Below are 288358 nucleotides of genomic sequence, written 5' to 3'. Positions count from 1 at the left end.
TTTATTATTATTTTTTTTCTCTATCATCTGGTTTTTTACGCCACATTTATTACGTCCATTTACTGCTTTCGCTCTGAAGCAGTTCAACCAGTCACAGCAGGACGATTAACTACGGAGAAACACCTTGACTCTGCTGCGTGCACTCGCTGTGCCATTGTAGCCATTGCTACTTCACTTAACTTATCTGATCAACCTTCGTAGCACGCATTAGCAATATGTGTGCCCAGAGTTTTTCTCTTCCTCCTCCACAATCGTTCTGGCCTGCAGGTGGCGCTCCCTGCATGAAGTGGCCAGAATGGAAAGCATTCTTTCTCAATTACATTGATACTATTGATATCCAAGGTGACATGCCTCCCCAACAAAAGAAAAGGATTTTCTTGCATTGTGTTGGCCCAGAAGGTTTAAAGGCATACAACCAAGCAACTAAAGCTGGGGGTGGAGAAGGGGATCAAAATGCATTTGATAGTGCTATCAGTGTTTTTGACCATTATTTTTCCCCTAAAGTATGTATTGGTATTCTAAGATACAAATTTTTCCACAGAAAACAAGAAATTGATGAGACTATTGATGATTATCTTGCTGCTCTTAGAACGTTATCATTAGATTGCAATTTTGGACAGTTACAAGAAGAATTAATCAGAGATCAAATTGTTATGCACGTTAATGATTCTTCTGTTCAAGAAAGGTTGTGGGTTAATGGAGATGCTAGCTTACAACAAATTCTTGACATTGTCAGGAAAGCTGAAATGTCTTCTAGGAGTGCTAAAGTCATACTCAAAGAATCTAAGTTGGATGAGAGTGTAAATAAAGTTCATTCTAAAATTCGAGGGCAGAATACATGCAAAAAAACAGAAGTAGTTAAGGGCACTTCTAGTGAACACCTTAAATGTTTCCGTTGTGGCAGCAGCTCACATTTAGCAAATAACAAATCGTGTCCTGCATTAAAACAGAAATGTTCTTCATGCGGGGTGGTTGGACATTTTTCTAAGGTGTGTAGGAAGAAACTTTTCAATGAAGTCAAATTTGTAGAGAAAGAGTGTGATGATACTTTACCATGGGAAAAAAATGATGACAATAAGTTTGTTCTAAACATCAGAAGTAATGACAAATCAGTCCTAAATGTTGATTCTGTGAAAGTCAGGAAGAAACCTATTTGCATGATGACTATTGGTGGAATTGAAGTTCAAATGTATGTAGATTCTGGCTCACCTTACACTATTATTAATTAACAGTTGTGGTTTGATAAATTTCAAAAGAAATTAGGGGATATTCTGGTCCTTCCTGATATCGCTCCTGAAGGATTTTCGGGTGAGAAAATTGATTTAGTGGGATTTACCACTTGTTTGTTTGAATTCAAGGATAGATCTAGTTTATGCAAATTGTATGTTGCGAAGAGAGGTCCTGCAATTTTAGGTTGGCAAGATCAAGGCAGTTTAGATATCATATTGGATCCCAATAATCCTGAACCAGTGATGGTAGTCGATGTGTGCGAATCTGGATCTAGTTTCCTTAAAAAAAAAAAATCCCAAAAGTCTTTAATGATAGTATTGGCAAGTTAACTGATTTTGTACACAAAATTGTGCTCAAGGATAATGCTTCACCCAAGATTTTCAAAGCAAGGAACATACCCTTAACTGTTAGATGTGAAGTTGAGAAGGAATTAAATGCTTTAGTGAGTGCAGACATTATAGAAAAGATTGAATCTTCTGAGTGGGTTTCTCCCATTGTGGTTGCTAGACGTTCCGATGGCAAAATTAGATTGTGTATTGATTTACGTCATCTTAATGACAACATTCTTGTTGACCAGTTTCCTTTACCACGCATTTCAGAAATGCTTTCCACAATTAAAGACGCAAAACTGTTTTCCACCATTGATCTTTCGGCCGCTTACCATCAGATTGTGTTACACCAAGATTCAAAAAACTATACAGCATTCATTACTCCTTTTGGATGTTTCCAATACAAGAGGATGCCTTTTGGTTTGGCCTCTGCTGCTGCTGTTTTTCAGAGACTCATGCATTCATTATTTGGTAACATGGCCAACGTACATTGCTTTCAAGATGACATCCTAATCCATGGCAGAGATAAAATCGAACATGATCACTTGTTGGATCATGTATTAAGTATCCTAAATGAAAGAGGTTTGACAGTCAAATTTTCAAAGTGCAAATTTGCTGTCAGGAGTGTTACGTATTTGGGTCACGTGTTGAGTGAGGAGGGAATTAGGCCCAAACCTGATTTAATTGATGCAATACGTTTAGCGCCGGAACCCAGTTTTTAAAGATGATGTAAAGTCTTTTCTTGGTCTCACAGAGTTTTACTCCAAATACATTATGAATTTTTCCTGCAAAACATTCCACATAAGACAGTTACTCAAGAACGGTAGCAAATTTAATTGGTGTAAGGAGTGTGATTATGAATTCAGAAACATTAAAACAGCTATTGCTAATGCTGTTCCTCTGTCAGGTTTTGATCCCAATTTGCCCAGCATTGTTACCACCGATGCCAGCTCGAAAGGTTTAGGTGCAATATTGTCTCAGAGAAAGAGTGATGGCAGTGAAAATTTAATTGCCTATGCTTCTAGGTCTCTGACTGACGTAGAAGTTAAATATTCTGTGATAGAAAGAGAAACATTGGCATGTGTGTGGGCTTTGGAGCATTTTAGAGCATTTGTCTGGGGCAAACATTGTGAAATTCGTAGTGATCACAAGCCTTTGGTTAAACTACTCACCACTAAAGGGATGGCCAAGGCTTCGGCACGTATTGCCAGATTATCCATGAGACTTCAATATTTTCTTTACAATATAACTTATGTTCCTGGTAAGGATAATGTGTCAGCTGATTTCCTTTCCAGAATGCCTTTAAGTGGTAAACATGAAACTGAATCTGAGTGGGATGACTACCATATTGCCTGGTTACACGATGAAGATATTCCTTTTATCAACCAACAGTCGTGGATTGAGGAGTATTCCAAGGATGCTAAAATTCAAGAAGTTTTGAAGTACATGGTTGAGGGATGGCCAGAGAAGAAAGATCTGAGCCCTAATTTGAGGAATTTTTGGGAAGTTAGGAACGAATTGTCTCACTTCAAAAGTATACTATGAAGGGGTGATAGAGCTATTCCACCGACTAACCTTAGGAAATATATTACTTTACAATGCCATGAGGGTCATGGAGGCATCGTTAGAACCAAACAATCTGTTCAAAGATTCTTTTGGTGGCCTGGTTACGATATCTTCATTGAAAGGTGTGTTAGAGATTGTGTAAAATGTGCCAATGCCGACAAATCTCTAAAAACTTTGAAACCCAATGAGTACTTTTCTTGTAACCCCAAGAATCCTTGGGAAGTCATTGCATTGGATATTATGGGTCCCATTGGCATTAATAGTAAATATATCATCGCAGCTATAGATGTTTTTTCAAAATGGCCGGTTGTTGAAATTGTAAATGGGGTAGACTCTGATGCTGTTCTAAAATTTTTAGACAGGATTTTTACTGATGAAGGTATTCCCTCCAGGATTATCACAGACAATGGAGTACAATTTACATCAAAAAAAGCTAAGGAATATTTCAGTAGAGTTGGAATTAGACATTGTACTACCTCTTTATACAATCCCAGTGGCAATGGTTTTATCGAACGATTTAACAGAGTGCTTAAAGGGGCAATTCAATCTGAAGGTATAGCGGATGAGAACTGGGAATTACAAGTCCTTAAAACAGTGTGGATGTATCGTATTACGTTAAATGAAATGACTGGATGTACTCCCTTCGAGATTATGAGAGGGAGAATTGCTAGAACTAAGGTTAATCCTTCTTGGTTGTTTGAGGATCCTGTAGTTACCATGGACTTAGATGTTGTAAGAAACAAATTAAGTAACACCCATGAGCGTTATCAAACAAAATTTGAGCAAAATTGTAGTAACAAGCACACCCATAGTGTAAAGGTAGGGATGCTAGTTAAAACTAAGAAACCTTGGAAGGTCAGGAAGGGAGAAAGTCAATATTCCAAACCTTTCAGGGTAATTGAAGTGTTAAGAAATGCGGTCAGGTTATCTGATGGTAGAGTCTGGAATTTCAGACGCATTGCCATATTAAAAGGTAATGAGTGGGTATATCCTACTAATAGCCAAGGTGAGCGTTGGACTTTTCTGGACTTTGACCCAGTAATTGAACCGAGTAGGTCAAATAGCAATGAGGAGAGTGGGGGTCATGAGGCTCAAGATTTAGTAGTAGAACAAAATGACCTAGATTTCGAGCCTCATAGACATGAGGAGAATAATTCCTTGAACAGTAACATGTTATTCAAAGAGTCCGGAACTAAGTCTTCATCTTCAAATATACTTGATGATAACTATGTTACCAAATGTAAAAGGAATAGATGTAAACCAAAATGGCTTGATGACTATGTAAATTAGATCTGCATTATTTTCTTAGAATGTTCTTTAGATTTCATTATTTTTATTTTTTATTGTTCTTCTTTGAATGTTTATATATTTTGGTTATTAAGAAAAGGGAGATGTGTTATGTCGTCCGCGCGTGGTTGCCACTTCGTGTTCATGGCAACGCGTGCATTGTTATGATGTGTATGTATGTAACGTTCCACTCTCGGTCCGGCAGTTGTTCCCTGCTGATCCAGGAGTGGGACGCTTCTCTGGAGTGGTGCAATAAACATCATACTTACTTCCTCCACTTGTATACTACTTGACACAGGGCCTAACATTCCCCCCACTGAATTTTTTAACACATTCAAATCACAGTTGTTGTGGGCCCTACATGCAGCCTTTCCTAATGCAACTCAGGGATGGGTACTGTGCAATATTCTCTGTGTTCCTTTAGCAACCCCATTGTTAAGGAACGCAGAGAATGAGAATGTTGAGGGGCGAGTTCCGAACGAGTCAGTTGGTGTTGGCTGGCTTGGGAGGAAGTCGCGTTGCTCGTTTCACTAAATAAACCTCTTTATCTCTTACTACAAGGACTCCGTGTGTGTGGCTTCGTTACTACATACTGCCTGTGGATCTCTGGAATGCTCAGTTGGAGGTTATTCCCAAACCAGGGCACTCCCACAGACGAGTGCTCATCATATCCCCTCCATTTCTCTCCCCAATGTTGAACTTAAGAATTGGGCAAAGGCTCTTGCTAATCGGCTGATACATGTGATTTAAACCCTGGTCCACCCTGAGGAGCTGGGCATTAAGTCAAATCACGCTAATCTATATAATACCCGAAGAGTTTACAATTTCATTGCTCTCACTGAGATTATCTAGAACTCATGCACTTCTCATGGCAAATTTTCACAAGGTTTTTGATTCAGTGGAATGGGAGTGCTTGTTCTCTCTGTTGACCACCATGGACTTTGGTCCTAAATTTATCAGATGCAGTCGCCCGACATGGTGCTCGTAGCACAGGGCACCAAGTGTAGGATCACATACCAGTTCAGCAGGGCGGTCACTAGGGCTGTCCGCTGTCCCTGCTTCTCTTCACTGTGGCGATTAAGCCCCTGGCCAAATGGCTCTGGATAGATGCCCTTGTGCGGGGTCTTGAATTAGCCCAGGGACCAAGGATCGTGTAGGGCTGCAAGCCAATGGCTGATCTCCAAGACTCAGCACCCCAGCCCTCCAGATACTTCAGATCTCTGGGGAATGTTCGTAACTTACTATCAACAAGGCCAAATCACCTGTCTACTCCATTAGCTGTCTCACAGCGGCTCTCCATTGGGCCATAGGTATCCAAATGATGCAAGAAGGCTTTAAGTTCCTTAGGGTCTATACGACACCAGATATGCAGAGGGCCTGGAATCAGAATCTTCAACCTCAACTAGACATGTTGAGCAGAGCCTTGGCCTTATCGTCAGTACTCACACTGTCATTTTTCAGCAGTTCATTATTCTACAATATGGTAACTCCCACAAATCAGTGCTCATCGCATCACCCCAGCTCTCTCCGCAGTGTTGAACTTCAAGAATTGGGCAAAGGCTCTTGCTAATTGCCTGATACATGTGATTTAAACCCCGGTCCACCCTGAGCAGCTGGGCATTTTGCCAAATCACGCTAATCAATATAACACCAAAGAGTCTACAATGTCATTACTCTCACCAAGATTGCCAGGAACTCATGCACTTTTCATGGCAGATTTCCACAAGTCTTTTGATTCAATGGAATGGGAGTGCTTGTTCTCTCCGTTGGCCACAATGGACTTTTGTCCTAAATATATCAGATGCAGTCACCCGACATGGTGCTCTTAGCACAGGGCATTAAGTGTAGGATCACTTACCAGTTCAGCGGGGCAGTTAGCAGGGCTGTCCACTGTCCCTGCTTCTCTTCACTATGGTGATCGAGCCCCTGGCCAAACGGCTCGGGTAGATTCCCTTGTGCAGGTTCTTGAATTAGCCCCGGGACCAAGGAACATATAGTGCTCCATTTCCCGGCTGAGCTCCAAAACTCAGCACCCCAGCCCTCCAGATACTTCAGATCTTTGGGGAATTTTCGGAACTATCAACAAGGCCAGATCACCTGTCTACTCCATGAGCCGTCTCATAGTGGCGCTCCATTAGGCCATGGGTATCCAAATAATGCAAGAAGGCTTTACCTTCCTTGGGGTCTATATGACACCAGATATGCAGAGGGCCTGGAATCAGAATTATCAACCTCAGCTAGACATGTTTTGCAGAGACTTGGCCTTTTGGTCAGCACTCCCATTGGCTTTATTCAGTAGTTCATTAATCTACAATATGGTCACCGTGTGTGCTTTTATACCAGCTCCAGAACTACCCAAAAACCTTCAGACAATCCTTTTCAATCAGCTTGATGCCTCATTATGGGATTTTTTTTGTGGTGCCGCCGCCCTCCTAGGATCGCCCCCCAAATGTTTCAAACCTAAATGCGACAGCAGTATAGCAGCAACAAACATCACATCCTATTATAGGGGTTTCCACTTAATCATCCTAAATGAATGGTGGTTTAACACCCAAGGGCATCCAAAGTTTGCCTCCCAAAAAATGGCCTATGCAGGGAACCTTGATCCTGCATCTCCTTTATGGAGGTTGGGGACAGCCCCTGCTCACTTCCCCCAGCCACAAAGACTCTGCTACCTGTCTGGAATGCCATGAATAGGGCGCTGGACTGGGCTGGGCAAGTCATTTGATGGGGGAGACTCACTTTTGGTGAGGAGACTGGTTGGGACAAGTATCTGGGCTTTAAAGGGTGGGATATCGTTGGTACCGCCAAACTTAGTGAAGTCATGTCTGGACTTACGCCAACATTCTTTGCTGAACCACAAAGTGAATATGACCGCCACAGATCTCAGTTCTTTCACAATTTGCAGCTCCATCATGCTCATTAATCATACATAGCAAACCTGGAAGACCTTCCAGAGCACAGCACACTGGAGGCTAAGGTCTTGCTGGAAGACCGGGCGGATCATAAAATATCGAACATATACTGATCACTAATGGTAAGCTCACTGGACTCCTGTGCTGAGCTGCGGGAGGCATGGGAACGGGATTGCCTCTCAGTTTAGGGCCATTCAGTTAAAATACCTGCACAGGGCATATCACATGATGGAACGGCTAATAGAAATGGGTGTGATTCCTTCAGCAGGCTGCCTCCAGTGCCACACTCAGAGGGAAGACGTTATTCAGTCAACTTGGTCTTGTACAGGCTTGGCCCCGTTCTGCAAAGAGGTACTCAATTGTTCTAATCGCACTTTGGGTTGGGCACTCCACATAGGCCCGAAGATCATCCACTTACACATAACATTTAATATTGATAGCAATAGATATGCTAGCACTAGAGTGGCTGGCCCTGGTTGTGACTAAAAGGGATATTGCTAAAGAATGGAAGGATGAGGCACCCCCATCCTTGGAGGGGTGGAAGCAGCGCTTGGATCATTATAGATTAAATTGGAATGTTCTGCATATGTGACAAAGGGATGTCCCCAGAAGCACAACAAAATATGGGCAGATTGGTACAATATAGAGGCATTCTCATTGAGCCATTTAGTGAGTCCCGACAATCCCTGGATGACAAAATCAAGGATTATGGCAGGTAGTTGACTTTGTGTGGGCTTGAGGCTGGAGGAGCAGTTCTAATTTTGGAATAGTCATGAATAACTTGTTTTGTGAATTCAATCATTGTTAATTTGTGGGTAAAACCATATCTGTCTGCAGTGAACAGTGATTCTTTTAAAGCTTTACATTCTCTGTTTGTCCATAAGTGTGAAAATGTAATACAAAGTTTTATTACAAAAAATACTCCCCCATGGCTAAACGTGGCAATCCACTCTCAACGTCTCCAACACACAACCTACGGACATCCTACTATGCAACTACAAGGTCCAGAATAACACAAGATTTGCCTTCACTATCCTTCCTAGAAACACCCATTTTCAAAGTAATGGGCAGCTTGCAAGTCATATCCTAAAGTCAAATGTAGATCAGACTCCAACCTGAAGCTGCCACCAAAGGTGTCTCTTTGATCAAAGCTCATAGCACAATTGGAGCATAGTCACTGAACTAACATTGCATAATTTATCTTAGATCCCATCTGATCTCCAATATGTTCCCAAGATGTTTATAAAATTGAGCATCATAAACACACAAACCGCCAGCGAGAAGGCCATGGGTATACAGGAAAACGTTACTACAACTAAATATCTCATAATTGGACTTAACAACACTTGGTTCAAGAAACCACTTTTACATCATATTTGATGAGTTGATACCTCCAGGATACCCAACACAATACATATGGATAGAGAGTTCAAGAGAGGAGGAAAGGCAACATTGAAACACTTTTCGCCAGCGACCAGAACAGAAATTTCAGCACTTCACTTCTCTCGAAGTGTGTTATCAAACCAAATAGTTTATTCGTTACAACAGTCTTCCAACCCTCAAACTATAACTGACAAACCAATGCAAAGAAAAAACAGGGGCAGAGACAAATCAAGATCTCAGCCCGAAACCCTGAAGGTTATCAAACAGACTATGTAGGGGTGGATACTGATGGTGACTCATGTCACATCTACTACTGGGTAAGATCTGTCCATTGGTGGAAGGCCAGGTCCAAGGCAGTGGGTTGGTTGTGACAAACTTATTTTCAGTAGATCTAGGTCAGCACTGACACATGTACTTTAGGGTCATCAACTTGGAACTGCTCACCTAGCCCTTTCCTCCTAAGGCTATCCATCGGTCATATAGGGGACACCTTAATTCCCAGATTCAACCTTCAAGTTTACTTGACCTGCGTAAACAGTCAGCACCTGGTGGCTGAGTTGAAGGGAGTATCAAAAGACTTTAGTCAATTGTTGAACCTAATATTCAGTTCCTTGAGATTGTGCATTGTACATTGTTTAGTTTTGCTCACTTGCTTTCTCCTTTTCTTCTCAGTTGTCATTTACAGGTGCTGTTCTTTAAGACTTTACACTTGTGTCCCCATATCCTTTGCACTCACTTCACTATAGTCAGTGTGACCATCCATAAACCGCTTACACTTTTTCAGACAGAAGTGCAAAGTGACAAAATCCACCCTAACTTTCCCTTTCCCTGCTGTGCTAGCGCTGCCCACTGATAACTCCAGAAACAGCCCTCATTCTAAGAGCATTACTCCCAAAAAACGCTTTGCACTGTTTCCATTAATATCAGTGGACTGACATATTATATTAAATGAAAAGACCCTTGCTTATCTAGTCAGAAGAGTGCATGACATTGCCCTCCTCCAGTAGAACCATTTATCTACAGCTGAATCAGACAAGCTTAGGAGGGGCTGGGTTGGTAGACTAGTTAGTAGCAGCTTTCTTGATGGCACTGCTAAGTCTTGCCAGGCCATATCGTCTACCTCAATACCAGAAACATGTGAAGTCACTCTCAATGGGCAAATACGCCTTTGTAAAGTTAAAGACAATGGAGGCCACATTGACAGTGCGTTGCATCTATGCCCATAATCATGATAGTGCAGCCTTTTTTTCACATCTTTGAAGACTGTTTATGGAATTCTGTCACACTAAACTGGTGATGGGTGGAGACTAGAACTCGGCCTGGGACTCATATATAAACAGGTCGGACCCGCTGGACAATCCAACGCTAATGATGGAGCAATATTAGGAGACCTTCTGAAGGATCATGGCCTAGTGGACCCCTGGTGCCAACCAGACCAGAAGGATAAGGAATATACTTTCCTCTCCTGTGTACATGGTACCTGTTCTAGAATAGAATGCTATCTTATTGACCACGGTACTTTAGCCTTTCTGAGAGATAGCATAATAGTGGAGCAATGCAGATAACGGACCATGCATTGGAGGTCCCAGAACTAATACTAGGCCATACTGCCCCCCTTGAAAAACGCTGGCACCTAAACATGACCAACTACAAATTCCTGGTTAGACAAAAAAACTCATTGAGCACTTGTATCACTACTTAGATATGAATGACCCTACGTTTGCCTCATCACAGGTTCTCTGGCCAGCAGGAAAAGCATTCATTAAAGGTGCTCTGATGAGGCACTCGGCATTTAAGAAAAGGGCCCTGCGGGGTAAAATAACAGTCCTAGATCGTGACATCACACTTTTGACTCAGCGGTACACAACAAAACCCACCCCCAAATTCCAAGCTCAAAACAGTGAAATTTGGTCACAAAGCGCACTTTTCCACGCAGGCAGAATATGCCCTGCTTCGCTTGAAGTGGAGAGATTATGAACAAGGTGGTAAAGCAGGCCGTTTACTGGCAGCACAAATCCAACAACAAAGAGGCGCACATAGCCGTACCAGCAATTAAGGACCAGGATAATGAATGGATCATGCATCCGACAGCCATAGCGGAGAACTAATTCCTCAGGAGTTTATATAGTGCAGAAGTAACTGCAGATTCACCATTTGAAGTTGCGTTCATGTCACGAGTTCGACTACCCATGCGGTTCGATGATTGTAGGCAGCTATTGATCACTGAAGAGAAGATTGTGACAGCGATTTCAGCCATGCCCTATAAGAAAGCCCCGTAGATGGACTGCTTCCCTGCTGATTTTGATCAATTAAACAAATCTATACTGGAACCACTGCTTTACTGAGTCTTTAAGGAGGCAGAAATCATGACGGATTTTGTACTGAATGTAATAGAGCTCCCATTGCTGTCATCTTAAAGTCCATTAAAAGATGCAACTCAATGTGTAAGTTACTCTGCGATATCCTTAATAAACACAGGCATGAAAATATTGGCTTGCCAACGGATTAAAGAAAGTCCTCCTGAGCCTCACCCATTAATCTCAGGTCAGAATTGTCCCATGCCACTCCTCCTGGAATCTCTCACAAATCAAATGCCATATGGAAAGTGAAAGATGACATGGATGATAAGATATTGCCATCCTTAGCCACAGAAAAGGCGTTCAATACGGCAGAATGAGGATACCTCTTTAGAACATTGAGGAAAGTAGTCATCACGATGAAATTTCTTGACAAGGTGCGCTGGCTCTACTGTGACCCTACTGCACAGGTTGACTATGGGGGGACATATGTCGCAGCCCTTTACCATAACTAGAGGGACAAGACCGGAGTGCCTACTTCCCCCCTCTTATTCCTCACAGCATTAGAACCACTCACAGCGGCTATTTGTCAATGTGAGGAAATACGAAAAACGGGGCATCAATATGGCTGCTGGCCACATTAAACTTTTGCTTTATGCTGATGACATCCTCTTCACACTCACTGACCCTGAAGCCTTGATTCCCCAACTAATGTCCCTGATTTCAGAGTTTTTGACCTTCTCTGGATATAAGATCAACTGGGCTGCCAATCACGAAATACCTAACTAGAAGGTCACATAACGACTTCTTGTGGAAATCTACAAGGCTCAGATACCTGGGTTTTCAGGTCACCAGAAGCCTATAGCAGATAGTGGCAACCAATTTTCAGCCGTTGATGGAAGAAATGGACTGCAACGTTCACAGGTAGTCCTCCTCACAGCTCTCCTTGTGGGGTAGAACTCAAGTGGCAAAAATGGTAACCCAATGAATCAAGATTTATAAAGCGCAGCTAATCACCCAATAGCATAGCCAGGGCAGCTAATCACCCAATAATGTTTCCAGGTGTAATAGCTCCCACACTCAAATATTCTTTTGGTTTGCTAGCACTTGCAATTCCTAGAACACTCCTTTTGACCAAAAACAAACATATTAGAGTGTTTATTTGGGCAGGCAAAAAAGCAAGGCTTAAATCTGTAAAACGTCATGCAGAAATAAGGGTGGAGGACCTTTCTTTATCAGATATGTACGTGTACTATCTAGCTCACCATCTTTTGCAGTTGTGTTACTTGATGTCCTTTGCTGTGGATCAGCTATACTAGGCAAATAGAGAAACATCTGTGGTGCACACTACAGCAGGCCTGGTTATACTATACCGCAAACCTCTTACATTGTTAATGTACCCTACGACGATGACAGCAATGGGGGCAATCTGGAAAGATGTGCATAAGGGTCTGGGCATCAATTGCCATCTTCGCCAGGTTTGACGCACTCTGTAAGTACTTTTTTTTAAGACTAGTACACTATTGGCAATACTGCCAATTGTGCCACGGCTTGTAAAGTTCGCTCTGTGCCGGCCCAGGGGCCCTATAATATTTTGCCAATTAGGAAGTACTGCCTTTGGTGGGGCAACTACAGGGGTGCAGTCTCCAACTTAAACATTTTTTTCTCGTAATATTAGCTGAGACACAAGGTGGCATGGGCTGGTCTGCTTAGATGATAAATATATAGATGAAGACTGGTCGGATATACTCTATAATCACGACAAGACCCTGATAGAGGCATGATAAATGTTTTCCTATTTTGAAATTTTACATGACTGGTACTGGTGTGAGAGCAGAGGTTTTATCGTAAATATTTTGTCTTTATGTAGTTATACTTATATATTAACGTGTGAATTAATTTGATTATAAATTTATGTTTACGAAAATTGTGACTTACTTAATGGCCTTCATCAAGCGAAAGGCCTGCACTTGCTTTCTAATGCTGTTATCACTGTGATAAAAGTATTCTGTCTCTTTAAGGGCATGCTCTTTGCTAAAATAAAATGAGTATTTCATGGCCTCTGCTAGGCAGAAGCAGATGCAAGGTCACTGTGCAATGTTATCTGTATTAAATGTTTCTAGTGTATTCTGTTTTTTTTAACTGCATTTCCGTAGCCTAACACTTCATTCATTGTATTAGCATATTTACTTGTAGTTATGTTTCTAACTTATGGTTTTCCCTCTAGGAAAATGGTGCGATGAGAAAATGTTTCCATATTTTGTAATCACTATTCTGTGACAGTGTATTTGGAAGGTGCCAAACAATGGGTCCACAGATGCAACTGGAGAAGAGGATGTACAAGATACAATTTGTATTAGTTTGAGATTCCTCAATGGAATAACAGCGAATAGAAGAGCTTAGAGCTAACATTTTATATAATTTTGATATCTGTTGATGTTTTGATTCAACATAGTTTTCTCTCCTTCTGTTTAAACCACTCACAAGAGTTTAACAAGTTTAATTTAACGTTCAGTCACCATTGGTTTGGAGCGATTATTCGTAGATTCTTTTTGGATGTTCGTACTCTTGTATCCTGAGTTCTAGAGGTCTTATTTCTTTTAATCTGTCACTTTGACATTTTATGCTATAGCAGACAGTCTACTGACATGATGGTGTTTTATTATTTTCTGAGTTTACTATGTCTGTTTGTTACTGAACAAATGCTAAGATGGTTTAGCAATCTTATAGTCCAAACTCTAAACCATATCCCCTCACCTTGTTACTGTTTCAATGCTGATGTCTGATGTTGCTGTCCCCTGATGAAATAGACGCTGTTGCTGAATACCTTAGAGATGGGTACATGTATGAACTGTGTATTGTTATTTGTCTTTTGATTTTCAGGTACCAACTGCTAAGATGTTAATACTGCTGCTATTTTTGATAAAGCCTTAGCTAGATGTTTTCTCAATTCATGACATTAAATTCTTTTACATGAAGTCCAACATGTCGATGCTAATTAGTGAGGTGTTACTGTCAACACATGAATGGTCATTGATTCCTTTTATTTTGTTATTTCAATGTATTCAATTTCTCTTGCTCGGATTCTATTCCTGTGGTTCTCTGTAATGACCTTTGAGGTATTGTCTCTAATTGCATTGAATAAGCTTAGATTCAGACGCCGACTAAATCAACCTTTATTGAGTTTGAGAATTCTTTTCGTGACCTTAGCATTAATATAGGGAAATAAATCTTTTAACTTCTTAATAAACTGGTGTGGTTATTGATGTTCTAATTGATTATGGTGTGTTTAATTTGATTGTTTATAGCGTATTTCCCATGACGTTTTCTTTAAAGCAGATTCGGTTCATCGACCCAGAGTGTGAAATCCACGATCTAGTCCACTGTGACTAAAATATAGCCAACATTTCTGCTTTAACACTGGTCCCCATATAATTTGAGAAGGGCTCACCTAGTGCCTCACAACAACTGCTATAAGTGCCAAGAACCCAGTTACAACCTTCTCTACATACTGTGGTCCTGTACACAATTATCCTGCTACTGGACAGATGTATGGAACACACTAAGAAATACTAGCACCATTCAATTTACTGCATGGATCAAACTTGCTGTCTTACATGATGTTCTACAGATGAATGACAGTTCTATTCATTTGGAGAGGTGGATATTGATGGCCTCAATGGTCGCATAGAACTATATCCTTGGACACTGGAGCATAGTGACACTTCCAACACACCAAGAACGGACGACCAACTCTTCCATCTAGCCACCTATGAGAGATGCATATTTAAAATTCAGGACAAATTTACCAAAGTTTGAAGATGTGGGGGTCTGTTCATAATACTACACAAACCCTAGCCCCCATCACTGACAATACAGGATAGTTGCTAGTTTACTCAGTGTAGTCATAGTAATGTTTTTATACCCCATCCGCATGATTGGACGCAACAGAAGGGAGTGTTTTAAAGATGACAGACTGTGTTTGAGAAACACAGTCTTGTGTACTGATGGAATACCTATGGAGGATGTGATGGATAGGCGAGAAGGGTTTGAGAGAGGGACTGCTCTTTGTTCTTGATTTTCTTCACTTTTCTATTTGCTCTTTATTAATTCCTATTAACTCCTATTAACTCCTTGCTCGTTGTGTTACACTCTATTCACTGCATTGGTATTGGCTTATGCTCTTCAAACTATCCTCCTTCATTTTGTGTTCGCCCTACTCCTTTTTGCTTTGTTTTTCTCTTGTTATCAGGCTCTTATATATATAGTTGATGTAAAACTTGCTATGTCTCTTACATCTGTTATTACTATATACCATAATAACACGGCCTATTGTTTTGAACATCATGTGTTATAAAATAATAAAGAATGATTACAAAGCAAACACCTCACCAGCGACCAGCACAGATAATCCAGCAGGTCTCTTCTCTCAAGTGTTTAGCTACATGTGCTGTTATCAACCCATATAGTTCATTAATTACATAAAAGTCTTTCGACCTCCACACTATAAGCACAAGCATATGGACAAAGTACCTACAATGGCATTGGACCTCTTCTTCATCCCTTCTCACTCAGAAGAAAATTATTATCAGAGGTGTTAACCTGTGGGTGGGCAGTCCACATAGCAAACAGTCTGCAGAATTATGAAAGCATTGTGATTCACTTGAGTGGTTGAAGATCTTACTAACTCAGTTGTCACACACTATAGATCTCATTTACTTATGATATGAAATCTGAGGCATTACATTTGCTGCTCCAAAAATGACCTGGCCTTTCTTTTATCATCCTATGTCCTACTCACTAACCACTTACACCAAGCTCACCTCTGTACCACGCCAGAATCAAAGCCTATACCAACTAGGAACTGAACAATTTGCGCAAAGACAAATTTAACAAAACATACGCAACTGCTGACACAAAATTTCCATACCATCTCAGTAAAATATGGTATAACAGCATGCTTGCTTAACTTTAAAAAAACATCCTTTATGTAGAATAAAGACAAGGCATGCCTAGATCAGAAGTAGGCAATGCCATCTGCAGGAGGAGAGGACACCAAAAGACAGGTAAATGTACAGAAAAGGTTCACCTCACTAAACAAATGTCTGATGCCTCAAAATAAACAAAGGATATTTTCAATGTCTTCCAAGAAATGATAAATCCTGAAATGCTTACAAATTCATCCAGTATTTGGAATGCTTACCGAATTTAGTGGGATTGAAAGATTACAAACACATGTCAAGGTATTGCTAAATGTTCCCCATCACCCTAACAGCCAACATTTCCCATCTCTAGAATCCTACCTCACTTTCTGCAATGTCATGATCAAGGAGGAAGTCACAAACCTTGTAAAGAAAATAAATACTTTCAACCTATCCATGGACCCATGCCTGGAAGCATACATGAAACTGCTCCAATCCATTGCAGCTGATGTCACAGGGCGAATTAAATTTTCCTTTTTTAGTGGCCAAGTCCACTGATGACTGAAACATGCAATCATGACCTTCCTTCTAAAAGAAAACAACCACAGACATTGCCACATATGCCATACAATTGCTGACTGACTTACGACCATCCACAGTAAAACAAAATATTGGAATAAGAATTTACCAAGCTCAAAAGTACATGGAACTAGACCTCCTTCAGAATGACCATCATTTGGGATACAGCCTACTTTGAGATACAGAAGCATCTCAGGCAAAAATCAGTTAAGGCCTTTGCATTATCCTAAATGAAGGCAAACAAGCAATTATAGGCCAGTCTCTCTCCTCCCCACGCCTGCTAAGCTGGTTTAAACATTTGTTAACTCCCAACTGTCTGGCTATCTTAAAGCTACTGGTCTCCTCCATCCCAGTCCATCAGGATTTAGACCTAGGCACATTACAGAGACTGTTTTGGTGAAGGCTTCCGATCCGATCTGATTAGAAGTACCATCAGTGCATAGGGGAAGGAAGTTCTGATATTGTTGGACCTGTCAGCAGCATTCAACACAGTCCCACTTGCTTCCTTGAGATGGGCATTGCAGGTAAGGCCTGGAAATGGTTGAAGTCATTTCTGGAAGATAGAAGACAGAGGTTTGGCTAGTTCATTATTCTTCCAGCCGAACGGTGTCATTTGGGGTTCCTCGGGGATCCACGCTAACCCATACTATGTTTAACATCTATATGGCCCCCTTGGCTAATTTAGTGGAATCTTTCAGAGCAAAGATGGTCTCTTATGCTGATGACACCCAGGTTTTATTTGTGTTTAGCAAAGGTAGGCCCCGTTAATCTTTTGCAATTCAACCATGTCTCTCTGCTGTTTTTCAGTGGTTGTCTGTTAACCAGCTGAAGTCCAATACTGAGAAGACTGAAGTGCTCAGTTCTGGACAGAATTTCACTTTGAACTTGGATGGCCACTATCATACGGGGGTACTAGCTCCTGATACTCATGCAATTGCCGTAAAAAATCTAGGTGTTAAATTTGATAATAAGATGTCTTTTCACAACCACAGTACGTCTTTGGTTGGTGTATGTTTTGGCATTCTACGGGTGGCTAAGAAAAGTTTGTATATTTTATCCCCTCCTACTAAGATCACTCGGATACTGGCTTTGGTGATGTCTTGATTGGAATACATCAATGTGTCACATGCAGGGCTGCCTAAATATTTGTTAAATATAGTCCAGATTGTTCAGAAAGCAGTAGCTTAGTTGGTCCTTGGTCTTCCAAGTAGAGAACATATTTACATCCATCTGCATACCTTGCATTTGCTTCCCATTAAAAAAAAAAAACGAATCTTCCTTAAACTGTCACTTCTAATGCATAGGGCCCTTTTTTATTCTGTTCTTGTTTATCTCTCGGCCAGAACCTCTTTTTTTAATCCTGAGAGAGGTTATTCTCTGCTGGCAACCATCTGGCTAGGATCCCTAGGATTCGCCATACTATGGATGGCGGTCGTCCTTTTCCTTTCCTTGGACAGCGAGGCAGAAATACACTCCCTCTTGATTTGTACCAAACAAGGGTAGAGGCTGTCTTAAAAACCTCAACACTTGGCTTTTTGTACAATAATTTTCTTTGTATCTGAGAATGCCTTCAGCGCAGGAACACTCTTGAGTAGCTGTGCGCTCTACAAATTCCATCACTATCACAAGCATCCTTGATTCTGCTAAACTTCTCAGCTGCTGGTGACATGGTGGTCCACAACATTCTAATGATTGGTTAGTATCTCATTTATGTCCCTTTACTTAATTTTATGATTTCTCCAGGAATGGAGCCAAAGATTTTGATAGGATCTTCAGGACAATCCTTCCACTAACTGAGACTGTAAGTCAGAGGAGTCATGCCTTTTCACTATCCTTTATCGTTTTCATTACATATATGCACCTTCTTATCAAAATATCTGCAGGATAGAGAGAACCAAATGTATACCAAGGATATTAAAATTGCTGTACATTTGGATAACAGCACAGAAAAGCAAGGAATCCCTTAATCAAATTAACCACTGGATGAAGGAATTTCATAAATTAGAATAGAACAATGATTTCAATTTTACTTGTGGAAAGTAACACCTTTGGGTTGCCTCCCTTCGGATGACCCACAAGTCTGAATCCCCATATCAATAGCCACACAAGAGGCCAGAAACTGAGCGATCATTTTCACTTATGACCTTAACTCCCTTTCAAACCATTGCTCTCATCAATGGAATGAACTTTCAACAATCTCTCCTTTGGGAAATCTTCGCATTCCCATATTAAATCACCAAATAAAGCTTGTTTAATCCTTGGGGTATGGCACGCCTAGAATATTGCAATGTAATCTATACAATTCTACCCAACAAAACTAGCCACAAGGTTTCATAGAGAGCAAAAACACAATGTTCCTATCCACATCAATCCGAACCAGTGGATACAGGTGGAATTCAGAATATCTTTTAAAAACCCTCTGCATAAAGTTACAGAAACAAATGTCTTAATACCTCCAAAAACTGAATCATAATTATGTACAAGCCAGAACTTTCAGAGATGAATAAACTCATCTTGAATTTAAGGATAAATAATTCATCCCAGAATTGTTCATATAGAATCATGTATCCAAGGGGCTGGCTACTAGACTGCCTGTTTAAATATCGTTCACAAATTTAGAGAGAGGATGTGGCGTAATGGCCTGAGCTGCCGACTTTGGAGCTGTGGGATCCACGTTCGAGTCTCTGCATTGGTTCAACATCATGTGATTCTAGGCAAATCACTTAATCTCCTTGTGTCTTAAGTTGAGCACCTTGTGATTTGCTGAGCTTTACAAATCCTGGATTTACTTACTGATTCCAAATGGACTCAAATACAGTTTTACATAACTCCTAATTGACTAAGGTGACATGCCGGTGTTTGATAATTGGAAAACCAGATAAATTAATCTGGGAAATGCATATGTATTGCGTATAGTTTGCCAGAATATAGAGAACCAAGTCAGCGTTATGGAGGAATATACTTCGTAGATGTTAGAAATGGGGTCTTTGGTTGACAGTCAGGTTACCCCCTGTTCAAGAAAGGACCCTCACTCTAGTCAGGGTAAAAGAGAATCACCCTCAGCTTACCCCTGCTTACCCCCTTGGTAGCTTTGCAGAGCAGTAGGCTTAACTTCAGAGTGCTAGGTGTAAAGTATTTGTACCAACACACACAGTACTTAATGAAAACACTACAAAATGACACCACCAGTTTAGAAAAATAGAAAATATTTATCTAAACAAAACAAGACCAAAACGACAAAAATCCACAATACACAAGTCAAGTTGAACAAGAATTGCAGCAAACTCAGAGACAACGCACTAACCCCAATAGTGCTGGATAGTAAATAACAAGTGATAAACAATGATACCGTTATTATCTTGTTATGAAATACACTTTGTGTTGATTGCGGTGCACCACCTTGTTGATTTTCTACACAAGTCAAGTTATTCATAAAAATGCAATAAGAGTCTTTAAGTAGTTTTAAACACACACTAACGCTGTTAGCGTGAAAAAGTACCTTGGGTGTGTCAAAAATAACCCAGCACGGGTGAGTGTGCGTCAAAAAGGGCTTGCAATGCGTCGATTCCACTCACGAGCGGGACCTGGCGTCGTTTCTCCTTTCATTGGGTCAGGGGCATCATTTCTTCTCTTCGCATGAGAGTGATGCGTCAATCCGGTCAGCACTCTCGGGTCTTGGGCAGGCCTTGTGTTGTTTTTACACGTCCAGCGGTACTTGAGTCAGAAATCCAGCCGCACAATGATCCGAAAACCACGCAGTGCGGGTTGCGATCTCCCAGCCACCGTCAGCAATGCTGTGCGTCGTTTCTCCTGCTCCGTGCGTCGATTCTTCAGCCGCGTTTCCGGTGAGTGTCAATGGCGTGCGTCGTTTCTTCAGCCGCAGATCGGAGTTGTGTCGATCTTTTCCCCGCATGGTGCTCCGAGCGTGGATTTTCTTTTCTTTAGGCTGCCAGCTTCTCCTTTCAGGGTCCCAGGAACTGGATGGGCACCACAGGGTAGAGTAGGAGCCTCTCCAGAGACTCTAGGTGCCGGCAGAGAGAAGTCTTTGCTGTCCCTGAGACTTCAAACAACAGGAGGCAAGCTCTAAATCGAGCCCTTGGAGAGGTCTTCTCAAGATGGAAGGCACACAAAGTCCAGTCTTTGCCCTCTTATTCTGGCAGAAGTAGCAACTTCCAGGATAGTTCCACAAAGCACAGGCAGGGCAGCTCTTCTTCCTCAGCTCTTCAACTCTTCTCCAGGCAGAGGTTCCTCTTGTTTCCCGAAGGGTTTCTAAAGTCTGTGGTTTTGGGTGCCCTTCTTATACCTAATTTCACCTCTGAAGTAGGCCTACTTCAAAGTAAAGTCTCTTTTGAATGTGAAATCCTGCCTTGCCCAGGCCAGGCCCCAGACACTCACCAGGGGGTTGGAGACTACATTGTGTGAGGGGAGGCACAGCCCTTTCAGGTGTGAGTGACCACTCCTCCCCTCTCTCCTAGCACAGATGGCCCATTACGATATGCAGGATACACCCCAGCTCCCTTTGTGTCACTGTCTAGTGTGAGGTGCAACCAGCCCAACTGTCAAACTGACCCAGACATGGAATCCACAAACAGGTAGAGTCACAGAAATGGTATAAGCAAGAAAATGCTCACTTTCTAAAAGTGGCATTTTCAAACACACAATCTTAAAATCAAATTTACTAAAAGATGTATTTTTAAATTGTGAGTTCAGAGACCCCAAACTCCACATGTCCATCCGCTCCCACAGGGAATCTACACTTTAATCAGATTTAATGGTAGCCCCTATATTAACCTATGAGGCGGACAGGCCTTGCAACAGTGAAAAACGTATTTAGCAATATTTCACTGTCAGGACATATAAAACACATTACTATATGTCCTACCTTAACCATACACTGCACTCTGCCCTTGAGGCTACCTAGGGACTACCCTAGGGGTGTCTGACATGTAAGAAAAGGGAAGGTTTAGGCCTTCCAAGTGAGTACACTTGCCAAGTTGAATTTTACAGTTAAATCTGCACACACAGACACTGTAGTGGCAGGTCTGAGACATGATCACAAAGCTACTTGTGTGGGTGGCACAACCAGTGCTGCAGGCCCACTAGTAGAATTTGATTTATAGGCTCTGGCACCTCTAGTGCACTTTACTAGGGACTTACTAGCAAATCAAATATGCCAACCATGGATAAACCAATCAACAATACAATTTACTCAGAGAGCATATGCACTTTAGCACTGGTTAGCAGTGGTAAAGTGCTCAGGGTTCAAAAGCCAACAGCAACAGGTCAGAATAAATAGGAGGAAGGAGGCAAAAAGATTGGGGATGACCCTGCATAACCAAAAAAAAAGTCCAATAGTAGCAAACAGAATAACAGGTTCCAAGCTAATGGAAGGCTTTGTGCAACCCCAGATCAGGGATAAGTTATGTACACCAGGTAAATGTTAGATATACTTTGGGAGCAAAGGCTCAATGCTCCCAATGTAGTGGACATGCCCCAGGATCCAAGAGATTCGACAGAGGTATTGATGGCCATCATTAAATACAGGGATATCCTATCTTTGAGACCTAGGTATCTCAAATTCAGATTTCATGAGCAGATGACTTGAATGTCTTTGGACACCAAAATAGAAACTTAGAAACTCATACCTCAATTACTCTTGATAGACCAAATGAAGACCCAAAAGATGTTAGAGAGCAGATAGAATACGATCTGCAATACAGATGGTAGTGGAGAGGATTACTGGCTACATTAAAGGGAGTTAAAAAAACATATTTGATTATCAGTAAGTAGTGTTGTGCATGTGAAAAGACAACAAGCAAGTGACATGTCCATCTCAGATGTGAGTAATTCAACCATTTCAGATTTAAGTGACCTTTTGTGCTGGGAAAACTCTTAAGCAATGTGCATAATCACACTGTTAGACTTGGAAAAAATGGAGCAGATCAGTCTGTTCCCTCTGAGAATGTGCAGGAGGGAGTTTGACTGATAGTTGTGTGTTGTTTTGGGGAGGGTAGAACACTGAATGAGGAACAAGAAGAATAGATGCGTAAGGTGAGGGAAATCTATCTCCTCCTGACCTTTAAAGATGTTTATGAGATAAGGTTTTCTCCATGAAAAATAGTTTGAAAAACGTTATTAGCAGGAGAAGAAACCAAAGCCCATATTGTAGATACCAAATTGTTAAAGAGCGCCTATGAACGTGTTACACAAATGTATATCCTTCCAGTTTTGGCAGCTAAGAAAACTGAGGGATCTCTCAATTTGGTCAAGCCTGGAAGCTGAAATCAGAAGCCAGGTCCCAAGACCCACTGTCCTGGCTTCAATCACTTCTCTAGGTCTCCTGGACACATTATAAACGTATACAAATGCAAGTCCTAGCTTTAACTCAAGTTCAAAAGGCGCTAAACATTTTTCAAAGAAATGTTAAACTTTACCAGCAAACTGATAAAATCAACTAACATTTGTAGCGTTTGAAAGGTATGTCGAAGTCTGGCTCAATACTGGTTAGTGATGCTTCACATCAGTTCACCAGGATAATACTTGATATGTTCAAGTCCGCTGTATATCTTTTACTGCAAGGTTCTCTGCTTTAGACTTTGGTGACAGCCTCTTTCATGCTGGTGAACAGCTGTTCAATCCCCAGGAAGACCTACAAGTATTATTTGGTGACAACACTGGCACGGTCAACTATTTGACTTTGGTGATGTGCATGTGAAATGATCTGACTCAAACGTGTGAAAAGAGAAATGTGCACTTGTGACTCATCAGCCAACTGTATGGTTTTGATGCAATGTGCATGCGAAGTTGCGTTGTGCTCTGATTAAGGAGTTCTGTTGGCTCGAAGAGGGATGTTTTTGCAAGAAGAGTAATGTGCTGTTAAGGAAGTCACACTTTGCCAACTATATGGGGATAGTGGAATTGTGTGCAGGATCTTTGTGGCTTAGGGTTATATGTCGGAACCACGGGTGCCTCAACCACCCGTGGCTCAACAACGAGGTCGGAACAACAACCTTGTTCTACCCACTAATGCCTTTACCACAAATGCATTTACAACGATGTTACTGTTGTAAACACATTCCTGGTAAAGGAATTAGCAATCAGCATGCACGATCCAACATGCTTCCCCCCTACCCCCTCACCCCCAAAAATTAACGCGACTCTCCCATCCCCACAACAACCCCAACCCCCCACCCTTTAAATTACCAGAACCCCAACTCCCCTCCCCTAAAACCTAAACCACCCCAGCCCTCACCCCACCCCTTAAACCTAAACCCTGATCCCCTCTCCCCCACCTCACCCCAAAAACTAAAAATACCCGGGTCTCCACCCCCGCCACCGCCCCTAAAACCTAAACACCCCAACCCACCCCTTAAACCTAAACCCTGACCCCCTAAAGCCTAATCACCCGAGTCCCCCACCCCCCCCAAAAAAACAGCCCCAGTCCAAATTACCTCCTCCTTCACCGCGTCCACTCCAACTCCCTTCTTCTGTACCTTAACCACGCATGTACGTTGTTCAGACATGCGTGGTTAAGGTACCAAAACCAGGAAGTCGGGGAAAACGAAAGAATTGTTTCGCTTTCGTTTTTCACAACTTCGTGGTTCCGGACTCGTTCTTCCGGGTGTTTACCGTGGTTTAGGGCTTGTGTGTGTATCTCAGTAGGTCTTTCAAAGATTCGTTAGTTAGTGAGTGGTGAATGACGTTGTGTACCTGGAGATGGCTATATGGGAGATTTAAACTGTGCTGGATGTGTGTGGTAAATTCGATTTAGCATGTTTAATGTGATGTTGACCTATGCAAATTGGCTGTTACGTTAAGCAGTACATTTGACTGTTGAACTGTTCACTTGCTGTAAATTTGATGCAATGGATATTTTTTTAAATCACATTGTAGTACGGTAACACTTGGAAACGTTTTTTAGACTGATAAACTAATGTAATGAGGTAATATGTTGGATTGTCCGTGGAGCAAGCCCCATACAGTTGGTTCATGACTAAGATTAATAATCCACAAACACAATTAAGTAGTCGAGTGCTAGTAATATACAGTACAAGTGAAGTATCCTGGATTGAGGTTCAGTTTTACTTCCTTTCTAGAAGGTACCTTCGGAACATCTTGATCGTCTGACAGGTAATTCGGATTAATATAAACCCTCATGTTTATTCAGGAGGTGAGATGAGTGCCTCCGATTCACAGAAACTCCAAAGTCGGTTGCTCTAAGACACTGTTCTCCTCAGTGCTTTCTGTCATAGTCTCTGCGTTAGTACTTACGCCGGTTTCCCACATCCAGTTTTAGTGACTTGCACTTGAATGTATGGTTATGCAATTAAATATGCTAACAGGTTAACGTCAATGCTTCAATACACTGAAACCCACCAGACTCGCATTAAAATCACTGAAAGAAAGAACACACTAGAAGTGTCTAGAACGCACTACTATGCAGTAAAAACAGTACGAAAAACTACACAGACAGAAATGTGCAACTTTTCAATACTTAAAACTAGAGAACTCCCTAAAACCTACAACTTTAATAACTAATGTAATTGCAATTTGCTAACTACCAAAATGTTAATTCCTTCGTGTGTTTGAAAGCACTAGTCCTAGATCGCAACGCAGCCAATACAACCAAATTAAGTGAATGTGCCACCACAACACGCATTGCAATAGCAATACACGGGTCACAGATGGTAGCATTTCAATGCAAATCAGTTTTTAAAATGACAAGTATACATCAGCGTCTGCATGACAATCTAAACACAATGGCATAGCAAGAGTGCCATAGGCCATAACAAAAGCAAGGAAATTAGGCTCCCTCACAATTGTTTATTAGGCAGTGTTTATTGGGATGCAGCGAGCAGCTCACACTCCTGGCCTTCGGTACCACTGTATCTGCTGCCCCAAAAATAGTTCCATCCACGGAAGCACACTTGAATCCCTACCACAGCACCATACAGACAGATCAATCAATGAAAAGTCATGTATCATCTTTCACGGAGCAATATACGGTGTAATCCCAAATTTCTGCAACTCAAGATGGGCATATACTGCTCTGGTAACTCCCTGATATCAGCAAGGTTAAGACCCCGCACTGGATAAAGCCTTTGCTTTTTTAGGGGGAGAGGGGGGGACGGTTTTATGATTCTTGTCCTATGTAACTAAGCGATTAGAAATATGAAATGCATGCAAATGTCCCCCAAAGGATGTGGTTTGTTGTCCGTGGAGTCAGATGTTAAGGTTATATTTGAACTTCCTGACTGCATGACATTGATCCATTCATTTATGCATGAATGTTTGATATAAAATACAAAAAATTAAAAATAGTTTAAAAAAATACTTTACATTCTCCCTTACCAGAAATGTCCCGGGGGATCCTGATTCGCCTTACAAGTTGGCAAGGCATAGAAACAGTCCCCAGAAACATACGCTTCCTACATGAAACCTGGTCCTCAAACCCCGGCTCTTTACCAGGGCACTGCAGAACAACACTCATCTTCATTAGACTTGCAGCAAAATGACACAACAACCATGACTAATCACTAAACCCCAAGGACACATGGGCACCACAAGGTAAGGAGCAATTCTACATTCACTCAACATATCCATTCCAGGGTAAACGCATCCACATCGCACCTTTGTGTGAGTAGACTACTGAAATGATAAAGGGAAGTTCTACTTCTTCCTCAGAAGTCATCCTCATGTAACCAAACGCTGTGAACTAGATTGCCATATGTGCTAATCAAACATGCATGTAACTAGATTGCCTTCAAACCTGGTAAAATACATCACCACACCTATTGCACTTGCAGTCTCCTTTTCTTTGCCTATATGTGATCCACAGTGGATACAAATTGTTGCTGATAACAGAACACCCTTGACATACATGTTCAGTGTCTATGTGCAACCATCCTACACTTACACAACCACCACAGGGCCCAAGGCCAAACAATTTGCAATGTGCTGCTCTCAGGAGCACATTCTACAGCTAGGAGCTCTCTCGTTCTACAACGGAGCCTGCTTTTCAGGAATACCTGGTCTGTGAGTAACAGTAAACATGCACTTTCAAACAAGCATGTAGTAACTGAACTGTGCTACCTCTTTATGTCTGAAAGCTGAACTTCTCAGAGTGCAACAAACAGCCAAGATACTTCAGTAACCCAGTTTCCAGGAGCCCGTATGCCAGGAGAGATAAATCAGTAGAATCACACCAGCTGCAGATGCTCAGTATGGTGGAGAACAAGACTGCAAATCAGACTTTGCATCTGGCTTCCAGGAACCTAACTGAACAAGCCAAGGACTTGAAAACCAAGCCACTAACAAATACCATCAGCAACCACACCTGCCCGTCAACTGGGCCAAACTATAACCAAAATAACACCTCCTCCCCACCCCCTAAACTATGGTCATTTAGCCTACTATCCATAAAAGAAAAAAATAACTAAGAAGAAGAAGAATCACTGGATCACCCTGTGGGGTGCCCGACAATTGTTCAGGAACATTCTTCTCCGTTGATTCTGGCCGATCATCTGCAGGATATATGGCAAACAAAGAAAGTTTCACATCGAGCCAATCCTGAAGATGCAAAAAGTAGACCCAGAAGACCCAACATGTTTTAGACCTATATCAAACGGCCTATTTTCCCTTATCAAACTGATATAATAAAAAAAAGCTTTTACTCAGCTATCAGATTTCCTAGAATTAAACATCTGCTGTGACCAACGTGTAGGTGCTCAATTTACTAGCAATACAATAAAATGTACAAACAGTAGAACATAAGAACATGGTAATTTACAATGCAACAACTGGAGAACAGACCCTGACGTCAGAAAACATGTAATGAATAATTATTTGGTATACACTTACTACCAAAACAAGTGAGCAGCTTAAACTAGGAGGTCACCCCATTCATTCAGTTGCTCTTATTTTACAATACTATCCTTGCGCCACTTTCTGTAGCAGATCACAGACACTCTGTCATTGAAAACAAAGGGTATTTTTAGGACATGACGTGATTATGTTTGGGCCGCTATAGCACAGGTACTTGGAATCTTGGGACACCCACGACTTTGCACTGTCCCTCACAGCGAGACAGTGTTGTATGATATTAAAACACACAAAAATTACAAGATTATGTTATATCACCAAGAAAGCAATGCTTCAGTTGTTCGTTTTATTTTACAATTCAGTTAGGTACCTTAATACCACCAGACCAACTGAAGCGATCCAGCACCACAAATCATAAAATGCAGAGCACTGTTATACGAAACACCATGCCTGATCTTCATCTACAGTGGTGGTTTTTTCTCGAGGCCTCCCAACCCTGTCCGCTGCAAGACGCACAGGCCGAAATAAATTGGCAATGAACAGCTTTCATTGTAATTTTATTTTTATCTACGCAGGGCACACCAGAGGCATGCTGGGCATGTCCTCTGAGCAGGGTTGACAGGACGCTCCAAAGTGCGCATGTCACTTTGGCCAGCTGTTTTTGCACTGGCCAAAGTGGCATGCACACTTTGAAGCTCTCCATCCAGCTGTCTTAAGGCAGCTGGGCAGAGACCCAGCACAGGCATCTAGGGCCTGAAGGAGTGTCCAGCAAGGATGCTCCATCAAATCCAGGTGCTTCTCTCATGCTGGTTAACAGCATGAGAGCAGTATCTGGATTGGTTAGAGCAGCCTTGCAGCATCGATGAAGGAGAAGAGCACCGAGGAGGATGCACAGGCAGTAAGTGTTGTTTTTTATTTTAAATATGTAGTGCATCTGTGTGTAATGCATGTGTGTAATGTATGTATGTGTATGTGTGTGTGTGTGTGTGTGTGTGGGTGTGTGTGTGTGGAATACATGCAAGTGTAGTAAGAGTAAGTGTTGGTTTGTAGTTAGTGTTATGGTTTGGGATTTTGGAGAGGGTGGTTTACTTTGCGGTTTTATGGGGGGGGGGGGTTATTTTTTTTTGGTTGGGGGAGTGGTGGGGCACTTTGTAGATGCAAAAAATATTTGAGACAAAAATAGTAGCACATGAGTGAAGTATGCAGCGAAATAAGGACAGATACATTTGGAAACATCCATCACTTGTTAATGCCTTCATTATATATGATTGAAATGGGAACTGACATCACAGGAAAAGATTCAACTTCATCTTGAATTCAGAATTTCAGTTAGAAATCTCTCAACCTCCAACATGGAAACAGCAATGCATAAGGCATGACCACACATTTCTTCTAATACATGACAATAACTGAGCAGGTAAGAAAGAAGCCCATGTGAGACATCTTTCATTGAATGCAGAACTGCCAAGTTCTGCAAATGCCCTGCTCGTCCGACACTCCTCAGAGGTCGTGGAACACTGCTCCAGATGACCATTACCTTAACTGCAGAAACATCATAGTAGGCAAGGTTGCAAGTACACAAGCCTAGTGCTTTGCACAACATGCTGCCTGAGTGTGCAATGAGCATACTGTCTTCCTCTGAAGGCTCACTGCCTCTGTTAAGCTCTCAGCATGGATGTAAGACTCCCTCACAGAAGGGGTACATATAGGGCAACATCACCTGTCCCGTCTCTTATTTGCTCCTATCACCTGCTTCTATTTAGCTTCTCGTTATCCACAAGCTATGGCCAGTGAAGTGATCTTAGCCACCCGACGTGAAGGTACGCCTTTCCATACCACCCCCTCTAGGAACGGTGCCATGTTTGTTGCTGCATAAACTCCCTTGCTGATGGCAGTCTATTCTCTTCTACAAAATTGCTCCCCTGTCCCACATTGCCCTGTTTTCCAAAAACTTCACTATGTTTCTTTTCCATCACTCATCCTCTTACCTCTTCCTAAACAAGTATTTTCACACATTCCACTTCCTCACCTCACTTTCATCATTTTCTATGACCTTTTTAGGTCTTGGCTCTAGATGGAGCGCTTGCGTTGTCTCAAACCAAAACATGCTGTATCTACTTGTGTTCACAGTTGGCCCATCGCTTCCCATTTGCTGGCAATATCATCGCTCCATTTTGCATTCTTCCTATTTGGCAAGGACATGTATACCTCATGGCTTTTCCGTTGTTTATCCCTCCATAAGAGCACCGGCCAACTAGTGTTAACATATGCAGCAGCCATTTTTAAGCTTTCTTTCGGGACTACTTTTTTTAGTTTTCAGTGCCATACCATATCTGTTAAAGCCGCAGGTCGTCACAGTGGGGAAGCGACCTTCAAAAGAGCCAAAAACTCCTTAGTAAATTTGAAATATGTTTACCATCTTTCAAGCACAGGTAAGTGCAGCGTCAATAATCTACTTTGCGTTATTTTATTTAGCAGGGCATATCAAGCAGAGTGGCTCGGGAGAGTAACCTATCTCAGCAAAGCTCACGCCCGAAGTTCATATTAGATTTCTATCGCCCCACAAGAACCTTGCACTCAGCCTCAAGTGCGCTTTATTGGCTGCCAAAAACACAACTGAAGCACGCTGCGTTCCAGTGTGGTACCCTGGGACCCGAGGGGTGAAACACTGATTTATACGAAGAGCTTTGCCATTGAAAAAGCCAATAGCTTTTGCATTGCTGAGACCGATTGGCTTTGCCAACGCTTGGTTGTTTATTAGGCATTTTGTATTTTTAGCTCACACCGGTTCGCACTTTTGGAAGCGATAGGTAAGCCATCCCTTCACTGTAGAACTAGCGCTAAACAAGCATTGCACAAACCAAAAGTCTGTGCTGTTGTACAGTGGCAGGTTCTTGGTGTAGCGCCAAGAATGCCTAGATGTAAGCCCAAAGACGTGTGTGGGGGGTGGGAATGCGGAGGCGGCAGACTCAAGCACTAGCAGAAAACAAAGACGCAAACATTTCTGGCACAGTTAAGTGGGGATGTAAGGTTTGACATCTCAACTGCGAGTGCCCCAGGGTGGTTTACAATCATGAGCATCCGATAAAATTATGTGCCCCGAGGATCGGAGTGGCAAACAGGAACCAATTACAAGTTCTCCCCCTAGTAATAGGAAATAACTTGTGGATTTTGAAGCTTTCCGCACCAAAATCTGCATATTTGGATATTTACTGTTTAATTTTAAACCTGTCAAATTCTGTGCTTCTTATTTGCTGAAATGTGATGGAGGCAAAACTCAGGTGCACATTTCTTGTAATTGCAGTCTGCAAACACGGGTTTACGCAGGGATCGCAAAGTAACGATGTAACAGTAATCAAGGCCTGAATGTTGAAAACTCTGAAGTAACGCATACAAACGTACAATTAAAAACCTCTGTTTTTACATGTTTTTTTTTTTAACTAACTTCTTTCTATAAAAAGAACATACGGGCGACTACGGTATATGATGATTGAATATGTATTCCACTTTAGGCAAAAAACACAAAGGAACATTCAAGATTTTACAAGTTCGAGAATAATACATAAGTATCAAGTTTTAGTAACAAAGTGTTATTAAATCTACTTCTCAAATAACTTTCTCAACGGCACTTCAGTGACCTGCGGTTCATAAGCCTGAATCATGGCGGGCCCACTTGTCCTTAAAGCCTTCCGAGGCCTGTAAATTGAGAATCATGAAATTGGATAATGCTATCATCCTTTACTTACAGCGCCGAGAAACACCCGAAGCGAGTCACGAAACGATGTAGTGTCATGCTACCCGATAATGTAATTCTGGTCAAATTGGAACTTCTCATTACACTCCATTGAAAACCAACACAAACGATTTACAAAAAATAATAATAAAAAAAAGGAATGCTTTTAGAAGTCAGTACGTTGTGGTCAGCGATGAGAGTACAATCAATCAATCAATCAATCATTTCATTTGTAAAGCGCACTATGTACCCGTCAGGGTTTCGAGGCGCTGGGAGGGGGGGTGGGGGGTGAGCTGTTAGCGGTCGAAGAGCCAGGTCTTGAGGAGTCTCCTGAAGGTGAGGAGGTCCTGGGTCTGGCGTAGTGAGGTGGGGAGAGAGTTCCAGGTCTTGGCGGCGAGGAAGGAGAAGGATCTGCCGCCGGAGGTCTTGCGCTGGATCCTGGGGACGATGGCGAGGGCGAGATTGGCAGAGCGGAGTTGACGAGTGGGGGCGTAAAAGTTGAGTCTGGAGTTGAGGTAGGTAGGTCCGGTGTTGTGTAGAGCCTTGTGAGCGTGGGTGAGGAGTTTAAAGGTGATCCTCTTGTCCACGGGGAGCCAGTGGAGGTCCTTCAGGTGAGGGGAGATGTGACATCGGCGGGGTATGTCGAGGATCAGGCGGGCGGATGCATTTTGGATACGCTGGAGTCGTTTGATGTCTTTTGTTGGGATGCCTGTGTAGAGTGCGTTGCCGTAGTCAAGTCTGCTACTGACGAGGGCTTGGGTCACCGTCTTTCTGGTTCCTGATGGGATCCACTTGAAAATTCTGCGGAGCATTCGAAGGGTGTTGAAGCAGGAAGAGGAGACAGCGCTGACCTGTTTGGACATGGTGAGGGCGGAGTCCAGGATGAAGCCGAGGTTTCTTGCGTGGCTGGCTGGGGTGGGTGGGGCTCCGAAGTCGGTGGGCCACCAGGAGTCGTTCCAGGCCGAAGGGGTGCGCCCGAGGATGAGGACTTCCGTCTTGTCGGAGTTGAGCTTCAGGCGGCTGTCGTTCATCCACTCGGCGATGGCTTTTAGTCCCTCGTGGAGGTTGGTTTTGGCGGTGAGTGGGTCTTTGGTCAGGGAGAGGACGAGCTGGGTGTCGTCGGCGTAGGAGATTATGCTGAGGTGATGTTGGCGGGCCAGTTTAGCGAGGGGGGCCATGTAGACGTTGAACAACGTAGGGCTGAGGGAGGAGCCTTGGGGGATGCCGCAGATGAGGTTGGTGGCTTTGGAGCGGAAAGGGGAGAGTCGGACTCTCTGGGTTCTGTCGGAGAGGAAGGATGAGATCCAGTTGAGGGCTTTATCTTGGATGCCGGCTTCATGGAGGCGGGTCAGTAGGGTGCGGTGGCAGACTGTGTCAAAAGCGGCTGATAGGTCGAGGAGGATGAGGGCCGAGGTTTCGCCGTTGTCCATTTGAGTTCTGATGTCATCTGTGGCGGCGAGGAGTGCAGTCTCGGTGCTGTGGTTTTGTCTGAAACCGGATTGAGAGGGGTCTAGGATGGAGTTGTCTTTGAGGAAGTGGGCGAGCCGTGTGTTGACGATCTTCTCTATGACTTTTGCTGGAAAAGGGAGGAGAGAGATCGTCGGAAGTTTTTGAGGTCGTTGGGGTCAGCCATGGGTTTCTTGAGGAGGGGTTGGATTTCTGCGTGTTTCCAGCTGTTTGGGAAGGTGGCGGAGTCGAAGGAGAGGTTGATGATCTTGCGGAGTTTGGGGGCGATGATGGAGTTGGCTTTGTTGAACACGTGATGTGGGCATGGGTCCGTGGGGGAGCCTGAGTGGATGGTGTTCATGGTTGTTATTGTTTCGGTGTCGTCCACGTGGGTCCAGGCGGTGAGGCGGCAGGCGTCTGTGGAGATGTCAGGGGTGGGGTCTGGCGGCGGAGTGGCGTTGAAGCTGTCGTGGATGGTTGTGATTTTCTGGTGGAAGAAGGTGGAGAGGTCGTCGCAGAGTTTCTGGGAGGGCGGGATGTCGTTGGAGTTGGCGTTGGGGTTTGAGAGTTCCTTCACGATGCTGAAGAGTTCTTTGCAGTCGTGGGCGTTGTTGTTGATGCGTTCAGTGAAGTGGGCGCGCTTGGCGACTCGGATCCGTTGGTGGTGTTCACGGTTGGCGTCTTTGAGGGAGGCGAGGTTGTCGGGTGTGCGCTCTAAGATCCACTTCTTCTTGAGCTTCTGGCAGAGGCTTTTGGAGGCAGTCAGTTCGTCTGTGAACTAGGCTGGTTTTTTCTTTCCTTGGTTGGCGGTGGGTTTCTTGAGTGGGGCTAAGGTGTTGGCGCAGTTGAGGATCCATTGATGGAGGTTGATGGCGGCAGTGCTTGGGTCGGTTGAGTCGGGTGGTGGGTTTTTGACGAGGGTGCTGGTTAGTTGGTCTTGGGTGATTTTTCCCCAGCGGCGGTGAGGAGGTAGAGGGATGCGGTGGTGTTCGGTGATTTTCGTATAAGAAAAGTGGACGCAGTGATGGTCGGTCCAGTGGAGTTCGGAGGTGTGGCTGAAAGAGATGTGGTTGCTTGAGGTGAAGAGGGGGTCAAGAGTGTGTCCGGCGATGTGGGTGGGAGCGTTGACCAGTTGACGGAGTCCGAGGTTGAGGAGGTTGGAGGTCAGTGATGCGGTGTTGACGTCGTTGTTATTTTCCAGATGGTAGTTTAGATCTCCCAGGAGGATGTAGTCTGGGGAAGCGAGGGCGTGGGTGCTCGCGAGGTCGGGGACGGTGTCGCTGAAGGGGGCTCTTGGTCCTGGAGGGCGGTATATGAGGGTTCCTCTGAGGGTCGTGTTGGGGTCCGTGTGGATCTGGAAGTGGAGGTGTTCGGCTGTCTTGAGGGTGTCGTCCGTGTGGGTGTGGATTTTGAGGGTAGATTTGTGGGCGATGGCTATTCCGCCGCCGATTCCGTTGGTTCGATCTTTTCTGGTGATTTTGTATCCCTCCGGTAGGGCGATTGCGATGTCCGGGGCCGAGGAGTCGTTCCACCAGGTTTCGGTCAGGAAGGCCACGTCAGGGGCGGTGGTGTCGAGTAAGTCCCAGAGTTCGATGGCGTGTTTTCGTGCGGAGCGTGTGTTGATGAGGATGCAGTTCAGGTGGTTGGTGTTGGAAGGTCTTGTTGTTGGCTTCGCCGTTCTGTCGCAGGAGAAGTTGCAGGTGCGGCAGGAGAAAGGTCCTTTTGTGTGCTTCGGGGTTGCAAGGAAGCACTCTGCCGAGGGGCCAGGGTTGAGTGCGCGGAGTTCGTTGGTTGAGTAGCGGACGAAGGGGATGCGGGGGGCGCGAGGACCAGGGGGGGTGGCGCTGGGCGCGGTCCAGGCGCGGATGGGCGCAGACGGGCTTGCCTCTGGCGCGCCAGCGGCTCGCCCGCTGCGCGGACGCGCAGCGCCAGCCATTAAGAAGGGAGGGGGGAGGGAGGAGCAGCTGGGAGGCGGGAGGGAGCGGCGAATGGGGGCGCGAGGGGGGCGGGCCGCAGGGAGGCAGCGGCAGGGATCGGAGAGCAGGGGGAGCGCACAAGGGGCAAAAGGCACAAAAAAATCGAGCGAAATTAAAGGCAGTCACAATATGAAAACACACAGTATGAAATACAGTAATGGCACAGTACACGATCAGGGAAACAGCAATCAGAGGGGCACAACGGGGGCAGAAGCGTCGGAGGCGAGGCGCAGAAAAATGAGAAAAACAACTTACAGGACGGCGGAAAGCGGCACACGGGTCAAGTGAAGCTAGTCAGAGCCCACTAGACCCCAGGGATGAGGCGCAGGAGGATGCCTGCGGGTGGAGGAGGGCCTCGAACACGCAAACAGCAGCGTGGTCGGGGGACAGAGGCAGGAGGCAGCAGGTTGGTGCTGCGGTCGTGGGGGGCGAGCTCAGGACCTGAAACAGGTCAGAGGTCGCTCACTCGCGACACGCAGCGCCAGCCATTAAGAAGGGAGGGGGGAGGGAGGAGCAGCTGGGAGCGGCGAATGGGGGCGCGAGGGGGGCGGGGCCGCAGGGAGGCAGCGGCAGGGATCGGAGAGCAGGGGGAGTGCACAAGGGGCAAAAGGCACAAAAAAATCGAGCGAAATTAAAGGCAGTCACAATATGAAAACACACAGTATGAAATACAGTAATGGCACAGTACACGATCGGGGAAACAGCAATCAGAGGGGCACAACGGGGGCAGAAGCGCCGGAGGCGAGGCGCAGAAAAATGAGAAAAACAACTTACAGGATGGCGGAAAGCGGCACACGGGTCAAGTGAAGCTAGTCAGAGCCCACTAGACCCCAGGGATGAGGCGCAGGAGGATGCCTGCGGGTGGAGGAGGGCCTCGAACACGCAAACAGCAGCGTGGTCGGGGGACAGAGGCAGGAGGCAGCAGGTTGGTGCTGCGGTCGTGGGGGGCGAGCTCAGGACCTGAAACAGGTCAGAGACAAGTGTTAAAGAGCAGTTTCACAAACAAGACCATGTGTCGTCACTTGTGAGATCTGTCTCAGCACGTGCTCAAGGGACTCATCCAACATGATTGGATCAGATCACCGTCACCAAATGTTCCTAGGGTCATCATGTGCTTCCGCTTTGGCAAACCACCTGTGCTGTTGGTGACCTCATGGACGTGGGAGTCGGATTCAGACTTGAAGATCCTACAGGCCAGGCATGGACAATATAAGCAATAAGATTTTATGTCTCACCTACCAGCCAGCTTTCAGATATCTGTAAGTGAACGCCTCTAGTGGACCACACCACAAACTTACATTAAGCTTGTGGAATTGATTACCATTAGTGGACTCTTTTTGGTCACTCATTTGCCTGCTTTTATGCGATGGCTTTCCGTCTCTGCTTGTTCCGCCCTCCCGTTCCCCACCTCCACCCCGTTGTCAAAGACAATATGTCACCCATTGCCGAGACTATTGGCTTTGCCAGTGCTTGTTCTCTTACCCTCCTATCTCTCGCTTTTCCTTGGCACACCTCATTTCTATTCCCCTTCTGACAACATTACCTCCCACTTCCCGCTAGTTCACCACACACAAACAGGTCACACTGTTCTCTGTGTGGTCCATCATTCCTTCCTTTCCTACAACTCGCTCTCATATCGCAAAACTCTATTGAGGAATAGCTGTGACCTCATTGGTCAGTGTTATTTGGGGCAGTCCAGTCAGCTGTTCAGTAATTACATTCAAGCCATGAAAACACCTGCCCACCTCTTCAAAAGAGCCTTCAGTGCTCACTGCGGGTGCCATGTGATCCCCCCTCTTTGTGTTGTGCCACTGGGTTGGAACGCAGTCTTTAAAATATGACGCAGCTGATGACTGCTGAAAGGAAGCTGGAGGCGAGCAGCAGTGTACTTGTGGCCTCGGCCATGCGCATTAAAGATCCGTCATCACTGCATTTCTTCCCAGGTATGTATCTCTCCCGCACCCGAAGGCCGAAAGAGACAAACGTCCCTCAGGAGTCCACTGCAAGCGAGCCTCCAGCCATTACAATTAAACTGGGGCTGGGGCTCCAATTACAGATAAATCAACGCGAGTTCACTTGATGTCGACAAGGGTAAAAAGCAAGGCCGCCGCAGGTTGAAATTCATTAGGCCTAGGAGTAATCGAGCTCAGGGAATGTAATATCTTGGTCTGGTGGTTCCGGGCGTACAGGATAGGACTGTTATCTTAAATCATATACGAAGCTGCAGGCAATAATAGAAGAGTATCTGGTCAAGTGGAAAATGTTACTCTTGGGAGTACACGGCGCCCAAAGGATCGTGCTCTCCAAGTTCTGTTCCGAGCATCATTTTAGGGAGAACAGAAGGGATTAATCTATAAATATACTAAAGATGATAGGGGGCCAGAGGTTCAATTATTTTGTAAACAAGCATTGCCAAAGCCAATCGTTTTAGCTTTTGTGTAGTGAAAAGGTATACTAGGACTTCAGCAAGATCCAGAGCAGACACAACACAATCAGCAGCAGTGCAAGCTCTCTTGTACACAAGCATCTTAGCGTCTCCTAGTGAATGATCCTAAAGTGGGTAAACTAAAAGACAAGACCACAAGGAAGGACAAAAGGAAAATTTGGGTCTAAAGGAATAAATAAATCCAGCCAAGAACGAGGGTGCATGGCCACGCTTCACATCATCGTGAGCATGGTGTTTAGCTCTGGAGACCCCGTCTGATGAGCTGGCCTGGTTCTGCAGCACTCATCGATTGTCATCAAGTTTTCTATGTCTCATTTGATGTAATATTGGAATATTATTTATATAGCGCTTACTACCCCTGACGAGGCATCAAAGTGCTTTTTGGCGAGTAGCACGCTACTCCGGAACCCAACAAGAATTAGTGATGGATTAGTATCAGGAAATATGAGTACAGTTTTAGTATTATTATGAGTTAATTGGAGCCGCTGATATGAGAGTTTGTTAGTTAGATTGACTGGAGTAATGGAGGGGTGGAAGAGGAAAGAATCCAGAAGTGTTAATTGGGAGTATATGGTTATAGGATTTAGGTTTGGGATGAGTAAAGGAGGACAGAGGAGGGAAGAGTCTGTGGAAGGGGTTAGGGAGATCATAGTAGCGGGGTGAGATAAAGGAGAGCAAATTTAGTAGGGTTGTTTGGGAGGTCATGGTAGTAAAGTGAGGTTTGGTGAGTTAGACGTGGAAGCGGAGGGAAGAGCTTAGGCAGAGTTATTTAGGAGATGAAAGTAGTAGAATGGATTTGGGATGAGTCAGAGTGGGAATGGAGGATACATTAATACAGACATGACATATGATGATGGGTAGATACGTGTGATATAAGATGAGAGCAGGGATTCATAGATATCTACTATAACAACCCACCCAGGAGCCATGCAATGACCCATGAACATGCCAAGCACAGAACAAAATATATATATATATATATATATATATATATATATATATATATACATATATATATATATATACACATACACACACACACACATACACACATGAATATATATATATGTACATACAATTCATATTTAGAAACATGGGTAAATATACTTAGTTAAACCGGTTTAAAGAGTGTGTGTGTGTGTAGTTTATTGTTATGACATAGTAGCAATACATATTTTATAAAGAACTATACATAACTAGAAATATACACAATCAGAAAAATTATTTATCAACATAGGCATATGCAGTCCATAGTTGTTTGAATATGGTGGTTATGAAGGAAAGAGCCAACTCTTGAGTAGTTTTCTAAAGACAAGAAAGTTATCTGTGGCTCTTATAGTTGGGGGTAATGAACTCCATAGTTTGGCTGCTTGAACAGAGAAGGATGTACCACCTATAGTCTTTTTCTTGTATGGTGGTGTTCTAAGGTGGGGTGCCAATCTTGATCGGAGGTTTCTTTGTTGTATGGATTTGGTTATTTTGTTTCTGATAAAAAGCGGTCCTGTACCATGTATAGCTTTGTGGGTGATACAAAGCAGCTTTAAAGTGCATCTTCTGGCAACGGGTAACCAGTGTAGTGCTCTCAAGGCAGAGGAGATGTGAGCTTGTGGCTTTACATGTAATAGTAGTCTGGCTGCTGAGTTCTGAAAACGTTGTCGTTTTTTTCATAATAGATAGAGATGATCCATGGTAGAGGCCATTGGCATAATCCAGTTTGAATAGTACAAGCGAGATAGTAGCATGCACCTTGTGTGGAAATCCGAGGTGGGGGAAGATGCGCTGTAGAGTCTTCAAGGTGATGAAGCGTGTTCGTGCAAATTTGTCCACTTGGGCATTCATAGTTAACCTGGAGTCCATGGTGATTCCAAGGTTTTTAACTTCCTTGGATAGTTGAGCAGGTGGTCCAAGATAGTCAGGCCAGATGCACAGCAGGTCATAACTTTTCCAGTCACCACATATGCGTATTTCTGTTTTGGAGGTATTTAGTTTGAGATGGCTCACGGTCATCCACTGATCAACGGCTCTGAGGCAACTGAAGATTTCTGAGTTTTCGATGTTTTTATTGGGCATTCTAATTTAAGTAGTATTTGCATGTCATCTGCACAGTGACAGATGTAGCACAGTGTAGCATGTGAGATGAAAATCATTGATCAGTTCCGGTAATGATATCATGCAGATGTTGAAAAGCAAAGGTGAGATGATTGATCCTTGGGGGACCCCTGCTTTTGAGAGATACGGTTTGAACGAGAAGGGGGGCGAGTAGATGATATTAGATCTTTTTAGAAGGTAGGAAGTAATCCAGTCGAGAGCAGTCCCTTGTATGCCGGCTTTGTGGAGTCTTTAAATTAGGGTGTCATGGTCAACCGTATCAAAGGCAGCCGAGAGGTCCAAGAGAAGTAGTGCAGCAACTCCATTGTGGTCGATTGTATTTTTAAGATCATCCCAGATTGCTATGAGTGCCGATTCAGTGCCTCTTCCTGGGCGGAATCCAGTTTGGAAATCTGAAAGTATAGAATTGTCTTCAATGAATTGTGACATCTGGGCGAATGCTGCTCTTTCTATCAGTTTGGCCAGGAAAGGTCCATTTGTGATTGGTATGTAGTTGTTGGGGTCCTGCGGGTCTAGGTTTGTTTTCTTTAATAACTGTTGTATGTATGCCTTTTTCATGTCTACAGGAAAAGTTCCTGTAGTTAAAGAGTTGTTGATGATTCTTCCTTCAGGTGTGGCAGCAGAAGTAGATAAAAGAATGTTCTTGAAGATTTGTGGTGGACAAGGGTCAGAAGGGCAACTGGAAGGCCTGCTTGTTTTGACCAAATCCATAAATTCACCTTGGGATATTTGTTGGAAGGACTGTAGAGGTTGAGGTGATTTATTCTTAGAGGGTATTTTAGGAAAGGGGTTGGTGCTGATGGTTTTCTTCTGTTTTAAATAGGAGTCCAATGTGTCTGCCTTGGTTGTGTAATGAGTTGCCAGTTTGTTTGTGAAATCTTGAGTAGTGGGATGACTTCCTTCCATGCATGTAGGTTTTTGAAATTCATTGAGAATTTTATAAAATTCCTTGGTTGTAGATTTAGCATTTTGAATTCTGTCTGAGTAGTACCTTTTTTTTTTTTTTTTTTTTTTTTTTTTTTTTTTTTGCTTTTGTGATTGATGATTTGTATATTCTGTTAAGTTTGTGTAGCTGCAGTTTGTCTTGACTGTTTGTTTTGAGCCAGGTCCGCTTCAACTTTCTGATTTGTTGTTTTATCTTTTTAAGTTCTGTGTTTCTCCAAGGTGTTGGTTTTCTTTTGTCATGTTTAGTTTTTCTGAGTGGCATTAGGATATCAAAGGCTGCCTGTAGCCACTCAAAGTTTTGGAACAGAATTAATTGTATCTAGATCTGTGTTGGCTGTTAGTTGTGTTTCTAAGTCGTCAAAATTGAGTTTGCGCCATGATCAATAGGTGCATGTATGTAAGTAGTGGTGGGGTGTGTTGATTAGTGGAGTTTTATGTCAGAATGTTATCAAATGGTGGTCTGACCATGTGATTGGCATGATGCTATGAAAGGTAACTAGTTCAGGATTAGCAAAAATGACATCTAGTATGTGTCCAGCGATGTGTGCAGGATTGTGTACAATCGGATGTAGGTTCAATGCGACTAGGCCAGTGGTGATAGCTTTTGGATGGGGCATATTGCGTTTGTCAAACCAAATGTTTAGATCCCCAAGAATGCATAGGTTGGAGTATAGTGTAATAAGGTTTGAGACTGTAGCTAGAAAAGTATCTAGGAATGTCGAGTTTGTAGGTGGAGGTCTGTAAAGGAGGAGAATGATACAGGAGCAAGATGGAGTAGGGTGGCATCTGGAGAGGAGGGCTTCACAACCTTGTAAGGAAATGTCTGTTTTACTGAGGTTTATTGCCTGTTTGAATATAATAGCTAGTCCACCTCCTCTCTTGCCTATACAGTTTTGTGTGATGGTTTGATAGCGCGGAGGAAGGGCTTCGTGCAACACTGGGGCCATGTCCTCTCCCAACCAAGATTCTTGAATAGTAAGTCAGGTTGTATGTGTGTGAGCAGGTCGTAGATGTGGTGCTTGTTTTTTGAGAGTGATCGAGCATTTATGAGCTGGCGGTTTAGAAAAGGTGTGTTTGTGGTAGTGTTGTTTTGTTTAGGAGGAGGGTAAGCAGTATAATATGAGCTTGAAGCAGGAGTGTTGTTAGTTGTGATAACTGTGTGAGGCTCACAATAGTCTTGCTTTTCAATATAGTGTTCCTCTTCCAGCAGGTTAAGGAGGCATTTTTCTGGGTCTGTGTGGGTGGGTGGGTGGGTGGGTGGTAGACTTGGGGGCTGAGAGAGACATGAAGAGTGTACTGTTTTTTTGTAGGGTAGTCTTATTATGTAATAGACAAGGGGATGCAAGGTTGTTAAGAGTGGCATGTTGTTTATTTTGTTTGCATCTGTTTAGTGTGGATGGAGTAAGGGTTAGGGGTGGTAGAGAAGCATGTGGATCATGACATAAGGCTCTAGACTGATCAACAGCCAAAGTAGAGGAGTGAATGGAGGAAGAAGAAGAATGAATGGTGACGGAAGGACAAATAAGCAAATAAAATGTAGAAATTAATGGATGATGATTGGTAAAATGAGCAGAAAAGCTGGACGTGTTTCAATAAAACTAAAGAGGAGGCAAGATAATAACAAGGAAAAAACCTTTGCATCTGCCACTTACTTCTTGATCTTAGTGCTGCATTCGATACAGAAGATCACCATTTGCTGTTTGAGGATGAAGGAGATTGGAATCGAGGGAGGAGCACTAAGTTGGCCTTCTTCATTTCTGAAGGGAAGACCATTTCAGGTCCTAGACCGTTCGTATCTTTCCAGCGTGATTAAATGTAGCTGTGTGGTGCAACAGGGCTCTTCCCTTAGTCCTAATACTATTCAATATCCTCCCCCCCCCCCACCCAGCCAAGAGAGTGCAGCCATTCGGACTTTCACTATTTTCTTATGCAGATTACACCCAGCTAGTGGTTTCGTTTTCTACTAACTCAGGTTCTGATGGACTCTCATTGTCTCTTTGTTTACAGGCAGTGTCAAGAAGGATGACTGAAAGCATGCTCCAATCAAATGGAGACAAAACAGAAGTAATGATACTGGGACATTGTCCCCGTCCAGGCGTGAACCCCCTGCTGCCCAGTTCCTGGGGGGAGCTGCCTCCTCCTAAGAATCATATTAAAGTTTAGGAGTTTGACTAGATCCCCAACTTACACTGGAACATTAAGCTAACAAAAACTCTGCTACTTGCTTAGGGTTAATGAGGCTTTTAAAGAAGGTTTTTGCAATTCGCCCGTTCTTGGCAAAAAAAACTCATCATCCAGTGTCTCATTATTTCTTGATTGGATTATGACAATGGATTATTTCTTGGTTCCCCCAAATACGTTAAAAGGAAATTACAAGGGCTTCAAAATGCCGCGACCCGCCTTCTCTTAGAAATACCCAGGCATGCTCCTGTAAAAAACGCTCTTTCCTCACTTCACTGGCTCCCAGTGGAACAGCGCATAGAATTTAAAACTCTGTACGGTATCCATAGGTCAATATATAATAGAGGTCCCCCTCTTTTAAAGACCCTTGCATCTTTTTATATACCTATCAGAGATCTCAGGTCTGCATCAGCTGCGCTGGCTATTATAACCAGAGTTAAAAAATCTAGATGGGGAGGTAATACAATGGCATCTCTCAGAGCTAAATTGTGGAACCCCCTTCCCCGCAGCCTTCGGCTAACCAGTAATGGACTTAATTTCAATAAGGCACTCAAATCCTGGTTGTTCTAGGACCTTTTGTTTCGCAATCATAGTTATAGAGACTTGTCCCTTTGCGCTGGGAGGCCTTCGGGTAGCTATGCGCTATATAAGCAACTTAACATACCATAACTTACTATCCTGCAAACAAGCACATTGATTGCCACCATTGCAGCCCTTTTTGTGGTCTTGTCTTGTGAACAGTCACGAGGCCTACCCCAGGCTCAGACCAGGAAAAGGGCTGCGTTGTTAAAATCCTATTTCAGGAGGATGTGGTGGGTTCTATTCATTTCAAGACTTTTATGCCTCATTTACCATCAACGCAACAGATATAGCAATCTAGTGGCCTCAAGGAACTAGCTAGCACATAGACTCTGATCTGAGTGAACACGTATGCTACAAGCACTCCCCACAGTGCCTACAAAGTAAAAGGTGTTTTAACGCAAAGAGCGCAGATCAAACCTACAATTGCAGAGACTACATTATTTTGGATTAATGATCTAAGTTATAGTGGTTTTATCAATTGGATTACTTATGGTGAATGAATAACCTGATCATTGCATTTCACCCTATGATATGTTCTTAGCCTCAAATGTTGGCATCAGACAAGAGAAGCTTGACCATTAGTTGTTTTGAATATCCGCAAAGGCTACCACTGACAGATTATTATTTTATATTTTATTCTGCTACTTGTTATATATATTTTCTCTCTCTTACATATGGACAACTGATTTTATGATTTCAATCATAGGTAAACTTTAAATTTAGGTTTAAATCTTTTTTTTGGTTTTTATATTGAAGAAAAACAGGGTTGGCGTGGCCAAGATGGCGACTGAGTAGGATGCACAGCTCAGTGCTCTGCTGCCCTCAGCCTATAAAAGTACCCTGTATCGTTAATCTCTCCTAATGATTGGAAAATCGTGCCGCAGTGATCCGCTTGCAGGTGCAGACAAACAGACACTGAAGCTGCACCTCAGTCACCTGGCGATCGCCAGGACAGGTGGCCGATATTAACACCCACGTTGCGGACATATCGTAACTGTTCACTGCACCTCATCTGCCCGCTCCCTTTCCTTCACATCGCCGCAACAGCCAAGTACTTGGCGATACTCCCCTCCCCAGCAAGGCAGACAACGGGGCCCCGCATGACAACAGCGCACAGCCAGCATCAACGGTGCACGGAGAACAAGACAGGCCGCACTCGAAGGTACGGTGACTTCACGCCAAGGCCGTGGGAAAGTTAAAGTGTGCCATTGTCCATGAACTTCATATCCTCTACGTACCCAAATACATTCAGGGAACCATCCTCTGCATTGCAGCGCCAACCAAGCACTTGTGAGAGCGCAACTTCTTCCCCACGGTGAGAAGTGGTGTCCTTCCCCCAGGCAATTAAGCCCCACTTGGTGATTGACCGGGCTCAGTCGGCTCTGACAGTCCCTTGCGAAAAACAGGACAGGCAGTGTACAATAGGAAGGTGAACTCGTGCTGCAACCGAAACAGAGCAAAAGTAAGGCACTCTCCCTGGCCATCACACTTCCTGCGCGAGTTCAGCCGCTTCATGCTGTCTTCTATTACAGGACCCTCCAAGACCAAGCACGGAGGACTGTAGGCACAAACTGTTCAGTTATTGCATGGGGAACAGCCCACCACTTGAGAGCCAAGAGCTGACATATTGTGTGCCCAGTGCCTGAGATCCCCACGGGATATGCATTACACTGATCGACCTTATGGAACTGCACAAACTACACTCAAAGAAAATGCTCAAAATGTACTAATGGAAGGGCCCCTCCAGCTAAATCAGCAGCCGCTGTAGCACTAGCTAACCCAGCAAGCAACGCACAATGCAGCTCATATCTGCATGGAAGGCGCTATAAACAAAAGAGACTAAAACCTTGCATCTTTCCCTCCCCCTCCCCCCCCCCCCAACTTGTCCTAGGGGATACATCCCTGCTTAATTTTTTACAGATCAGCTCTCTTGTGCACATTCCGTTGACAGTTATTGAGACGATTCAGACAACCAGTACCAAATGCAACACCTCCTCAATCTGTCATCTGGGCACGTTAACATAACCATCAACGGACGCACAAATCCACTACCATGGTCCACAACAAACAACATAAACCCTGAATGTCAGGACCCTCAGTAGCACCGCCAGGTGAAGATCCACATTGAGCCATAAGTAACTCGCTAGAATCGACCCTGGCCACACACTCGCACAGGTTTGATGGGATACTTTCAGCAATACTAGATATTACACTACAAATTGATGTTGGCAATAAGAGGGAGGATCACAAAAAACGGAGAGAGCGTCTGGTCACGACAGACTCATCGGTCGCCTCCCTGAGGCCCACAGTTAAAGAGTCGGACTAACAAATCAAGGCCCTGAAGGCAGAAGTGGAGCAATTGCGGAAACACGCAGAAGACCAAGAAGGAAGATCATGCTGCAATAATGTACGAATCGTAGGTTTACCGAAAGGGCATGGAGGTGGAACATAGAGCAAGGTTGCCGTCATCTCAGACAAGACTGATTCCACAACAGGACTTCGGTCCCTTCCTCTTGAGCTGGCTGACAAACTGCTGGGAGGCGGCCCTAAGGTTACCCCTCCGTTTTCAGACGAGGTGATATAGTGGGTGGAGGGGCTACTGGTAATGTCTCTTTCTACCTGGACACACCACAGCAGGGGCTTCATAAACACAGATGAGAGGTTCAGCACATCAGTATAGGCAGAGGGCTGCAGACACCAGCCCTGGTACGGTTGACTTTGATTTGGAGACCTACAGCCAAGGCGATAAATGTAATCATACACAAGTTATTCAATCTAACTGTATAGTTGCATTACAGTGCTGTTGGCTTGGACATTGGTTGATTCTCAGTTCTATTTCTTCTGTTCTTGTCTTCTCATTAGAATGCTCCTAAAAGGCAAGATAAGATGTTGAGTCAGGAACTGCAGGGGTACGGGGGTGGGTGGGATGGTCGGGCTACTTCTGCTAGAGAGTTGTCAGATCTCACATGTCAAATTCTCATGCCAAAACTCACATTGGAAGACCAATATTCCATCCTGACATGGAATGCAAGGGGGATGGCCACTTACATTAAGCAATACCGTATACACTGATACCTGCACAGACGCAAAATACATATAGCCCTCTTTCAGGAGAAGCATTATGCACAGTCTGATCTTGAACCCACACGCAGGTGCTGGCAGAGAACACTACACATTCCAGATAAGCCAGAGGTACACTTATTTGGATAACTCCTGGTATTCCGATCTAAATCACCAATACCAAAATAGACACAGAGGGGCGTTACACAACACTGGAAGGGGTGCTAAATGGTTTACCAGTTGCATTCATATCACATTATGCCCCGAGCGCTAATCAAGCCACTTTCCTACACCCACTCCTCCAAAATGTCATGGCACCCTGTTACTGGGCAGGGAACTTCAACTGTGTCCCAGATCTTACCCAGGACCATTCTCGCGCACCGATCCCAAGCACAAAGACAATTATTGGATGTGTTGTGCAGTTTTCACCTCTTAGATAAAGAATACTCCTCTACTCTGGGCTACAAGAGCTTCACACTAGAGTTGATCTTATTTATTGCAGCCCAAATGCACTTACGTCCGTGCTGGAAGCAGAGTATCTGGGACACACGATGTCCGACCACTGCCCTTTGCAGCTCCGACTAACATGGGGTCACAACTGCTCAAGTATCCGAACTTGTCGCCTTCCTGTGGACGCCTTATGGGATGACAGCTTTCGTACTGCCCTTGGGCACCACATTACAAAATACTTTAGAGAAAACAAGGGTACCGCTTCCAAATCCAGAATAGAGTGGGAAGCTTTTAAAGTTGTCTTGAGAGGGCACGCTATTAAAACAACTTCTCGTGCCAAGATGGCCCTTTGTAGAGAATTACACACATTGGAAGATGACATACATCAGTGCAATTTAAAGGACACACAGGACCGCACAGTCATCCCCGTACTAGCAGAGAAGTGGTTGTCATGTGCAAATACCACCTCCCACCTTTGGTAACTGCACTTTAAGGAAGATCTAGCCCATAAACACATAGAGGGTGACAAAGCAGGCAAAATACTAGCCTGGCTTCTCAAATCAGATATGAATATAACTCACATTAAAATTTGTGGGGTGGCAGGCCACATACTCAATACACAGACGGACACTAATGAAATGTTTTGCGCGTACTATGCACATACTATGCGACCCTATACATAGTGCAAACTGGAGACGTAAATTCCCATATCTCCTCTTTACTCAACACTATACATCAAAGAAAACTTCATACCTCTCAACGGGATGTACTTGAGGCACCTCTAGACCTGTCAGAGATTGCGGCTCCAACTACACAGATGGCTAAGGGTAAGACCACCAGGGGCAGATGGATGGCCAGTTGAGTTTTACTCTGCCTATAGCTCCACGCTCACTCTTCACCTACTGAAAACATACAACTTGGCCTATACGAAGGGCATACCACCGCAATTTCTTCAAGAGGTGGTCCTGACTGTCTTACCAAAACCGGGCAGAGACCCCTACTGAAAGAATCTCTTTCATTACTAAATTCAGATTACATTATCTGGGGGAAGGTGCTAGCCAACAGACTGGTTCCCGTAGCCCAAATGTTAGTGCATACGGACCAAAACAGGTTCATCCCTGGTAGGAATACCTTTCTCCAACTAGGAAGATTATTTATGGTTATGGGCTGGGCAAAAACCTCTGCCACTCACCCCTGGGTCGCCTCCCTGAACATAGAGAAAGCCTTTGACACCCTCAGGTGGGGGTACCTTCAAACAGTCTTCACCATAATGGGTACAAGTATAGGCCCTAACTTTCTAAAATGGGTGGCTCTTCTCTATAATCAACATCTGGCCAGAGTGAAGACAGGTCGCACTACATCCGATCCATTCCTGATTGCGCGAGGCACACGTCAGGGATGTTCACTTTCTCCAATAATATTTGCATTAGCGTTGGAGCCTCTTGCATGCACCCTACATCAAAGCGCAACTGAATGTCAGGGTGGACGGCTGCTGGCATACAACATCCCTCTATGCTGACAATGCCCTGATTTACCTACGTAACAAGGCCGCAATACTTCCCCCAACTTATGGACCTCCTAGAGGGGATTGGTCAAGCATCTGGACTTTGAGTGAATTGGGATAAGTCCCAATTATTTCCCCTTACAGAGATGACGGAGACCGAGTGGGAGGTGCTACCAGCCACCTTGCTCCTCTGGTCCCACACCACCATTAAATATCTAGGGGTGCAAGTATACCATTCAAATAAGGACTTCAGAGAGGGGAATTTATACAACTCTCTGGTGAAGGCAAGGTACTCATTCCAGTTCTAGATGTTGTTAACACTCTCCCCAGTAGGGACGGTATCCATCTCAAAGATGCTGATACTCATTAGATTCCTCTACTTTTTCTCAGCTACATTGTTGTGGCTACCCACAAGAATCTTACAACATTATTCTTGGGTATGGGATGTAAGAGGGTGGCATTATCCAGATTATATGCCCCTGTTGATCGCAGTGGGCTAGGGCGCCCAAACTACGAATACTACTATGCAGCAGCGCAACGTGTATGGCCCATGTGCTGGATAGCTGGTCAGAATAGAACAGAAATGGGACCCTGGTTCACAGGACTAACATCATCCCAAATACTAAACTGTCTGCTAGGATCAGAGGCTCTGCTACCCAGATATGGCGGCAATACTCTAGTGAAAGTGGCCAAATCCTGTTGGTCACAATACTTACAGAAGTCGAGAGGAGTCCCTCCTTATGCTCCTGAACTTACACTGTGGCTACTACCTCGTTGAAAAGTCATGCACCCACGACCAGAGACAAGTGCATGGATGCAAGCGGGCATTTATACATGGGGGGGGGATTTGTTCACGGACAAAATACTCAACACATTTGACAATTTAGTGGATGACTACGTAATCCCGCATGGCTCCTTCCTGCTATATGCTACCATCATTCATCTCCATACACTCTGGAAACAAACTCATGATGAGCCAGACACATCCCAACCCCTTCAAATATTGCTGACACATGGGACAGGGTGAGGGGCAGTTACTCATATTTATAGAGCAATATGCAAAAACAGGGAATCCCCATTGACTTCTCTGCACGCTTATTGGGATGAGGCCTTAAACATCCTCACAACAGATGAACAAATAAACGATGGAGCCATAACATGGAGATTCCTAAACTGATTTCCATAAAATCTGGATTAAAATACACACAATTCAATTTCTTGCATCATACATACTTCACCCAAGAATAATTGTGGAAGCTGTACCCTGGAACGTCAGACAGTTGCCCCCGTTGCCACACACCCACTGTAAATTTCATTCATATGACATGGGTTTGCCCGCTAATAAAGAGATACTCGGACAAGGTGACAATTCATCTCAGATACAATGGGCACCAACATCCCAACGGATACTCTGCACTGCTTATTAGGACTCATCTCCCGCACAGCCGCTTGCAAACCGATTAACAAATGAATTGCTCTAGTGGTATTGGCTAGACGAAGGATTGCTATGTGCTGGAAATCCTCAACAACCCCACCCCCATTCATATGTTGCTCAGGGACCTGCGCACAAGTATGATGGCCGAGAAATACGCCTTACAACTTGGGTAATGTACCTAGTGCCAATCCACTAGACTGGCAAAGCTATTCTGAAAAGGTTGAAGCCAAGTCAGTCCATAGACCTCCTAGAACATTACACTGATGCACAAATACCGGAGGATGTCCACAGTCAACATCCTCTTCAACTTATTCACTCTCAGTAATACTTCTGAATTCCAGTGACTTAACATAAGAATTCCTAATGACCACGACTCCGGTACACTTTCCTCTACTGCAGTTATGCATACTCACCTCAAATGTGAACTGATCCCACACTAACAAAGCAGTGCAGTTATTCCCCCAAGAAGGACACCCTCCCCGTGATACGGCCCCTCATAAGGGAACTCTCCTCCCTACTCCCCATTAGCCACAAGATCCATGACTGGAAACAACACCCAGCCTCCACCATAAGAGTTCATTCATAACGAACGAAAGCAATGTTAAAGTTAAGATTCCTCCATAAGCTGATATTTTTTCCTTGTTTTCTTTTAGCCCGTTGGGGAATGAATGTAAGGATCGATATGGTACATCTTTCAATCTTATGACTCTGTTCAACTAATCTGTTGAATTGTTTTTATTTTTTTCAATCAATAAAAACATAATAAAGAAAAATGTAAAAAAATAAATAAAAAAAAAAAACAAATACTGAAGAAACAGTACAAAACAAATCTCACCTACAAATACCGCCCAGTGAGGAGCAATAGGTGCTAAAAGTTAGGAACTAGAACGAATAGGCATTAAGGAAGATACATGTAGGTTAAGGGGGAGAGGAAACGACCTATCAAATTGAGATGATTGCCTTCAAGGTATGTGCGACGGGTGTCACATATTCAGAGCCCGAGGAAGAATGCAGAAGTGGTTTTAGGGGAAATCAGCAGGTTGTCTGGTCTGTGGGAGTGAGGTGGAGGATGTGTAAATAGGAAGGGCATGACAACTCTAGAAATTCCTGTGATCCTCAAACAGGGTCTTCAGGTCTTGTCAAATTGGGGCATTTTTTGCTCCACTGAGGCCATTAGCTCCTCCATGCTAAAGATGTCCCAGATTTTGTGCAGCCAATTTAAATGCGTGGGTATGTTGGCAGTGCCCCAGAGTGTCAGCAGACCATGTTTGGCAGCGCATAAAGCCAGAGTGATGGCCCTCCCCTTTGTAGAATTCAAAGGATAGGTCAGGGGATTCGGGAGGCCCAGCAGTATGTAGCTCGGGAATCTGGGAAGTTCAGTGTTGTAAATTTGGTATTTGGATGTGAGGACAACAGCCCAATAATGTTGAAGCTTCAGGTATTGCCAAAGACGATGAGTCAAGGTCCCCCTATTGTCCACAGCCTCTCCTGCAATGTGCATCCCCATCCCTCTTCCACTAAGTTATTTGTGCAGGGGTACAGTACCACTAACGGACTATTTTTTAGGAGTGCTTCCTTGCCTGAGGTGCCAAGCACAGAGGAATGGGCTCATTTTTGAATGTCTGATCATTCTTTAGGTGTGAAGGGGTGTTCACACTCTTTCCCCCAGCACAACTGTGCCGAAGATTTGATGGGTCTGTTGAGTGATGAGAAAGGCATAGATATCAGATAGGAGATGCTTATCAGTATTTCAAGTGAGAAGCCATTTCTCAAATGGTAATAAAGGGCGACTAGCATATGGAGGGTTGAGTGACCCAGTGAGCTATAGCTAGGTACTCCCCATGGGCCATGTGGGTGCTGTTTTAGTGGTGTTGAATCTGAGAAAAGTCGAACAGCCCTGTATGATCAAAGAAATCGCCTATTTTTTGCAGTTTGCCTGTTGCCATTTTAAGTAGCTGGAGCTCTGGGGCATGCTAGGGGGAAATCTGGATTTCCAATAATCGGCATTTGTGGTGAGATGTGAGTGGATAATTTTTTGGGGTTCGGCACCCAGTCCCAGGTTCCCATTGTAGCCCTAAGAACTGGTGAGATTTATACCCCAGGTGGTCTGTGGTGCTTAGGCAGCCGAGGCACCTTCCACATATGCACACCAGCGACGGCCTGGTCAATGAAGCACCAGTGCTCCTCCACAAGGGGCCTGTTCCATTCTGCAGCTTGGGAATAATGCATGAGGTGAGGGATCCCAAGGGCAGCTTCTGTCGGGATAAGTATGCCTGTTTTTTAGTTATGTGTATTTTCTTACTCACCCAAATGTAGTCTTCTATAAGGTGTTGTAGTTTGTCCAGAACATGCTGGGTGTGGGGAGGGTAGGCAGAGGTAACATCTGCATAATATACAGAATCTTATGCAGCAAGGTCATCTTAATAGCTGCCAGGCGCCTGGCCACGAGAATGTATAGGCTTTCCAAGTCTGAAGGTCAGAGCGCATTTTCAATAGAAGTGCACCAAAGTTGCTCTCCGCAATTTGTGCTGGTGTGAAGTGGATTTGGAGTTCAAAGTATGTTACCCCTGTTTGTCCCACGAGAAGGGAAAGAGGTGCTTAAGGGCAAATTGGGAGGCTGTCAGGATTGTTGAGTATCTGCAATTTCTGGAGGTTGACTTTGTACCAAGGAGCTTTTCCAAAAGCCTCCAGTTCCTCCATGACAGGGGGCAAGGACCCGAGGGTGTGTCAGGGCTATCATGACGTAGTCCGCAAAGAGAGCAAGCTTCGGGGCACTCCCTCCCATAGTGATACATGTTATTGTGGTACTCCTAATAATACGCACTCTGTCTGTTAGGAAACATGTGGTGCTAAATGAATTATATAGTTGGGTGAGTACAGGTGCCAGGGAGATGGCAAAAAGCATATAAAAATCAGAAGTACAGCCACCCTGACCCAGAGACTTGCTGGATTGCAAATGAGAAAGTGCTGCCAACACCTTGTCCAAAGAGGCATTTTGTGGTGTTAGGTGTTCCAAGGTGGTCTGCATTAGGTATGAGGAGGGATCTTCCTAAGCCAAGTCCTCAGTGGAATAAAGAGTGGCCTAAAAGCATTGAAAAGACTGGGCAATTTGTTCATACTGGAGTAATTGCTCGTCTTGCGACCCCTCAATTTCCATCACCCACTGTCGAACAGCTGACGCTCATAAACAGTGTGCCAAAAGACATCCTACTTTGTTACCCCCTACGTAGTACTTCTGTTTGGTGGGTAAAACGGCATATTCTGCCCTATCCATGTCTAGGGCACTAAGCTGCTTGCGTGCCACAGTGAGTTGGCAGCGTATTTTATGTGAACCTGTTTGTGTGCCTCTTCTAGTTCCTTTACCTGCCCCTCAGGTATGCTTCTCTTATCCCTTCTATTCCTGTTCAAGCTCGCCGCCAAGGCAATTAGCCTGCCGCAAAGCACTGCTTTCAATGTATCCATAAGGGGGCAATGTGTGTGTCGGGGTTATCATTGGTGGCCAAAAGTCACTAATTATTCCCTTTGTCTCTGTAATATGTGCCTTGTATGTTAAGAGCCTATGGCCAAGTCCTGGTATGTATGTATGTATGCATATATATATATATATATATATATATACAAAACCTAATTCCTCAATAAGGCAACCGGCACTCCGTGAATGTGCAAAATCAGGTTTAATATGACCAAACAGGAACGCGTTTCGGCGTCTCCGCCTTTCTCAACCTGTGGGGGCCGCCATTTTTGCCCCATTTATATACAAGTGATTTTCTTAAAGCAACATGGTGACAAAAAATAGTAATAATAAGACATGAAGTGCTTATAGTGTCCATCATACCGCCTTTTGAGAAAATATATATCTACAACTTAAGCTAATACATCATATATCACATTTTTTTCATCTATATGAAACCAATCCTTTAATAAGAAAAATAATAAATGTGAAAGAATATAATTGTCATTCTTGTCATCAGCAATACAAATTAAGAAAATTAATTAAAAAAATTAATTGAATAAATTGATCATTAATCTACAAAAAACAAAACTGAACTAAATTACCATGAAAAAATCTTAAGACCTGTTGGAAACTCATATGAAAACTGCAACAACAATGCACTAATATAACCATACACTCCAACCTATTTAATGATGTGATGTCGTCTGGCTGTTATACGTCTATTTTCACAAGAGTGAGAAAAATATTTATTTATGGAAAAGTAAGGTGAATCTCCGGAGGAATGACTATACCAACAGGGAGAAATAAGTCAACAGGTGAAAGTGTGTTCACAGTGGTAGGGACCCATGAGTATGAACTCAAATGTATATATAATTCTTCACTGGAATTCAACCCTACTGGTTCTCTAGAGTCAATATATATCTGGATTTATATATATATATATATATATATATATATATATATATATATATATATGGTGATAGTGAGTGGGGAGTGATCCGAGAGTGCTGCTGCTCCAATATCAACTGCGGTGGTGAATAACAATAGTCTTGGGGTCTCGAAATAGAGGTCTAGCCTAGTGTAGGTTTGGTTGGAAGCTGAAAAGAAGGTAGTCTTTCTTTTTTGGGTGGCATTTGTGCAGTATGTAGTTATTTGCTCCAGGCCTTGTGGAAAAAAAACATACCTGTTTGTCCCACCCATTTTAAGGACCTATCCACACCGGTATTGAGAACTAAGTTAAGATCCCCTCCAAGTAGGACATCAGTATCTGTAGTGGCCTTCAGCTGACGTAGTGCATCGAAGATAAAAGCCTCCTGGTGGTAATTTTGAGCATATATAGTGGGGAGTGTAAATGTGTATGTTTGCACAGTGATACGCTGGTACTAAAGTCTGCCATGGACTTCAGCTTGCATCTGAATAACCCTGCTAGGGAAATGGGAGGCTGAGAGAATCGCTACTTCTGCCCTTTCCCGGATGAAAAATATTGGCGATCAAATCATCTGGATCCCAAGCCTCTCCAATTCGCCTTCAGGAGATGTGTCTCTTGGATGAGACTGATGTCACACTTGGACTCCTGTAACAGGCAAGAACACCAAGCGTTTTACAGGTGTGTTGAGGCCCCCAACTATGCGGACCATCAATCACATCGGGAGAGGGCGAAAAGCTCAGACAGGGTGTAGCAGTAGCAGTAGCAGGTCTGAATAACGGAATGCGTGTTGATAGTGTGAAGGAGTGACCCCTAACCTGATTTTAGGTCGGGTTTCACTCCTCACGCCACGCAGCTCCTCCTGACTGCCAGTTAGGAGAAGAATACATTTCAAAGATCTGTGCCAGCGCCAGACCCCCTGGCCTGCGTACTCCCCACGCCACCAGACGCCACTACAGTGCCAATGAACTCCATGCCCTCAACCCAGGCCGCTCCACGGCCTGCTTCCAAGCCACCCCGAGGCACACCCACAGACCCTTCTCCTTCACCTGCCCCCAAGCTGCCAAGCACCATGCCAGAACCACACACAACCACCTCAGCTGCATCCTCCTCAACACCTACTCCGTCCACAAGCACGCAGTCGAACTCTGGGACCTACTCACCTCATCTTCCCCAGACGTCGCCTTCCTCACCGAAATCTGGATGACTCCCTCTTCTGAACCCGACATCGCCATAGCCATCCCCGAAGGCTATAAGATCACCGTAGAGACCGCACCAATAGAATGGGAGGTGGAATCGCAATAGTCCACAAGAACACCATCATAATCTCAACAAACACCGATGACACCCTCGATGCGGTGAACACTTACACTTCCAGATCCACATCAACACCAACACCAACATCGCCCTCAGGGGAAACCTTGTCTACAGGACCCTAGGCCCCCGATCTCAGTTGAGCGACTCCATTGCCGACATGATCAGCACCCAGGCCCTTGCCGCCACAGACTACATTCTCCTCGGCGACTTTGATTTTCACCTCGTGAACGCCAACAGCAGCAACTCTATTGCTCTGTTCGATAACCTGGCCAACATCGGTCTCAAACAACTGGTCACGACGCCCACCCACTCCGCCGGCCACACACTCGACCCAGTCTTCTCCACCAGCAGCCACGTCACCTTCAGCCATACCACTGAACTCCACTGAACCGACCACCGCTGCGTCCACTTCACCTTCCAGAAACCCGCCACTCACCACCGCCGACAACAACAGATCCCCTGCCAAAGCTGGAACAAGATCTCAGAAGGCCAACTGATCTCCATCCTTGCACGGGCCCCGCCACCCAGCACCACAGACTCCAACAGAGCCGCCCTCAACCTCAGGCACTGGTTAGAAGACTGTGCCAACACCCGTGCCCCGCTCAGGAAATCCTCCAACAACCGCACTAGCACCAAGGCCATCTGGTTCACGCCGACCTTCAAAACTCCAAGCAGGAGTGCCGGAAAATCGAGAAGTGGCGCCACGAACCAACAGAGAGCAACCACGCAGCCCTCAAGACAGCCATCTGCAAGCACCACCAGCTCATCCGGACCACCAAAAGATCCTTCTACAAAGATTGCATCGACAACAACGCCCACAACAGCAAAGAGTTCTTTAGCATCGTCAAAGAACTCACCAACCCCAGGTCATTCTCCATCGACCCCCCTCCATCGCAAGACATCTGCGACTCCCTCGCCACCTTCTTCCATCGCAAGATCACAGAAATCCACAACAGTTTCAACTCCTCGCCCCCCCCCCACTACCACCACGACCACCGCCAACCCCAACGCACGCAGCCACACCAAACTCTTGCTCTCCTGGACCCACATCAACAATGACGACACCACCATAACCATGAGCACCATCCACTCCGGATCTCCCTCCGACCCCTGCCCCCACCATGTCTTCAACAAAGCGAGCCCCATCATCGCTCCCCAACTCCGCATGATCATTAACAGCTCCTTCGAGACCGCCACCTTCCTGGAGAGATAGAAGTCAATGCCCTGCTAAAGAAACCCAAAGCGGACCCCGAAGACCTCAAGAATTACCGACCGATCTCCCTCCTTCCCTTCCCGGCGAAGGTCATCGAGAAGATAGTCAACGGCCAACTGACCCGCTTCCTGGGGGACAACACCACACTAGACATCTCCCAATCCAGATTCCGTAGGATCACAGCACCGAGACCGCCCTCACACTGCAACCAACGACATCAGGACCATGCTCGACAAAGGCGAAACCGCGGCCCTCATCCTCCTGGACCTCTCGTCTGCTTTTGACACCGTCTCCCACCACACCCTATGCACTCGCCTCTACAACACAGGGATCTACCACAAGGCCCTGGGACTGGATCACATCCTTCCTCTCCGGCAGAACTCAGAGAGTCCGCCTCGCTCCATTCCTGTCGGAAGCCACCAAGACCATCTGCGGCGTTCCCCAAGGGTCTTCTCTCAGCCCAACACATTTTAACATCTACATGTCACCGCTCGCCAACATCGTCCGATCCCACAACCTCAACATTGTCTCCTACGCCGACAACCCCAGCTGATCCTCTCACTCACCAAGGACCCTGTCACCGCCAAAACCAACCTCCACGGCAGACTACCTGCCATCGCCAACTGGATGGAGAAGAGCTGTCTCAAACTTAACTCGGACAAGACAGAGATCCTCATCCTCAATCAATCAATCAATATTAAATTTATAGAGCGCGCTATGTACCCGTTAGGGTTTCGAGGCGCCAACAGCTCTGCATGGGATGACTCCTGGGGGCCAGCCACCCTAGGAAACGCACCTACACCCACGCACGCAATCTAGGTTTCATCCTAGACTTATTGCTCACCATGACCCATCAAGTCAAGGCCGTTTCATCTTCCTGCTTCAACACCCTCCGCATGCTTCGCAATCTCTTCAGATGGAGCCCTAGTCAGCAGCAGACTGGACTACGGCAACACGCTCTATGCAGAAACCACAGCCCAGCTCCAGAAGAAACTACAACATATACAGAACGCCTCCGCATGCCTCATCCTCAACATCCCACGCCGCAACCACATCTCAGCCCACCTCAAAGACCTACACTGGCTTCCCGTCACCAAGAGGATCACCTTCAAACTCCTCATCCACTCCCACAAAGCTCTTCACAACATGGGCCCTGCATACCCTCAACGAGCGACTCACCTTCCACACTTCCACCCGCCAACTCCGCTCCGCCAACCTTGCCCTCGCCGCCGTCCCTCCCATCCATCCATCCATCCATCCATCCATCCAACTACAGCCGGCGGCAGATCCTTTTCCCACCTCGCCGCCAAGACCTGGACCCCTCTCCCCGCCCACCTACGACAGACCCAGGACCTCCTGACCTTCAGGAATCGTCTCAAAACCTGGTTATTCAAGCAGTTCCTCCCCAACCCCCCCTTTCAGCGCCTTGAGACCCTAGCGGGTGAGTAGCGTGCTTTACAAATGTTTGATTGATTGAAGGTTATGTCTCATCCAGCGCAATAGATAGGTAGAGAGAGGCAGATCAAGAAAGGAGACAGATAAACTATAATAAACAACTGAACCTGGGCAGTCTCTCACAGAGATCGCAACAAACAATTCAATTTTTGAGGGCCCGGCACTTATTTTTCTGCATCAGGCACTTACTGCGAGCAAAAGACTTGTATGGGAAAAATGGAGGAAGAGAAAGACAGAAAAGCGTCACAGAGGGGAAAACAGAAAGTTGCAAGATGCACTGTATGGTCAGTGGGTGGCTGTAAATGCATTAAAGAGGCCCGAGATGGCTTTAGGATTACGTTGTCTCAGTATTCTGTGCATGCACATTTAAATACAGCAGCTGCGTGTTTCAGAGGAGAGCTTTGGGCACGGCACATTTTTATATACAAAGAGCACTCTAAGTTATGTTAACAAATCCAGACACAGGCTTCCCAGCGCTAAATGAACAGGTGAGTCTTTAGTTGCTTTCTGAAGCTGGACAGATTATCGTCTGCCCTTAAGTAAGAGAGTTCCAGGGCCTGGACATCCCCTTCCCTTCCCCCCCCCCCCCCCCCCTTCTGGCCCTTTTCATTCTTGGGATGGCCAGGAAGGAGCGATAATTTGACCTCAAGACTCGCTTGCTTTTATGGGAGATAATTGGATGGCTTAAAATATGTGGGCCCTGAGCGTATTAACTTGTGTGTAATGCACAGAGCTTTGAAATGTATTCTTCTCCTAACTGGTAGTCAACGAAGGCTAGTCAGCACAGGGCGCGTAGACTGGTTTGGGGAGGCTCAACACAACATGGGCTGCAGCATTTTGAAAAATCTGCAGAGAATGTATAACATAGGCAGGGCTGCATAGGTAAAGCGAATTGCCATAGTCTAGTCATGAGAATAGGAGGCCCTGTACCGCTATTATTCGTGTTTCGACCAGGAGCCATTTGAGTGTCTTCCTCAATGCTCTTAGTAGGCCAAAACATGTCCCTGCCACTTTCCTAGCCTGGGAGGACATTTTGAGATCTTTATCCAAAGGAACTCCCAGGCTCTTAACTTCCAGTGTGGGGGACAGGCAATCACCCAGGCATGATGGCCAAATAAGATGGTCCCAGAAGGATGGGTTGTCACAACAACCATAACCTCTGTCTTGCCACCATTTAATTTGAGGCAACTTGTGGCCATCCAGGTAGTAACTTGTTCCAGAAAACTTGATAGGTTCACCGCAGTTTGACTGATAGTTGGTGCCAGAGAGACGACAATCTGGGTGTCTTCCATGAAACCAACTGAAGTCAGCTTGGGGCCGTACATATATATATTAAAAAGCACGGGGCTCAGGGATGAGTCCTGAGGCACACCACACTCAAGTTGAGGCATCTCCAACAGATAATATTAGAAAACTATGATGTAGTTGGTTAAATGGCAGCCCCCTCTTATTGGAAGTCCCGGTTGGTGTTATAAAATATATGAAGTTCAATAATCTCTGCTACATTGTGCGTAAATTGGCAGAGCCTGCTCAAATCCAGAAAAAGATGGGTTCACCCACATTCAGACTTTATTTGATGGTGAGCTACTGCATTGCATCCATTAATAACGACAACAACACGGAGTAGGGTGGTGGAGGGCAAGTAATAACCCGGAGCAGGAATGGCAAGCCACAACATGGAGAGGGACAAGAGGGTGGGAGTGGGGCAAGCTACAACACTAGAGGAATGGGACAGGTGGCCCTAGATGCAGATTAGGAAGATAGCCTGCAAGCACATGCAGTCTTATGGAATGCTTCAACTAAAACAAAAAAGTAGATGTGATAGTACAAGCAGTGGAAGAACACAAGTACTTGGAGCATTCTCCAAAGAAGGGAAAAATGCATGAAAAGGAAGTGAAGCCAGCATGCGCTGAGCAAAGGCAATGAGAGCGACAGTTAAACAAACCCATGGTAAGCAATGGGTGGACTTTAAGCCGACAGTAAAGCAAACAAAATGTATTGCAAGCAACAGCACAGTCTCAGATGATGTCTAAAAAGGGAGATCCCGACTAAGGACTATACTTTGCTCCTCAAACAAGATTTTTATCAAGCGAGTTCGTAGGACTGGGCTGAAGAACTAAAACTACTTCATCTAATTTAAGTTGGCTTCCAGTACAAAAATTCCCCCTTAAATAATGGCATAGTCCTCATTGATTTAGTTCTGAAGCCTACAACTAGGAAGACCCTCCACAGTATTTTAATATATCAATACAGAGGCAGCTTTCGACTATTTGCCGACGTTACTGTGGAAACCTTGCTTCCACTGAAATTCCAAGTGTTTCATTGATAGGAATCCAGTAGTTATACATTGAGACTTGGAACAAAGTAAGGCAGGAATCAAAGTGATTATATAAAGACATAGTATCAACAACAAGTGGCATTGAGTTAGGATAGTTTTCAACTCACTTGTTTAATTTATATCCGACTTTGGAAGCGAGACGTCATAGGACTTCCACATCAAAACTTAATGGAAAGTTAAGATTATGGGGATATTGTAAACATCCTTCAGTTGTTCCCTTCAACAGCAAATCAGCAACGGACATTTTCAGAATTCTCCCTACCGTTCACCTTCTACTCCACTCTTCTAACATTCCATTATATAAAATTCTAAATGCAACAAGTTGGATGTGATGAACAGCCTTGTTGTGAAAATTTCAAAATGGAATATTGTGGCACTGTTTTGCACCAACAACATGGCTTGTTAAACCACACCTCTCCAGCAAATCACCTCCAGATTGGGGTTGAATTTTTCAAATAACTATTTCAAATTAACCAAAGCGAATCAAAGGTAATGCAATTTGGCCCAAAGTGGGATACTGGTGGCATAACATTCATATTGGATGCAGTAATGGAATAATCCTATCCGGGGCTTTCAACAGGCAGCCATCTTTCTTAAAACCAATTGAGTAGCATAAAAGAAAGTGCTGCTAAAACAACCACAGGTGCAGTAATGAAATTAGTTTTTATCTCATGGGCACTTTTCATTGTTCTTACCAGTGAAGACTTACTAAGTTAAAAATGCCCTTTAATCATTTTTGTTATGGCTACATGGTGGCCTATTTTACTTACTTATCTGGAGGGCACCAAGGGTGTGTGCCTCAAAGGGCCACTCGGTTCAGAAAGGCTGTATTGGCCCAGATGATCAGAGACTAATCAGTATTGTATTCTGCAAACTACTGCTTAGCAATCTTTGGTGGCACGTTGTATGCTCCTGATCAGCTCATGGGCTGTTTTATCAACAAGCAACAGCCCATGAAGGCCCTTGGGGGCACAGATGAATGGGTTCACAGATTATTGCTGGGTAACGCTTTGGGTGATATTTCCATCCCTAAATATTGCTTCTAGCAGTTAGTGAGGAAGAAAATTATTGAAAGATCAAATGAAGTGAAGGTTTCAGATGGTATGCATATGAGGTGTGTGACCCTGAATTAAGATTGCTGTTTATGACATTTCAATATTGTCTCATGCCTCTTTTTCATTGCACCCGAGCCTGGGAAGGAGTGGACATAGATTACAAATTGTATTAAGCCATTGGGACACGGAGATCACCGAGAATCTTTTGCTACACTGTAGCAGGTCGCAAAATAAAAGAATAAGGTATATATTAGTCAAGCAATGTCGGTAGCCAAAAACATGACTTACTTTGGCATTTTTAAATTTCACTTTTTATGCAAGCCTTACAATGGAAAGCAATATATAGAAAATGCTAATTTTTTTTAAAGTGGTCTTACCTAATTCTGTGTATTTTAACGTATGCTGGGAGTTTGATTCGTGTTATAAGTGTTTTCATATTGCGATATTGATACCGTCGTTTCAGTTTTTAGAAGCAAATCACGTGAGCACTCTTTTGCAAGAAAATAAATTAAATATAACTCAATTAGTTATACGTTAAAAGAAGAAAATCTACCCTTACTGCATTATAGAACATCTTGTCATGCTCTATCATGAGTTAACAAATTAGAAAATACCTGGCATTAGTTTTGCTGTCAGCGTTATTTAAAAAAAAAAAAAAAAAAATATATACATATTCTTCAGATAAAGCCAGTGCACATCAGTTACGAGCATTAAATTTGCAGTTCTTTAAATACACCTTAAGGAATGCACTGATCGTTAAAATACAGATTGATTTCACAAATGTGCAAGTTATGCTTTTCGTTATTTTTTTTTTGTAAATCTATCACAATAACTTGCCATTCAGAGCTAGCCTATTGAAATTATTTTTTAAATTAATGTGCAATCGAACATTTACATTTCTAAATGAACAGGTTGCATATACATGTTATGTGGTAGAACCAGTATGCAAATCTCAATTGCTTACCTGTGAAGGGAACATTTTGAAGGGCTTTCCTTTGGGCGTGCTTTGAAAAAAAGAGAATGCGGCTGGTACCTACACTGAAAAGTATTACACTATATTTGAATCACAGTGCCGTGCCTCTTGTGCTTTGCTGCCTTCATCTCATGCAGTTTCTCAGAATCCAATTATATGTGTTTTAATACACTGAAAGGGTCTGCTGTAAGATCAAGCATGCAAGCTTTTTAATGGGGTCCAAACTTAAAAAGTACCAAATCCTAGTCACCAAATATATGCTTCTAGTTGCTTTTTTTTTTTTTTTTTTTTACTGCTTAGATATCTTTGAAGAAAAGAGTCCAGCAAAATGAAAAATAACACAGAAACAGAATTGCCAGGAGGGACAGATCCATGACGGTTTAAAAAAAAAAAAAAAAAAAAAAAAACAGTGATTATTTATTATCCATTCAGATTTGTGGTGTGTGTTTGTTTCAAGATACTACCTGAAGATGCTTGTATAGATCTGCTCCCTATCAGCGCCCGGCAACCCTGCTCTGTGTGATGAGATTTGAAGACCTGGCTGGGACTCTCTATGAAAACAAGCACTGGCAAAGCCGATGGGTCTGAAGTTGGCTGTTGACCTATGGCTTTGCCAATGCTTATTTTGTTTGTGAACCTTTTATGTAAGAAGACACTTGCCATGAGGGTACTGGTAACAGTATTGGAGGCTGTGGGCCTTCCCTTTAGCAGAACAAGCGTCGTCTAATTGCCAAACTTTTTTTTTTTTTTTTTAAATGTAAAACCACACAATGAACAAGTTGTACATGGCACTGAAGCGGCTATTTATTATGTGGATGTTCACATTGTGCAACAGCAGAATGCCATCACGCACAGTCAGATACGCCAACGGCTGAAGTGACATGACTTTGTGACCCCTGCTGTATGCGGTGGTGGACGGAAACAACGTGGATGACACTACAACCGACCCGTGAAAGAAGAGGGCAGACTGAAAGCTCCTGTATGTATGCATGAACAGTAGCTGGTCTTATAAAAACGTGTTCCTAACTAACTACCCAGTCACCACTGGGTAGTTATAGTTAGGACCATATTTAAAAAAGAAAAGCATTTTTTGTTTTCCTAATAACTTTGGCGCTGTTTGACGAATTTTCATGAAACATTACCAAAAAAAAAGACAGTTCTTCAACCTCAACTCATTCCTGGAAAGTTTCCATGGGAACCGTTCAGCAATAGCTGTGAAAAAGAGGGGTACCCAAAACGCATTTTATCCAGTAATTTTTCCATGGGAAATTTAGGCACACCTACAGCCGAGTGGATTTACACCACATTTGGCAAAAAGCAGGATCTTGCTCCAGAAAGAGTGCCTTTTGTGATTTAGTGTACATCAATACCGTAGTTTTTGAGCAATTAATGCTCAAAAACTTTGTATATAGCATGTTTCTGAGGATCCGCAGACCCAACAGATCTGAGGATGAGCTAAGATGACAGCGATGTGGCAGAAGCTATCTTATCACTCGAGGCTCAGTCCAAAGTCCTAAGAAAAAAACAAACATTATTTTTAAATACATCAGGGGGCAGGATAGAGATACACTGGCCCCCTAGGCTTGGTGGTGAGATCTAGAGAACTCCGCTGGGGCCAAAATAATAACATATATATATTTTTTTATATTTTGGGAGGGGTGGCACAGCCACCTGGGACAAAAAACATTATGTTTTAGATTTTGCCGTGGATTCACAGAGGATTCACAAACCCAATGTAGCATTTAATTTTAAAAGAAAAATTTACACCCGTCCAATTTAAAAATACCCCAGTTGTGGTCGCGGATGGAATGGATACACAAATTATAACTGGACCACCCCCCCACCATCCCCCCTCCAAGCGGCCCCATGGACCCCGTCCCCTGGGATTGATATTTTAATGAAGGAGAGGGAGGGGTAGCGCCTGAGCCTAAAATCATGCTGGAAAACTCCCACTGGGCAGACGTGCTTAAAAATGGGAACGGATGTGTGGCCCCTCCTCCACAAGCCTCTGAGAAGCCCTGGGGACCCCACCCCGATGGCCATATCAGAAAGTAAGGGAATGAGGGAAGTGCAGCCTAAAAAGGCCTTGCGGACCCCGCCCGAGACCATAGAGTACTTAAAAAGGGAGGCTACCTGAGCCTCTTAAGGGGTCGGCTCAATTACTCTATCCCACGTAGCTCAGCCTTGGGACAAAGTAGTTTCCCTGCACCCATCAATGTGGGAAGGGAAGCATATGTTTGCTGCTGCCCAACAGGAGAATTTTAAAGTTTCCCGCCATGTGGGAGCAAACATGACTTCCCTGTCTGCAGCAGCATGACTCCTCCCAGCTGGCAGGAGACTTAAATATGATCCCGCCAAGTGGGAGCAGATTTTGGTTTCCATGCCCGCTCTCCTGCGGGCTGGGAAACAGATATTGCTCCCCTTTTGAGGGAGGAAGCATAAACAGCTGCTCCATGGTAGCAATGCTGGCTCCCGCATCATGCAGGGAGCCAGCTAGGACTGCAGGAGCCCTAGGGCTCACTCCGAAGCCCCCACCTTGTGGTGTGGGTGCACCAGGTGGGCAACAAGGAAACTACTTCTGTCCCCAGGCAATGGTGTCCCTGGGGTCAGGGAATGCTTGGGGAAGAGGGGCTACATGCCCCCTCCCCTTCTTTTTATTGCTTCTGGACCTGGGAGATGAGGTCCCAGAGGCCTAAAAAGGCTTGGGGAGAGGGGCTGCTAGGCCCCTCTGCCCTTTATTGCCTTTAGCCCCAATAGGCTGCAGGGTATATGGCAAACCCCCTGCTGCACATGGCCAAAGGTTGTGTGCAGCATGGAGTAGGCTTGTCTACAGGTGGTTGGCTTGACATATGGTAACAAATTTTAACGTAAAAGAAAAAACACTGAAATTTACACCGCTATAGTTAGTTCTGGTAGCTATAACTCTTGTGCTAAGGTAACCATGAATCTCACTCTCATTATGCATATCTAATTACCCCACGTATTACATCACTCATATCACTGCAACATTTGCAATGAAATTATTGATAAGAAAACTGTGCATGGCGGGGGCGCAAATTATAGTTATCAGAGCTAACTACAACTGGTGAATATCAGTGGTTTTCTACGTATATATATATATTTTTTTAATAAGGTCTTGGCTAATGACAGACCTAAAACGCTGCTGCACCTTCCCCACTTTCGCAGACCCCCACACCACCCATTTTGGTGCACTTACTTCCATAAGTAAGCAACTGATCTCAGATTACAGTAAATATATTATTGTCTAAGAGTGTACCAAACCTTAAATGTATCCTCTTGCCTTCAAAAGCTATTATGTAAACTAAGGTTATATTGCGGAACGTGCTCAGACGGAGTATTCTACAGAGTTGGCAGTCTATCCCATAGGTAACCCAAAAAAGGAACTAATGAAGTGCATAACTGATTTGTATGGCACATTTTTCCTTTAACAGAGGGAGCTATATTTGCTACGCAACCTATATCAAGAAAATACTGCCTTCCTTACAAAGCCACCCCAATATGGAAAGGGCTCACAACGAACGAGGACAACAAAAATAGAGAAAGTTTCAAAAACACAGAGGTTTATGACACACGAGAACAAAAAGTCACATAAAATGAAAATGTCACGTTATAATACTGTGTAAGAGAAAATATTTGTAGCCCCTTCGGGGAAAAAACAGAATACACCTCAGTAAAAGCACTATTCTTGTCAATGTCTGGCTGGCTTATTCAAATAAACATGCAGTGCTGAAAACATGAGTTATTACATTATTTCATACTCGAATTAACAGCGTCGTTCATCATTCAGACCTTGCCATCAGGATTTTATTAATGTTTATGAACACACAATGTACCCAACATATTGCATCAGACAAGGCCACGGAGCACAAACGGGGAAAAACCTCCAGGACTCGCACAGTGACTTATGTTGGAATGGATAGTAAATTGTTTCCCATAAAACTGTTCAGCTCCAGACTCCTCACAATAGATGAAAATAATCAAAATCAGTAACCGTGACAGAGGCAATGAGTTTATTTAAAAGCGCGTGCGGGGGCAGGACCTGCGCTGTACTACACAGGAAATGGGGCATTTCCAGCTAATTCGGAGATTTGGCTTTCATTTTCTGCTCGAAACAAAGGTATGGCGAACTAAAATAAAGTACCCCCCGAAGTTGGGGTATTATTTAAAAAAAAAAAAAAAAAGTAGTACAACCTTGCTTTACTATCCAGTACAAAAGTCTTCAACATCAGGCGACTGTTACCAGGGAGCACACATTCCCAGTCCATTGGGAGCTGGGGACTTTTCCCGCTCATAGTCTCATGGGGACAAACAACATTAGGCCGGTAAAAAAATTATGAAAGGGTGGATGGAAGTAGCAAAACACGACATCAGTGGCCCTTCTTCGTTGTGCCAAACCCAGAGAACCCCATCACAGCCGCCATTTCATCATCATCTTCAAAGGATAAATCTTCCTCGGCCTTCCTTTTTTTCTCTTTCTGTTTCTCCTTCTTGTAAGCTTTGGCCTTTTCCTCCTAAAGACACAAGAGACAACATTGTGGTGTGAGACATTACTGCGTACAATTCATCCCCAAAGTAAGGTGTGATGGCACAGTAAGACACTGAGCTAGGAGGAGTCCCAAGAGGCCCAGTAAAATATGGGGACCTTACCAAGACTATTTTAGGTTGTTTGGCCATGCACAAGTGCTACTTGGGTACTCACAAACATTTTCCCGGGGACCAAAATGTTTTGTCTGATGTGACCGAGAGCCGCATTAATGCCAGCAGTTTGGCACTCAGGAGAAAGTTCCACGGGGTGGTGCCAGTAAGCAAATGTTTTGTTCCACTTTCTCTTTATTCACTTCATTATCACATATACAAGGATGTTGAAATATATGACTTCAAGATGTGCAAAACCTTCTCCTGTGTTTGATTTAATAAGCTCAAGTGTTGTTCGTGTATAAAAGAGGAACCCAGCCCAAAGGGTGCACTTAACAAGTGACTTGCATCTTAGCTCACTTGTGACACTGTTGTTAGGGTGGGGGGGAAAAAAGAATGTAAATTCATATTTGAAAACTATCGCTAAAAAAATAAAAACTAAGAAAATAGTTCAACGCACCTATAAAATGAGATGTATGAAGGTGAAACAGAATATGTGTTAATGAAATACACTTTCTGAATTTTAAATAGATTTTATCATATTTTTACATTTTTGATGCAAGAGGTATTTAAAAATAAAGGTGTTTCTGAAGTTCAACAGTGCAGGATAACCTAGTTACTTCTTTTCTTTAACTTCAGTTAACCTTTACATAAAGGCTTTTTTTTTTTTTTTTTTTAATTTGACTTCTTGGTCAATGTTAGTGCTGATTAAAGAAAATGGTAGCTCAGTACTGCTTTTGACCTGGGGACCGCAAGTAAAAGGTCACATGGGCCGCATGCGCCCCGATCTGTACTTTGAGTATCAATGTGCTAATGTATAGATGAAGACCACGCATTTAAATAGGATATTGATATGTTTAAGAATCTATTGTGCTTGTTGTCTTGTATTTTTCAACTATCAGGTATAAGACGTGTCTACCTATCATCTTATGTTTATAAAAATGGCTTCATTAAAAAAAAAAGAAAAAAATTAAAAAAATAGGACAGTTTACTGGTTCATAATTCAACATTCTAGATACCCCACTTCCCACAATGTGTGATCTCTTGCAATTTTGTCATGTTTGTGCCTTAGTGTCAAAGCTGACAAAAATAGCGAGCCTAAACAACTGGCGAGAGTGGTAGTGTTCAGCAAAAAGTTGGACGTTACCAGACTGAACATGCTGGCAAACTGAATTCAGAGCAAAAAGGAGTGGTTAAGGCACGGGCTCTTTTTTGCCCTCATTACTGGTGGACAGAGCAAACGTTATACCATGGAAGCCGGGTGGTTTTCGGTCAAGGTAGATTTCACCAGTTCATGAAACTTACAGAAAACGAGGGAAAATGAAATGACGCCATGGAGAGAACATGTTACCACTACTTAACGGCCTCAACAGACTTCTAAAAACAGTCCCACAGGATTACAATATTCCCGGCTGCTCACCCCTTAACCCACTCAATCAATTTTCCAGAATCATAGCTGACTACTGGCCCAGACGACATGCTGAGCAGACAAAACGGGTTCATATTTTTCCCAAAACGCCGACTACCCCCTCCCACTCGAACCACTATTCCCGACCAAAGCTGTATGTTTGCACGGAATTGGTCTGGAAGGCTCTTCGCTCCAGGTGGTACTACAGAGGTTTGCTCCTCAAACATTCCTCGAGGCTCAAGAATGCCGCGTCTGAAGCATGCTTAAGGTGACAGCAACCACATCCCAATCTGGTGATACATGGTAGAGAACAGCACAATGGATTCTCGGGGACATAGCGCATCACTGGTGTAGCGGAAAAAAGCCAAAAATAAAAATCAGTGCTAACTGAAGGCAGAACAAATGTAGAATGCAATTAAACCTGTACTCCTACTGTGACAATGCAGATGGTCGCTTTCTTTCTAGGATATTTCACAGCCTCCTCCTCCCTGCAGGATATTTTTTCCATTTTTTTGGTAAAGAGTGGGACAAGCCTAACAGAAGAACATAAGATGTGGAATGGTAGGGTGCCTTCACAACAGCGAACTTGTGGTGCGGAGGCTGAAAGTGTGCATGGTCAGCACTTTGTGTTACGGGTGTGTTTCCTCCCCCTGTTTAAGCTTCAACAACCTATTCATCCAACTAACTGGCACACATGTCCACACTTCCAACAACGTCTTATATCTTCCTTTTAGTGAGCTAGCCCTATTCAAAATATTAAAGTAAATGAAAGAGATCTCAAAAGCACAAACTTAACACAATTAATCCTACAAGGAAAAGGAAACACATTTTATTAATCTGATGACCTGTTTACCACTAACATAAGGTTCTGGACTAAAGTTTACTCACTGCAATGGAGGAGTAGTAAATGCTATACGAGGAAAATTTTACTTACCCTGTAAGCCTCTGTTCGTAACATGCAGTGCTGTACATTCACATGTACATACTCCTGCCATCTAGTGTTGGGCTTGGATGTGTGCAAGTTGTTTTTCTTCGAAGAAGTCTTCTTGAGCCACGAGGTATAGTGTCTCTACCTACTACTGGTAATGTGTATGGGTATTGGCTCCACTGTTAGATTGTTTTCTGCACGGCGGGTGAGGATGGAAATGGAGCACAGAGATACATAAAAGATGACCATGCAAGAAATGATAGAAAAAGATAAAGGACATCTGTAACAACCAAGGTTTCTGGGGAGGATGGTGTGCACATGTGAATCTATAGCACTACATGCCACTAAAAGACCCTTACAGGGTTTGTAACATTTTCTGTTCGAGGCATGTATGGTTATAGATGCACATGCTGCATGGTTGTAGGTACACATGCATTGCACAGATGGTAAAGCAGTCCTCCCAGAAGAGGTGGCTAGCTGGAAGTTTTGCCAGGATTGAAAAAGTTATGGAGTACAGCTTGGCCAATTTTAGATTGTTGACGTGCGAGTACACTCACACATTAGTGTTTAGTGAAGATGTGCATGGTGTGGACAGGGTAGCGGATGCACATATCAGCTAAACGAATGTTTCCTAGGAAGGCTATAGAGGGCCCTTTTTATGGGTGGAGCTGGCTCTGGAAGAGACAGGCAAAGGTTTTGTGGCTTTTGAATAACATCTTTGAACACATTTAACTATCCACTGTACTGTGCCTGATTTGGAAACAGCTGCCCTTTGTGCGCCTTTGAAAAGACAACAAAGAGTTGTTGAGTTTTGAAAAAGGATTTTATTCTTTCTACACAGTACATAAGGTCTTGATTAACATCGAGAGAATGGAAAGCCCTTTCCGCAAATGAATCACGTTGGGAGAAGAAAACTGGCAGCTCTATAGACTGATTAAAGTAGAAGAGGGAAAGTATCTAAGGGATGAACTTAGGGTTAAGTATGGAGGACAACTCTATTTCTGTGGACTTGGAAGAAAGGTTCTTCCAATGTTAAAGATTGGAGCTAACCGACACGTCTAAAACAGGTGAAAGCGACAAGGAAGGCCACCCTCCAGGTGAGGAATTGAAGGGTGCAATAATGGAGGGGCTACAAAGGAGGGCCTAAGCGTCCAGTGAGAACCATGTTTAGATCCCATACCGGGACCAGTCGAACCTGTGTAGGAATGACTCTTGAGCCCTTCCAAAAAAGCTTTGATAGCAGAGATATGTGTTCTCGGTTTTGAAGGTAGGAAGCTACTGTAGCTAAGTGGAGCCAAATGGAAGAGTACGCTAGGCGAGAGGTCTGTAAGTGTACGAGGTAACAAACAATGTCCTGGACAGTAGTGGACAAATAGTTTCCACTTTGCAGTGTAGCAGGTGCAGGTAGTGGACCCGCATGCTTCCTTAAGAATGTTATTGCATTTTGGAGAAAGGTCTACATACACAAACTCTAGAACTTCAAGAGCCAAAGAACAAGCTTGAGAGTCCTGGGCCAGAGGTGCCCGATTTCTCTATGTTTCTTTTTGAGAAGGTCTAGCCTGTTGGGAAGCCTCTCATGAGGAACCAGCAAGAGTTAAAAGAGGGTGATGAACTAAGGCTGCCTGGCCCAGGTAGGAGCCACTAGGATAATGGTGAGGGACATCTGTTGAAGCCTTATTACCATGACTGGAACAAGAGGGAGTGGTGGAAAGCGTAGGCAAGAGTCCCTGACCAGTTCATCCATAGTGTTGCCCATGGACTGTGGATATGGGTACCTGGAAGGGAAGCTTGGGCATTTTGTGAATTCTGTGTTAGCAGATAGTTCTACTTCGAGATACCCAACAACAGAAGTATGGGTGGAGGACTTCTGGGTGTAGTTGCTTATTACTGCATCCTAAGGAAGTGTTCAATGTTGTTGCGCACTCAAAGAAGGTACTCTGCCAGCAGATGGACTTTGTGGTGGAGCACCACCACCAAATGCTCTCATCAGCCAACACAGGCAGTGAAAGGGAATGGGTGTCCCCCTACTTTTGTAAATATTACATGGCAGTCATGTTGTTGGTGCACATTAGGACCACCTTGCCCTGAATGTGATAAAGGAGGGCTAGTTGAATGGCCACTAGATACAGGTAATTATTGTGACAACCCTGGTGATGAGATGCCCACAGATCTTGGACAGTGAGGATCTGTAAATGCACCCCACAACCCAGAAGGAAGCGTCCATTATGATTTTGATCTGCAGGATGGGGGTCAAGAAAGGGCCACCTCTGCAACAGGTTTTTGGTGTTCCACCACTGCAGAGAGCAATACGTAAAGCACTAGATCTTCCCAGTGACCCTCCGCTTGACACCATTGCAGCAGTAAGCATTCTTGCAACAGGTGCATGTGTAACCTGGCATGGGGGAGTATGGCAATGCAGGAGACCATCATGCCAAGGAGGCATATAACTGTTCTGACCATGACCTGCTGTTTCGGCTGAACAATAGGGAGCAATGCTTCAAAGACTTGTACCCTTGCAGGACTGGGATAGGCCCTGCCAACCAATACGTTGAGGACTGCCCCCAGATAAAGTTGTATTTGAAGGAGGTGGAACTTGGTGGTGTGGACGATGAATCCCAGGTCATGTAGGAGGTGTATGGTAGCCAGAGTTTGTGCTAAACACTGATGGAGATTTGCACTCCTGATCAGCCAGTTGTCCAGGTAAGGGAATATGTGGATGCGGCTACCACGCTAAGTACTTTGTAAACACTTTGGTGATGACGCCGGAGGGCAGTATTTTGACCTGATAATATTTGCCAGTTACCACAAACCGGAGGTAGAGAGTAAGAAAACGTAGAAGTCGCCCACTGACCAGTGTAGTGTGATCGGGGTTTGGGATGGAGAGAAGGCAAGGAAACTCCCTGTTTGGCAGGGCAGCTTCCTTGGGGGAGCCACGCTTACCTCTTCCTTTGGAACTGTTGCCTCTGTAGTTATCTAAAAAATAACCTCTTGTGGAGGGTGTTGGAAAGAGATGGAAGCCTCTGGGGGTGTGGCCTTAAAGCTGCTGCAGTAGGCAGGCCACAGGGAGTTTGCAAGGCGCTCATGGCATTGGAGGCTTCTGATGAAACTGTGGCCGAACGGATGATCCCCATTGTTAGAAATGGGGTCTTTAGTCGGCAGTCAGGTTACCCCCAGTCCAAGCAAGGACCCTCCCTCTAGTTAGGGTAAAAGAGAATTACCCTCAGCTAACCCCTACTCACCCTCTTTGTAGCTTGGCACGAGCAGGCAGGCTTAACTTCAGAGTGCTAGGTGTAAAGTATTTGTGCCAACACACAGTAACTCAATGGAAACACTACAAAATGACAGAACACAGGCTTAGAAAAATAGAGAATATTTATCTAAACAAAACAAGACCAAAACGACAAAAAAACCACCATACACAAGTCAAGTTATTAATTATAATGCAAAAAGAGTCTTCATGTAATTTTAAACACAACGCTAAGGCTGTTAGCGTGGAAATGTACCTGGGTGCATCAAAAATAACCCCACAGGGATGAGTGTGCCACAAAAGGGGCTTGCGATGCATCGATATCACTCACAAGTGAGACCGTGCGTCGTTTCTCCTTCAGACAGATCGGCATGCGTTGTTTCCTCTCTCTGCAGGAGAGCGATGCGTCGATCTGAACAGCACTCTCGGGTCTGGGCAGGCTTTGCGACATTTTTTACATGCCCAGCAATGTTTGTGGCGGAAATCCTGCCACACAAGGATTAAAAAAAACACGCAGTGTGGGTTCCAATCTCACCAGCCTCAGTCAGCGATGCTGCACGTCGTTTCTCCAGCTGCGTCTCGGAGTTGCGTCGATCTTTTCCCCACACGGCGGTCTGTATACGTGGATTTCTTACTCTTGTTCTACCAGCTTCTCCTTCCAGAGTCCCAGGAACAGGATGGGCACCACTTGGCAGGGTAGGAGTCTCAGCAGAGGCTCCAGGTGCTGGCAGAGAGAAGTCTTTGCTGTTCCTGAGATGTCAACAACAGGAGGCAAGCTCTAGCTCAAGCCCTTGGAGAGTTCTTCACAAGCAGGAAGGCACACAAAGTCCAGTCTTTGTCCTCTTGCACAGGCAGAAGCAGCAACCTCAAGATAGCTCCACAAAGCACAGTCACAGGCATGGCAGCTCTTCTTTCTCAGCTCTTCTCCAGGCAGAGGTTCCTCTTGCTTTCCAGAAGTGTTTTAAAGTCTGTGGTTTTGGGTGCCCTTCTTATACCCATTTTGCCCTTGGAAGTAGGCTTACTTCAAAGAAAAGTCTCTCTTGTTTGTGAAATGCTGCCTAGCCCGGGCCAGGCCTCACACACACCAGGGGGTTGGAGACTGCATTGTGAGAGGGCAGGCACAGCAGTTCAGGTGTGAGTGACCACTCCTACCCTCCCTCTTAGCACAGATGGCTCATCAGGATTTGCAGGCTACATCCCAGCTCCCTTTGTGTCACTGTCTAGAGAGAGGTGCAAACAGTCCAACTGTCAAACTGACCCAGACAGGGAATCCACAGGCAGAGTCACAGAATGGTTAAAGCAAGAAAATGATCACTTTCTAAAAGTGGCATTTTCAAACACACAATCTTAAAATCAACTTTACTAAAAGATGTATTTGTATTTTTAAATTGTGAGCTCAGAGACCCCAAGCTCCACATGTCTATCCGCTCCCTAAGGGAATCTACACTTTAATCATATTTAAACGCAGCCCCCATGTTAACCTGAGAGAGGGCTAGGCCTTGCAACAGTGAAAACCAAATTTGGCAGTACTGACATATAAAACACATTAATATATTTCCTACCTTAAACATACACTGCACCCTGCCCATGGGGCTACCTAGCGCCTACCTTAGGGGTGCCTTACATGTAAGAAAAGGGAAGGTTTAGGCCTGGCAAGTGGGTACACCTGCCAAGTCAAATTGGCAGTTTAAAACTGCACACACAGACACTGCAGTGGCAGGTCTGAGATATGATTACAGAGCTACTAATGTGGGTTGCACATCCACAGCTGCAGGCCCACTAGTAGCATTTGATTTACAGGCCCTGGGCACCTCTAGTGCACTGTACTAGGGACTTACCAGTAAATCAAATATGCCAATCATGGATAAACCAATCAACAATACAATTTACACAGAAAGCATATGCACTTTAGCACTGGTTAGCAGTGGTAAAGTGCTCACAGTTCAAAAGCCAACAACAGGTCAGAAAACAAATAGGAGGCAAAAAGATTGGGGATGACCCTGCTTAAGGGAAAATTCCAAAACCCATCAAAGAGCAGATTGAGGTGATGCTATTGGACATCTAGCTTGAAGTCAGAGATACAGAGCCAGAAGTGCCTACGGTTTAGGACGCTTGAGTTAATGCTACATACTGCAAGCACAGCGTATGGTGGACTTTGCCTTCAGAGGTAAATCAAACTCTTTTACAGTACTCATCGCAGAGATGTAGGAGGAGCTCATCTATGTCATCCCAGTGTGCCCTTTCGTATCTGGAAAATAAGCTGACTATATTGGCAATATGCCAGTGAATCGAGCAGCAACGCATTTGCCAGCAGCATCAATCTTCTCACTTTCCTTGTCTAGTGATGGTGTGCCACTGGAGCCCAGAGCATTGAAATGTTTGTGGGCATTGTGGACTACCAAAGAGTGACTGGGAGTTGGCGTCTAATGTAGACTAGGTCTGAAGGTGATGATTTGTTTTGTGTTTTTGTCTACACCCTAGGGGTGTTTACCCGGGCTTCAACAGGTTCCTTGAAAATATCAGGAGCCAGTTTGAGCAGCCCCTTTAACACTGGGAGGTATTTCATTAAACACTGAGGATGAGAGAGTTTGGATTAGGAAATTCTGCTCGAGGGCATCCTTTGTTCCTTGTGGAAAGCGGTTGCTCTGCTGAGTACCTTGTTATTTGAGATGGTATCATCTAGTCGGAAGGAAGGGGGGCAGCATAGAGGTCGGGTTAGTGTCACCTGGAGGATCTATGTCGTAGTCATCCCAAGGACTATCCTGGGGTGCAGGTCATATGGATCTTCTGGGTACCCTGTGGTATGTTGAGTGCTTGTGTGGGAGTCATCAATGCTGAGTAAGGCTTGGAAGCCAAAAGCTGCTTTGAGGAAGCTGAGGGTACCGAGGGGGTGGTGGCGCCAAGCTACTCTGCTTTACGATCTTATTCAATGCAAGGCCAGGTGAGGCACTAGAAATATGAGGTTAGTGCCGACTATGACCAAGAGGCAGTGGAAGACGGGAAGCCTGCTAGTGTGCTTTAAAGCTGGATGCCCGACACCTCGGAAATGGGAGTTCAGAATACGATCTGTGCCAGGAATACTGGGACAGGTTAGTGTTCGCATACTGCTGAGCAGGAGGCAATTCTTTAAGTTCCAGGTTGTAAAAAAAAAAAATGTAAATTAGCACTTGTATAGCGCACTACTCACCCGTTAGGGTCTCAAGGCGCTGTACTCATACCGCTTTGGAACCCCTCCTGGCTTGTTCCCTATGAGGTGCCAACTCCTGAGGGTGAAGCCAGGCATCCAAGCGCTGTTGGGGCCGTTGTGGAGATTAAGCAAGCTATTGCCCAGAGTTGCAGAGTGGGACCCATGAATTAGATTAGGCACCGAGGCGAGAATTATCTGGTCAAGGGGAATTGAGCCCAAGACCTGCCGAAGCGGGACTTGAACCCTGGTCTTGAGCCAGATCTCTGCTTCAGGGTCTGCCGCTCTAACCATTGAGCCACACTTCTCCAGGTTGGAACCTGAGCTAGGTTCTGGGCGAAAACACCTCTTCCACGCTGGCTGATGGCTCCTGCTAGGGATCACCCTTGAAGCCCTGGGAGCTGAATATGTCCGGGGTGTCGTCACCGCTTCTCCGTAACATTTCAAGACTTTGAGCCCAACTATAACAAATAGTTTCCTGCTAACAGAAGGAGCAGCAGACATCAAGGATGCCTCATCATGCTCTGTAGAGAGACAGACGATGCAGGCCTGGTGAAGATCAGCCAAGGGATAGAGGACGCGGCGCCAGGGACAGTAATGGAACTACATCTGCTCCATCACAGACAGGACATGCTTGCAGAGGAGGAAACGGGAAAGGCCTTGAATGGCAAGGCCCCTATTGGGGGCGGCAACGTTTTTTCAGGTGCCAAACGTGTTGATGCAAGAAAGGAAAACATGACAATACCAATACTGGTGGAGTGGGCGTGGCCAGCCGTCACTAAAGATGGCCACACATTAAGACGGCTCGCTAGCCGCCAGTGCTGTATCTCCTTCCCCCATTCAGCTGATGCCCAGACGCAGCCCTGTTGCCCCTACCTGCCCTGGCTGACTTTTGGGCATTAATTTCTGGGCCGGGCAGGCCGGGAACTGGCGGTCTCCCCGATAGAGCTGAGGGGCCTAAGATGGCGACAGAGGAGTAGCCGATGGGGAGTGAGGTTATGTCTTGGGGGCAGTTCCCGCTTGCCCTGCAGAACTGGGCCCTTGACTGGGGACATGCTTTGGGGCTTGAATTCAGAGAGGAAGTGGACGGTGGTCATCTGGAGAGCACATCCACACATCAGAAGGCGGCCTGCGGCCTAACAGTGGCAGGCCGCAAGAGACCGTGAGAGTGAAGGAAGGTGGCGGCACATCAGCCGTGTGCCACAACATCGGGAGCAGCCCCCCGGCCCTGAGGTGCGGGGACGAAAAGACTGCATCGGTCCCAAGTGCTACCTGGAAGTGAAAGGAGATACCCCCAGATATATGACTGCATCTTGAGCTCTGGCCTACAGTTCCACAGCAGTGAGAGGGAGGTGAGGCAGCAACCGGCCCGCATGCAGCTGTCAGGGCCTAGAGAGACATTTGAGACAGCCGTGACGTGGTCCCCAGGGGCCCATAATGCAGTTTTGCAGGAGCATCGCCGGGGGAGGAAGCTCCCAACCATAGACGGCCCATCGTTGAAGCCAGCAGCGACACAAGAGGTGTGAGGGCCCTTTCCCACTTCAGTTGGACACTGCAGTGGGGGACGTGGACTGCATCAGGCCCTCCTCCTCTTTATGAGGCAAACAAGCCTTACTCTGCTTCTGGCTGCCACTGGGGAGGAAACCTCACCTACGCCCTTCTTTCTTTGGTGCTACCTGTGGCCTCACTGGATTTCTCCCCCTACCCGTCATCGGGGGGCCCGCTTGGTGGGACGGGCATAGGGGGCCCTAAGGAGCCAGTGTGCCCGTGACTATCCTGGGTACATCCCCAAATTGGTGCATGAACTGAACCATGCAAGACTGGGTGGCAGAGACAGAGACCTCCCTTCCCCCATGAGCCCACATTAACTTTCTGAGCATGCCCCAACAGCCATTGCACCTCGGCCATCTCCTAGGCATGACCCCCTGAGGGAAGGAAGCCCTACCTGGTTGGGGCTGCTCACCTTGGAAGAAACAGATTTAGAGCAATGGTCCCACCCTGCTCTTTCGCAGCTGCAGTCGGTGGACTCACAACGGCCAGGGGAGGCAATCAAAACTTTGCGCGCCAGCGGATATGGTTGGGAATGGGGCCCTCAGCCCATACAAACAATTTGGATAAATATACAGTGACCAAAGCCCACTGCTGGAGGGGTACCTGGAGGGGGGTGGGCAGCAGGAGGCGATAAAGGAATGGAAATGCGAACAGCTAGTGAACCCTCCCTATGAGAAATTATGACAGCTATCCAAGACATGCGGGGCACTATCAAACCAAACTAGACACAGTCACAGTGGATGTCAGCCTTTTAAGAGGGAACGTTCAGAAAATATCAGAGAAGGTTAATGCAGCGGAATCGCAGATCACCAGGCTACAATCAACGACCAAGACACTGGAGGAGCAAGTCTAGACTCGAATGAAACAACCCGCGATAGGCGTCGCCAAGTTGGAAGACCAGGAGGGGAGAGTTGACGCGATAACTTTCGCATAGTGGGGATTCCTGAAGGCACGGAGGGGCCCAATGTCTAACTTTTCCTGGAGGACCTCATCTTAAACGTACAGCGCCCCAAAAGACTATCCAACTTCTTCGCAGTGGAGAGAGCACGGAGGGCTGTGAGACCTCCGCCGTGCCTGGGTGCCCCTCCGCGTACAAGCCAGGATCTTTAATTATCGAGACAGGGATGCTATACTACAGGCAGACCACTCCAATGGCAACCTCCAATTCGAAAATGCCACCACTCGGTTTTCCCCTAACTTTATCCTACAGGTGCAACGCTAGAGGCGAAACTTTGACGAAGTTAAAAGGCCCTCAGGGTTAAAGAAATTAAATGTATGATGCTATATCTGGCGAGACTGTGAGTGGTGACGGAGTGCAAGTCTTGGCACTTTGTCTCCCCAGAGGTGGTGTGGAATTGGCTCGATGGATGAGGAGTAGCCAGCTAGAAGGACTCTCACGAGCAGCGAGAGGGAAGCTACATGGTCGACAAATGCAGCGTTGACTGCCTTCCTCGGAATCCAAGCAACAGAATGACTCCTCTAGGGACACGTGAGCAATTCCCTTGGGGGAGTGTGGGCCATGGAGACCGATTGTTGACTCTATACTGGGCTGCACAGGAAATGCATTTAGACATGATGAAGCCTGTACTTGTGGATTGGGAAGGGGGGCAGGGAGGGTTGGTTGGAGGAGATGGGGACACTGAAAAACCAGCCACAGGTTATAAAACAGCCTTTTGGGGAGGACTACCACAATTTGACTCACAATCCTGCACTGACTCGGCTAGGCGGCTTTGGCCCACCCACACCATTTCATGTTTCTTTTCAGGTGACAGGCACTCTGCAAGTTGGGGTTGTGGGTTGTTCTGAACTCACTATGCAGGACAGCAGGGAGGGGGGGAATTCTCAGGTTGGAGACATTTGTGTTTGTTTTGTAATAATGTTGCTTTGTTAATTCGAATGCTCATCAGCAGAGAGGTTGGGAGGAGTGGGAATATGGGGTAGGCACCATAGAACGCAAACTGACAGGGGATCCCCTGGGAGCTGCTCTAAGCCACGCAGAAACATCATTGCTGAGCCAATGACAACACACGTGCAGCATCTCCTGACTATGGACAAAGAATGTGAATAGTCTGGGGAACAAAGTGAAGCGCACCTTGGTCACCATGCCCCAGACCTAGTCCTAATCCAAAAGACGCATCTGCATGGCAATAAATATAAGGCCCTGAACGGGTTTGGTTTTAGTCTCCTAGCTCATGCTGGCTACACAACAGACTTGCGAGGGGCGGTGTTCTAATCAAACAGTCAATACTGTTTATTCCGAACCATAATGGGCATGACCCCTTGGTCCAATACGTGGCGGTCTTGGGAACCTGGAAGGGTGCTCTCCTTAACATATGCTCTCTATATATGCCATCTAGACTTCATGCGCAAACACTTCCCAACATCAGCGCACTCCTTCTAGAAATGCTAGGGAGATCCTTATCCTCGGGGGGGGGTGAGACATGAATGCAGTGATACAGCTGGAATTGGACAGGGCAAGCAGTGTGGCCCCGAGGAGGCGTTTCGGGGGATAGGGGTTGGGGGCAGGCCCCCTGCGGTCCTCTTTGGAAGCCGTGGGCCTGACAGATCTCTGAAGTACGCACAATTGGAAGCAGTGACAATACACACCTCTCAGCAGCACACCGAGTTTCTCCCGTCTCAATTATATTTTTACCCAGCATACCCATGCAGCACATGTTTACTCCACAAGATACAGAGGGTAAACAAACCATTGTGCCTCCATAAATGCAGTCAGGGGGGTACTTTTTTCCAATTCTTTGGGACTGCCCAGTGATGCAGGAGTACCAGCAGCCTAGTCACAGATAGGTTATCCCAGGTCCTCACGCAGGAAATACCCATGGATACCAAGTAGCTCCTTTTGATAACAATGGGAGTGGCACCATGGTCGAAATATCAGACACTACGGGCAGTGATGGCAGTGGGGATAGCTAACCCAAATATTGCATGGACCTGGGGAACAACATCTCCCCCACAAATCGAAGACTGGAAGAATGACTTACACTGGTGCCAAAGGGTAGAGCAGAGAGTCTTTCAGAGTACGGGATACCCCAAGAAGTGGGAGAAGGTATGAGGTGCCTGGAGCAGCTTTCGGAGTATGGACTGGGATAGACGAGACAGGGGAGAGTTGGGGGGGGAAGTGTCCCTATTGTATTGCTGTGGGAAGAGTGGGCTACAACTTGATGCAGGTCGTAAAAGTGCCCCCTATAAGGAAATAAATCCACTGTTACTGCTCTTCTTTGCTTACCTTGATATGAACAGTATGTGATTGTATCTATGCACCTCCTATGTGTTTTATATGATGAGCAAAATTCATATAATAAAAACGCCCCCCCAAAAAAACACAACAATACTGGTGGAAGGGAGAGGAACCAAGAAGGCCCGAAGAGATCACCGCAACAGAGTCAATACACAGCTGGGTAACACACATTCAAACCAGACGGCAGAAAGAAAACAATCCAACAATGCAGCCAATTCCCATTACCAGCAATAGATTGAGTCAGTGTACCTTGTAACTTTAGAAGACTTCTTCGAAGAAAAACAACTTGCACACATCCGAGCCCAACACTAGATGGCAGGAGTATGCACAGCATGTGTATCTATGACATGTCTTGAACATACAATTTACAAATCAGGTTTCTGCAGAAAGCAGCTAAAGATGTAGAAAAGTAGGCTTTGTTTACATTTTGACTGCAGGCTGACACCTTGACATATCTAAGCTATGTGAGAGTAGTTTTTCCTTCTTTGGCTATGAAAGTACGACAGCTCTTTCTTCCCTCCTTGAAGAGCACACATCAGTCGAGAGACATTCCTCTCACGTGCTTCTACATATATCCATTTGTCTTCTAAACTGGAGGATTACAATGCATTGCCAGGGCCAAGAGAGATGAGATGAGTGAAGGAGGAATGTCAATTAAGTGTGTATGTGGCCTGCCAGAGACCAAACTATGCTAGGTACATAAGTGCATTTAATCCTGCCAATGAGCAGGTATAACTGTCTGCTAACTTCTGGATGGACTTTCACTGCACAAATGCAACCTGCATACAATGATCCAACAAAGCTGTCTTTATAAGTGGGAGGCAGAACCATCATGCTGGAATGCTTAGCAGGATTAAAGAGGCACAGGTCCAACTGATTCTGCAGCAGGCTGGAGCATACCATAAATATGAGGGTCGCCAGCTTGGAGATGGAGCCCTTCCTAATATTTGAATGGTCCATGCTTACTACCATGGGATGGGGACCTTCAGAAATGGAACACACCCATCTCCCAGACACACCTCTGCAAGTCTACCCCCAAATCACCCTGCAATACCATAGTGGCCCTCTCTAGCCACCTTACCCATCCTACAAAGCACACTTAGGCATCTACCTAGAGATGGGCAAGCCAACAATTTTAAGAGAGAGCAGAGGTAAGCCAATCGTCCTGCTTGGCTTTAAGAGACCATGCACGAGGTGAACCATGAAAATGGTTGGAATGCAAAACGTTCAAAAAACATCAGGTAAAAACGTTATAGGGTATTTTCAGAAATCAAAAACGTATATTTAATTAACATGTAGAAGTGTTCTGCATAACTAAATGAGATTATATCACAAACATGTGTCCCTCGCCCTCCCACCAGGAACACAACGCTATTAATGAACAAAGAAGAAACTCAGTTGTCGTTTGCCCCCTATATGTGTCCTCGATTCTTAGTATGCATCGAGCAAAAGTCTACTAAATTGAACGCAATATATTTTTGTACAACAGATACCCTTGAACTAACTTATTTCAAGACGCTCTGACAGGCAAAGAGAAAAAAAGGGCACAGTGAAATAAAATATTTGCCTAGGATCAGGCAATTTGGTCATGCGATGTCAAACCACATAGCTGGGAATGGTCCTTGGTTTTCAGAATTCGCATTGTCACATTCAGTCACTAGATGGGGGACTCTGATGTTTTATATCAAAGGTTAACTCTTTGTCTTTAATTATTGGCACATAGGTTAGAGCGTGGGTGGCAGGCAGCAACCATATGAAAGTTTGGCTAGCTTTGGGCTCTAGTGCCAAAGAGGACTTTGAGCTGAGCCAAAGCTAGGCAACTGGCTTAAGCCAGTTCGATCTTTCAGTTGCTCACCCTCCTTGACATCTCATTTGAACCCACACATTCCCCTTCTGTCTTTACGTTACAAGTAAATGTGCTCCTGAAGGTAGTTAGTGTAGAAGAAGCAGTGCGCTCACCTCTCATCAATAGTGCTAGAATCCACCCCGGCATGATGCTGTTGCATCTCGAAGACACAGTGCCACATTTAAATCAAGACGTGGCGCTCAAAGCAACAATCAAACAGACAGCTTCGGAAAGGGATCATATTTATGAAGTGCAAAGTGAACACACTGGAAAAAAAACTTCCATAATATGATCTAGGCTTAGAATTCGCTAACCAATAATGACCTTACTTTTGTAGAATATTCTCACATTTTATTAGATTGTATGGATGACACAAACTGGTCATTTATTGTTTTACTGCCCCTTGTCAATGAAGCAGTGGTTTTATCAGACTCGCCCTCAACTCTGGTGTTAAAAACAAAAACACTTCTCTTTTAGTATTTAGGTATCCACTCTTGTGTACAGTCAGCTTCATTCACATACTGCTATGGAAGAGATATGCGTGGCTATTTGGTCTTGCACTCATTTTACAATGTTACCCGACTCAAAGTGATAGTTTCACAGCGTGACACAGATGATCAAGGTTTCGATTCCTTAATGACAGGTGTATCCCCGGCAGCAAAAGTTGTATTCTCTAGTGGCGCACACATTAGCAGAGGAGGCAACCATGACTTATAATTCAAAGGGCTGCTCGATGATGCTTGCATTCTGCGTTCTCTATCCACTCTCTCCCCTGGCAAGCTACAAACAAGTAGTTTCACCACGTTGGTTGTATTTTTAAAGACTGGCATTTTGTTATTAAGTCAGTCTGCGGGTGCCCTGCAGCTCGAGTCCCTTTCTCATCAACAAAAACTGTGCCTTCAGGTATTGCCACCGAGCACTACAGGGCAGCCATGCACCAGCATGGGGCAGAAGCGGCGCATCACTCGGCTTTATTACACCCTCCCCCCTCCCCCCTTTGTGATTAGAAACGTGCTGGCCTTAAACCGGTGACGGACCCCATCATGACTCCAAAGCTGCAGCTGTGGGCACTCACCTCTTCTCGGAGCTCCTTCAATCTCTCCTCAAAGTCGTAATCTTTTTGTTTCTCCTCCATTTTTTTCTTGTTAGCTTCAAAGCGTTTCTTCACTTGGTCAAGCGTCGAGCGCTCCACCCTCATAGACATCCCCAGGTTTCTCTGATCTGTCGCGCGATCCAATTAAAAAAAAAAAAACGGTCAGTACCTTAAACTAGCTTGAGTTATCATTTTCACTTTAGGGGTCGTTTTTATTAAAAAAAAAAAAAATCTGACAATATAACAAAACTTACGTTTTTTGCCATTTATGTGGTCCAAAAAGTTGATGGAGTCTTTCACGACACAATCACAAACGTTGCAATAATAGCTGAAAGATAATGTATAAAGTATGATCATCATGCCAAATAAATTTGATGCTTTTGGAAAAAGCTAACTAGCCCCATGTCTTGTAGGTGCGTTCAGCTCCACGTGAAAAATATTAATTTGGAGTAGCTTGGACTTTTTTTGTGGTTTTGGGCAGCACAGCAATCGATAAAAGAACACATGAGAAAATATAACATTTTCATTCACATTTAAAAGTATGTCCCTGGATAACTGAAGCAATTAGATGCGAAAGAGAACAGCAAAACAAGTGGAGCTTACATTTTGGAACTTAGGGCCATATGTACGAACACTTTTTTCCCCATATACACAGAATGGGTAAAAACCTTTGCTACATCTGGCCCAAGACTTGTAAGTACCCTTTTCAATAGATGCGCCCTTAATTAAAATGAGTTAACTTTTCGCCATTTTGCAAACCATAGCATATTTTTCCAGGCAGCAAAACAGTTTAGAAATGACAGGGTTTTTGCAACTTAATTTAGGCGGTAGATTCACACGCCTTGCATTTCAGCGCCATCTTGTGGTGCAATCGAATTTACTTAAAAATGTGAAAACCCATGGAGTGCTATTTCGTGGCAAGGATAATTTAAAGGCAGGATGTAAAACAACCCGGAACAACCTGTTTCTACCAAGTTTTCTTGTAATTAAAGTAGGGGATATAGGTGGTGGGAGTTGCCCAAGATCAGAATCGGTTCTGTCTTTCGGCTATAACCAAATTAACCAGCTAAGGTGACTGAATTATGCGACAAAGACAATTAAGTATTATTTCTTGCATGTATGAATCATATCCTGTTGATTTCTCCAAGTAAAATCATTTGTGTAACGCATATAAATATTTCACTAAGCATGATATAAAATTATGTGCGCAGAATTTGAATAAAATGTGCTTTTTTTTTTTTTACTCCAAGCATCCCTACTATTAACACAAAAGCAGTGTAGCTCAGTGCTGTTTATTTTTATATGCTGACACGGTGCGGAATCTTGAGGCGCCTCTTTTCACAAAGAAACAACCACACACAGTACATAACTTAACCTCGAGACCCATTCCGATAACTGCTGCTTTGAGAACACCGGTGTCAACAAAAAGTGACACGAACTATAAAACAAAATATTTTTAGAGCTAATAAAGAATCATTTTTCCACCTGAAGAGACCTAGCCTGGCATTAAGCAATTTATGTAGTGCTGCATTCGTCAAGGACTTCCATCATGGGGTTATAAAACCTATGTGACGTAGGAGCAGAAGTAGCAAAAGCTAATGGAAACAACAAGGGGCTAAGGCTAAGTAAACACTGAAGGCGATTATGGATGAGATGTTCTAGAGATCGTAAACAGTAACTCGTACCTGTATCTGGCAACTAGCGAGGAAAAGACTCAGCTTCCACAGGGGAATCTATGGATTCCTATTACAGTCCGCCGATCGTTGTTGATCAAGTTTAATGGTCTTGCAGGGAAATATTAAAAGACGTGTCTTATTTACAGGAAAAAAGAAACGTTCTGGAACAAGTTGGGGAATGCAAACCGGGTTCCAATGTATTGCTTCATAAATGGAATGACATGGAAGAAAATACTGAAAACAAGGTGCTACAAAGAAGATTGGGGCACATCAATAAAATATGAGCAATAATTAAAGAAGGAAAATAAGAGGCAGCAAAAAAAAAAAAAACTTCCTATATTGCCCAAGCAACATGTCTTCACAAAACAAATGTTATCTTTGATGTTTTATTTTTGTACACAGTTATGTGTTGACTTCCTGTATGATTAAGTACCTGAATCAATAAAGCTTGTCCCAGGTTCCCTCCGACGAGACAACACAAATATTACTTTCATGCGTGGTTTCACTGGCTTCTAGTCTTACTCACCCTCCCATTTCTGATTGGGGTGTTGTTTTGGTGATAACAATAGTTTTCCCCAACTTGGACTCCAAGTCCACTTTGTAGTCTCTGTGGCGGAGGAGCTCCCTTTTGACCGGGGGCTGGAGTGGTTTGCCTAAAACAGACAAAAACATTATGTGGGTGAAGCAAAAGCAGCGACTTGCCTTCCATTCCTTAAAACAAATTGGTAAAACAAAAAAATAAAAAAATCAATCATCAAAAGTACAGCTTAGTATAGGTCCCTTGTCTTGTTGTGGTCCAGGACCTATACCCATCCTACAGTACTGGTAGTTTAGCGTTGCAGTACTGGTCTTTTACACCGACTATCCTGCTGAGACTTTAACAAAGGGTGTAGGCTTAGACTAAAAGGCTCATTCAACATAGTCCTCTAAAGAAAGCAATGTCCAGTCGCAAATTTCCAGAGAAGCCTTGTAACCGTGACCTATGTCATGGAAATGTGCCAAGGTGCAAAGCGCCCTCATACCATCTGGGTTTACGTTCTTGTCAGCGTGTTAAGACAAGAGGGTAGTACAAACTTTATAAGAACATACCCACATTTAAGAAGCGATCACATTTTTGAAATGTTCTAGTTTTAACATACAAATGAATACTGCAATGCATATCTGACACCAATCTAAAAAAAAGTTACATTCAGATGACATATTTGGTAAAATGTCAAAATAAACTGAAATGACAATGAATTTTCCTAAAGTAAAAACACAGAAATATAGGCAAAGATTACATTTCAAATCACATCCACAGTTAATTCGTAATAAAAAGATCCTCTCCTGTCTACTGAACACAAATCTTTTTTGTAATCTTTTGAAATAACTTATTTTCGGACTCGAAGCATGACATGTGCCGGTGTAACATTCATATTCTTGGCAATCACTATAATATCAGCTTGGAAGGGGGGGGGGGGGCAGTGCAGGAGTTCTCCAGACCGGAAATCGGCATGTGGACCTGGCAAATCCCCTCAAGCACTGCGCAGGGCCATGGAACACTGGGGCCTGGAGCGCTGCTCGAGACCATACGACACAAAATGGCGGATGCCACGCAGTAGAGTGCAATCTAGGCAAGGTATTCGGAGGGCTCTCTGTGCCCGCCCCAGACTGGAAGCAGTGTGGCTTTGCTGACTGGAACCTGCCAAGGGAGGAGAGAGGACGACCGTGCCCAAGGCCCTGTGGACTGAGCAGCTACAGCTGCAAGCAAAGGCAGCATATCGACTCTCCCAGAAGAGGTGAGAGACCGCAGCACAGGTGAGTGACAGTGACCAGGGTTGTGCCAGGAGCGGGCCCCTGCCAGTACTTCTACCACTACTAAGAAAGGAGTACATCCATGAAGAGCCACAGTGTCCAACGGGTACCGACTTCAGCACACAAGAGGGGTGGAGTGATCTGAAGGCTTTGATGGCCAGCAGTTGGGGGCAAGCATAAAAGTGAGTAGAGTGAGTGCCCTATAGGAGCCATTGGTGCAACCTGTGACACTCTCACAGCTCTGATGCTCAATGGCAGAAGGTGCACCCCAACACTGCGTAATATAGGCAACATATAGGAGCATGGCAGAAATGTAGACAATTTGGAGACTGGAGCCTGCGTCCCGCCCTCCGTAGCATCTTAGAGGTAGGAGTGGCCTGGCCTTGAAGGGCCTTGTATCGCAACAGTCTGGGGGAAGAACAACTGCATCCTGAAAGACATGCTCACCCGCCCTGCAGATGCTACAGAGGACATCACAAGCCCCATCTGCCACCACAATGGTGGAAGGAGGAGAGGCCCAGCTAACAAGGTTCTTTATGGAGACCCGCCTTGCCTTTCTGCATGAGGACATTCAGTCAGTCAAACATAAGCTATCCCAGGATCTCAGGGATGAGAGGTGTGGCCTGGCAGAGGTGGGCAATAGAGTCTCCACGCTAGAGGATAATGAGACGGAGAGGGGTCCTGGGTCTGCAGGAGCTGCAGGTACACCTACAGGTCCACACAGAGGACCCTGAGAACCACTCCCATAGGAATAACATTCGAATCCAGGAGGGATGAGCCACAAGGGCCCAAGGGTTTGGACATATTAGGATATCTTAAGGCTCTCTTTTGCCAGATCATGGACTCGTCCAGCGAGCCCCACACACCGGTGGATAGAGTCAGTCCACAGAGTAAGCCATGCAGGTGCAAGAGGGACCCAACCATCCGACATGCTTGCATGTGTTCACGACTTTCAGCTCAAAGAGAGTATCTTGGGCAAGACGAGGGACGCCCACCCTATCCAATCCCAGGGTCATGAGCTTGTGCTGTGCCTAGACCTTTCCACCCTGACATTCCAAGAGACTAGAAATTTTCATCTCATTACATAATTCCTTCACAGCAAAGGAATTTTCTATAGTTGGGGCCATCGTTCCACCTAACACTGTGCTGCTAAGACACTGTGCACCACTTGAAAAAGGGTAACAGAAGCGCAGTGCGTACTGAGCCTTCCAGATGAGGCAGAGGCCAGTTCCTCCACAATGGGTGAGAGACAGAAGCGATATAAACTACCACACATGGTACCCAGATACTTGCAAATTTGCCGGAGGCATTAAAACAAATTCAAATTAAATATGGGGCAGCCCAGGCCCTGGACTTAAGGATGAAACTGATGCGCAACTTCGACGCAGTCTCCTCAATAATATTAAGCAACATTAAAGGAGAAGCAGCAGCTTTGCGGCTCAGGGAGATTCCTCAACAGAACGAGGAGTGCGAGCTGCCAGAGATTATCTCCGAGACCTATACTAGTATAGGTCAGAGTACCACCCCCTAAGGAAGGTACTAAACAAGTACAATACGGTTTTAAAAACACTGGGAGAAACAAACAAAAAAAACAAGGACAAAAGAAATCCGAAAGCAGATTCTCCACATCTAGAGACCTCTAAACGAAGATATGATCTCCGAAACAGAGAAACTTCAAAAACTCCTGATAGGTATCAATACACTGATACACGTCCCTCTCGTTCCTTTCAGGACACGCCAGATAAAAGGAATGAGAGTGGGCTGGTCAGAACACCGTACAGACTATACTGTATGAAGCAAAATAAGGACGGACAACGTTCCTCAGAAGCTTACGCTAAAAAGGAGGATAAATCTCCCCAAAAGAAGCCCCAATTTAAAAAGAAAAAAGGTGGCAGCAATTTCCATTAAACATGCCAGCAATTATGAGAACATTGCTGAAGAACATGACGTGGGCAGCGACTCTACTGGACAGTGCGACAGAAGTCACAATTTATCGCCAGAGTCTTACAGATCATCAGGATCCAACAGCAACTAATGATTTTCTCGTCACAGAGACGGCAGACAGGCGCATCTCCCCACCGACAGTGTTTATGAATTAAACATTCAAACTGAGGGGGACAGAGAGCGCACTATTGAAGTTATCTTCTGGGAGGCACTTAATTGTGATATTCCATTGGTGTTGGATTCAGTAGGCGACCTCCCTAAATGTCACTGATGTGGACTACATTTCGGACCCAAAGTTACAAACACAAGAATTTCTGAAATATGAGTAGGAGTACCCCGCACCTATTAACATACTACCACTGGGTTAATGCCAAACTATCATTTACATTGACAGTTCCGCACAACTAGCTGTAGGCACAAAACATCAATATTCATCTGCTTGCGCAGCCATAAGTGGGGTAATGAGGGATTATTTATTTCTCCCTCAAAATACCTACAGGCAGACCTAAGGGGACTGCAAGACAGCTGGCAGAGCTTAAGGCTCTAATCGCATTGGAACATACAGATCCGGAACAGCCCACATTAATTGTGTATGATTCGTACTACTGTGTCCAGTCCTACAATGATTACCTCAATCATTGGCTTTGAACGGGTTCAGAGACTCCAAGGGGAACAGCATTAAACACAGAACGTTGTGGAGGAGGGTAGATGATCTTAACGACAAACTACCAGATGCTCATGTGTACATACATTGTGACACCAACCTGTAGGAGTACACATTGTAGGAAACAGTTTGGCCGATGAAGCTGCCAAATCCACAGTAGCTATGGTTTCTGTTGCTGCAGTAACTCATTCTCATACGAGATTGGCTAGAGACACTGGCCATCGTGAAAGCTTCGGCTGACGGCAATCCTTTACCAAATGCATGCTCTGCAAAATATTTGCGTTAGTGCTCAGAATGCTGAGTTTGCAACCATTCCAGGGGTAGGAGATCGGGTGATTCCCAACAAAGACCAGATCTCAAAGCAGCCCATGAGGGTGTCACTTCTGCTCTTGCAGGTGTGGAAGCCACAATTTCTCTTTAATAAAAATGATTTTGGTGTCCAGGTCTATGCAAACAGACCAAGCAGTATGTCCTTTGTTGTGACATTTGCCAACAAATAAAAGGATCCACCACTAAAACACCCACCACAGACATCCCTACTAGTGTCAAATAGACTGCTACAATGTGTGGACCTGGACCACTGTGGTCCCTTATAACCTGATGGTGCACAGAAATAGGTCTTAGTCGATGTGGACTCCTGTTCTAGATTCCTGTGGCTATAGCCACAACGGTCGGCTGGCGCTCAAACTGTTATTAAAGATTTGCAGGTCTTTATCAGTAAATATGCGGCTGCAGCATTCCAAACTGACCAAGGCCGTGTTTTTTAACTCTAGGGCATTCAGGGATACCATGAAGACGATGGGTGTTGCGCTCCATTGCTCCTCACCATACCATCCCGAGGGTAATTTGGTTGTGGAGAGAAGGAATCGAGACTTAAAGCAATCCTTAACAGCAGGAGTATTAGGTTCAGACAGTAGTTAGCTTCATCCCCTATATGGGTTCCAAAGAGCATTAAATAATCTGCCCAGAAGGTCCTTGGGAGGTCACACTCCTTTTTAGGTGTTATTAAGGATACCTATGACTGTCCCAGATCTTTATGGTCCTGGAGTGGTGACAGCAGATACACTGTTTGACATGAATAATCGTGTCACTGTTTTACAGGAGCTACAGCAATTTTGTGATGACAATTCTTCCATCTGTACCACCACCTTGGGAATTAGAGATTTGCCAACAACATCTAAACGCCGGATTCCTAAAGTTGGGTATCTGGTTTGTGAAGAGATTGCTGTGAAGGAGGAGTTCAGTCCATCCCACAGAGCACTGGTTCCAGTCCTGGGAATACACGGTATCAAATCTGTCATCTTACCATCGCTGCCTGGTTCCAAAGGAAACAGATTTGTCTCTAATGACAAAGTCAAATTGCACCATGTGGCTGATTCTGCACAGTAGGCCACATGGTCCCTTGGATAGTACCCGCTTCTCTCTCACTACTCAACAGGACATACCTCTACAAGCAGCAAAAAACATTTCTGCAAGCACCAATTTGTACAATATTGATACAATTGCCTCCTCGAGCATGGGGGAGGGTGGAAAATGAGCTTCTGCTGATTCCAGTCCCCACTCCATTGACAAGACAAGTCAGAGATGTGAAACTATATTACTCCAATTTAAAACAGAAAGACAGAATCATCTACTATGAAACTCCACAGGAAGTGGCTTAATCTACTATCTCTGCACCAGCTCCTGCATTTGCACGGACTGCTTGTGGTTACTTCATTGATACTGATGACTTTTCTTCTTACTCACCTGCTTCTATAACACCAACTGTATCAAAGACACGCAAGCTGTATATATGGCTTAAAATTAACTATTTGATTTACCCATGGTATTACCTGTGGATAATGTGGACATTGCTTGCTGTTCTGCTTTGGATTGGTTTTGTCATTGTTTTCTTTCTCTTGATAAATGGTCATAATCTTCCTGGACGCTCTTCTGTTATGCCAGTGGATGAGGTGCTAACACCTTATTTATCTTCTCATCAAGTTCGGAGAGACATGTCCCTTGTGAACATTTCAGCCGTTCAGATTCCTGATGGGATTATTTGGGATAAAGTGCCCTTTGACATATATGGTCCTAATGAGGTCATTAAAATTCCACATGTATTTAAAATATCAATGACTGATGTTATTGCACCAAGTGTGGTTTCTGATGACTGGGATGTACTGTAGATTCTATGCTTGCTGAGCTAAACTACTACACTGTTTTTGAAAGTGAAGATGTGTATATGAACACAGCGAATTATAGGGGAAATGTTCTGTTATACCCATTGGGGACATTACTTCCTGCACCGAGCTAGTAAACCCAGATCAGTTTTCAATTATACATAATGGGAACCCTGTTCGACTACACCTGTGGGCCGGTCAAAAACATATATAGAAAAGTTTACATATTTCACTGGGCATGTCACTAGAAAAGCTGTCATATTATTTCACACTACCAACTTCCAAAATGAGAAAAATATTGGTAACAGACAAAACTGATTTACTCAGACTCCTTTGTTTCCAGACTCGCTGATGAAGGTTATGAGTACTGGAAGAACACGGTTGATGTGAAAAATGTATGGGGAACAAAACACTGGTAGACACAGGACAGGGAAGCCTTGTTTAGAGCAAGCTTTATTACCTTGCAAATTATATTTTTAAATGAAACAGTTCAACAAACATCATGCTTGGGGTTGGCAAAAATAAAAGATGAACGTGCCCAGTATTCCCACACCAGCTAAATTTAATCAATTGGCAAACACTTCTAAGTGTCACTGAAGATCAACTCACAGCTTTAGTTCAGAATGGTACCTTTAATTCCTCACTTTCAAGTCCCAGTGGGTGATTATTGTGGCCAAAAGACACAGACGGTTGCCAAGCACGTTTTGTTAATTCCTTTAAGGGATTCAGAGCAAGCTGACTAGAACATAGCTGTGTCTCGTGGGAACATTCAGGTATTCTACTACATACAGTGTGGGTATACTGTGCCAACAATGGTTATGTTCCTCCATCTTAGTCTCCTTTCTGAGGAAATAGACTTACAAGATTTCTTGTTAGGACCTAGAAAGCCACGCTCAAAATGTTTCCTGTATGCCATATATAATGAGATTTGGAAGCTTTCTCAAATGGAAGCTGCTGCACGTTTAAGGAAGACAGATAAGGAAAACATGGAAAAGGCTTTAGCTGCTGTTGATAAAGGCATGAACACTTTGCCCAACAGAATTTACACCTCAAATAATATTGTGTCATCAGCTATTGTCATCATTCAGAATTACATGTCCTTTAAACATCACAGACAAATTCAGCTGCGTTCCATTATGCAGTTAGGAAGGACATTATAGGTTCTGAAAAATGGTTGCATGCCCTGAAAACACAAACAGTAGCAAATTATTTGCCACCTTTAATTTACCCATGGAACAACAGACAATGGCTAAAAAAAGAAGCCAATTACATCATGCTTAACAGTGAAAAGTTAGAAAAGTTGCCTTTTACTGTAGCAACAATTCCCTCAGCAGTATGGTTAATACATAGAGGTATGAATCTGCCCATTTCCACCTTTCATTTCACAAACTGTTTGAAAGATTTTGCTGTAGGCAGATATGAACGACTAGAAGCCAATTACATGCTGGATGTGTGGAAGTTGCCTTTCGATTTCAAATGTCTGAACAGAGAAACCAAGGTCTTCCTTAGGGAAGCAAATGTGCGAATACGGTTAGTCATTCTATGATTTGAAAGCAGGTGTCCTTGCAAGGTCTTTACAATGCGGAGGTCGCCAACTTGGCATGCCATCTGAAGGGTACTCCCATCCCTATAATTCATCCAGTATTTCAGATACAAATGGAAGTTGTTAGGTTCTGAATGATGAACGCTGCAGCAGTATGAAGCCTGGAATTTCCTAAGTCACTGCGGTTTCTCAAATGGTAACTTGTTGCGGCCATGTTTTATCCCCCCCCCCCGACACACACACACACACACAAACAAATGAGATAAGAAGAGTGGAACTGTGGCCCCACATTGCTACTTTTAATGTAAATTTTGACAAATTTAGCCAACTAAAGGTGCTATTGTTTTTAGAACATGTGACCCTGACATCAGCCAGAGAGACATATGAGCTACACATAGCGAGGTCATCAGCTGAGATACAGTCCCTATTAAATACCAATTTCCACACGCACTTTGGAGAGTTGGTCATCAGAATTTAACACCTTTAGCACTGAAGGGATTGTGCACTTATGAATTTGTCAGCACCTTCCAGAGTGTGTTTTGAGTCATACCTTCAGCCATACACTCGCTGCTTTTGAGTGTCTTTGGCAGATTCCCAGTTACTTTGGTGTTAATTGGTAGAATATTGCTGCTATTATTTTTTGCTACGCAGCAGCTGCCCTATTTTAGCCAAGCGGAGTGATGGAGCTACCACCAAGCCGGTTGTGTCATGACCGCATGATGCACTACTTCGCAGCCTCCTTGCTGGAAGAGCTGGAGCATGATTAGTCATTGGCATTCAGACAAATTCTAACCTGTGTGCAGATGGTTTCCACAGCATCCTTCAAATGTGCACCAATAGTGTGTCTTGCCGTGCAGCATGTGCCTCCTGAGGACAAGGGTCTGTTAATGTTGTTGATGAGGGTTCATTCATAGACATGCCCCTGGAGGATGAGTTTGATAAGCGAAGCATCTCATGAGCCACCGCTTGTAGATTTTCTGGCTCCAAAGATATCCGGCACAATGGACGGTGCCGCCTCCGCAGGTCATTCTGGGTTTGAGGTTCCTGCACACTTCAACTCCATGGATCCCTCTGCTAATTCTTTAATTCATCTATAACCTGCCGAATTGGAGCCCTTTCTGCTCTCTATCTTCATTCATGACATCGGAGACCTTTTGCAAGACCATGATTGTTGTTGATTTGACCATTGGCTTTTTCTAAAATATATAAAGTGTGACACCAAATTGCCTTTCAATTCAGCCTGTCTGCCAGCCTGTTTTGCTTGTCACTGTTGACATTATGGGCCTGATTACAACTTTGGAGGAGGTGTTAATCCGACCCAAAAGTGACGTTAAAGTGACGGATATACAACAAGCCGTATTACGAGTCCATTATATCCTTTGGAACTCGTAATACAGCTGGTTGTATATCCGTCACATTTGGGACGGGTTAACACCTCCTCCAAAGTTGTAATCAGGCCCTATGTCTCTTATGTATGATTTTATATTTGCTTTTACATTTTTTGTTTGGATAATTTTTAGACGTTGGATTTTGCACCCTTGTGTCGTCAATAAGGGAGGGTTTTGTGGATCCATTTTAGTTCGCCTTGCTACGGGAGTTTAGCTTAGGTTCAGCTTGCAGGCCTGTGCCCTTTTACCTAGATAAAACATGGTCTGTTTTATTATTCAGTTTTATTCATTTTAGCACAGCTTGAAGTTCTTGCATTTTAGAAGAATTGTTTTTATTTTATAATCAGTTGCCATTCTGTGAAAGAGTCATTATCAGTAATGTATAGATTGGATTGTCATCATGTACCTTTGCTTCACGTTAGACAAGAACAGAATAGGAACATGTCAGGCATTTTGTTAGGATATTGCTGATCCAAGTTTGCGCACATAATCCAACACTTCGGTACATACATACATACCCACATCAGGATGTCTGCACAGACAGTAACATGGGCCTTATAAGAACACTCTGTGAGAACAAAGTCATTAGAGAGGGTTCCACCCAGGATATTCCATCCATTCTGCACATCACTGTGCAGCAGACCTCATCTTTGTGTCTCTACACCGCTTGATTTGGAGACTGCAGGACGATCTTGTTCTAAGGTAATGGGGGCTTGGCGCTTCTCATGGACACGGCTTGGGCAGATTAGGTTTATCACACCTGGCTCTCGCTTTAGGAAGAAATTTGTGTATTCTTGTTTATCACAAAATGTTGGGATCGTTCATGTTCTCTTCACTTATTTTCACAATCCTGATTTTGTCTCTCATCATTATCCTAATCATTGCAGCTCATGTATTTTATAGTAGATTGCAGTCTTTTCAATAAAGGTTTTGAAAACGGTTCTGCACCTTTTTTCTTGCCTGTGTGTAAGGGACTCATTTCTAATGAGAGAAAAGGGTAAGACTTGTTCCACCACAATTTTCCCCGAGAGCATTTCAGAGTCCATGCACTAGGCTGCCATAAATCACCTTTACTGTTTGCGTTTTGGTGAGGTGCTGATAGAAAGCCAGAAAGGTTAGGCCAAAAGCTGCCACTTGGTGTAGGAGTGACTCAGTGGCCTGCAATCAGAGATGTTGCCGCCCCTCATCCAGCAGTCTTGTAGAGATGTATTCACCCTGCTCCAACCATTCTGACCTAAAGATTAACAGCCTAATATTCGAGGCTTCAACAACCCATCTAAGCAGAAGGCGGGTCTGTCCTTCCTGAAACACAACAGAGTGGGGGCATATGCCATCTTTAGGAGACCCACCTTCTGGCTGTGACTGGCATAGGCTTAGATCCCACCATTATTCCCACCACTGCCTTTCCTGTAACTCAACCAAGACGGAGGGGGTGGCCAGTCTGTCTGCACGCTCCTTTAAGGGAACGGTTGAGAACAAAGTGGCAGAGATTCGAGGACGTCTGCTGGGGCTCCGTGTTCAGTTAGGGGGCGCTTTCCCTCACGGTCGCTTCAGTACAAGCTCCTAATGAGAATCGCAGTATACTATAGGTACACTAAATCAGGCGGTACTAACAGGGGAGGGGGGGATCTCATACTGGTAATGAGCAACAACTTCAACAAATCAGGGCAACAATATGGCCAAACTGGTGCCCTTTCAAGAAAGGAATGGCTGAGGGAGGCAGAACCTGGAAACCTGTGAAGGTTAGCTTACCCAAATACCAAATATTACACCTACTACTCTCCTGCCCAGAAATCATATGCCTGTATTAATTATTTTTTGGGCTTGCAAAGCATACAAACAATTACAAAGCACAGCACAAACCGGCCTAGGGCCCCGTTAGACCACGCTCCCTTGAGTGTTGTTGTGCAAGTAGAAGTACCACAACAAGCGGCTGGCTCATGGAGGTTCCGAAATTGCTTATTGCACAGACTGGGCACCGGAGACAAAATTGCACGCCTTATTTTGGACTTTCTGTTGATGAAGGATACAGATGATACTCCCGTGTTCACTCTATTGAGATGCTCAAGGGAGTTGCGAGAAGGATATATATTTCCCTCTCTACTGCTGCCAAACAAAATGCATGCAGATGTGAGAAAGCAACTGGAGGCTCAGGTGCAGAATTAGAGACCATCCACAAACCGGGGAACCCCACAGTATGGCGGCAGCTCGAGTCTATGAGGACTCAACTACGTGGCTCAAACATGGATAGAGCAGAATTTGCCATGCTCTGAATAAAACACACATTCTACTTGGGTAGGGATAAATGTGGGAGGCTCGTGGAGCCCAAGCTTCAGGCTAAACACCAGGCAGAGAAAAGTTGAGACGCTTGTTGGCTCAGAGTCGAGGTTTCCGATGATGGTCAGATAGTGAAGACCTTTTGTTACTTTTATCTATACATCTATGCGGCGCAAGACATAGAGGAAGCATAAATGCAGGCCTACTTGCGGAAGGCTCACACCACCCTTTTCGGCAGAGCACGTCAGGGTAGGTTCCCCTGCAGACTGCCGTCATCCACAAATAGTGACCGCTTTTGGCATGCTACTTCCCAAGGGGCCCCATATGTACCAAGGGATGGGCGACCATTAGAGGTTTCTGACAATTAGTGAACTTCAATGTAAGTGACTATATGATTTGTTTGACATTTTTGCAAACTTTCGGTAATATAGACAGGAGAAGTCTTATTATGTATTGGTCCTGAAGAAGCGTCATAGGATCTTGTTAGACCACTGTACGCGAAACATGTTGACCATGTCCTAGGAGCCTGACGATAATCTCCTTAAGCTCCAGCACCATGCAGAAAGTGGTTGAGCATTATTCCTCATTTTACACTTTCCTTCTGTTTTTAATCTTAGTCCCGGTCTTATTCCATTGATTAATTAAATTGACTCGCTCCTATTAAGACTGGGAACCAATTTTAGCTTTCACTCTCCTGCCAGGACTAGCGCCTGACCGCAACACCAGGTCTTGTAGTGTCCGCTACCACGGCTGCTACCTAAAAGATCTCCGGCAAAGAGCCCCCTTACGGGGAGCCCGTCAGACATTGCAGCGCCGGTCTGACGAGGAGCTACCCGATGATGAAGCATGACATCCTCTCGGATGTGTGAGGGCTCTTGCTCCTGAACTTTAATGTTCCCCTAGTGATTATATTTTTCCATTTGGAACAGTGTACACCTTTTTTGTATGTTCAGTTAATTGGGAGACCGTACACTGGACCAACTAATCTCCCAGTCCCTCCCTTTGTTGAGGCTCACACCACCCACCGGACCTCACAACAGAGTAATACCCTAGACCGCGACATCTGCCCAGAAAAGGTTATCTTGGAAATGGTGTGACTGAAGCAGCATAGGTCTCCTGTCCCCGATGGCTTCAGCGTCCTGCTTTATAAGACCTTCTGCACTAAGCCTACCCCAATTCTCAGACTTTTGAATTCTTTCGCAGACACAGGCACCCTCCCTAGTCTATGCTGGAGGCCTCGATCTCAGTTAACCCTAAGCCCAGGAAGGACGTGATACAATGTGACTCTTACTGACCCACGCTGCTTCTAAATGTGGAAACTCTTCACTGGCATCCTTGCAGCCTGGCTTAATCCCCTCATGCCCAGTGTGGTATACCCTGACCAGTCGGTGTCCATCCCCTATAGGCAGTGGGGAGAAAATACTAAAAGAATCATCCAAATCATAGACAAAGCCAAAGGGTGATACTCCTGGCCACTGATGCAAAAAAAGCATTTGATAGAATGCATTGGCCATACAGGGATGCAGCACTGAGCCACTTTGGTTTCAGGAGCAGATTCCGTAGTTGGATCCTAAGCAGTTATCGCAACCCCAAGGTGGCTGTAAGGGTCAACGGCTCACTCTTGACCTCCTTCCCGATCTGCAGAAGAACATGACAGAGATGACAGCTGTCTCCCCTACTATTTGCCCTATTTATGGAGACTCTTATTCAAAGTGTATGCGAGAAACCCAGGAATATCGGGTGCAGTTCAAGAGCTCGATGCACGGACGACATGCTGGTGGCACTGGACGATTTCCACACTTCATGCCTCCTCTACTTGAGGAACTAGAGATCTTCTATAGGCCGTCAGGCTTTCAGATCAACCGCCAGAAGTACCAGGCACTTCACCTCTACTTTACGCCACACCCCCGGCATCGGCCACTTCTTTGTCTACCTTGGCAAACAGATTTCGCGAACACTCACAGAAACAGTGACTACCAAGCTCTGCTGCTTCAGATCAAGACAGACCTCAGCCAGTGGAAGCACAATTGCCTGTCCTTTAAGATGATCGCCCTCCCCAGAGCCCTTTTCATATTCCAGGTCCTAGGGCTGACTCCTCGCGTGGGCATGCTGCACACCCTTCAGGCTGAATATAACAGATTTGTTTGCAAGTGGAAAGACCTGCGCTTGCACCGCAATTTTGCATATTGAGCCCCTGCGAGAGGGGGCCTGGGTGCCCCCAACTGGACTCTAAATTACTAAGCAGTGCAGCTCCGTTTCTTACTGGAAAGGAATTGCCCCGAAATCGAGAAGCATTGGTTCTTTATGAACCAGGCAATAGCAGGGGATCTATGGCAAGTGCCCTGGCTCCACCGAAAACAAAGGGCATAAGGTTTGTACTCTTCCCCAGTCACCAGAGCTACTCGAAAGGAACTGACATCCTTTCCCTCTCCCGACCCCTATTTTGAGGAATTCGGACTTCACCCTGGGCCTACATATGGTATGCTTCGTTGCTTAGCAGCGCTCAGGATGCATATCTATAAGGTTTCTGTTCAAGGATAAAGGGCCTGCCTCCTTTGAACAATTGAAGATAGTCTTTGCTCTCCATGAAACAGAATGCCTCCGGTACTTCGAAATCAGAGATTTGTAATGTATTCCTCCATTCAGGCTGGAGCTCAGCGCCCGCTCTCGTCCTACGAAAAGTGGCTTCTAACTAAAGAGAGTGACAGCCGCACATTCTGGTTTGTGCAAGCTTCAGTCAAATCCTGAAAAAAGGGAGAAACAGCCAGGTCAGAACAGATAGGGACGTGCATAGGGGTGCGCACACACATGCATAAAGAATAGGAACTGCCACTAAGATCGCTACATATTTTAATCTAACCCCTGAAAGGCTTCAGAGGGGTAACCCCACACACTGGGAACTTTGTTGGAGTGGATGTGCAGCGCCAGGCACACTGCTGCACCTTTTATGAACATGCTCGAAACTCACTAGATATTGCAAAGCAGCCTTGAATGATACCGACACGCACGTAAACGTACAACTCCCATTCTTTTCAGGCTATATCATACCTGGGATCCCTAACACATTGACATTTCCTCTGAAGTCCCATAAGTCTTTCGTTGGGAGCAGCGCTTCAAGGGATGCTCTCCCAGTGGGGCACCGACAAAACATCCAAACACACACGATGTGGCCGCATAGAATATGGCACATTCTAGATACAGAGAGGATGGTCCTGGCACTGACTCAGTGAGTTGACATGCCCTAGATATCTTCGTCTGCTGAACCTGACAGCCCTGGAAGATGACAGAGAAAGGGGGAGTGCCGCACCTTTGGGGGCAATGAACAACCTGGGGAACAACTGGCCCAGAATTTGGTTATGGTATTGGTTGTTTGTTTTGTGTTTTCTGCTGTAAATCAATAACAATAACATAAAGCTACACCATAATATCAGCATGCCAATAAGTTATGGTTTATAGTGTAATCTGGCATGGACAAAACCAGGTCAAGTAGAAACAGATAAAACATACCATCTTTTTTTTCTCTTTCTTCTGTGATTCGTTTCTGTGCAAGTTTCTCATACTCATCTTTGTCCCACTTCCTCCTGAAATCCATATTCTTGGTCTGGAAAAAAATGCTTCTGTATCAGTTACTGTTTTTTTTTTTTTTTTAAATGACATTAAAAGGAAACACAAAAAAAGTTTTAAATAACAGCTCCCGATTATGATCGTCAATTTTTAAGTGATTCAAAAAGAAGCAAAGATAATGGGTACATTAACCTGAGTAAAGAACTTTTGCTAAAAATGTATCTATGAATGTTCTATTTTTACAATGCCATTGATTCCAAGAACAGTGGTTCTGATTCACCAAACCATTTAAAAGTACAGCACGCAGTGCTTTAGGAGTACTCTTCTAGTTTTCAAAATCAACACGTAACGTCAAACTCCCTCTTAGTAAAAGTGCAAGAGCCAAGTCCTTTTTATTTATACTAACTGTACATGAATAGTACAAGTTTTGTCCATTTTAGATGTTTGGGGCTAGTTCACAAAGGGATGTAAGCAGATGCAGATGTAATACTTGAAGAGATGCGTTTTCGGTTTACTTTTACAAGGAAACGTTATTTAAGAATTTTAGAAATGCTCATCTCAAATTATTACAGCAGCTTAAAATAACACTGATCTGCTTCAGATTTGGAAAGTGTAAAGCGTATTGTTATTTAAGGGGACTGAACCTACGTGGAGAACTACTTTTGAAAGGGAAAATTTCTAGAACTTGTCTTAAAAAAAAAAAGGCAGCACTCTCCTTCGAAGAGTAGTGTTATGTGGATTTGGTTTTATCTGCATTTAGAAGAATTTTCCAGGCATACAAATCACTTTTTACATATTCAAGATTGAACTGAAATGTCAACACTATAAGCAGGCGCACAAATTAAGAAAATTATAAATCCATCCCTTGTCCCACTTAACTCTGCTGAGAAGGCTGCTGATTAAAATGGGTTGAAATGGGTCCAATACAAAAATTACTTGATCGCTTTTAACACTTTCACAATAGCACACAAGTCGAAATGATCAAATAGTGACAAATTACAGACAGCGTGCCATATCAATATACAGTGGAACCTACACGAAAACTGAATGGTAGCCATATAACAGGATGGAAAGGGAACCAACAGTCATGTTATGGTAATTAGTAGACACCACTGCTGCCACTAGTGTAGCCCTCTAGTACTCTTGGGGTTTGCATGGCTGTAGCAGAACATGTTTTTATGAGAAGATGGAGGAGTGCATTGGTGGGCTGTACCCTATATACAGGGAGTGCAGAATTATTAGGCAAGTTGTATTTTTGAGGATTAATTTTATTATTGAACAACAACCATGTTCTCAATGAACCCAAAAAACTCATTAATATCAAAACTGAATATTTTTGGAAGTAGTTTTTAGTTTTAGCTATGTTAGGGGGATATCTGTGTGTGCAGGTGACTATCACTGTGCATAATTATTAGGCAACTTAACAAAAAAAAATATATACCCATTTCAATTATTTATCATTACCAGTGAAACCAATATAACATCTCAACATTCACAAATATACATTTCTGACATTCAAAAACAAAACAAAAACAAATCAGTGACCAATATAGCCACCTTTCTTTGCAAGGACACTCAAAAGCCTGCCATCCATGGATTCTGTCAGTGTTTTGATCTGTTCACCATCAACATTGCGTGCAGCAGCAACCACAGCCTCCCAGACACTGTTCAGAGAGGTGTACTGTTTTCCCTCCTTGTAAATCTCACATTTGATGATGGACCACAGGTTCTCAATGGGGTTCAGATCAGGTGAACAAGGAGGCCATGTCATTAGATTTCCTTCTTTTATACCCTTTCTTGCCAGCCACGCTGTGGAGTACTTGGACGCGTGTGATGGAGCATTGTCCTGCATGAAAATCATGTTTTTCTTGAAGGATGCAGACTTCTTCCTGTACCACTGCTTGAAGAAGTTGTCTTCCAGGAACTGGCAGTAGGACTGGGAGTTGAGCTTGACTCCATCCTCAACCCGAAAAGGCCCCACAAGCTCATCTTTGATGATACCAGCCCAAACCAGTACTCCACCTCCACCTTGCTGGCGTCTGAGTCGGACTGGAGCTCTCTGCCCTTTACCAATCCAGCCACGGGCCCATCCATCTGGCCCATCAAGACTCACTCTCATTTCATCAGTCCATAAAACCTTAGAAAAATCAGTCTTGAGATATTTCTTGGCCCAGTCTTGACGTTTCAGCTTGTGTGTCTTGTTCAGTGGTGGTCGTCTTTCAGCCTTTCTTACCTTGGCCATGTCTCTGAGTATTGCACACCTTGTGCTTTTGGGCACTCCAGTGATGTTGCAGCTCTGAAATATGGCCAAACTGGTGGCAAGTGGCATCGTGGCAGCTGCACGCTTGACTTTTCTCAGTTCATGGGCAGTTATTTTGCGCCTTGGTTTTTCTACACGCTTCTTGCGACCCTGTTGACTATTTTGAATGAAACGCTTGATTGTTCGATGATCACGCTTCAGAAGCTTTGCAATTTTAAGAGTGCTGCATCCCTCTGCAAGATATCTCATTATTTGTGACTTTTCTGAGCCTGTCAAGTCCTTCTTTTGACCCATTTTGCCAAAGGAAAGGAAGTTGCCTAATAATTATGCACACCTGATATAGGGTGTTGATGTCATTAGACCACACCCCTTCTCATTACAGAGATGCACATCACCTAATATGCTTAATTGGTAGTAGGCTTTCGAGCCTATACAGCTTGGAGTAAGACAACATGCATAAAGAGGATGATGTGGTCAAAATCCTCATTTGCCTAATAATTCTGCACTCCCTGTAAGAACAGTCAAGGTAGTACAAGAGTTTCTCAAAGATACCTAGACATGACACTGCAAACCAGACACTGCAAAATGTGATCACATTTAAAGAAGGCAAGAGAATGACAGACTTGCGCTTGAGATGCTTGGAGGCCACGATCATTGTGCAGTAACTGGTGTAGAGTGATTGGTGTGGTACATGGACAAAGAGTACCTATGTGGAAAGAGTTGACTAGGTGTATGAGGTTCTGTTAGTGCTCCACATTTGTTACTGCGGGATGTCATGGCATGAGATGATGACTTGTAAAGCAATGGCGTGACATGCCTATATACATACTCGTGGTATCAAAAGACTGCCCTACTTGATTGACAACATACACTGTACTTCAAACGGTGTGAAGTGAAAAGCCACATATTTTCTGTTTGCCTGAATGCCAGACGGTCGCCCAAATTTTTGGTATGGGTATTGATGGTGTTCCAGAGTTTGGCAATCTGTACTGAGAAGGCAGCACCCAGCTATTTAAAACTTTTGCAATTCCTGCATGTTAGAGATACTGTTTTTGACATAATGTTTTTATATGACGTCTTTCAGCTTTTGTCAAAGGACTAGAGGGCCTACTCTGTTGATTGCCCTATGCTCAACATAGAGAATCTTGAAGGACGTGTCTGGAAACTATAAGTTAGTGAAACGCTTGCAGTATTCCCATGGTCAGAAGTGGATGACAAGTTTGGCTACAGTGTTCTATACCGGTTGAAGACTGCATAGAAAGAAGACAGGAGCTCCAGTGTATGAGCTGTTGGTGTAACTGGGAGAGTCCAAAGCTGACAGTTGCTTGGACCCACAAACAGAACCCTAGGAAAAGCTGCGGGTTTTTTTTTTTTTTTTTTTTTTGTGTTGAGACTTAAGAAATTGCAATCAGACTGATTGGATTATCTCAAGGAGTAAAGAGAGCGCTGTTTTTTTATTGTAAAATATGGAGTACGAGGTCCTTTTGACCATAAGGCACATTACCAGTAGGAAAGCAGCTGGTAACTACCACAAGTGAGGATTTCATTTTATATGGCACTGAGTTTGAGATGCTTCGTGTTCATCCAGTATTCGACTGCCAGGGGGCACAAGCCAAGCACGTTAGTCCAAGTCAGCTGTGTTTTCTAGTCTGAAGATAATTTGAGTCCCGTCAGTATTATTGTAGCAAGAGAGTCTGAAGACCTTCATAATGCCATGGCTATGTATGGAGTAAGCAGTGAAGAGGCACTTTTGAAGACTTGAAGGAATCATGTTCCAATGTTGAATGGTGAAAATGTGAGAGGCTGCTGTGGCATTGAGAAGAAAAAAAGGCATCCAGTCTGTGACAGAATCTGAAGATCCTTAAGCATGTGTAGTAGAGTGAGATAATGGACTGTACCAAAATTACTTAAAAGGTTGACTATTAGGACCAGTACCCCTCCATTTTTTGTCCACTGTTTTCTTGAGATGATCAGAGAAGATCAACAATGATTCAGTATTGCTTCTAGGACAGAACCCCATTTGCATATCCAACAAGACACGCTTGAGTTCAATGAATTTTAATTGTCGCTGGAAGAGTGCTCTAAGAATGCCTGCCCATGAAACATCCGTTGGCAATGGGTCTGTAGCTGGTAGGGTCAAATGGGCCATTGTATCTTCAGGAGTGGTTTGACATATGTCAAAGAGGAAACAGTTGGACATCGGGAGTTGGTTTTGTTGTTCTGGCTTGCACGATTGCAGAGGCTAGAGGGAGGAAGTCTGAAAAATCTAGTATGTGGAGGCCTGCTGGTGAGGTAGTTTGCTGCAAAACCTTACAAGATTTGAGAAATCTCAAATTATGAGTGGCAATAAGGTGCATGGTCTTCCAATGAAGGCTCTCAAGGCACTTTTATACAGAGGTTCACAGAGCAGCCTTCTAATTTGAAAATTAAAGGTTTCAAGAGAGTCACAGAGTAGCTACATGTGAGTGATGTCCATGGAAGTGGCCTCTGGATTTCAGAGTCTGGAATTGATTTTGTAGAGACCTCCCCCCCCCCCCACCCCCACCCCCAGATGAGTCAGCGGCTTCTGTGAAAATGATCCAGGTAGAGTGATTACTTAATTGTGTTCTGACAGATGATTTGCATTATATGCGTTGTCAGAAGTGCAGCCTATCCTGTTAAATCAATTTTTCCAGGGTCTGTCCAGTGCTTTATTTCTCGGACTGATGAACCATCAAGGGCTTCATAATTCCTCTGCTCTCCTTGGCAGGTAATTTTGGTCCTTGAGAAACGCCATTCTCCATTTCCAGGTTTTTACAAGCTCTTTGGTTTAGGGGTTTGAGGAGAGCTTCAGCTTTTTAGGGAAGCTATAAAATACTCCCAATCAACGTTTTGATCCTGGCAATTGGATACCATTTTCAATTCTTAGAAGAATTTCGCAAAATGTGCAATGTAGAAAGGATTGGTCCATAAAAATGAGTTGCAGATTTAAAGCTTATACTTTGGTGGGGACAAAAGATTTTAACTGTGGTATGTGTTGCTGATCAAACCAGGTACAAGTAAGGAGAGGCTTTGGTTTTCCAACGTGATGACATTAATGAATCTATAGAGACATTGTCAACGTTTTTGTCAGTCAGTGGAGGACTACATATAAGGAAGAAGGTGCAGATGAAGTGTTAATTTAGGCATTGGTTGATAGTGACTCACAGACTTTTAAGAACTAGACCAATCATGCTCTGGATCGACTTTTTGCAGGTGATGGCCACTCCGATACTTTTGAGGGTGTTGTTTGGTATATGAATTTTGTATCCAGATTGGATAGCTTCATGAAGTATGGATGCAGGGTTATATATCAACTACGTCTCTATAATGAAGATTATGCCACATTGGAATCAGTGATGGAATCAGGTATATCACATTGGTTTCCACTAATGGAGTATGAAAGCATGAGACAGCACATGAGTAGATAAGATGATGGATGTTTCTACTGTGGGGAGATCACACAAAAGTAAAAGATGTGGTGAAAGGAATAGGACTACATAAGGAATAATCATACTCTACTTCAAAGACTGGAAGGAGGGATCTGAATGGGACTGGCAGGCAGGGAAGAAGGCAGGTATCATGATTCTCAAAAGGGAGAAACATATGCAATTGGTCACAGTGGGATGGCAAATTAGAGAGGGAAAAGGGGAGGAGAGTAAACAGCATAGGGAAATGTGTGGAGTGTGAAGGGGAAGAGCCAAATATTCTGTGGAGGTGAACAATAAGATATGGGAAGGTGTGGCTGTTAAGTGAGCGGTGGAAAGGAAGTGGACCCAGTGATGATATCTTTATAATCTATGAAATGGAACATGGAGCTACATGGGTGCCACACATCGAGATGCAGTTCTGTATGGGTCAAACCAAAGTGGCAAGAGTCCAAAACCAGGGGCATTCAGCTAAAGCGTAAAGTTTACTCCATCAGTTTTTTAACTGCTTACATGAAATGAACATGCAATAACAGTTTTAGGAAGGGAGTGTCCGTGCACAGTATCTGAGCATTTTCCCCAGTCCCGAGTGCCCACCTGCGTGCATATCTAGTATCCAGACATTTTGTTTAGCCCCAGCATCCTTATACTCCTTATTGCAGGAAACGACCTGCCTGCAAGGATGCGGCCTCTGACCCTGCATCCTTGCAGGCAAGCTGCTTCCTCCTCACCACTGCTCCGATAAGTGCTGCCATTGTTTTGGGCTTCTTTGGGCTTGTATGGGCTTCTCCTCTCCTGGAAGTCCCCGCCCCCCTCCCTCCTCCTCGGAGCTCTTCCTGCTCCTGACTCCTGCTGCCCCCCCACACTCCCACTGGAGGTTTCCCTCCCTCCTCCCAGCTGCCACTCCATCCCACCTCCCCTCTTATGCCGGCCGCAGCACAAGGTTATAAGCGACCTCTGGCCCTGCATCCTTGCAGGCAGGTCGCTTCCTCGTCACTACTGCTCCGGTAAGTGCTGCCATTGTTTTGAGCTTGTTTGGGCTTGTGTGGGCTTGTCCTCTCCGGGAAGGCCCTGCCCCCCCCTCCCTCGGAGCTCTTCCTGCTCCCGACTCCTGCTGCCCCACCCCCTGCACTCCCATTGGAGGTTTCCCTCGCTCCTCCCAGCTTCCACTCCCTCCCATCTCCCCTCTTATGCCGGCCGCAGCGGGCACGTCGCTGGCGCACCAAAGGCAAGCCCATCTGCGCCAAGACCGCGCCCGACTCCCTGGCCAACACGCCTCCCACGACACCAAACACCTTTACACTGCCAACGAACTCCACGCCCTTAATCCAGGACGCTCCTCCATCTGCTTCCAGTCCACACCAACGCACACCAAAGGACCCTTCTCCTACAAAGCCTGCAATTTCACCAGCAACCTAACCTCCAAACTCCAAATCAAAACAGACAACCGCCTAAGATGCATCCTACTTAACACCGCTCCGTCCACAAACATGCAATTGAACTCTGGGACCTCCTGACCACATACTTGCCCGACGTCGCATTCCTCACCGAAACCTGGATGAATTCGGCCTCAGAACCAGACGTAGCCATAGCCATACCAGAAAACTACAAGATCACCAGAAGAGACCGAATCAACAGACCAGGAGGAGGAATCGCCATAGTCCACAAAAACACCATAAGAGTCTCCACCAACTCCCACGACACCATCAACTCCGCCGAGCACCTCCACTTCAAAATCCACATCAACGCCAACAACACACTCAGAAGAACACTGGTCTACAGACCCCCTGGACCCAGACCGCAGTTCTGTGATGACATCGCTGACGCCATCAGCTCCCAAGCCCTCGCCTCAACAGACTACATCCTCCTTGGTGACCTAAACTTCCACCTAGAAAATAACAACAATATCAACACCACCAACCTAATCGACAACCTCGCCAACTTCGGCCTCAAGCAACTCGTCACTACACCCACCCACTCCGTAGGCCACACACTTGACCCCATCTCAGCCAGCAACCACGTCTCTTTCAGCCACACCACCGAACTCAGTCGGACAGACCACCGCTGCATCCACTTCTCCTACCAAAAACCAGTCACTCACCACCACCGCACACAACCCACCCCCCCGACGCAACTGGAGCAAAATATCAAAAGATCAACTGATCTCCACTCTCGCCCTGGGACCCCAACATAGCCACCACCAACCTGCATCGCTGGATAGAAGATTGCGCCAACACCCTCGCACCGCTCAAAACCCCCCTAAACACCTCCCACAGAATCAAGGCCAGCTGGTTCACCCCAGAACTACAGGAATCCAAACGGCTATGTCGCAGAATGGAAAAAACCTGGCACCTTGACCCTACCAACTCGCTTTCAAGGATGCCCTACGCAAACATCACCAACTGATTCGCACCACCAAAAGGACCCACTTCAAAAACCGCATCGACGCCAACGCTCACAACAGTAAAGAGCTCTTCAGCATCGTCAATGAGCTCTCCACCCCCAGGACCTGCTCCACCGAAACCCCGCCATCACAGGAGTTCTGCAACTCACTGGCAACCCACTTCCGTCGAAAGATAGAAGAAATCCACAATAGCTTCAAACCCCAGACCCACCAGCTGACTACAAACACCCAAGAACCCAACGCTCCAACAACACCCACCTCCTCAACACCTGGACCCCCATCAACATAGAGGACACTGCCACCACCATGGCCTCCATCCACTCCAGATCACCATTGGACCCCTGCCCACACCATATGTTCAATAAGGCAAACATCATTATCGCCCCCCACCTCTGCAAAACCATCAACAGCTCCTTCGAGTCAGCCACCTTCCCAGAAAGATGGAAGCACACAGAAATCGACGCCCTGCTAAAGAAACCAAAGGCAGACCCAGATGACCCCAAGAACTACGGGCCAATCTCCCTCCTCCCCTTCCCAGCCAAGGTCATCGAAAAAATTGTAAACAGCCAACTATCCCGGTTCCTGGAAGACAGCAAGGTACTCAACGCCTCCCAATCCGGATTCCGCAGAAACCACAGCACTAAAACTGCACTCATTGCTGCCACAGATGACATTAGGACCATGCTCGACGAAGGAGAAACAGCAGCACTCATTCTCCTGGACCTCTCTGCAGCTTTCGATACGGTATGTCATCACACTCTCCGCACACGCCTCCACAACGCTGGACAAGGCACTCAACTGGATCTCGTCATTTCTCTCAAGCAGAACCCAAAGTCCACCTCCCACCGTTCCTGTCAGAAGCCTCCAGAATCATCTGTGGCGTTCCCCAAGGATCTTCGTTCAGCCCCACGCTCTTCAACGTTTACATGGCCCCCCCTCGCCAACATCGCACGAACCCACCACATCAACATAGTTTCCTACGCAGATGACACTCAGCTCATCCTCTCCCTCACGAAAGACCTACAACTGCAAAGAACAACCTCCACAACGGACTTCACGCCCTCGCCAGCTGGATGGAATCAAGCCACCTCAAGTTAAACACAGACAAGACAGAAATCCTCATCTTTGGCACCAACCCCTCAACTTGGAATGACTCCTGGTGGCCCACCTCCCTAGGATCCGCGCCCTCACCCACCACCCACGCATGCAACCTAGGCTTCATCTTGGACTCCACAATCAGCATGACTCAGCAGGTCAATGCCATCTCCTCTTCCTGCTGCAACACTCTTCGCATGCTCCGCAAAATCTTCAAGTGGATTCCCGTCGAAACCAGGAAAACTGTCACCCACGCCCTGGTCAGCAGCCGATTGGACTACGGAAACGCCCTATATGCAGGAATAACAACCAAACTCCTAACAAAACTGCAAAGAATCCAGAACGCATCTGCCCGCCTCATTCTGGCCATCCCACGCCGTGACCACATTTCCCCCCACCTCAGAGACCTTCACTGGCTACCAGTATCAAAGAGGATCACCTTCAAACTCCTCATCCACGCACACAAGGCCCTCCACAACACAGGCCCAGCCTACCTCAACAACAGACTCACCTTCAACACCCCCACCCGCAATCTTTGCTCCGCCTGCCTCGCCCTCGCCTCCATCCCCCGCATCCACCTCACCACCGCCGGAGAAAGATCCTTCTCTCACCTAGCTGCCAAGACCTGGAACTCCCTACCGCTCCACCTTCGCCAGACCCAAGACCTCTTGACATTCAGGAAACTCCTCAGGACATGGCTCTACGACCAGTAACTCCCCCCCCCCCCCCCCACCCCCCAGCGCATTGAGACCCTAACGGGTGATTAGTGCGTTCTATAAATCCTTGATTGATTGATTGATTGATTATCGAAGTATGAACAGAGGCCCAGGCATGTCTCTCCTATTGCGAGGTCCTGGAGCTGTCCTGTGACCTGAAGGAGAGCAGAATAGGTTGGTCTTGGGCACAGCAAATAAAGCAATGCTAGCAGCATACCCTGCTGAAATAGTTAGTGTTACCAGAACATTTTATCTGTATCACTGCGAGTATGGCCTGCATGCCCCTTGTGTGTAAAGTTCTGCTGTAGTGCGAATGCCAAGAACCTTGTACTCACATCCTATGTGCATGCCAAGAATGGGTCCATGTGCAGTGTAAATGTAAAACATGTGCAGTATTAGGACTTTGTGTGTTTGTCAGTCTGGGAACTGAAGCCATTGGGATCCAGTTAGGATGCCCCTGTCTTGGCATGGCACATGAAAGAAGAGGCGGACAGCTTTCACAGACAAACAGAGTAGAAGTGCATTGCCTGCATTCCTATGGCTGGAAGATGGAGATAAGACACTTAAGTAAGGAGGACGGAGAACAAGCTACTTTTAGAAATTCCATGAGGACTGTTGTTAGCAATGATCTGCTGATTTATTCTTCCTGGGCACTGTCAGTTGGGTGATGGCAGAGGGGAAAGATGGGACTGTAGTTTCTCATGTGCAAGTTGAGGATGTTTTAAAGTCAGACCTGCCCTTTTTGTCTTTCCCAGATTGCTGCTTCAGAAAGGCTGATGAAAGCCCAGTGCAGAAGTTTCACACTTCAATGTGCCCATGTTGTGGGAGTTCAAGTTTGGAGACAGCCAGAGTCCTACCTGCTGTGAGAAGCATTACTTTATACAAAGGTTCCGTTCAGAGAGTTACTAGAAAAGGACACTTGAAAGAACAACCCTTAACCGGTTCTGAAGATTTAAACAGTGCATCCACATCAACTGGGTAGAAAAGGTTTGGAAATCGGGAACCAAAAACACCCCACTTTGTTCATGTACGTGTGTATATTGCATTTCTACAGCACTAACCTAGCCAAAAAGCACCCAAGGTAGTTGTGTTGTTAATGATTAATGCACTGTGATGTAGTGTTCTTTAAAAAGGTGAGACTTATACTATTTTCTAAATTGGACTCGCCCTGTGCAGCAAGATATTGGAACATTCTTCCATTTCCCAGCTGCCTAGATACAAAATGGCCAGCTACCTTCTTTTTTTACACTTCTTAGTCTGTAGTGTGATGCGGTCCGAGCTACAGGTGTGCTGAGAGCCACCAGGAATGGTGAGCTTGTCTGCAAGATAAGAGGGGTGCTGGTTGTGATTTCTTTGTAAATTATGCAGTTGGTTTTCGAGATGGTGTGGGCCGGCAAGGAAAGCCAACTGAGTTCTATCAGGAAGGGGGTGTTCATATTTCCTTAGGCTCTGGATGAGACGTGCTTCTGGACATAGGATACCTTTAAGTGGTACCAAAGCGCAGTCTGGTATGCCAACGACAGGGTGTTTAGAAAGCTTGAACAGCAATTTAAATCCAAAGTCAGTACCTGGCCATCTTTGTTTCTGTTGAAACCCGTCAAGGTTCATGTCGCTGTGCCAAGTTTGTACTGTTTCTGGTTTGTTGTTTTTGGCAAATGAAATAGGAACCCAACAAAGACAGAATACTTTTAAAGTTCTTCATGAACAGGAAAGGGAGTGCCATGCAGAGTACTAGAAGGGCTGCAGTGTGACCCAGTCTGGTATCTGACAGCCATATTCCACAGGTGACCTGAACTGTCTGCCTACTGAGATCTAGAAAGAGTTTTCCTGGCCTTGCAGAAAGAGTGACTGTAGAGGAGGGGAGGCTCAGTGTGTTCCTCGATGGAGGTACACCAGAAGAAAGCTGTCTAAAATCCAACAAACACAAACTACCAGATCCACAGTAAGGCCAATATGAGGTACTTATGTAGTCAAGAAATTAATACTGCCTGCAAAAAGGGCTAGACTATTTTTCTTATAAAATGATGAAGGCCCTCGTCCATCAAGGTACCATTTTTCATCATTGGGCTCATTCACACCACTAACCCAATAGGTTGAGTGTGGTGGGCTCCACCTAGAGCTCTTTATGAAGTTTTTAGTGGGATTTAAGCAGTTACCTTCATGACACCAAAAAAACACAACAACGATTTTTTTACGTTGTTCATATTTGGTTTCTGCCGCTAGGCAGCTCACCTCACAGTAAGTGAGTGGTGCCTCCCCCCGTCCCCCACCACCACCACCACCAACCCCCCCTTCCAACAGAGGTACCCAACCACTGATCGAAACAAGCCAGTTGGCACAATTACACTCTACTATAGGTCATTTGACCACTGTATGAATCCTAAGAAGAAAAGTGTTTTAAAAAAGTCAGTTTCATTCTACTTGACTGACTGGTGACAGAGGACAGATCTACAGAATCTTAGGAAACCAATAACTGACTAAACAGTAGGGAACCCACTCCTGATGAATGCCCAGGAGCCACAAAGGGTCATTTCCATGGGGACAAACATGTTGATGACTTAAACTCCAAGGATCTGCATTATACCCTTAAGCATGCTGGTTTTACTGATGTGACTTGGAAGAACCAATAAAACGGAACAGTCTCCCTGGAACCATTTTTTGGTTTCATCTATGGTCCCAGCATATCTTACCAACAAGAAGGTAACCACTTAAACCATGTAAGAACAGAATCTCACAAAGAGTTCCAGGTGGATTCCACCTCAACCAGCATATGGGGTTTGCAGCGAGGAGGGGACCAATATTGAAGCATGCCACCTTCATTCTGTTTAATAAAACTCCCATGGCTAACTTTGTATTCATAGGTACTGCATATAGCCACTACTAAGAATCCGCAATTTTCTGTGTTTGTTGTTATGAAGGAGGGCGTATCATGATCCACTTACCCATTTTTCTACTCACTCCTCCTGGTGGTTTAGCTGCATAAAAGCCAATGTAAGGAGTGACACACACTGCAGATGGTGCCCCAGTCTCTTACAAGGTTCCTGGCAGTAATGCTAAAAAAACCTCTGTGAACACAAATGCATGGTTGAGCTGCAGCTCCTTATATGACCATGTCAACTCAGACATGGCTGTAACTTCCCATGATTGTATCTGACCAGTACGGGCCCATACGCACTTCAGCATCAGCCAACAGCCCGAGCAAGACCGCAACCATTCCACCAGCTGGACCCACACCAACATAGAAGCAACAAGGTCACTGATCGACACAGGACTAATACTGAGCAGCTATGTGTGGTCACTTTGGTGGCTTCCGAACACTGTGCAAACTACAGCCGACTCTATTATTCAACATTATTTTACAGTAAGTGTCAGACAGAAGTAGATTTATATGGCGCTCAGTAGAGATTAATTATTTTCCATCAAATGACTGCCAACTTTATATATTTAATAAAAAAATTAAAAAAAACTTTCACACCCCTGCCAGTCTTAGACCCCCACAATGACTGATATGGCACATCTGCACTGAAACCACAACTACTCACAGAACAAAACACTATCTATGGGTGACACCAGAGACACTGCTTTAGGGTCTGAGACATTGCTATAATGAGGACTCTGCACCCCTCCCAAACAACAGCATTTAAAGGGGCTATGGGGAGTCTGTGGTGCCTGTTGCATGTACAATTAAGCTTTATGGAAACAGAGTGAACATCAATATTTTAGGGGATTAGGTATTGTTGGTGAGCCTTGTTGGCTTTTTTTTTTTTTTAAGGCAGTAATTGAGTTGCCGAATATCACAAGATGTTGAGCTGACACTCGGACTCAAGCTTGGTTCCCAAACTCCAAAGTCGGCAGCTTTGTATCACCTGGTAAAAATTTGAATGGTGTCCTCCATTCCACATGAAATAAAGGGCCATTTTCCACATATTGTAAGATAGTAAATGGGAGCGGACAGAAACTGCTGCAGTTCGGAGGAAGCAGTATAGCGGAGGGCCTGGCCATCTTGGTAGGGGAGGCTGGTGCCAGGCAGGAAAAGCCTCAAAAGCTACCTCAATGCTACAGGGCAACAGCTAGGCTGCACGTGTGCCCCTAGCCCCTGCCTGACCTTCAATCTATTTTACTGTCTGGAATAATACGGCCCAGTGTTCCTTCACCCAGTAGATCCGGGCATGAAAACACAAGACAGGGGTGGGGCAGAGCACTTCCCCACTCAAGTAAACCACAATGACAGACCCATATTTCGGTACCAATATAATCTCCACAGCACTTCCCACTAAAAAAACAATGGACACTGAAATGTATAAGGAACAATTTACAAGCACCGAATAAATACCAGGTAAACCAGTACTGTACTGCAAATGCATTTACATAGGGGTTCATGCCAAAATCTATTAGCGAACGGGTAGTATGCTACACCATAACACAAAGCACACAACAGGGCCTATTAAAAGTCATGTCATGTGTGACCACCAGAGGGTGCTCTTTTCCTGCCATCTACCACTGCACCTAAGCATGTAGGACAGCAAAGAGCAGCTGGAGATAGATCATTTGAGTTTCATATTATGGTTTTGCCTTGCTGTAATGATATGGGTTGTTTGTGTGTTCTGTGTGCAAATGCAGCTTTCGTGCTGTGCAAGAGGAGTACTGAATTCACCTTCTCAGGTAGCTCGGAATCTGTAATGGAGTTTATGATAGGAGTGAAATAAAGTGCAGTGAGAGACAGCTGTGTAGATAAAGCTCTGGTTCTTGCGTGGGTATGACCCAGAGTTATCGGACTGCTATAATTTCCTTGTGTGGGACACTGGCTCAGTTTCTTGGTCAGTGTGGTCCAACCATCTTCTGTTTGGGAACAGCCATGTGTTTACTTCTTCTCTAAATTTTAAGAGAACCAGGATATTTGTGGCCTTTGCCAGGACACAATTTCACAACTTTGCTTCTTGTTCATACAATGAGATTCCACTAATAACATCTATTCTTGTAGATGGGTTGCTAGTCTAGAACAGAACAGTTACGTTCTGTGAATACCCTTGGAACTTCACTTGGATAAAGGATGAGCCCTTGCAATATAAAATGCTGTAGTTTACGTACAATATCTTGAACCTCGGGTGCCTGATAACAGGGATCCAGTGAAGTCCCCTAGGTAGAGATCATTTGTGAAGTCTAGTTGAGGAATGGCAAGGGTGAAGGAAGTCTTTCCTTTCTAAGGGAAACCTAGGCGTAGCAGGTTATATTGAAGGCTTTGTTGATGTTGAATAGCGGTGAGGTAGAGGCTGAAGGTGAGTGGCAAAATAATCAAGCCCTGAAGTAGTCAAAGTCAATGTTGAAAGAAGAACCCTTAAATGGGGAATGAGATGATGTTGGACCTTCCGGAGGGAGAAGAGCCAATCTAGAATGCTTCCTCTAGCCCAGGAAACTTCAAACTGGGGGGGGTGAGTGGGACTACCTGGGGGGCCTCCAGTGATCCCAATGCCAGGCACCAGCCAATAGAAGCATTATGCTGATAAACTTTGTTTTAAGCTAAAAAACATGAGCAGCAGTAAACCACTCTGTAATAGGACATCACTAACATCTTTAGTCATTTATATTAAAACTGGGAGTATGTGTCGGAAGGACTCTAAATACTATTCATAACCCTCACTCCCACTTCTAATGAGCACACTGTGGGTACTTTTACACAATAGTAAGGCCTGTCTGACCAGAATAGTATGTTTGGCATCATATGTTTGATTGCAGTTCAGTACTGTTAATGTTTTAAAAATGCAATGTTTAAATAAGCATTTAAACATTGCCAATTAAACAGAATAATTGTGAAAAATCTGTGGGAGGGGTGATTATTTTTTTTCACTGGGGGCGGGACATTAAAAGGTTTGAAGACCACTGCTCCAGCCTCAGTAGCAGGTCTGGTGGTGGACAGTGTCAAAGGCTGGAGACAGGGTTGTTTTCAAATCATTAAAATAATTATTAAGGCAAATTCAGTGCCTGTGTCTGGAGCTAAGAATAGTTTCCTTCTATGACGGAGAACGTCTAAGACACTTGAGTTTGGTCAGTAGTTGACTGGATCTGCAAATTAAAAAAAAAAACTTCTTGATGAACGATCTGATGAGGAGGTGCTGGGGATGGCTAGGAAAGTGCCTGAGGTAGAGTTAGTGAGAATCGTTTTTGCTGAGTAGACAGAAATTGTGACAATTAGAACTTGAGAGTTTTGTTGGACAGGGGTTTCACTGAGAGCTTGGTGGACATCTAGTCTTTGTCACAACGTTAAATTCAGAGCAACCTGAGACTGTTGCCTGCCCGTGGCATTTTCCTGTTCTCTGGAATTTGTTGATGGGTGCCTGGTTCCTGAGGTACTGTTCCATGTTTTATCATATTGGTATTTTAAGTTTGTCACTTTTTAAACAGTAACACAAACATTTACTTTTTACTAAATGTTACGGAGACCCATCAAGAATCTCTCCCACCCCCTGCAGTCAGCATAATGATTAAGGGCACCAACATATCCTAATCAATAGTTTGTGTTAAACATAAAAAGACCACTTTGTGGGAATCATCTTGCAAATGTAAAAGTCTTTACTGGATGTCATAGAGAGACATCAATTGGGGACATTGATTAAGGCCACAATGCCTCACCAGTGCACCCAACAACTTCTAGAACTTCTTGGGGCCTCAACTGCTAGTGTACATTGTAGGAGGCTGGCCTGGCTTGTAGTGGGTACCAGAGGTACTTACACCTTGTGCCAGGTCCAGTTATCCCTTATTAGTGTAGAAGAGGTGTTTCTAGCAGCTTAGGCTGATAGAAGGTAGCAATGGCAAAGCAGCTTAGGCTGAACTAGGAGACATGTAAAGCTCCTACTATACCACTTATATCATATGCACATTATTATAAGACAACACAATACACAGAGTTACTAAAAATAAAAGGTACTTTATTTTTATAACAATATGCCAAAAGTATCTCAGTGAGTACCCTCAGTAAGAAAGCAAGTAATATACACAAGTTATATGTACACAAACCAAAGTTAGGTAAGTAATAGCAAGAAAAGTAATGCAAACAGTGTAGAATCACAATAGGAACGCATAGGTATAGGGGCAACACAAACCATATACTCCAAAAGTGGAATGCGAACCACGAATGGACCCCAGACCTATGTGAGCTTGTAGAGGGTCGCTGGGACTGTAAGAAAAACAGTGAGGGTTAGAAAAATACCCCACCCCAAGACCCTGAAAAGTAGGAGTAAAGTGCACCAACTACCCACAGAGAGCACAGAAGTCGTGATAGGGGGATTCTGCAGGAAGAACACACACCAGCAGTGCACTGACAACGGATTTCCGGACCTGAGTACCTGTAAGACAAGGGGACCAAGTCCAATAGTTGCGACAGTGTCGAGGGGGGTCAGGAGCACAGGAAACCCCAGCTGAAGGTGCAAGGAAGCTGCCACCGGTTGGAAGAAGCTTGGAGTTCTGCAAGAAAGAAGAGGACGAGGAACTTCTCCTTTGGGGACGGATGTCCCACATCGCGATGAAGCTTGAAGAGGTGTTCCCACGCAGAAAGACCGCAAACAAGCCTTGCTAGCAGCAAGGGTCGCGATAGAGGTTTTTGGGTGCTGCAGGGGCCCAGGATGTCACCACTTGGCGTAGAAGACAGAGGGGGCGCTCAGCAACTCAGAGAGCCCTCACAGAAGCAGGCAGCACCCGCAGAAGTACCCAAACAGGCACTTGGAAGTAAAGTGAACCGGAGTCCACGCGAAGTCACAAAAGGGAGTCCCACGACGCTGGAGGACAACTCAGAAGGTTTTGCACTGCAGGACGGAGTGCTGGGGACCCAGGCTTGGCTGTGCACGAAGGAAATCCTGGAAGAGTGCACAGGAGCCGGGGAAGCTGCAAATCACACGTTACACAGCTTTGCAGTCTAGCGTGCGGAGGCAAGGACTTACCTCCACCAAACTTGGACTGAAGAGTCACTGGACTGTGGGAGTCACTTGGACAGAGTTGCTGTGTTCCAGGGACCACGCTCGTCAGGATGAGAGGGGACCCAGAGGACCAGTGTTGCAGTCTTTTGGTGCCTGCGTTAGCATGGGGAAGATTCCGTCGACCCACTGGAGATTTCTTCAGAGCTTCTGGTGCAGGGTGAAGGCAGGCTACCCCCAGAGCATGCACCACCTGGAAACAGTTGAGAAAGCCGGCAGGATTAGGCGCTACAATGTTGCTAGTAGTCATCTTGCTACTTTGTTGCGGTTTTGCTGGCATCCTGGAGCAGTCAGCGGTCGATCCTTTGGTAGAAGGTGAAGAGGGAGATGCAGAGGAACTCTGGTGAGCTCTTGCATTCGTTATCTGAAGAATTCCCCATAGCAGAGACCCTAAATAGCCAGAAAAGGAGGTTTGGCTACCAGGGAAGGAGGATTCGCTACCAAGGGAGGTAAGAGCCTATCAGAAGGAGCCTCGGACGTCACCTGCTGGCACTGGCCACTCAGAGCAGTCCAGTGTGCCCCCAACACCTCTGTTTCCAAGATGGCAGAGGTGTGGGACACACTGGAGGAGCTCTGGGCACCTCCCCTGGGAGGTACTGGTCAGGGGAGTGGTCACTCCCCTTTCCTTTGTCCAGTTTCACGCCAGAGCAGGGCTGGGGGATCCCTGAACTGGTGTAGACTGGCTTATGCAGAGATGGGCACCATCTGTGCCCATCAAAGCATTTCCAGAGGCTGGGGGAGGCTACTCCTCCCCAGCCCTTCACACCTATTTCCGAAGGGAGAGGGTGTAACACCCTCTCTCAGAGGAAATCCTTTGTTCTACCTTCCTGGGCCAGGGCTGCCTGGACCCCAGGAGGGCAGAAACCTGTCTAAGGGATTGGCAGCAGCTGCAGTGGAGACCCTGGAAAGGCAGTTTGGCAGTACCCGGGTTCTGTGCTAGAGACCCAGGGGATCATGGAATTGTCCCCCCAATACCAGAATGGTATTGGGGGGACAATTCCATGATCTTAGACATGTTACATGGCCATGTTCGGAGTTACCATTGTGACGCTATACATAGGTAGTGACCTATGTATAGTGCACGCATGTAATGGTGTCCCCGCACTCAAAAAGTTCGGGGAATTTGCCCTGAACGATGTGGAGGCACCTTGGCTAGTGCCAGGGTGCCCACACACTAAGTAACTTTGCACCCAACTTTCACCAGGTGAAGGTTAGACATATAGGTGACTTATATGTTACTTATGTGCAGTGATAAATGGCTGTGAAATAACTTGGACGTTATTTCATGCAGGCTGCAGTGGCAGGCTTGTGTAAGAATTGTCAGAGCTCCCTATGGGTAGCAAAAGAAATGCTGAAGCCCATAGGGATCTCCTGGAACCCCAATACCCTGGCTACCTCAGTACCATATACAAGGGAATTATGTGGGTGTACCAGTATGCCAATGTGAATTGGTAATTTTAGTCACTAGCCTGTTAGTGACAAGTTTGGAAAGCAGAGAGAGCATAACCACTGAGGTTCTGGTTAGCAGAGCCTCAGTGAGACAGTTAGGCACCACACAGGGAACACATATAGGCCACAACCTTATGAGCACTGGGGTCCTGGCTAGCAGGATCCCAGTGACACATAACAAACACACTTACAACATAGGGTTTTCACTATGAGCACTGGGCCCTGGCTAGCAGGATCCAAGTGAGACAGTGAAAACACCCTGACATATACTCACAAACAGGCCAAAAGTGTGGGTAACAAGGCTAGAAAGAGGCTACTTTCCTACACACATCATCCTCCCCACAGCCACACACCAATCTCCATTAAAAGCTTCACATACACATTGGGACATAATATCTATTCAGCTGACTGCGAGGTGACAAACAGCATGTTGCGTCTCAACAATATTTTTTCACAGTATAGCCAAACAAAATTACAGTCTTGACAGGTTGGTGAATGTTAACAGACAGTACCATATTGAGCATCTCTACTATTGCAGAAAACCCAGATCTCAGGAGAATGTCCCAGTGAATGACAGAAATTATCCTCCTGCGCATGTACCCTAGGACTAATGCATCGTCATCATGGTGTACTATATTTAATATAGCACTATTAATTAGACCACTAGGAAACCGGTCTGTATTTTGGGCCAGGGACAAGTGGGGCTATCAGCCTCAAACTTGTGGTTGGATGCAATTTTCCTCCTATATGTGAGGGTCCTTCCAAATCTTGACTCTGCAAACTGAGCCAAATACAACTTTGTCAGCACTTGCCTATCAATGGTAGTAATGGCAAGCAGTCACAGGTTTCTCAGAGACGTAGGGTGTTGGTGCCTCAGCTCAGCACTCAAAAACACATTAGCATAATAAAGGGCTGTCCACCCCAGTGCTGTACTTTCAAGAAGAAAATCACTTCAATGCACACTAGAACAAATACTAAACATATGACATAAACAAGATGCAACTTACTGTTCCGGACATTTGAGCACCATTTCCCACAATTGATTCTGCCACGCAGTTCAGGTTCAGTGTCAAATGTGATGAGGCTCAGATGTAGATTACTCCCATATTCTCTCAATGCACACAGTCTCACTCACAATTCATGTTATCTCACCAACCTTAGTGTGCCACTACTACTTCTCAGTGCTCTCAGGTGAGCGGCCGATTGGCTCCTCTACCGCTCACCCACTCTCCTGCTTCTGAGAGAGTATGATCTGGCACTTCTGGTCAGGGCTTCTTTGGGCAGTCGCGCCTCTGAAGAGATAGCTGCTCCTTGTCCTCCATTGACTGGGCTTTCACCTCAGACAGAAAAGTCTATTCAGGGAGACTCTGGATCACACACAGGTGAAGTAAGTAGGTGCTCACATAACGATGCAACCCACTTGGGATTATGGTGCCCGGGTTGGTGCAACAATGCACAAGCTGGTCTCAGGACAGGGCAGCAATGCAGGTGCCTGATTCCCTCCTCCCTCCCATCACAAAGCTTTTCAACCTTTCCTTCAGTTTTGAAACTTTCCCTTTAAGGTGGAAAACAGCTATGGTTAAACCAATTCTCAAAAAGCCCACAGCAGATCACAAAGAATTGGCAAATTTTAGACCCATCTAATTGCTCCCTTTCCTCAGCAAAGTTATAGAGGCCCTGATGAATATCCAATTTACAGCTTTTCTGGAAAGCCGTTCTCGGCTTGATCCCTCCCAGTCCAGTTTTTGAGCCTCATTCAGCACGGAAACGGTACTTAGACAATATAAAACACTTTCTTTGGATGTCAGGCACTCAGCAGTGCTAGTATTATTACAGCTATCTGCAGCATTCACCAGCATCTCACACTCAGTCTTAATCCACAGACTGGGGGGACATGGGTGTCGGTGGAAAAGCCTAGGGCTGGATGAAGAATATTTTTGAGTGAGTGCACCCACATGGTACAGTTAGAGTCTTTCTGCTCTCGAACCAAAGCCCATGACAGGGGGTGCCACAGGGATCCTCCTTGAGTCCCAACCCTTTTTATTACCTATGTGGCCCCGCTGGCACAGGTGCTAAATTCCTTTGGTTTCAATGCCATCTCATAAGCAGATAACACACAACTGGCCATCAGTATAGGCCCTAATCCAGACTCTACTAAAGAAAGATTCCATGACTGTATAGAAAAGATTGCCTTATAGGTAAGCTCAACTGACTTCAACTAAATATGGGTAAAACACAGGTGGTGCTCTTTGATAAGGCTCATTCTGTGCGGTCTGATGACTGGTGACTCCAAAGGTTTGTGGCCAGCTCCTACCCCGAAAGTGATACTGAGAAACCTGGGAATCATGGTAGATGAAAGCCTTTCCATGAGTAAACATGTAAATGACATTGCAAGCACCTGTTTCGAGATTATGTGCATCCTTAGGCAATTGCAGTGGCTACCTTTTCAATCAAGAAAGACACTTATTCAGGCTCTCATAGCTAGTCGCCTGGACTACGGCAATGCACTAATGGTAAACATGAATGAAGGTCTACCTTCTAAACTTCAGGTGGTTCAAAATACTGCGGCACATCTAATTTGTAACCTTCCACATCGATCGCCCTCTGAAACCAGTCTTAGAACTCTCCATTGGCTGCCTATAAAAAGTGCCTCCGGTGTAAACTCCTTTGTTCGGTACATACATTCTTGCATCGAAGTAGGCCTCTCTATCTGCAGGGCAAATTGCAGCTGTATGTCCCGACCCTGAGGCTCAGATCCAGTGTTGGTACCGTGGCTGCAGCACAAGTATCTGAGATTTGGGGGCCCTTCATTTTCCTTTCTGGCCCCTCAGGATCAGAAATTCAGCTTAACGCTCCCCATTAGCGCCATATGAATTAACACAGGCATCCAAAGTAGTGACGGACAAGCTCTATTTCCCTCATGACTAAAGTCTGGTCATTAGATATAATCAAATCAAATCAAATCCTTTATGGCATTCATCCATGAGACTGTTCAGGGGCACTTCAGGCAATTCTGAAGACACTTTAAAAAATATTCTATTTGGTCTAAATATAAATTAATCTTGCTATATCTGTGGTGAAAGGGCATTCAAGAGGGAACCTGCAAAGAATCTAGCCAAAACGTTATTTTCAAAATTATTAAGGATAGGCAGCAGTAGGAAGCACTGTAGCCCTTTAGTTTAATGTCTCTGTTAAATAATGACAGTGGTCGTAAGCAGTCACAGATCTATTGCGAGTCTTCCTTCTTCCCTTGCCATTTAAAACATGAATAGCATATTGTTCATCACCTAGTCATGAGTTTTTTATAGATCGCTCTAGCATCCCATTCTCTCAGCTTTGTATCATGAAATGCCTGATAATGGAAGGCATGGTCCAGTTTCTTGGGTTCCGAGAATATTTTGTTTGCAGTGGTGTAGCAGAAGCATTAGGAGTGTGGGGTTTTGGTGTCAGTGCACTCTCGGTTCCAGAATTCTGAGAGATTGCTATGTATTTCCTAGAAAAGGAACTTTGCTTGGAGAGCCGGTTTTCAATTTTTCAAAATTATTTGTGTATCCTGTTATAATGTTGGAGACATTACTTTGTCCGCCTGCATTTTAAAGCACCCACATCTTTGTTTAGCGTTTTTATTATATATATATATATATATATATATATATATATATATATATATATTGTCAATCCGAAGAAACGTTAGGATGCATTGAGGGCCTCTAGGTTTGTCATGGGTGATCTCCGATGGGCTTGATTCGGGCAGTTGAAGCAGATGTTCAGGTCTCTCAGGATGCAGGAATTGTTGTGGTTTACTGTGATGCCCGAGACAGTATCAAAGAAAGAGGCTGTGAATGTTCTGTTGTTTCTGCCACATGTTTGAAGGCATGTGGCCTGTAAAGTAACCAAGACAATAACTGCTATCTCTCATACAGTCTACTTTAGATGTTTTCGGTTGAGGAGTCTACATCCAGGGAAGATGGCATGCTGAATGTGTGCCAGCATATTAACAATCATTATGGTAGGTCTGGCTAAAAGAAAATAGTCAGAGCCCTGTGGAGTGGTGGTGTGATTAGAAACCTCGTAGTTTTAGACAAATGAAGACAAAATCTTATATTGGAGAACACTCAAGCCTCACCTAAATTAGGTGGCATACTTCATCACTGAGCAGCTCCTCTCACTCACCTGGCCTCATAGGGTACCAGAGAGATCGCACCAATGGGAGCTTTTACTAGAAGGCTTAGATGCTCGTTTACTTTACATGGATATACGTTCTATAGAGCTGTTATTACACTATCTGGATGACACCAAAAAAACAATGTGTGCAGGAAACCAAAGTAACTGCACAAATTACTTCTTGGATAGACTCAATTAACAATTCTGGCATTCATAAAGAAGGGGTCTTCAAACTGTGGGCTCAAGTGCTCCCATTGGAAGGAGGTCGTCAGGCTCTGGCCAAAAGAGGCATTATGCTGATAATAGGCTTTGTTTTGAGCTTAAAAATTTTTTTTTTTTTAAAACACATGAGCATCAGTAAGCCACTCTGTAATGGCCCATAACTAACATGGTTTGTCATCCATATCCAAGTTGGAGTATGTGTCAAAAGGGAAGGGACTCCAAATACTCTTCAAAGCTCCTACCCCCAATAATCATACTGTGAATACTTTTACATGCTTGTAAGGCCTGCCTGATCAGCATAGTATGTTTGGCATCATGTATTTGATTGCATTTTTAAAACAGTAATATAACCTAACTGCAATGTTTAAATAAGTCTACATGTATTTAAACATTGCTAATTTAATAGAATAATTGTGAAAACTTCCTAGCGGGCCCAGATATAGTTTATTCCCACAGGGGCTGGGCGACATTAAAAAGTATGAAGACCACTGTCCTAACAGCAAATGTAAAGACACAGATTCAAGGTTAGACTATTAATCCTGAGCTGTTAGGTCAACATGTTTTGGCCAGTCTTGCCTAAACAGGGTTAGGAGTTTTCACCAGAGGAGGAGGGGGCAGTAATGAGTACACAGAAGAGGAGAGTAAGGCCATGGTTTGGTAATTCACTCACAGAGTGTGTGTGTTTGAGACCACTGGAGGTTGATACGGTTTGCAGTGTGTACAACAAGGTAAAGCATGAAATACACAAAGAATATTGAGGAGGAGGATGGTGGGGGGGGGGCAGAGGATAACAGAAGCTTTGTTATTAAAGGTCGGAGGAGGGGGCAAGTTTAATATTGGGGCAAAGGAGGTGAAAAGAAGACTAAAGTTATGATGGAAAAGGTGTACATAATTAGGGAGGGGCCCTTAAAGGTGGAGGAAAACAAGAGTATGGCAGGACAGAGTAGAGGATGTAGGAGTGAATGGACAAGGTAGGAAATAGAGTGATTAGGTGGAGGGGAGACAGGGGCATGTAGCATAGTGGGGGGGGACAGAATGGTTAAAGGTGGGAAGAGTTTTAATGTGGAACGTTTTACCTAGAGGGAGGTGGGGAAAAAGGTATGGTAGAAGCAGTAAGGGGGGTTATTCACGGTTAGTGGAATGGCTAAAAGGGGGCAGAGGTGTTAGGCAAGACAGAAGTAGATGGGAAGGCATGGGTAACAAAACAATTAGAGGGAGTGACTGTCATGAGTAGGCATAGTAGGGAGGAGGCAAGAAGGTACAAGTATCAGCCAAGGTCAATGAAGAGGGGAGAAGAAGGGCAATGATAAAATGCAAGGTAGGAAGTGTCAAGGAGGATAAAGCAGTTAGAGGATGGATAAAAGTTATAGGAATAAGTAGGCAGAGAGAAGGCATGGTGTGGACAGAAGGTGAATGTCACATTGGAAACTGTGGTGGGAGGAGGGATAGTTAGCTGTAGTATGCACACTACAAGGGGCAGAGGGCTTTTGAAAGCTAGAGGAGTGAGGGATGAGAAGTTAGTGGGAGCAGGAAATGGGTAGAGTTGATACCAGGTTCCACAAGACCACTAACTCCAGTGAACACAGTACATTTTTTTTTAGATAACAACATGCTGGAAAGGGGCAAGACAAATAATTCAGACAGCACTCCAAAGTCTTAGCAAGACCTCTGCACACCAGTGAGCTCCGTAACACATCCGTGTACCAACTATTAAACATACCTATTGCCAACAACTACAGACCGAAAGGTAAAATGAGCTACTACTTAAAAAAAAAAAAAAAAAAAAAAAAAAAAAACACACTTACACAACTAACCAGATTCTGATCTACAAAAGAAACCTTAAAAGCAACGTGGGAAGTTTCCAGACCCTAATAGTGCTGAAAAGTCATATCAATAGCTACATGCTGTACACGTGTCAAACAAAGAATAACATACAATATAATTCACACACAGCTCAATCAGCTGCAGTGGAAACATAAACATCATGCAAACTAATATTTGAGATATTTGTGTAATAACCACCCAAGCTCGTTCAACATTTTGCAATGTTTTTACATGGAAGTGACTAGGTTCTCATCCAGTCTGCTCAAAGGCATCAGCACAATCTAACATTCCTAGAAAGATTTTGCAGGATATGGTTTTGGGGGATGTAGGCCCTTATGTCAAGTGCCTGACTCACAACAACCTATGGTGCTCCTCATGCATTAAGACATTTGTGCAGGACCACTGAAAGTATGCTACAGTTGAGATACAATTTGTGGTATTGATATAACCATTTTGACTAACACTCTGATATGAAAGGGATGCAGGCACAATAAGTAATACACAGTTTCTTTAAAAAAAGGTAACAATACGCATTCTACAGATCTTACTGAAAATGTTATTTACCAACAAATAAGTAAGTTAATTTTGCGTGGAAACAAATAACATTGTTCCAGCACTCTCATTTCTACATCTCAGAGTAAAATAGATTATATAATTGCACACACAACCGAGTCCTCATATTTAGGAAAAGACCTTACATCTGGAATAAAGACATGCACACAAAAAGTACTGTCTTTACTACATTTAGCACAGTAGAGGCCAGCATAGGCACAGGGTGCCTCAAAGGCTCATGGAAAGTTTTTTTCTAAATAAATATATTTCCATCTATGATGACAAAAGCCCTCATGATAGCTGGGTCTTCAGAGATCCACAGCATCTACAAAAAAATCTAGCAATCTTTTCCATGCTCAAGATGGTCTCAACAGCACTCTTTTCCTGGAATGAGGTTTCAGATTAGGAAACAATCTGTTTCAAAGTTTCACTTGTAGACATCCTGTTAGTTCTCTCACATCCAATAATGAGAACTAAGGGCTGGCCCACATTTTTGGGTACAGACAGGAGGTAAATTAAATATTGGGGACTATTCCTCATCTCCCTTTCTCGAAGATCCTCACCCTTCTACTAAATAAGCCTACGGCTCTCCAGAAGTAACTACACCCTGAAATCAGACACTGTTTGAAAGGCTACTTTTTCAGGTCTTCTTCACACAAGTACTGCCAATGTTCCACAAGATCATTCTCAATTTTCAAAACATTCTAAGCGACTCTATAACAGTCGCACATTCAGACAGTCACCTGCAGGCACTAGCACTCACAACACTCTTAGAGAATGCACGCCATACACATTTCTACTCTCACTTACAGATCAATCGATATCCCCCATCCTATGCCAGGGCACGCTAAATAGGTCTCTCACAGCAGGGCCTATGGAAGCACAGCTCCAAATGAGCCAAAAAAATAAAACTAAACATGAGATCTGGTCTCCATGCACAACCTCATTCAATACAGTGAGAATGAAGCCCTTTCAGGAATAAAAACAAACAAAATCGTGGTATTTTGTAAAAACAATAGAGCAAACAAAGGCAAACAAAAGTTAAGTGACACTTCCCAAGTTGAACATACAACACATGATGGCTATTTAGATCTTGGATAAGTTCCCCTGAACGTTCAAAGTAGCAAAAATAGAAATACACTGAAATACAGAGCCCTTACAGTTGCAAGAATATATTTTGTTTGTAGCAGCCTCGTGTACCTTGGAAAAGCCTCACATGACCATGTACTGACCTCATATGATCGGGCACGCATCATATGCCAATATTCAGCCACAAATTTAAATCAACATTATACATACGACCAGATACAGCACTACTTGGTTATAAACCCTCTTAAGAATGGGTATTCCCATCTTTTTTTGAGGCCAAAAGAACAGTAAAAGATGAAAGTTCATCGAGTACACTAGTGCTGCAATGTTATGTCAGGGTGGCATTGTGTTGCACGAGGTCCCCAGGAATCCCTGCAATCCAACTCTTGCCCTCACACTGCACCCACCACCCTACTCTCTCTGCCAGACAAGAACTTGGTCTATCAATTGCCACACATTTCACGTGACTAATGCTAATTTCATTCATTGCTGAACAGTAGTTCAGTCACAAATTACTTCAGATTTGATTGTCATGTGTTATTTTAAGGATTATACCATCTTTGAAATGTGCTGGAAAAAAGATTTGCCTGACTGCGGGATATTTATGATCTTGAGAAAGTTTCTTAGGTTGCCCTTTCTGATATTTTTCTCTTCGCTTGTTCGAGTGTATTCACATCTTGAATATTTCTGTTGTCAGGCAAACAGTTCAAGTGAGGGCCTCAAAAACCAAACTACGTATAGAAAATCCCCACCAACTATTCAGAGGTTGCAAATAAAACAAAAACTTTATGCCATACGGACATTTCTGTCAAGTTTCAATTGGTTACAGAATAATACGGTGTCTGTTTTTTTTTTTTTATGTAAGCGTGTATAATATTTGCTTGTTTGTGAAAAACCTGGGGATTGAGTCTTTATTCATCACATACGTGCAGTGTATTTTTTTTTTCAAGCGATTAGCCTTTAAAACATGTGAAGAACGAACAAGAAGAAAGAACAAGAACGAACAAGAAGAAAGAACAAGAACAAAAAGAAAGAACAAGAAGAAAGAACAAGAAGGCCAATATGACAAATGAAAGACTACATAAAAAGAACACTGTGACAAGGTGGGTTTTGTTTTTTAGAGTGCACATCTACTACAATTTACTGAGTTTCCGTTTCCAGAAATATAAAGTACAAACAAATATTGACAGTGGTCACGGTCCACAGAAATGCAGAACATTAAAGGTTCTGGTTTATCTGTGTGAAAAGCAACTACCAGGAGCATCACAATATACAGACAAATACTGTCTGGGTTACTCACACATCATGGAGTAAGTTAAATCGTTCTACCATGCATGTGGAAAAGAAAATCAGAATGATTTTACACAAAATAAATACGTACACTGTTACAAGTGGCAAAAAGACAAAATAAGGAAATCAGCTGGGAGCTCACATGAGGCAACATCAGAGATCATAACTAAACCCATGTCACTTGTGAGTAGCTCAGACGTTCAATACAAGATTTAATTCTGGAATGTGTAGTTTTGGTTTTTTCACAACACAAAACTACGTATATCTAACTGTACACGACCGCATTCGATGTCTGTTCGACTGCTGGTTACAAAATGTCGGAGTCGCCAGAGGCAAGATACAAAGTTTAATACACTGTAAACACAGAAATGTAAGGCGGGTGCTAGCACAAAACATGTTAGCTAGACACGACTCTCCTTTTCATCAACAGGCCACCCTAAACTTTTCTACTGCCAACCCAGGCGGTACCCCTAACAGCCGGGTTCCTCTGACTGCAGAGACGTCACCCTTTGCCAGTCTAGACTTTCCTTTTGCCCAGCTGGGGCAAACCCACACGAGTTGCCAAGCTACTTTCCAGTTCCAATATCAGAAGAATACTCCATCACCCCAATCCCTTCGATCTTGACTGCACCCAGCAGGCCTTCATGCTTCTGTGGTCAGGGATCGGATACCTACCCCGCTTCCCGAGGCCATCTTGAAGCTGTAGTAAACTGGCACTAACACAAACAATCACCAGTAGAAGGAAGAACCAACGAGACTCCAGACAGCCGCAAGAGCGTCGTACTTCTTGCTACCAATGGTCATAGAAAAGGGACTACATGAGCAGAGCAGCGCCTCCCACGTTGTAAATAGAAACTGTCCTTCTGGCATTAGGTCAGTCCAGTATGGGCGCACCAGTAGTACTTTCCGAAAGTAAACTGTCGCTTCTCTTGATAGCATCAATTACAAATACATCCAAATTTGAAAAATTGTATTCTTTAATGATATAGAGCCTTCATTAATCCAAAGTGATGGAATCTTCAAGTTTACACAGTGTCAAGGTTAAAGGAGACTGTTATAATAATTATAATCCTATGCCGTTTAATTTTATTCACACAAAAAGTACGTGTAACAGAAATACACATTTCTGAACTTATTAAAATACTCCCACATATTGCATGGAAGATGTAAGGCTCATACAAGACCAAGGCTGTTCCTTTGAGTAAAAATAAGCATACACTCTGTAAAGATGGCCACCAGCTTATCCATCCCTGTTGTGCTAGCACTTCCTTGTCTCCCGTCTTTAAGTTCAAGGGTGAAAAGTCATAAACGTAGTCTGAACAAGTACCAGCGCGAGTTTTATTATTTTAAGTAGTGATCACCTTTCGCATACAGCAGGGCACTTCGGTTCTTAGTTTTTTTTGCCACCGTTTTATTTGCTTGGCTCCTGATTTTCTGCTTTGCGTAGAGTGTGCGCCCGCTCCCTTCTAGTGTCTTTGCTGCCATATATCTTGGTTGTTTCTGTGCTCTGCACTGCTGGTTTCTCTTCGCCTTACTAATTTACTTTGTGTTCCTGTGTTACTATACCTGGTTCTTTTTTCCTAATTACAATGGTTTTCTGCTCCGCTGTTTACATTTTTGGGTTCTATACATTCACTTTTTTACGTGGCTGCAGGTTAGCACACCCACAGCATTGATATTTAAACTGGACTTTTTAACTTCTTTGTTCCTCAGTAAAGCAGATCCGTTGCACGGAGTGAGGACTTGTTAGCAATGCAAGGATTCATTTATCTTTAAACGTTCTGTTTTTCCTGCGTAATTTGTATCGTATGTATTCTACTAGTCAAGCGTTAAAACTCGGGCCATGAACTCTGTAAGGACTCTTTACGTGAAAGCGTTGGTTGCTTTTTCTGGTAAAAGTATGCATCTCACTTGTACGCCTATACGCTGCATGACCTGCCTTCCCAATAACCAGGTGAGCCGCTTTTACTGGGATATTTTCTGATCTATTTTGACATCGCTTGTCAGAAGTATGGGTATCTTACTGATTGTTCAATCTCTTTTCACTGTAACCGATTTAAGTGTTTAAACCAGTCTAGAATAGCGCTGATCTGTGTGTACAAATAAGACCTGTATGCTTTACAGCACCGTACAGCACTGCATGCTAGCTATTTAACTCAAATCCCACAAATAGAGCTAGAACGTTAAATATATTTATTTATAATGCACAGGCTGACAATGTCATGCACGGAAGTTCACGAAGTTATGATCTATTTAGTTAACAAGTAACATCAAAAGTAGCTTATAATATTTTGTTTCTGTAGTAGTGTTGTGCTATATTTAATGAGCAGTCACACATGGAAAAGAAAGGCCATGGCAATGCAGTGTTATTCATGTACTTTGTAAGGACAGAAAACGGAATAGGAATGAAACACCTTGACTTCTAAGGAGTCCTTTGTCGATATACAAATAATGAATGTGTTAAATCACTAGCAATAATTTCGTACTTCTTTCACTTTTGAGAAATTATCTTTCTCATATATGTATGGTTTGGTATCTCTATATCGTAAACCCGGTTAGAAAGCAGCTGAGTGTGGCACGGAATATAATGAAGAGATATAGATGTGTGTATAAATAATAAGAGATTAGTGGAGGGGATCAGTCAAGAGTAAGAAAGCTTGATCATCTTGGGTTTTATATCTATTGAGTAGCACTAAGATAAGGGGGTGCCCCTTCAAGACGTTTGCTTTTAGTTCCTGTCTGAAGTGCATGGGTGTTCTGTGAGTAAACTGGTGGTGGTGTGGTGCTGTGTTTAGACTGGGATATAATGAGAAATTTCCTTGCTATCAAGAAGGAAAGTTTAAATTCTATTATGGACACGAAGGCAAGGATTATGCATTTCTTTCTTCACTTTAATTAAACAGCAAATTCAAAGTTCAACATAAGAAAAAAACAACACTACATATCCCATGGTTCATAACAACTGTATCCATGGTAACCAATGTCCAATCCTATAACAGTCAGATTGTCCTCTCTGAGTCCTTCCTCGACTTCACTGGGGTTGGTTAAGTTTAAGTACCATAAGTTCGCAGTGGTATTGGTTCCTATGAAGAAACAACATAGTTTGTTAAAACTGATCTCATTCTTATTTTCTACCCAAGGCTACCTGAACCCATAACTTTATATAATAATCTCTGTAATGTTAGAACAGTTTACAGTCTTGATATAATTCGTGTTAAAAACTTGTAACAGTCTGTCTGAGATAGGAACAGTATACAACAATGAATACATCATAGAAGTATATTGAAGCACAATACCACCTTATAAAACTTGTCCTTACTATGATCTCCATCTGGGAGGGGGGCACGCATACACTGTGTCGGGTGGGATAATCCTCGCCTCCGTGCCCTTAATAGAATTAAAACTTTCCTTCTCAGTAGCTAGGAAATGTCTTATTCTGTGTCAGAACCGGAGGCGAGGATTATGCATGGTCAAAGCTTACTTACCATCAAAGCAGCTGCTTTGTGGATCTGTTTAAATTAAAACCGTTTAAAAGTAGATTCTGATGACCAGTCAGCTGCATTTATAATGTCTTTCAATCTGCCGCCCGCCTGTATGGCTTTAGAAGCTGTGGCTCCTCCTGTGGAGTGTGCCCAAAATAATTGTACTTTGATTACTGCCTCTGCCATAATCTACTTTACCCACCTTGCAAAGGAAGGGAAGGATACTGCTTTAAATGGCTTCTTGATGGAAATGTACAGTTGTCTCCCCCCTGGTGGATGGCATTCTGCCATCATTACCTCATAAGCCTTAAGGCATCTAATCACAAACAGCTTAGGCAAACTCTCAAAGCTGGGTATGTTGCTGACCTGGAATTGCATTTGGTTCTCCTAGATATTGTAAAAGTAACTCCTTCTGTTGTAAATACTCTAGCTGCAATGTCTAGAGCCCTAACATCAGATAACATTTTACAGGAACTGAGGCATAGTAGCATAGATAACTATGCCGGTATCTCCTTTCTTGAGAGGTATTGTTTATCCTGCCACAAAGACAAAAAACATAAGGCTATGTTAACATCCCATATACCAGAGTATCTAGGCTCAGGGGGTCTAGACATCTTGATGCCCCTGAGCAGCTTGCAAACCCAAGGATGCTCTCCCACCGGTGTGATGTGAAAAGGAGTGTGACCTGCCGAAATCACTAACCTAAAAGAGTTTACAGTGCATTAGGATAAGCCCGACTCAGCCAACTGTGCCAAAAAATGTAAGATATCTGCAACCTGGGCCCCCATGGGATCCAGGTGTTGCTCCACACACCAACTAACCCAACGATTCCAGGCAGACCTATATCTTTTACTAGTCCCTGGTGCCCATGCCTGTTGAATGACTCTTTCAGCCCCTTCCAAAAGTCTGTCTTGCCATCTGCACCTGAAATTCTCCACGCCATGAGCTTGAGATGGCCCTGAAGAACCAGAAGGTGCAGTTGACCCTGTGGGTCCAGCAGTACCAGAGGAAAATCTGGGATTAGAATCGGGAAGTCGCAACAGAGTTCGAGCTGTGCGGGAAACCATGCCTGGGATCTCCACAGAGGGGTTATCAGCACCACAAAGCCCTCTGACATCGACTTGAGCCATCACTTTCAGTATCCGCATGATAGGAGCGAAAGCGTAAGCCTGCTCTGTCTCCCATTTCTGTAAGAAAGCATCCACCACTGACGCCCCCAGATCCAGATGCCAACTGAAGTACTTCGTAGTTGTGCATTCAGTCTGGATGCAAAGAGATCTACTGATCAGAGACCCAGCGATCTGTGAAGACCCTGAAGACCCTCCTGTCCAGTTGCCAGTCGCTGGTATCCTTCATGTGCTTAGAGTTCCAGTCTGTTAGGGTATTCTTTGACCCCAGAAGATACTCCCCTGTCACTGAAATTTGGTGTTGGAGACAGTAATGCCACAAATCGTTGGCCAATTCCACCAGCGCTTTCAAGTGTGTGCCACTTTGGCTTATCTATTGAACTGCGGACACATTGTCCATCCTCAAGAGAATACAGCAGGAGACCTTGTCCTGCGTCAGTGACTTGATCATAAAGGATCCCGCCAGGAGTTTCAGGCAGTTGGTATGCAAATTGAGTTCCTGCTGAGTCCATCGGCCCCCCATCGAAATCTGTCCGCACATTACCCCCCAGCCTTCCCGGCTGGCATCCAATTCTATGATGAGGTCCGGGGAGGATACGAAGATCTCTCTGCTGTTCCAAGCTTCCATGTGGTGTGTTCACCACTGCAGTTCTGTCTTTGCCTCCTGGAAAATGTATATCGTTTCCCAGTATGTTACTCCCTGCCTGAGGTGCCACGCCTTCAGTCGTTGCAGGGCCCTATAGTGAAGAAGGCCATGGAATATGACTTTGATCGAGGACAATAGCAGTCCCACTATCTTAGCCAGCTGTCTAAGGGAGATCCTGTCTCTCCTCAGAACCTTTCCAATTTCTCGCTAGATTTTGGTTACATTCGTGTTTGGTAGGCTGACTGAGGATGCTTTGGAGTCTATACGGAAGTCTACGAAGGTCATAGTATGAGAGGGAATCAACTGAGACCTCTCATGGTTTATCACAAACCCCAGATCCTGAAACAAGGCAATAGTCATGTTCGCGTGAGACAGAGTTGAGGTTGAGACTGATTCATCCGGAGGAAATTGTCTAAATAGATTTAGCCATGCCTCCGGCGCCCTTTGGTGCTCCACTACGGGTTTGAAAAGTTTCATAAAGCACCAGGGTGCTGACGAAAGTCTGAACAGGAGCGATTTGAATTTGAACGCTTGTCTCCAGATAAACTTTGGAAACCGGCGGTGTGAAGGGAAGATCGGGACTGTCGGGTACATGTCCTTGAGGTCCAGGTATGTCATCCAATCCCCCTGAAGGAGGAGATCCCTGAGCAGGTGGATCCCCTCCATTTTGGAGTGCATGTACACTACCCATTCGTTGAAGGCATGTACACATATGACTGGGAGGAAGCCTTTGTCTTTCTTCTCCACCAGGAAAATATTGCTTAGGAAACCCTCCGGGTGGAGTACTGAGCTGCAAACGGCCCCTTTCACTATAAGATCCTGCACCTCTGCATAGATCTGTGCCATGGCTGTTTGGGAGAAGAGAATTAGTTTTGGCAGTGTCTCCTGCACTGGAGTTCCCCAGAACTGTGTGGAGCTCTCCACAGTCTGTAGTACCCAGGCGTCGCACATCTGTGTGCAAACCTCCTCAACCTCAACCCCCTTCCATTGTTAGAGGAGAATAAAGGGTAATGCTTACTGTTAGGTCCTCTGGGCACAATCGCTCCACCACGGGCACCTCAACTAGTTCTGTTCTTCCCTCTTTCCCAGTTGGAGAAGAACATTCCCTGCCTCATCATGCCAACTGTTGTTTCTCATGGCTGAACGCCCGCCGAAAACCTTTCTGGGAAAAACATTTTTTCTTGAAGTCTGCGCCTTGTCAGGCGCCAAGAATGTCGCCACAAATTTCCCCAACTCCTTCACAAAGGGGTCACCAAACAGGTGTCCCTGCGCAACCACCCCTGTTTCCGAGTTGGAGAGCTCTCCAAGTGTCAAGACAATTTTGATACATAGGGAGCAGCACCTCTCGGCCAATATGGCACAATTAGCACTGCCTAGAAGGCAAACTGCCCCCTGGGCCCATACTGCCACTATGTCTGCGGGAAGGGGTTTGCCCATGTGCTTCACTTGTTCAGCCTACTGTATGATCTGTGTCAGGGGCTCAGTACGTCTAACAGGTCTAAAGGTTATCCTGACACGCCCCCCCAGGAGTGGTCAATGCCCTTAGGGTCTCTTGTATATTTTTTAAAGAAAGTACACAACTTTCGATCAATATCAGGCATAGCCACCACTTTGCCCTCCAACATAGGATGAAGGCATTTCACCACTAGTCAGACCTGTATCTCCTTGTCCAGAGGATGGCGAATCTTGCTGGCCACATATTCAGTGACTCCTTCATCTGGTTGCCACTCGGACGCTCTAGAGTGATAAATACTCTGCGGGTCGAACATGTCAGAGGTGGAAGTGTCCCCTTAGTGGGGATCTGGATTGGCCAAAGTCTGGCTCCAGAGGAGACTGGAGTCACGGTACTTGTCCGAGGACGCACAGTCGGCTGTGTCACCCTCTCCCTGAACGGGCAACCGTGCATTGAACAGGCAACTGTGCATCAGGGTCCGTTATAAGGGTGACTTGGTCACCAATCTCCCCAGGCTATACCTTCCCCCGGTAGGGGGCATGCTTTATCGTGCACGCACTCTTATGGAAGGCTTCAGTCAGAAGCTCAGAGCCATCCAGGTGGCCCACATCTCGTTTGTGTGATTTCTTGGGAGCTGCCGGGTTGTTGCTACTAGGGCCAGCTCCCGTATCCCCAGACGTGCCTGCCCCCGTTGAGACCTGGACCGTCAACTGGCCACACTTTCCTGTAATGGGGCCAGTGTTTTAGCTATGGCCTGGGACAAGAGGGCGTTCAGTTCAGCCACCAGATGGTGTTTATAAGGGCCCTCCTCCATAGACATAGTGGGGGAATATTTATGGTCCTGTAGGGACTACATAGTCTAGAGGGTGTGAGCGCACACATGCAAAGAAGAAAAAAACTTTTCAAAATTAAGAAGCCCTGTAGTTAAATCGGGCAGACCTTCACTGATGCTCTGGTGAGCCCTAAATTTCCCCCCATGAGGAAAAAACTGGCCTGAGGCAGTAATGCGGGGAAATGCCTAAAAACGGGCCTAAATGTACTGCTATTGCAGTGTTGTGCGAGGGTTGGAAAGGGTTAAGGAACTTTGTTCACATTTACCACAGAACTCCTACCTCTTAGCATGTAGCGCGAAGCTGATGGCATATGGCTTACCTAGGCGATTCGTTCTGTTTCGTTCTACATGTTATGGGCCTCGGAGGAGGTGCAAAAGAGTGCCCTCTGGTGGACCCGACCGGTATGAAGAAATTAATCTGTTCTGTGGCCGAAGCCTGCCGCATAGCTGGTGGCTGAGAAACATGGCACACAACAAGTTCACTCATGTAAGCAGGCAATGATATAATACATTCAGTACCACAAAAAATCCCTCAAACTCCACTTTGAATAAAAGAAGATAGCGAGGGACTTTACTGACGCTCTGAGTGGTGAAGAAAGAGGAAGGATTCGAAGAGCGGGAGCTATAAATGGACAATCGGACTGTTATAGGATTGGACATTAGTTACCATGGATACTGTTATGAACCATGGGATGTGCAGTGTTATGGTTTTTCTTATGTTGAATTTTGAACTTGCTGTTTAATTAAAGTGAAGACAGAAATGCATAATCCTCGCCTCTGGTCCTGACATAGAATTCCAGGTTTTTTAATAAGTGGCTTGAAAAGGCTTGTCTCGTGGTATTTTCTTTTTGAACCTTTAAACTATAACTTAATGTCTTGACCTTTCGTACCGCATTGACATCTTGAGGTGGCTAGCTGTTTTAGCCAGATATGGCTGTACATCTGTTGTCCATGCCCAGTAAGGGATGCAGCCTTTGTTGAAGATGATGCAGTTTGCAGAGATGGCCAGCGTAGGTAATTCCTGGTGGGTTATATAATATGATCATATTTCTTTGGTCCTTTAAAAGAACAAGTAGCAGTAGAAGAACTGATGTTAAAAGTGCGTGTGTATATATGTATAGGAAAAAAACAAGTTACAGGAATGTTAATGTTAGGGTCTGAATTTACACGCACAAACCCATAGAAATTCAGCTGTTGTAGTTACTTATTTCCAGTAACTATAACTTGTGCCCCCCTATGGTAACTATAATTTGCGCCCCTGCCATGTACAGTTTTCTCATCAATAATGTTATTGCAAATGTTGCAGTGATATTATCAATGATGCTATAGATGATGTCATCAATGATGTAATATGTGGGATAATTCTTAACTATAATAATGTCCCTGTAACGTTTTAAATAAAGATAGTGTCAAAAACCACAATGCACCCATGATAGTCTATGAAAGCAGTAGACCTGAACCTAGGTGCGATTTCAGGCCACTCACAATGGAGAGCAAGTTGGATACCCAAAGTGGATTTGTCCTTCTGACTTTACTCTTATTTTTATGCAGGTCTAAATCTTCCAGCGGGGCAAGCCTGAAGCTGTATCAAGGAAAGTGCATCAGAACTGGGCACCTTTGGAGTGAGGTCCCTCTGAAGCGCTGGAGGTCTTAGAAGTTCAAAAGATTTCAGAGTCCCACTTTTCAGGGTTTCTGAAGCAGCTCCTCTGGGTTCCATCTAAGGATCCCAGGACTCAGAAACAGAACTTTAGGGCCAGGACTCACCCCAGCAGAGGCCACCAGCAAGATCCATTCCAGGCCCGGTTGGTACTGATTAACTGGTCACTTCAGAAGAAGGTCTCTTGTAGCTTTTTGTGTCCCTGTACCCACACAATAGGTCGTCCCACTGACTCTCGGAGTCCACTTCTTTGCGCTAGGTACATGAGAAAGCAGGGCCAATCCTTCAGTGCGCCTCTCAGATCACAGCAAGCAAGGTCCAGTCCTTTTTTTTGTCCTTCAGGTTCAGAAAGTGTTCTGAGAAGGTGGGAGAAATTGGGTTTTTGGTTGACTGCGGTGTGAGCCCTGATCAAGCAACAACCACAGTCAATTGCAGGGAAAACCACAAAAAGTACCTAAATTAATATTTGCTTAACCCTGGGTAGCTTGGCACAAAAAATCAGTCAGGCTTAACTTATAGGCAATGTGTAAAGTATTTATGCAGCGCACAAACAGCAATAAAGTGAAAATACAACACAAGGAAAATCCCAAACCATTTTTGAAAAACAGAGTACATTGTAATATATTATTTGACAACGAAACAACAAAAATCCAGTTAGTAGATACAGAGTTATCAGTTTTTAAGGTTTAAGGTTTGAGATAGTGCCTAAAAGATAAAAGCACCAACAGCAGACATTTGGTCACCTTAGGCTCGCAACCAAGTGTCCAAGAGTGTATGGAGACCTCTTGGGGGTTCAGGACTCACTCAGGATGGGTCCAGGTGCGGGTTTAAGATGGGGGGCCAGCAGAAGGCAAGCAAACTAGCCCTTGGAGTCACTTCTGGAAGTTCTGACTGCAGATACAGATGCAGGGCTGAACAGCAGGAGTGTTCAAGGCAGGCTCCAGGCAGCAAAGCAGTCCTTTCGTGTACATCAGCAATCTGGCAGAGTGCCTAGCATGGGACAGCAGCAGGCAGTCCTCGGAGAGTCCTTCTGCTGGTCCATTAGTGAACTGAAGAGCAGATCTGAAGTTCATATTTGTATACCCTGGTGCCCTTCTAGAGAGTCAAAGACGTTTCTGTAAAGGTTCTTTGAAGTTCTTGGAATTTCCGGACTCCCCTGCCCTGGCTCCATGTTAGCTGCAGTGGCAATACAGGGTCATTAGGCCTATTGTGCAGAGACCGGGCACAGTCTGTTCAGGTGCAAGTGGGGTTGTGCTCAGCTCTAACCTCCCACCCCCAAATCAAGCCAGTTAATGGTCAATTGAGGCGATCTTAATCCCACTATTGTTTGACTGTCTGGGAGGAATTCACAAAGTCTTAACTGTCAGCTGCATCCAGTCTTGTGACAAACAGGCAGCAGGCTCAAAGGGCTAAGCCAAGGAAAAGCCAACTTTCTAAAAGTGTTTTTTTCCAATCCAACTTTACCATCAACCATCAACCCCTTAGCTGCTGGGCCTTTTTGGCATTTTACTGGGACATATCACATTTTTACTCTTTTTTGCACTTTTAGCCTCCTTCTAGGTAGTGACAGAAATGTGTGTGAAACCAATGTTGGATCCTGGACAGCTAAACATTTCCGAAAAGTAGCAGAGACCAAAACCAATATGCAATGAAGAAAAGTTCCCCTCTGGTTCGTGTGGAGCTTCCTCCAGCTTGTGCCCCTTACGTGGTGGTATTGACTAACGTCCCTGTTCTTGCCCCAGGTCTTAGTGAAACCACGGACCAATTGAAAAATAAGACTGGACATTGGTTAATTAAGAACTGTGACTTTGGTTGTAAGGGGCTCAGGGACATTCTGTTTGTCAGAAGAATTGACTGGGTGGGTCCTCAAGAAAAAGAGGGTGCTGGGTACTGCATTATTGTTAATTGCCGATATCCCGGCTTGGCGCAGAGCCTTCTTTCCTCACAAAGTATGGTCCCCTGGAGAGAGGGGAAGATTGGTATGGTTCCCCTGTGTTACTTCTATAAGCCTATCCGGGCTGGGCAGGGATCTTCAGGTAGGACAGAGTGTCCGACAGTCAGCTAGCAGAAGCTTGTATTCCATCAGAACCCCTGATTGGGAAAGGGTGGATTGACGCCACAGAAGGTGTCCTATAGTGAGTACTGTGTTTCCCTTCAATGGTGGCATGACTAGGGATCTAACAGGGTAGGTTAGACACTAAGGCCCTCATTCTGAGTTTGGCTGGCGGCAGTAGCCGCCAGCCAAACGGGAACCGCCACTTGGCCGCTCTGCGGTCAAAAGACCGCGGAGGCCATTCTAGCTTTCCCGCTGGGCCGGCGGGCGCCCGCCGGCCCAGCGGGAAAGGCCCTGCAACAATGAAGCCGGCTCCGAATGGAGCCAGCAAAGTTGCAGGGGTGCGACGGGTGCAGTTGCACCCGTCGCGATTTTCACTGTCTGCAATGCAGACAGTGAAAATCTTTATGGGGCCCTGTTAGGGGGTCCCACGACACCCGTTCCCGCCATCCTGTTCCTGGCGGTAAAAACCGCCAGGAACAGGATGGCGGGAAGGGGGTCGGAATCTCCATGGCGGCGCTGCAAGCAGCGCCGCCATGGAGATTCAGCCCAGCCGGAGGAAATCCGGCGGGAAAACGCCGGACCCGGCTGGGCGACCGCGACTTTACAGCCGGGGTCAGAATAGCAAAGGAAGCACCGCCAGCCTGTTGGCGGTGCTCCCGTGGTCGACGACACCGCCAGGGTCAGAATGACCCCCTAAGTGCCGTCTCATCTCATGGAATATTGCAGGCTATGACTCAAAGCTTTTAGATCGGGATTGGGTTAGGTGTCTGGTTTATTATGACTTTGTTATGGTTCAAGAAACCTGGTCGGATGGGCAGGCAGTCTGGGACGGCTACTAGGGGTTTGCGGTCTCGGTCGTCCAGTCCAATGGAGGCCGCCCCAAAGGCGGATTGGTTACCCTGATTAGATTTTCCAAACTAGTGAGAGCTTTTAAAATACATTGTAACCATCAGGGCATTTTGATTGTCTGGGTTTTATTCCCCGACAAGTCAAATGTTCTTTTGTTGAACTTTTACAATGCAGTTTGGGATGTGGGTTGCCAAATTAAGGTCCTTTTCTCTGTTCTCCAGATATCGAGGGGCAGATTGGAGGAGGTTGGGATGAAAGTTTGTGCTGTGGTGGCAGGAGATTTTAATGCTAAGATAGGATGCCTCAGCACAGTGCTCAATCCTTTTGAGCCTGAGTGTGAGGACTATCTAGCTGAGGGGTTTTTGTATGCCAGGGGCATGGTCTTGATCAAGGGTCTAAGAAATATGGGCTTTATGAATGTTTGTGATCTTGATATGGTGGGTACCAAGCAGCCTCCTACCTTTGTGGGTAGAGGAGCTGGTTCCACTATTGATTATATTTTTGTGTCTCCTTTTCTGAAAGATGTGGTGATAGGAGCAGAAGTGCTGGAAAGCCATTTCAGTGATCATAACCCCCTTGATGTTCACATTAATTTTACAGACTCCCTATATAATCTAAGAAGGGGTGGGCCCGTGCGGGTGAAGATAAAAGACCAGGGCAGGAGAGTGGGGTGGAAACGAGTAAATATCCAGCAGGTTGTTGATAGGGTGGTGGGTGAAAATCTGAACCTGTTTACGGATACACTCCTAGTAAAGACTGCTGGCCCAAAGGAAATAATGGATGCAATGATGAGAATAAATGTAGCTATCAAGGTTTGCCTATCCTCCGTTGCGGAGCCCCCCGGCAGGCATGTTGGTGGATGGTTCACCTAAGACTGCTTTGATGCGAAGAAAAAGCTGAGGAGGGCTCTTAAAATCCACCCCAGAGACATGGTTGTTATTAGAGACGCGAGGGCTAAGTATTAAAATGTGCTGCACGTAAGAAAGCTCAAGGACATTTCCTGGAGTAAATTGGAGCGCACAGCTGAGCTGAAGAGCCCTGGTATGTTCTGGAAGGTGGTAAATAGGGGTCTCCGGGAAACAGAAACTTCAGAGGGCTTAGGTTGTAATATAGCTTCTGATGAGTGGGTGATTAACTTCTGCAACATTTTTTCAGGGGAATCCCTTAAGACATAATAGGGATGGCCATTCTGATGTTCCTCCCAATCTAGCCATTAGGTTTACACTCAATGAGGTTGAGGAGGCGCTTTGTGGTACTGCCAGTAATAAAGCTCCAGGTCCGGACTCAATCCCCATGGACCTTTTTAAATCCTGTCCCCAGTTATGGGTGCCTATCCTGTTAATTGTTCTTAATGCAGTTGTCACTGTGGGAATTCCTGCCACTTGGAGATCAGCCTGTATTATTCCTGTTTTTAAAAAGGGGGACTGAAATGATCCTAAATCCTATAGTCCAATCTCCCTCTTGGACTCGTCTGCAAAAGTTTTGGTCTGGATTATCCTTAAGCGCATTGAGGCCTGGGTGACAGAAAATGACATTTTGTGCCGAGCACAGTATGGTTTTAGGGCAGGGCTTGGCACACAGGAACAGTGCCTAAACCTGCTTATGCTGATCAGAAGATACACCTTAGCCAGGAAAGGGACCTTATATCTTGCCTTCATGGACCTTAGTTGTGCCTTTGACAAGGTAAATCGAGCCAGGCTCCGGGAGAGGCTAAATCAGTTAGGCATGGATCCCCACATTGTTGAGCTGTTACGGTACCTTCATTCAGGTACTAATGCTAATGTCAGGGTAGGGAGCAATGGGGACTGTTCAGATACTTTTGAGCTAAATGGGGGAGGGGTGAGGGGGGTGCGCCAAGGCTGTGTCCTGGCCCCCACTCTTTTCCTGTTGTATACTAACAGATTGTTCAACTTTCTGGTGGAACATTTGTAGGGATGCTCCTACAGTGAACGGCAAAAGTGTCCCTGCCCTAATTTATGCAGATGAAGCAGTGCTTATGGCCCGCACCTTGAATGGCCTACGCAATGCAGTCAGAGCCTATGATTCTTTTATGTCTGCACTTGCTTTAGAGATTAATTGTAAAAAATCGCATTTTATGGTCCTTGGGAAGCCTCTCAGCAGGGTGGGGATGCTGACGGTGAAACGACAAGTAATCAGTAACGTGCAGGATTTCCCCTATTTAGGGGTTGTTTTTGATGATAAAGGCTCTTGGAAACCAGGCATCTCAAGAAGAGGGGCTCTTTTTAATGCCGCAATAGGTGCCACTTTTAACTTTGCCGCAAGGGTGGGATACAAGCCCATCAAATCCCTCCTTGAAGTTTATAGGCGTAAGTGCCTCCCAGTTCTCCTGTATGGTGATGCTCTCTGGGGGTATGTGGAAATCAGGGCCCCCGCAATTGAGGAAAATCGTTTTTGTAGGTTACTGGGAGTCGGCCAGAATATTTCTGTTTTGTTTTTTTACACCCTGAACTAGCTTTGGAGTTTGTTCAAGACTCCATTCAGCTTGCCCCACTTCTGCTATGGATCTCTATTTGGTCTAATGAATGTGCTGCATTTCACAGAGAGATTGTGCGGGATTGCCTGGCCTGTGATAGGGTGAAGGATATCCCGTGGATGATGTACATAAGAAAGGTAGCTTATATCCTGGGGAGTCCGGATATTTTTGAGGCTCCTGAGGGTCTGACCAGCCATGATAAACATTGGGTCAAGGTGAACTTTCTGAAAATTCTGGGGGTAAAAGAGAGGAGGAAGCCCTAAGGAAAAAATCGGTACGGGAGTTTGTCATGATAAAGATGGGGGTGGGCCCTGAGCCCTACCTGTTAGAGATGAGGAACGTGAGGGAAAGGTGCTTGATTACGCGATTCCATCTGGGGATTGTGAGGAGTAATTTATGTTTTCCACTGGGTCAGTATGATGAAAAATCCATTGGCATCTTTCCCTGTGATGGTGTGTCTGCCAGACTTTAGTTCATTTTACCTTGTTTTGTGACTTTTATACACCTTTTAGGCATAGGTTTTTACTCCCCTTGCTGAGGTCGAAGGTATTTGTGCAATATCGACCAGCTTTTATGTGGCTAAGTATGGCCTCAGATGCATTGGTGTGGAGTGGGCTGGGGTCCTTTTTGAAAGGTGCTATCTCATGGCGGAATAGGTTAGAGTATTTCCATTAATGTTTTTATAATTGTTAAATCTGACGTTTTTATCACCTGTTAATTAAATGTTTATGGTATTTAAATATTGATGGATGGTTTCTGAGTGTTATCTACGTATTTGTATATGTGTTATTTATTCACTTGTATGGTTGATTACTTCATACCGAATAAAGATTATTGATGAGGATAAAAAGTAGATAAAATTCTGAATTCAGCAAGGGGTCATTTGTGTAGATAAGGTTTTCCTACAGAAAATAACAGCTGAAATAAAAAAACAATATTGACATTGAGGTGGAAAGAAAACAGCCATTTCTCTCCATGTTTTACTCGTAACTTTTTCCTGCAATGTCAGATTTTTAAAAGCAATATACAGTTACGTCTGCTAGACTTTTCTGGTTGCGGGGATATATAGGGCTTGTAGGTTCATCAAGATCCCTAGATACCCAGAGCCAATAAATGAGCTGCACCTTGCAATGGGTTTTCATTTTATCCCGGGTATACAGTAATTTATTTGGTAAAATATAAAGAGTCAGAAATTGGTATCAAGGAAACTTTTGAATTTCCAAAATGGGCACAAGATAAGGTGTTGAGAAGCAGTGGTTATTAGCACATCTCTGAATTCGGGGGGTCCCCATACTAGCATGTGAATTACAGGGCATTCATCAAATGTACTTCTTTATTTCACACTGTCTTACATTTGGAAGGAGAAAATGTAGAGAAAGACAATGGGCAGTAACACTTGTTCTTCTATTCTGTGTTCCCCCATGTCTCCCGATAAAAATTGTACCTCACTTGTGTGGGTAGCATAGTGCCCACAACAGGAAACGCCACAAAACACACCATGGACCCATCACATTTTTACATTGAAATCTGATGTGTTTTTTTGGAAGTGCCTAGCTGTGGATTTTGGCCTCTAGCTCAGTCGGCACCAAAGGAAACCTACCAAACCTGTGTGGTTTTTTTTCAAACAAGACACCTAGGGGAATCTAGGATGGGGTGACTTTTGGAGCTCTCTCCAGGTTTGGTACCCAGAATCCTTTGTAAACCTCAAAATTTGGCAAAAAAAAACACTTTTCCGTCAGATTTCGTTGATAGAAAGTTCTGGAATCTGAGAGGAGCCACAAATTTCCTTTTACCCAGCATTCCCCCAAGTCTCCTGATGAAAATGGTACCTCACTTGTGGGGGTAGGCCTAGTGCCTGCAACAGAAAATGCCCCAAAACACAAAGTTCACACATCACATTTTCCCAAAGAAAACTGATGTGTTTTTTGCAAAGTGCCAAGCTGTGGATTTTGGCCTCTAGCTCAGCCGGCACCTAGGGGAACCTAGCAAACCTATACATATTTAAAAACTAGACACCTAGGGGAATTCAGAATGGGTGACTTGTGGGGCTTTCACTGAGTTCTGTTACCCAGAATCCTTTGCAAACCTCAACATTTGGCAAAAAAACACTTTTTCCTCAAATTTCGGTGATGGAAAGTTCTGGAATCTGAGGGGAGCCACAAATTTCCTTCCACCCAGCATTCCCCCAAGTCTCTCGATAAAAATGGTACCTAACTTTTGTGGTAGGCCTAGTACCTACGACAGAAAACGCCCCTAAACGCAACATGGACACATCATATTTTTACATTGAAAACTGATGTGCTTTTTGGAAAGTGCCAAGCTGTGGATTTTGGGCTGTAGCTCAGCAGGGACTTAGGGAAACCCACCAAACCCACACATTTTTCAAAACTAGCCCCTTAGGGAAACCCAAGTTGGGGGGACTTGAGGGGCTCTCACCAGGTTATGTTACCCAGAATCCTGGGCAAACCTCAAAATTTGGCAAAAAAATACTTTTTCTTTACATTTCTGTGATGAACGGTTCTGGAATATGAGGGGAGCCTCAAGCGTCCTTCCACCCAGCATTCCCACAAGTCTCCCGATGAAAATGGTACCTCACTTGTGTGGTAAGCCTAATGCTCACAACAGGAAACGCCCTTAAACACAACAAGGACACATCACATTTTTACATTGAAAACTGATGTGTTTTTTGGAAAGTGCCAAGCTGTGGATTTTGGGCTGTAGCACAGCAGGCACTTACGGAAACCTACTAAACGCGCACATTTTTCAAAACTAGACACCTAGGGGAACCACAGATGGGATGACTTGTAGGGCTCTCACTAGCTACTGTTATCCACAATCCTTTGCAAACCTCAACATTTGGCCAAAAAAACACATTTTCCTCACATTAAGGTGATGGAAAGTTCTAGAATCTGAGGCGAGCCACAAAGTTCCTTCCACTCGGCATTCCCCCAAGTCTCCCAATTAAAAATGGTACCTCACTTGTGTGGGTTGGCTAGTGCCCGCGACCAGAATGGATCACACAAGGGTCAATGGTAGCCCTTGCATGAGGGCTACTGTTAACCGGAGTGATCCATTCCTTGAGCAGGCACTAGGCACAGGCACACAAGTGGGTTTGTGTTTTTTTATCAGGACAAGTGGAGAAACACTAGATGGTAGGAATTTTGTGGATCCCTGCACATTCCTGTAGTTTCTGTGATGAAAAAACAAGTTAAAATAGTGTTCTTAATCAACGTTTCACATTTGCAGGGTATTCTGGGTAAGAAAACTTTGTGAAATCCAAACACTCTACACATCTGTGGAGTGCCCCGGGTGTCTAGTTTTCAGAAATGTCTGGGTTTGGTATGTTTCCCTATATGGCTGCTGATCCCAGGACCAAATACTCAAGTGACTTTCTTACAAAACCAGGCTGTGTTGTTGTAGGCAATTTTGATGTCTCCACAATCTGTTTTGGGTACTTCCCTGTTGCGGTCATCTGCCCACCCACTAAAGTGAGGCAGTGTTTTTCTCTGGAGACTTAGTGGAACGCTGGGTGGTAGAAAATTTGTGGCTGCCTGCAGATTACAAGACTTCTCCTAACCGAAATGCAAGGGAAAACATGTTTTTTTAGCCAAGTTTGTGATTGGAGGGGATTCTGGGCAAAGGCAAACTGGAGAGAGCCACTCAAGTCCTGCACCCTTAGACTCCCCTGGTACTAGTATGTTAAAGTTAATCTGCCACTCACACTGGTTGGTTTTAGCACCTCCAGAAATTATGGTTTAAAAGCATGAATACTTACCAAAGTATCTGAAAATTGATACCAAGCCATCTGCAGGTGGGCCATAAAGCCGCGTCCAGGCACCAATCTCTTTAAGGTCCATTATCATGCCATTTACGCACAACAAACAATCCTTTGATACCGCCGGCGATGGGCCCAATCCAACCATTCACTGCACTCACATTAACTTACTGCTGCCAGACAAGGGCCCGTCACATTTATGCGCCACAGCACGGAATAAGTTTGACTACAATTTACCACCTGTCAGGTAACCGCCTCTACCTGAACATTACTGAAGGCATGCGTAACAAACCTTTACTAATGGCTCCCATGACAGCCACCTGAGGCTCAGAAGGCATGTTTTTCATGCGCCGTTAGTGCTCTCAAAGTGCCAAATCCAACTCCTTCCAGTTTGTGGATGCAAGTTAGGGGTGTCAGAGTATGCCATTCAAAGCAATTCCTCGAACTGAACGAGCATATCTACCTTGGAAATGAAGGCAGGCATGCTGGGGAATTCTTGCGATGTTCCCTAAAGAGAAGGTCATAGGCTACGAAAAAGGGTAGTGTTTGGCACACATGGTAGTCCGTGAGAACGTAGCATATGTCCCAGCCAACATTATGTGCAGTGCTGTAACTGTAATGCACTTATACAGCAAATGGAACAACTACTAAGTTCTAATGGAGGATGAACATGAAAAGCAGGTCAAACACTGACCCATACGTGTCATTGTCTTTCAGTGCTGGGATGGCACCATTGGGTTTGAATCCATAGGTGTAGCTTATGTACATCTGTACTACCTGCCTTCTACCTGTGCAATATCCCTGTGAAGGCACACCTACCATAACCTTTCCTTACCTATTCATGTCTCTGTCCTCATCAGAGTCCTGACTAATCCTTTATAATTGCCAAGTGAACTTATACTAGTTTGTAGATACAAGTGGGGGGTGTCCGAGTATGCCTTGGGAGGCCTATTCCTCAAACGGAGCGAACACATCTACAGTTGCAACTAAGGCAGACATACTGGTGAATAAATCCTAAGGTCTCTAAAGTAAAAAAAGTGAAAGTTAAGCTACAAATTGAGTTTGCACACTTTCAAACAAGTAGAAATGTTGGCGAATATGTCCAACAGGACATTTGTTTGATTAATTACACTTACTCTGGTTCTCATTGGCAATCATGGTGGTCCTTGTGTAGCATACATAGGTTCCCTAACAAGCACTACAAAATTCAGTCATGCCTTTCACATTTTGCCACACAGGGTACTCTGTGACAATGTGGTATATGTTCTGTGCAGTATGGGGACTATAATGCACGTTAATTGAACAGAATACCTACCATGTTCTGACAGGGGATATAGGTGTTAAGCAGGCCATAAGGAAGTCAATGATTTCCTGAAGTAGTTGAAGTAAAATTCTGTTGCTGTTTGCCTAAAGAAGCAGTGGCCCATGGATGCTCAGTATCCATGCACAGCCACTGAAAGGATTACCCAACGGCAGCTCCACCTCTGTCGATTTCCCAGAACTTTGCTTTAGTATGATACAACGTAACGAAAGTAGGGACACAGAGGCCTGGTTAAGATGGGCACTGGGGACTGTAATACGGACTCTCTTGCCGCTGTCCATGCTTTGAGCACACTTTTACAGCAACAACATGGACAATCCTTTTTGAGTGTTTTGGGAATGCGATGAGCAAAGTGTCGCTCCAGCAGCCTTGCCACATCCTCCAGAACAAATGAGGTGGAGGCTGCTGCTGCTTCTGTAACAGCAGTGAGGCTTTCAATTACCGACAACTGGAAGTCAAGAAAAGTCTTGAGACTTCCTGTGGTTGTCTGACAGTAAACAACATACGCATTGTATGTTGCCATCTTAATCAGGTAGGTAAACAGTTTCTTTTACCAAGTGCAAGTTTTACAATACGCATTGTATGGTGGATGAACCTGGTCGTTCTTGTCCACTCCGCCCATGTACTTATTGGAATCAAGTATACAGATGGGCTTGTGGCCTTCGGCTATCTGACCCCAAACCGTGATGGGGGAAGTGCACTCATCAAGAATTGTAGTGAGCACGTATACATCACGCCTATCCAAGAACTTGACTGCGAGCAGTTTGTTGGAATGCAGTGCAGCACTCTGGGATTTCTGTAGCTTCTTGCTGATTTAGCTTCCAGTCCCTGGTTAACTTCTCTACACCAAAAAACCAAAAGTACACAGTTCCAGCCAATAGACTAGTACAAATGTATACAGTAAGTAAAAGAGTCTATGAGTCTGCTCTTATTAGAACAAGAGCCCTCACTCACCAAATGGTGACATGCTTCATCGGGTTTTTGCTCCTCGTCAGGCCGGCACTGCAATGCCTGACGGGCCCCTGGTGGGGGCTCTTTGCCGGAGATCTTTTGAGTGTAAAGAATGCCGGTAGCTGAGTGCTAGAATGTGGGATTGGTATATAGGTATCTGAAAATAAAAATGGCTAGAGGTCTGGAAATATCGTACTTAATCAACTTTTGTTTTTTTGGTATTATGATGGGAGTACCATACACAGGACCAACTTTTCTCTAAACACTCCGGACATATTTGCCCTTCTTTGTTTGTATTCAATACATTCTCTACACTACATAGTAGAGACTCAAAGGTAGGGCCACTTGAATTATGCGATGGTGCAGCAGCTGCGATTTTCACATAATTAGAGATTTGCCACATAATCCATCATCTGACACACACTCTGCATATTTTAATAAAAAAAAAAAATCCAGCTCAAACGGTTCAAAAACACCAAATATGCAGTGACAAGTTGCTGCGTGGTGGAAGGCCCTTCACAAAGCTGGACTGTTCACCTTTCTGTTGCTCATTGTTATATTTGGGCATTAAAGTGGTGCTAATGAGCTTCAACCAAGGCCCAGATAGTATTAGCATGTTTAAAATGACCACATAATAAAGTAATACTATACCAAAATGTGCCACATTATGCCGTTTAAATTGCCTTTTCTTGGTGCATAATTTACTCAACCCTACCAAATACATTGGTCCTCTTCTGCTGTGTAATTCCCAGTGGCCCTGCTTATAGGCAAGTTGAATTAGTGAATCTGAGATTAGCTAGTTTGACTATATTTACAGGAGGAGCATTCAGTTCTTTATTATATATGTATGTTTTATACAGAAAGCAACCTTTTTAGCATCCTTTTTTCCTTAGGTGTCTTTCAAACATATTTTGTGACGCCCATTAACTACACCATTATCCATACTATCACGACCTTTAGAACCACCATTACCACTGCCATAAGAGTATGTGGATGCTTGTGTTTGCAAGGAAGGCATATCTAATGGCTTTGTCAATGCTTTTCTTTATTCTCACCACCATTTCATTAAACAAGCAATACATTTCAAGATGATATGATTACATTTTCTTCTTTTTTTCAATTCAAACTACATGAAACATATAGATTTCAACTCCCCCCAAAAAGCTTCCAAATATACTCTTTCCATGTTTTGCAATTCTTATCATTCATTCATTGTCTCGTATGAATCATAATTAGGCAGTCTGATTTCTAAAAACAATTAGCTGTGCTTTGATCACGGTTTACTCAGCATAAGAACGTAATAATCCATGCTGTATCAAAAATATACTTGCACACCTCTGTGCTTGGTATTTCAAAGAAAATATCTACAGACCTTCATAAGAATGTAAGCCATTGGCTTTGGCAACAAGTTCTGCTGTACATTTAGCCAACCAGATCTCCTCCACCTGTGGCTTAGGTTATAGATCTCTTTTCCTTTCATTATGTTCTCTCGGCTAAGAGCCGAGCTGGTCCCCGGGCATATGTTCTGTGTCATCCTGTGCATGTTACCAAAATTGATACCATCATATAAGATCCTAGCTGTGGTTTTACACATCTATGCAATATCCGGCTGAATGGCAAATCATCAGTTAAGAACATCGTGAACCATCCAATGGGCCTTTATTTTCTTACAAGTTGCATGCTTCAACCTAAACCATGTACAAAGATTTAGTTCTATTTTGGATTGTAAAATCAAAAGGAAGTCAAAGGGCAAATAAGACGGTAGTGTGGGACTGATACACTGTCAGCAGTATGAAGCTACAAAAACAAGTAATACCCTATGTTATGCTTGTTGGAAAACACAGTTACTCGCAGTTTGCACAATTATTTATAAATATGTTTGGAGTTGATTTATCAATCTGAACTACTGCTTCTGGTTTAGACCCTCTCATTTACAAATTCTGTCTCCTAGTTAATAGAGCACAGACATTTTCAATAATTGGAGGCTTGGATTTCTGATTGGACCACATAACCAGTTCAACAAAAACTATTATAATAAGTTTGCTGGACTGAATTTATCTAAATTGGACCAATCAACCACTCCATTTGCCAGCCATATTTTTATCCTATCTTCCTCTTTGAGTCACCATCTTAAATCATATGAGATAAAAGTACCATAGAAAGCAACTGCTTATAAGCATCTCTGCTTCTGCAGTGTCACTACATCCTATGCAAGAGACTGGCTATGGCCTAGGGCCACAGACATCTGTACAGCGGGATATGCACAGCTATTTTGACTTTCCCTCATAGCGGGGCAGCTTCCTGAATGACAGTTGAACTAGCAGTGTAATATATAGCCTTACAATTTTCCTTACCCAACCAATGTATTGTCTTTAAACTGTTCTTGATTGCTGTGTTTGGAAATAAGTACTAAATTCAACAGAGGCCACCTGGGGAGGGTGTTGAAAGGGGGAAGGCAAGGGGCTCTGAGCTAATCGGGAGTCAAGCTCTACTTGACTTACTCGAAACGACGCTGATTGACTAATCAATTATCATGCACTGTATTGGACTGATCACTTGTGTACTTATGCATTGATTACACCGGTTTTTCAATGTAGATGTATTGTTTGATACTAATTGACCTAACAGGCCATGAAATTATGTTATCTTGTGAAATCAGAGGGCGCCTCTTGCCTTGCTGAGTAGTTTGTCTATGCAAAACTTAATAACATGTGTTGAGGTAAACAAAAAAAAAGCAACTGCTCATTCTGTAAGTTGGACAATCTTATAGAGACAGGAAAAGTTTCTTTTATTTCCCTCTTGAGTAATAACTATAACATGTTTGATGCCAGGACTCCACCCTGCTCTTAGATTGCTTCATTAAAAGTATAAAAAGGTAAAAACTTAAATTGTTCCTACTTTATCAGTTAGTTTAGAATACTTTTGAACTATACATTCTCATGTGACATCTTTGGAAAAGTGTGTCTCTTTTCCTGTCTTTTGACTTTGACCATAGAGGTCCAACTTGATCATTTTATTAAATTTTGATTTTTCTGACAGTCTCCAGTAGCGGCCTCAAAGCAGCTGGAATGGAAGGTTCCACTGGGAAATGATGACGCAAAACTGAACTTTGTTCTGAAGACACCAAAGGTACTGCCTCACACCTCATCAGGTGTTTTGATCCCAAAATGAAGTTAATGTGGGCGTTGTTTTGCAAATGTTCTTGCTGTGACGCACTCAATGAATCACAACTGCAAGTACTTGAACTACACGTGGAAATGATTTGTTTCTTCTTGGTGGTTGTGCCCAAAGCTCTGCTTTACTGCTGTATTACATTTGTTTTGTTCTTTGGTGACAGGGTACAAGAGACTACCATCCCAAGCAGATGGCAATCCGGGAGCGTGTCTTTAACATCATTATCAACTGCTTCAAGCTCCATGGAGCCCAGACCATTGACACCCCTGTCTTTGAGCTGAAGGTGAGATGGGTTCTGGAGTGTGGAAAAGATGCATATCTCCTGCGATTTGTGCTGGAAACACTGATTGATGGGAAAATTAAAATTATCTTTAAGGCCCTATCTCTGATGTGCCTAGTCTCCAAGGTTGAATCCTACGTTTTGTGAAAGTTCCACCTAATTCATTCTAAAAAAATCCTTGAGCTGGTTAGAGGACCATAGCCATGTAAAATACAAGGCAGTCACTGGGGCAGACATACTATCTCCTTTCCTGCCTTCCATACTTGAAATGTGCACGTTCGCCATCTCATACAATCCCCTGCCATTCTGTTACATTTGCGTAGGCTTCCCCTTCACTAAAGGATTCAGTGTGAACTGTGCTGCATAACTTTAAACGCACTTGACCCTACCCAGTGCATTTGTCATTATTTCTCTTGATTGCTAGGAAATCAAGAACTACTCCAAGTAAACGTCTCAGCCGTCATGAATTTTGAAAAGATTCAGACATTCAAAGTTCTTACCCCCAGGATTTTTCAGCAGCCGCCCAACAATTGGAGAGATTCGGGAAAAACCTATAAAAATCATCCCTTTACACAGGCCTTTCCTAACCCTCTTATTCTTGAATTTTGAAGCATAATGCTTCCAGCAGGATGGGTTTCTTTGTTCTATATATGTATTTTTCGACTGGTACCTATAGTGTGACCCTAGCTGGTCAGTTTCAGAGCACTGAGCAGCGAGCATGCGCTTTCAGATGCAATTCGGGATCTTTTACAGTGAGAGACTGGTAGGATGTAGGTACATATCTTATACTGGGGAGGCTCCTCTGCTGATAGTCAGTTGCTCTTGATCTCAGTGATTCTCAGTTTGCAAATTAGTAACAGGTGTTAAAATCTCCAGAAGTAAGACCTACTAAAAAATAAGCAAATAGTTAACAACCACAGTTAACCATAAATGGAAGCAGTGCTTAATTTGAGCTAGTGGTTTCCAGTGCAGGGCACCGGCAGCTATTTTTGAGGACCGGTACTTATTTTTCTGCCTCTATCATTTACTGCGAGCAAAAGACACTTGGGAAAGACGGAGGAAGCGAAAAACGAAAAACATCACAAAGGGAGAAAGCTTTAAGAGTGAGGTGAAGGGGCAGGGAGTGTCTGTAAATGGATTAAAGAGGTGGCTTTAGAATTACACTGCTTCATTATTTCCTGCTCGCACATTTAAATGCAGCAGCTGCGTGTTTCAGAGGAAAGCTCTGAGCACCGGCGTGATTTTATTTACAAATAGAGCACTGATGTAAAGCATTTATAAACAATATGCATTTTTGAAAGCACACTTTCAAATGTGGCAGGCTAAACAGGCTAAACTGTTTGGCTATAATCTCGCCAATTCTGTGTACCTAATCTAAACTGTAAAGCACACAATGTTCATGGAGGAATCATTTGCATGTACATATTTCAGTGTTATTAAATACCATTAATGTTGTCATTGACCAGAGATCAAATTCCATAAATGGAAAAATCTTCAAACAGTGTGTAATTCGTTTCTGGAAAAATGAAGAATTTTTATATATTCACTAATAATATATTTGTCAATAGAGCAAAGCAACAAAGAGAATTTTTAGTGTTTTTATACAAAGGCACTGGTGACCCCTCTAGTCCGCAATCCCTTTACATTTAAGGGGCAGAAGGAGAGCACCAACCCTCCTGACTTTACAACCACAAAAGGTTTGAGTCCTTTATGCAGTCTTTCAAATGAGCAGAAATCACTCCTAATGGCCTCCAGCAGTTCATGCAAAGAATTCAATTATGGAGAGTATAAGGTCGATGTTTCGGTCTCCCAAGGCTCAAACCATCCATGAGACCATCATCACGACAATGTGTCAAAGTGAATTAAATCACAGTTGTTGCTTTGCTTCAACATCAACTTCCTAGAACAACACTGCTTAATCCCTTTTGTCCGGCACATCCAACGCTAGTCACATCCAACACTAGTCAGTTACTCCATTATAAAGAAAGGATGATGTAATTTCACCACAATACGTAAACTCCCACCAGCTTCGAATCCGTTCTGTATGGATTATTGGTTTACCCTGTTGATATGTACCTAATCTGAGCATGGCGGTTTATTTCAACCTCGTGCTTTCCCCGTCGCATGTTCACAGCTGATTTCCTGAAGTCAGGAAGCTGCCTCCTTCTTTGAAATAAAGAGCTCCTAGTTAAGTTCTGCCTCCAAGGAACCAATGATGCTTACTATCATCAAGTCTAAGTCCTGAGGTCTTTAATACCGGTACATAGCAAGAGGTTTGCCCTGCCATTACACATCCAAACTACCTCTTCGAGTCCCAGAGATAATGTTTGATCTCACTAGTCATTGCTCACCTTTTCCCTGAAGCTGCTGGTTTTAACTCATGAATAGTGATGACCTGGAAGTGTTCCTTGGGTGAGGTGGTTTATGTGTTTGCTGGACCGGTCACCTTTGCAGATCGCATTCCTGAGCAGTATGGCTAGCACATGACTGTGCTAGCTTTCTAGAAGTCCTCCATACTTCTGTACTTGGGTACAGAACCTCAGTTTACCTTGTCTGGCTTTTCCAGAACCACTAAATTCCGTTGATTCAAACATCAACAATTTTCTTATGAACCCAGTGTAGGAGAGCACAGCCTACTGAGGCTTGGATCATTGAAAGTCAGAAAATAGCCCTTTGCCAGAATTGTACCTGGTACCTAGCTTCCTGCTCCGTAGGCAGTTCATGCAAGAATAACAGGTGTTCAAGGGTGACTGTGAAGGGGAAACTGATGTACATAAGCATCTACAATCCATGTTTTCCAGTGACTATCCTTCCCAATAAAATGGTCATTCATTCTCTTTTATCGTGAACATTTTATTGAGAATTCAAAATTACCTAAAGAAGAAAATATATAACGAGAACCCAAGGGGCAAAAAAAATAACCATTGACATTGATTAAAGGTACATTTCTCAGCGCGACCAGTTAGAGAAAAAGGAAGTCTCTCAAGTCTCTAGAGCCGGTGGCATTCTTTGCCTAACACATTGGTTGAACTCAAGGAAGCAATATAGCCTTACAATCATCCTTATCCAGAGATCCCATTTCAGTGTTCCCAGTGTAATGTCAAGGCTCTCATAGTGCTTGGGCACTTTCATTCGGGGGCCCGCTTTCCTAAGTGAGTGCATCAGGCATTCACATAACAAAATCGTCGTAGGTATCTCGCACAGAGTCTGTAAATAGTTCCATCTCTGGCATTCCCTCACAACATTTGGGCCCAGCACTCAGTGATAATTTGTGTTTCCCATTCCAGCAACACCTTATTTTTAGTTTGGCTGCCAGTAACCTAGTTGAGAAGTACCTTCTCATCCCTTGTCGATCGTCAGATGGGGGGTCTCTAAATTCTGTTGCAGGTGCGCCATGCATTCTTGTGCATTAGACTAGTGTGTGACAAGGTAGGTTAGTTGCATGTAACACATCCAATCACTGCCTGACAATTTGTCAGTCACTGACAGCAAAACGGAATGTTGGAAAGCAACCTGAGGCAAGTTTACATTGTAACTGTACATTGAGCTGTAGTGCAACAAGACACAAATGAGAACGAATTAATACAGTCTCTTAGTTGAAAAGTATTGGACAAACATTGCAATCCAATCTCGAAGGTGGTTAGTAGCCTGGGACTTATGTATACTTGTCCGCTGTATGTTTTGTTTTGTGTTTTATCAGCATTTTAAAAATATCCGAAGTGGAGGACATGACAGGAAACACAGAAATTGAAAACCAGAGACCAGATATATCATTCTTCACAATAGCGATTACCTAATTGCGATTTTTAGCGAATCACAATTAAGTAATCGCTATTGGAATGTATGAAACCAGGAGTTTCATACTGCGATTCCCAAAGGCTCGCAAATGGACCTACCTCATTAATATTCATGAGGTAGGTTGCAATTTGTGAGCCATTGCGAATGGCTACAATCGCAGGAGTGGTGGCCTGCTGGGCTCAGCAGACCACCATGTCTGTGATTGCTTTTCAATAAATCATTTTTTTTTTTTTTTTTTTTATTGCAGCCCGTTTTCCTTAAAGGAAAACTGGATGTGTTTAAAAATGAAAAGTTTTCTTTTCATTTTTTATGAGTAGGCAGTGGTCCGTCTTAAAAAACGTTTTCGCATGCATTCACAAAGGGGAAGGGGTCCCTTCCCCTTCTTTGCGAATGGGTTACCACCAATTTGAAATTGGTGGTAACTGTGATTGTTTTGCAACCGTATTCACAGTCACAAAACAATCATATACACCTCTGCGATTCAGTATTCGGAAGAGACGCCATTAACACGCCCCTTCCTAATACCGAATCGGTATGTAGTCGCAAATTCAATTTGCGATTCCGTAACAAGTTACCGAATCATTGATACATCTGGCCCCAGGAGCCTTATTTTTTCCCTCTGCTTTATTTTATATTGCAGCAAAGAGGCTGCACCTGTGTCCCTTTTCCACACTATAGTATGCTCTGGGAAAATGTAAGCTATTATTGCAAATATAACCTAATATCCTAAATTGGACTGCGACTGGGCTGCCTGCACTTCCTTAGTAAGCTGCAAAATTATCCAACATTTTTAGAAATCTTACCTCATGCTCTTACCCGCAGGAAAGAGCCTAGGCTTATTTGCTATGAAATGTTAATGAAAGCCCTTCATCATGAAGAAAACGTGCATTTTTATCAAACGAGTGCACCATAATAGCTGTCGAAAACGTTATGTACAGCTAAAATTAATAATTAAATATTAAATTCCAGTTGCAATTTTTCAAAAGCATATTCCTAAGCATATTTTGCTTACTTAAAGAAACATTTTACAACTACATAATCGGTTTTGTGTACTGTGGTGGTCTAATAAATTTGGCAAGTGGACTTTCTTTGGAAATTTTGATGAAGATTAAGCTTTGTTCTGGCGTGTGGAGATTATTGGACTCTCAAAGAGAGAGGGATCGGTGCAGGGATGTTGCACACCTTTTGCTGTCCCAAATATTAAGCCAGTATTGCAATTTTTTCTCAAGATGTCTTTAAAATACCTATTTCTGTCTGGAAACTTAGCTATGTGAGATTCTGGGGCTAGCAAAGAATATGTTTGTGGGTTCCCTGTGCTTCCGCATTTTAAAAGGGTGAAAGTTTCCCAGTTTAAGGGAGTGCCAATGGGTTCTTTTAGGGGCTTGAACCCCTGGATCCCCGAGCAAGCCTATACATTTTCCTATTTAACGCCAAGCATTGGACCACTTCTAACATATGTTCTGTGCATAAGCTCTTTACCAGCAAAGAGCTTCTTAGTGGGCTGAATCCTTTGAGGTCTGATAATTGCTTCTAGTGTATAAGTCTTTGTCCCTTCACTCTCCCCCGTTGTATGTGGTGTCCATCTATTCTGTTGGCACAATTGTGCCAGGATGGAATGAAGAGCAGCACTTGGTAACAATGGTGACAAATATTATTGCTGAGTCGGAAGGAGGAATTTGTTAGCTCAACCTCAAACATTTCTGGGTGAAACCCACAGAAGAAATAGAATTCCAGAGCTGTTCCGCCTCGGTATGGTGGTTCACATATAGTGGGTGGGAGTTGGTGCCTTTGCTCTAGGACAGGCGGTGTGTGTATTTAATTTTTTGTTTTTAGTTATTGTCCAAGGAAAGAGCAGCTCTATCAACTCAAAAGTTTCAAAGTGCTTTTGACACAGTCTCTGCAGTAATGCATCTTAAAAAGAAATCTGATTTGGAACATTGTCTTTTCCAAGTTTTGAGAGTTGAATAAAAAGTATAGATTGTGCTTCAACTGTTCTGCAGGTAGAGAGCACTGGAAAGGAAGTTTGCCAGTTATCGAGGGAAATGACTTTGGAAATGTTTGTTCATGAGCCTTGCAGTCTTTGTCTTTACCCCTGCCATTTTTGTGGCATTTAGTGAATACATTAATATTATTTGTATATCTACTTTTCTCTGGGTAACTGGCCCAGTGTATTAAACTGAAAACGTCTATGAATCTCTTTTGAATCTAGCAAGATTTAAGGTCAGTCCGAAAAATATTACTTGAATTTGAGTCAAGACAATTTATAAACATTTTTTATTGAAATGGAGGATGTAGTCTTTAGGATATTTAACTAACAACAGTGAAACATTCTTCTCATGAAATGGGGTTCTTTAACAACGGTAGTTGTAATGTAATGAAGATTTCTAAAATGCAGCTAATACCCAAGAAATTGACTTCTAGGTGCTAGAGTCAGATAAAGGTTACCTGAATCACACACTGGTAAGACTTACTAGACAGAAAAAGCCTTGTCTTTAATAACTTCAGAACCTGTATGTGGTTCGAGGTATTATGCAGTCTTCGTGGAAGCTGGTTCCATAATTTAGAACCAAGGACTGGGATGGAATGGCTTACTCTATGATTAAACTGGCCAAAGAGGAAGCGACCAGAATTAGCGGATGTCAAAGTTCTTGGGGGAGGGAAAGGAATAATGAGGTTCTGAATACTTCTTGGGTCAGTTTTGTTAAACACACTATGAATAAAGGATAGTGTTTTAAATGTTCTCCTTTTTCCAGTAGGGAGCCAATGCAGGACATTGTTTGGCCGAAACAGAGCAGGAATTAGGGTAATCAAGTAGTAATCTGGCTGTGCCATATAGGGTTACCTGAAGTTTTCTGGTAAGATTAGCAGGAAGACTTAGGTAGAGAGAATTAGAATAATCTAGTCTTTAGTTGTTAAAAGCATGCATCACAATCTTTCTACCATTCTTTTAAAGGAATCTAATCAGTTTCATCAAGCCAGTGAATGAAGCGGCCACAGATATAATTTGAGGTTTAAACAAAAGTTGATTGTTACATTTTGCAGCCTTAGAAGGAATTGGATATGGAATAAGCTCAAAGGGGTCACCACTTTTCAGACAAGAGTTGAGGATCTTCCCCTAAAACCAGGATCTCTGTTTTACCCGACTTCTGTTTTTGAATGTTATTGTCCATCCAAGCAGAGACTGCAATGAGGCATTCTTTAAATCTGTCTTGGCTGAGAGTATTCTCGTTAGTTGGTGACAACAATCCGCCTGTCCTCTGCATTTGACAAAACTTGAAATCTGAATCACCAGATCAGGGCGGCTAAGAGAATCCTATAAATGTTGAAGAACACGGGGCCAAAGGACAACCCCTGTGACACTCCATTTGAGAGCAGCAGATATTTAGAGGAAAATATGGAAGCCACATTTACTTGCTTCTGTTAGAGGGAAAATGAGTGATCAAAGAAAAAGCAGTACCCTTGACACCTATATCTTCTGTCTTTGTGTCAGAGTGGCATGTTAGACCTTGGCGAACACTGACGAGAAATCAAGAAAGACAAGGGCTGCTAACACCAATTCTCCCCCCCAACCAGAAGTATCTTAAGATAATCATATACGGTAAGAAGAATTGATTCTGTGCTGTGACCCCTAGGAAAACCAAACAGAAGGGTCCAGGATGTTCGAGATTAATAGTGATGTGCATCTAAACCTGTCTATATTGAGGTTGACAGATTCACTGAACATCAATCCTTTGTTTTGTAGATAATTATTAATATTAAAGAACTTCTTTTGTGCAGTTTACCTCGGCAGTTGTCAGAACTCTTCACAGTTAGTTGTATAGCCAGTTTTGGTTCACACCTGTTCGTGCTCCAGTACAGTAGAGATTACAGTACGTTTCAACCATTCGTTCTGCTTGTTGTAGGGAAGTGAAATGCGCATGCTTAAGAACTGCTCGCAGCAATGAAGTTTAAGCTCTTGAGTAACCGAGAAAGTCTTCTGTTAATCTTAGCAATCAAGAGACTTAGGGCCATATGTACCAACGAATTTTCCCATAGACACAGAATGGGTAAAACCCTTTGCTACATCTGGCCCTAAGTGAGGTAAATGCTTGCCAGCAACATCTTGTTATCTACTGGTCATGTATTTGAATTTCGGTAAGGTCAGCTCAACCTCTCATTCTTGCAAGTTTTGGTAATTTGGCACCTTTTATGGACAACACTTAATAACTGTTTTTGTGTTGTATTTAGCTCCGTGTAGTAATATGTTCCAGTTAGTGCTATTATTACTTGTTGAGAGTAGGATTTATTTCTTTACATTGTTTTCATACGTAATTTCAATTGCACTTTTTTTCCTTTTCATCATCCCCTGCCTCGTTAGCCTGCAGCCTCAAAGATGCTTAATTCTTCTTCTTAATCACAGAAGAGTATGTGGGAAGGGAAGGCCCCAGGCACCGGAGTGCCGTCTATTAGGTACTTTTTCGTGCGTAGTCGAAATCAGCACTGTTCTCAAAGTTACAGTAACTCCTTGTCTACAAGCACATCAATGTGAATATAGTTGCCTCCAGAGCATTTCTAAGTTAACAGTTGTGCAGTTTTTTTAATTGACATTGACATTCACACAAACTCCTTTGCTCTTTGTCCAGCACCATATGCAGACAAAGCATCGAATGACTACCCTCTTATACCCCGGAGAGTGATGCTCCAGGACCCGGATTGGGGCATATTGATGAGACAGAGTTTGTTTGGCAGCATAGATAAAGCATAGTTGTGGGGCATCATTTGGACAATTCTGGTTCCACTGCACCTGTTGCCCATGGTTCATGGATACAGTGGGCACAAATGATTCAGTTCTAAGCTACACTAAGACTTTGAAGAAATGAAAAATGTTGGAAAAACTAATTTAATTTACAACTCAGTATTTAATGTCAGGAAAGATGCAGTGTGCGCAATCGAAACATTTATGCCCCAGTTTACAGAAATTGTTTCTCTTGCGAATGAATATTTAGCTGTTCAAATTCATAAGGTATTTCAATGTTGTGTTTTACTTTGTTCTGTTACAGTGTTTCACTTTTGTTCTAAAAGTATCCTCTGGCTTTCAATAGGAAACATTAACAGGAAAATACGGTGAGGACTCCAAACTTATCTATGACCTGAAAGACCAAGGAGGAGAGCTACTGTCCCTTCGATATGACTTGACTGTATCCTTTGTTTAGTAGCTGGAAGCTTTGATAGCACCTGCACTTTCACTGAGCAACAGTGACCTCTTACTGCCGAGTTCATAACGTTCCCTCTGACATTATTTGTGTCCTTAAAGAGGTGCAAAGGAGAATGTTGACAAGTAGTTGTGGTCTGTCTTCTTTCGTTGCCTTAAATATGTTTTCAAACCATGCATGCTCCTAATCAACTACTAGAACACGTGCTTCCTCTGAAGCCAAGCAATACACAATTTGTGCACTGTTTGCGACCTCTGTGTGTACTTCCCAATTGAGAGCCAGAACCAAAAGTCTGTTATTAGCAAATTTGGCATCCTAGAAGGGAAAGTAATTTGCGTAAATTGGTCTACCCCGTGATATTCCACTGGAAATAGTCTGTGAACGCAAAGCCTTTATCAACGTATATCTGCGTAGACTGCTGCTAACTCTTATTACAATTGGAGATTGTAGGCACCTTTATCGAGCCAGAACCAATTATGAGAATATCCTCTATCGAAGCTTTCCCTGGCACTTACTGCCTCATCATGATGCTAATTGCCATCACTTCCCTCTAAAAAGAATCCTCTTCAATATTTTAATCAACTTTTATTGGCTCCCCTTAGAGCAAGAAACCAATTAATGCCCCTGCGCCAAACATATAAAAGCTGGATATCTAACGAAGCCCTGTCTTCCTTTGTGTACCCAACTATTCCCTCAAGTTAGGCACTTAGTTGAAACTCTTCCCATCTGCATCTAAATGCTTCAAGTGAGAATACCAGACATTCTTGGTCTAATCTTCCTGGATCGGGACAACCACTCCTTCCTATTCACCTTCAGGAGAGCCCTTCAGTATAACTTTTCATCAACCCTAATGAAGCGTAAAGCAGCAATTAGACAACACACCATAGCACACACTATAATAGCAAACCTAAGTGGGAGTCAGTTTGTGGTGCCTGCAATGCGACAAGTATTAGCCTTTGGGGTGGGCAACATGAACATCGGGAGGGAGGGTGCAAGTTAATGGGGAATATAGCCAACAGGATTGAGAGTAGGAGAAAATGGGCACATGAACAATGAACAGGCGACAAGACGATAAAGTATAGTACTGTATCTGAGATTGGTGTGTCAGGGAGGCAGACACCACTTGCCATTTTTAACAAGAGGCTATTTAAATACATTTTTAAACACTTGTCAAGTCTTTCATGCAAAACAATTATGGTGTAACAGTCAAATGAAAGTGTCTACCAAACAAAAAGAGCATTCAGAAACATGGATGATCCATATGCAGGGAATTAAGGTTCAAGAGCGCATTGGCAAAGCCAATAGGTCTCACCTATACAAGAGCTACTGGCTTCAGCAATATGTTTTTGCCATGTTGTAGATCAGTGTGGCTGGTGTTCAGCATAACTAAAAAGTTAGTGGCGTAAAGTGGAGTGGGGAAGTGAAGGGTTGTAGAGTGGAGTAAGAGGGAGTAGTGTCATAGAGTTGAGGGCAGGAGAGTAGAGTTCAATGGTTAAGTAGCAATGTGTGTCATGGCATGGGGTGGAATAGGGTGGAGTGGATTGAGCTAGTGGGGTGGATTGAAATGGGGCGAGGTGGATGGAATGGGGTGATTAGACTGAATTGGGGTGGGTGGATTGGACTGATTTGATAGGACTAGGTTGGGGTGGTTTTGAGTAGGGTGAATATGAATGGGGTGGATTAGACTGGAGTGAGGTGGATTGGATTAGAGTGGGGTGGATTGGAGTGGGAAGTGCTGGATGGATTGCAGTGTGTGGATTGAAGTGGGTTGACTGGGTTGAGGTGGGGTGGATTGGATTGTGGTGGGTTGGATCGGGTGAGTTGGATGGGAGGATTGGATTGGGGTGGGATGGATTGCACTGAGGTAGGGAGGATTGGAGTGGTGTGAATTCGACTGCAGTGGGATTTATTGGGCTAGAGGAGATGGGATTGGGATGGAGTTGAGTCTGGTAGAATGGAGTGGGGTGAATTGGTTTGTGGGGGGTGGATTGGATTCAGGTGATTTTGATTGGGTTGGGTGGGATGGTTGTTTTGGAGCGGGATGGATCGGATTGGAGTGAACTGGAGGGGAGTAGAGTTGATTGGATTGGAGTGTGGAGGATTGGTTTGGGGTGGAGTTTATTGGTGTGGGATGGATTACATTGGTGTGGGTTGGATTAAGGTGGTTTGGATTGGAGTGGAATGCAATGGATTGGACAGGAGTGGGGAAGATTAGGGTGGACTGGATTGGAGTGGGGTGGGTTAAGGTGAATTGCATTGACATGGGATGGATTGGAGTGGATTGAACTGGGGTGGTGCGGATTGTATTGGGGTAGATTGGAGTAGAGTGGAGTGGGGTGGATTGGATTGGGGTGGATTGCAGTTGGGTGGACTGGATTGGGATGGATTGGAGTCGGGTGGATTGGAGTGGGGTGGAGTGGATGGGGTGGATTGGATTTGAGTAAGGTGGACTGGATGGGGTTGATTAGGGTGGGGTGGCTTGGAGTGTGGTGGGTTGAATTAGATTGGGTGGAAGGCATTGTGGTGGGGAGGACTGGAGTGGGGTGAGCTGGATTAAGTGAGGTGACTTGGATTGGAATGTGGTGGACTGGTATGGATTGGATTGGACAGTCGTGGGATAAATTGGAGTGGGGTGGTTTAGATTGGTGGGGAGTGCTGTGCATTGGATTGGTGTGGAGTGGGGTAGATTAAGGTAGTGTGGGGTATATTGGTTTGGAGTGAGGTGTTTTCGGGTGAACTGGATTTGACCGGTTAGGATTAAGGTGTATTGGGTAAGATTAGATCAGGGTGGGTTGGATTGGGGTTAGATTAGAATGGGTTGTATTGGGGTGGGGTGGATTGTATTGGAATGTGGTGTACTGAAAGTGGGATGGGATGGGTTGGATTGGAGTGGGGGTGGATTGGACTGTAGTGGGGTCAGTTGGACCTGTGTGGGTTGGGATTGTGGTGGATTGGAGTGAGGTAGATTGAATTGGATTTGGGTAGATTGGATTGGGGTGTATTGTGGTGGATTGGAGTGGGGTGAATTGGGATGGAGTGGCATGGATTGCAATGGAGAGAGGTGGACTGGAGTTGAGCAGATTGTTTTAGATTGAAGTGGGGTAGATTGTTTTCTTATTGGAATTGGGCAGATTGTTTTGGATATAGTGGGGCAGATTGTTTTGGATTGGGGTGTGGCAGATTGCTTTGGATTTGAGTGGGGCAGATTTGAGTGGGGCATATGGTTTTGGATTGGAGTGGGGCAGATTGTTTTGGTTAGCAGTGAGGCAAGATAATGGGCATCTTTTGAGAACAGCGCCAACAAGCAAAAGCAAAACAAAACATGAGTGCAAAGTGAGAAAAGAAGACTGGGCAAAATAAAAAAAAAGTTAACAGTAGTAAATTAAACTTTGCAATTTTGTTTGTAATGCTGAACACGTTTTTGTCAGTCCCACGCCTTCTGTTTGTAGGGCATGAGAAGTTAAAAAGAACAAAATAGTACCTCAATCATGTCGAAAGCAGCAGACGGGCACTGACCAAGTTGCATCAATCAGTGCCACAGGCAGAAACGGAAATGATGAAATGCCAGCTGTTACCAATTACGAGCTGTGAAAAACAGTGCCATGCAATCCAACAAATTATAAGCAACAGGTGGGCTCCAAGCCCTTTTCTAACGACGACAGCGTCTCGCAAGCGATATACATGCGCTAGCGCATGCTATCTCAGGCTCAACCCTAAAAAAAGGCCTGCAGAAGTGCTCACTAAAGCCGTATAGCACCCAATGAAACCACAGTACTTGCTTTTGTCTCTCTGCCATGGTGGTGTACCTGGCTCTCTGGTGGGATTTTAACAAATCCTGTTGTGAGGTGTGAGCCTTGAAGAAGTGAATGATTTCTCCTATTCATACTTAGAAGTCATTACATCCAAATGTTTTTTGTTTTGTTTTACGTTTTGACAGTTGGAAAGTTAAACTCTGATATTACTAATGGGCTAGGCTTTTATCTTTGTGAATAGAGTGTTAGGACACTTCCGTTTAGGAGTTAAAGGCATCAATGTGTTTTCATACTGAAAGTGCACTGCATTAGCAGGGATGTGGAATTCCTATAGCCCGACGCCCGGGACATCTTGTTTGGGGTCAAGGGCAACAAGTTTTTATGTTTACTTTGTCCTTGGGACAAGTAGGCCCAACCCCCAGTAGCACAAACCCTTTTCCTGCCTGTTTACAGAGAGTGGAACGCTCTGCAGTTGAGGTAATGTGTTTCCAAAAGATAATGCTGTTCGAACTTGTATTTATGGTTCATTATTTGAAAACCTTCATTATTAGGGTGAGTGCTGTAAATAAATGTTTTAAGGTCACACTTCATTACTGAAGTTGGTTCCAGTACAAATAAATAAAACGTGTATACACATGTTTGAAAAGTTTAGGCTATGAGGCTAAGTATAATGCTCCCAGAATGCTCTCTGATTATATGCAAATGAAGTGTCATTTAGAAAAATGTGTTGATGCATGCTAGTATTTCCCAAAAATATTTCTAATGGAAAATCAGTGTAACCATTTTCAACACGATTATGGGAAGCATGAAAACAAACAAACACTGACAAAGCCAACTGATCTGACATATTTTTATAAGTCTTTTAGTTTCATCAATGCGTGTCTTGTTTTGACATGGCTTTTGGAACACTTTATTGTTGTGGGAGCTACCAGGCCCTCAACATTGTAACAAACACTGGCAAAACCCCCCCAAAAAGTTTTTGAACTCTAAAAGCACACATTGCCACCAGCGGCATAACAAAGGCCTTGCAGCCGCCCTCCAGGGGGCCCCTTCAGCACAGCACCTGCCCTGAGTGAGTCTGGAGAGGGGGCTCCTCCATGTTCTTTGCAAAGGGGCACCCTCCAGTTTCGTTACATCACTGATTACCACTGTAGTTCCTGACACTGAACAAAACTACTTTGTGTGGCAATATGCTCCTTGTGGAAGAGCAGAATGCGATCACTCACAGTAAAGCCAGCCGAAAGAGAGAGAAATAGAAGTTTAATAAAAACAAAATGTCTTTGTTAACACCAGACCTAATTAGGGACCAAGACCCACATGCAGGTAGCTTTTTGCATGTTGCAAACAGCGACTTTCGCTGTTCGCGACATGCAAAAAGCACATTGTGATGCACAAACCCAGTTTTGCGATTCAGTAACCTGGTTATCGAATCCCAAAACGGGTTTACGACTCGCAATTAGTAAGGGGTGTTCCCTTCCTAATTGCGACTCGCAGTGCAATGTAGGATTGTTTTGTGACCGCGGGCGCAAACCAATCGCAGTTTGCACCCATTTCAAATGGGTGCTAACACTTTCGCAAAAGGAAAGGGATCCCCATGGGACCCCTTCCCCATTGTGAATGTCACTGTAAAAAAAAATTCAGAGCAGGCAGTGGTCCGCAATGAAATGAAAACGTTTCATTTTTCGTTTTTGTTATGCATCTCGTTTTCCGTTAAGGAAAACGGGCTGCATTACAAAAAAAAAAAAAAACTGCTTTATTGAAAAGCAGTCACAGACATGGTGGTCTGCTGTCTCCAGCAGGCCACCATCCCTGTGAGGGCTGCCATTCGCGAGGGGGGTCGCAAATTGCGACCCACCTCATGATTGTTCATGAGGTGGGCATTTGCGAAGCCCTTGCGAATCACAGATGGTGTCAGGGACACCATCCTACATTCGGATTTGCGACTCGCAATTTGCAGGTCGCAAATCTGAACCTACCTACATGTGGCCCCAAATTCTTAAAGAAAGTCACAAAAGTGCACCCATGGTATATGTCGTACCCTTATAAAATATTTGTGAACTGTATTTTAGCATGGGTAAATACAATGTGTAGATTTGCTTATGTAAAAATCTATTGAGCATTTGCAAGTTCATTTTCCCTCCAGCCACTTTCTTCCCAACCCTGGATGAAGTTCTAATTCTGCCACTGTCAGGAGTAAATGTCCAACCTTTCTTATTATGGGAAAATATTAGAGAGAACCTGGTAAAAATCTTTAAAACATGCATGTTAGTAGGTTTGCAGACTCAAAGGCATTCCAGCACTGGAACTATTGCTTACTGCTTCCTCCAGCCCCAGTATGCAGATCTGCAGAAAGGTGGCAAAATAAGGAAATTGCTACAGTAGGGATTGAAACTGCAAGTATTCAAGCCCTACTATGGTAGTAGCCCTGGCATAATCAGAGAGGCTATAATCAGAGCACTTACATAATGAGATTGCTGCCATAATTTGTCGCCACACTACATGGCACCAAAGGGACAAGTAGATCTTTTTACAGGACAAGTAGATTTGAGAAGCAACCTGTCCACTGGACAAGTAGATATTCTAATAAATTCCACACCCCTGATTAGGAAAAGCATTTAACATAGTTAATTTAATCCTTAACTTTTTGTTTAAGGTTCCCTTTGCCAGGTACTTGGCAATGAATAAAATTACCAATATTAAGCGTTACCAGGTTGCCAAAGTGTACCGACGAGATGACCCGGCCATGAGCAAAGGGAGGTACAGAGAGTTCTATCAGTGTGTGAGTATCCAGCGTGGGGGCAGCTGTGCAGTGCCACTGACCTTCTGGAGAATGTCTCGCGATGGTGGATGTAAAATAAATGGACAGCAGAATCCAACTCCGAGCACTATAGAGCTAGTTGAGTTAAACAGTGCTGTTCCAACCATCTGTCCATGGTTCATGGAATTAGTGTCACTGTTAAGATGTTCATTTGCAAACATGAAGAGCTAATCTACACTGAGGTGGCTTATGCTTTAATGAGTGCTTTATACGTTCGTACAGTTTTACTACTCAAATCATTTGTTTCTTGTTTGAAGACTGCGTAAGCTTTCATACTATAGCATTATTGCCCAGTTGTGTCAACCACAATGATTGTTCATTTACCAAACGTACATTATTAGCCCAAAATGTACTTAGAATCGTTCTCATCCAAGTAGAGAGCTACCTAACAGTCTTCTGTCTAGCTTTATCTTTTGAAATCCCATGAAGTGAAAACTTACCTGGAGGTCTTAATGGGGGTAGTGCAACCTAAGAAAATGGCTCCAGCACATCGAATAAAGCATTTTAAGGTCAAAGGAAACGGGCACCACTCCCCTAATCGGATGTGCACTATTACGTAAGAATGTCTCTTCATGGCTGGTCATAAATTCCAATTTCCTTTCTGTTGGAAAGTATATCAGCACCTAGAACCTAAATAAGGTCTTTCTCCAGGGTCAGATTGAAAAAAGAGATTATGGAGAAGGAGTTCATTCCAGTCGAACAAAGCAATTTAAATCTTGAGGATTCATTTAAGAAGGCTCCTGCTGACAAGCACCATGTTTGAGTATTTTGCACCGTTATGTTAATACAAAATTTAAACCACTCGAGTTTGCATTTCTTTGTATATGATTACAGCTTTGTTGTGTCTTTAAAAACGTCAGAGAGGTTCAGCCATAAAGAGAAGGACGGATGTCTGACAATTGATTTACAAATAAAGTCTAGAGACGTTAAATATGCATTTGTGTGTGTACAAACTGCCTACAATCAATAATGTTCATTAAGATGAAGGATGGCTGTAGAGGTTTACATGTTCTTACGGTAACCATTAACAAATAGGCAGTGCAGGGTTTCACAGTCTAGACTTGATAAATGCATCATACCAATTCCTGTTTTATTACTCCCAACTTTCCTTGACCCCAGTGTCTAATATTGATAAATTACTTCTGAACTGTCTGACAGGGTAACTATTACAATAGGAAGTTATCCTCAGATACAAATATAGAGTATTATTTGGAGTGGTCTGTGCTAAGAAAGGTATTCGTTTTCTTTTATAAACAATTTTTTATGTATTTTTTCTTAAAGAACAGGCAGTTTAAATTTCATAAAAGTCAAATATAAGAAAAGAGCAAATGAGTACAAAGTTTTTTTTGTGGTTTGGACGTTGCAGCGAGGCAAGCTGAGCAATTAGTATCCGGGCCAAGAATAGTGCATCAAACATTCTGTACATAAAATAATCATTCAGTGGATCTCATATTTTGTGCTGTTTTGCCTGGCATCCTCTTGCTTTCTAGATTGTCTCCTCTGACCTCAAACATTAATCCATCTCCCACCTCTAAATTTCCAGTGATGCACCCTCGTCAGCTTGCTAGGAGCAATGATATATCGCTTGGACAAGAGGAAACCTAAGCCCACCAGTTACCTCACCATTCCTCCATTACGCTCAGGTATCCTAACTTAGGGCAGCCCCAATCCTGTCCAGGGTGAACTCCAATGTTCCCGTCCTCTACAATCTTTTAAAACTACAGCAAAGTCCATTGAAGTATTTTAAATGGATCAAACAGGTGTGGATAGCCACCTTTTTAGGGTTGAGCCTGCGCTAGCATGCGCTTGCACATGCGTATCGCTTGCGAGACGCTTTAGTAGTTAGAAAAGGGCTTGCTGCCCCGTCCATGTCACATCAGTGTCTTTGGTTCATGGGCTTGCCTTTTAAAATCTGCTTGCTTTCATTAGGGGAAGGAATGCATACGTCATGCCTCTTCCGGTGGTTAGCCCTCCTCGAGCGCAGCGACCAAGTACTGAAAACATAAGAGGCTCGCTGTTTTCCGTCTGGTTTGGGGACTACTTTTTATCTTTTTTCGCAGCGCGATCTCGCTTGGCAGAAGTCGAGCGCTTTGCATGACATCGACCATGTTACATAGTTAATTGCACGTTTGCTGGTTACGTAGATAATTGCACTTTTGCCAATAGGTTTCACTATGAGTTAACTGTAGCAGCGCGATCACGCTCTTTTTTAAAAAAAAATTCCCCATTTAATGTGGCAAGAAAAGTCCGTTTGGGAGTTTACAACTGCTAATAGCTCTAACTCAGAGAAATGTGAGACCCGTTGCATTGCAAATGCTTGTTTCCATTTGCATTAAGTTGGCCTCCCATTGGATTCACAGCCCAGTGAAGAGGCATTGTAATGTATTCTGCAGTTGCCTCCCCATGTAATACTCTCTCATCACTCTATAGTCCTTCCCTAAACGTGATGAGGGTTTGTTTCATACTTTTGTGGCCACGTGATCCCTGCGCATGAACACAGTCACCTCTTTGTTTCATGTTCCATGATGACGCTCAGAGTGGCGTTTTTGTCTCTGCCCATTGGAAGACTTATCGGGAAGACAATTCCGGTCTAGTGCTCTAATGAAGACTTTCTTCTGCTTCTCATTGTACTTCGCAGAAGGCCGGGATGTTAAGGGAGTGGTAAATCTGTAAGGTGCACCCTCTATAACCAGTGTTTGAAGAGTTGTCTTTGCCCGATAGAGTTTTCCTTGACAGCACGGCAAAGGCTGTCCAGTTCTGTTCCAAGGCATGCCGCAACTGGAGGTAATTGTAAAATAGTGATTTGTGTGGTTTGGAAATTTGTACATTATCTTGAAAAACGTTGTGGCTACCTTTCCACACATCACTCAGTTTCAGAATCCCAATAAGGTTTTATGATCCAAAGGCCTGTCGCCGTGCAGTGTGCTAGGCCGATTCCCTGTCATAAATGTGTCTTCTGTGTTAGTATACCTTCCCATTTAATTCAGTGGATCTGACAGAAACGAGGGAGGACTGGTCCCTCAAGTAGATCCAGCTCCAACCAAAGGGCAGATCATCTCTCGTACAAAAAGCACAGCCATTCACGACATGGAGGAGTAGTGCAGGCAGTTTGTATGGCAGTGATGTCCCTCTTACTGTTGAGGAGCTCGTTGCATACTGTGACCTCCCTCCGGGACTCATCACTCATATGAATCCTGGTCACACACTAGTGAGACATATAGCAAGAACAAAACATGCACTTCTCAATTCAGTCTCTACACGGGATGGGGGCAGGCAGACACCTAACGCGTTGGCTAGCTTCCTCTCTCCGCACACATGCCCTGCCACACTGTCCATATTGCGTCCGCACTTGGACACCGAAATGGGTGCTCCCTGCGCAGACAAGGAGTGATAGGCCATGCTGGTATATACTGCACATTATCCCGTACCTCCTGCTTCAAGCTGATCCAATATTTTCTATTGTTTAGGGTTTACCTCACTCTCCACAGAATAAACAAATACTTCCTCCACGTTGAAGCTGCCTTCCCCCAATGTCACACCCCAGACGCAGCCTTCCTAAGCATGTTCCAGGTGTGCCCTCCCACAATACTGGCTAGGCATGACAACACACCTGGTGCGCTGCATGGGCCACACCTCACTGCACACCTGGGAGATATGCTTCCTGGGATTGATGCCCAGTACAAAGAAAAACAAAGCAGTGGCCTTCTTCATAGACCTGGCCCTTGTTCTGGCCCTCAGGTGGAAGTCACCCCAACTACCTCCTTTCTAGGCTTTGACACTCTCAAATGGGCGCTTGGGCACAAGCCGAGAGCACGGCTTTGCATAGTGAGGACACAAGGGGGCTTTGCAAATACCCAATCTCTGGCAGTTAGGATGCATTGGTAGCGGAACTGCATGCAGGCCTGAAGACAGGCGAGCAGCACCTCCAGCCTGTTACTACTGCTGCCTGCACACATCCCACAGGTTGCACCCGGCACACACACCCCACCATGGCTTAGGTCTGTGCACCTGTGAGCACGTTTACACATTTCTCCACTGTTGCATTGTTTCTCCGGGCACAAGTGTCGAGCACGGGCAGTTGTGCTTTTGGTAACTCCAGCTTTGCTTAGTTTGTTTTATGGCTATTGAATCGATGTTTATATGTTGAAGTTACATCACACTAGTTGCTTCCCACGACACAGCTACACCCTGGGCACATTGAATTGTACTATGTAATTGTGTGCAATACTGAGGTACATAATCTGATGTATAGCGAATGTGCAAGATGTAGTGTATGCCGTAAATTGCCTGCAAATGTTAAAGAAAAATGCCAGATGCCAATAAAAAGATTAGAAAAAAAAAAAAAACACAGCAGAGACAGGCCCTGTAAATGCATAAGGTAATCTACTCTTTATGTAAAATAAATGGGCTTGAAAGCTGAGGCACTCCAAAGAGAAGGATCACACTGGTAAATGGATGATAAAGCAAATAGGTATGGACAGAATATATCTAATATTTTGGACGTCTTCAATAGCCATTGATTTTGAACATAGCAGTCATACATTGTTACTTTAGCTGAGCTGGCTTTTATTCTACCATTGTTTTCCTTTAGGAAGGATTAATGGATAGCCTACGGGAGGTTATTTGTGGTAGTGAATGCTCTGAATGTGTGTTCCAGGTTTTGTTTTAGGTCTGGCTTGATAGCACAGCTCTCACTTTACCTTATGTGATCAATGGAAAAAACAAGATTTCAGGACCAACAGCATATGCCCGTAGGTTGTTTGCCTTGAGTACATAATTTGATGGGACAGAAATTGTATGCTTCATTTGAAAAATAGTGTTTGTATTGCAGTGTTTGCCATGTGGGAAAGCTTTTGCTCAACACAGCAGATCTGAGTTGGTAATACAAACAAGTTTTTGATCAGGCCATATGCCTTATCTGTTTACAATGAAAAGTGCTAACAAATGCAAAAGGCCTGACCTATTTTCTGTGTAAAAATCATATGTAAAGGCGAATAGGCTTCATTACACTGTGTTAAAGCTTCAACATAGGTATTTTTATAGAGAACCTCCTAGATTATACCAAGGTTTTTAGTGTTTGTAACTCCCTGTGGCAGTCCCTAGGGCGCACAATTTGCTCTTTGAGAATCCTTGTACTGTCATTTTAGAAAAAGGCTCTATATTGTTTTGCCAGTTGTAATTTTGTTCATATTTATCATTTTATGTCTGTCTGCCAAAAGTTGCCTTGTGGGAAGTTTTAAATAGAATAGAGTTGCCTGAGTTGGTTATGATGACAAGCCAGTGAAATAGGATACTGGATAATTAGAAGATGTCAGAGACTAAAAGTCTAATCTTTTTGTTATGACAATTTGCAACAAATTTAGTAGGCCCGACATTTATTATGAAAATAATATGTTAAATCCAGTAGGCTCGTAATTATGGACTGTTGATGTAATCTGTTAAATCCTGTAGACAGGTACTTGATCCACACAGATTGCTGTACTGGGCAAGGGTTTTATTATTGGTTTCCCCTGATGGTTTCCCACTCTGAGGACCATGCAAGTAGAAGACTTGCACTTTGATGATCCTTGTTAACCCTCTTAGAAGGGGTTTAATTTTGATTTGGCAATTGTAGTTTTATGTAGATACATATCATTTTTTCAGTGTGTACCACCTGGTTACTTTGTGAGAACATAAGCAGAATTCAGAAGTCTTGAGCGTGTTATGTTGACAAGGCCATGGTAAAGGGCATCAGCCTAATAGTTTCTTATTTAACTTTATATCACATTTCATAGGTCTGATTTATTTATTATAAATACTTATGACAAAGGGAGCAAGCTTGACTGATGTATTGTAAAAAGTGTTTAACATCAATTGACCTCTAAAGGTGGAATGCCATAACCTTATGTTAAAAGTTGTATATAGATATTTTGTTTAATATAGAATGTCACAGATTACCGTAGTAGGCAGGGGTTTCGGTGTTGGTTGCCCCCTCGTACTTAAACTTGCAGTTGACGATATGCAAGGTGATAATCCTCATTAGGCCCTGTTGTCTATTCGTTTGCCAACTGTAATTTTGCTTATATGTGTAATTTTATGACTGTTCCTGATGGTTGCCAGTGTTGATGCTTCAATAAAAAATTAAGAGGGTTAATGGATAGGATCGATACTGTTGGAAACTTCATACGACTAAGGGCACCACCGTGGCTTACTTCGACTACCGCAAGCCTGTTGGGATCAGTTATCCTGGCGGAGGCTGCGGTCACTTCACAGTCCAACCGCTAGGATCATAATCTGGTGGTCAGACTACCAGGAGTGCGGGGTCCGACCACCACAGCGAGTTTGGCAGTCCATGGACCGCCAAACTTGTAATGAGGCCCTAAGTCCTCGTGTCAATTATTTTTTTGTAAACTCTTTCAATTAATTTTGCTAATCAGTCAACAAGTGTAATAATCGAAGCATTCGTCCAGTTTACACTTCAAGCACGGCAGTTAACAATATGATTTCAAGAGTTGTCAGCCTTTCTGTGTGGAGACATCATGCCAAGAAGAAACATTGTCTCCCATAGTGTAGAACACAGCAGTGCATAGGTCCCTCCCCACCTTCCGCATCCACCCCCACAGTCTCCATGGCCCCAACAGGAACGCCAGCTGCCCCATATTTACTTCCATTTCTGTGGGCAGCCCTTGCTGTGTTACACCACTTTTTCTGCCCGCTGGCATCAGTCAATGTCAGCCTCCCAGTCCGTGACCCTGGGGGGGAAGGGCTGTAGGTGTTCCCCATGCACTCTCTACATTTCGTTTAACCACCCATGCACCCACTACCAGCCAGAGTGTTTGATATCGAGGACACACTGTCTCGCCCTCGATGTTCAGTAATAGCCACTTTGTGCCTAGCGAGTCCTCCAGGTTGTGCACCCCGGCCATTATTTGCACCACATCTGCCCAGAATGTCTGGATGATCGGGCCTGGTGCCAATTATTGAAAATCTTCACAAGACAATAATTGAAGTTAAAAGCATGAAGGCATAGTCAAATAGAGGATTATTTGAGAAAGCCAAAAGTCAATAGTGGGGAATTTGCAATTCTAATAAGTCAAAGTCATGTGATGCAAGAGGGTTAACCAAAGATCTACCACCAGTGTAAGCGAACAAAAGAACCAAAGTATAATTCAGCAAGATGACTGACAGAGTCTGCCTCCAAACAAAGAGCCATAAAGGCTAAGTATAAATCAAATGACAGACTAGCACAGAGTCTGTACAGTTTGAAAAGCAAGAAAACTCTGCCACATATCACAAAACCATAATTGTTTATAGGATTTTGCACAGAAAACACACACACAACGTGGTGTGAAATGCCATTATGGGGATGAATTTACCAATGACTTTTGGAACACACAAAATGCATCAAATAAGGTACATCTAGTAAACACCTATGTACGTAAAACATAATAATAGTTTTTGCTTACATAAGAAATGCTATTGCGTTTATGTAACTTAACACACAATAACACATTCAGAGCATGAATGTCTCTCGCGACCAAGCCTAGGCAAAGTGCAGTGAATATTACAACAACTGGAACATCCTGAACATGGCTTCTTTCAAAGAAGGCAAATGAATACATTTATATTTTATCAACAAACTGGCACCATGGGGAGATCTTCTATTTCACTTATTTTTCTCAAATGGCAAAGTACACAGCACACACGCATAGCACGGTGTATTCACTTAAAGTAAAAGTGCACCTTTCATTCTACAAGGATGAATTATGTCAATGCAAGCACTCTGTGGCCTAGTAATGTCACCTTAGGCACATCTAAATTAAGCATTAAAACACTTCTACACCAGCTAATATGCAAAAGAGGAGGCCTTTGTGTGTTATGGCAACAAACCAATGAAGGCAATATTCTTGATTAGTTCAGTGGGAAAAGTTATGTCAGATGCTGCGTGTCTGATATTTATTATTATGGAAAGTTACAGCAAAGATAGTAGGTCTGACATAAGCATTGTAAAATGTATTTATTAAAGCATATATGGCTTTAAGGATGGATTGTTATTGGAGTGTGTTGAAACCTGCAGACTAATATTTCGTTACATAGAATTACATAGATTAATTTAGGAATTTGGGCTTTTAGTCTTGGTTACCCCCTCAGATAAACCCTTTGGGTTAGAAGATTAGTTCTCTGGTAACCCCTTTTAGACCTTATGTGGGATAGTGTGTGCCAAGCCCTTATAAAACAAGTATTTGCAAAACCAGTAGGGCTGGTATTGGTTTCTAGAGCTAGCCTTTTGGCTTTGTCAGTTTTTGTTTTTTATTGCTTTTGTGAAACTTTGTTTTTGAGGAGGTACTGAGCGCTCGGCTATATAAAAAATAATATTGTTTAGAAGCAAAAATATTTTTTGTCACAAAGCACACTTTGGGCTTATTATTAATTCAGCGGATGGAAAAGCCTGTCTGCCGAAGTCTCGACAGGTAGTCTGCCACCAGTCTGGCAGCCTTCCCTCCGGGCCCATTATGAGTTTCCCGCTGGCCCAGCGGGAAACAGCCTACAGCATTGTCTCCGGCGCGTATTAGAGCCGGCAGAAACGCTGTAGTGCATAGGGTACACCAGTAGCAGTGTTTTCTGTCTGCCAAGCAGACAGTGAACACTGCGACAGGGCTGGCCAGGGGGGCCTCTGCACTGCCCACGCCGAGTGCATGGGCGTGCAGAGGCATCACTGGGCCCGCCTGCCCCCGTCTCCGCCAGCCTTTTCATGGCAGAGTTACCACCATGAAATCACTGGCAGAGAAGGGGTCCGTAATCCTGGTGGATTAGGACCGCCAGCACCGCCAGGCGGATGTGAAGTTGCAATCTGCCGGTCCGACCGCGGCACCACCACTGCGGTTGTAATATGGTGCTGCGGTCCGACCACCACCACGTCCGGTTTGTAATGAGGCCCTTCGTCATAGCAGTCTCTTGTAGTTACGAAAACTACTTTATGTTCATGTGCTTTCTGGGAAAGAGCTCAATGCTGTCACTCACAGTGAAGTTAGTCAATGGCCGAAATAGCCTGACCCATTCCCTGTACTGTTTGCTGTAGTGGACAGAAGAAAAATTTAAATGGCACAAAAAGAGACCAATGGATGAAGATGAATAGCTGAAAATTCTTATAAGTCACTATGCCAGACTAAAACAAATAACTCTATACACATACATATGCACAGAAAGGATCTTTGGAAGTGCCCTTCTTAGCCTTTTTGTGTTATTCTTTTCCTGCTTTTTCCCATGACAGCATACACCATGGAGCAATCACTTTCAGCCCATTTCTGCTGTTGCCTCTGTTGTCCTGTGGGTAATAGCATTTCTCCTGATCAGATGTGCACATCTAGCTGACTGACTTTTAGTTTTCCATTTTTCCCTTTTATAGGCTCACTTAAATTTCCTGTAGCTCCCCAGACAGTTGTTCTAGGGTGCTCGCTTGCCCCTTGTTTTGTCTACAGTCAACTACATCTTGTGTGGACACTTTCAAAACTGAGTAGCCATCTTGGAATATATTGTCTATAGTGTAGCATTGTTTTACTTTCCAGGTTGGCCACTACATTTATAAGCATTATGTTGGCCACCTTGGCTTAGAACAGTGATACAGTATAAACATTAGTATTTACATTTTTCTGCCAAGTGCATTGTTTGAGAGGCTACGTTACAGTGGTATTGTACATAGTGTATCATTGTTTTTACTGCTGGAAGATGGACAACATGTTGCTTCTAAATGTTACAGGTATGTTGGAACTTTCCAACAATGATACACTATGTACAATACTACTGCAAAATGGCCAATCACTGCTATGCTGAATTTTACTTTTGTATTTGCAGGCGTGTTCCTGCCAAAATTAAGTGGCAGCGTGTTTTCTTTTTTTTTTCCTTTTAATTTATCACCCATGTGCTAGTGGAAGCTTGTCTGTTTTATTGTAGGTAAGTAAGTGTGTAATGCAAGAATGAGTCAGTGGGCAGATGAATGGATCCTTGAGTGTATAGGAGTGTAAGAATGTGTGACCGAGTGCATGCATGATGACTTAGTGAGTTCCTAAACTCATCATGGTCTAGATAGACAATTTAATTTATAAGCCAGGCGATTGTCACTGCTTATTTTCACTCTGTGTCTGTCTGTGGAGTGCCCCTGTCTTTACCCGATTAAGCTCAGATTTTTAATTCCTGTCAGGTGCTTTATGCATATTGCCTGATAAAGGTCCACCCCATCCCCTTGAATCAGGGACATTGTCTTCAGTCTACTTAGTACTTGGGTAGAGGGGGTTGTTTTAAGGGATCCCCTGTAATGTGATTTGGATAGTTAGCCTTGCATAGTTCAGGAAATGTAGACAGTAGATTCTGGCTTTTCCAAATGTATGTATTGTCTCCCCTTCATCTATATTACACATTGTATGAAGATCTGCTTCTATCCAGTTCCCCTGCTCCTAGCCTCTGGGAGTATTTTCCTAGACTCCTTGAGTTCCCACAGTATGGCTTTTCCCAGAATGGCATCTTCTTATCACCAACATGGTCATAAGTCACTGTTATTCCCATGTATTTTTGTTCTGTGTTTAGTGCAGTTGGTGCATAAGCCAGAAACGGCAATAAAACACCCCCAGTATCCAAAGCATACATGATACCAATTCTGTTGGGTTGCTCAAGTATACCAGTGGGTCATTGGTATAATCTGACATTGCACGAGAGCATCACCTATCTTAATCTCCCCATTAATTCAGTCTTTTCCTGCTTACTGTGCCAATGGCTCCATTGCAAGAGCGAATATAGCAGCTTTAGTGGGCATCCCTGAAAGGTACAATGTTTCAGTGCCTGGCTACCTGGTATATATTTTCCTGTTTTAACTTGTGCTGATGGTCTGTAATGTACGAATCATATCCTCTCATTTTGTAGGTGCCTAAACTATAGTTTTTGAGAACCTGAAAAGAAACTGCCTTCCTATTATGTCAAATGGATTCTCGCTATCTTAGGCTGCCACTGTGTCTTTTACCTCCGCTGCATCGAGGGAATGTTGTATGTGTGCCAATTTGTCCAGATTTTGATAATGTTAAGTTCTGGAATGAGCCCCGGCTGCTCTGGAGCTACTTCTAGCATGAGATTGGCCAGTATGCCACAAAGTATTTTAGTATTGACTGGGATCTTTGATAATCGTATACATGATCAACAGTCTTGTGGCTCTTTTCCTAATGTAGGGACCAGTAATACGAATGCCTATCTCATATTCTTGATAAAATTCTGTCCTGAAGCCATCTACGGTTGGGGGGTTTCAAATGTTTCATATGTTTTAGTTAGGCTGACAACTCCTCTCTGGTTAGTGGGGTGTCTGATGTCTTTTTGCACCAACATTAAGGTATCAGGTCTGCTTCTGTAAAGTAGGCTGTGGTGTGACCTTTGAAGTAGCCACTGAATGCTTTATTTAATCCTATTTGTGTATTTTGTAATCACCATTTATTATCCCTTATGTTCAAGAATAATTGTTCTCTTTTGTGTTCTTTCTCTAAGAGCCATGCAAGCAATCTACCTGCCTTATTTATTTCCTTGAACAGTTTTTGCCAGTGGGTAGTGAGTGAGCATTTATTCAGTCTATCATTTTTATTGGATATTTGTTTTTATCACCACACTTGTCTATTAAATTTTGATCTGTGTACTGCTTCTTTCTATAAGGCTGTCATCTACTTTCGGTCTTAACAACGTCCCATTCGACGTGGCTGACTCCTTGTTTTTGTGAAAGTATTAGACCACAGTTTGTCGAATGTCTTTGCCAAAGATTGCATCTGTTAGTGCCGTTGCTCTCCGATTCCAAATAGGTACTCTAGGTTTAATATGTTGTTAAGTATATACAAGATACTGAGGTGTAAGTAGTAGTCATCTAAGCATCGTTCTGCCAGTTCACAGAATATAAATATATAGTCTCTCCTCCTGTAAAATTTGTATGGTGGTAAATAGAAAGAATAAAGTGTGTCTTGGTGAGGGGGGGGGGGGCTAATGCTTTTCCCATATATCTTCTAAGTCCAGTATGATGTCATTGTCTCTTTAATTTGTGTTGTTAGCCAATATGCCTGTCCAGATTTAAGTGTTTGTCCAATTCTCTAGATATTGCATTGTTAGTTTTCTTGCCCATATAATTGGGGTGTATAGCCAGGAAGTTATAACATCCAGACGGTCAGGGAGGAGTATGAGGAGTAATGCATCAGTGCTGTACTTCCTATATATGTCAAGTATCTCCTTTTTATACTGCTGTGCCTTTAACGGTCTTGCCACTCTTGTGTACTCTCCAGCAATTGCATGTTGTACCTCCTATATATGTTACGTATCTCCTATTTATACTGTTGTGCCTTTAAGGATCTTGCCTCTCGTGGCCTCTCCTATAATTGCACGCGTAGTAAGAGTGCTACACTCGAGCGGCTTAGAATGATGAGCATTCTTATAGTGGAACTGGTTTAGTTTTAATGTTGTTTTGTCTTGTGAACTCATTGTATTGTGCTTTGAATGCAAGAGCTCTCTTGGTGTAGCGTGTGTATCAGTGGAGTTCGTTTCCTAGTGGCTTACTGAGGCTCAGATAGCACTAGCTGTGGGCTCTGTTTTAGACTAAAATAATTAATCTTACCAGTCTTGGAGCATCATTTACCCTTACTAATTTGCATGCACCATTGGCCCTTTCCATTTTCTGTCACATTTACATTTACATTTGCCTATTGGAGAGGGCTGTGCTTGCTACTTGGTGTTTGGTGCTGTTTTTATAATTTTTCAACTCATGTACAAATTGTGGGTGTGGGAGAAGCCATAAGTTTGTACATCCCAAAATATTACCTTAATAACTTGCCCACTGGTTATTGAATCTGAGACTGTGCTCAGTTTCATGAGGCAATGCATCATGAATTAAGGCACCTTGCAATATATCAAAATACAGTCAACTATTTAAAGGCCCACTCAGTGATTGAGTTCTGGATCACAATAAAATGTAAATGATTTATTTTAAAAAGTTTAGGTGCAGAACAGAGTTAATAATGCAAATCATGAAGTCAGTGTCATTAAGGTTTCTCAGAATAGGATATTACAGAAAAACGTGCAAATCAAAATATTGTAAGCCCCAAGTGAGCAGCAAAATCGTTAAGGAATTGGCCAGCTCCCCAATAGCCTCCAAAATTAATTGAGAAAGTTCCACTCTACTCCATTCTGTGCCACTCTACACGACCCTATGCCACTCCACACTATGACACTCTACTCCACTCTGTACAACTCCCTCTATGCAGCTCCACGACACTCAGTTCCACTTTGCCACTCCATTCTACAACACTCCACTCCACTCTGACACACTACGCCCCTCCGCTCTACGCCATTCTGTTCCACTCCACTGTACACCACTCTGTTCTGCTCCACTCTACCCCACCCTATTCCACTCTACTCCGCTCAGTCTATGTCACTCTGTTTCGCTTCACGAAACTCCTCTATTTCGCATTACTCCACTCTGTTCCACTGTACTCTGCTCCACAAAACTCCACTCTACAACAGTCAGCTCTACTGCACTCCACGCCGCCCTCCTGTACACCACTAACTGTTAGTCATGCTGAACAGCAGCTATGCTGGTGTACAACATGGCTAAAACACGTTGTCAAAGCCAATAGCTCTTGCATAGACGAGGCATTTTGGCTTTGTCAATGCTTGTTGTGAGATACTAGCATTTTGGCAGAGCCCAATTAATCCGTAAAACTTATCACCACTTTAGGGTAACATAAGGATGGCTTAAAGCGCTGAATAAATGTGTGCAGGTATTTGGCAGCTTTTTAAAAAATAGTAAACTGTATGCAGAACTCCCAAGATACATTTGTTTAAAATAGTTTTGCTTTCATTCTCTATTTAATAAAAGAAGAACATGGTACACTAGCAAACAACTAACGATAAAAGAAAGTGACAGGCAGATGTTTTTACTTAAATTGATTTATTTAAATTTGGATCATAAATGTTTATTCATATTTTTTTCAAAGGTCAAAATAGCTCTCCTGGGGAATCATACATTTGACCAATAGAGAGTGTTGTCTCACTAGTGTATTATAGATCAGAAGAATGCACAGTATGCCACAATGAACCTACCACTGGGTGAAACCTATTATTATAGCACTACAGCTTTTGGCAATTTATTTATGACAACAACATTCTACCTTACTAAGTAAATGATGACACTTCTATAAGATGGCAAATATGTGCCCATGCTGGAATACAAAGGTAGAAGATGCCTGGGTTCAGAAGGAATCTCAATAATGGCTGCTGTGGTGCTTGGGTTAGTAGTCAGCACTGCAGCACTGGTGAAATAATGTCTGAGAGACCCTTGCTAGAAATCTTTATCCCCTCTTGAACTGTTTTTAGGCATTTTTTGGTGTAAAAAAGTTTCTTTCATAAGATTGTCATTCAAAAAGGGCTTGTCCTAGAAAACGCATCTTGCAGAGCTAATGGAAGTGCCTTGTTTGTGATTGATTTATGTAGATTGTCATATCCTAATGTGTCCTTCAGGATTTTGACATTGCTGGAAAGTATGACACCATGGTCCCAGATGCGGAATGCCTGAAGATTGTGCATGAGATCCTAAGTGAGCTGCAATTGGGCGACTTTCTCATTAAGGTAATCCTCTCATATTCCTTTTTGCCTTACAGAAAATGTTTTTAATTTAGGAGGGTCATCTTAAATGAGAACCTTATTGTGTGTGCCGTTCCATTGAGGCCAAGCACAGTAAGCAAGAAGTAATGGGATTGGGGATGCAGAATATGTAATTGAGACATTATTAGAAACTAGCTATGACTAGTTAGTGTTTATCTAGCACAAACCTAGCAGTAGAGTGATGTACATCAAATAGGGTTGGGTGAAAGTTTAAGATCGTGAATATAATACCAGGGGAATAGAAAGGGGAAAAATAAAGTAACTGTACATAATCTACAGCATAATATAACAAATCTTTGGAAAGCCAGTAGGTCTCGCCTTTGGGACCTATTGGCTTTGCTGATGGTTTTTAGCAATGCTGTGCAGCGTGAGTAAAGAGGGAACAAAAAAGGGCGATATGATGCAGCTGTGTCAATTTGTAGGTGCATGCACCATGCTCACACTTGCCTACAAAATGCACTGTGACTTTTTTAAATTTATTTACTGATACTAGTTGGATTTCCAAATTTAAAAAAAGGAGTGAAAATATACTTGTTTAAAAATTGGGTGGGTGAAGCAACAAAGATAGCAAGGATGGAGTCAACTCTGAAGGTGGAGGGAGAAGTACATCAGACGGGTGAGAGAGAGCAATGTGGAGGGTGGTGAACAGAAGCACACAGGCAAGAGTGAGCGCAACATGGAAATGCGAGCAAGCATATGAGTGACAAAGCAATGCAGCTGGAGAAGCACACACTGGTAAGCCCAAATTAAAAGGGATGGGGGAGAAGCAAATGCACTAGAGCCACATGGAGCGCTGCGGAGGAGAGAAGAGAAGTAAACAAGGGAGACAGTGAAAAACATATGCATTTCATGGAGTGATTAATGAAAAAGAAAAAAGGAGTGTCTGACAAGTAAACAGTGAAAGGAAACAAGTAATGAGGTCATGTTCTAAGGGAGGGACAAACAGAAGAGGAAGGAAAGCCCACGCAACCAGTCTAAGAAGCAGGATTGACTGCATTCATAAATTGCTTTTTTAAAAGCAAGGCAGTGAAATATGAAGTATATTCAAATGTGAATGTGTCTGGCAAGCACTCATCCCAGGGTTCACAACAATATTCTACCACAGAGTTCCTTCTCAATGTTAGCACAATGATTTCCATAGAAAAGGCCAACCAGTCAATAGATGGCTAAAGACAAGATGGAAATTTTCTTAATCTTTGAGATGACTTAGCTTTACTAGATACGTCTATGCATAGTTTCAGGCAACAACAAGTTATTCAAGAGTAAAAACACACTGGCCACAAGTTTCTATGGAAACAACAATCAAATAATGAGTTGAAAATTGTTGTTAAAATATGAAGGCCTACTACAGGAATTGAGGGTGGTGGTGTTTCGTCGTCGTCTTGGTGGTGGTGTTGTCGTCCTGGTGGTGGTGGTAGTGTCAGTCGTCGTCGTCTTAGTGGTGTCGTCGTCCTGGTGGTGGTGGTGTCCTGGTCCACACATGGCAGCTACTTGGAGAGGTCCATGAATGTATAGGGGAAGAGGAATGACTTGTGAAATCCTACTCATGGGATAGTAGGTACTGAGCCAATAGGCTCCTTCAGGGATTCCTGGGGGGCACACATTCACCATAAATGTTACTTTTCTGTCTGACCCTAACAGTGACAGAATTACATTAAGTGCAAGCTATGTTATCTGAAACCTCACATGCTCGTAAAATGGGATTAGCCTTCGTAGGGTCAGGGGTGGGAAGGTGCAAGGGGGCAAACAACAACACTGAGTGGGACAGGAGGTGAGTATCATATGGCCTGCAAACACATGCGCTCTTATTGGAGTGTAGGAAATAAAATAAAGTACAACTGAAAGCTCACAAGCATTTGAGGGACACTCAGCGCCGCAATGAAGCAGTCCATAGGTGATGATCCATAGGAAGGACAAGCTGGAAGTGGAGAGGAAGTGAAGCTAGCACGCTCGGAAATGCAGGAACATGAGGGTGACCGTGAAGCCAACCAATGGTTTGCAAAGGGTGGACTCTAGGCCCCTTGTAAGTAAACAAAATGTCTCACAAGCAACAGCGCAAATGCTGCCTACAGTGAGACCTAAGAAGGAGAACACATAAATACGCAAAGAATACATATTCTATTGCAACTGAGTGCTTGCTGAAAATAGTTTTGCATCTTTTTTACACTATAAATTAAGAGCACAAAATAAACAACAAAGCCCATACTTAAAAAGCACAACATTATCACACCAATCCTACAAATAATCATAAACGTATATAAGCAGCGAACACCAAGTGCTCGTTACACAGTACTTGTTTTGCACTAAGTTCTCGTTTTTAATGAGTTGTTTACCACAGAGTCCAATGTATCCAGAGTTGGATGTGCTATAGTAAATACATATAGATGAATACGTTTGTATTTGTTTCAACAACCTACAAATGGATGTATCAAGGAGAATTTCCCTGGTCTATGTTAGGCATCGGAATTGAACTCATGCCTGTTTAAAACAGAGAAGATCTATGCCAATATGTTTCCCATATTAGGGAATGGTAGGACACACATTAGTTTTCTTGTTCGATGACTGAGAATACAGGCATGTTATGTAGATTAGCTGAAACACTAACAATGTGAGATGCCCTCAAATAGATTTAAAATTTAGTCAAACATCATAATTATCCCAACGGTGCACCATAAACAGAGGAAACAACCAGTCTTTATTTGGAACTGCACAAACAAGTGAAATAGTTGTTTTCCAGCAGTGAGAGATTTTTAGCCAGGGTAAGAAAAATTGAGTAGAGCTTACATGAATGAAGGCAAACCAAGTTGGTTGTGGAAGTTACAATAGAATTATAAATTCACCGCTTGCATTAGGTATTTTTTTCCTGGATCTAAATACTTGGTTTTGCTGCCCCTTTCCAGACATTGCAGGAGGATAAACTGAGCATGTCCACACACTATGCAGCACAAAGCCCCTTGTTGCTGTGGGTGGCATACCTTTAAAATATTTGTTTGCCAGGAAAGCAGTACTTCACAAATATAGCTGCTTTTATTTTTTCCTGCTTTTTATACAACGTGTACTGTTTAAGAGGGCTTTTCTTGATAGTGGTTTTCAGGAAACAACCCAAGTCAAGAGCTAGACGTTGAGAAGGTCTGTTCCTTGCTTATGGCAAGGGCTACTTCACCCAGTACCCATGATGTCACCCTGCATTGAAGAGCGTACGTGTCCAGTTAAAAGGAAGCCACTTCCTTGGCAGTCTTGAGGCTTGATTGAAGATTACTCCTGAAGAAGTCAACAAGACAACAATTTTCTCCTGATATCCAGAAGGAGAAACAAGACAAACGGGAATTACAGGTGTGGAATCCAGAAGAAGATCCAGCTGCTAGAAGCAAATAGCTGGGACAAAAATAGTAGCAAAGGAATGAAGAATACGATGAAACATAGGAAGCAAATATGTCCTGTAACATTTTCCTGTGTTGATTGCCTCCCTTATGTACGGTTCAAACAGGAACTGACTAAGTGGGAAAAGGCTCTACTTCGTCTTGGGTTGGGAACCTCAAATAATATCCAGGTGGCAGGCCACCCTCTTCGAAAGAGCTTGTCCACATCCCTTTCCAGACATCCACTTGTTTGGTTAAAATAAAATAAAAAGTCAAAATGCCCCATCCTTTATTCCATGTTGGATTCCAGAGTCCTAACACCCCACCCTTATGCATGGTGCTCTAGGCAGCTTGCGTAAACCCTCTCTGGTTGACGTGAGCACCAAGATGTCAGAGCAGTCTGGGCAGCACAGAAGCCAAGCATGGCGTCCTGGAACATGCTGGCCTGCCACATGAGCACAACGTCTTCCCTCTTTGAATGCACACTGTCTTTGGTAAGTTCTTGACACTGCTCTCTGCAAGTATGTAACATTATGTCTCCATCCTTGAGCTTCAAGCTTATTAGGGTGCTAAAGAAATTGACAAGATAACGTAGCATGAATTGAAGAAGCATCTTTCCAACAAATTTCACTAGAAGCATAATCATTCCAGTGGATCAAAATTGAAGATGACACCAAAATGTCTGAAAATGGCAAAGTTCTTAAAACTCATATTCAGGTAGCCTTTGTTCCATAATGATGGATTTTCAGCTGGAAGCCACTGATAAGGATCAGGAACATATGGCTATAAGTGTTATAAATGAAAAACAGAATGAGTTGTCCAGGTTTGAGGATGGGTCAATGGAAAGGCCACAAGATTGATTTCATGAGTTGCTTCAAATGGCCCAAACAATTGTGAGTGAAATTTAAATAACCCTTTATGGACAGAAAGAAAACAAGAAGACGTCCGTACCCTTTATCTGGGAGCAAAAAGGGCAAAACATAATCTTTATCAGCACATTCCTTCATTTTGACCATAGAGTGACATAGTTTTTGAGAATTAAGGACCTGATTTAGAGTTGGGCAGACGGGTTGCTCCATCACAAACATAACAGATATCCCGTCCAACATATTACGATGTCCATAGGATATAATGGACTCGTAATACAACGGATGGGCTATCCGTCATCTTTGTGATGGGGTAACCCATATGCCAAACTCTAAACAAGCCCTAAATTGTCTGTGCTTATGTATCTTACTAAAATAATATGTAGTTGATGGAACCAAAAGATAAATGCTAGAAGGGGATGGGAAAAATTCTTGAATCACAATCTTGCATACAAAAGAAAGGTGTAGGTGGCGCTATCAGTTGTATTACTAATGGAAAATTCCCAAAAAGTAAATAGGAGACTGCAGCCATTGCTCCAAACTTAGTTTTATTTGCTTCATATGCCCATGTGACGATAACTAGAAGACAGAACTTGTTTAACTCCCAATGCTTTAGATATTGTCTTGCAAAAATTTGAAAGCTATCAAGTACCTCTTTCAGAAATGACAGTATAAGGCAAACCATGATGCTGGAAAATATCAAAGAACATTGGGTCATCTCAATACCTCTTGATAATTCGTACAAAGGTGAAATAAAGACCATCTTTAAAAATGTGTCTGCTGTTAACATTATCACACACTATCCTTCAGAAAATGGAAAATCCTTTATAAATTCTATACAAATCTTATGCCAACATTCAAGATCCACTGGTAATGGCTGCAAATATACAGACGTTTTCAAATGTAAGGATTTCTGGTGGATACAAATAGGGCAGGCAAGAATATAATCTTGAATGTCAGAATGAACCAAAAAGATTGTAAAACGAAATCAGAAGTTTTCTTTACTCTTCTGTGATTATAAATGGCTAGGTTGTGACACGGTTTCAGGCCTTCCAGCTGTAATATTTAATTGGATCAATAATAATTTGTTTGATTAAACACAATCCATTTTACTTTACTACAGTGATGGTTTAAATGGAAATATTGTATTTTATTCAAAACCATCTGTTCTTGAGCCATCTTAACTTTGTCTAAAAAAGAACTGTTCCAGCCACTCATTAAGAGTGAACTACAGGTTAATCATAACTCAGAATAATGGTAGGAAAAGACATCCACTAGTACATTCTTTGAATGAGGAATATTGATGATAGAACCCATCTGGTTTGGGGACTTATAGGAAAGTGTCTCTTTTTGGCACAGTAACCCCCCACATTTTGCCTGAATCTGATATAATTTCGATTGAAAGTGCACTGGGTTCTTGCCAACCAGGTCCCCAGTGCCAGTTATATTTCCGAAAACTGCACAGTTGTTTCAGCAATTGGCAAAACCTTTAGCACCCTCTGTAAGTCCCTAGTAAATGGTACCCCTGGTACCTAGGGCCTTGAGTACTAAAGAGGGTCCCTAAGGGTTGCAGCAAAAATTGTGCAACTCTAAGGGACCCCTCACCAAGCACATGACAGGCTGCCTTTTGGAGGCTGCGTGTCTTGGTGCAGACAAAAGTGAAAACACAACCTGGCACACAGCCTGTGTGCCATGTCCTGTAACACTGCATGCACTATATGTAAGTCACCCCTCTAGCAGGCCTTACAGCCTTTAGGCAGGGTGCATTATATTACATGTTAGGGCATAGCTGCATGAGCAGATATGCCCCTGCTATGTCTTTGTTGATTCTGAGACATAGTAAGTGACCAGGGAAGCCATTTTAAATGCATGTGCTGGACACTGGTCAATAGCAGTTCTCCAGCTACATGATAGCTCTACTGAAAATAGGGGTGTTTGGTATGAAACATCTCATATTGGTGAACCCACACTGATGCCAGTGTTGGATTTACCAATACATGCACCCATAGGGCAACTTAGAGGTGCCCCCTGAAAGGTTACCAGCCTTTGGTGTGCTTGCTGACTAGTTTCTGCCAGCCTGCCACCCGAGACACCGTTCCGGACCCCTAGGAGGTCCGGAACAAAAGCCTTCTGCACTTAAGAGGTCCAGAACAAAAAGCCTGTCCGGGAAGAGGTTGTAACACCCTCTCCCACAGGATGACCTGCTTCCTAGCCTCCCTAAGGTGGCAAGCCTCAAAGGCTGCCGCCTTTGAAATGTGAATCTAGCATTACTGCATCTGCAAGGTCTGATAAGATGATCCTGTGTCCACAACTCCAGACCACATAATTCCAAGTGTGGAGACCCCTGGGCTCGTTTCACTGGTTGCTAAAGCAACAAGACCAAATGAAAGTATGCATCCAGTCTCAGCTATAGCCCTGGGCCAGTGATTCTGGTTGGGAGCAGACAGGGCCCCCAGCTGCACTGGGGTCTGACTAAACAAATAGATCACACTTCACTCCATTCTCCTGGGATGAAGGACAGCCTCAGCCCAGTGGCAGTGCCTGTGGTTGCGTGCCACCCGTTCCCTCACCACCCAGCACACAACATGGGAGGTAGCAGACCTCGATTTCCCTAAGCTTCTCAACCTGCAGTGCACCAGCCCTGTCCCCTTTGCCTTGAAGCCTCACTCCCTTTGGTGCTCCCCCGAACCTTCCTGCTTATATTTGTCTCTAGTCAGTAGAAGAAAAAAGACTCAAGGATACCACATGGTAAAGGGCTCGCTGTTCACTTGTCTGTATAGTCATTACCCACTACTTCCACACCAAATTCCCGGAATCTCATAATCAGGAAGGGTCCAAGTAGCAGAAGCCCAACAGAGCAGGAGTATAGGTAAGAATTGTGTTTTAACAAGAAGAACGCCTATCCAGAGATCCAGTAGAGTTGGGCAGTTTATTAAGGATTCCCAAGAAGCCCACAGAGACAGCCAAAGCAATAAAAGTATAAGATCAAGGGTGAGAGCAGATTGCGAGGACAGTGAGAATTCCAATAGGTTGCGCAGTTTCCAGGCAAAGAGAGAGTGGTTAGCTTGTTCTTTTAACCTGCTGCTTCTATGGCTAAACCTGAAAAACTGCTGTGATGATAGAACATCTCCGATTTTTGGGATCCAGGAGTTGATTCTGCGCTCTGTGGCAGAACTGGCATTACGGGATGTGGGGAACGTAGGACACCTATCGGTAAGCACCATAAACATGAAGGAGAGTCGAGTCACAGTAGGATGTTGGAATCTGGAAGTGCCAAGAATGTTGATGAAACCGTAACTGTTCTGTCACCCTGTGACCTCATGGTGTGTGTGGAACATTGGAGTCTCCTGAGGCAGAGGGTCTGGTCTCTTCCCTAAACATTTTAGTGACAATTTATGCTGAGTTGGAATCTGTTATCGTAATATTAAAACATGGTTTGCTTGGACCCGGAGAGCGCTTTCTTGTAGATTTACGGGGGTAGTCTGAGTTCCTCTTCAGAACTACTTATAAAACCTACTCATTTCTAGCCAACTTATTTGGGAACGCCCTGTAACTTGCCAACGTTTTCCACCATTGCTTTCTCTTGGTGAAATATTTGCTCAAATCCCATGAGGGGGGAGGAAGCAGAGACCAGATAGTGCTCAGCTGCTTAATTTGTTTGCTATGTGTAGCGTAGTCAAAATATTAATGCCCAACTAAATCCGTCAGTTTCCAGTTGAGTCATGACATTAACCAGGGAGCAAATATCAAATTCTCCCACACACACTATTGTTTCTTGCTCAAAGAACTCTAAATGTAGTTTTCTCTTGTACTTTCCCACTATTTGGGATCTGCAAGGTCTGTCCCCAGAACATTTTTTTTATTTGATACAAGATTAGAAAATCTTGTTCAAGAATTATTGCGTTTTCCTTGTTCATTTTTGTCTGCTTTTTTGCTATGTGCATGCTTTTTGTCTCTTTCCATTCAAGCTCACTATGAATGGAGAATGGTGCATAATTACAGAATTGGCTCTTTAGTACAAAACACTGTTTTGTCCAGGAGTGAGGGAAATAAGCCCCTTCTTTTGCCACATCCAAAGAACTGATGCAGCAACTTAGCGTGATTTACTCCAAAGCATAATAACCTCATGTTAGAGTTATCACTGCAGCATGCACATCCAAAGCCAAGATGACTTGACTGCTACCTGTTATAAGAAGAGGTGGAGGTTTTAGTGTGAGCTCTTATTTGTGAGACACCTCATTGTTGCCGAATGTAGGAACTACACTGTTGAAAGGTCAAAATGATTCACATTTGTAGGCCACAATATTTCATAATTTCAGTTTTATTCATGATGAGCTAAATTCATACAAATGTTTGGACCCATCAGATCAATACTGGTAAGCTGCTTTAGAGCAGTCATTTAAGTTTGTCTTTAAGACAATTTTCTGGACTAGTGTTGTGACTGATAATCACGAAGTATAACCAGCACAAACTTCAAAACCATTCTTTATTGAGAAATGGTGTAGTGATAAACCCAACAAAGGACAGAAGTAAAGGACCCCCAAAACGGCTAAAGTGATTGGGTGCTGTAATCTAAGGCAAAGAACATGGCACTGAATGTCTTAATTTGTAACCCCAATATGGAGGCTTATCAGATGGCAGAAGCACATTCTAAGCATCTCACCTAAAGGTTGTAGTCTGTATTTTCAGATCAATGACCGACGGATTCTTGGAGGCATGTTTGCAGTATGTGGTGTTCCAGAGAACATGTTCCGCACGGTTTGCTCCTCTGTGGACAAGTTGGACAAGGTGATTGTTTTATGCTTATGGTCCTTGCCATTAAATGTGGGTGGTTCTGTCTCTGAATTTCTGTTCAAGATTTCCTTTTGCTGTTTTTCAGAATCCCTGGTCAGACGTGAAGAAAGAATTGGTCCAAGAGAAGGGGCTTACACCTGAGGTGGCTGATCATATCGGAGACTATGTTCGACAGAGTGGTATGTCCTACCAAAGAAAGTTAGACGTGATGTGGTCTGTTGACTAAGTTATCAGAGGTGGCAGTTCTTATTCTGGTAACTACTTCAGTGAAAATATGTGGGCATTTCACTTTATCTTTAAGTGCACTTATGTGACAAAATGTGAAATTCCTAAACCTTGTTAAACCCCCTGTAGAGAATATTCGGTTGTGAGCACTTTATTTCCAAAACCCATAACAATGTGTGCAATGTTCCTTGATAGTTGCTGGTGCAGGAACAATGTGTACAATTTTCTTTGATAGTTGCTGACAGTCTGTCTAAACCAGCTTGCCACTCTACAATAGACTTTTATTTTTATTTTTATTATTAACCTTGCCTTACGACGGGTTCCATGATAGCATAAGCCTGCAATGAAAATTAATGATGAAAATGTTTTGACAATTCATACAAAGAACATCCACCACAAACTGAATTTCATGACACATAATAACAGATGGTTCGATGGCATATGTTGCTGCAGATACACATGTTTGGCACAGTCCGCTGCCTGGTGTTGGGCTCGGAGTATTACAAGTTGTTTTTCTTCGAAGAAGTCTTTTTGGTCACGGGACCGAAGGACTCCTCCCTCTTTGGCTCCATTGCGCATGGGCGTCGACTCCATCTTAGATTGTTTTTTTCCGCTGTCGGGTTCGGACGTATTCCTTTTCGCTCCGTGTTTCGGTTCGGAAAGTTAGTCAGAATCTCGGAAGAAAGCGTCGGTATTGTTCCGTTCGGTATCGGGATAGTTAGGTACATCGACACCGATCATCGGAAGACTTTGGGATAGTTTCGATCCCCCATCGGGGCCTGGTCGGCCCGACCGCGTGCGACATCGAAGCCGATGGAACGGACCCCGTTTCGTTTCTGCCCAAAATGTCACAGTAAGTATCCTTATACAGATCAGCACTTGGTCTGTAACTTGTGCTTGTCCCCCGAGCACAAGGAGGATACCTGTGAAGCCTGTCGAGCCTTCCGGTCCAGAAAAACACTCCGGGACCGAAGAGCCAGGCGTCAACAAATGGCGTCCACGTCGACAAAACAACGTCTCGACGAGGAAGAGGAAACATTCTCGGTTCCGGAATCAGAATCCGGAGACTCCGACGTCGAACAACAGCAACAAACTGTGAGTAAGACGTCGAAAAGTAAATCCATCGACAAACCGAAAGCCCAGGGGACGCCACTGCCAACAGGCCATGGCTCGACCCATAAAACAGGCGACCCGTCGAAGGCGCCGAAAAAGGGCACGCCCATAGCGAAGACACCCGACTCCGGTCGAGGGACCGCCATGGAGCAACCTCGGAGCCGAGAAAGCGGCTCCGAGAGACAAAAACAAGATACCGGCACCGAAAAACATCGGCACCGAGAATCCATGCCGAAAGGAACAAAAATTCTGTCGGTGCCGAAACCGAAAAAAGATTCTCTCTCGGCGCCGAAAAATACCACACCTTCATCCTACTCAGAGGAACAAGGAATAAGTGGCCAAATGCACAGATTTGGACAAGAGCTCCAAAGTGTAGAATCGGACTACACACAAAAGAGACTGTACATCCAGCACGACACAGGGAAGATATCAACCCTTCCCCCAATCATGAGGAAAAGAAGGATCGGACTTCCAAAGGATGACGCACAACCACAAGCCAAAGTGGTTAAAAAAGTCACGCCTCCGCCCTCTCCACCACAGGCATCGCCGGCACAAACACCGCCACAAATGCACTCACCAGCGCAAACTACCATAAGTCATGACGATCAGGATCAAGACGCTTGGGACCTGTATGACACCCCAGTGCCGGACAATGATCCCGAGTCATACCCCACAAAGCCGTCACCGCCAGAGGACAGTACCTCATACTCGCAACTGGTGGCTAGGGCAGCAGAATTCCACAATGTCCAACTGCATTCCGATCCTATAGAGGATGATTTTTTATTTAACACCCTCTCGGCTACACACAGCCAATATCAATGTCTCCCAATGCTACCAGGGATGTTACGGCACGCAAAACAAATTTTTGAAGAGCCCGTAAAATCAAGAGCCATCACCCCAAGGGTGGATAAGAAATACAAACCACCACCCACAGACCCAGTGTTTATTACTTCGCAGTTACCACCTGACTCCGTGGTAGTAGGGGCAGCTCGCAAGAGAGCAAATTCACATACATCTGGCGACGCCCCACCTCCGGACAAAGAAAGCCGAAAATTTGATGCGGCAGGGAAAAGAGTAGCATCACAGGCAGCCAACCAGTGGCGCATCGCAAATTCACAAGCGCTTCTGGCCAGATATGACCGAGCACACTGGGACGAGATGCAACTTCTCGTAGACCATCTTCCCCAGGAATACCAAAAAAGGGCGCAGCAAATAGTGGAAGAGGGACAAACCATCTCAAACAATCAAATCCGCTCTTCACTAGACGCAGCCGATACTGCAGCAAGAACAGTCAACACTGCTGTCACCATAAGGAGACACGCTTGGCTACGCACTTCAGGCTTCAAACCTGAAATCCAGCAGGCTGTCCTTAATATGCCCTTCAACGAGAAACAACTTTTTGGCTCTGAAGTGGATACAGCCATTGAAAAACTTAAAAAGGACACAGACACGGCCAAGGCCATGGGCGCACTCTACTCCCCGCAGAGCAGAGGCTCTTTCAGAAAAACTCCATTTAGAGGGGGGTTTTGTGGCCAACCCACAGACACCACCAGCCAACAAACAAGAACCACACCATATCAGGGTTCCTTCCAAAGGGGAGGTTTCAGGGGATATCGGGGGGGTCAATTCCCAAGGAGTAGGGGAAGATTCCAGACTCCAAAAACACCTCCACCTAAACAGTGACTTTCAAGTCACGCAACCCCTTCACTCAACACCAGTGGGGGGAAGACTAAGCCAATTCTACCAATCTTGGCAACAGATTACAACAGACAATTGGGTATTAGCAATAATCCAACATGGCTATTGCATAGAATTCCACAACTTCCCACCAAACATCCCCCCCAAAACACGCAAAATGTCACCACAACATTTAGAACTTTTAGGACTAGAAGTTCAAGCACTACTGCAAAAGGATGCAATAGAGTTAGTACCAGTACAACAAAAAAACACAGGAGTTTACTCCCTGTACTTTCTAATTCCAAAAAAAGACAAAACATTAAGACCAATATTAGATCTCAGGACACTAAATACCTACATCATATCGGACCATTTTCACATGGTCACACTACAAGACATCATTCCACTGCTCAAACAGCAAGATTACATGACCACATTAGACCTAAAGGATGCGTACTTTCATATACCAATACACCCTTCTCACAGAAAGTACCTACGGTTCGTATTCAAAGGAATACATTACCAATTCAAGGTGTTGCCATTCGGAATAACAACTGCACCAAGAGTGTTCACAAAATGTCTAGCAGTAGTAGCAGCACACATCAGGAGACAACAGATACATGTGTTCCCTTACCTAGACGATTGGCTAATCAAGACCAACACAGTAAAAAAATGCGCAAACGACACCACATTTGTCATACAAACCCTTCACAAACTGGGGTTTTCCATCAACTATACAAAATCACACCTAGAACCGTGTCAAACACAACAATATCTAGGAGCAACCATCAACACATCAAAAGGAATTGCCACTCCAAGTCCACAAAGAGTGCAGGCATTCCACAAGGTAATAAGTGCTATGTTTCCAAACCAAAAGATACAAGCAAAACATGTGCTAAAACTTCTAGGCATGATGTCATCATGCATAGCCATTGTCCCAAACGCAAGACTACACATGCGACCCTTACAACAGTGTCTAGCATCACAATGGTCACAGGCACAGGGTCAACTTCAAAATCTGGTGTTGGTAGACCGCCAAACATACCTCTCGCTTCTATGGTGGAACAGCAAAAATTTAAACAAAGGGCGGACATTTCAGGACCCAGTGCCTCAATACGTTATAACAACAGATGCTTCCATGACAGGGTGGGGAGCACACCTCAATCACCACAGCATTCAAGGACAATGGGATATACACCAAACAAAATTTCATATCAATTACCTAGAACTGTTAGCAGTATTTCTAGCGTTAAAAGCCTTCCAACCCATAATAACACACAAATACATTCTTGTCAAAACAGACAACATGACAACAATGTATTATTTAAACAAACAAGGAGGAACACATTCAACACAATTGTGCCTCCTAACACAAAGAATTTGGCAGTGGGCGATTCACAACAACATTCGCCTAATAGCACAATTTATTCCAGGAATACAAAACCAACTAGCAGACAACCTTTCGCGAGACCACCAACAAGTCCACGAATGGGAAATTCACCCCCAAGTTCTGAACAAGTACTTTCAAATTTGGGGAACACCCCAGATAGATTTGTTCGCAACAAAAGAAAACTCAAAATGCCAAAACTTCGCATCCAGGTACCCACACCGCGAATCACAAGGCAATGCTCTATGGATGAGTTGGTCAGGGATATTTGCGTACGCTTTTCCCCCTCTCCCTCTCCTTCCATTTCTAGTAAACAAGTTGAGTCAAAACCAACTCAAACTCATACTGATAGCACCCACATGGGCAAGACAACCTTGGTATACAACTCTATTAGACCTTTCACTAGTACCGCATGTCAAACTACCCAACAGGCCAGATCTGTTAACACAACACAAACAACAGATCAGGCATCCAAACCCAGCATCATTGAATCTGGCAATTTGGCTCCTGAAATCCTAGAATTCGGACACTTAGACCTCACACAAGAATGCATGGAGGTCATAAAACAAGCTAGAAAACCTTCCACTAGACACTGCTATGCATCTAAGTGGAAAAGATTTGTTTACTACTGCCATGCCAATCAAATACAACCATTACATGCCCCTACTAAAGACATAGTAGGATACTTACTACATTTGCAAAAAGCAAATCTCGCTTTTTCATCTATAAAAATACACCTCGCAGCAATATCTGCTTACCTACAAACTACTCATTCATCGTCTCTATTTAGAATACCAGTTATTAAAGCATTCATGGAAGGGCTAAAAAGAATTATACCACCAAGAACACCACCAGTTCCTTCATGGAATCTTAACATCGTCTTAACAAGACTCATGGGTCCACCTTTCGAACCCATGCATTCCTGTGAAATGCAATATCTAACCTGGAAGGTCGCATTTCTCATTGCAATCACATCCCTCAGAAGAGTAAGTGAAATACAGGCATTTACCATACAAGAACCATTTATTCAAATACACAACAATAAAATAGTTCTAAGAACAAATCCAAAATTTCTGCCAAAAGTAATCTCACCATTCCATTTAAATCAAACAGTAGAATTGCCAGTGTTCTTCCCACAACCAAATTCTGTGGCTGAAAGGGCACTACATACATTAGACATCAAAAGAGCACTAATGTATTACATTGACAGAACAAAGCTAATCAGGAAAACAAAACAACTGTTCATAGCTTTTCAAAAACCACACATAGGAAATCCAATCTCTAAACAAGGCATTGCTAGATGGATAGTCAGATGCATTCAAACATGCTATCTTAAAGCCAAAAGAGAATTGCCTATTACACCAAAGGCACACTCAACCAGAAAGAAAGGTGCTACAATGGCCTTTCTAGGAAACATTCCTATGAGCGAAATATGTAAGGCTGCAACCTGGTCTACGCCTCATACGTTTACTAAACACTACTGTGTAGACGTACTAAATGCACAACAAGCTACAGTGGGCCAAGCTGTACTAAGAACATTATTCCAAACTACTTCAACTCCTACAGGCTAAACCACCGCTTTTAGGGGAGGTAACTGCTTTATAGTCTATGCCAAACATGTGTATCTGCAGCAACATATGCCATCGAACTGAAAATGTCACTTACCCAGTGTACATCTGTTCGTGGCATTAGTCGCTGCAGATTCACATGTACCCTCCCACCTCCCCGGGAAGCCTGTAGCCGTTTAGAAGTAGATCATAAATCTTAAACATCTGAACATTTGTAAATAATTATTAGAAACTCTTAAAGTACATACATATTCACTCCATTGCATGGGCACTATTTATACCAAACAACTCCATCCTCACCCTCTGCGGGGAAAACAATCTAAGATGGAGTCGACGCCCATGCGCAATGGAGCCAAAGAGGGAGGAGTCCTTCGGTCCCGTGACCAAAAAGACTTCTTCGAAGAAAAACAACTTGTAATACTCCGAGCCCAACACCAGGCAGCGGACTGTGCCAAACATGTGAATCTGCAGCGACTAATGCCACGAACAGATGTACACTGGGTAAGTGACATTTTCATTATTATCCTAGTGGCATTAGGTCTTTCATCTATAAAAAGAAGAAAACTCCCATTGGACCAGCTTTGTGAGAATTCAAATTTGTGACCTGCAGATTATACACTGGTGTGTGCAGCAATTTCTCAGCCCATCGCAATAGACTTGAGCATTTGATACAAAACTGAACATTTACTTTTGCAGATATAAAAATAGTACTGGCATCTGGTGAACAGCCACATGAACAGACTTGTACCCGGCAATGTACTTGAACCTTATAACAATGTGCTTCGTGTTATGGCTGGTTTTTTTTGAGCGATGTGTTATGACTGGTTCTTTTGAATTGTAGCAAAGTGGGTCACTTCTGCTTCCCCACCTGTAGCATACTCTCATGTTATTTATAGGGGGCCAGGAATGTCTCTTTCACCCTTTCTGTAGTGTCTTTAACCAGGTGGTGTGGGCCCTTCGCTGAATTCAGTTGGACCCTTCTCCAGGTACTTCCTGCTTCTGACGTTGTTACATGCACCATCTGGCATTTCAAAGTCTCCCACCTGACCCATCATTTATCCTGTCTCCAGGGTGCCTTCATGGACCAGTCCTAATATACCCAGTAGTACCTCTGTTGCTCCAATTATTCCTGTTCTTATGGGATGCTATCTTAAAGGTTGACTTTCGATCTTTCATTTCAGCCCTTTTAAAGAACATGTACTGCCTTCTGACTATATCCTAGTTCAGTTTCCTCGACACATAACTGTAATTACAACTGTGGTTGGAACTTATTCTAGATGATGATAGAAAGTTAACTTATAATTCTGTCTGTGAGGATTGTGTTTGTTCAACATATGTTTGATGCAAATACACAGGAGATATAAACCCCCTTTAGCCTTCTCCCTGGAACTTCATGCTTCAGGATATGCATGGCCATCTTTTTCCCCTTACTTATTCTACATTCCTTCGACCTCTTTTTCACGTTTATTACTTCAATATTTGATTGGTTAAACTCCCATCTGACCTGCTTCACCTCTCTGTATGTCATAGCTCTGTTTTTTTGTACCAGTCTTTTCTGCTTTTCTGAGCCACTACTTGATAATTCCTGCCTTCGCCTCACAGTTCTCCAATGTGTTTTTAATTCAAAACTAAATACCAGAAAACTGTCATATACATGTGTTTTTAGAATTTTTTGTGTCAACATTTTTTTTTTCATGATCCTGTCTGTAAACACCGTGCACAAGCCTCCATCTTCACAGGCTCTATTTCTGTTTGGAAGGTTATGTCATATAGTCTTCAAGCATGCAAGCATATGGCGTGTTAAGTGTTGGTTACTCCTTTGCTGGTATCACCCTTTGAGATTTGAAGCATGTTTTTGCTCTCCTGCGGCCCATTTCCTCCTTTTTTGTGTGTTTATGTGCATTTTTTTCTTCCACTAAAAAAATAAATAAGTTCTTAGTCAGGGGCGGCTCCTCTGTAATAGCAGATGAGCGTTGCTCATTTGGATTTGAGACTGGGTTAGCAACTTTTTTTGTATCTTTGAGGTAATGAACATAAATATTAAATTGCAAATCAAGGGATCAGTGTGTAGGGCTGATGCACATTGTGTGATGGTGGTATGATTAGTGGGGGAGGTCATGTATTAAAAAATCATTTTTGACTAGGCACTGTAAATAAGGCTAATATACAATACATTGCCTAATGCATCCTATCAGATGTTTTTTGACAAAAATATGAGAATGTGGCCCAGACACACTGATATATGTGAAAGACTGTCGAGTCTAGCCTAATGCAATTCAGCGACTCAACTTCAGATCACCTATTATGTGTACATTTTCGCAGTATTTGGACTATAAAATATATTATATCAAGAATGGCATTTCCAGAACTAAGTTCCAGCACCTCTGAGGAAAGTCTTCCATTTAGCCTAATTAAAAACAAGAGTACAAGGCCAGCCTGTAAGGCTTGGATTAGAACAGTTAAATAAACACACTTCTCCTTTAGGAAATCCCGGAGTTTCCATACTCCATGATGCTCACTACTGGCAGCTGTCTCATATTGTCAGTTCTGTTTGAGGAATACGCGACTAAGGAAATGATCTCCACTCTGAAACAAAAAAACAAATGTTGGTGACCAAGATATAGGCAGAGGAATAGGATGGGTCGACTGTGAAGATGCCACTGATGCAGCACTAGGACTATCACCAAACAACCATATGTTCTTTATTAGCAGTCGTAGACATTAGACTAGAGTAGCAAGCTCAAACAGCCTCCTTAGCAGCTCTTGGGCAGACTGCACAGTCACAGTGTTTTTATAAATTGTGCAACAATGTCGCTTTGGAAATGTCATCCCCGACATAAAATTCTGTATTCTAAACCTTAGGAAAATTGCAGGTTATTTCAACTGGGTTTTTCTGATTCTCTTTAGGCGGGTTGGAGCTGATACAGCACCTGCAGCAGGACCCGCAGCTGTCTCAGAACAAGCAGTTCTTGGAGGGGCTAAGTGACGTGAAGACGCTCTTTGAGTACCTTGAGCTCTTTGGTGTGACAAATCAGGTGGGTGAGAGATAACTCGTAGGTGGCAGATCGGGGCTGGACTGGTGGAAAACGTTGCTGAATAAGGTTCTTTTCAATTCGTTTTGCAGATTTCTGTTGACCTAAGCCTAGCCCGTGGTTTGGATTATTACACTGGAGTAATATTTGAGGCAGTCCTGCTCTGGGACCAAAAGGAGTTGCATGTCCAGCAGCAGAATGACCATGATGAGGCCCTCAATGTGGGTAGCGTGGCTGGAGGGGGCCGCTATGATGGACTGGTGGGATTGTTTGACCCCAAGGGCAAAAAAGTGCCTTGTGTGGGAGTCAGCATCGGGATCGAGCGTATCTGTTCCCTCATGGAGAAAAAGGTATGCAGCTTTAATTCTTTATTTTTTTTGCATGCGAAAACAGGCCGGCATACTTTAAGTGCATTGGATCTAGAAGTGCTCCGAAGTTTCAGAACCATATGCCTGACAAGGGCAAATCCAGTGTTTGTTCAGTGTGCAAACAATGCAAGAAAGAATACTCTCTGAGGAAGTCGTTTGAAAAAATAGTATCCAGTACACCCAAACAGACCGCATTACCCCCCAACTTAGACTACTCGAGAGAAGGATCAGTATTGTCTCAGTTGCACTGAAGTATATCTGAAAGCATTTGAAAAGTAACAGTTGTATCACTGAGTACCTGAAAAGGAGCCCCAGAACTGGGGCATGCAGGACACCCACCTATGGTAAAGCACAGCAGTTACTCCATGATTAGCAGATCATTATGAAACTTTGCCGGTAGAATCGGAGTCTGTATGGTGCGAGTCCAAAAGATTCCAATAGTATGATAGCATTTGTAGTCAAAATATTCAGAGATTTTCTGAAACAGCCTGGGGCAGACATTGATTTTAAGAGCACGCACTGATTCTAGCCATAGTGTCACAACTGCACCGGTCCTCTGTGTAAGTAGTGTTAATTCTTCTGCCAACAAAACAAACTAGTGAATGTAATAATAACCCAGAGGGAGAAACTGGCACATGGCTTTATAAACTGAAACTATAAATCAAGAGTTGAGTAGTAATATATGATGAATATTTACCATACGCAAATTGAAAAATAAGTCTGAGTAGGATTTCTGAGTATCTGTGTTGTATTTAAAAACGTTTTGGAACAGGTGTTTACTTAAAATAAAGTCTCATTGGGCAGTTAATACTATTTGAGAGACTTTGATAGTAATTAGCCATTTGAATTGTGACTGTAATTGCCTGCAGCTGTCTCCACTAAAATCAACATCAAAGCTTTAGGAATACCTGCAGGAACAACACTGCATAAGCTTGAATCCATGTTGACAAACAGAGCTCGTGCAGAGATTCAGCCTTAAAGACTCATCAACTAACCTAGTGTCCACGCTTGGAGACTGACACATACACAATGCCGATTGTTACTTTGTCTTCGAAAAGACACATAGAGTGGGGTTTGGCTCGGGTCAGAAGAGTATTTCTCTCTTACTTGAAGCTATTGCATCTTTGCTGTATTATTCATCCTCCTGTTCAGTGCTTGCAGTTCTTGACGAGCCGTTTCACAATTATAACCCAGACTCATCATACATTAAATACTTTATATCTTAGATGTATTCTATAGAGAAAACAATAATTTTTTATTTGTTTTTGTTGCAAGAGGCATTTTCAATGGTTTTGTCAACCCTTGTTAAACCAGTCTTTTTATTTTAGTAAGATTGACTTGTTTCTTAGTTGCTTCGTAGTCACAGTCTGATGGTAAAGATTTCTGTGAACATAGTTCGCCAATACACCTGTATATCTTAATCCAGTAATTTGTTTGACTTGTGCATAAAAATAGCTGATTACATCTGAACCTCTATTGGTAAAGGTGTCACCCCTAAACATTGTTTATGATCCCATATCCCTCAGGGATTTGAACACTGCTGTAATGTATTGCAAGCCTTGAAAAGACATGACTTCATTCATCTCTGCATCGATCGAATAAGAACACAAGAACTTGATTTTGTGATAAAGATTGCACTTCCTGCCAAAACAATGCTGCTGTGTAGCAATGTAAGCAGGATGCTTTAGATACTGAATTCTTACACTTCTTTTGGAAACTAAGAAAGTGAAAGGGTAATGGTCGAGTCTGCTCTGGCAGTACTCAAACCTGTGTTTGCATGTTTTGCACAGATTTACACCACAGTAGATCCATTATCCCACCCTGTTAGTGGTGCCGAGAGACCACGTTGAACTCATTTGGCAATGTAACGTAATTTAATATGGCCTTCAATGCTTTTTGAGAGATTTTTTAAAATATGTAAAGTTTCTGTGTGTAAGAAAAGAGATTCACCTTCGCAACACTGAATTCTATATTGGAGGCTCGTCATCATCATCCAATACTTTATTCGGTTCATATAGACAATAAAAGACATCCAATATATACATACTTACAAATTTCTTAAGCATTTAATAAATGACATTATTAATAAAAGTTTTGAATGCCGAAAGCGGCACATATATAGTTTATCTCCGCCTGTATTGTCTCTACGTCTCCTAAGTTGTGTAAGTAAGAGAAGGCAAGATGACTAGTTCTAATGCCGTTAGCTAAAAAAAAATAGGACGTAAAAACCTTTTTCTTGGAGTATCATAAAGAGTACAAAAGAGAATAAAGTGCAAGGTGCTTTGAGGTGTTTTTCCATCACAACAGCACGGCGGAAGATTCTTAATCAAGTTCTGCGGGTAGGAAATGCTACCAAATAGTGTAATATATTCAACAGTAGCCTGGTAAGTAAGAACCTTTGCCGCTCAAGACTGATAGTGACCAAATATAACAGTGGATATGGTTGCTGTGACTGCTTCCTCTCCTGATTTCTATCTATAACTGTATTTAACTTTGAATTATGAATTTGATGCCAGTTTATATCCTTTATCCTTTACCCTTTTGATGTCCTGCCTTGCCAAGAGGTCCCGCGTGAGGAAAAACTCCCCTATCCCAAGCGATCTACACAAGTGGGCTTCAGGGTTTGACCACATTTTTAACCATAACAATACAGGTTGAAGCTTTATGTAGTCGGATATACCTCTCAAGCCCACTTCTTCGTGACAAAACGTTACTGAGGTTGATTGTGGGACTGCTAATAACCTCCTTAAAAACGTATTTTCAGCAACTTGGAGGGTCGAGCATTCAACATAGCCCAAGACCCCTGCTCCAAATGTCGCAATAGAAAGACATTTACTAATAAAAACAATCATCATCTCTTTAACAGGTTTATGCCCTAATTTTTTCGAAAATCTAAAAACAGCATCTAAGGCTCTTTGAAATTGTGTTAAATGTACATTTACAAAATATTTCCAATTAAAATCTACATCAGTGGTAACCCCCAAATATGTAAAATATGGGACGTTGCGTATTTATTCCCCTTCCAAAATAATGTTTTTAGTTTTTGCTAGCTTTGGCCCACTCTTCATCGCAAATGACTTTGATCTGTTAATTTTAAGACTGAGGTTTCCCATGAATGTATTAAAAGCATTCAATAAAATTTGGAGACTATTTGCTGTCCTTGAAATAAGTACGGCATCATCCGCGTACAGAAGTACTGGAATCTGGGAGTTATTAATAAGTGGCAAACCCTTCCCCATTTCTCAAAGGAACTTTTCCAACCCATTTATATAGAGAAGGAAGAGAAAGGGGGCCAGCACACAACCCTGTCTGACCCCCTTTAATGAGGAGAATTTGTCCGTTGAATCACCCTCCTGGGAGTAGCAGACTCGTGCCGAAGTACAGGCATGAAGTCTACTGAGTAAAACAATGATATCTTTATCCACCCCCATATTTAGCATAACCGTCCACAATTTCTCTGTCAACTGTGTCAAATGCACAGGACAGGTCCATAAACACTAGATGTACAAAGCCCTTTTTTGCTTTTGTGTATTTTTGGACTATCAGAGTCAAGTTAAGTGTTTGTTCGACTGTACCCAACCCTGGGCGAAACCCGAACTGCACCTCTGACAGACAATTGGTCTCCATTGCCCAGTTTTCCAGCTTATTTAAAATCACTCGACCTAATATCTTGACTGAGCTATCCAAGAGGGAGATCGGGCGATTACATAATGGATCTGCCCTATCCCCCTTCTTAAAAATCGGGACAATAATCACTTCTCTCCAAGTATCTACCAGCGGACCTGTCATGACAGATTTCAAGACATTAGTGAGCAATGGTCCCCAAAAATCTGGAAGCTCTTTGTATGAGTCGGCTGGGATCCTATCTGGACCAGGAGCTTTATCCGAGGGACAGTCTCGGATGGCCTGTTTTACATTAGCTACATCGATTGTATTACAAAAAGGCGCACTTATCGAGGCATTTCTTATTGCCATAAAACAGTTCTTGTCATCTTGTGAAGCATTATTCTCTATAATAAAAAGTTTTGAGAAATGATCCACCCAAACTTGGGCTGGGATAACAGTGTCCATAGTCGTTTTAACCTTGCCTTCCAATAATGGGGAGTTGGCCACTTGCCACAAGGCAGTTGTGTCTCTATTTTTACTCGCTTCAATCAGCTCCTCCCAGGCAGACTCTCTCAGTTCAGTCTTTTTCTAGCAGCAAGCACATCCTTGTATCTCTTTCTTGCAGCTTTAATGGCATGTCGGTCTTGAGGGAAAAAGTTGGTTATTTTCTTTAATTTTGTTTAGGGAAGAGGTACATGCATGATTAAACCATCGAGATCCTCTTTCTTTGCTGGTACTAGAACTTTGCAGTTTTTTCAGCCATATACTTTACTGTCATGAAGAGCAAGACCCTGAAAGTGAGCCGACCACAATCACTCAAACTCTGATTAGCCCACGTTGAAGCAAGAGTATAGAACTTTGTATCAGCCTTCATGCAGAACAGAGACATGTATTGAGGTGTTCCCCCCCACCCCCCCCCCCTTTAGAAATTGCAGCTCTGCTTGCTTCTCGCAGAGGTATCCTTATGTTTACAGTTAGGATCAGTGTGGGCCCCGAGAAGTTATGAGCCGATTCGTTGTGCTGATATCTGGAGAGTCCTGACACTTTTAGGTCTTGAAATGAAAGAGGTTTCTTAACTGTTGGATAAGGTCACGGACAAATTGGTTGTTTAGCTCAGCCACATTTAGGTGTCCTTCACTCAACTGCAGGAGAGAATGTTCTTAAATTCAAAAGGTAATATCAGTATATGCAGCAAAAAGTGCCCTTTTCTTAAAGTGTGACTGATTAAACCTCTTATTTTATGAGTTGGATAGAGGCAAAATATTTTCTGTTTTATTGTCTTTTTGTCAGTAGTCTGATACAGTGTGCAATGCATAAAACCCAGAAAGAACCTTTTCCTATGCTTCTCAACACCACAGTTCCCAAAAGCACAACTGCAAAGCCCAGTATATGTTGGAATTAAAGCAGCCAGCACATGTTGCCTGATAAGCCATTTTAAGTGAGACAAAATAAAGAAAAGGAAGAGTAGATTCTTTCTCCCTTTGACTTTACTTCAAGCATGGTTCAGCATTGCTTTAAAGATCAGATACTGTGCATGCTGAATGCACATTTTTAGCTGTACGTTATTTTATGTTATGTATATTTGTAGAGTGCACAACTCACCCAGGATGGTATCCTGGAGCTGATAGCAGGAGTTGTGTGAGCCATGACTGGGCCAAGGCTAGTCCCAATAGCTATGTTTTTAGTTTCTTGCATTTCCCAAAAGAACAACTGCAAATCCCAATATATGTCAGAATTAAAGCAGCCAGCACATGTTGCTGGCCAAACCATTTTAAGTGAGACCAAAAAAGGAAAAGGAAATTCTTCCTCCCTTTGACTTTCATTCAAGGATGTTTAAGCATTGCTTTAAAGTCCAGGGAGTTTAGACACTGTGCATGCTGAATGCACTTTATCTGTACATTACTTTATTTTTTGTGTATTTTTAGAGTGCACAACTCACCCGGGATGGTATCCTGGAGCTGATAGCAGGAGCTGTGTCAGCCATGACTGGACTAAGGCTAGTCGAAAAACCCATGTTTTAGCTTCTTGCAGAATTCAAACACTGATGAGGTGGCTCTGATTTGCAGAGGGAGGTTAATCCAGGCTTTGGGATCAAGGTAGAAGGTATGACTTTTTTGCATATGAGGGGAATGTATGCAAGGAGAAGTGCAGCTGAGCCAAGGTGCCTGGTAGGGTTGTGAAAGTTAATGAGATTGTTGAGGTATGTGGGGCCGTTGTTCTGTATGGCTTTGTATGGGTGCATGAGGAGTTTGAAAGAGTGGCTGTTTGTGGATAGGGAGCCAGTGGAGGTCTTTGAGATGCAGAGTGATGTTGATAGGGGTGGATGAGGTTAGTCTAAGTGTGGGTTTACCAGCACAGTTCTGTATAGTATGTAGTCTTCTGGTAAGTTGTATGGTCATTTCTACTTAGAGTGCCTTGAAATGCTTGTTGTTGACGAACGCCTTAGTGACAATTGTACAGGTGTTGAGATGGAGCTACTTGAAAATCTTCTCGAGTGTGTGGAAGTAGAAGATAGAGAATGTGTTCAATTGATTTGTCATAGTGAGCTACTTATCAACTACTATTCAGAGGTTCTTCGCATGGTTGGTTGGTTTGGGTCTGAGTTCAGCTAGCCACCAGGTTGAGCCAGACAGAGAGATGTCTTTGCAGAATATGACTACTTCTGCCTCATCTGTGTTGATTTTGCAGTATTTGTTTTTCATCAATCTGGGACATGCAGGGAGAGGGAGAGTGGGGTGTCGTCTGCGTAGGATATAACTTTGATGCTGTGGGCATGAGTGGAGCCATGTAGGTGTTGAACAGTGTGGGGCTTAGCGAGTATCCTTGTTGTTCTCCATAGAAGAGGTTGCCAGGTGGCTGAGGTGAAAGGAGTCAGGTTGACCAACAGGATGTGGCCTAGAAGGAAGGAGCAGATCCAGTGGAGAGCAGGACCTTGAGCACTGACTTTGTGTAGGTTTTGAATGAGGATGAGGTGGGAGACAGTGTTGAAGGCATGGAGCATTCTAGAAGATTGAAGGCAGCGCGGTCTCCTCTGTCCATGATCAGTCGGACATTGTATGCGTTAGTGAAAAGGAGCATATCAGTGCTGTGGTTGGGTTTGAATCTGGATTGAGTGATGTCAAGGAGGTGGTTGTCATGGAGGTGGGCAGCTAGGCATATTAATGATCTTCCCCAGGACTTGTGCTGGAGAGGTATTAGGAAAGATTGGTTGTTGGTGGACACATATTTTTTGATCTGCTATGGTTTTGGTAAAAAGGAGGAATCCGTTGCATGTTTCCATTCATCTGGGAAAGTGACAGTGTTTATTGAATCATTCAGGATTAGGGTGAGGGCAGTGCTGATGGGGTCCAGTCCATTTGTAAACACGTAATGAGGGCAGGGTTCGAGGGTGCTCCAGAGTAAATAGACCGCATGGTCACTGCGGTTTCCTAAGTAGCTGATAACAGGTCAGATGGCCAGGGTGGTCTCTGAGATTTGGAAGTGATGGGTAGAGTGGCTGTGGGGGTGGAAGGGTCTGAGTGGGGCTGGAAGTTGTCGTGCATGCTTGTGATCTGCCTCTGAAGAAGAGAGACATCTGGATGCAGATGCTCTATGCGGAAACAATGTTGGTGAAGTCTTGCTGCTGGAGATGTTAAGACGTTCATGATGGTGAAGATTTCCTTGGGGCTTCTTTCAATGCTCTTAGTGAGTAAAGAACATTTGTTGACTCTGAATTGTTGGTGTTATCACCTGAGTGCTGATCTGTATGTGCTATTGTTGGTGTTGTCCTGGCTTAGTGTTTGTCTTTGTTCTGATTGCTTGCAGCAGCATTTGGCATTTGGTGTGTTTGCACTCTTCTCTGTACCACTTTGCTACTGGTCTGCTTCTGGTGGCCGTGATGGTCTTGAATGGGGTCAAGGTGTCTGCACAAAAGGTGATACAGTCATTGAAGTTGGAGATGGCTCTGGGGAGTTCATTGAGGTGTTGCATTCAGCGGTGTAGGAGCTCCGAGGACCACTATTCTTCAGAGATCTTCTTCCAGTCACGTTGTGAGGATTTTCCCAGGGCATTCCTGCAGTAGTGAGAGATGGGTATGTTGAAGCGGACAAGGGCATGACTGGACTCGATGATGGGTGTTAGCTTATCCACAGTGGTTTTTCTCAATCTAGTGAAGATGGGGTCCAGTGAGTGTCCGGCAGCATGGAGGGTGGCCTTCCACTCGCTGGATGAGTCTGAAGTTTGTCAGGGCCTTCTGGAGATTGGGGTCGGGCAGATCCTTCAGGTGGTAGTTTAGGTCAGCAAGGAGCATAAAGGCACTACAGTGAAGGATCAAGGGGCAACAAAAGTCTACGATTGTGCTTCCAAGTGTTCTGGGGTGTGGGGGTTGTCGCACAGGGTGTAGTTGACAATGATGTGAAGTTTGAACATGAGGTGTTCCATGTTGCTGTTGGTGTTTGCTGAGGTAAAAGAGCACTGGAAAGTCTCTTTAAAGATCATGGTGAGTCTGCCTTGAGTCTGTTAGCCCTGTTCTGTCTTCTGAACTTGTATCCAGAGGGTGATAGCCATGGTGATGCTGGAGGTCAATGTTGGAGTCAGCCAGGTTTCAGTGAGGAAGAGGAGGTCAGGTGAGTAGTTGAGCAGCAGGTCCCATATTTCCATGGCGTGTTTGGTGAAGGAGCAGTGTTTAAGAGAAAGCAAGGTAGTGAGGATCGGGAATTGTAGTTGTGAAGAGATTGTGGCCATGTGTGATGTGTGGTGCATCCATGGTTGGCGTTGTGGGAGAGAACAGAAGTGGCAGGAGGGGAAGTCTGTCAGCAAAGGTCGCCTAAGGTTCAGGACTAGGAGGGAAGCAAAGGAGTAGCTGCGGTTGGTGGGAGTTGGGCCAGAATTCAAGTCTAAGTGTGAGATTAGCAACAGAGTTCTGTTTGGTCTGTAGTCACCGGTAGGGCGCAGACAGGCACAAACAATCTTGCCTTTGGCTCGTCAGAAGTGCATCCGCTATGAATCCGTGCTGCTGCTTCGTTAATCGTTTAAGTAAGACAGCGACGAGCTTAGAAGTGGAGGATGGGGCTAAGAGTGAAGCAGGAAGGAAGCATGGCACAGTTGAAGGCCAGAGTTGGCAAGGAAGAAAAATGAGGAAGTAAGTGAAAGCAGCAAGAATGGGACAAAGAAGGTACAGAAGACACCAAATAAAGCGCAGAAAGCGGACGAGAATGAAAGAATGAGTGGGAAGAAGAAATGAGAGGCAAAGAAAGCATTAGAAAGCAGAGAAAATAAGCAAATAATGAACGAGAATGAGAGCCTTCTTCTGTGCATCTCTCAAATAGGAAAAGAGAAAGGCACAGAGAAATGTCAACGAGAATTAGAAAGGGACAGAAATTGTCAGAGAAGGAGCACAGGAAGAGTGGATGGTGGAGTGGGAGCAAGAGGAGGTTGAGGCGGGTGATCTCTTCACAGCACTGGTGCTGGACCTGAAAGGACTGGGCCTGGTCGGAAGGCACAGGTAAGTATGTCCTAGATCTTGATAACCTGGAACAAGGCAGACTAAAGGTTGTCTCACTGCTATTGAGATTCGAACCATGAGAAGGAGCAAACCTTGTGAGAAATCTGCATAAGAACATACTTCAGAGAGTTATGGGTGAACAAAGCAGTCACTGCGCCAAACTATAATCATCCCACTGCTGAATAAACCTTCAACTGATGCAAACTGCTTTGGCCAACATAAATGTTTAAATATAAAGAGTATGCAATTGCAGATTCTTTTGAGAAATTCAACAACAGCTACTTTGGTTTCAGGCCCTTGAGAGGAATTAAACTCTAATAGAAATATATAGGAAGATCCCTTTCCTGCCCTCCTGGGTGAACAAAACCTATCTGTTCTAATTCTTATTGAACTCTTGGTGGCTTCCAATGACCACAGCGCCCTTGCCAAAAAGTTAAAGAAATGGATGGGAATATGAGGGTACCACCCTAGTATGAATCCATTCAGATCGATCAGTTGGATGGACCCAAGGGTGCCCAACTTATCAATATCTTGACATCCCCAAACTAGATTTGCAAACATATGTAGCTTGTGAAGAAATTAGTCTAGGATTGAAAAAACGAGGCAATACCCAGGCTAACATAACCAAGGTTAACAATCACGTCTCCCCTTACATAAAGTAGAGGTTCCTCTGAATAAATGATATTGAAACAGAGACCCTGTTGATCTGCAACCCTGACATATCTAGAACAACCCAATTTGTGAAGTCCGTCTGCCAGGAAATCCTTTACAACCTGAATTTACAAAGCCAAAAATCTGGATGTTTTATTTGTACCACCTGAAAATATTTGAGAAATGCGACCTTCAGTAAAAAAAGACCTTGGAAGAAAGAGTGAACTGCGAACATATCTTATGTAAAAAAAGACAGAAATTAGATAACACGATTTATAGTAAATGTGTTTTAAAATGTGAGGTGACAATGAAGCTGAAAAGGAGCACAATGCATAGAAATTATCTTCTGTAAATCAGTGTAATGTGGGTTGGGAGTGTTCCTTCGGGTGAGTAGTTTGGGCCAGCAAAACTTCGATGCACCTTGCCTATCTGATATAATCTCCTTATCTGACACACTTCCATGTTGTGTTCCATTCATGACTTCATTCTACTAATATAGGTGGCCATTAACTACATTCAGATATATGTATCATGAACTAGTGTATATTTGTTTATATGAACTACAGGAGTATAGACAAGCCTTCTTGGTGTGAGCCATGTTTTCAGTTTTGACATTCTTATGGCTTCTTATCTTTTTGCCTAATGCCCGTTGCTTCACCTGCCAGTGCTTCCTTAAGCTCTTCAACCTAATTCTCGATAGATATTTATTTTTCAAGATGGCCATTTTATAATTGAAGTAATTGAACCTGAAATTTGAATTTGTCTAAAATCTATTTTGATGCATTCTTCATGTGTTTAGTATGTCTTTTCTCCAATTGTCTTTTCTCAATTTCGATCTCATCTCCAGTGATCACCTTGCAGTGGTTAGATCATCCACTGTTTATTTCATATGGAACAGTTTTATCTTCCTTACAGTATTTAAAAGGATAAGGCTTCAACTATCATTGATCTGAAAATCCCTCGCATTCCTCCAGATGAATCACCTGTTGTAAATACTTAGCTCCCGAATAACGGCAATACTGCAAGCTGGCAAAGAGTTTGAAAAGAGTGCAAAACCAAGAGACTAGATTTCCCCTCCTATTGGGGAAAAAATAATCACATGGAGCTTGTATAAAAAAAAAACAGGCATTCGGCACCTTGCAGCCTTTAGGGATAAGCTAATGGTCTGAATCATTATTGGAATCCACCCCCTTCCCCCTTGCCCCCCCTAGTCATTACTCAAAGCCGGGGACCTAATCTGTTAAGATTTCTTAATTTTTTAAGCAGTTGCGGACCCCCTCAGGAGGCTTTGCGGACCCCCACGGGTCCCCGGACCACAGGTTGGGAACCACTGCCCTAGGCTGAATCCTATGAGAAACTACAACAAAGGCAATTTGCCAACAGATTCAGATGTCCAAAAACATGGTGCCAGAACCCAAGACAATCAAGGAAAAAAAGAAAGGAAGTATACTAAACTCTGCTTGGTCAAACTAAACTATCTCCCCATCAGAAAGAAGCTAAAAAGGGACTGAATTATGTCTAAATTAAATGTGGTTAGACCAAAGTTTACTTGGTATTCATTGTAGTAGCCATCATGACATAAAATGTGTCTTTGCCTTTTAACTACCTTTTCACACTGTTCACTTACACATTCAAACAATCTAAACCATCCTTACTAATGAACTTGGCACATAAACGGTACCTGCCACTGTTAACTACACCTACTGACCTCTACTGCTATGATTGTGTAACCATGAAAGTGCCCTAAAGTGGCCAGAGGTTGACATATTAGATGCTATAGAGGACCCACAAATAAATGGGAAAAAACGAATGTACAGACTAATCTCTATTCACAGGTGAAATGGACAAGCATCCATTAATAGTAAGCCCACTGGAAGGAAGGAAGGTGTGTAGATGCAGTGATGTTTCCAAACTTTATTACTTCCTTCCCTTTCAGGCTGCAGAAGAGAGAGTTCGGACAACCACCACTAAGGTTCTCGTCGCAGCTGCTCAGAAAGACTTTCTCAAGGAGAGGATCAAACTCATCTCGATTCTGTGGGATTCTGGAATTCCGGTGAGCAAAGCATAATGGGGTCTTGTCCTTTGCATTTGCCAAGATACAAACGTAATTTGTCCATAAGGTAAAACTCCACCTCCTTTGTGTTCTGGGCCGTAGCATGATTGAGGCCTTGTGTACATGGGCAAGTTGCAGAACAAAAATAAAAGTTGATTTAATTCATACTACGACATTAGTGTTAAACTATGTGTTTCCAAATATGGTTTCAGTCATCTTGTGTTTTGTGCCTAGCAGCTGTTTTCTTTTTCCCGGTAAGGCAGCTCACTATTTGAGACTCCAAAGTAGGAGACCACTTTTCTTCTCCACAATAGAATTAAGTGAGCCTTTCTCACTTACTACGGCAACCTCTTGAGCCTGCTTTATCAGAAGAGTGGATGACCCCCTGGGGAGACCCAATGGCCTGTACTTGTTAGCTACCCAGACAGGACACTTATTTATATTGGAGCTACAGTTCAAAATGCTTTGTAGATAGCAGTGTTCCATGGGAGACAACTGAACCTGAGATGTGAATTTTACGTTAGTCAAACATTTGAGTATTTACCTTAACTGTAACTTCCGTAACAGTTGTAGATAGGCTCTTTTTGGAATTTCTAGATCTGAGAATGTCACAAATTAGTTCTAAGAATCACGCTTTCTGTATTTCGAAGTGTCCTGCAATCTTTGCTCCTAGTAAGGATATGCATGTCTCCTTGTCTATACAATGACTTCTTCGCTGTTGAAGTCGTAGGTCGGTCTTGCCAGGAGCTGTAGTCCGCATATCCAGAACACTAACTCTGCTCCTCAGACCTTCTAACTGACCAGGAGAGAGAGAGGCTTTTTCAGTTCCAAATGAGAGGTTTCTGTGTGATGCCTGAAGGACACCTTGAAGCCTGGACTAAATGCACTGTAGCAGATGGAAATTGCTCTGTCTCCTTCGTGCAGATATTGTGCAGAACTCCGTAATTTGCTCCCAAATTACATTGAACAGAAGCATTTAGAAATGTAATAGGTGTGATCTTGCCTGGCCATCTCTCCATTACCTACGCATAAACAAAGCCTTATCCATCCCAGGTTTTGGAGAGAGGGTTAGGTAATAGGGTGAAGGTTATGTGTGTTCTCTTGCACTGGTCTGTTACTTCACCGAGGCTGCTTGAATCTTAATGTAGTCAAAGTGATGTACATTGACATCAGACCATTCATTTACACAATATGTCAGAAATTACCATTAGTAAGCTATGACCGTCTATACGGCATATCAAGTGTATGACAAAAATTATGGATATTGTGCCATGGTCAGCATTATGGCATAGGTAGTCAACGTTGTGCATGGCCCTCCTAACATCTGGAATTACTACCATACTGCCAGGGCCAGCCTTATACCCTAGGCAGGATTCCATTTTGCTGTAGTTGCCCAAACTATTTTACAAATTACTACCATTCTTTCAAGGCCAGCATTAGGCCATCAATCCATGGATACCCACAGTATGGCAAGTTTTATCACCATCATTTCAAAGCCAGCATTATGACCTAAGATTACACCTTCATAACATAAACACCAACAGTGTGCCAGAAATTACCATCATTAAACCAGGGGTAATTTAATGCCATGGCAAGCACACTCATGATATGCATGCCCACAGTATTTTTCAATTACTGCTATTCCGCATCTTTCAGATTTGTGTATGCCAAGAATGACCACATTGTTCAGTGCTCAACATTGTTGCCCCCCTTTGCTGATCAATGTTTCTTTCATTGATGTAGCAGTATCAACAGTTTATTTGCTGTCTCCACCTCCCCTACTTGTTATGCTTCCTTTCCCCTTTCAGCGACCAGTTAACCTTACAGAGCAGAAGAGAATCCGACATATTCAACGGTTTTAGAGTGTACAGTGTTATAATGCTAATGTGGCGTGGGAGCATTGTGGTCGATGGTGAAGTACATGTTATTCCTTCGCATCACTATCATTTTGGGGTACTGTTCTAGAAAGCTCCTGTGATTGGAGTTGTAGTTTGCAAGTTCTTTATAGTCAGGGTGTTGCACTAGAAGTTTTTGTTTAGAGTCCCTTTATGTTGCTTGGCAAGTTTTGCATTTGGGCACGAAGACTGGGTGGAGGAGCTGTAAATTCCCCTGTGGTCGTCCTGTGGTATATATTACTTACTTCTTGTGTATTGACCATTTCATTCCACTCGTTCCCCATATGCCTGCAAGCTTTCATTAGCCCACTGTATGGCAGAATGTCTGTCTCAGCCGCTCAGACAGAAGATCAATCTGGTGTGATAATCTAGTGTGATAATCTGTGTGGTCGGCAGCATGTGATCATGTAAGTGGGCTACCGGGAGTTGTTTCTGCTTTGAATAGTGTATGCGGCCTAGGCTCATCCTAGGGGTGTCTGGAGCCCAGAGCGAGAATACGGAAAATGGCCTTTGTATGTAAAGAACAGACACCAGAAACCCTTCAGCAGTGGTGTGAGCAATGGCACAATAAAGGGCAAGTTAAGATAATGGGTGAGGGCTTAGACTAGTCGAGGCGTTTGAAGGCAAGAATATGTAAGACAAGCCAGAATGAGCAATGGCAGAGATGATGCTATATGCCTTAGGCCAGTTATGTAAGCTGTTCACTACTGTGGACCCCTACTTAATCATTATGGGATCCCCACTGATCAATTACTGGATGCCGGTACCCTGGCCTAACCACTTTCCATTAATTAAACCTGAAAACAATAAATAAAAGAAAACAGATAGAAACATTCCTCAAACAAATATACAAATAATTAAATATTAACATATAAACAAATCTAAACTTTAATGGGAAGGTTGGAGCTTTTCTCATTTCATGAGGCCAGTCATCCATACTATATTCTGTTTGATGCACTGCTCCCATGAATGAATCTGAGGATACGAACTTAATTTTTAGCCTCCAATGTTAAATTCCTTCACATTTACAGACCATTTTAACATTTTCAATTGTACAGTTTGCTTATTTATTATATACAGTTTATTAATCTGTTAATATTGTTCCGTGGACACTCTGAATAAGCTTTATGGATCCCAGGGGTCCCTGGACCACAAGTTAAGAATCGCAGCCTAACCTACACTGATCTGAGAGCTGTGAAGTCTGGTGCCTGTAGAACTCCTGCAGCTGGTGGTATCCTGCATTTGGAGCCTCAGTGTGGTTTTGTTCTACTGTGTAGCTCCTCCACAAAATGTTGCAGGCTCTTTTGTATCTGCACAACTCTTTTTCATCTATTCTGGCATGAGCATAATGCAGAAACAGCAGGAGAGCAATCAAGGCAGCCCCCGCCTCGTAACGGTGGCACCCCCCACCCAATTGAGGCTGCAGTTTATTTGGCAATTATTCAACTTAAAAGCGACCCTTCAACCCCCAATTCCTTTTTATTCAGAAAGCTAGTGCCCTCTTTTCATGGCCTCCCAAGCACCATGCCCTACATTCAGTGCCGGCCAGTTTGCCCCAGGTTCCCTATTACCTTGGAGGTGTAACCATTCCTTCGCATCCAGGGCACGCGTCTGCTTCCAGCCCCAACCGGATCGAGTCTGTGCCCTTATCACTGCCCCCAAATGCTATGTCCTTCATTCAGTGCTAGCCAGTCAGGCCCAGGTGCCCTGTCACCTTGGGTGGAACCATTCATTCTGGGAAAGCGTCTGCTTCAAGCCCAAAGTTGGTGACCTTTCACTTCTGGTGCAACCACTGAATTCCCCTCCGGGTAAGCATCTTCTTCCAACCCAGCTCGGTGACCTTTCACTTCCGGCGCAAACACCTTCTTCCAGGCAAGCATCTCCTTCCAGCCCACCGGATGACCCTTCACTTCCAGTATCACTATTCATTTCATTCAGGGCAAGCGTCTGCTTCCAGCCCCAGAACAAATTGATATCCTGTGAAGGTTTCCACCCTTCCGTGCCAGTTGACCCAGTCACCTCTACACCAATTTCTTCCGGCACTGCCCTTGATTGTTTCCTTCCTGCTCAACCCATGAGGCCATTGCAGTAGCCTGCCAGTACCTCCCTAGGTCCTGACTGTCACCTGCTTATGGCCTTTTCCCCTTCTGCAAACGGCCAGGCCTCTGCACCGAAAAGATCTCCTGTAAGTCTATTATGCCTCTGTGACAGTAATCCCCTGGTGTACACAATCTCTGCTCCTTGCCTTCTCTGAGGGTGGGTGGGTGTCCTCTGAAACATCCCCAGGAGAAAGAGGGCCCTGTGCCAGGTGCCTGCAGTTAAATATCTTCCATCCCTCAGCCACATTGCTATAGCTATTTTACGACTGGGCTGGACCCATGTCCTCCTCCCTGACCTGTAACTTCCTTGCCTACCTTATCTCCCCTTCCTTACTCCAGAACAGTCTGGGTTCTGCTCCCTGGGTGTGGCCTCCACTAAGACCCATGGTCCAGCGGGGGGGCCAAACCAAGGGGCATAGTGCGGCCCATCTGCCATGCTGGTGTTTGCCCCCTCGGGTTGCTGGGGGATGGTCTTCCTGCAGATGGTGCGTGATGGGCTTTGTCTGAGGAGCATGGGCAGGTTGTTCCAGCTCATAGCTGCGAGGTAAGTTAAAGATCTTCCTCCGGCAGTGGTTTTCCGTATGCGTGGGATGGTGGGTGGTGGGATTATGGAAAGAGATGCAATGGTTCAGGTAGGCTGGTTCGATGTTGTGAGTGGCCTTGTAGGTGTGGGTGAGTAGTTTGAAGATGATTTGCTTCTCCACTGGGAGCCGATGGAGGGTCCTCAGGTGTTGGGAGAATTGTTCCTTGCAGGGGAAGTTCAAGACGAGTCTGGCAGCGGTGTTTTGGATGAGTTGTAGTTTCCTGATGTTATAAGTTGTGCCAGCGTAGTCAAGCTTGCTTGTGACTAAGACGTGGGTGATTGTCTTGTGGCAGTTGACTGGGATCCATTTGACGATTTTGTGGATTTGGCGGAGGGTGTGCCAGCGGGAAGTGGTGACTGCGTTTACCTGTCGGCTCATTAAGGAAGTGTTGAGGATGATTCCGAGGTTGTGGGCATGGTCAGTTGGAGAAGGCGGGGCGCTGAGCGTTGTGGGCCACCAGGAGTCATCCCAGGCTGAAGTGGAGTTTCCGAAGATGATGAGCTCGGTCTTGTCTGAGTTGAGCTTGAGGCAGCTCTCTCTCATCCACTCAACGACTGCTTCCATTCCTGTGTAGAAGTCCATCTTCGCTTTGTCCGGGTCTTCAGTGAGGGATATGATGAATTGTGTGTCATCGACGTATGGCACAATGTTCATTCCGTGGCCTCTGACGATGGCTGCAAGCGGGGCTATGTAGATGTTGAAGAGCGTTGGGCTCAGGGAGGAACCTCGAGGGACTCCACAGCTGACTTCTGTTCGTTTGGATGCAAAGGGTAGGAGCCTTACTCTCTGTGTCCTTCCGGAAAGGAAGGAGTGGATCCATTGCAAGGCTTTTCCACAGATTCCTGCGTAGTTGAGTCTGGTGCATAAGGTGCTGTGGGAGATCGTGTCGAAGGCTTCTGAGAGGTCGAAGAGTATGAGTGCTGCGGTGTGGCCGCCGTTGAGGAGTGTGCGAACGTCATCGGTGGCTGCAAGAAGAGCTGTCTCCGTGCTATGGTTGCTGCGGAAGTCAGACTGAGAGATGTCCAGCGAGTTGTTGTCTTCGATGAATTGTCGCAGCTGTGAGTTGATCGCTTTTTCCATTACTTTGGCCGGGTAGGATGGTAGCAAGATGGGCCGGAAGTTCTTTAGCTCTGATGGGTCACCCTGGGTTTCTTTGGGAGGGGGCGGACTTCGGCGTGTTTCCAGTCTTCATGGAAGGTGGCTGTGTTGATAGAGCAGTTCAGCATCTTGGAGAGCTTGGGGCGAAGAATGCACTGACTCTGTTGTAGATATGGTGGGAACAGGGGTCTGTGGGAGCTCCAGAGTGAGTGCTGTTTGTGATGCTTTCTGTCTCTTCTGTTGTGAGAGTGGACCAGCTGTGGATGGTTTGGGTGGGTTCTGGGGGGCTGAGACGGTCGTAGGTTCTGATGCTGGGCAGGTTTTCTGGGAGGAAGCTTGTCATAAATGTCCTTAAACTTGTGGTGGAAGAAAGTGGACAATTTGTCGAAGAGGTCTTGCGACAGGGGATGTTGGTGGTTTCGGAGGGGGGATTGGTGAATTTGTTGATTACCATGAAGAGTTCTTTCGTGTTGTGCGTCGAGAAGTTGATGCATTGAGAGTGCGGCTCTTTTTGCGTCCTTGATGCATCAGTGGTGGGTGGCAGTGGCGGCTCTGAAGGAGGCGAGGGCTATGCTGGTTTTGCTGTTTCTTCTCTGGGTGTATGCAGGTGCGCTTGGATTCCTGGAGTTCTGTGGTGAACCAGCTGGCTTTCTTTGGGATGCGCTTGATCAAACTTGATCAGGGGGGGGTAAAGGCGCCATCGCATTCGGTGATCTAGGAGTTGAGGATGCATGTTGTGGAGTTGGCATCATCAGTGGGAGGCGGGGATGATTTGTCAAGGGTCGTGGTGAGTTGTTAGTCAGTGATTTTGTTCCATTTCCTGTGAGGGGCCCTGGGGACGTGGAGGCGGCTGTTGTGTGTGGTGATGGCGAAGTGTAAGCAGTGGTGGTCAGTCCAATCCGGGGTGGAGATGTTCTTGATGGTAATCCGGTTTCTTGAGGTGAAAATAGGGTCCAGTGTGTGTCCTGCAGCCCTTTTGTGCACGGTGATCAGTTGTCTGAGGCCGAGGGTGGCAAGGTTGTTGAGTATGGAAGTTGTGTTTCGGTCATTGCAGTCCTTGAGGTGAAAATTCAAGTCGCTGAGGAGGAGGTAGTCGGTGGTCGCCAGGGCGTAGGGGGTGGTGATGTCTACAATGGCGTTGATGAATGCGGGGCAGGGGCCGGGCAGTCTGAAGATCAGGATGCCGCGGAGGGAGGAGTTGTGAGTGGCGTGGATCAAGAAGTGAAGGTGTTCCTTTTTGGTGCAGTGTTCCTCCGTGTTGACCATGATGCGGAGTGAGGACTTGTGTACGATGACCACTCCTCCACCCGAACAGGAGGGCAGGTCCTTCCTTATGATGTTGTAGCTGTCCGGGATTGAGATGGCGATGTCTGGTCCAGAGGTAGGGTTGATCCAGGTCTCGGTTAGGAATGCAGTGTCTGGACGGGCGGGCCGATCAGGTCCCAAAGTTCAGTGGTTTGCTTATGGAGGGAGCGTATATTCAGAAGGAGGCAGTTGATGAGGTTGGGGTGGACGTCAGTGGTTCCGGGTTTGGGGTGTTCCTGTTGTTGTGGCTGAAGCTGAGGTTGCAATTCCGGTAGGAAACAGGTCCGTGGGTCTCCTTAGGAGATACGGTGCAGCATGTGCTGGGACGTCCAGTGTTAAGACAAAGGAGGGTCTTGGTGTTGTAATGGAGGGTGGTCTGGGAACGGCTCATCTGAGATTCAGGGTTCCTGGTGCTGGGCCTGGTCCAGGAACAGACAGGCACAGATGGGCTTGCCTTTGACGCACCTTTGGCATGCCAGCAGTGCGGCCGCCATTAAGAAGGGGAAGGAGGCGGGGGTTCGGTCAGCTGGGAGGCGTGAGGGCAGGAAAGCGCATCATGGGGGCGGGGCAGCAGCGGCGCAGGAGGGAGAGAGGCAGAAGGAGGCAAGGGGGATGAAATAAAAACATTAGAGAGAAAGATTGGAAATAAAGATTAGAAAAACGGGTGAAAGCTGAGGTAAAAGGTAGGAGTAAAGGAGAGAGAGAGAGACAGACGGGCAGGAGCAAGGAGAGAGAAGAGAGAAGAAGAAAGACAGGAGACACTTACTTGTGGATGGCCACTAGACCACCAGGGACGAGGCGCAGGCAGGAGCCTGCAGATGGAGGATGGCCTCAAACTGAGTCAGGCAAACTCTGTTCGATCCAGTGGAGAGGCAGTAGCAGCAGGAGCTGGGGAGGGAAGCAGACGCTGACCAGAGGTCCTGTTGCTGGCACCTTTCAGTCTTCATTAATAAATCAGACTGCCAGACCAGGCCCTTTTTTGCACACTACCCTCTTCACACACTACAGGTCAACTCAGAATTATGATCCTGGTACAAATTGGTGTTTTTTCTGGGAGTTGTAGTTTCCAGATTAAATACAACTTAGTCCCAAAAAGATTTTTTCGAATATTTCTCTCCACCTTTGGACTTCCTCAAATGCCCTGTACCCATATTAAACACATACTGTAAGGCCACACATGAAACTGTTAAGGCTATTTTTATTCTGATCATTGAGATGTTTACTCTCAAATGTTATTTTCTTGTTGATTGAAATGTACTTTTGTTTTAGTTTTGTCTTCACCTTAAATTCTTAACCTCCAGACTGCTTTGTTTGGTGCCTGGTGTTACTGGCTTAGCCCAGCACCAGCCAGCTGGGTAAGCCTATAGCCTGGCAAAAGTACTTAATAGAAGAGCCAAGGATATTTCAAAGGAGCTGTTATTCATCTCTGGAAAGTGAGTTACTGGATTTAGGGTCCTGAAGATGTTCAAGTAGCGAGCATTACACCGTTCATCTTCTGTTGCATCTCTGACTCTATCAGTGATCATAGCACAAATCCTGTCCTTTGTTTAGAAAGGGAATTATCTTTCCCCGGTAAATTCACGGGATACCCTAGGTATGTGTTCTACACAACTCTGTTTTGTGGTCTGAACATGCCATTCATGTCAGGTCTTTTTTCATTTGCGGTTCTTAGCCTGTGCATTTGCCTCGGCCTTGTATCTATTTCTTAATGTATGTCTACAATTCAGAGGCAAATGGTCCGTGGGGTTGGCGGACATTGATGCCGTGTCACTGTAGCCAAATGTATTGGTGACTCTGATTTGCTTTTGATTGTCTGCAGGCTGAGATGCTGTACAAGAAAAATCCAAAGCTTTTAAGCCAACTGCACTATTGCGAGGAGACGGGGATCCCGCTTGTTGTTATCATTGGTGAACAGGAAATAAAAGATGGTGTTGTTAAGCTGCGTGTTGTGAGAACCAGGGAAGAGGTAAGAACTGGATATATCCTTGCAGAGCAGTCGAGTAGAATGTGAAATATCTCCAACTTCTGCTTCCTTTCAGGTGTACATGTCCCCAGAGAGAAACCTTAGGTAAATGGAGGCACAGACATCTACAAGCACAAATATCAATGAAAGTGACCTGATTCATTACAACCAACAAGACATATTTCTTGTTCCTGTCCATGAAAAGTAGTACTGACCCACATAATTTCCTGTTTTTCTCCCCATGATACACAGCATCTTCAAGGAAAAGATAAGTTATAAAAGAACTTGAATTGTTAATAAGGTATGTTTATATCAACATTTTTTTTCCCTGTTTTAACAGGTTAGCATCACACAGATAGGCCTGCTACAGCGGCCTTGCTCTCTCTGCTGAAAAACAGCTACTTTGCTAGACTACTCTGCTGAGCAGTTAGTGGTTTATTTAAGGGTTTGAATTTGCGCTCTGCATAAGTGTTATAGCCAAATTCATAAAGCAAACCTATATTTAGACGAAACATTTGGGTTTGTTGCTGCTGCTATACGCTGGAAAGCCCTACCCAGCTAGTCATACATTCCTGGGAAGGGTAAATTGGGAATCATTTAAAAAAAAAAAACGGAGCAGCAGGGGTAGCTCTCATCAAAAAAGAGGCAAGTGGAACCTTCCTGTTCTAGTGAAGAAGACCAGCATTGAAATAGAAAGCTTCAGAACTCTTTATTAGGGGTGTTACGCCCCAACCAGGACTTTGTTGAAATCTCAAAGAGACGTTGCAGCTGCTGTATTGCTAGGTCCTTGGACACAACTCTACACGTATCCTCTAATAATCACTTGCTATTTCCCTGGGATCCTGTGAGAGGCGTGTCCTGATGTCGCCACAGATAGTGAACAAGCTATAGTGGTGGCCAGTCCTTGCCAGTCTGAATGAGGGAGCTTCTCTGGGCCCTTGAGTCAGGGGTTATGATTAAAGCTAGAAGAAGGATGGATTGGAGGGTGCTGTATGTTGACTCCTACAGTGCAAGCTCGGTGTTCAATAGCGGAACAAAAGCATTTGTTTAATTACAAAGAATTGGCAGGGTTTTCAAAGCTGTGGTGGAGTTTGCCTCATTGATTCACAATGTCCAAATTTATACAGTCAGGTCACGTGCACATACATGAATCATTTAGGCAACACGTGAGTTCAGAGTCTGTGTCATTTAGCAGAAGAGATACGATCTTGGGCAGGAAGGTATGTTCTCTATCTCTCTCTCTCGCTCTCTCTCTCTTTCTCTCTCGTTTTCTCTCTCTGAGATCTATTTTCTGGGGATGGAGAATATTCCCACCGACAGAGCGTGTCAGATTTTTCTATCATCTGTGGCTTTGTCTATCCTCTCTAAGTTTTGTGACCATTCAAGAGAAGGTGGGGAAGTCTTGGATAGACCTTTTTTGTGGCCCTTAACAACAATCTACTACCTGTATTTAGTTCTCTCCTGCCAGACCCATGGAGGTGGAGAGTGGATGCAATGAGCTTTAAGTAGGAAGTCCGAAATGCACCACTGGCCTCGTTTTAATGCAAAAATGGATATGAGGCCCTACCCCATGGTCTGCTACAGAAGTGTTTTTTTAGATTCGCTAAAATCACTTATTGACACCAAGAGTTTTCAGAAGTCTTGTTTTTTTTAGTGCACAGATGCCACAGGACAGCACCCACTCTGAAACCTGTTCCAGCTTCAGTGCAGTTCACCACCTGCCACTTTTATGTGCAGATCAATATCTTGGCCATAGTCGGATAAAGACATACTGAATGGCGCGGTCAAGGTCATGACCTTTACAAACCATTAATGTTAGAGAAGAACACAAAAAATTGTAGAGCTTATATTATTTTGGTCATTCACAATATTTTGAAAGCATATCTACTATTACTTTTAAAACATCACCATGCCTCGTCCATTAATGAAGTGGGTCATGAAAGTTTGTTGTTTTAAAAATTGGGTCATGGTACTGAAAAGTTTGGGAAAGTACTAAACTAAATATAAAACAAATGCACTCTGTGCTGCATCCTCAAGCAGAGCAATACACTCTCCGATCTGCTACCAAATATTGCACAACCAAAAACACTTTCAAGAATGCAAACAAACTTATGCTTGGCGTTAGCAGCAAACTCAAATGTAATGAATACATGTTTTAACATATGCTGACAGACAATTTTGTAAAATGGGCACGTAATATATTAAACATTGAACTGTAGATTCCCACAGAAAGTATTTGTTCGGAATGTTTCTTCGGTATATTAGGTTAATGATATTTTCATAACATTTTCTACCTCTTCCACGAACACACAGAGTGAGCTGTATGAATGGCATGGAACTTCAATTTAGAGTCTTCGGTGCATGAAATCTTGAGCTTTGTTTACTTGAATCTACTACGTGCCCGAGGGCAAATTATTAAAAATGCAAGAAGTTGCTATGCTTCAAAGAAAAAAAAAGTTTTCATTGTCAATCAAAAGTTACCTTATCTATTATGTGCAATATTTGTCAGACTGTGCCTCATCTACAGCACTTAACAGTGAAATTGGGGGGGTCCTAATATTGCTTGGGCAGTGTTCAAGTCCCATATGTGCTTAGTGTTGGAAGCCAGGTACTTTGTCACCAAAGTAAATCCTTACAGACAACCGACTTCTCATACATTTAGTGATAGTTTAGGTACATGCAAAAGTAGCTGTTGCAAAATCCTGTTAACAAAATTGCTATGATACTCATCATATAAAAACCTGCTGGTGTTGCCTGACCTCCACTTGCAGAGTTAGTAAATTACAATTTTTGTAAGTGGATGAAGACTAACATTTTAGACATAAAGTGGTTCTCGGGCAATGATTGATTGATTACCAGCATTTATGTGTTGCCCTCCACCCCCAAGAGTCTCCTGGTGTAACTGCTTAACAAAAGAAATAAGACTTCGGATTTTCTCTGGAATGTAAGAGAAGTTTGTGCATGTATTGTCCCTTATAAGAAAATTACACAGCCTTAGTCCCAGCACCAACCAGAAGCCTCCTTCTCATGTATCCTGGCTGTACCTAGCGATTGTAAAAGTGATTTTACACAGACTATGTAGCTGTGTCCTAGAAACAAGATGGTTGATTTTAGAGTTCAAGTACAAAAAGCCAGGTGGTGGAGACATTTGTAAACCATACAAGAGTTTTACAAGTAATGTGTTCTGAGACAAGGAGCAATGCTGCAACTTGCAAACTGTTGAAACATGATCTGTTATCAGCAGTCCAAAGGTGGCCTGGACCACAGCCTTTGGGGACCTCAAGAGCTAATACGGTTGTAAATCGGCTGATTTAAAGGCATTAATGACTGCACCCACTACCACTGATTCATTTTCTGTAAAATGAGTCGAAGATTGGGCATAAGCCTGTTAATTTAATGAAAACATTTTTTTTATTAAGGCATGTTTTTAACCTAATCTCTGTTTTATTTTTAGTCCAAAGATGTTTGGAATGTTCAGGGTAGTCAAAGTTGGCCTACTCTTGGCTCCTAAAACTACTAACTCCTTATTGGCTTGATTATTTTGTAGATAGTATTTCTGCAATGAGTGCTGGATTTTCTCCGCCAGAAGATGTAGATCTGCAACAGTCTGTCATTTAAGAGCCTTGTGTAGATTTAAGTATTATCTTCATATAACTAGATTGCATGGTCAAAATCAGACAAGGGACACAGTTATATATTGAACAATGCTAAGGAGAGGGCTAATACCTGAGGATGACTAGGAGGCCAGGTTGGGGACTGTAGGAGGCTGGCCTGGCTTGTAGTGGGTACCAGTGGTACTTACACCTTGTGCCAGTTCCAGTTATCCCTTATTAGTGTAGAAGAGCTGTTTCTAGCAGCTTAGACTGATAGAAGGTAGCTATAGCATAGCAGTTTACACTGAACTAGGAGACATGCAAAGCTCCTACTATACCACTGGTGTCATATGCACAATATCATAAGAAAACACAATACACAGATATACTAAAAATAAAGGTACTTTATTTTTATGACAATATGCCAAAAGTATCTCAGTGAGTACCCTCAGTATGAGGATGACCAATATACACAAGATATATGTACATAATACCAAAATTATGCAGTAATAGCAAAAGGAAGTAATGCAAGCAGTGTAAAGTTACAATAGATTGTAATAGTAGCACATAGGTATAGGGGCAACACAAACCATATACTCCAAAAATGGAATGCGAACCACGAATGGACCCCAACCCTATGTGAGCTTGTAGAGGGTCGCTGGGACTGTAAGAAAACAGTGAGGGTTAAAAAAATAGCCCACCCCAAGACCCTATAAGGTAGGTGTAAAGTGCACCTACAACCCCCAGAGAGCACAGAAGTCATGACAGGGGGATTCTGCAAGGAAAACCAACACCAGCAATGCAACAACAGTGGATTTCCGGACCTGAGTACCTGTAAGACAAGGGGACCAAGTCCAAGAGTCGTGACAGTGTCGAGAGTGGGAAGGAGCCCAGGAAATGCCAGCTGAAGGTGCAAGGAAGCTGCCACCGGATGGAAGAAGCTTGGTGTTTTGCAAGAACGAAGAGGACTAGGAACTTTCCCTTTGGAGGATGGATGTCCCACGTCGTGAAGAAGCTTGCAGAGGTGTTCCCACGCAGAAAGACCGCAAACAAGCCTTGCTAGAAGTTAGGGTTTTTGGGTGCTGCTGTGGCCCAGGAGGGACCAGGATGTCGCCACTTGGATGACAGGTAACCCTCACAGAAGCAGGCAGCACCCGCAGAAGTACCGGATCAGGCACTTAGAAGAGGAGTGACCCGGAGTCCACCCGAAGTCAGAAAAGGGAGTCCCACGACGCCGGAGGACAACTCAGAAGGTTGTGCACTGCAGGTTAGAGTGTCAGGGACCCAGGCTTGGCTGTGCACGAAGGAAATCCAGGAAGAGTGCACAGGAGCCGGAGCAGCTGCAAATCACGCAGTACCCAGCAGTGCAGTCTAGCGTGGGAGGCAAGGACTTACCTCCACCGAACTTGGACTGAAGAGTCACTGGACTGTGGGAGTCCCTTGGACAGAATTGCTGAGTTCCAGGGACCACGCTCGTCGTGCTGAGAGGGGACACAGAGGACCGGTGATGCAGTCTTTTGTTGCCTGCGGTTGCAGGGGGAAGATTCCGTCGACCCACGGGAGATTTCTTCAGAGCTCCTGGTGCAAGAAGGAGGCAGGCTACCCCCAGAGCATGCACCACCAGGAAACAGTTGAGAAAGCCAGCAGGATGAAGCGATACAAGGTTGCAGTAGTCGTCTTTGCTACTTTGTTGCGGTTTTGCAGGCCTCCTGAGCAGTCAGCGGTCGATCCTTTGGCAGAAGGTGAAGAGGGAGATGCAGAGGAACTCTGGAGAGCTCTTGCATTCGGTACCTGAAGAATTCCCCAAAGCAGAGACCCTAAATAGCCAGAAAAGGAGGTTTGGCTACCTAGGAAGGAGGATTGGCTACTAAGAGAGGTAAGAGCCTATCAGAAGGAGTCTCTGACATCACCTGCTGGCACTGGCCACTCAGAGCAGTCTAGTGTGCCAGCAACACCTCTGTTTCCAAGATGGCAGAGGTCTGGGGCACACTGGAGGAGCTCTGGGCACCTCCCCTGGGAGGTGCAGGTCAGGGGAGTGGTCACTCCCCTTTCCTTTGTCCAGTTTCGCGCCAGAGCAGGGCTGGGGGATCCCTAAACCGGTGTAGACAGGTTTATGCAGAGATGGGCAGCATCTGTGCCCATCAAAGCATTTCCAGAGGCCAGGGGAGGCTACTCCTCCCCAGCCTTCACACCTATTTCCAAAGGGAGAGGGTGTCTCTGAGGAAATCCTTTGTTCTGCCTTCCTGGGCCAGGGCTGCCTGGACCCCAGGGGACAGAAACCTGTCTGAGGGGTTGGCAGCAGCTGCAGTGCAAACCCTGAAAAGGCAGTTTGCAGTACCCGGGTTCTGTGCTAGAGACCCGGGGGATCATGGAATTGTCTCCCCAATGCCAGAGTGGCATTGGGGTGACAATTCCATGATCTTAGACATGTTACATGGCCATGTTCGGAGTTACCATTGTGACGCTATACATAGGTAGTGACCTATGTATAGTGCACGCGTGTAACGGTGTCCCCACACTCACAAAGTCCGGGGAATTTGCCCTGAACGATGTGGGGGCACCTTGGCTAGTGCCAGGGTGCCCACATAGTAAGTAACTTTGCACCCAACCTTCACCAGGTGAAGGTTAGACATATAGGTGACTTATAAGTTACTTAAGTGCAGTGGTAAATGGCTGTGAAATAACGTGGATGTTATTTCACTCAGGCTGCACTGGCAGGCCTGTGTAAGATTTGTCAGATCTCCCTATGGGTGGCAAAAGAAATGCTGCAGCCCATAGGGATCTCCTGGAACCCCAATACCCTGGGTACCTCAGTCCATATACTAGGGAATTATATGGGTGTACCAGTATGGCAATGTGAATTGGTGAAATTGGTCACTATCCTGTTAGTGACAATTTGGAAAGCAGAGAGAGCATAACCACTGAGGTTCTGGTTAGCAGAGCCTCAGTGAGACAGTTAGGCATCACACAGGGAACACATACATATAGGCCACAAACTTATGAGCACTGGGGTCCTGGCTAGCAGGGTCCCAGTGACACATAACAAACATACTGACAACATAGGGTTTTCACTATGAGCACTGGGCCCTGGCTAGCAGGATCCCAGTGAGACAGTGAAAACACCCTGACATATACTCACAAACAGGCCAAAAGTGGGGGTAACCAGGCTAGAAAGAGGCTACTTTCTCACAGGGACCCGCTGAGATCCGTGATTTAGGAAGCCATGGAACCACCATGATTGGAGCATTAGCAGAAAAGCTATTCACTTAAAGAAGATACTATGGTCAGTTATGTAAAAGACGAGAGGCAGATCCAGCTTAACTAGCAGAGATGGCATCCCTACATCACAAACCCTTGCCTTAGTACAATATGTGTTCTAATAAGGATATAAAATCTGCGAAAGACGATGTATTTAAGACTCCACTTGTAGAAACAATGTAATAATTCCGGTAGACTCCTGAAACTAATTGTAATGAAACAATATATTCCTATCCATCTGGCAGAGTCATTTTTTTCATGTTAGTATCGTGAGCAACTGATGACTGCATGATATTCACTACTCAATTTGGAACGGTCTCAACTTCTTCACTCAACAAGGCAGGCTCCTTCATTCCAAAGGAATCCCGTTTTCCACCCCCTTTTCTTTCCTAAATGTTTTGTTACCTCTGCTTGATTACGAGTCTCAAGACCGCCAGACTCGTGGTGACGGTCAGACCGCCACATTACAACACTGGCGGTCTGTCCGTCAGGGGACTGCCGTCTCCTCCAGGATCTCTGATCCCAATAGGCTGACAGCAGTCTTGGTTGTGATAAGCCAGATCGGCGTTGAAGTCAGTGCGCCCTGCTGATTACAACCATGTTCTCCGTCAGCCTTTTCAGGGCAGTTCAACCTCCATGAAAAGGCATGTGGAGAACAATTGCTGGGGGCCACATGAGGGCCCCTGCACTGCCCACAACATTGTTGTGAGCAGTGCAAGGGCCCTCCTCCCCAGCACTTTCAGAATGCGCACTGTCTGCACATTCCGAGGGTACTGCTCGGCCCCCCTGTGCAACGGCATTGAACTCTGCTCCATGTGGATGGAGCCAAGTCCAGTGCTAACGGACATTTTCCACTGGACTGACCGGTCCGCCGGTCAGCCCAGTGGAAAACCAGTAATAGGGCAGGTGGGGAGGGCCCAAGGTCAGTGGCAGTCTCCTCACCACGGGTCTGGTGGTTGGGTTTTTCGACCGCTAAACTTGTAATCAGAACCCAAGTCTTGATGGCCTTGCTTAACTTGAACAACTAATTATCTTATGTGATTTCTTAGGGAATAACGTTCGCAGAAGGCAGAAAAATGATGCAGCATTGAATAATTATTTTCCATTAGTGGAAATCTCACGTTAGCAGCGATCCCACTCAAGTAGGATAAGATAATGCTACTTTAGTTTGATCATCTGGAAATGTCATAGATCTGCATTGGAAATGCGCATGACACTGATTACGGAACAATGTCGATTTCTTGGGTCTCCACTAAAAAATTTCAGGGGTGCTGGAAGATTTAATGGTAGAACTTGGGAGTTTGACTGCATCTTGGGCTTGCAGTCCTTCATAGGCGGAAGTAAGGCCCAGGGAACAGTGGCCTTAGCTCATAAGGTGACGGTACCTGGCTAATGTCTTTCTTGACAGGCTTTAATAAATAACTTTCCTCTTTTTAATCTGTATCAATTTATTTAGCAGTTTGTATTCTCAGACCTCGTTGATTTGACCTTCTCTTGTAGCTTGGTTTAAGTTGGAATGATAATGTTGGCTAATCAACTTGTCACTAACTCTGCAGCCCAGATCCTGCAGGGAAAATATGCTCTTTCCTCCCCCTCCCCCCCTTCACTAACAACATTTAAGTTAGAAGTAAACTTGAGGGGGTGGTAGGAAATTCAATGGAGCAAGAGCTCAACATTATTTACCAACCTTCAATGCTGGAAGATTGGTGTGATAGTTAATTTACAGTCCCATTGAGTTATTTATCAAATATCTTCAAGTATTCATTTGTTTAACTGAGTTGGAGCATGTTAGATACTGCTACCAAATGGCAAAACTGGAGTTTCCTTGGAATTCGGGATCACATAAAATAAGAGGAGTGTCAGAAACTCCTTCCATTCTGTGGAAATTTGCTGTTTGCTGAAATACGCAAATAAAGAAACAGTGTGCAGTGCCGTTTTGGGCCAGCCAGCATTGAGGAACTTTAGAGAGACTTCCTTTACCTGTAACAGTCATCCTGTAAAGGATGCTACTTGCTGTCTTATGCAAAGTTACTGTCCTGTAGTACCTTTTTTTGCATTGGACATAATGAATGTATTGACATGCATTCCTCTCAGTAGTGTTGATGACTTGGATGGCAAAGAAGAAATTGGAATACATGCTATATTATGTCCCTTAGTAGTTATTATGAATGTGAACACCTGGCTACCCTCGTGCATGTCTCCCACTGTTTAACAGTGACCGTCCATTATGGGCTAAGATGGAAAGATAGCTTAAGGAGTGTTGTGCCCACTGCAAAGATGACTGTGTAACCTTCAGATTCAGATATTTAAATTTGGGAAGAATTGACTTAGTCCTTCATCTCTTTAATGGCAGATATCATTGATCGCAAAGCGTTAGTTATTGTTGGTTATTAAAAACATCTGCCAAGGATTTATTATGTTTCTGGTTAGCGCTTTAACACCTGTTAATATTAATAGAAATCCTATGAATGTTTAAAACGCTACAGGCCTCATTATGAGTAGCCTATTTTTTGGTGCTGTAATGTCAGCAGTTGAGAATCTCCCAATCCAGCAGCACCAACTAACAGAAATTACAAGTTATTGACCTCCGAATAGTAAATATGATATGAAATGGCAAATACTAAGCTGTGGCGATGTGTCGGTTCTACTCGGGGATGCACTGATCAGCAGAGAAGATGTTAGTTCCACTTGGAAGCACCTTTGGCCCACTTCCAAGGGTCCAGGACTACAGTGGCACCACTTGGCAGGGCAAACTCTCAGATGGCAGAGTCCAGGTGCAGAAGCAGGGTGGTTGGAAGTCTTTTATGTCCCTGAGACTTCAGATCAGGAGGCTAGCCAACTAGCCCTTGGAGTCACTCTGGATTCTAAGTTGTAGAGATGCAGGTCCAATCCTTCTTACCCCCAGGCAAGAAGGCAGCAGACAACAGGTCTGCCCAGCAACACAGGAGTCTAGCAGAGTGCATTGCAGTCCAGCAGAGTGGCAGTCCTTCAGCAGCACAGCAGTCTTTCTTCCTGGCAGAGTATACACCGGTCCAGAAGGATACTGAAGTGGTGGTGTCCGAGGTCCAGTTCTTGTACCCAGTGGTGCCTCTGATGGGGGGGAGACTTCAAAAACATGCTTCCAAAGTGTATAGATGTTCTGCCTTTCCTGTCCTGGCTCTAGGCTACCTCAGGAAAAATGCAGCCTTTTGTGTGGGGACAGGGAACAGCCTATTCAGGTGTAAGTGAGGCTGTGTCTAGATCCTCCCTACCATCTTGTCCAGGATGGCCCATGAAGTCACACCTAAACTCCCATTGTGTGTGGCTATCTGAGGAATACACAAAGCCCATCTTCCAACTATAACTAGCAGTTTGACCAGAGAAACGCTGCAGACACCAAATGACTAAAGCAAGTAAATGCCCACTTTCTAAAAGTTGCATTGTCAGAATTAAAATCCGACTTCAACATAATTTCGGATTTTAAATTGTGATTCTAGAGACATCAAACTTGAAGGGGTTACCTCCTCCCATTTGAAAATGCTTATAAAGCGTAATAATGCAATTCCGATGTTAACCTATGGTAGAGATAGTCTTTGAAGTGGGGGAAAAAACTAATTTAAGATTTTTTTCCCCGCTTGGACATGTAAAACTAAAACGTCCTACTTTTTAAATATATTGCACCCTACTCTCAGACTGTCCAAGACTTACCCTAAGGGTGGCTTTTATGTATTAAAAAGGAAGGTTTGGGCTGAGCAAAAGTGACAGTTGAAAACTGCACGCACGGGCTCTGCAATGTTAGACATGAGGCATGTTTAAAGAGCTACTTAAGTGGGTGGCACAATCAATGCTACAGGCCCACTAGTAGCATTTAAGTTACAGGCCCCGGGAACATGTAGTGCACTTTACTAGGGGCTTATAAGTAAATTAAGTATTCCAATTGGGTATATGCAATGTTACCATGTTTTAGGGAAAGAGCACAAGCACTTTAGCGCAGGTTAGCAGTGGTAAAGTGTGCAGAATTCTAAGGCCTGTAAAAACAAAATCCTCAAAAACAGGAGGTCTGAAGGCAAAAGGTTAGGGGGAAACCACACGAAGGATGCCAGGTCTAACAAAGAACAGGCCAGAGTTAGGTTGCACCTCTCCCTGCAGCCCTTGCGTGCAATTTTACTGGCTGTAGATTGACCCTCAACAACCCTGTGTCACATCTTGCGGGATGTTTACTGAATCTACAATAAATGGACCACTCACAGTTACCCAAATCAGTATTCCCCCAAGAATACCACTCCAAGCAATTCATGAGGCCCCCAGTCTTGTACCGAAAGATCTACAACCCATGCGCCCTCTTTATATGCAGAGCACATGCTTAAACACAGCTTTTACATCATTTTACACATAGCTTATTGGTGCCCCTTACATTTTATTAGGCACATGGAGGTTGAGAGGGTGGAATGACCATTGTATCATTATGGCACAAGATGTAATTTGGCACAATGAAAGCATCGTTATATACACAATATATCCAGTTTTCATTGCTGACTTGTCTTTTTGGTGAATCTTCACAAAATTCCCCATTTGTGGCTGTCTTTCGGAAATGGCATATTAGTGCTTCATTGGAAGTTTCTTCAAGATTTGCATCTTCCAGCTTTAAACACTATTGAGTTGTCAGTACCGTGACATAAAGTGCTCTAAGATATTACGTTGTAGTGCACTTGCTATCAGCTGCACCCCACTGCCATCTATCCCTATTGTTTTGCTCCATGCTAATAATGGCTATACAATATTAATTGATTTGTCTTGGTTCTTCTTTTCCATTTTTTGCACAGGTTGATGTTCCGAGGGGAAGTCTTATTGAAGAAATCAGGAAAAGATTAAGCCATTCCTGAAAAACGTCCAGTGCCTGTGATCTACTTTTGTAAGAACTGTTTATGCTTAGTTATTCCACTGCTGTGGTAATGCTGTCCTAGTGCTGCTTTCTTCCAGAAGATAGTTACCTGATCCTTGCTGCAGCTCTTCCCAGCTTTTTGCTAAGCCCTTCTAAGCACCTTGAAGTTCTTCTCAGTTTATTGTTTATGGAAAGAGCTATATGAACTTTATTCTATTGCCAAACTGAGGGGACCAAAATCCTAAATCACCAGAGTATAATGTATGTAAATGAGATCTACTAGAACAAAGTGGAAAAAAGACTGTGATTATGCATACAGTATGATTACAATTAATAACTGGAATGTAGGAAGCTGGGTTGCTCACTGGGGCAAATCTCCCACCCCTATGCAAAACTAGCTCCTAATCAGGTAAACACTGTTTCTCTAAGAAAGCCTTGTCTAACAGAAGTGCAGAATTGAGACAGAAGGCTCCTTCAGAGTGTATGTGTTCAGAATTAGCAGAATCAGCACAACACTGGGATCAAGAAACCATTCAGTAAAGCTCCTAGACCAATTTAATAAAATCAGAAAGTAAATTATGATTATTTGATAGAGACTTCTAGTTGCAGATTCCTTACCCTTTGAATTCCCGCAGGCGTCAGACTGGATCCGGAGACTTTTTCTTCGAGCAGTACCTCAGCACGACGTTAGGTGGCATAGGGCAACTCCGCGGGCGTTGGTGGTGTCGTGCTCGCTGAGATGACATCACAGTCTTATAAATGGACGCCAACCCGACGTGCTGACGTCAGTTCTTTTCTTGCCGTGCCTGCCTATGCACAGATCCGGAGAAGTGCTACCTCAGGCGCTTTTTGACTACTACGACATTTTTGTCAACAATTTTTGACAAAGTCCTGGATGCTTCGAGGGATGACCCGCCAGACTGGTTTCAAGCCCTGCGACTCGTGTCACCGAATAATGTCGGTGATGGAGCTGCACCTCGTGTGTCTTTGGTGCCTGGACCGCGATCACGACCTGAAGTCATGCTCAGAGTGTCGGGCCATGAACCCGAAAGCTTCAGTCCACCCCCACCCCTGCTTCTCCTTGGCCTCCAAACCTTCCTAGTCCGCTGGAACACCTGGAACCAGTTGGCGGCACGATTCAACGTCATCTGCTCCACTGGAAATCCATTACCACGGACAGGTGGGTCCTCCAGATTGTTCGGAAGGGCTACTCCCTCTCTTTCGAGTCTTCTCCTCCAGCCATGCCACCTTCATTCTACCACATATCAGAGGACCATATGGCACTTCTCCGCGAGGAAGTCAGAGCTCTTTTGGCCAAAGGAGCTATTGAGAGGGTCCCTGCGTCAGAAGTAGGTCATGGTCATTATTCCCATCACTTTCTGGTGCCAAAGAAGGACAAGGGCCCTTGTCCTATCTTAGATCTTCGGTCCCTCAATATCTTCCTCAAAAAGGAAAAGTTCAAGATGCTGACATTGGCTCAGGTCTTATCTGCCCTGGACCCGGGAGACTGGATGGTATCGTTGGACTTGCAGGACGCATACTTCCACATTCCCGTCTTGCCGGACCACAGATGTCACCTAAGATTTGTGGTAAGCCACAAGGACTTTCAGTTCACCGTGCTCCCTTTTGGCCTTACCAGCGCCCCACGGGTGTTCACAAAGGTGATGGTAGTGGTTGCAGTTAATCTGTGCAGGTTAGGGGCCCCAGTCTTCCCCTCGACGACTGGCTCCTGAAGGCAGATGCGCCCCAGAAATTCGTCTCCCACCTCCAGACTAGGGCGAACCTATTGCATTCGCTGGGGTTCACTTATAAACATGCCGAAGTCACACCTGACTCCTTCTGAGATGCTCCCTTTCATAGGAGCTGTTCTGGATATAGGTCAGTTTTGGGCTTATCCTCCCAAAAAGCAAGTCCAGGATATTTGGGCTATGATACCGATGTTTCAGCCTCTGTCCTGGATTTCGGTGAGAATGCCTCTAAGGCTGCTGGGCCTCATGGCCTCCTGCATCCTGCTGGTTCAAAAGGCCATACGGGTTCTGCAGTGGGGCCTGTAGTTCCAGTGGGCACAGCATCAGGGGAGACTCTCTGACAAAGTCCAGATCTCAGCAGGAACTGTGAAAGATCTTTAGTGGTGGCTAACGAATCAAGATTGGGTCAAGGGAAGATCCCTCTCCTTTCCCCAACCAGACCTCACCGTAGTGACAGATGCGTCACTCCTGGGATGGGGCGACTACATGGGAGAGGCAGAGATCAGAGGCCTTTGGTCTCTGGCGGAATCTGGGCTCCATATCAGTCTTTTGGAGCTGCGGGCGATTCAACTAGCATTGAAGGCATTTCTTTCCTTTCTCAAAGGGAAAGCAGTGCAAGTGTTCAAGGACAACACCACCACTATGTGGTACTGCAACAAACAAGGCGGAGTGGGGTCGTGGACTCTTTGTCAAGAGGCGCTTTGTCTCTGGACATGGCTGGAACATCAGGACATTTTCCTGGTGGTTCAACATCTGGCAGAGTCTTTGAACGCCAGAGCAGACGAACTCAGCAGATGATTCATAGTCGTGAATGACGTCTCTGTCCAGAGGTGACACAAGGCCTCTTTCAGCAGTGGGAAGAGCCTTGGTTAGATCTCATCGCCTCCGCATAGAACGCGCAATGTCAGCTGTTTTGCACATTGGAGTTTCCTAGGCGGCACTCACTCGGAGATGCTTTTCGTCTCAAGTGGAACTCAGGCCTCCTGTACGCCTTTCCGCCCATACCACTTCTGCCCAGAGTTCTGGAGAAAATCAGGCAAGACCGGGCCCAAATTATCCTGGTGGCTCTGGAAGGGGCACGAAGAGTCTGGTATCCTGAGCTCTTGAGCATGGTCATAGCTCCTCTGCCTCTGATCAGACTGCCCATTTAGGAGGATCTTCTCTCACAGCAGCAGGGGACGGTCATCCACCCAAACCTGTCCACTCCCCGCCTCCTTGCGTGGAGATTGAGCGGCGTCAGTTGATGGCTTTTGACCTTCCACCCATAGTCTGTAATGTCATCTTGGCAGCCAGGCGTCCCTTGGCAGCCTGTCGTTGGAAAAAAATTGTGGCATGGTGTATCGACAAATCTGTAAATCCTCTCTCTGCACCTCTTTCTGAAGTTCTGCTCTTTGTTCGCTCTCTTGCCCAATGGGGCTCTGCCTTGGACACCCTCAAGGGCCATCTTTCTGCTATCTCTGCCTTTCTGAGACTACCTGACCAACCTTCTTTATTCAAATCTCCCATTTTTAGGAGGTTTCTCAAAGGCCTCACACATCTCTTCCCACCTATCCCATTTATCATGCCCCAATGGGATTTGTAAAGAAATGGCTCCCTGTTGCAGTTACCCCCCACTTTTTGCCTGATACTGATGCTGACTTGACTGAGAAGTGTGCTGGGACCCTGCTAACCAGGCCCCAGCACCAGTGTTCTTTCACCTAAAATGTACCATTGATCCCACAATTGGCACACCCTGGCATCCAGATAAGTAGCTTGTAACTGGTACCTCTGGTACCAAGGGCCCTGATGCCAGGGAAGGTCTCTAAGGGCTGCAGCATGTATTATGCCACCCTAGAGACCCCTCACTCAGCACAGACACACTGCTTACAAGCCTGTGTGTGCTAGTGAGGACAAAACGAGTAAGTCGACATGGCACTCCCCTCAGGGTGCCATGCCAGCCTCTCACTGCCTATGCAGTATAGGTAAGACACCCCTCTAGCAGGCCTTACAGCCCCAAGGCAGGGTGCACTATACCATAGGTGAGGGTACCAGTGCATGAGCACTGTACCCCTACAGTGTCTAAGCAAAACCTTAGACATTGTAAGTGCAGGGTAGCCATAAGATTATATGGTCTGGGAGTCTGTTTTACACGAACTCCACAGCACCATAATGGCTACACTGAAAACTGGGAAGTTTGGTATCAAACTTCTCAGCACAATAAATGCACACTGATGGCAGTGTACATTTTATTGCAAAATACACCCCAGAGGGCACCTTAGAGGTGCCCCCTGAAACTTAACCGACTGTCTGTGTAGGCTGACTAGTTCCAGCAGCCTGCCACACTAGAGACATGTTGCTGGCCCCATGGGGAGAGTGCCTTTGTCACTCTGAGGCCAGTAACAAAGCCTGCACTGGGTGGAGATGCTAACACCTCCCCCAGGCAGGAGCTGTAACACCTGGCGGTGAGCCTCAAAGGCTCACCCCTTTGTCACAGCCCAGCAGGGCACTCCAGCTTAGTGGAGTTGCCCGCCCCCTCCGGCCACGGCCCCCACTTTTGGCGGCAAGGCTGAAGGGAACAAAGAAAGCAACAAGGAGGAGTCACTGGCCAGTCAGGACAGCCCCTATGGTGTCCTGAGCTGAGGTGACTCTAACTTTTAGAAATCCTCCATCTTGCAGATGGAGGATTCCCCCAATAGGGTTAGGATTGTGACCCCCTCCCCTTGGGAGGAGGCACAAAGAGGGTGTACCCACCCTCAGGGCTAGTAGCCATTGGCTACTAACCCCCCAGACCTAAACACGCCCTTAAATTTAGTATTTAAGGGCTACCCTGAACCCTAGAAAATTAGATTCCTGCAACAACAAGAAGAAGGACTGCCCAGCTGAAAACCCCTGCAGAGGAAGACCAGAAGACAACAACTGCCTTGGCTCCAGAAACTCACCGGCCTGTCTCCTGCCTTCCAAAGAACTCTGCCCCAGCGACGCCTTCCAAAGGGACCAGCGACCTCTGAATCCTCTGAGGACTGCCCTGCTTCGACGACGACCAGAAACTCCCGAGGACAGTGGACCTGCTCCAAAAAGACTGCAACTTTGTTTCAAGGAGCAGCTTTAAAGACCCCTGCAACTCCCCGCAAGAAGCGTGAGACTTGCAACACTGCACCCGGCGACCCCGACTCGGCTGGTGGAGAACCAACACCTCAGGGAGGACCCCCGGACTACTCTCCGACTGTGAGTACCAAAACCTGTCCCCCCTGAGCCCCCACAGCGCCGCCTGCAGAGGGAATCCCGAGGCTTCCCCTGACCGCGACTCTCTGAAACCTAAGTCCCGACGCCTGGAAAAGACCCTGCACCCGCAGCCCCCAGGACCTGAAGGACCGGACTTTCACTGGAGGAGTGACCCCCAGGAGTCCCTCTCCCTTGCCCAAGTGGAGGTTTCCCCGAGGAAGCCCCCCCTTGCCTGCCTGCAGCGCTGAAGAGATCCCTTGATCTCTCATAGACTAACATTGCAAACCCGACTCTTGTTTCTACACTGCACCCGGCCGCCCCCGCGCTGCTGAGGGTGAAATTTCTGTGTGGGCTTGTGTCCCCCCCGGTGCCCTACAAAACCCCCCTGGTCTGCCCTCCGAAGACGCGGGTACTTACCTGCAAGCCGACCGGAACCGGGGCACCCCCTTCTCTCCATTCTAGCCTATGCGTTTTGGGCACCAGAGTGAACTCTGCACCTGACCGGCCCTGAACTGCTGGTGTGGTGACTTTGGGGTTGCTCTGAACCCCCAACGGTGGGCTACCTTGGACCAAGAACTGAACCCTGTAAGTGTCTTACTTACCTGGTAAAACTAACAAAAACTTACCTCCCCCAGGAACTGTGAAAATTGCACTGTGTCCACTTTTAAAGTAGCTATTTGTGAATAACTTGAAAAGTATACATGCAATTGAAATGATTCAAAGTTCCTAATGTACTTACCTGCAATACCTTTCAAACAAGATATTACATGTTAAATTTGAACCTGTGGTTCTTAAAATAAACTAAGAAAAGATATTTTTCTATAACAAAACCTATTGGCTGGATTTGTCTCTGAGTGTGTGTACCTCATTTATTGTCTATGTGTATGTACAACAAATGCTTAACACTACTCCTTGGATAAGCCTACTGCTCGACCACACTACCACAAAATAGAGCATTAGTATTATCTATTTTTACCACTATTTTACCTCTAAGGGGAACCCTTGGACTCTGTGCATGCTATTCCTTACTTTGAAATAGCACATACAGAGCCAACTTCCTACATTGGTGGATCAGCGGTGGGGTACAAGACTTTGCATTTGCTGGACTACTCAGCCAATACCTGATCACACGACAAATTCCAAAAATTGTCATTAGAAATTGATTTTTGCAATTTGAAAAGTTTTCTAAATTCCTAAAAGACCTGCTAGGGCCTTGTGTTAGATCCTGTTTAGCATTTCTTTTAGAGTTTAAAAGTTTGTAAAAGTTTGAATTAGATTCTAGAACCAGTTTTAGTTTCTTAAAAAGTATTCCAACTTTTAGAAGCATAATGTCTAGCACAGATGTGAATGTGGTGGAACTCGACACCACACCTTACCTCCATCTTAAGATGAGGGAGCTAAGGTCACTCTGTAAAATAAAGAAAATAACAATGGGCCCCAGACCTTCCAAACTACAGCTCCAGGAGCTGTTGGCAGAGTTTGCAAAGGCCAACCCCTCTGAGGATGGCAACACAGAGGATGAAGATAGTGACTTGGAGGAAAATTCCCCCCTACCAGTCCTATTTAGGGAGAACAGGGTCTCTCAAACCCTGACTCCAAAAATAGTAGTCAGAAATGCTGGCTCCCTCACAGGAGGGTCCAGCCTCTCTGAAATCACTGAAGGTAACTCCAGTGAAGAGGACATCCAGTTAGCCAGGATGGCCAAAAGATTGGCTTTGGAAAAACAGATCCTAGCCATAGAAAGGGAAAGACAAGAGATGGGCCTAGGACCCATCAATGGTGGCAGCAACATAAATAGGGTCAGAGATTCTCCTGACATGTTGAAAATCCCCAAAGGGATTGTAACAAAATATGAAGATGGTGATGACATCACCAAATGGTTCACAGCTTTTGAGAGGGCTTGTGTAACCAGAAAAGTGAACAAATCTCACTGGGGTGTTCTCCTTTGGGAAATGTTCACAGGAAAGTGTAGGGATAGACTCCTCACACTCTCTAAAAAAGATGCAGAATCTTATGACCTCATGAAGGGTACCCTGATTGAGGGCTTTGGATTCTCCACTGAGGAGTATAGAATTAGATTCAGGGGGGCTCAAAAATCCTCGAGCCAGACCTGGGTTGATTATGTTGACTACTCAGTGAAAACACTGGATGGTTGGGTAACTGGAAATGAAGTGTATGACTATGTTGGGCTTTATAATTTGTTTATGAAAGAACACATTTTAAGTAACTGCTTCAATGAAAAGTTGCATCAGTATCTGGTAGACCTAGGTCCAATTTCTCCCCAAGAATTGGGAAAGAAGGCAGACCACTGGGTCAAGACTAGGGTAACCAAAACTTCCACTGGGGGTGACCAAAAGAAAGGGGTTACAAAGCCTCCCCAGGAGAAAGTGGGTGACACTAGAAACAAAGAAAAAGAGTCCCCTGTAGGCCCCCAAAAACCAGACCAGGTGGGTGGGCCCAGAGACACAACCCAAAACAAAGGTGGGTACCAGGGTAAGAGCTGGGATGCCACTAAGGCATGGTGCCATAACTGTAAACAGACAGGGCACCACACCAAGGACACTTCTTGTCCCAAAAACAAACCCCCTAGCAAAATCCCAGGGGTGACCAGTGTAGCCATTGGGGATGACTCCTCAGATGAGGAGGTCTTCATAGCCTTCAACTGGAAAAAGGGCCCAACAGGTGAGTTGGAGATTCCAGAGGGAAGTAGACACTTCCACCACCTACAGGTGAATGGAATCCCAGCCACTGCCCTGAGAGACACTTGTGCCAGTCACACTATTGTGCATGACAGGCTGGTGTTCTCAAACCAGTACATCCCAGGTGAGATGGCCAGAGTAAGAGTTAGCCCAGACAGGGTCACTAATAGGCCTGTGGCTTTTGTGCCCATAGAAGTGGGTGGAACTTTTAGCTGGAGAAGGGTGGTAGTCAGTACAGACCTCCCCCTTGATTGTCTCCTTGGAAATGACTACCCAGAGGTTAGTCAGAGCCTAAGAGAAGAACTGGTCCATGGCCAGTCCTCTCCCAAGGAGTCTGGAGTGCCTACCTCTGCAGTAAATGCAAGTAGGCCCCAGAAGAAAAAGAAAAGGAAACAGAGTAGGAAAGGTGGACAACCTTTAGCCAAGGTTCCAGCCAGCCAAGGAGATTCTGCTCCAGTGGGGGAGAACTCCAAAAGTGGCTCTGATAAAATCCAACCTGACCCACAAGAAGTCCTGGCTAGTCAGGCAACTGTTAAGCCTGAGTGGGTGGCTCCTCAGCTAACAGAAGAAAGAGTGGAAGAAGGGTGTTTACTACAAGATGTGGTAACCCCCCACTCTAATACAGCAGACAGGCACCCTGAACCCAAAGAAGCCTGTAACTTAGCCCCTTCCCTTGTAGGTGAAGAGCTAAAGGTGTGGTTCTGGGCACTGACAGCTGTCAGTGGCCTCTGCTGGGTGTTAGCCTTTATGGCTGCACTATCCTTGGCATGGTGGTCTGACCCCATGCCAAATAACAAGTTAGGCCCCCTGACCCTGTTGGTCATGGTGGGGTTACTCCAGCTCTGGGTAACCTCTTTGGGTAAGCTAGGGGTGACCCTGGCTAAGATAAGATTAGCAGAGGTGGATACCTCTGACCTCAAAATAGAGAGAATGGGTAAAGACATAAAAAGCACAGACAAGAGGCAGTTCAGACTAGGTCCTATCACTGTGGAAGTGGGTCAGTTCCCCAGAGGGAATGACCTGAACAGGAGGATGTAAGGCAGAGTAGGCCCTGCAACAAACCAGCCATTTCCTCTACTCTTCCTCGCCTGACAGACTAGGAAGACTCTTCCAGCTTTGGCTGAGTCTCCTGGCCTGTGGGCTGGGGGGGGGCTTGTGTAAAGAAATGGCTCCCTGTTGCAGTTACCCCCCACTTTTTGCCTGATACTGATGCTGACTTGACTGAGAAGTGTGCTGGGACCCTGCTAACCAGGCCCCAGCACCAGTGTTCTTTCACCTAAAATGTACCATTGATCCCACAATTGGCACACCCTGGCATCCAGATAAGTCCCTTGTAACTGGTACCTCTGGTACCAAGGGCCCTGATGCCAGGGAAGGTCTCTAAGGGCTGCAGCATGTATTATGCCACCCTAGAGACCCCTCACTCAGCACAGACACACTGCTTACAAGCCTGTGTGTGCTAGTGAGGACAAAACGAGTAAGTCGACATGGCACTCCCCTCAGGGTGCCATGCCAGCCTCTCACTGCCTATGCAGTATAGGTAAGACACCCCTCTAGCAGGCCTTACAGCCCCAAGGCAGGGTGCACTATACCATAGGTGAGGGTACCAGTGCATGAGCACTGTACCCCTACAGTGTCTAAGCAAAACCTTAGACATTGTAAGTGCAGGGTAGCCATAAGATTATATGGTCTGGGTGTCTGTTTTACACGAACTCCACAGCACCATAATGGCTACACTGAAAACTGGGAAGTTTGGTATCAAACTTCTCAGCACAATAAATGCACACTGATGGCAGTGTACATTTTATTGCAAAATACACCCCAGAGGGCACCTTAGAGGTGCCCCCTGAAACTTAACCGACTGTCTGTGTAGGCTGACTAGTTCCAGCAGCCTGCCACACTAGAGACATGTTGCTGGCCCCATGGGGAGAGTGCCTTTGTCACTCTGAGGCCAGTAACAAAGCCTGCACTGGGTGGAGATGCTAACACCTCCCCCAGGCAGGAGCTGTAACACCTGGCGGTGAGCCTCAAAGGCTCACCCCTTTGTCACAGCCCAGCAGGGCACTCCAGCTTAGTGGAGTCGCCCGCCCCCTCCGGCCACGGCCCCCACTTTTGGCGGCAAGGCTGGAGGGAACAAAGAAAGCAACAAGGAGGAGTCACTGGCCAGTCAGGACAGCCCCTAAGGTGTCCTGAGCTGAGGTGACTCTAACTTTTAGAAATCCTCCATCTTGCAGATGGAGGATTCCCCCAATAGGGTTAGGATTGTGACCCCCTCCCCTTGGGAGGAGGCACAAAGAGGGTGTACCCACCCTCAGGGCTAGTAGCCATTGGCTACTAACCCCCCAGACCTAAACACGCCCTTAAATTTAGTATTTAAGGGCTACCCTGAACCCTAGAAAAATAGATTCCTGCGACAACAAGAAGAAGGACTGCCCAGCTGAAAACCCCTGCAGAGGAAGACCAGAAGACAACAACTGCCTTGGCTCCAGAAACTCACCGGCCTGTCTCCTGCCTTCCAAAGAACTCTGCCCCAGCGACGCCTTCCAAAGGGACCAGCGACCTCTGAATCCTCTGAGGACTGCCCTGCTTCGACGACGACCAGAAACTCCCGAGGACAGCGGACCTGCTCCAAAAAGACTGCAACTTTGTTTCAAGGAGCAGCTTTAAAGACCCCTGCAACTCCCCGCAAGAAGCGTGAGACTTGCAACACTGCACCCGGCGACCCCGACTCGGCTGGTGGAGAACCAACACCTCAGGGAGGACCCCCGGACTACTCTCCGACTGTGAGTACCAAAACCTGTCCCCCCTGAGCACCCACAGCGCCGCCTGCAGAGGGAATCCCGAGGCTTCCCCTGACCGCGACTCTCTGAAACCTTAGTCCCGACGCCTGGAAAAGACCCTGCACCCGCAGCCCCCAGGACCTGAAGGACCGGACTTTCACTGGAGGAGTGACCCCCAGGAGTCTCTCTCTCCCTTGCCCAAGTGGAGGTTTCCCCGAGGAAGCCCCCCCCTTGCCTGCCTGCAGCGCTGAAGAGATCCCTTGATCTCTCATAGACTAACATTGCAAACCCGACGCTTGTTTCTACACTGCACCCGGCCGCCCCCGCGCTGCTGAGGGTGAAATTTCTGTGTGGGCTTGTGTCCCCCCCCCGGTGCCCTACAAAACCCCCCTGGTCTGCCCTCCGAAGACGTGGGTACTTACCTGCAAGCAGACCGGAACCGGGGCACCCCCTTCTCTCCATTCTAGCCTATGCGTTTTGGGCACCAGAGTGAACTCTGCACCTGACCGGCCCTGAACTGCTGGTGTGGTGACTTTGGGGTTGCTCTGAACCCCCAACGGTGGGCTACCTTGGACCAAGAACTGAACCCTGTAAGTGTCTTACTTACCTGGTAAAACTAACAAAAACTTACCTCCCCCAGGAACTGTGAAAATTGCATCAAGTGTCCACTTTTAAAGTAGCTATTTGTGAATAACTTGAAAAGTATACATGCAATTGAAATGATTCAAAGTTCCTAATGTACTTACCTGCAATACCTTTCAAACAAGATATTACATGTTAAATTTGAACCTGTGGTTCTTAAAATAAACTAAGAAAAGATATTTTTCTATAACAAAACCTATTGGCTGGATTTGTCTCTGAGTGTGTGTACCTCATTTATTGTCTATGTGTATGTACAACAAATGCTTAACACTACTCCTTGGATAAGCCTACTGCTCGACCACACTACCACAAAATAGAGCATTAGTATTATCTATTTTTACCACTATTTTACCTCTAAGGGGAACCCTTGGACTCTGTGCATGCTATTCCTTACTTTGAAATAGCACATACAGAGCCAACTTCCTACAGGATTTAAATGTAATCCTCACTTATCTGATGTGCACGCCATTCGAGCCGCTTCATAGCTGCCATTTACGGCTCCTAACCATCAAGACTGCCTTCTTGTTTGCCATTACCTCTGCTCGCAGAGTAAGTGAGCTCCAAGCTCTGTTATCTAAGCCACCTTTTCTGGCAGTTCATGCTGACAAAGTGGTACTCCGCACTAGGGCTTCTTTTCTTCCTAAAGTAGTAACTCCCTTCCATGTAGGTCAGTCCATCACCTTGCCTACTTCTTACCCACCCCCACATCCCTCACATGAAGAGGAGAGACTCCACTGCCTGGACCCAAAAAGAGCGATGGTGTTCTACCTTGATCGTACTAAAGACTTCTGGGTGAACGACCAACTCTTTGTAGGATATGTGGGGTGTGAAGAGAGGGAAGGCGGTGCAAAAGAGAACCATCTCACAATGGGTCCTCCTATGCATCAAAATGTGCTACGCTTTGGCAAAGAACCAGCCCCCATGGCTTGCGAGCTCACTCACCTAGAGCAACTGCAGCTACCACAGCATTTGCACAAGTCATTCCAGTCATGGATATCTGTCAGGCAGCCACGTGGGCAACACTGTACACGTTCACCAAGCACTACTGCCTGGACACTCTGGTCCGTAGGGACGGCTACTTTGGTTGTTCGGTCATACAGGACTGCCTGGTGTGATCCTGGTTCGCAGCCCACCTTCGGGGATGGTATTGCTCAGGTATCTATTCAATAGATAAGGAATCTGCAACTAGAAGCCTGTATCAGATGTACAAGTTACTTACCTTCAGGAACGATATATCTGGTAGAGACATATTCTGGTTGCAGATTCCTTATCGACCTGCCCATCCTCCCTGCTCTGCGAACTGATTTCTAGGCGCAGGAACTTTTCTTAAAAGGCCCTCGTTTTGGCGCACCACCATCGGAGTTCTTCGTGGCTCCGCACTTCTAGAAAGTCCTGAAAAAATAAATTGACCTCAGCACGCTGGGGTGGCACCTATATACGACTTTGACGTAATCACGGCGAACATGACGCCACCGACTCCCATGGAGACAACAGACGCCACCTAACGGCACGCAGAGGTACTGCTTGTAGAAAAAGTCTCTGGATCCAGTCTGACACCTGGGGGAATTCAAAAGGTAAGGAATCTGCAACTAGAATAGTTACCGAAGGTAAGTAAGTACAATACAGCCAAAACCACACAAATTAGATCAGCCATTGCAGAGTTATAGTGTTTTAAATAATAACTCAATTCCATATGGCTTCTCCATTTTGACAGTCAAATTTCGTGTCCATTACTCTTGGTGGCCACTGGAAGCCCCTTCCCACTTCAGTAGCAAAGTATGACACCCGGCTCCAGGCTGACTGTTTCCTTCAACCAGGCCAGAGGGGCTGGATGAGGGTAAATGACCTTGTGCAGGCAGGCGTCCAAGCTAGGGAATCTCTGGTTTGTGATTCCAAGTCTGCCAAGACCACTAGATTGTACCCCCTTTACTTAGCTGTCAGTGCAGTCCTTTGTGCTTACACCAACTTCTTACCTTCCACAACAGAATCTTTTTCCAGATACCAACTCACACTGAGTGTAAGTTAACTGTCACTCACTTCCCTATTTCAGGTAATTAGAGCATCAGACCAGTTACAACTGGTCAACTAGTCTGCTAAGAAGGACAGTGTTTCAGGTGCTCTGTTTCCCTGGGACCAACCAGGATTTCAGGCCATCCTGATCTCTTTCTCCAAGACACACAGTTCTTGGTTGGGAGGATGGCAGAAATTTGAGTGTCGCCCACTGTTTGAAAAAGTGTTCTTTTTTGGGTCTCTGTCTTCCCCTGGGTAGAGACATCCAGCAGGTTTCTGTTTGTTGGGAGTGACAGGCAGCAGAAGTATTCCTGTGTACAATCCAATGCTTAAATCTGAAATGATACATAGATATAACTCAGATATAATACTTAGTAGAGTTGGAGGGAACATCTCTACCCTTATTTTACAGACTAAGGGCCTCATTATGACCTTGGCGGAGGGGATTACTCTGTCCCAAACCTGATGGACATCCCGCCCGTCGTATTATTCCATTATATTCTATGGAACTTGTAAAACGGCGGACGGAATATAAATCACTTTTGAGACTCTGTAATCCCCTCCGCCAAGGTTGTAATCTGGCCTTAAATTACTACAGTCTCTGACGTACGGTGAAAACTCAGAGTGATCAGTTCAAAATATCCAATGCCCGACAATAGGCACAGTAAAAAAAAAAAAAACGAGCTGCTCTTGTATAGTCCATTTACATTGATTCCTTCCGTGAAAACCAACCCTGGCCTCACCCAAAATAGTTTGTTGGCCGCTGATGTTAGATTTCAAGAATGAACATGCCTGAAATGTATTTTTGCTTTCTACTCCTCAAAGCTCCCATTCCTCCTTTGAAAGCTTCCCTACACTTTCCCCACTTATCGCCTCGGTCTGCGCTTTCATCCCTCTCTGTTGATTTATGGAAGGCCCCTGTAGGTTCGTGCAAAGGGAATCGGGCCCAGGACCTTCTGCAGCTGAGAAACTAACTACAGTAAACTTTTATATCAGGGAATCTAAAAGTTTTCTGTTATAGGAGTTAATTATATCCGTGAAATCCATCCCTAGCTACCAACAATATTAGTGTAGTAATCGTGAGAACATCAAACAAGACTACATTAGTGGCCACTATATGCAAGATTACCAGAAGCGATCACCTTAGTGCATCATGGATAACAGCCATTGCTGCGATGCCCCAAGCAGCAAGAAAATAATATTAGTAATAAGTTTACCCAAGGCCTCCATAATTTATCACTCAGATATCCGCTTTAAATATATTCTAGAAGTTCTACCATTGTTCTCCCAACACCAGCTTATGAGTTCTGAAAATGCACACATTTTTGTCTCGCATACACGCTTTTCAATTTTGGCATACATACATTAATTTGATCAAACAAAAGCTTCTAATTTAGTGAGTTGGGCTGCACACAGGAGAACTACTTCAAATAGTTCACAAGTTACTTGTTGGAGAATCCTGTTTAGATCATAAAGGAAACATGCACTGAGAAACCAGTTATTGGTTTCTCTGTGCGCTGAGTCGAGATTCTAGCTGTATCTAGCAGAGAAAGAGGACGAGACGAAACAAAGCATACACAACAAAGTTGCTGTATTTGTAAATGACTTCTTCAGCTACAGCAAAGTGGGGTTACTTTATCATTATAGTGTGATGATTTTGAAGTTTCACATCAACTGTGTTTATAATGTGGGCCCGTATTTAATTCATTTTTGTACTTTCATTATCAGTTAGCACATCTCGACATGTGGACTGGTCTTAAGGCAAATGCAAAACATTTTCTCAAGGCTGGTACCTACTGAAGTCTGGTTTGTCTTAGCTAGAGTTGGTCTCAGTGGCCTACATGTGACTGGCTATCCCAAAGCCAGCAGCATTTTAGGAAGTCTCTCTAATTCTGTGCAAACCATTGTCCTTTTCAACACGAGAGTCCACATTACAGTGCCTCGATTGCTGGGTGATGACTGCTTTCAATAATTCTAATCACTTCCTATCTCCTTCTTTATTCTCCATATAGTATTTTTTTCTGAGTTTTTTGCAATTAATGATTTTGAACCGAACTGCATTTGTTTAGAGTTTATAGCTTTATAACTTGTTTGCCTTTGTTGTTTATCCAGGTTCACTTTGTGGTGAGTGAGAGTTGGGACTCTGCCTCAATACAAGTGTTTGATCCTGGAGCACGAGAGGAAGACTTTTTGTAAAATATTGGAAGACCACTTGCCTACTGGGGTCAAAGTCCTACTACTTTCTTCAGTCTAGCGAGGGCTTGAAGTACAGACTGTCCCAAAAAGGAGACTGGTATAAAAATGTGGTGGGCTCTTCTGCAATATCTTTTGACTACACCACATATCATCCGCAAGGCTAAACTTTGGTTCATTCACTCACTGGACAAGAGGCAGAGCCTCAAGATGACAACATGTTTTCAGATTCTGAAAAGATCTTTCCCATTGTTCACAAACGAATATTTGCAGATCTACTGAAATAGCATTTGGACTTAAAAGTGTGATGTGTGAACTTTTAATCACATTACATTAACACCAGTATTTATTGTGCCGTACGCAGTATGTGGGAATGTTCTAAATGAGGCTGTTTTTTTTTTGTTTTGTTTTTTAATTAAATAAATGACATCGAGATACTATTGTCAATAATTTGGTCTACGCATATTTTTACATTAACGTTTGTGAGCATAATAGGTCATGTATTCATGTTGGTTGCCTGCCTGTTGTTTATGCAGCCCCAGGCTGCTTTAGAGTGCTGGGGAGTAATAAAGGAGGAAAGAAATGAACAGGATATGGACTGATGAAATAGATGAGATTAAATAAGAAGCATATGTCATACTGGTTGCATATATTGTACACTCTTCTGAATTGTGCAGCGTGGTGCCTCTCGATTTCACTGTGTGAAATTCTCATCCCCAGCTGTTTGATTTACTATATGGATTCACCAGGCAGTGTTGCACTCCTCTGCATTTTTTAAGATGTCTATGTGGTGCAGCAGAGATTACCGTCCTGGCAAGTCTCTGCCATTTTTGGGTTCCCATATATCCACTTTGACTGGCCTTTTCACCTCCTTATGTGCTGCTGTACTATATAGGGAATTCCTCACAGTTCCCTTGTATGCCCCCTAACCTTTGTGTATTTCTTCATACCCAGTGTCCTTCCTATTTTTCTAACCTGGTTGTGAACCTGCTGCCCGACTGATTGTAGCTTCTCCTTCTTTGTTGTGTCCAACCTTGTTAACCTTCCAGTGCTTCCTCCTACTTCCTATTATGCCAGTCTTAGCCCCTACTGCACTGTGTGGCTCAGGTCCCTGCCTTCCTTCCTACCTACCCTACTCCTGGTATGTGAATATGATGGCTTTGGAATACTTGTAAATACTTACAAAGGAGTAAAGATGGTGAATTAATTAACCACAAAATGCATGATTATTGTTTTTTAACATCTTTATGTATGGTTTTTTAAATATCCAGTCGCAAAACATTGTACACATCAGATTATGATGCACAAAGATACCCAGAACACACAGACCATGCATAGTTTTCTCCCCCAAACGTTTACAGGGACAACAGATTTACTCTCCTCCTGCATTGTTCCAGCGGCGTCATTTCCCATCCGATAGCAAATATCCTATCATAATTAGGCTGTCCTGCCCTGGACTCCTCTTCATGTCCTCACTGGAAAATAGAGCTCCTATGTTTTTCACCTATATTGTTACCCCTCTTGCTGTGGGGTTTCGGACCCCTTATTGTGTATGCTTTCTGTTATGTCTGTCGTATTAGTTAACATTTCTGCCCACTCTCCCACTTATTCTGCCACTTTCTCATCAGTTCTGACATCTGAGTCTCCTCTTTTCTGCTATTGCCCATTTCTCTTATATTCAACACCTAAGCTTCCTTATTCTACTCATTCCCCAGCATATCGCTATTTGATGCTTTGTCAACTGTATACCTAATGCTGCACGTTTGTTACATGTATGCAGGTGCCATGATGGGACCCTGCATCAAAGTGTCTTAGAAATCAGGGGGTGAGACTGGGTGTCATGGCCAGTCAGTACGAAATAGGGAAATACTCTGAGAATGGAACCCACACTTACTAAAGAGATCCCAGCTAAATAGTAGACATCATAATTGTCTACTAGGATTATTCCTATTGTGTCCTGGTAATCTTGTCTCCTGTGTGAGATAAGAGGTTCTAGATCTCTGTGGGGAATGAAATGTTGTGTTTGAATTGTGTTTGGGCAAAGGCCCGGACCCGAAGGGAGCTCAAAGGGCTGGAGCAGAAACCCCGCTGAGGACCTCGAGGGAAAAAAAGTGCGCTGGAATGGGGTACGCAAACAAAGGAGGGGGACCGTAAGTGGTCTACCCTCCTTGCAATCACCGCCCTGCCCGCCTTCCCTTCCGAGGCCCTGTCACAGGGCGGAAGTGGAAAGTGGGCAGTAAAACTGTTGGCCCAATGGGGGCAAAAGCATTTGAATTTTCCCCCACCATGCCACAAGGGCACAGATTGGGGCTTAAAAAGAGGCTTCCCGGACCGGGACCCCTCTACTTTTTCTGGGCGGCCGGGCAGCGACACAAGGAGGAAGTGGACGACGCGGAAAACCAAGAAGCAGGACGGGGAAGGAGCAGCGAAGGGAGAAAGGATGAGAAGCAACGAAGGAAGACTCACCTACAGGTATGTATTGTATGTGCATATGTGTGTGTATTCATGTGTGTGTGTATTAATATATATATATATATATATGTGTGTATGTATGTGTATATGTTGTTTCTGTGCTTGGCATGTTTGTGGATCATTGCATGGCTCCTGGTTTTTGGGTTGTTATACTAGATATCTATGAATTTCTGCTCTCATTTTTCATCACTCTTATGTCATGTCTCTATCAAACTATCCTCCATTCTCACTCTGACTCATCCCAAATCCCTTCGACCACTTTCATCTCCTAAATATCTCTGCCTAAGCTCTTCCCTCCACCTCCACATCTAACTCACCAAACCTCACTCTACCTCTGTGACCTCCCACACAACCCTACTAAATTCTCCTGCATTCATCTCTCCCTGCTACTATGCTCTCCCTAACCCTTCCACATACTCTTCCCCCCTCCGCCCCCCTTTATTCATCCCAAGCCTTTGGATTGAGTAAATGAAGGATATACTCCCAATTAACACTTCTGGATTTCTTCCTCCTCCACCCCTCCATTACTCCAGTCAATCTAACTAACAAACTCTCATATCCGCGGCTCAAATTAACTCATAATAATACTAAAACTGTACTCATTATTAAATGATACTAATCCATCACTAATTCTTGTTGGGTTCCGGAGTAGCGTGCTACTCATCGAAAAGCGCTTCGACGCCTCGTCAGGGGTAGTAAGCGCTATATAAATAAGATTACAATACAATACAATACAGGCCCAGCAGACATCCAGGCAGCAGAGGATCGTCAAAGACACCGGTGTTTTGGAACAGGTACCTGGGTGTGGGAGGACAAAGCAGGGGCCCGGCGCAGAGAAAGGGCTTCCAACTTGTCTGCTCCAGACACTGGCATTTAGGAGTAGGCTCTCGGACACGGGCGCACAAAGCAGGGGCCCAGCGCAACGAAAGGGCTTGCAGCTGGGAGCTCCATCGGTACTGCCATGCCCCTCCCACAAAATTCAAAAAGCAAACCCGGGCCGCCAAAGTGAACCGAGCGTTGCCCGGGCAATAAAGTTGTGCGCACAAAGCAGTGGCCCAGAACAAGGAAAGGGCTCGGAGCAAAGGAGCTCCAGCGGTACTGCTACGCCCCTCCCGCAACATCCGGAAAGTGAACCCGGGCACCCAGAGTGAACAGCGCCTAGCCCGGGCAATAAAGTTGTGTGCGAGGGAGAGAGCAAAGTCCCTCCCTTCCTTTTTCAGCTACTACACACAAGGAAAGAACATTGTGGGTCAACCAGGGACAGCTTAGAAGGCAATGCAACCTGAGTTGACCAGGTGCAAAACAAATTACGTAGCCAGGGACAGCCCGTTGGGGCGATGCGACCTGGCCACAACCACAATTGCAAGCAAGGAGGGACAACACAGGGAGCAGCAAAGCAGAGCCGGCAGCCAGGGACAGCCTTGGGGCGACACGACCTGGCTGCAACCACCAGCACAAACTCAACCGGGGACAGCCCAGTGGGCGACGCAACCCACGTAGAGTAACAAAGCAGTAACAAGGGACAGCCCATCCGGAGGCATACAGAAGGGGGAGCCTAGGGCGACCATACATGGTAGCGAGAGCACTAGGTTTGGAAAGCATGATCCCGCTAGCTGTGAAAGAACGAATATGGCGCAGGGAGTTTATCGACAGAAGAAGAGAGGAGGGAGAGAAACAGGGTGAGGAAAGAGAGGAATTTTTATAACTGGCTGGATGCTTTTAGAATCATGGCATGTATCATAGTGGAGAAATTTCCACACTGTGAAAAAGACTTATGGCTCTATGAGTCAAAGATAAATGAGGCGCAGAGGCAATTCACGGGGGACGCATGGCTAGATTACGACAAAGGTTTCATGCTAAAAATGCAAGTTCACCCAGACTTGGAATGGGATGAGGAGGATGTGGCAGGTTACATGCACAAGATGATAGCAAGGGAGGCCAGGAGCTAGGCAAGTACGGGCGAGCAGCCCTTTCACTGGAGCTACCAGAAAGTAAGGCAGGAAAAGTCGAAGCCCTTCTACAAAAGGCAACAGTATACACAGTAGAATGGGTCACAGGCTGGGAAGGGAGCAACAGCAGTATACTTCAAATATGACAAGGATGAGTGCATATGGGGTGCAGCATACAAATTCAGACATGTGTGCTCCACATGCTGGGGGGGGGGGGGGATGAAACGGACATCCCACAGCGGAATGCAAAAGGGGAAGAGGAAGCAGCCACAAGAAGGACAAGTAGAAAAAGAAATAGGCAGAAGTAGAGTTGGCTAGATCCCGAATAAACACAGGCAGATTGAGACAGCTGGCCAACTAATACGACACCAAAAAGGACACATGCCTAATATGTGAAGGTTTTGAGCAAGGTTTTATAATCCCTTTAAAGGGTAGAACACACAAAATAGAGCCAAGGAACCTGCGCTCAGCAGGCGAACACCCCACAATATTAAGAGAAAAAAATCAACAAGGAGAAGGAGCCGGGGAGGGTGGAAGGCCCAGTGCAAGGCCCCCCTGCCCTGATCATTTCACCCTTGGGAGTGGTCCCCAAGAAAGAGCAAGGCAAATGTAGGCTTATTCTCACCACCTGTCCTACCCCGAGGGCAAATCAGTGAATGATGGCATTGACCCAGACGACTGTGCGCTGGGGTACGCATCAGTGGAGGATGCTGTAGATATATTGCGCTCAAAGCGAACAATAAGAATGGTTGGTGGCAAACAAGCAAGAACCTCACTGTCCCCTTCCACATACAGGTGCAAAATACAGAACGGCATGGGTGATCGGACACTCATTTGTACAGAGAGCCCGAGATTGTTGGGAGTCGAGAGGTCCCACGAGGGCGCAACGCCCCCAACAGACAAAGATAGAATGGTTTGGTTTCCTAGGAATTAAATGAGAGCACCTCCAGGCTGAATTAGGGGAGCTGATAGCCACACAGCACGCGGGGCCCGACGTGGTAATAATACATCTGGGGGGCAACAACCTAGCCCACCTTGGTAGGAGAGGCCAGCTAGAAAGCATCAGGGAAAACATCACGGTGGCCGCAAGGCGACTGGGCAACGCAATGCTGATCTGGTCAGAGATCATCCCAGACAGAAGAGGAGGGGGGCAATTTCAGCAGAGGCATTAGACAAATCAAGGAAAAAGCTAAACGTGTCAGTGAAAAAATGTTGCGTACACAATGGCTGGGAAAGCATCAGACGCAGGCTAATCAACTTGCAGAGACCAGAATACTTTGGAGAAGACTGGGTACACCTGTCTTCCCTAGGGACAAAGGTGTTTTGGAAAAACGTATGGGCAGCATTGCGGCTAGCAGGCTGCGAATAGGATGGACCGAAACTGGGGAGCCGCTTATTGAGGGGTAATCTAAAGACAGCGTGGCAGAAAAGGCGAGCTAAAGAACAACGAGGGCCACACCCAACACGGCAGGGCTACTTACCTTGAGATGCCTCACGGCAGGGTAAGGCACTCGGGGGGAGGTACATGAAACCCAGCACTCACAGCCTTGGTCCCCCGGAGAGCTGGACACAAGGCCTAAACAAGGTAGCGAGTTAAGCCTAAAAAGAAATTAGTACCCTCCTACATAGAAAAGGAATAATGCCAAGAGGCACAAAGGACTAAACGCGAGATGATTTGTAGCGAAATGATTGATGGGCATGTGACATGCAGATATCGAAAATTTATGGGGGTTGTTAATATGCAAAGTGTTTTATGACCAAAGTGTACCAATTTAAGCATAAACCCCTGGGCTTTAAACCTCATGGACGATAACGTGATTTATGACAGCTCATGACCTCTATTGCATGTACATGTGAAATGACACAATGATTTATGGCCCTCATAAAAGCAGGGCACACATGCTGTAAATCAACTCTAATAAACTGCGGGCAAAATTTCACAAGAAACTGAGTCATGTACTACTTGTAAGTTTGTGGGAATGGGCCATCGGGGGTGGGGGGTGTGGTTGGGACAAAGCCCCTGCACCTGAAGAGAGCTTGAGGGGCCGGAGCTGAAACATGCCGAGGCCCTCGAGACAAAAGCACGCCGGAATGTGCCACGCAAACAAAGGAGGGAGATCAGAAGTGGTCTCCCCTCCTTGCAATCACCCCCACCTGCTCCCCCCCTGCCCTTCTGAGGCCCCAGCACAGGGCTGAAGTGGAAAAGGGGCAGTAAACCCAATGAGGGCAAAAGCATTATTTGAATTTCCCCACCATGCCCCAAGGGCACAGATGGGGGCTTAAAAAGAGGTTGCCCAGACCGGAATCCCTCTTCTTTATCTGGGCAGCCGGGCAGCGGCACAAGGAGGACAACACCTAACACCAAGTACCCACATCGTCGCAGTCTGGGGGAAAAGGTTGAAGTGGAAAAGGAGAGCTAAAGAACAACGAAGGCCACACCCAACCCAGCGGGGTGGCAGGGCTACTTACCTTGGGATGCCTCACAGCAGGGTAAGGCAGTCAGGGGAGGTACATGAAACACGGCACTCGCAGCCATGGTCCGCGGGGGGCTGGATACAAGGACTAAACAAGGTAGCGAGTTAAGCCTAAAAGGAAATGAGTACCCTCCTCCATAGAAAGAGAATAACGCCAAGGGGCAAGATACACAAAGGACTAAACATGAGTGATTTGTTGCGAATTGATTGATTGGCATGTGACATGCAGATATCGAAAATGTATGGAGGTTGTTAATATGCAAAGTGTTTTATGACCAAAATGTACCAATTTAAGCATAATCCCATAGGCTTTCAACCTCTTGGACGATAACTTGATTTGTGACAACTCATGACCTTTATTGCATGTACATGTGATATGACGCAATGATTTATGGCCATCATAAAGGCAGGGCAAACATAATGTAAATCAACGCTAATAAACTGCGGGCAACATTTCCCAAACCAAGAAACAGTCATGTACTACTTATAAGTTTGCAGGAATGGGCCGTCTGGGGAGGTTTTAAGTTAGTGGTAGTTGAGCTTGGCAGCGAAGGATGAAACTGGGCTTGATTTGGCTCTCAAGTGGGGCAGCATAAAGAGCATTTACTTGTGAACTTGAGGAGGAATAGTTTTCTTGACACCACAGAAGTGGCGATGGTATTAGACCCAGGCAGAGAACCTGCGTGGAAGGCTGAATGACCATACATAGCTGCTGATCGCTGGGGGCAGTGCGGCCTCAATACGGAGACGTGAAAGCCGCAGATAGGAGAGGACCAACGTAGCACTCAATCCACTGTATGTGCTATTTTAACATCGGTGTGGTGAATGTGTTAAAGTCACAAGCTTGACTGGTCTGGCTTGCAGAGGAGCGCGGAGGTGCTTCGTGAGCTCATTGGCATTGCACACTCAACAGCGTGGCATCTGTGCAGGGGATAGCATCGAGATAGGAGACGGGCTGCCTTGTAGAGGACTGTGTGCAGTATTTGACAAGCTTATTGGCATTGTGCAATCAACAGCATGACACCTCTGCATGGGACATTATCACAATAGGATCATGCACATTACAGATATGCATACATCTGGACATTGGTTATTGTAAGTACACGCTACGAGGTCACGCGACATGAACTGCGGAGGCGGCCATTTTTTGGTTGTTTTGATTTATTCTCCCACGATGTTCAGTGAAGACCTCAGCCTTCAGAAGGTCGTGCGGGTGCAGGACCCTTCAGGAGGTCGTGAAGGTGCAGGACCCACACTGTACGTGAAGCCTTTAGTCAACCTCAGTTGTTGCTTTATCTATGGTGAGGAGATACATATACATATTTTGGGATATTTACAATTATTTGAATCATCGTATGACAATTACTTCTGGAACAAATAAGATTAAGAAGCAACACGTAGTAAACCTAATTTTACTTTATCCAAAGTGTTGCTACATTTGGAAGGACATACTTTTGTTAGTAATAACTGTGTAGGGCAAACTGAGCTGGTGGAAACAGGCATTGAAGGGAAAGTATAGTCAAAGTACAGGAGCCTCCAAATGTGTGTGTCACAAGCTTTCTCACTGACACCCCCACAACTGTTTCTAGCAATACCAGGGTATTCACCTTTAAAGTGATAGGAATGGAAGGAGTATTTCTTGAATTATATAGACACTATAGAGGTGGAGGAATTAACTCAAGAAAATGAATATTCTGTTACATTCTCTGGGGCCACAAGGCTTAAAGGTTTATGTTAAAATAGGAAGAAAAACAGATATCCTGACACAGGAGACGTTTTTGGAAATGCTTTGTCTGATCTTGACAACTATGATTCGCCATTGGTATGTGTTGTTATAGATAGGTTTAATTTCTTTCAAAGGAAAATGAGAGTCCATTGAAGACTGTGTCAGCCTTAAAACAGTTGGCAGTCTGTTGCGAATTTGGTTCCTTTCATGATGAACTTATAAGAGCTCAGATAATAATGCATGTCAATAACGAGTATATACAAGAGAGATTGTGGGCGCATGGGAATTCTGTATTGGGAGAGGTGATTCGACTGGTGACAAAAGCAGAAGTTTCTAATAGGTGTGCGAAGGCAGCATTGGAAAGTTCAGGGGCTAATAGTTCTAGTGAGGTGGTGTCAAAATTAAACCTGATAAAAAGAAAGGTGTACACAGTAAGGATAGAAAACGGGCAAACAAAGCAAGTAATATTAAAAGCAAGATAGGTCAGAACCAGTTTGAGGAAAGAAATTTGCTTAAAAGATGTTTTCGATGTGGAAGGGCAGAACACTTAGCTTACTGCAAACATTGTCCAGCCATTAACCAAAAGTGTTCTGTGTGTGGAACTAGAGGGCACTTGCCAAAGTGTGTAGAAGGAAGAATAAGAAAGGGAGAGTGAAGGTCATTAAGGACTACAGTAGTTCAGAATCTGAACACACTACAGAAGTTGAGTGTAACAGAAGAGAATGTGTGTTGAGCATAGATTAAGGTGGAAAAACTTCTTCAGGGGTGGTAAGTGGCCTGAGAAAAGAATGCAGAAACAAACCTGTATGTGAGATTAAGTTAGAAGGGTTCTTATTCCTCATAGTGTCAGATTCAGGATCACCTTACACTATAGTGGGCAAGGAAATGTGGAAGGAAATTTGAGAGAGTATTCGGTCCTCATCTCTTAAAAGTGGATATTTCCCTAGAGAGTTTTACGGGTGAGCCTATACCTATGGTACGATACAGATTGGTAAGATTTGAATTTAAGAATAGGAAAGTAATGGGTAAGTTGTATGTTGCAGAAGGTCCATCTGTCTTGGGGTGGATGGAGCAAAGGTCCATAATTTTAGACTCTAACAGTCCTGAGCAGGTATTAGTGATTGGGGGTGGAGTGATTATGCATTATTGAAGGATTTCCAGGATTATTCTCTGGAAATGTGGGAGTATTGCAAGGATCCTCTCACAAAATTATACATAAAAGAGATGCCAAAATGAAGGTATGTGGGTATACAAGGAGTTTTCAGTGTGTGAGAAAAGTATTAAATGTGGAAGTGGAAATGTTGTTGGAAGCTGGCATATGCAACAGTGGAGGCATCAGAATGGATTGCTCCCATAGTGGTGGCAAGGACACCCAATGGGAAGTTTAGGATCTGAGACATCTGAATGAGGATATTGTGGCAGAGAGATTTCCATTACCTAAAATAAATGAGATGCTAGCCATGACTAGAGATAAAGTGGTTTTCTACAGTTGATTTATCTTCAGCATACCATCAGATTTGTTTTGACCAGGATTGCAAGCATTTAACTGCATTTATAATACCCTCCTGATGCTATAGCTTTGTAAGGATGCAAGTTGACCTAACTTTGGCAGCTGCGGTCTTCCAAAAACGTATTCATGAACTGTTCAAAGGAAACAAGGGAATATTGCTTTTTCAAGATGATATACTAGGGCTAGGAAAGGACAAGGACTACCATAATCGTCGCTTGAGGAAGGTGTTAGTGTTGTAAAAGAATGGGCTGTCTGCAGAATTTGATACATGGAAACTGAGTATAAATGTTGAATTATTTAGGACATGAGGTGAGCGAGGATGATATGAAACCAAAGAAGGATTTCTTGAGTGCCATTTAGGATGCTCCTGTACCAATGAGCAAGGAGGAACTGAGTTCCTTCCTTGGCCTAGTAGACCTCTACGCTAAGTTTGTGAGAAGTTTTTTTGGAGAAAACTTACAGAATGAGGCAACCTTTGAAAAACAGGGTCAGATTTGATTGAAGGGTTTCAGGAAGAGATTGACTCTATCAAGGAGGGCTTATTTAATGCTAAACCTTTGAAATGGACTTGACCGTAATATGACATGTATCATTACAACAGATGTGCGCTACCAAGGGATTGGAGCAGTGCTATCTCAAAGGGATAACTATGGCAAGGAAACAATTGGAGCCTTTTCATCCAGAGCACTTTCTCCTGAGGAAGAACACTACTCAGAAGTAGAAAGGGAAGCATTGGCTGTGGTGTGGAGGTTGGAACACTTCAGGAATTTTGTGTGAGGTTTGGAGGTGCTCATTAGATGTGATAATAATCCACTGATAACATTTTTATCCACGGAGGGGTTATTAACTGCTACACCTGGAATTGCCAGGTTACCCATAATGCTGAAGGATTATAACTGCAAAGTGTGTACCAGGTATGAAAAACAAAGTAGCAGGCTGTCCTAGTAGACTTCTCTTGCCGTTATGTGAGGTGCTTAAAAATAATTGGGAGGAATTAAAAGTGGCTTAGATGGGAGAGGAAGAAAGGAGTGTCATAACTAACGGTGAATGGGAGTAAGCAACAAACAATGATGTCACAATTCAAAGAGTAAAAGGTTATGTGATGGAGGGTTGGAATGAAAAACATTTTTTGCAAGAAGATTGTCACAGATTTGGGGAGGTACAGAAGGGATTATCCATGTGGGAGGATAAATTGCTAATTGAAGAAAAAATGATACCACCTCAAAATGTAACGGACGGGATTATGGAATCGTGCCATGAAGGTCATGTGAGCATTTTTAAGAGTAAGAAAAGAGTGAAGGAAAGGTACTAGTGGCCTGGGATGGATGGCGAGTTGGAACCTGCAGTGAGGAAATGTGTGGAGTGTGAATGCAATGACAAATCTAAGTTGACATTGAGATCACCTCTACTTCCAGTGGAAAATTTAAGGCTCCAGAGGTTGAATCATGTTTTCAAAGTAATGGTGTGGAGCATAAATGTACCAAATCCAGAAGGGAATGGTCAAATCCAGAGGTTCAACCAGGTGATTAAGAGTGCTTTGCAGATAGCTAGTAGCAAAAGGAAGGGATTGGGTATTGAAGGTGAGGAAGATGGTTTAGATGCATTATATCTCACCAGGAGTGACAGGGTATAGTCTATTCACTATCATGAGGGGGAGAGTACCTTTTACCAAAGATATCCAGGGGTGGCTGGAGAATTCTAAGCATGTTCAATGGTCACCACAAGTAGTAAAAAAGAATATCAAGGGTGCACAGGATAAGTATAAAATATACAGTGACCGTAAACCAGGCGAGCGGATGACATGGTATGTGTGTGAAAAAAACTAAACAGGGAAGGCGAAAAAGGAGGTGAGTAAATTTTCTAACCCTTTGAGAGCAGGGGAAGTGTTTCTGAATGCTGCAATGTTGAGTGATGGACGTGCGTGGTATATGAGCAGAATGGCAAGGTGCAGTAAGGTGGGATTGTAAAGTAAGGTGGAGATTAATAAAAGGCAATATGAGTGCTTAAGTGACGTGAACACCAAGTATGGTGAAATTGTGGAAGAAAGGACGGAGCAGGAGTTGGAGGATATTGAATGAAGTAGCAGGCAGGAGAACGTAGGAAGTAAGTGGGACCTGGACAACATGGCACAAAGCAAGCGTGGCTGCAATGTTAAGAAACCAGCATACGTGAATGATTATATATTGAATATTGCCTTTAATAGGCATTCTGCATACTTGTGTAATTGTTTAGTTAGGTATTGTTTTTTTTGCATTTTATTTTTGTTATATTGTTTTATATCGGTTTCCATTCCATATAAGCTTAGTTGTTTTCCCTTTAATACGGAAAGGGATATAGTACTGAAATATATGTGGTTATTGAATTTATTCATTATATATTGTTTGGTTTAGAAATTGTTTGTGTGTGTGTGTATATATATATATATATATATATATATATATATAGTTTAGAGCTTCTTCTCTGTAGTTTAGTAAGGAAATGGGGGGGATGTGTTGTATTCTGGTAATCTTGTCTCCTGTGTGAAGTAAGAAGTTCCAGTTCCAGTTCTAGATCTCTGTGGGGAATGGAATGCGGGGTTTGAATTGTGTTTGAGGGTTAGTAGTTGTTTAGTCTGTCAGCGAAGGAAGTAACGGCCTGATGGCTATTCCCCAGCCAGAGCACTTACTTGTGAACTTTGGGTGGAATATGTCATTCAACACCACAAATCTCAAAAACAAAACACTGCCTAGGGCTAGCGAAATCTGAGCTAGGAATGAGTGAGTACTATTGCTTGCCATACGTGACCTTGGAATTCACTACTAGCCAAGAAGGAAATAAAAATGAATCAGTTCCTTGAATTAGCGCTCAACTAGGGCTGAATTCACTGAAGGACTGAAAATTGAATACAGTGTTCTCAGTGGTATGTTAAAGATATGGTTTAGGCAGATTTGCCTTACATCTAGACCTCTTTTCAATTATCTGAGTTATTTGGTTCTTTAATTAAAAGAATGGAGATTGGCAAATACTTCGAGAGGCTGGGGCTCCAGGGTTAAGCATATGGCATCCTTTTAATGTGTAAATGTCTTTACAGAGGATCATAACATGTTGCCCTTGAACTTCCAACAATGCTTTGAAAATTCGGATATTGTATGTGCAAAATATGCACACAGTAACTGCATAAATTGACTTTGAATGTTCTACACCCACAGAGGACTGTTGAAACAATTTCTTCCTCTCAAATCATAGGTCATTTAGTTGCTTCTCCTCTATAGTCGACCCCCATCCACCTAACCCCTTCAGGTTCTCTAAGATCTCTCATGGCCTTTCTTAAGGACACACATCTGCCAGGGAACTCACTCTACCTTTCTCGGGTGATGTTATGTAAGTGGGGAAGCAAAACAAAACATGTTTTCAGTCTACATTTGTGCTGTTCTTCTTTGGCACACTGAACCAGCAAATAAATAGGGCAAGTCTCCTAGAAGCTGGGGAGTGCTTAAAATGGAACAGAAGGCATTGCTTGACATCTTCAAACTATCCCTTACTCAACTCTGGAACTGACTTGGATACATGCAGGGAGAATACATGGGCCACCCATTCTGTGTCCAATCATTTAATGAATGAATGTACCATTCCAAGTGGGAGTATTTTCAGCATTGATTTAAAAGGTGAGCTGAGGGAAAACCAATACCATCAGATAGCCCTTTTCAAAGTGGCTCTTACACGTCAATATATTTTCATGTTTGGGCCATCTAGCCTATACCAGTATTTTCTGCTTTCTCAACTCATTTAGGCAGACAAAGCCATAATGCACAATGATGTAGTATTTCACAAAAATAGGGCAGGTGACAGTCACTTCATTATATAGATGTAGCCCAAACCATTGGTTTAGAGCTATCCAGCATCTGATACTGTGGAATGCTAGTTACTTTCAGAAAGGAAATAACAGCTAGTGTTCCCAACCCAATGTACATGACATAACAAATCAGAAATAACCTCTGTGGTTTTAAACAACAAGGTGCATCATATTTTAAAAACAAAAGACAATGCAAAGTGTCACAACCACATTCAGGTTTCAACAGAGTATGTCTCAATGGAACATCATATGTGGAACCATATGACTTAGCATACAGTACAACCTGTCTTGCCTGCTGGTGTCGGAGAAAAGAGGTGATGATTGACCCTGGGCGATTTGACTTAGACTGGTTCCTCAGTTTCATTCAGTGTATGCTAGGAATTGAGACACATCCTATTTTTCCATGAATTCATGGATTTGATGAAGGTGTGCATTTGCCAAGAATCCTGTCCCCAGGATAAAGTTTGATCAAGAAGGGATTCTAGGTCACTCATCCTCTTGTCAAATAAGTCTAGCCTATGACGGAGAGAAGCAAGATCAGAGAACATCGAAGTCACTTCTGATGCCGTCATAATTACTACCTTGGTCAAGATTCAGACCAAGGCATTCATAAATGTAATCTCTCTCATTATGGTGTCTTAAGGTGATTTAATGCGTGCTTTATTTCAGGATGGTAGTTTTGAGGTGGTCACTGAAAGTCAACACTGGACACTAATGGGTTTAATGTAGTTGCCACTCTGAATGGCATTTATTTACCAATCCGTGAGATCCACCCTCAATATCATGTTACTCTATACATAAAGAGCACTGTTAGTAACGTGTGCTTTCAGACATTTCTCCCTCTGCTGGATACCACTGAGAGGGGCGTGTAGCTGTTTTTATGGCTGCTTGGGGCGGACTGCCTTGGCGAGCGGCTAACCCATAATGGTTAATCATCAAAGGCCAGTTCAAATCTGTCGCAGTGTCTCTAAGATTACAGCATGTGCATCTTTAGGGTTCTTGGAGTTCTGGGGCACCAGCAAGTACTTCTCAAGGTGACTGACCACCTTTCTCTGTCACCACTTGCTGCTCTAGAGCAGTGACTGGTCCATAGTCTCACTGGCCCCTCTTCCATGTTTTTTCTGAGGTTGGCGATTCAATGTGAAACCACTCCAATATGACCACCATCGTTCATGAAAGGTCAGTTTCACTTTCTGAACCAAGGAGTCAGAATAGAGCTGTTGTTAAATGACTGCCCTATGTTCAATGTGGCTTCCAAGTCTGAATAAGTGATAATGCATGTATGGAATGGTAAAGCATGGAATGCTGGCTGTGTGAGTCAGTTGGGGTCTGGGGCCGAGAAGTTTAGGGTCCTGGTGGGGTGTCCCTACTTCTGTCGTGTCTGTGTTGACTTTGAGACATCTTGCATTCTTCCAGTTAGCGCCTTTGATCATGCAGGGGGTGAACTTGTTTCTCGTGTTGGGGGTCTTGTCTGTGTGGGAGATTATGAGTAGTGTGTTGTCATTTGCACGGATGACGTTCGCCAGAATGATCATTGTAGGAGTCTGGCCTGGTGTGTAGTGGGTACGTATGGCACTTACACCTCATACCATGTCCAGGTATCCCTTATTAGTGTAGTGCAGGCAGTGTCTAGAAGCCAGGCTCTCTAGAGGTAGCTGTGGATGAGCAGCCAAGGCTTATCTAGGAGACGTGCAAAGCTCATGCAATACCACTGTAGTCACACAGTACTCACACATAAAAGAAAATACTCAGTGTTACAGAAATAAGGTACTTTATTTTGGTGACACAAATACCAAAAATACCATAGAGATTATACTCCTTTAGGAGGTAAGTAATACACACATTTTATGCACTAGTATGCAGAAATAGGCATAAAAACAGTTAGAAAACAGTGCAATTAGTGAAAATCACAATAGTTAGAAATGGGCCTTATACTAAGAAAGTGGAATGTCAAAGTCGGTCTCCCCACCTAGGAAAGTGTAGACGGGAGCTGGGAATACTAGAAAGGCCAAAAGGTAAGTACCAGAAACCACCCCAATGACCAGGAAAGCAAGAATAAATCACAGTAACTTTCCCAGAACACACACAGAAACAAGAAGAATTATGCAAAACCCAGAAGAAACTGCAAGACACCAACAGTGGATTCCTGCACAAGACCTGTGGAAGAAGGGGCTGAAGTCCAAGAAACACTTAAGAGTCCAGGAAGAGCAGGAGTCCATGCTGAGCAGGATGAAAGTGCAAAAGGTGAACCACCGGTGAAGAAGAAAAGTCAGCACTGCACCCAAGAAGACGAAATCGGGTTCCTGGAGGGTGCAAATGATGTCCCACGCCGGATGGATGATTGCAGTTGGGTCTGCGTCAACGGCGTCCGCCAACAAGCCTTGGCACGCGCAAAGCTTGCAGTTAGCGGTAAATGGTGCTGCCCGGGACCAGGAAGGACAAGGTGGACTCTACCCAGGAAGGGGAGTCAGAGGGGCCCTCAGCAACTCTGAGAGCCCACAGAAGACCCGGTATCGCACACAGAAGTCCCACAGCACGGGGACAAGAAATTTACAGAAGAGGCCCAAGCAGCACTACGACAAAGGCTTCCACGCTGCTGGAGAACCACTTGGGAAGCTGTGCTTCACAGGATAGAGTGCTGGGGGCCAGAGGTACAAGATACACGAAGGACTTGGAGGAAGGTTGGCAACAAGCCTTGGCAGTTGCAAAAGACATGGGGCACGGAGGTACTGTCTTGCGTGGGGAGGCAAGGTCTTACCTCCACCAAAGTGGGACAGCTGGAAGAGAGGATCATCTGGACCACTTCAGTCCACCACCCATGATTCAGGATCACCCAGCTCAGCAGGAAAGGGGATCCATGCAGCCAGTCATCGTCGCAGTTGGTATACGACCGGGAAACAGTTGCAGTTGCTGGCAGGAGCCAGAGAGGCAATGTTGCAGAAGGCGTCTTGCTTCTTTGTTGCAGCTTGTAGAATTCCTGAAGGGTCCAGATGCAGTTTCTTCAGTGAGAAATCGAAGTGGAGGATGCAGAGGATTTCTGCTGGAGGCTTGCAATCCGAATCTGAGGAACCACCCCAAGGACAGACCGTAAATAGCCCTGAAAGGGGGATTGGTCACCTATCCAGGTAAGCACTTATCAGGGGAGAGCTCTGATGTCACCTACTGGCATTGGCCATTCAGATGCTCCCAGAGTTCCCTGCCAACCTTGAATCCAAGATGGTAAAACCCTGGGACCCTCTGGAAGAGCTCTGAGCACCACCCCTGCAGTGGTGCTGGACAGAGGAGTGGTCACCCCCCTTTCTTCCTTGTCCAGTTTCGCGCCAGAGCAGGGACTGGGGGTCCCTGAACCAGTGTAGACTGGTTTATGCAAGGAGGGAACCAAATTAGCCCTTTTTGCATTTCCAAGCCTGTAACATCTATTTCCAAAGGGAGAGGGTGTAACACCCCTCTCCCAAAGGAAATCCTGTTTTCTGCCTTCCTGGGCTCAAGCTTCTCAAGCAATAGGAGGGCAGAAGCCTGTCTGTGACGAGGCAGCAGCTGGGGCTGCCTGGAAAACCTCAGAAGGCTGAAATGGCAATACTGGGGTCCGCTAAGGAGCCCCCAGCATGCATGGAATCATACAACCAATGCTTGCAAAATCCTTGGGGTATGATTCCAACATGTTTGATACCAAACATGCCTATGTTCGGAATTACCATTATGTAACTGGATATAGGTAGTGACCTATGTCCAGTACATGTGTAAAATTGCATCCCCGCACTCACGAAGTCCAGGAAAATGGCTCTGGAGTTTTTGGGGGCACCTCCGCTAGTGCAGGGGTGTCCTCACACACAGGTACTTGCACCCTGCCCTCAGGGCTGGAGGGCCTGCTATAGGGGTGACTTATAAGTGACCTGGTGCAGTGAAATTAGCAGTGAAAGGGTGCTTGCACCTTTTCACACAGGCTGCAATGGCAGTCCTGCAGAAACCTTTGCAAGGGCTCCATATGGGTGGTGCAAAATATACTGCAGACCATAGGGATCTCCTGGATCCCCAATGCCCTGGGTACCTAGGTACCATAAACTAGGGACTTAAAATGGGGCACCAGTATGCCAGTTGTGGGTGAAATACTGTGTTAACAGTAACCAACAACCAAATTTAAGGGAAAGAGCATAACTACTTGGGTCCTGGTTAGCAGTATCCCTGTAGACACAGTCAAACACACTGACAAACAGGCCAAAAGTGGGGGTAACCAAGCTAGAAAGAGGCTACTTTCCTACAATCATGCATGTGTAGAAGAGGGTGGGCTGAGCGATGAAAATTGTGGGGGCTCTGCAGATGATGGGGTGAGGTTCCAGACTGACAGCTTGTGTTCTCTGTCCGTTAAGAAGGATCAGATCCAGCAGAGAACTGGTCCTTGAATGGCAGTCTCATGTGGGCACTTAATAAGGATGGGGTGTGTGACAGTGTGAAATTCTGCAGAGAGGTCCAGGAGAAAAATCTCTGTCAAGGGTCAGGCAGATGTAATCTGTGGCTGTGATGAGAGTTATTTCTGTATTCTATTTAGACCTGAATCCATATTGTTTGGCATCAAGGAGCTGGTGGATGCTGAGGTGCTCGGCGAGGCCTCGGTTGATTTATTTCTCTAAGACTTTGACTGGATATGAGAGAAAGGAGATGTGTCTGTAGTTTGAAAGTGTGGTCGGATCAGCTGATGGTTTCTTGAGCAAGGGTGTGACGGTGGCATGTTTGCAGATGTTGAGGAATGTGACATTGAGGATGCGTGCTTTGCTGATCGGTAAGAGTTCTTTGCTGATGCATAGTGGGGGCAAGGGTCAGATGGGCATGGAGTGGAAGGTCTTCATGGTAGCAGCGGTTTCAGGTGACTATTGGGTCACAAGGTGAGGGTTTGTTCTTTAGTCGTGATGGGAAATTTAGTTACAATGATAATGGGGTCTGGTTGAGGATGTAAGTTACATACAAATAAAAGTGATTTTTTTTTTTTTGCAGAAAAATACAGAGAGCTTGTTGCAAAGGGCTTGCAAGGGGGGGAAACAGCATTAAGAGACCCAGTGAAATAACTTATGATGGTAAAGATTTCCTTAAGTCGCTTTGTGCCGGCACCAATGTGGACTGCAAGATCTGTGTGCTTGCTCTTCTGTATCTGCGAGTGGTAGTGTCTTAGAGTGGATTTTCTTTATTTGTGATGTCTTGACTTCTTCTCCATTTACACTCCAATTGCTTGCAGTGGCATTTCAGCAGCCTTTATTTCTCTGTGTACAAGATGGCCAGAGCTCTTCCTGTTGGGTTGCACTTCAGGGCAGCCAGGGTGTCGACACATGCTGTGATCCAGGTTTTGTGGTTCTTCATGGTTTCCAGCAAGTTGTTGATGTGCTTTTACAGATGTGCAGAATCCCAATCTATTTATATGATGGTGGGTCCAGTGGTAGAGGGTCTGTGGTGGTACAGGATGGGTATGCTAAAACTCATGAGGGTGTGGTCATAGTTGCTGGCTTGTCAACTGCATTGCTGCTAATGAGGAGAAAATAGAGTCCAACAGGTGTCCAGTGGTGTGGGTGGGTTCGGCAACGTGCAGGGTGAGGTTTTCTAGAAGAACTGTAGAGTTAGGGTCAGTGCGGTCTTCTAGGTGGATGTTAAGGTCTCAGAGGAGGTTGTAGGTGTTGACAGTGATGTCCAGCTGTGCGACAAAGCTGTAATGTCCCTAGCAAAATTGGTGTGAGGTCCTGGTGGTCTGTGTACAAGGCTTCCACCTAGGAAAAAGTTGTCTCTAATGCGTATCTTGAATGTGAGGTGTTCCATGTCACTGATGGTGGTGTCTGTGTAGGTGTTGCAGCTGATGGTAACTCCGCCCCTGGGCTTGTGCTGACCTGGAGATCTCAGAGCTGGCTGTAGCATGTCCGGTGGAGAGAGTGGTTTTATCCATGTTTCTGTGAGGAAGAGCAGGTCCAAAGCATCGTCTTACAGTAGATCCCATTGTCGGTTTAGTGAGCAAGTGGGTGTTTAGGAGGTTGTATGCAAGTGTGCTGAGTTGCATGGGTGGTGGTTGGTCTATGAGATTGGGTGGCTGGTTCGTGTGAGTTGCTGTTGGTGTGGAAGTGCTGGATTAAGGGGTAGGAGATTGCATAAGACCTTATAAGAGGCACATATGCACGTTCCCTCCATGTTGTGTAGCAGCACTGTGGTGAGTAGTGGCCAGGGTTAAGAGCGTAGAGGAGCACAGCATGGTAGCCATAGGTAGGAGAAGATCCTGGGTTTCTGGCGCTGGATTAGGTACATGTGCAAACAGGCTTGTCTTCAGCATGCCTTTGGCACAACAGCGATACACCTGCGGTGCAGATCTGCTGCATACATCCGCTGGGTATCAGTGCTGCAGTCACCATTTAGTAGGTTCTGGAAAGTTGCAGGGAAATGACAGCACCCAATTTTGCAGATGGACTTGTAGAGGAAAGAGTGTACCCAATTTTGGGGAAATGTTAGTAAGAAATGACATGGGGCATAGTCAGGCCAACGAAGATGGCGGTTGCAACTTTCTAAGGCTCTGTCTGCCAGCCCACTAATCAACCAACATACAGGCCGATAGCCCAACGAGGTGGCTGCCAGAGGGCACTGCTGGCCCTCTGGACCCCGCTCTTCCCCTGCTGGGGCTCAGGATTTGCCTCTGGGACACCTGAGTGAGTGGAGTCCTTGTGCCTTGCGGTACCCAATCCTGCATTGGAAGTCCCCAGCAGCCAGTCCAGACTGGAGCATGCCACACTTGAGGTTGGAAGTGGTAGTCGCTTCTCAGCTCCTTCCCAGGACTTTGACTGAGCACCCCCAGCTGGGGCGAAGGCGATGAGAGCTGACCTCCTAAGAGGTATGGAATGAGTCTGTAACATTGGGATGGCCTCCGCTGAGAAAACTGGCCCCAGGAATCATCTGGCTGGACGACATGGCCCAGCCTGACCAGCTCTTGGTTGTCCCGCTGTGGCACTACAATTGAGGCACGTGGGGAGAGCTCCACTTATTTCCTGATGGAGGGGACTATACACACTGCAGCACCCTGCGATGGCTGCAGCATATCAGCTGCCCCAGACAGGGAGGTCTCACTCATCTCCTGACAGCTCCCGAGCTGATTCATGGGCATCCTCATCTGCCATACTCTACTTCCAGCTCCCCCCTCAAACCCCAGGTAAGAGACTTTACGGTCAGAGGTGCGCCAGTGGGCCCCTTCTGAGGCGGGCACCCCATGGAATATCTTCTTTCCCATCATACATGGGCCCACCCTGGAGGCCCTTTACCTGAAACATGTGGGGGTGGCTTCCTCCCCTCTCACTCTCCCAACCCCCCCTTTATTGCCATAACCAAGGTGTGCACAGGGTATCCGCACCATTTAAAGGGCAAAGGAACTTTTGACTCCTGCATCCCACCTCCATTAATCATCTTGTTGACCCACTTGACATCCTCCCAAGCTTCTGATCATATTTACTCAGGGGGCCTAGGCAACCCCTGGTGTTCTTCACCTATTCAGCCCCTCAAATAATCCCTTTCTCCAGCACTGTACATAATATCAGCACAGTTGGGAGCCCATGGACCCTTAGCTCTCAGAACCCCCACTGGGTTGGCGCTTATATAGAAGCACGGGGAGAATATAGACTTACAGACAGCACCAGTGCTACACATGTGCTACTAACAGACATCTGTGTAGCTCTGTGACTCCACCACTGAGGTACTTTAGTGCTCATTTCCGCCCTCCGCCACCGGCTTATAGGGTCCGCTCATTTCTGCTGAGTACCTACTCCATACTGCCAATAGAGCCAGCATGAGCATCTCCTCCCCTCTGCCTCCTGTCACACTGTCCACTGGTTCTCAACCCACTACACCAGCCACCACCTTGCGACAACAACTAACCATGGGCAATGTGCGTTTCGCCACTGCTGCCCTGCCACGGGCTTCAGCCCACCCAATCTACACTGTTCCAGACACCTGCTGTTGGGAGGCACCACATCTCGTTTTACTTCAGATAAACTCAGCAAGGACCTGGCAGTCTTTGAGCACTCCAGAGTCTCCATGAAGACCAGACTTGGATCCTTACCTAAGGAATTAAGCTTCTTGCGTCATGCCCACCACAAGCTTTGTGGCAAGGTCTCGGATGGGGAGAAAGCACTTGCGACCATACAGCCACTGGCCATGGATAAAAGGCCCTCAATCTACAGGACCATATTCAACATCTTGAGGGCAGGGTGGAGGACCTGGAAGGTCACTCTCGTAGGAGTAACATTTGGCAAACATGATTCAAATCATTCACTACACCATCAGATCTCGCATCTTTTTTTCCCCTATAGAGAGCTCATCAAGTCCCTCCTTGCTAAACTCTTAAATTTTAAAGACCGCAATGCAATCCTACATGCTGCCAGACAGGTAATTCCACTACGTATGAAAGACAAAATAATCATGCTATTCCTGGACTATACCCGAGCGGTCCAGTGCCAAGGCAACTCCTTTCTGGAGGTCAAATGGCATCTCTGCCAAATGAGGGTGCTATACTCGCAGCTATTCCCACCCCGCCTCAAGACATTGTCTGATGTCTCCTCCATCTTCTTCACTGACCCTAAGGAAACTGAATTGGACTGACAAACACCATGGGGTGTCAACTCTGGCCTGCACCAAACCGGCATTGGGCCCTCAGAAGCCATGCTGCTGAAAGCAGAGCAGGTAATGAGCGAGGGTGTCACCTCAAGCATCCAGGTCAAAAACCCCAATCAGGAACGAATCATGAAGTAACCATGTGAACATTGTGGATGCTGCAAAGGCTGTCATTATTTGCCCTCCCTGCTCTGCCCCCTTTAGGCTGCCTCCTCCAGCCACTGATCTCTCATATTTCTACCCCACTCCCCACACAGCTCACATGGTGGGCCCCTTGGCTGCCGGCGGCCCCTGCCAGGCCCGACATGACTCAGCACTTGATCATCAAGGCACTATGGCCACTGTACTATACCCTGAAACCTAGCCACACTCCCATGTTACACTAGAGTTTTATTGAATATGCCTCGTTTGGGCACACTGCCGGTTGTGGTGGGCCCTCCGTATTGGATTCTTTTTTTCCACTTTGCCACAGTTTCCTGTGTTCTTTCCCCCTTGCAAGTATGTTCTGCCTTGGCGGGCGGGCCTCATATGTCTATGCTGCATGAGCTCGGCGGTATATTGGGTGTAATCCTACCCTGGGTGGTCCCCTCTTTGCTCGCTGACCGTTGCTTTCTTCCAGCACCATTGTCCCACATAACTGATATTTGTTTCCTCACTCTGAATGTCCAGGGAATGCACACTTCTAGAAGGCACTACACAGTCCATTCATATATCAAACGTCAACAGACACAGATTATCCTCCTACAGGAGACCCACACCACAGGGGAGGAACTAGAACACTTGTGCAAACACTGAAGGGGGTCAAATTTATGCCACTACCTATTATGCATATGCGTGAGGCACCATGGTGTGGATTCGGCCCGAGTCCCATTCTAGGAAATAGGTACAACTATAGGTAAAGAGCGACGATTAGTGCTCCTTGAAGGCCACCTCAATGACCGGCCAATGCTCATTGGGAAAATCTACACCCGCAACACGAATCAGGGAGACTTTCGGGGCTGCCCATAGGGCTGTGCTACCATGGGTGCTGGGAGGTGATTAGATTTGTGTGCTTGACACTATCTTGAACAGATCCCATCCTCCACTGCACCGTGCGTGCCCTCCCTCAACACATGCAGGCTGATCGATTCCAAAACTGGGTACATCACTGATCACTCAGTTGCATGGTGGTCTAAAAAACCTGGGACTCTGCTCCATTCCTTTAACTCCATACCCCACAATGTATGCATGCACCTTGACAGTTTCCTATGTTCTGCTCCCCTGGTGCCCCTCGTTCAGCACTCAGACTATCTGGGCCGTGTGATCTCTGACCATGATGTGTATGTAATGGACCTCCAGCGGGCACCCCCACATCCACCAATGCCCACGTGGAGGCTCCTGCAAGAGTGCCTGGGAGACCCAGTCTTCCATGACGAGCGGATGACCACATTCAGCAGTATTTCTCCAAGAACTGCAACACGGCTTCCACCAGGCACTGCTGTGAGACATCCTTAAGGTAGTGTTGGGAGGGATTTGTATTCACAAGATAGGGGTCATCAGGTCTTAGATAGGGACATAGTAGATGCCGTGAAACACCTTGCTAGACTGGTAAAGCGGTGGAGTGCAACTACGCCCTTAGCTCGCAACTCCTGAAGGTGAAAACCTCTTATACAACCCTCCTGGAATGCCTGCGATGCTGTAATTTCACAGCTCATGTGGCCAGGGTCCACAAGTAGGGTGACAAAACTGGAGACTTCTGGCCTGGCTGATCCAACAGGAGTCCATAACTCGCCCTATTACAGAATTGGTCACTCTGTCGGGTGCTACCGCCTATATGCAAGGTGACGTTCTGCAGGTCTTCTACTACTCCATCTACTGGGTGCCTCGGAGGGACATTCCACTGCATTCCTAGAAGATATTCCTCTCCCCTGCATTCCAGCTTCCACCAGACTTTCTCTAGACGTCCCAATCATGACTAACAACAGTACAGGTGATCTGGGACCTAGCCTAGAGCAAAACACCAGGGCTCGACGGCCTACTTTTTGACTATTTACAGTACTTTTTCCTCAATCCTGGCACCCCGCCATGTGGAAATGTATGAAGCTACCTTGAAACTCAGCAAACGCCCACACTTACTCAAGCAGTTCCATTATGGTTTCCCTCCTTAAGCTGGACAGGGAACCCACACACAACCCCTATCAGCTCACTGTCATCCTTGGGGTGGATTATAAAATCTTGCAAAAGATCTTTGCTGATAGATTTGCCAAGATCCTCCCGAAGCTGCTACCCTCTGTCCAGAATGGCTTTCTTTCGGGACGTCGTACCTTACAGATAGTTTGCTGTCTCTTTCATATACAGGATCAAGTCTGAAGTCAATTCCCACAACCAGCCTGCCTCATCTTAGATCTGGAGAAGGCGTTTGGCACACTAACACAGCATTATCTATTTGAGGTTCTCGCATGGGTATTGAGCCAAAGCTCGTTGCTACACTCTGCTACTTTACACCAAATCAACCTACCGGACACGTCTTGTCTCTGCCCCCTTCCCAGTAGGCCGCAGGACTAGGCAGGGGTGTCAGCTCTCTCTATTGCTCTTCGTGCTCGCAATGGAGCCATCTTGCCATACAATTGCACAGAAGTGGTATCCCGTTCACTGACAGAGTTCATGCTGTGTCACTATACACAGATGACCTGCTTATATATATGCAAGATATCACATCTGACATTTCTCCCATCCAGAATACCCTAGCTGACTCTGCATCTGCTGCGGTGCTTTGAGTTAATTGGGCGAAATCAGTTATCTACCCACTCTGTCCTGACCAACTGCCACGAGTAATACACCTGGGTGACACTTGCCTCCGCTGGCAAGATCAAGCAGTCCATTATTTAGAGATCTATCTCCCGCCCCCCCCAGACTTAGATGAGGGGAACCTTTGCAAGGCCTTCGCGGGCATCAGAACTTATGTACACTTCTGCCAAATCCCTACCCCTGGCCCAATAGGCAAGGCAGCCATTGCAAAGATGGTCATTTTGCCATGCCTGTTGTACTATTTCTTGAACTTTCCAGTCATCCTGCCGTATGCCTTTTTTAGGTAGATTGACACTCTCCTATGCATACGCATTTGGGCACCAAACGCCATTTAGTTGCCCTTGTGAAGCTACGGCTGCCAGTGGAGCGGGGAGGCCTGGGCAGCCCCTCCTTTGAGGTGTACTTTTTAGCGGCACAGCTCCAATGGCTATTCTGCTGGACTGCTCGACGCTACATGGGCAAAACATACATATGTCAGACATACACATACAGGAGCTTCTAATGGTGTCCGTGATATGGGGCTTCCTACTTCTGAGAACTTAACCTTCCACTCCCTGGCCCTTGCAGGTAGTGGTAGCTGGATACATCACCTCTCCCACAGGGCCCTAATATATGCTCCAAGGGTACCCTTAGTCTGTCTCCTCCGTTTTCCATGTTTCTATTCTCCTTGAAACACTGAGGGTTTGGTTGGATCGCTGGCTGGTCACACTACATGCTCTCTTCTCTGACAGCCACTTTCTCATATTCGATCAGCTAGCCGAAGATGCAGGTCCCACTCTGGGGCAGTTCCTTCGATTCAGACAACTCAGCCATACCTGTCAAACGTCTGGGATGTCTCGAGGGGGAACCCGCCCCTCATTCTGTACTCCAAACCATACTCACCATGGGTAATGGCCGCCACCTTCTTGTCTGGCTTTATAAAGCCACCCCAACCCTTCCCTCACTATTCTGTGGCAAAAATGGTAGGAGGACTTCGGGAAGGTGCTGCATGATAAGGAGTGGGAACGGGCATTAGAATTCCCTTTACTGGTTCCCGCTATTCTCATTTTAGGAATATGTAATTCTTCGTACTTCACAGGACATATCTTACCCCAGCCCAACTGAATTGTTATCTCCCTGAGGAGTGGGTTGGATGCCCACATTGCCGTGCCCAACGCGTACCTCATGCACAAGTCCCAGAATTTCCAGATATTTACACATGGAAGACATGTTCCATGGGCCTTTTTAAGCAAAGGAGACAATATGAAGTATGCGCCTGCTTTACGTCCTCAGCACTCCTCACCAAGCGTGTGAACCCCCTATGGACGCTCCACTGGCTCTCACCCACGGCCCCACTGGTAGCCACATGGCACGGAGCAGTGCACAAATGGGGTGCACCGGATGAAGACACCCTTCGTTATGAGGGTGTTCATTGATTACATAAGGACCCATTTCTCCCCAATGTGCTACCCTTCTTGTGCATTTCTTACAGGTGTGGGAAACGATGATCTTCTCCCCCATGAGCATAGCATGTATTCCCCATACACACCACATATACAGTTTATTTGAGGCCCCAGCGCTAGTGTCTACCTGCTGCTTCCATCCCCTGCCACACAGTGAGCTCAGCCTTGTATGCCTGGCCATCTACCCCCACCACTCTCCTAATGCACCCACCCTGCCTCACCACTGCCATCAGCCCGCCCACCTACCTTCCACCCATGACTTCCTGGTGGTTGTCCCTCTGCAGCTTTTGGACTTCCCCTAACATGGAGATAACATAGCCCATCATGCCTTGGGAACTTTAGTAGGCTCCCAAGACTTGGGAAATGGTTTCCTGGTTAGTAGTGTCCCTTTGATACTTCATCCTCTGGTCCACAGCATCCGCCCCACACACCCTGCCCACACATGCCCGTGCCCTTGGCACAGTGTGCCTAATCCCAGTGGTGACAGGTCCATAATTGTAAGGGGTGGCAAGGTGAGACTCATTTACCTGTGCTGTGGGGCACACAATGGATGAAACAGTCCCTGGGACACAGGTTGGAGGTGGGGGGTGTGTGAATGGTTGCCCGTGATGTAGATGCAACAGGGCTGGGAGGAGTAGATGTGGGCAGGGTGAGGGTGACAGTTGTTGACTAACCAGGTATCCTAGATGGGCCAGGTTCTTTGTCAGTGTCCAGACATCCAAGGGTGTTGTCCTCACTGGGGCCTTCATCCAGAGGGGTAGTGACAGTCTCTGGTATCCTCTCCATGGTGGCAATGGCAAGGTTACCTGTAGAGAGAGTGGAACACAGAGTTCTGGTTAAAATGGTGGTATTGTAGCAGTTGTGTGAAAGGCAGACAGTGCCTTAACATGATCCCCAGCAATGTCAGTGACAGCTGCTGCACAATGTAACTTGGTACAACATGAAACTCTGTAACTTCAATTCCATACACCATGTTTTCTGCTGTAAAACTATGTTGGTAGTGATTGTGCTGCTGATGACATCTGATATTGTCTGATTATTGACATGGCTGTTCACCTGAGTTACCTAGTGAACTGTTTGGCATGATAAATGGCACAAATAGGAGCGGTACAATGCACATTGGTATCCTTACAGGAACACAGTATGTGAGTTAACAATGGACACTGACCTGTATCTGGATGCAATACATGTGCATCCACTCCGCCATCTGACTTTCCAAACTAGGTGAGTATATTTCTAGCGTGGGATCTTTAATCTGTGGCCATTATATATGGGCACTCAGCTATATCTGTGTGTTTTGCTTGGGATGCTAGTGTGAGGGAGCCATTGCATTGCTGTCATTGCCATGTACTGTTCCACACTAGAACAATCAAAATGGGTTAGATATGATTTTGGTTTAACATGCATGACAAGTAATATTTGGTGCAGTGTACTGGTGCTGTAAATCCTGGGATATTGCATTCTGTGAGTTGTTGTGTTATAATTAGCCAGTACTTCACATGCCATTTCCAAGGGCTGTGGGGTCAGATGAGTTTAGTGGATATGTGGCATGCCAAGGAGGGGTATTAATTCTATCATGCAGCAGTGATAGGCACAAAATGCCCACTTGGGTTCCATTGCAGGGGTGCTGAGAGACATGAATACCACACTGAGTAGATTTTGTACCCACATCTGGCCACTTCCACTATCAATGATACATCAAGCCCTTCTACATCTGAGGCTGCTAGTGGAATGGAGGCCCTACCAGGGTAAGGACATGCCTCAGACACCTCACCCTCTGTAGCTGAAGAACCCCCATGGACGTCCACCCAGACATCCAGCAGGAGCAGATGCCAAGACCAAACCCACTGCCAGGAAGTAAACCTCTCCTGATTCCCCTTGTGTGCCATATACATCCTGTTGACTGTTCTGTAACCAAACTCCATTTTCCTGTGGTGCAAGGACACTGGGCCTGTGTTTCCAAATGGTGTAGCTGCTACCATGATTTCGTCCACCATGACTGAACCTATCACTATTATATGGTGTGTGTTCTATGTTAATAGCCAGATATTTTGTTTTTATTTCCACAATAAATCACATTTAAACACAGGTCCTGTGTATGTCTCATTTATCATCCATGTACAATAGTTATGCATGCCAACCCTAGTCTGACCATGTCCCTCTGTTTTGGACACCCATTGTTATGGACCTCAAACATGGACTTCATCAGCAGGAGACTCATTACAATAGGATTGTAAACAGACAGATTCCAAAAAAGTTGTAAACTACACCCACACACAATCAGTGATAGAAATGCTAACAGCACAATGAGCATGACTGAGAGTAACATCAGGATGTCTACTGAGGTGTAACACAATGTTAAACTATACAATACAGAAGTTAGGGTCATGTAACTCTACCAACAAGGCAGGAGGCACACAGATTGGTTCTCTGTATCACCTGGTAAAACCTTATCACATACCCATAGTATAGCTTCCAAACAAACATATCCCTTAGTACAGAGATCAGTACTGATTTACCTAGTCCTGGAAACTTTCACTTACATTGGCCACATACCTGTAGGCTTGTCACTCCACTATGCCAGTCCACAGTGACATGCACATTGGTCTGCAAAGTAGGAACACACTGACAGCTAGGTTCAAGGTAGATTACATACAACTGTAACCATTGTGATGGGGGAGGCTATGATCCTACATGTACACATGAACCAGACACAAATGACAGCATTTGACAACCTCCTGTACTCTATAGGTGAACTTGATGGGAAAACACTTTTCCACCCCAGTGTCCTGACAGTCTAGCAATGTTAGTCACACTCCACATAATTAAGACCAATAGTACTAGGTTTCAGCCGTGTCCACTTCTCATGTCTGTCTGAAATTCCCATCTGCTTGTGACACTGTCTGTCGTTTGCCAAGATTGATGAGCCTAAGGATCTAGGCAAATCTGTGATTGAAAGAGAAGAGGGATGGGACATAGCAGATTACACTCCTCAAATCAGAGAAGTCATGTCCACAAGTGTAACTTTGCATGTCCTATAAACTATACATGATACTATAGACCACTCTGCTCTGTACACAAAACATATTTTCAATTTACGTGCACAACTCACTTATAGACAATGAAGCTATCTACAACCCCACAAATGAATTAAGAAAGTAGTGACATGCTAGCCATGTACTTCAGATTGTAAATTTCAACCACAACATTACGTTTACTTCACATACCTTTTAGTCCGTTGAAGTACTGATTGACGAGATCTGCCTTAGAGTCTCCTGCTTCATCTTCCTCTGGTTCTTCATCACTTGGGAAATCTGCCTTTCCACCCACAGGTTCTGCTGGCTCCCCCTTATCTAGTATACATGGTATATGTCATCTCAAGGTACGATTGTGGAGCATGCAGCAGGCAAGTATTATAAGACATACCTTGCTGGGTTAGTAGAGGAGGGCTCCTCCTGATTTGTCTAAGCACCTAAATCTTGCCTTCAGGAGCCCAAACGTCTGCTCAACGACAAGCCTTGTCCTCTTGTGGGTCTTATTGTAGCGGACTTCACCTGGCATGGTTGGGTGCCTCACTGGTGTCAACAACCAAGGACAGTTTGGATAGCCAGCGACACCTGTGAAAAAATTGGTAGAACAACACACACATATGTGGGACATGCAACATTGTGATGGCAGGAGACATACATTGTAAACACACATTCCAGTTGTAACTTACCAACCAGCCAGGCCCTCTCTGTGTGGAGTCGTGTCATCAGCAGTGGGACATTTCTGTTATGTATGATGAAGGAATCATGGACTGATCCTGGATACTTAGCACTGGCTTGGGAATTGTACTGGTCTGCAGGACACACCACTTGAACGTTTATGGAGTCTTAGTTTTTCCTGTTCCTATACACCTGTCATTGGCACTGGGGGGAACCAAGACTACATGGGTGCCATCTATCGCTACAACCACATGTGGAATGTGTCCCATAGCATAAAACTCTGTCTTCACATAGGCCAAATCCGCACGTTGGTGAAACGTGATGTAGCTGTCAGGTGTTTGAACATTGCACACAGTACATCCCACAAAACCAGACTGAGCATAGGCTGAGCCATTCCTCCAGTTAGGGCCACGGTATTCTGAAAGGACCCAGTGGCCAGGAAGTGTAGCACTGACAAGACATGAACGATGGGAGGTATGCTATAGGAATTGCGAATGGCAGGCATCAGATCTGGCCCCAATTGATCACAAAGATCCATGATAGTATGACGATTCAGCCGATATGTCTGGATACAATGGGCCTTATTACGACCTTGACGGAGGAGGTTCCTCCATCACAAATGTGACTGATAGCCCGTCCGTCGTATTACGATCCTCATTGAATATAATGGGATCATAATACGGCAGACGGGATATGTCACATTTGTGATGGAGGAAACCCCTCCGTCAACGTCGAAATAAGGCCCAATGTCTGTCCTCCATGATGTGCAGGTCTATTAGCGGACAGTACCCTTGTGGTTGTTGTCCTCTCCTCATGGCAGGATAAGTATGTGAAAAAATGTCAACATAGTATGTGACATGCAACATGCACACATCTTGTAAGTCCGAGTAACAACTCACACATTTCTGCTGACTAGGTTGGATACAAACTCTGATATCTACACATAGCTAGGCACCTGATGACACCCTCCTTAGTGCACATTTCCCCAAATAACTATTGAACTACACATACAAATTAATTGTACATGGTTGTAAGTCCAATGGATTTGACATGCTTTACACATATAGTTGCACATAATCTACGTTTTCAAAGCACATAGGAAACTCCAAGTAGGTGTACATTGCTATCACTCAATATTCTCCAGTAACACAGCATTTATCGCACAGATGCACAAATTGACAACTAAACATGAAGGCAGTACTTAAAGATGTACTGCATAATATGGAGTATAGTTTATGACGCAGATTATAAGACTCTTCCATACATGAAATGTGGTTAGAATGGCAGGTGCCTGACCTACTGTACTGGACATACGGTAGTGATCTAGGTCTGCCGGCGGAAGTCATCATGGCGGTAGGCGGTCACAGCTGCGGTGGAAACTGCCATTGGAAGACATTGCTGTCATTGGTGGACACTGGCCAATGGCGATGTCTGCAGGCAGTGACAGTCATGTACATGGTGGACGTGACCTCGATTTTCTGCCGTATTGCTCACTTGACTCCAGACACGGCTGCCAGCAAGATCTCCACTACCTGAGCTGCTGTGTACTGCCTCTGTGCCACGTCTTGTAAGTGATAGGGCCTCAGCCCTCCCCCTGAAGACCTCGATAAGCTCAGCGAGGAGGTCCTACCCCCGAACAGCTATATGGTGCACCAGAGGAGCAGGTGAGTCCAATGCTATACAAATGAGTGATAGGTGTGGTGTGTGATGCTGTACCTGAAATGTAAAGTAGTGAAGGTGTAGATGCTTGCAGATGATAATATGTAAATGAGTGTGAGTTGAGAGGATGGGAATGTTTGCCTACTTGTTGTCACTGAAGTATACTGTCCACTACGATTGGTGCGGTGCATGTGGACATGACTTTTTCCTTTTTTCTGTGTCATCCATGCAGGTCAACGCCCATCAGAAGAAGGGAATTTGGCATGCCATTGCCAAGCTAGTGCAGATCCTGTGGGTCCACAGCCGGCGGATTATCCACTGTAGGAAGCAGAGGGAGGACCTGAGACACTGGGCCCAGAAGACTGCAGAGGCCCACCTGGGGATGTCCTCCCAACGTGGGAGGGGTGCCCTCCGGACATTGACCCCCCAATGGTCCACATTCTGGCAATGGCCTACACTGAGGTGGATGGGTGTTTGAGGGCAGCACAGCAGCCACTAGGGGGTAAGTACTGACAGAACCCATGTACTTCCCTCTGAAAGTTTAGTGAATTTTGTTCAAGTATTGAAGCAATGACGATGTGGTGAGCGCTACAGGTATGGTGATTATTAGGAAGACATGGTACTACAGTTGCCAACATACAAACACAGATGTAGCCATTGTATTGTGAATGCGACATGTTAATCACCTTTGTCAACATAATAGTATGACAGCATGTGGAGATGCACATGTGACTGTGTCATATGTGTGACTCTACTCAGCCATACATATTTGTAACTTGCTGTGTCTTCCTTCCCACCTAGTGTTCCCAAGTCAATTTACCCAAATGGTAAGTTGTATAGCATTTTGGTCTCTGACTACTCCTATTCCACTGGATCTAACTCTTTGTGCAACATTGGGCCTGAAAGATGAGTAACAGAGCGAAGTAATCCTGTGTCCTGAAACAGATGGACACTTCATGTGAGGCTGTCATCCAAATCAGGCTTTTGCTATGGCCACCTTACTGCACTCTCTCTCTGAGCTTTGAGAAGGTGACCCCATTGTCATGTCAGATTCATACATTGGGAAATATGAAGTTTTGTCAGGAAAACTATTGCCAGTGTTGTTAAGTTCTTTCCTCAGCAAAAACAATTCCCCTTTTCCTTGTACCCACGTTGGTTGCAGTGGCGTCCTCACTCCCGGTGGCTCTTGCGGAGTCTATTCTTAGAACTAGTTTTTTCAGGTTTAACTGCCACTCAAGATGGTGGCCGCAAATCTTTGTGAGGTCAGCGCTCTAGTCATTCTACCTTAGTCTTGTGCTGAAGCTTCCCTCCAGCTGTTTCTCTCTGGGAGTTGTACACTTCAACTGTCATCCTAAGGAGAATGAGCAGTGTTCCTGAGGCACTTCGTTTCATAGAGAATTCTTCCAGTTGTGAGTATTTAATTATTTTTCTTGTTACAGTGTGCACACCAGCTACTTTTTTCCTTCTGGAGAAGCTGAATTTCTTCCTTCTTCCAACTACTGGCTTTCGGCTTTCGGAGGAGAATTTGTTTTGGCTTAACAGAACTTCAAGCAACTGCAGTAACAAATCCTTTTGTATGATTTCCAGACATGCCAATATATATATATATATGTACATTTATATTCAATTCATTCTTCGCCTGGCAGACTTGCCAGTCTTGGAGACAAAACTCAGTGCTCAGACTAATTCCTAGAGACTGTGATTGAGAAAACTGAACCTTGAGAAGGAGTTTTCATTTCCTGTAAAAGGCATTAGTAGATTGTATATTTGTGAACGTTTGAACTGTTCTCCAGAGAACCTTGGATACCTTTGATTCCTGCAGAAAAGAAGATTTTAAGTTAACATTGTTCTGTTAGAGAGAGGCTAGTCTCTCAAAAGATCCAGGTTAGGAGAATGATAGAATTGGGTGAATGTGAAAGGCTGAACAGTTGACTGCGCAGTAGGAATGTACTTATCTATGCTCTTTTTACCCGACTGCAGGTCGATCCTTTAAAGAAGTCTCAATAAGAAGAAAGGTGCAGGTTACAGAAGCACACACTGAATATCCTATCTTCAAGTGGGAAACGCAGGCTGGAACTGGATCTGGAGGCTGTCTCTCTTTTTCTATTCCCATTCCCATTACCCCTTAGCGGATGCAGGGTTCAGATAATCAGTAAAGTCTGAGCACACATCTGTTGGAGGGAGTTGAGTAAAAGGGATTTGCTCCTGTGGAGGTTTGATTTAATAGGTAATCTCCTGACAGACTGAAGTGCCTAGAAAATACTTATTTCCACCCGAGCAGAATGGCTGAAGGTTTAGATTTTAATGCCTTGGCGGCACTTATGGACGAAATGCAAAAAAAGTTAACCCTTGCCCTAGATGAAATAAAAGCTTAAGAGAGGGAATAAAAAGATCCCATGTTGAGACCCAACAGCTCATGGACAAATTAAAGACCTTCACTTCTGGGAATACCGCTGGGACTAGTGGGGTTTCAGGTGAAACCTTCCCTATCTCTACTTCAGAAATATCTACACAAGTCATTTTTTCCATCTCCCCTATCATTCCCCTGGCCCCACCTGAATGTTTTAGTGGAGATCCTTACAAGGTGCAGATACTTTTAACCCAGTGCTATGTCGACCCATTATTTTTACAGAGGATCAGTCAAAAACAGCATTCCTTTTGTCTTATTTGAGTGGAGATGCGGTTTCATGGTCCATGCCTTTGGTGTCACGAACTGACCCCATATTATATGATTTTGAAGTTTTAAAAACAGAATTCCTTCGAATTTTTGACCGCAGAACAATTTCCCAAGCCACAGATAATGAATTACTAGACTTAAAACAAGGAAATAGGGATTTGATCTCTTATCTGGCCCAATTCAACAAATTCATTGTGGAGACTTGTTGGCCTGAGAGCAAAAGGGCTGCGGTTTTTAACCGAGGTTTACGAGAAGTACTAAAAGATGCGCTAGACCAGATTCCAGATCAACCTACTGATGTGTCAAAATTAATTGATCTAGTCTTACAGATTGATCAGCATCTGTTTGAAAGAAAAGCTGAACAAAAGAGAGAATTTCGTCCTATCCCACTGTGCTTCGACAGGAGTAAAGTGGAAAGTATCAAGACCTTCGAGACACACTCTTCGGAAGAGCCAATGCAAATCAGCAGTGTTAGAGGTTCCCTGTCTAAAGAGGAAAAGGACAAGCAAAGATCAAATAATCTATGGCCCTCATTACAACCCTGGTGGTAAATCCCGCTTGCCACCATGCAGAAGAAAGCCAACATACCGCAGCTGCCGCGGAATTCCGCTACAGGTATTACGACCCACATCCCGTAATCCGCCACAATATCAGACACCCACACAAGTCTGCCACACCAAAGGTCAGTGATAAACTGGCGATAACAAAACCAACACCGTCACGCCAACAGGAATACACCCACAGTATCACGACCCACGGATCAAGGTGGCGGTCTTTCAACGCAGTATTCCATTGGCGGTACACACCGCCGCACTCAAAATACACACACATTTATGAAACACAACCACAATGGACAATTCGAAATACACATACCAGATACACATAAACACACCACACCCACACACTCAATCCAATATAAAACACACAACCACATCACCCACAAACCCCTACTACCCAATTTGAGAAAGAACACTACCTACAACAGCACCCACAGACACACAACACCATCACTTACACAACATCCACACACCTCAAACAACACACACCAACACATCCCCTCACACATCACAACAGACACCACCTCACACATCACCCACACCACATCATGGCACCTCAACGACACCCCAGGTTTTCTGAGGAGGAGCTCAGGGTCATGGTGGGGGAAATCGTCCGGGTAGAGCCACAGCTATTCGGATCACAGGTGCAGCAGACATCCATTGCTAGGAAGATGGAGCTATGGCGGAGAATCGTCGACAGGGTGAACGCAGTGGGACAGCATCCAAGAACACGGGATGACATCAGGAAGAGGTGGAACGACCTACGGGGGAAGGTACGTTCCATGATATCCAGAGCCGACATCAGGTCTGGCTCCAACTGGGCATACAGTTCCTGGATTGTTGCGCAATCAAGTCTGTATGTGATTATGATGTGTCTCTCTTCCAGTGTCGACAGGTCCACCAGGGGTCTGTACACCCGAGGATGCCGCCATCTCAGCACCTGCCCCAGCAGACGTGCCCTATGGAGGAGAACAGCGAGCAGAGAGTCATCCAACACTGAGGTATCACAATGTGATATTTGCAGAAACTTTAGTAATCCGCTATGTGCCGGTATCTGTCTGTATTCCCAGCCTAGATAGGTGTGACGCAGTTTATTTCCATGCCATGTGGCCCCCTGAAATGGCGACTGCCTGACCTGTAAGGTGGGACAAGGGGATATGAGGTAACTGCGCTGGCGTTGTACACCATCGCGGTGGGCGGTCGAAGACTGCGGCGCAAATCTGCATTGGTTAACATTGGGCCCTATGGGTTTCAGGAGCCAATGATGATGTACGCCGGCAGTGACGGTACGCACCGCCACGGACGTGACCACCATTTTCTGTCTTTTCACTCACTTAATACCTGACCTTCAACAGGAGAGGACCTACACTGCAAGTGCTGCTGTGACCTGTGTCTGGAAGGGACAATGGCTACAGTGTCTGGGGAAAGGGCCCCTGCCCTCACTTCGGAGGAGTTGGAGAAGCTAGTGGAAAGGGTCCTACCCCAGTACACGCAACTGTACGGTCCTCCAGACAAACAGGTGAGTAAACTGTGTTATGCTGCATGGGCAATGCCTGCTTTGAGTGGTTTGGATGGAAGAAAAATGGGGGGGGGGGGTCTGAGGCCTGCATGTACGGATGGTGAGTGTATGTACGTCAGGGCATGGATGGGAACTGGTGGGCAATGACTGACGGTCCGGACGGGTGAGTAATTTCCTTTCCCCCTGTACCATTCCTCTAGGTCAGCGCCCACCAGAAGAAGGGTGTTTGACGTGCCATCGCCAAGGACATCCGGCCCTCGGGGTCTACCACAGACGGAGCACCCACTGCCGTAAAAGATGGGAGGACCTGCGCCGCTGGAGCAAGAAGACGGCGGAGACCCAGCTGGGGATGGCCTCCCAACGTGGAAGGGGTGACCGTCGCACCATGACCACCCTGATGTGCCGGTTCCTGGTGGTGGCGTATCCAGAGTTGGATGGGTGCTTGAGGGCATCACAGCAGCCACAAGGGGGTGAGTACACTCTCATTCAGCTGACACTGCGCACATTACGAGGTGTCTGGGTGGGGGAGGTGGGCAGTGGGTTCCCCTAGGCCAGGGCGAACTTGGTAGGCAAGGTCCTTTGTGAGGCAGGCTATGTGGCACTTACCCCACTAGTGGTAAGAGCCATCTACACCTAGTCAGGCTCCTGTGACTTCCAGGTGTGCTGCAATTGGGCTTAGGCCTCGTACCCCATGGGCATGTGAAATTTTTAGGAACTGTTGGTGCATGGCGTAGTGCAGAGGGCTGCTCCCTGTGTGTTGTGTTCGCCAACGGTACTGGTGTTGCATGCACTGAACATGTTTTTCTTCTGTCTCACCCCCTTTTTGTGGTCTCCCTGTTCTTGTGTGCAATAGCATCATCAGGCGGAGGAGCAGTGGCACCGGAGCAGGAGGGAGCTGCAACCCACTTGGCCCTGGAGGGTGAAGCAACGGAGTCTGAAGCCCCAGTGGGACGGAGGGTGAGGGGAGCTCCATGGCGGGGACAGGAGCATACACCAGTGACAGCGACTCCTCCTCTGGTGGGAGCTCCCTTGTGGTGGCAGGCACCTCAGTGCCCACCGCATCAAAAGGTACAGCCGCCACCCCCCCCCCACTAGCACCGCCCTCCCAGCAGCCCCTCAGCGTGTGTCCCGTGCCTGCTCACCCAGGAGGGTAGGCATCTCCTTTGCCCCAGGCACCTCAGGCCCTGCCCCAGTCAGCCCTGCTGCCCTCAGTAAGGAGGCTATTGACCTCCTGAGATCCCTCACTGTTGGGCAATCTACCATTTGAATGCCATCCATGATAATGATGCAGGCGCGCAGCGAGGCATAACTGTGAGTCCTCGACTGCACTGCCTTTTTACTTGATTTGCTACTCTATTTTTAATGTATTTTTTAATGTATTTCTATATCTGCTTTTATTGAGCTATATTGCACATTGCTCTTGTTAAAATTGCTATTTTCTTTTCGAGGTCGGGTTCGGGCCTGTTAGAGTCCGCCCGTCCTCCATTAACGTGCCATTCTTGTGATTGGGAAGACAGGTTAGCAGTTTAGTGCTGCCTGTCACGTGGGGGGCGTTTGTAGAGGGAAGGGGCTATAACTCTGGGGATGATGCGGGCACGCAGCGGGTGCGCCGCTTGCGTGCCTAAGGCAAGCCTGTCTGCGCCCGTCTGCGCACGGCCGAGGACGGGGGCCGGGGGATCTGCTCGGGGCACGATAATCCCAAGGTGTATCTGTTACTCGGGACCTGTGCTTCGGGCTCTGGCTCCGGCTGATCTGTGTAAACACGTGCTTCTGCCATATTCAGGGCAGATTTTTCAGAGGGCTTGCAGGGATTGTGGTTGGGCCCCGGTGATCCCCCAGTCATTCTTGACACTAGAAGAATCTGTTTTGGTTCTTCCTAAGAGGCTGGAGGTAATCAAACGTGTAGTTTACGGTTTGATAAATGCGCGATCACTGGTAAAACATAAGACCAAAATTGCGGAAATTATTATCTCAAATAAAGTGGACTGCCTTTTTATAACTGAATCATGGGCCAAGGCAGATTCTAATCCGTATTTCATCGAAGCCTCTCCTAGTGGTTATTCCTTTTTCAGACTGGATAGGCCAGCAGGCATGGGAGGAGGGCTGGCCATTATTTGTAGGTCTACTCTGTCCTGCCAGTGGGAACCAGCCAATTCTCCTCATAAGTCTTGTGAGGGTTTGTATTTTTAAATTTGCCAGAATAATTGCATTCTGATTGAGGGCCTTTTGATATATAGACCTCCAGGCTCTGCTGCTTTGTTTTTGTTAGATTGGCCCTTTCTTATTGAACCAGTGATTGCGGCATCCAATTGTATCATTCTAGGGGATTTTAATTTACACTTTGATAATGTTCAGCTTCCCTATGTCAGAGAGCTGGTGAATCTTATGGCCTCGTTTGATTGGATTCTTTCAGTCACCTTGGCA

The 288358-nt window shown here is 44.6% G+C and overlaps 2 protein-coding genes across 2 annotated transcripts; one reads left to right on the top strand and one right to left on the bottom strand.

The window, feature by feature from the left end:
• Positions 1-65722: 65722 nt before the first annotated feature.
• Positions 65723-129380, bottom strand: ZMAT2 (zinc finger matrin-type 2). Its single transcript, XM_069199403.1, has 6 exons — positions 129258-129380; positions 100051-100144; positions 85298-85424; positions 83350-83423; positions 83078-83223; positions 65723-66458 (listed from the first exon to the last, which is right to left on the bottom strand). Exons 1-6 carry the CDS (start codon positions 129273-129275, stop codon positions 66315-66317), a joined length of 603 nt encoding a protein of 200 aa, XP_069055504.1. The 5' UTR covers positions 129276-129380; the 3' UTR covers positions 65723-66314.
• A 512-nt stretch (positions 129381-129892) lies between these two features.
• LOC138245655 (histidine--tRNA ligase, cytoplasmic-like) lies at positions 129893-249446 on the top strand. The gene is made up of 14 exons (XM_069199402.1): positions 129893-130536; positions 152265-152354; positions 152563-152682; positions 161559-161654; positions 168075-168200; positions 182748-182855; positions 191806-191904; positions 191996-192089; positions 200788-200915; positions 201005-201262; positions 212956-213072; positions 221873-222019; positions 233670-233758; positions 248921-249446. Exons 1-13 carry the CDS (start codon positions 130426-130428, stop codon positions 233727-233729), a joined length of 1554 nt encoding a protein of 517 aa, XP_069055503.1. The 5' UTR covers positions 129893-130425; the 3' UTR covers positions 233730-233758; positions 248921-249446.
• The last annotated feature ends 38912 nt before the right edge of the window (positions 249447-288358 follow it).

The sequence above is a fragment of the Pleurodeles waltl genome, chromosome 7 (genome assembly GCF_031143425.1).
Source record: "Pleurodeles waltl isolate 20211129_DDA chromosome 7, aPleWal1.hap1.20221129, whole genome shotgun sequence".
In the NCBI taxonomy this organism is placed as follows: domain Eukaryota; kingdom Metazoa; phylum Chordata; class Amphibia; order Caudata; family Salamandridae; genus Pleurodeles; species Pleurodeles waltl.
Note: the sequence above shows the minus strand (reverse complement) of the source record. Positions and strands in the feature narration are given on the sequence as shown.

Excerpts from the sequence above, each read along its gene's own strand:
- ZMAT2 (XM_069199403.1), bottom strand. Across the intron at positions 85,425-100,050 it reads AGAAAGAGAAAAAAAAGATG|GCAAACCACTCCAGCCCCCG; the intron begins GTATGTTTTATC and ends TGTCTGTTTTAG. Across the intron at positions 83,424-85,297 it reads CCCCAATCAGAAATGGGAGG|CTATTATTGCAACGTTTGTG; the intron begins GTGAGTAAGACT and ends ATTATCTTTCAG.
- LOC138245655 (XM_069199402.1), top strand. The coding sequence starts at position 130,426 with ATGAACTCTGTAAGGACTCTTTACGTGAAAGCGTTGGTTGCTTTTTCT. Across the intron at positions 161,655-168,074 it reads CCCTTCGATATGACTTGACT|GTTCCCTTTGCCAGGTACTT; the intron begins GTATCCTTTGTT and ends TTTTTGTTTAAG. Across the intron at positions 192,090-200,787 it reads AGACTATGTTCGACAGAGTG|GCGGGTTGGAGCTGATACAG; the intron begins GTATGTCCTACC and ends GATTCTCTTTAG.